The sequence below is a fragment of the Carya illinoinensis genome, chromosome 2, assembly GCF_018687715.1.
Source record: "Carya illinoinensis cultivar Pawnee chromosome 2, C.illinoinensisPawnee_v1, whole genome shotgun sequence".
Taxonomy (NCBI): domain Eukaryota; kingdom Viridiplantae; phylum Streptophyta; class Magnoliopsida; order Fagales; family Juglandaceae; genus Carya; species Carya illinoinensis.
The window spans coordinates 33,796,940-34,077,210 of NC_056753.1; the positions used below are offsets into that span (position 1 = coordinate 33,796,940).

Sequence of the window (280,271 nt, forward strand, 5' to 3'; positions counted from 1 at the left end):
CGGTAAAGGTGGGTTCAGGTGGTTTGAGAGTACCATCAATAAAACTGAGTTTGTTTTTGGCGTTAGGGGCACGGGTCATAGCTTTTTGCCATTTTGGAAAATTATCCCCTGTAAGTAGGCAAGAGACAAGAATGAGGCTTGGGGAGTCTGAGGGGTGAAGAAGATAGGGAGAGGAAGAGGGGTTTGAAGGAGAGGCCATTGGGGCGTAAGAAAAAGGACCAGCTTAGGCTGATACCATGTTAAGAAATGAATCTGTTTGTATTTCTCCGAATTTAGATTTTACAATGGAAGAATAATCAAATAAATAGATACAAAGTTTAGGCTATCTATGGAAACTAATCAAATATGGAAATAAATTACAAATACAATTTTATGACTAATTGACTAATTTCCTAAAATCAAGATAATGTTGATTTGGAAGTAATTGATGATTGTTCTGATTTTATGCAATGGTGATTCTATCAATATAAATATTTAAAATTTGCTTTCTTTTGATCCTTATATTCAGTCTGATCAGCTGACAGATCATAGTGGAAATGAGGATCTAAACTTTACAGACAATAAAGCTATGTATAAGACATGAAGGTAAGATGTCAAATAAAACTCTTCGATTATGGAAATGGATCACATACACATAGAAATAGACAAATGCTTTGTTCATCAACCATTTGAGACAACCAAAAAAGATGGGTCAGGAGAAGCAATGCCAAAATCTAGTGGATAATAGTAGATAAAGATAGGAAAGAACATTCAAAAAGCAGATGCATACCAACCTTGCAGATCAGAAAAGGTAGTGACACATCTCTTTTGATACTTTAAAGGCGAAGTGATTCTCTTGAACTGAGTGTGTTGGCATTCGGACCATAATCAGACTTCCAAGTTTTAAAGCGAAAATAAAAGAAATGTATGAATATCAGAATACTCAATTCAATTTACATTTCAAGCGTCAAGGCATTTCAAGCATTTGTTCATTATTATGTAATATGCAATTTAATTTTTTTATGAGTAAACATGTAGTCTAAATTGACAATAGTGCAGAACAAGCCTCTCTTAATTCCCAGGAAGAGGCATTACAGGTTATTGTTAAGTTTAACTCCTTTATACCAACAACATATAATCAGGTTTTCACAATCAAGCACGTGCACAGATTAAGTCCCCATTTCTCAACATCATTGAAGCAAACAAAGAAAAACACTTAACCTAACAATGGATGATCTTTTCTTCTGAAGGGCTCACAAGAACCCATTATTGCAAGGTTTAGTAAATACCCACCAAGTTTATCCAATCCACTAAAGATAGATGTTGATATTGCCATATATAACTATATATATGTATGTATGTATGTATGTATGTATGTATATTAATTTTGCAGATAGCCTTTTATGATCAAATGCTAGAAGCATAGATTATGCCATTAATAGCAAAATCTGACATTATGAGTAATGAAAATATTTATGGAAAAACTTTGAAACATCACTACCAGACTATTACAGAATATTGTTCTGTGATATTGAAGCACCACGTAGTTGGAAAGATTACAAAATCATGTCCAAGACATATTTCCGCTCATTTCATTGAGAACATTACCTGGTTATCCCATGAAGTAGCCACAACCGGTTAGGTTTGGGGAGTGAGATGAGCACTTTTTATTTTAGATGAAAGTTTAAAATATTATATTTTAATATTATTATTGTTTTGGGATATGAAAAAGTAAAATTAGAATTTAAAAAAGTTGAATTGTTTATTATATTTTGTATAGAAATTTGAAAAAATTATAATAATTAAATGAGAATTTTAAGTCTCATCACATATCCCAAACCTAATTGGCTTAAAACTGAATCACTGGGAGGTTGAGCAACTTAAAATTATATATATATATATATATATATATTATAATTAATAAGAGAAATTTTATTCCAAGTAAATAGGCATAGCCTAAGTACTATATAGGATGTATACAAATGAGAACACCTACTTACAAGCCAAAACAAAATACAACTAAAGCAAAACATTAAAATCAGACCATTCCTTGCAAGATTCTTCACTCAAAAGCTTAAAGTACTAAGGAAAGACTCCCTAAATTTCCCTATAGAATGTTGACAATTATCAAATCACCTCACATTCCTCTCTAACCATAAACGTCAAAGTAACCACAGAGGGATCATCTTCAACACTGCTCTTTGCCAATGTTGTTACTTCTCTCCTCGATACCTTGCCAGCATGCAAAGAAATCCACCACATGCATCACCCAAAAAATGCCAACCCTTCAAAGATCTCATTCCACAAGGATGTGGCCACCTAAAATTATATTTCAAAGTCATTTCAGCCCAATCATCCATTTTATTTTTTAAACAAAATACATAATTGCGAGAGAGAGAGAGAGAGAGAGAGAGAGAGAGAGAGAGAGAGAGAGAGAACTCAATTCACAATTGGCAGAACACAAAGATATTATAAAATTTTAGATTTCATAAATATCTAGGACTAGTCAGCTATACTTAGATATGTGCAACCACCACAAAGCAATCTGAGCATGAATTTCTGACTGATAAAATGCTATTTTCGTACAAATTAGACAATAACTCGATATGTCAAAATGTCACTATAATTAAAATCGATATGGAATGAGGTTCATTAATTCAGACACTAAAAAACAAGGAAAAGTCTTCTTGCAAGCATACTTTGCGCACCAATTTGCACATTAATATTAATTTGTCCAGTATATATTTAATAAAATGATGTGAATTGAAAGCGAAAATAATTTTCATGAAATATAAAATTTTCTTCTTCTCTCAAAAAATTTTTTTATAATTTTTTTACATAAAAAAATGATCAGTATGCGAATTAGTGCACAAAATCTGCTTGTACCTAGCAATGCTAAAAAAAACAATGATATCTATCTTTCCAATAACGAGAATAATAACTATCATTTCTCGAGGAATAAAAAACAAAAAAAAAAAACTTACTATCAAACTTTATCTACGAAAATTGTTTAAACACGAAGGGAAAAAGAAAAGGAGTGATTAGTATATTCTGTTACTAGTCATTTCAAGCTCAAGAATCGTTGAAATGCAGCAATTCAAGACAAAATTCAGATGAAATAGTCAAGGCCAAACAATTTGGCCGTACAAACTTGATCTTTTTAACATGTAATTGAATTCAAGAATCACATTGCCTACCTCAAAGGATTTATTGGGATTAGGGTTCATAACCGCAGGGGTTCCGGTTCTGAAAGTAGACGTTGGAACTGCAAAATCTTAACATCGAGAAATAGAAAACAAAAAATCAGAATTAGAGTTATCAAGCTTTCAAAAGCATTAAAATTATAATGGACAAGAGAGATGTGTAACAGCCCGCTAGAAATTCAATTGTGAAATTTCTATTAACTTTAAGAACCTCGTGAAGATCCCATAAATTTTCACGAATCCATTAATCGTATAGGTTTTGTTCTAACTACATAATTAGTGTTATTATTTACTATGGTATCAGAAGTGTGTTTTTGATTATTGGAGATAGTTAGAAGTATCAAAATGTATTATGGTTTGTGCCATTAGACTCGGAGGGTTATTTAAGGTCTTATGGCGCAATAACATTTTTTCATATTTTCGGACAAAACGTCTGTTCAAAACTGTAGATATTATTAGATAAAAATATCTTAAACTAATTTTATGGATATTATTGGATAAAAATATTTTAAGCTAATTTCGTGGATATTATTGGGTAAAAATATCTTGAATTGATTTTTATAGATATTGTTAGGTAAGAGAGTCCTACACTCCACTCTTACTCTCACTCTGGGTAAGAGAGTCCTATACTTAACTCTCACTTCGGGTAAGAGAGTCCTACACTTAACTCTCACTCCAGTCTCATCTCTTCCATATCTCATCCATAAGTATCTCCAGCCACCCCTCCCCATGAAATTATCTTAATTTATACTTTCCATTAAAAGAATATCAAACACTCTCTCTCGGACAGCTTTTAGGAGTTCTTTTGCACGCCCATTTCGAAGCTTTTGTAAGTATTTTATCATAAAGTCTCATTCATATAAGTTGTTCCTTTTTTAGTCTAGTTTATGTGGATATCTTATTTATCCCATTTGAAAATCATTTTGTTAGTCAAATATTATGTAAACTATAGAAAGGTCATTCTGGAAGATAAACTGGAGAATATGTTATAGTTTGGAGTTTTTGACCAAGCTAATGGATAGATATTGGTCAAAATTTTTATGGAGTATTGTTAACATGTATATATGACTATTGGTTGAGGATTTTTGCATGATTAAAGGTTTTGATGAAATATTTTCTTAGATTTAGAAACTTAGAAACTGGAAGAGGAAAAACAGTTTCTGTTTTGAGAAAGTTTAACTCTTTGGTGGTCTAAACCTATTCCAATGACTTTGATAATTTTATTGAAGGATCATAAGCATCTTATATACATGTTATATTATTATTTTGAAAATATTTGATATTAGTTTCAAAGATATGAAATTTTATACAAAGAGATATTCAGATAAGCCAAAGTGTGGATGTTCTTGGCTAAATTTATGTTTTGGTTAATTTTTAGCCATGTGATCTTGAATTAGAAGCTTATATATATTTTAGAATATCTTTTTAAACCATGTGATGGTTTGGTTTGAAGATCACATTTTTATAAGTCATAGATCAAAAGGTTAATAAAAACAAGTTAGAAACAAAAATCAATGAAAATAGCATATGGGAATTTCGGCCCTATGGAGTTTTAAATAGTTGTGATTAGTTTTAAATTTTTCTAAATTGATATTTGAGTTAAGGATAAAATTTATATGAGGGATGTAAATTTTGGTGACTTTTGGAGTTAGTATGCAAAATCCTTAAGTTATGAGTAAAACGGTCATTTTCCTACATGTAGAGAGTAAAATAGAAATTTTACTCTTTAAGTTAGTATTTTTCATATTTCAAGTTATTAGTGATTCAATGCTAACTTTTAGAATCACTAATTACAGTTTCTCGTGATCGTGCTTGAGGTTTTATAAAAAACGCGGAGATCAAAGTTTTAACTTACTAGTAGTTTACTGTGTATGTGTGCTAAGTAAAGAAACTACAGTGTATGTATGTGTGTTATCATATATGTCATGCCATGCGAAGTTATCACGTAATTGTCTATTATACAGAATTTATTCCGTCATCAATTTTTATTTGTTACATAATATATTATGTCATATATTACTATATCTTACAAGTACGTCATGCTAAGTATGCCATCTATTACATGTATGTCAAGTCATGTAATATTCACTGTTGCAAGTATGTCATGTTAAATATGTTGTCTATTATATGTTATGTCATGTTACGAAATGTTTTTATCTCAAGTTGGTCATGTATTTCAAGTTATGTTCAAGTCACGTTTTGTTACGTCAGGGCTTCAGTCCTTTCGTATTCCAGTCAGCTTTTATCTTGACTACATTCAGTTTTGTGGGGTCCACAACATCTGTGGCACACGAAATATGAGGTTACAGCAATTGTGACGCATACACTATATGAGACACAGCAATTGTGACGTGTAAAATACATGGGGCCACAACAACTGTGGAGTATGTATTTACACGTAGAATACATGGGGCTACAACAACTGTAGAGTATGTATTTAACTGCATTGTGATGTGTAGAATACATGGGGCCACAATAACTGTGGAGTATGTATTTAACTGCATTATGATGTGTATAATACATGAGGCCACAACAACTGTGGAATATGTATTTTTCATGTTAAGTCAAGTTTGTGTAGAATACATGGGGCCACAACAACTGTGGAGTATGTATTTACACGTAGAATACATAGGGCCACAACAACTGTGGAGTATGTATTTTTCATGTTAAGTCAAGTTTGTGTAGAATACATGGGGCCACAACAACTGTGGAGTATGTATTTTTCATGTTAAGTCAAGTTTCAGAACAAGTTCATGATAAGTTAAGTTTCAGATCAAGTTCATGTCAAGTCAAGTTCAGTTCATGTTTCAATTTAAGATATGTCAATTATGTTATGTTGTACGCCAAGTTATGCTTTAATTACTTATGGATTTGATTATGCATTTATGCTTTTACTGTCATCCATGCATCATTAGCTTGTGTGGAAGTTTTTTGTTAGCTTACCGAGATTTGTAATCAAATCTTATTTTGGTAGTCCCAAATACCATTCCCCCCAAATGATAGATCTTGTTACAGGACCTGAAGGAGAATCAGGAGCTGATCAACTAGACACAGTTGACTAAACGACGGTGCGACGTCAATGTTAATATAGTAGTTAACGTAAATTACTACTTGTACGATGAAGTTGCATCTCTAGTACTTTTTGGATCATAACCATTTTGGACTAGTGTTGTGATCTGTTCAATGGGTCTTTATGTATGAAGTATGTTTTAAGCATTTGGGATATTTTCAATTTGGTACATAGTATTGCTAAAGAAAAAAATTATTCTCTGCGAATATTGCATAATGTTAGATGCATGTTAGGAACATTGCATCTTATATGTCATGAACGGGGGCAGGTAACTTTGTGTTGTATGTCTCGACGCTTCAAATGTCCGTCTGATCCCAAACAGAATTTGAGGACGTCACAAGATGTCTCCTCAAGGAAACTAGCAGTAGGAACGACAGAGAAACAGAGAGATGAATATAATGTTGAATCAACCCAAGTGGCCTGTTGCACATGCATCGTTCAGTGCTTTGTTTTATTAGGCACCTACTCCATAATTTTTGCAGCAGATTGTTGCGCCGTAAGTAACCTGCTCTCCTATAAATAGGAGAGCTTAAATGTGCAGAAAATGCAGTGGGAGAAGAAACAAGAGAGAAAGAAGGTACGTGAGAGAGAGATAGAAATTTGTAAAGTTTTTGTAAATCTCGTACAAATTCTATAAAAGAGGCTCTAGTGGATGTAGGCAATTTGCTGAACTACTTAAATATCGTCTTGTGTGATTTTTGGATAGCCGGAGTGTGCAACAATTGGTATCAAAGCTCTAGTTCGAGCTGTCCGAAAATTCAAGTTGGTCAAAATCAATTTTTGACAACTCCAGGGTGTTCCTCGAGTTGAGACGAATCCATTGCCGCAAATGGAATAAAAAATGGAGGTCAGACGAAGCCGCACGCGCCGAAAGACAATAGGAGCTTGAACCCACGCGCCCATGCGCATCTGGAGGTTGAAGACGAGTGCCAATCACGCGCCACCACACGCACACACGCGCTGCCACGTGCCCGAAGGTTGAAGACGCGTGACTCTTACGTACCCCACACACCCCCACGCGCCCTATAGGTACTCTGAGTGTGTCCTTCACGTGCTAGATGCGCACCCACGCGCCAACAGCAATAGCGTGTACCACACGCGCTACAAACACCGTTGCCACGCGTGCATCTCACGCGCCAAACGATTAGGTCCGCCCGTTTTTTCCAAATTCTTATCAGGCTTGATCTAAGCCATTTGGAGTCCGATTTTAACGATCAAATAGTGTTTTTCAACTATTTGGATCATTCCGGACTCATCCGTATGGTTAGAATTTTGAAATTTTGTGTCTAAATTTTTTAAATTCAAATAGAAAGATCTGGAAGAGATAGGAGCTCTGAAAATGCCAGCAGCTCTGGATGTCGGTCTACAGTGTCAAATGCGAAGTTTGAAGTTGAGAAGTTCGATGGAACAAGTAACTTTGGCTTGTGGCAATGTGAAGTCATGGACGTTTTGATCCAACAAGAGTTGGATATTGCGTTGAACGATAAGCCAGATGATATGACTGATCATGATTGAGGAAACTTAATACCCAAGCTTGTAGTAGTACAATCCAGTTATGCCTTACCAAAAAACATGAGTATTTTGTCATGAGAGAGACAAATGCTAAGAAACTTTGGTAGAAATTGGAGGATAAGTTCATGAAGAAGAGCATTGAGAGCCGTTTACACTTAAAGAAAAAGCTCTTCAGATTCCAATTTCGTGAAGGTATTTCTATGTCTGAACATCTGAATAGTTACAACCAAATTCTTGCTGATTTGATAAACTTGGATATTGAAATTGAAGATGAAGATAAAGCTTTACTTTTGTTAAATTCCTTGCTTGATACATATAAGCATTTAATTACTACTCTATTGTATGAGAAGGAAAAGATTAGTTTTGAAGTTGTATCTAGCTCTTTAATTAGTAATGAGTACCACAAAAAGGATAAGCAGGTACAACAAGATACATCAAGTGAAGCTCTAACAGCAAGAGGGAGACCACAGTCAAGGTATCCCAGAAAGAAGAACGGTTTTCAATCGAAAATCCGAACCACATCACGTGATTCATCAGTCGAAAGAAAGCTCGCCAAAGACGAGTGTTCATTTTATCGCAACAACGGACACTGGAAGAAGGATTGTCCCAAGCTGAAGGGACAACAGCAGAATCAACCCACCACAGCCAATGTCGTAGACAGAGATGATGATTCAGATTTTGCATTGACAAATTTATCATCCATTTGTCATTCCGATGAATGGATTATGGATTCTGGATGTACCTATCATATGTGTCCCAATCGGGGCTGGTTTACTGACTTCACAAAGGTGGAGTAGTACTTATGGGCAATTACAGTACTTGTAAGACTCAGGGAATAGGTAGCATTCGGTTAAAACTACACGATGGCAGCGTCAAGACTCTGACAAAAGTTTGGTACGTTCTGGACTTGTGGAAGAATCTCATCTCATTGGGATCTCTGGTTCAAAGGGATTCAGAATCACCATTAAAGACAGAACTCTCAAAGTACTAATGGGAAAGATGCCAAGACTGGTAAACTGTCTTTCTGTGAGCACTGTGTATTGGGGAAGCAGAGGCGGATCAAGTTTGGAACCGTTGTACACAATACACAGGGAATACTTGACTATGTGCACTCTGATGTTTGGGGACTTACCCAAAATGCATCTTTGAGAGGTAAACATTGGTTTGTAACTTTTGTTGATGATTATTCTCGTCGTGTGTGGGTGTATACGATGAAGAATAAAGATGAAGTGCTGAAAAGCTTCCTTGATTGGAAGAAAATGGTTGAGACTCAGACCGGCAGGAAGATCAAGCGGCTCAAATCTGATAATGGAGGTGAGTACACTTCAGACCCCTTCATGGAAGTATGCCGGAGAGAGAGAATTGTCAAACACTTCACAGTACGAGGTACACCGTAGCAGAACGGTGTGCCAGAATGAATGAATCATACTTTACTAGAGAAAGTGCGATGTATGTTGCTGAATGCTAGATTCTATAAACAATTTTGGGCTGAAACTATGACATATGCTTGCCACCTCATCAACCGACTACCCACAGCTACCAATGATGGGAAGACACCCACTGAAATGTGGAGAGGTACACATGCTACTGATTATAACTCTTTACACGTTTTCGGATGTCCTGCTTACTATCATGCTAAAGAAAGTAAGTTTGATCTTAGAGCCAAGAAAGCAAAATTCTTGAAATTTAGTACTGGTGTAAAAGGGTATAGACTCTGGTGCATAGAGTCCAAAAAGGTGATCATTAGTAGAGATGTAACATTCAATGAGTTTGAGATGCTTAACTCACATAAGCAAAAGATTCCAGTGAAGGTAGCAGTGATGGCGAAACATCAGATGATTCGCAGAGTGTGAAGTTTATTACTTCAAAAAAGTTGGGAAAGCATGGACAAGATGAGGTTGATAATCCAGTCACAGTACCTCCATGTCAACTCGAATCAATAGCAAACAATAGACCAAGACGAGAGAAACGTGTACCGACACATTTTGCAGACTATGTGACATATGCATTACCACTTGAAGGAGGTGAGATCCCAACCACTTACAGAGAAGCTATACAGTCCAGTGAACAAGTTGAATAGACAAAAGCGATGAATGAAGAGATGTAGTCTCTTCACCAGAACCAGACTTGGGAGCTTGTGCCGCTTCCAAAAGGAAAGAAGACAATTGACTGTAAGTGGATATTTAATCAGAAAGATGATTAAGCTGCTAAAAATGGAGTGCGATACAAAGCTAGGTTGGCAGCCAAGAGCTACGCTCAGATAGAGGGAATTAACTACAGTGACGTATTCTCTCCTGTTGTGAAGCATTCATTCATTCGAATATTGCTAGCTTTGGTTGCACAATATGATCTTGAGTTAGCACAGTTTGATGTAAAGACAACTTTCTTACATGGTGATCTGGAAGAAGAGATTTATCTGTCTCAATCAGAAGATTTTAAAGAAGCAAGAAAAGAAAATTGGGTATGCAGTTTGAAGAAGTCTCTCTATGGCTTGAAGCAGTCACCTCGGCAATGGTGCAGTCACCTCGGCAATGGTGCAAGCATTTCGACCGCTTTATGATAGATCTGAAATACACTCGTTGCCAATACGATCATTGTGTATATTTCAGAAAACTTGCAAATGGATCTTTCATTTATTTGCTTTTATATGTAGATGATATGTTAATTGCATGTAAAAGTAAGGGGGAGATAAATCGTTTAAAAACTCAGTTAAGTAATGAGTTTGAAATGAAAGATTTGGGAGAAACACGAAGAATACTGTGGATGGAGATTAGCAGAGATAGGGTGAAAGGTACAATTCACCTTACTCAGATGCAATATCTAAAGAGAATACTGCAACGCTTCAACATCGACTCAAAGACGAAGCCGGTGAGTACTCCTATGGTCCCATATTTCAAGCTCAGTGCATTGCAGTCTCCTAAAACTGATGAAGAGTGGGACTACATGAGGAATGTCCCATATGCAAGTATTGTTGGAAGCTTAATGTATGTCATGGTGTGTACACGACCTGATATCTCCCAGGCCGTTAGCTTAGTTAGTCGCTATATGCATAATCCTGGAAAGATTCATTGGCATTCGGCTAAGTAGACTTTACGGTATATTTCAGGGACCGTAGATGTTGGTTTGAAGTTTGAGAAGAGTGAAGATAGTCTAGTAACTGGATATGTTGACTTAGACTATACAGGTGATCTTGACAAACGTCGATCGACAACTGGATATGTGTTCACTATGGCTGGAGGACCAGTTAGTTGGCGATCAATTTTGCAGTCGACAATTGCACTATCATCAACTGAGACTAAATACATGGTTGTAACAGAAGCCGTGAAAGAACCTATTTGGTTACAAGGATTGGTAACAGATTTGGGCTTTAAGCATCAAGAGGTTACCGTTTATTGTGACAGTTAGAGTGCAATTCATTTGGTTAAGAATCAAGTGTATCACTCTCGAACAAAATATATAAATATCTGATTTTACTTTGTACGTGAAATATTAAAAGAAGATGACATCAAATTTCAGAAGATTGGCACTGAAGATAATCCAGCAGATATGTTGACGAAAGTCGTCATAGGGATCAAGTTCTAACACTGTTTGGACTTGATCAGTATTGTACATTGTTAAGCACCCTTGGGTGCATTGGAGCGTATTCGATAGTAGAAGTCTCTCATGTCAAAGAAAGATGTGCATTTATTTGGAGAATGAATCAGTTTGTAAGCAGCCTGATATGGCACAATTGGGTGGATGGGGTGATTGTTGAATCAACCCAAGTGGCCTGCTGCACATGCACCGTTCGGTGCTTTGTTTTATTAGGCACCCACTCCATAATTTCTGCAGTAGATTACTACACCGTAAGTGGCCTGCTTTCCTATAAATAAGAGAACTTAAATGTGCAGAAAATGCAGTGGGAGAAGAAACAAGAGAGAAAGAGGGTACGTTAGATAGAGATAGAAATTTGTAGAGTTTTTGTAAATCTCGTACAAATTCTATAAAAGAGGCTCCAGTGGACGTAGGCAATTTGCTGAATCACTTCAATATCATCTTGTGTGATTTTTGGACAGTCGAAATGCGCAACATATAAGAGACTACCTCAAGAAACTACTTTATATGTTTGCGAGAGAGAGAGAGAGAGAGAGAGAGAGAGAGAGAGATTGTCAGCAACCGGAAGGACCGGTGGCCCTGTTCTTGCAAAGGCCTAACACCCCCCCCCTCGGGGGGTCACTTCCTCCTCATTCGGCAAGGTGCCACCCGTGCCCTTCTCTGCATCCTGTTTCTGGTAAGTCCCGAGTCTCTACGCCACTTTCAAGTTTTCATTGACTTTGTTCGCTAGCTTACAAAATGTAGGAACGAGAAAAGGAAATCACTTTGATGTCATTAGGGATTTCCACTGAACTTCATAGAAGAAGAAACATGTCATTTTAGTAAAACCTGTGAAGTGGACGTTGATGGTTGCAATAGAGCTTTTGCCCTTGGGTACAAGATATATTAATTGCTTGAATGAGTTGAATTATCTGGAAAGCGTATTCTTACTTCATGTAAAGGTTCGATCTTTGATGATTAGAAGGTGGACAGTTGCTTCCAATAATTTCTTTCTACATGCGAGTGAAACTATGAAGTGAGCGAGTTTCGCCTTCTGAAGGCAATGTTCTGTGTTATACAAACGATCTACTTGATTACAATATGATCTTGCATCAGCATGCAGTGTGTTGGAAGCAATCGTTGTTATCATTGTTATGATCTTCATGTTCTTATCAAGGGGCTTTTCTCACAGCCTGTGCCTGTGGAAATGTCATTAGACCTTATCTGATCCTTCAAATACCCCACATTGAACATTTCCTATATCTACATGCAAATCTCATGATGCAAATCTTATTCCTGCACCGTCAATCTTGGAGTTCAGAAGAATGACAATGCCAGCCAGTTTATTGCGTCAATACTACAAGCATGGTAAGTTGTCGATAATTTTTGTACCTAACTTTGAAACTCTCGCCTAGATGATGGTGGTGTACTAGAGAGATTCGTCAACTGCTTCCACTGCACAAGTCCTCCATATCAAGCTAGATGATAATTGTACAAAAAATAAGAATACTATAGAAAGCATTGTAGACAAAGTCTCTGATGTGATATAACCGTTTTTTATTCTCTGCCTCTTGTGTAAGTGAAAAACTCCACATTCAGTTACCTTGTGTAAATGCTAGGTAAGCGCGGGCTAACATAGCAAAAGAATACCAAATGCATCGTTTTTTTCCTCCCTCCCTCAGTTTCCATCTCCCTCTCGACATTTTCACTTACCAGTTTCCATTCCTCCCCTCCTTCAAAGTCGAAGATGACTCAAAGCAGTGTCTCCCTCCCTTCATCAGCCTCCCTTCATTTTCCCCACGAAATCGACGACCGGTATAGCTCTGCCTCCCCCTTTTCTTCCCCACACAACGACCTGCATGTCTCACCTCTCTTACCCAGAGGAAGAACAAATTCCACTCCAATTAAGAAGCCAAAAACAGATGTTCTACTCCAACAAACAAAAATCAAACAAACAGATGAAAAAAAAAAAACCCTACCTTTGAGAACATGTTCACGAAATGGAACAACAACAAAAATTGAACACTCAGATCTACATCCAGAAAATTAAAAATAAACAGAAATAAAAAATAAAAAAAAAATTTCCACACAGCCATGTCTTCGTTTAGGTGATACTCCTCATCTCCATTAACCCTTGCTGTTATTGTTGGTGTTCGCTACATTGAGAGGAGGGCACGATGAGGGTATCAGGCTGAGGAGGAGAGAGAGAGAGAGAGAGAGAGAGAGAGAGAGAGAGAGAGAGAGAGGAGACGGAGAAATCGGGACGGGTAGCGAAAGAGACTTGAGAAAAAGAAGAAGAAAGTGAGACGACAATGCAATGAGAGAGACGTAGGCTGGTTCAGTAATGAGAAGAGAGAGAAATGGAGAAACGAAAAGAGAGAAGGACAACGCGATGAAGAAGAAGAAGCAGGAAGACAAATCAGAGGTGATGTAATTGAGTTGACGTGGCATAATATATTAGACGACTCTCCCGCAATTGCATCTCCCGATTGTCCCTAGAAGAATAGTATATAAATATCTCATCATGTATAAATGAAATACAAGGAAAATTATTCCTCATTCTCTAACTCTGTTACTCCATATTGAACAGATTTTCTCATTCTTTTGTCAGTATCTTTGGTTCAATTATATCCTTCGTGACCAAGATTGCAATCAGTTTCCTTTAGCATGAGGTATTTTTCATTCATTTTAATTTTTATCACTCTCTAATTATTTTATAATATGCTATTAGATAATTTGAAATTATTTATTATATTTTATTTATAAACTAATTATTTGATGGTATATCATAAAATAATAAAAGAATAACAAAAAAATAGATGATAATAGATTTGTTGACATAAGGCAATTGAGAAGTACCTTTTCGATGTGCACGATGGCAAAAATGGTCTAAAAAAATAAATAAGGGTTCGATATCAAAGGAGGTTGCAATCACACGAGCTGCTTCCGTATTTTGGAAGTTTCGATTAACGGTATAATTAGAGTATGTTAAATCTTTTACGTTTTTGATGTGAACCCCAATCGACTCGCTTTGAGACCCAACAACAATATTGGAAAAACAAACCCAAGAACGCCAAACTCAAGTCTATGGATGGAGAATCTAGACCCGTTGAGAACTCGTTTCAAGAACCTAGATTATATTAAAATCTAGACCCGATGAAATCCCGTCTCAAGAACCCAAATTACAAGGAGGAACGCCACAAAGGTTGTGATTTACCTTTGATAAGTTCAAGAGTTCAATTAAGAGCAAGAGGAGAAAACTCACTCACAATGAAAATTCAATAAAAAATGTCTTGCCCCCTCAAATGAGGCTACAAGTGGTTTAAATAAACAATCCCCAAAACCCTAAAGTGAGCCGCGGGTACTGTAGCGTGAACAGTGCCCGGGCTACAGTACTTCTAAAACCCTGGTTCACTTTAATTTATAACTTTCCAAATATGCCCTTGGCCAAAATACAAGGCCTTCCCAAAAACTTAGTTCATTAGAAATAAGACATATGTGTGGGCCAACATCCTCAAGCCCACTTATTCTAAACTAATAAGATAAGCTCTTTTAATGAAATAAATAAGTTCGTAGTCTTCATTAACAGTCGGCCCATGTCGTGTCTTCCATAGCTTGGATCAAGTAGATCAAAACTGGTTCTGGCTCTTGCTAGCTTTATCCAAATTACAAGGAGGAACGCCACAAAGGTTGTGATTTACCTTTGATAAGTTCAAGAGTTCAATTAAGAACAAGAGGATAAAACTCACTCACAATGAAAATTCAATAAAAAATGTCTTGCCCCCTCAAATGAGGCTACAAGTGGTTTAAATAAACAATCTCCAAAACCTTAAAGTGAGCCGCGGGTACTGTAGCGTGAACAGTGCCTGGGCTACAGTACTTCTAAAACCCTAGTTCACTTTAATTTATAACTTTCCAAATATGCCATTGGCCAAAATACAAGACCTTCCCAAAAACTTAGTTCATTAGAAATAAGACATATGTGTGGGCCAACATCCTCAAACCCACTTATTCTAAACTAATAAGATAAGCTCTTTTAATGAAATAAATAAGTTCGTGGTCTTCATTAACAGTCGGCCCATGTCGTGTCTTCCATAGCTTGGATCAAGTGGATCAAAACTGGTTCTGGCTCTTGCTAGCTTTATCCCAATTAGATTGTACCAATCCTTGCATTGCTTCTTTGATCTTCATGGCTCTTAATCTTGTAATTGATCCTTAAGACTTGGTCCACCTTGGGGCCCATCAGTTTTCGTCTAGCGATTTCACATTGTGAGTGGTATAACTCAATAAATAAAATTGGATAATTTATATGAACAATAATTTTTTTAATAATAGATTTTACTTTTTACTTAAGGGGATGCGTGATACTTGTATGTCCTAAGATTCTATATAGTATTATTCTAAGTGATATAGCTCATGTCTCCTAATTTTGATTGAGATTAACTTTGATATCATTTATAACAATCTAAAAAAAAAATCTAAATGACATTTAGGCTTATATTCCCAAAGAGTGTAGGCTCGGTTTGAATTAAAAATGGGGCTCTCAATTCATTTGATCTCATTATTATAATTTTTATAAATTTTCACGCAAAAAGAAACAATTTAACTTTTTCAAATCCTAAATCAATAATAAAATTAAAAAATAATATTCTAACAATATTTTATTATACTTTTAACTTTCATGTCAACTTATCTTATTTCATCTCAACTTATCATCCAAACTCATTTTTAGTAGTAAATATATAAATAGTAGTAAAATAATTTGTGAATAGTAATAAAATGTTTAAGTTTAAATATTTTATGGGCTTTGAAAAATGAGAGAAATAAAATTGAATAAAGATATTATAAAATTAAAATTTTATTATAATATAATTTTTAAATTTTATTTTTGTTTTAAGATTTGAAAATATTAATTTATTTTTTATGTTTTATGTAAAAGTTTGAAAAAGTTGTAATGCTTAAGTAATGATTAGATGAAAAAATTAAAAATTAAAAATTAAAAAGTATTTATATTTGTAATGTTTGTATACTAAGATAATTTGGGATGAAATGCAAAGCTTTCAACATCCAAACCAAACTCACTGATACAATTGAAACTAAACTTACTAAAATCATTATAGAAAATAAAGTCTTTTATGTCTTTCGAATGATATGAAGTCTAGTTTATCATTATACTCACCTGCTGAAAAATGTATTTGATATATAGAAAGGAAAATGCTACTTTCTTATGTAATTTTGCTCTATGAATTTTGACCATTAGTGTATTTTGATTATTTTTTTAATATTTAAACAAGTTACTACTAATATATTTATATATACATTTTAAATTAAAAAATATATAATTATACTAGAAGCATGTTGTACATACTGGATAGGTCTATACAGAAAAATAGTAATGTTATATATAGTTGTAGAGTGCGCAAGTATCGCACAATAGTTTTAAAAAATAGTGAAATTCACTATTAATAAATTAGTTTTTTCATGCATATTCTATACTCATTCACTTTTTTTAAAAGAATTATATAATATTTGTGCATTTCACGATTATAAATATCTTTTCTCATATAAAAATAAATGAAAGATCTTTGTCCAAAGAGAAAGGTGCAAAGGGTTCTTAATAAAGAAGTTCACATGTGTAAGAATAAGAAAAATTATACTCATCATTCTCACATGAAATGTAAAAATTAATCGGACAATTGGACTGGACCAACCTGAATCGGTAGAATTAATCCGGGACTGGTTTCCTTAGTTCTAAAATAGGTCGGTATCGGTCCGGTTCTGATTCTATACTTTTTAAGACAAGACCAGTTCGCTATATTGTATATTTAAATTATTTTTTTAATATTATATATAATACTTTTTATATTATATATAATAATATAAATTATAATTATATATAAGATAATGTTATTATAATTTATAACATAAAATATTAATTTTAAACATAAAAATTTATTTGATCATATGCTTTAATCATAATATATATATACTAGTAATATTTTATGGCCTAATAAATTCTCAATGTATTCTTTTTAATAAGTACATTAGTAAATTAGTAATATTAATATACATTAGAATATAATATATATTAATTAAAATTTATATTTTGTGGCCTAATATTAATAGTCTAATAATATATTCCTATTAGTAATATATTTTAAGTCTATATATAAATTACTATATAAATCACTATGCTAAATAATTATATATGAAATAATGATATAGTAATACTAATATTATTACTATCACTATCAATAATATAGTTATAATAAATTAATATCACTATAACAAATACTAATATATAGTTATCTAATCACTATAACTAATGTTAATATATACTAAACTATTAAAACCGAAAAATCAAACTGGAAATGTTAAAATCGGATGTATCAGTTTAGGAGGGTAACCTATACGTAATCGGTTTTTGAAAATGTAAAACTAATACATACCGGTTCAATCCTAAATTTTATCCAAAATTAGATCAAACCATACCCTTTACACCTCTAATTCTCACACACTAAAAATAATTTTTTATTTTAGTTTTCTCCTCTTATCAAATGTATTTTATATAGATGATAAGTAAAATAATTCAATTTGTTTAGAAAAAATAATACAAAAAAATTAAAATAAGTGTAATATATAAAAATGATGAGAAGCATAATCCTAAATTTAAAGTGTGTTAAAGGAACACGAGCACTCTCAATTGTTCATTCATTCTATCATTCAAAATATAACACTAAAATCTATTTTTTATATTTTATATATTGACTTTTATAATATGGTATATATCAGTTTATCTATTTTTTTTCATATCATTTAAATAATATTTTTTATTTTTTTTAAACATTTCATTTCTATCAATAAATTTGAAATATCCATATATATTTTTTATATTTATAATATATTATTATATATAATGTAATATAATTCAGTCCTATAAATACAAAATAAAATTATATAAGTTAAATAAAAATAAAACATAAAATCAAATGTAAAAAAATTAGATAAATAATATTTCTGAGATTTTCTTAAAAAAAAAAATAAAATAGAAGTGTTTTAAATGATGAACAGTAAAAAAATTTGTATTGAAATGTGAAAAAAAGTATACAAAAATAAGAGAATAAATGAATTATAAATAATTTAAAAGATAAACAATATCCATTACATGTAACGAGCTACTGTAATAATTTGTATTTTATAAAATATTTTACCTAATCGATGGGAGTTCAGTTTTATGAACTTCTCTTCAAATATTTTATATTTGAGTTTTGTTATATATAAGTACAGTCGCATATTAATTTGTATATTAATATTGATTTATTCATACTTAAAATTTAAATTAATATTATTTTTAATAAAATTTATTTTTTAACCAATCACATCATATTAATATATAAATTAGTATACAATTATACTTATAACTATATTTTTGTTTTATATTTTTACATTTTATATTTTTCACATTATACATGACCAATTGAGACTACTATTGCATGCGTGGATGACAATTTGTATACGGAAATTACAGAAGAGTAATGTTCTATACAGTTATTTTTGTGTATTTTTTATGCACTCTATTAATATGATTGGTTGGATTAATTTTTTTTAATACACAATTAATTATATTATTAGAGTGTACAAAAAAATTTACAAAAATAACTGCATATAGAATTTTCGATTACGGAAATCTTGAACGTAAACGAACCATCCAATGGGCGGGCTGAGCAATCAATCAAACAAAATCCGACCGCCCTCGAACGCAGCCCACTGACACAATATCACGTCATTTCTATTTCTTTTTTATAAATATATACATTCAGAAAACCGAGTAAACCAAACAAGAACACCCCCCTCCCCCCTCTCTCTCTCTCTCTCGATTTGGCGTTCCGCATAGCAGAGCTTCCGAGCGACGATTAGCTTCTTGGCTCATCGAGGTTTGGTCTTGATTCTCCGATCCTGTCTCGCTGGAATTCCTGAAGATGCGACGTTCTGCATCCAGGAAAACGGGTCAACCAAATTCGACGTCGTCGGCCAATTCTTTGCCCACCGATATCTTCCGCTCCGGTATTCGATCCTCTCCCTCTACCTTATCTCTTTCCGATGGTTCAATTTGTTCCGTTGAATTCCGTTATTAATTCTTTTTCTCTGAATTTGAGGTTAATCTTCGGCGTTAATATGTGAATTGTGATTTGAAAATCAATTATGTTGTTCACGAGCTCGTGTTTTGAATTTAATTCTTTCATTTATCATGTGTGCATATGGTGCAATTGAATGGCTCATTCTTTTGAATTAAATAAAGAGAGACACGAGGATTAACGTGTTTTGGCATAAAATTATACATCACCTGTCGTCTGATGGCAAAATCTACTATATTAGATGATTTTACAATTTCTCATGGTCTCACTTTGTGCTCAATATGATAGAAAAAATAGAGTTGGAAAAAGATTCAAGAAAATGTCGTTCCTGTAAAAATCTGGAGAGAGAATCCTATTAGTGTGTAGAGAAGTTCTCTTTACGTTTATAGAGGTCCCATCATTGTTATTTATAAGTAAAAGTATATTGATATGAACAGGCATATCTCAAGTACACAAGATGGTATACAAAAGATAACCCTATTTTGGAAGAGGAAATGGAAACTAGAAATTCATAAAAATCGAGGCCACAAAAATCTACACTTGTGGCCCAAAGAAAAAGAGCGTTGACAAAAAACAATCTAAGTTCTTCTAACGAACGCTCATTATCTTCAAATGTCCGGTCATTTCGAGATTTGTCCAACTGGCCATGACCTGTGCCACTGTGGTAGGCAGTGTTATAGAGATAATTTAGACCTTTCTATATCTAGATGGTATAGCAGAGAAATAGGTTGGCTATAAATAGATTTAACGTGTAAATACTTAATGTGTACAGTAAAACTAGCAGCAATTTAGGCACTAAAATCACGCTGAACATTCGGCACCTTATTGTATCTCTCTTCTATATATATTTGAAGGAAACCAATGAAAAGGGTATTTAGACCAACCTTGACATAGTATCAGAGCTTTTACTCTGATTATCGTTTCTTTGTGGTCTTTATCCTTAAGAGTTTCTGAGTTGCGACGATAGGAATTGTTTTTCTTCTCTGTTCTCGCACGTTGGTGAGTTTCTAAGTTTGTGGTGAGTGTTTTCTAACACGTTTGTTGGGTTCCGACTCGTGGGCTTGTCACTTTGGTGGTTGTTGGGATTACTTGAGAGTTGCGAGTGCTGTTTGGTGTGGCAATCGGTACTTTCTGTGGAGGTTGACAGCGTTTATCGGTGGCTGTGAGGTGGTTGGCAGCTTCTGTGGGTGGCCAAGTGGTGGTCGGAAGTTTTTGTGGTGGTCAGCAGCTTCATTTGGTGGTTGCGAGGTTATTGGCTCTTTCTGTGGTGGTTGCGACGTCTTGGGCTTGCTTCGGGGTAGCTGGGTGCCACTTCTCCATGCGCCATTGTCTGAATATAGGGACTTATTTCTTGCGGGCTAGGCAGGTATTGTGTTCTTTGGGCTTATTCCTTGTGGGCTTATTATTTCTTGCATTAGTGGGCTTATTATTTCTCTTTGCCGTGAGGTGGTCGTGACTCTCTTGAGGAAAACATCAGCATATTTATTTCTTTGCTGTGTTGTTGAACTGGGCTTTCATTTTAAAGTTTTATTTCTGTTGGGCTCTTATTTGGATTTGGACCTGATTTGAGTTAAGTGCTTGGGCTAATTTTTTTACTTTTTGGGCTTATTTTTAGTGCCTTTCATCATGTCTATTGAAAATACTATTGTTCAATTTACTGGAAAAAATTTTCCTGCGTGGGAATTTCAATTTAAAATGCTGAGAGGGAAGGAATTATCAAATCATATTGATAGTTCTGGTCAAGTTCCCAATGATGAAAAGGAATTTGCACAATGGGAGGTTAAGGATGCTAAGGTGATCTCTTGGCTGTTGGGGACGTTGAGTCTCACCTTGTGACCAATCTTCGTAGTTTTACTACGGCTCAGGCTATGTGGGATTATCTTCACCTTATTTACCACCAAGATCATAGTGTTCGGAAGTTCCAATTAGAGTTGGAAATTAGTAATTATAGTCAAGGCAATTTACCTATCGCACAATTTTATTATGGTTTTAGTAACCTCTGGAACGAATATTTTGCCATTGTTTATGCTAAGGTTCCCACTATGGCACTCACAGCTCTTCAAGCAGTTCATGTTGAGAGTCAACGCGATCAGTTCTTAATGAAGCTTTGACCCGAATTTGAGCCCGTTCGAGCTAGTTTGTTGAACTGTAATCCGGTTCCTTCTTTGGATATTTGTTTGGGAGATTTGTTGCGTGAAGAACAACGGTTATCCACTCAGATGTGTATGATTTTTGAGAATATCTTTTCTGAGACTGTGAATGTAGCCTATGCAGCTCAAGTGAGAAGAAGGAACAAGTTGCAACGTTTCAGTTGCAAGGAATTTGGTCATATTGCTCGCAATTGTCCTAAGAAAGTTTGTAACTACTGCAAGAAAGATGACTATATCATCAAAGACTGTCGAGTACGGCCTCAGAATCGTCAATCCCAAGCTTTTCAGATTGTTGTTCAGTCCTCTTCTTCTTCTGTGCCGCCTACTGTAAGCTTTGATTCATCTGTTCTCACACTAGCAATGGTCCAACAAATGATTGTCTGCTTTTACGGCCTTAGGCTTGCAAGGTACGGGTACTAACCTATCTACTTGGATTGTTGATTCGGGCATTTCTAATCATATGACTGGTAATACAACGGGTCTCCATGGTGTTCGTAAGTATAGAGGCATGCAAAATATTCAAGTCGCTGATGGCAATATTCTTCCTATTACAGCTGTTGGTAATTTGGGCTCTTCATTTCGCGATGTTTTTGTCTCTCCTGGATTGTCTACCAATTTGATTTCTGTTGGACAATTGGTAGATAATAATTGTGATGTTCACTTTTCTCATGGTGGTTGTCTTGTGCAGGATTAGGTGTCAGAGATGTTTATTTCCCTTACAGTTTTCTATTCCCAATGTTGTTTCTCTTGCTTGTACGGCTACTGTCAATACTACTGAAGTCTGGCATAAGAAATTAGGTTATCCTAATTCTGTTGTCTTGACTCATCTTATAAAACATGATTTTTTGAGCAATAAAGATTCATTTTCTTCTTATTCTATATCTTTTGATTGTGCTATTTGTTGTCGCGATAAAAGTAAAACTTTACCTTTTCGTGCGCATGGTAGTTATGCATCTAACTGTTTTGAGATTGTACATACTGATGTTTAGGGTGTGAGTTCTGTTATTTCTCATGGTCAATATCGTTATTTTGTGATGTTTATCGATGATTATAGTCGATTCACCTGGATATATTTTCTTTGTTCTAAAGTTGATGTGTTTTTCATCTTTCAAAAATTTGTTGCGCTTGTCGAAACACAGTTCAGTACTTGTATAAAAACTTTACGCTCTGACTCAAGGGGGGAGTACATGTCTCATTCTTTTCAAAATTTTCTTCAGCAAAAGGGGATCATTTCCTAACGTTATTGTCCTTATATTCCTCAACAAAATGGAGTCGCTAAGTGTAAGAATCGTCATCTCTTAGATGTCGTCCGTACTTTGTTGATTGATTCTTTTGTACCTTCTAAATTCTGGGTATAAGCTTTATCTACCGCTGTCTATTTGATCAATCGTTTGTCTACTGCCATTTTAGATTATGATTCTCCATATTTTTGATTATTTGGCATATCTCCTAAGTATCAATCCTTTCATACTTTTGGGTGTGTTTGTTTTGTTCATTTGCTACCTATTGAGCGTAACAAGCTTGCTACACAGTCTATCACGTGTGCCTTTATGGGATATAGTTCTACTCAGAAAGGATTTGTTTGTATTGATGCTCATGGAAATAAATTCTGAATCTCACGGAATGTATTTTTTTCGAAAATCAATATTTCTTTCAATATGAGGTTATTTCTGATCCTCCTATTACTCTTCTTCCCGCTTTTGATGATGTGCCTTCTTTTATTAAACGATTTCAGCCAAGCGTAGTGTATCATCGACGTCTTTCCCCTACTTCAGCACCCCTTCTAGACACTGATCCGTCATCTAATTCTATGGTTCCTATACCTCGACACTCCACCCGAGTTACACATCCACCAGATATGTATGGTTTTCCTCACATCTCACTTACTGCCACTCTCGACACTATTTTTGTTCCTCACTCTTATACCCAGGCATCCACCCAAGCGTGTTGGCATAAGGCCATGCAAGAGGAAATCCAAACTCTTCAAGACAATCACACTTGGGATCTTATAATTTGTCCCTCTGATGTCAAACTTGTTGGTTGTAAATGGATGTACTCAGTCAAGTTTCAAGTTGATGGCTCACTGGACAGATATAAGGCCCGTCTCGTGATTCTTGGGAACCGACATGAGTATGGTATTGATTATGAAGAGACATTTGCACTTGTTGCCAAAATGACTACTGTGCGGACCATCTTGACACTTGCTGCATCGCAAGAGTGGTTTCTTCGGCAGATAGATGTGAAGAATGATTTTCTATATGGGGATTTGAATGAAGGAATCTATATGTCCTCACCTCCCAGCATGTTTACTACACCTTCATCGGAGGTTTGTCGGCTATGCTGATCCTTGTATGGACTGAAACAAGCTCAGCGTGCATGGTTTGACAAATTTCGCTCTAACCTACTTGCTTTTCATTTTACTCAGAGTCAGTTTGATTCCTCTCTTTTTCTTCGCAAGACTTCTGCAGGAATCGAATTGCTTTTCATATATGTCGATGACATTGTGATTACTGGCTCTGATACTGAGATAATTAAGCAATTACAACAGCATCTCAAGGCCTCTTTTCACATGAAATCTTGGTCCCCTGCAATACTTTCTTGGCCTTGAGGTGCAGCTTACTCCAACTAGTACGTTGTTACACCAACACAAATACACGCAAGACGTTATTTCATTGGGTGGTTTCCAATCGGGTAACTCTGTTTTTACTTCCTTGGAGGTAAATCTTAAGTTTCGTTAGGAAGAATGGGAGCTTTTATCAGATCCATCCTTGTATCGGCAGCTTGTTGGGAGTTTGAACTACTTGACAATTACTCTTCCTGACATTTTTTTTGCTGTGCAGCAAGTTGGTTTTTTTGCTGTGCAGCAAGTTGGTCAATTTATGCAGGCTCCTCGACATCTTCATTTAGCCGCTATCTGCCGCATTATCCGATATCTTAAGGGCACCTCCACACACGAGTTGTTCTTTCCTCAAGAATCTTCCTTACAGTTGGTGGGGTATAGTGATGCTGATTGGACCGGATGTATAGATACTCGTCACTTTGTTACTGGTTGGTGCATGTTTTTAGGCAATGCACTCATTTCTTAGAAGAGTAAGAAGCTAGACAGAGTTTCCAAGTCCTCTACTGAGTCTGAGTATCGTGCTATGTCTTCCGCATGCTCTAAGATCACATGGCTTCGTGGGTTATTGGGTGAACTTGGTTTTCCTCAGTTGCATCCTACTCCTCTTAATGCTGATAATATCAGTGCTATTTAGATCGCTGCTAATCCTGTCTTCCATGAGCATATGAAACATATTGAAATCGATTGCTATTCCATACGTGAATCCTTTAACAAACATGTGATTACTCTCCCTCACATTTCCATTGAACGTCAAACTGCAGACATATTCACTAAAGCCCTTTCTCGGATCCGGTATCGGTTCTTGGTTGACAAATTGATGCTTCTTGATTCATCAGCATCAATTTGAGGGGGGATGGTACAGAGATAATTTAGGCATTTCTATATTTAGATAGTATAGCAGGAAATAGTTTGGCTGTAAATAGACTTAATGTGTAAATACTTAACGTGTAAACCAGCAGCAATTTAGGCATTGAAATCACGATGAACATTCGGTGCCCTATTGTATCTCTCTTCTATATATATGAAGGAAACCAATGAAAAGGGTATTCAGGCCAACCTTGGCAAGCACAACCCAAGCTAACTCTAATCTGTTGTACACTTGATTCCATAACGTTCTAGCAACCTCACAATGCAACGGTAGATTATCCATAGTTTCACCATTTTTCCTACACATACAGCATCAATCTACTGTGATCACCTTATGTTTCCGTAGATTATCCATCGTCAAGATCTTATCCAATGCTATTGTCCATACAAAAAATGCCGCTTTGGGAGGCCATATCTCGCCAAATCCTTCTCCATGGGAATTGAGTATTCTGTGGTTGTGTGAGGTCCCATCATTTTATAGGGGTTTTCTTTCTTTTCTGGAGTTATCACTTTAGTAGCTGAATCTCACTGGTTTTGTATCACTTTCTCCTTTTTGTATGTTGGTCAACCAGTGACAATGGGCTTCTAATGGATTAGACCCTAGTTCATTTTATACCCTACTCTTCTTAACAAAGAAAAGTGTTTTTGAATTGATACAAAGAAAGCTCAAGTGAAAATGCCCATCTAATTTGCACAGTCCATGACCAGAGAATCTTCTTAACCGTTAAGAATTTATGTGAAGCTGCTGGATAACATGCTAAAAAGGATAAATTTAGAGGAAATTGGAAGACTTTAAAGTTCGTTTGTTAGGAATCATTTTTGCCTTCTAGCACAAGGCAAGATCCGAAAGAAGGATTTGACGTGGAAAGAACTAGAGGGTGACCAAACCTTGATATCCCAATAAAAGTTGGATTTTTTAACCTCATATATCATGCAAACGTTCTCTGGCTAGAGGTTAACCATTTTATCTAAAAGGAATCGGAGCTTATTAGGGAAAAAAGCAAATTTGAGCAAAGAGAAGAAAAAGAAACATTGCAGTTCTTTTCTTTTTTAGATATGGTTCCTTGTGGAAGCCAAAATAAAGGGAATTGTGAGTAAAGTAGGTTGACATTTCCTTTGTTCCAACTGAAATTACCTCTGTAAAATAGATGAGATTTGGAGAGTATATTAAGTGTAAGGAAGAAAACCTTAAAAAATTATCATTATTATTACTTTTGTACTTACCCCACTTTCTATATATGACCAAACAAAGTATTACTTTTGGAAATGATGCAGAACTTGTAGTTTAGTAACAGGCCATTCATTTTTCTTTTTCTGAGAATTTTGCAGATATTTCAGCAAGAAATAGTTGGGTAAATTATTGCATGGATTGGAAAAAGTGTGAACAGCTTTCTTGTAAATGGGAGGACAGTTAAATTTAGTGTGTATGCTCCATCTTAAGTCCCATTTAATGGATGAGGAGGATCCACAGAGCCCACTTATGGCTTAGTTGAGTTGTGCGATAGCTGTTATGAATACATTGAAATAAAAATTAATCATGCCGACTTATCAAAAAAAAAAATTTATCATGCCATCGCTTATGTATTTGTGGTCTGAACTATTTCATTAGTCAATTGTTGTTATAATAGTTGCCGGTTTTTATAACAGTATCAATCTCATCTTTTCAGCCTCAAGTAAAGCAACTTCAAAAGAGTTGGAACGAATCGATAACCTATTTCATTCATATGCAAATAGGTCTTCTGGTATGATTGAGTAAGTCTACTCTATCAAAGTTCAGATTCTTATCTGTGGCTTTAGTATTTAACTGTTTGCCTTTTAAACTGTGTAAAACTTAAAGTTGTATTTTACAATTTAAGTATTTTTTTGATCGGTTGTATTTTACAATTTAGGTATTACAGAGACTTGTAATCCAGTTTTGGTTGGCACTTACTTTTATATGTAATTATTTACTTAGCTTTATTTATTTAAATTTGAAGGCATGCTAGGCTGATTTGTACATTCTTTTGACTAGTCATGTACAACTTGTTAAACCTCTACATAGATTTCAACTTCACTTAGGCTGATGTTTGCATTCAAAGGCATGGCTATGCATATGTTTGCTATGTCAAAAGGTAATTTTGGTCATCATGAGAATGGTGTGAATAGAGGGAAGTTCTTCTTTGGAGCTCACTAGGAACTTGCTGAACTGCTTTTGCCTTCTTCATTGCTTTACTGGCTGCCTTTTGAGCTTTATAATTTGATTCTTTCTTTGATTCCATAGCTTTTTTCAGATTTTTGGTTGTAATCTTGAGGATGTATTATATTTATTCAATTACTTATTAAAAAAATTTATCCAATTACTTATTATTTATAATAGAAACTTGATCTATTTCATCTAACCTTTATGATGACTACCTTTGGTGTCAAAATCTGTCTTTTAACTTTTCTATATGGGAAGCTTTTTTTTCATGTTGGAAATGCAAGCACAATCCTAATATATGTACTTTTTTCTTTCAACAGCCCAGAGGGAATTGAAACTCTTTGTTCAGATATGGAAGTAGATCATACTGATGTGAGGATCTTGATGCTTGCCTGGTAAGCTTTTTATAGAGTTATTGTATATTTCTGTTCTTATATTTCATCCTCTAGACCATGTATTAAAATTGATGGCTACACGTTCCAGGAAAATGAAAGCGGAAAAACAGGGATATTTTATCCTGGTAAGGATATTTTATATACAGCATTTTCCTTTCTTTTCTTTTCTTCATCTTTTTTTATTACATTGTTACATGAACATAATAGAAAATTATTGTTTTCAATACTCTTTGAAAATTTTTATATACTTGTCAACATCACCATAGATCATCGAGAAACATCTAGTAATTTTTATAAAAAGCTCAAAGCATCACCAAGTGGACAAGCAATATATTTCAAGCATGCGCAAGTAAACTAATACTAACACTAACACAAACTAATACATCACCGTGAAGAAATGTAGTGCATTCTTCTTCTTACTCCTGTTCAATTCTTCGTGTTTGTCCTGCACTAGACACCATGTTGCCTATTTATTACGGTCATTCATATATTGAGATGATGCTAATTATCTTACAGGAAGAGTGGCGAAGAGGCCTTAAAGCACTGAGGGCTGACACTATAAATAAATTAAAAAAGGCACTCCCAGAGCTGGAGAAAGAGGTAAAATATCTGAACTAGTTTTTTTTCAGATACTAACTAAAAAAAGAAGTTTCCTTTCTGGAAACTTACCAGCAATTACATATGTTTATAACATGCATAAGATGCTATGTTGCTACTGATGATGTTAATTAAAAAAAGGTTGTAATTCTACTAATTTTTCCATTTTTCAAATATTCCCTGAGAAGGTTAAGAGGCCATCGACCTTTGTGGATTTCTATTCCTATGCATTTCGATATTGTTTAACAGGTACAATTTTTTACACCATTTCGTGCAATCTTGAAACATATATATATATTCATAATAGTTTCCTACTTCTACTTTCAACCACCTGTTATTTATTCTGCCAGAGGAGAAACAAAAGAGCATAGATATAGAGAGCATATGCGAATTATTGGATCTTGTTTTAGGCTCCCAATTTCACGCACAGGTCAACTTGTTTATTCAGTATTTAAAGGTGAGTGATGCCTAAGTTGAAGTATTTCCTCCTTTTGTTTTTTTTTTTTTTGGTCATTTTTTCACAGTTATAGTTGTTAGGTTATGTTATTTATTGACTGTCGTGATTGATAGATCTGCAGCCCTCTTGTATAGTTGTGAGGGAAGGTTTCACTTCAATGTAAGCTGCTAAATATGTGTAGTTCCAGCTTAACTCTAGTTTTTCCAGCTTAATGATAAACTGTTTGGCATTGTTATACCAATGAACTCTGCCATATTCCATGAAAATTAGAATTGATTTGCTGACTTGTTTCGCTTTTCTGCTGAGACTGCGGAGATCTATTACCTCTTGTAAGAAGTATGATGTGGTTACAAACTGATTGGTTTGATAGGCTTAGACGAGAAAGCAAAAATCCTCTTTATAAGTGATGCTAATATTTTGTAATGCTTGATCATACATAACCTTCTCCTCTTTCTCTCTCATATGCAAACAAAATAAATGAATAACTGGTTCTTGTATGTTTGTGTTCCAAACACAGACTCAGAATGATTACAAGGTCATAAACATGGACCAATGGATGGGCTTCTACCGCTTTTGCAATGAGGTACTATTAAAGTTTGGTTATAGAGCTTGTGTTTCTCCCTATTTGTTTCTTTTTGACCTATACTGTATTTGTACGCATGTGTACTCACATGGACAATTTATTACCTTGTTTCTGGAGAAGAAAGAAACAGAGCCCCGCGGGGGGCGGGGGGGAGGATAACCATACCAACTCAAAAAGTACCTCTGTGTTTAAAAAAAAAAAAAAACCGGCAGGGACTCATCCATGGAACCTAAACCCCCAGTGAGACTACCTCCCACTTAAATCGCAGTTTGATTCTAGAGAATCGAATCTGTGACATGGGGCTCATGCACACAAACTCACCCTTACCACTTGGGCTACCCACGGGTGGGTAAGTGCCTGTCTGTTTCATGAAGAAGTGAAAACTCACATATAATGAATCATCTCTTGTGCAAAGGTCACTGAGTTGTCTGGGGTGAAGTTTTTATTTGCAACTTACACTGAATGGATTCTAAATTAATCCACCACAACCTCGTGTTTGAGATATCTATAGCAGTTGGGTAGTCAAGCATTACCGTTATAAAATTTGTAAATAGAGCTACACGTTTCCAATTTCAAAGCATTTGTAAGACAGACTTTACATATTTTTTATGATCCAACTCAAGGCCAAGTCCATGGCATTCCCTTTTAAATGAATTGCATTGGTGGAAGATGTATAATTTCACCTGACGATCAGACCCTTCATTTTTTTTTTTTCGTTTGTTTTGGTCAGAGAACCTCTGATTTCTATAAGCACAGATTTCCTGCAAGTTTTCTCAGCATTAGGACTAAATTCTTCCAAAATGAATCATACCAAACCACGTGACGGTTTGGCGCTACAAACAAAATTGGCTAAAGATGAATAGTAATTTTTAAATGATAAAGACTGAAAAGTAAGTGGGTTATGGAGTGGAAAATGATTCGTTTTGTAGGTGAATAAAAATTTTTCTCCCTAGACGTCTTGAGCTGAGCACCTTCTTTTCAAATCCAATATAGAAGCGATTTTCTTTAGCTGGTGGATTTCAAAAGACGGGAGGGGTGTGTGTTGATTTATGGCTTATCATTTTAAAATCTGACCTGACATTGACACTTTTTTTTTTGCAGATTAGCTTTCCGGAACTTAGTAATTATGATCCTAACCTTGCTTGGCCCTTGATTCTGGACAATTTTGTTGAATGGTTGAAAGCAAAGCAGAGCTAATTAATATCCCTGCTGTAAACCAAAATTGTTGTTGAAGTAGGTAAGCCTGAAACCCCCTTCCCCAAAGTTTTTTTCATCACATTTTTAATACATCTCACTTTTTGTCGAGTTCACTGTTATGTTTGCAGGACCCTCGGACTACACACATCAAAGGCCTGAGGATTTCCCCTTTCTTCTTTTTTTTTTTTTTTTTTTTTCTCCATTTACTTTTAAACATAAAATTCATGGCCTAGCTCCTCACCTTTGGAAGCTACTTATTTGTGTTACAGATAAAGTCTTGATATATTTTTTGTTCACTGTTGTTGCGGTTCACACCGTCATTTTATACATGGATGCTCGTACTATTCTTATCTGCTGTAAGTTACTAATATGTTAAGCCTGCTTATAATATGCCTTTTATGTTGTTGCGATCAAATTATGAATGTGAATTATAGACTTGGCGAGGCATTCTTTGGAAGAGAAATACTTTAGCTGCAAAGTGATTACACAAAAGTAATCTCATAAAGTGATATCACTTATGTGATTTGACGTAGTTCAGATTGTAAAATTACTTTTGTGATAAAGTAGATTTAACATATCTTTATTTTGTGATTTAATTTTTACGTAATCCGTCTGTCTGTAGTACTTCTTTAGTTAGAATTCCATCTTAATGTTTTATCTTCAATATGAACAACCTAATAAACCAACTGGGTCTTCTCCTCTTAAAGAATGACGGTTCTTGATGTGGCTCGATACCTTCTATCAATTCCCATAATTGTGTTATGCAATTTTTAGTAAAACTTCTTTCATTGTGATGGCTCATTATCTCCCTCCCATCTGCCTTGGCTTGTGGCTCTTAATAATTTGCTTTGATTGAAAGATGGCTGTATATGGCTGCTTCTCCATGGACAGATGCAGTTGGTGATTTCTAGCCATTACTACCTTTATTCTGCGTGTCTTAATCGATTATGCTATTGCTAGGTGCCATGTTCCCCATGTCTTTGTCAATGACCCCAAAATATGAGTACTAAGGTGTGTTTGGATGCCGGAATAATTTTAAATGATTTGAGTTTATTTATAAAAGGTAATATTTTTGTGAATTTTATAAAGATGTATTTGAACGTAAATAAGTTAAAATGTGTTTTAGGGCTAGCTTGGATAGTGGAGTATTTTATTCTTTGAGAATATTTTACCATTATTCATTATTCATCATTACTTTTTACATGTTTTTTACTATTTTGTATTTCTGTTTATTACTATTTAATATTTTTTTATTTTTTTTATTACTATTCACAGAATATCTAACATTACCTCAATACTCAAACCCAACCTAAATCATGAAATTAGTTGAGATGGGTTTAAATTTTTTTATGAGAAGTTAAAAAAATAGTAAATCTCATTTATCGTTATTTTGAGATGTGAGTTGGGATCATTTAACCAATCAAATATAGCTTAAACCATTTAATTTTGAAGTTTTTTTTTCTCCCATGCATCCATGTTGGAGTAGATCAACTGGTTAATATTAAGTGCGATTGTGCATATTTTTTTTTTTATTTGGGGTGGAATCTTTTCGATCGCAAGGATTCTGAGTAAAATAATAAAAAAAAAAAAAAAACTCAAATTGAGAACTTCCATGTTAATTTAGCTTGATTGGTGCCAAGGAATGATCCGGTGATGCCGATTAAGGAGAGTTTCACAACACGGATTGTGCCCTAGAAAAGGGAGTGAGAACAAAAAATAATAATTTAGCAAAAAAAAAAGGGATAAGTGTGATTGAAGAGTGAAAAGACGTAGGACATGACTCCACTTGTTATGAAGCTCAGGAATTTTAATATTCCTCTGCACGTAGTCATTTACCACTTAGGTGAGGTGGATCATTGATCCTTTATATCGACTCCTTTTTCTTTATTTCCTAAGCTATAAAATATGTTAAAAGAGTGTATCGAAGTAAAGCCAAGCTGGAAGAAGCAATATTTGACTCGATTCACTGCCCAAATGCTCGAGTTTTAACTTTTAAGTAGGACCTATTATTAAAAGAAAAAAACTTTTAAGTAGGACCTACACCGTTGGTTTAGGGGTTACTTTATAAAATTATGAGTTTTGTTAAATATAAATAAATTCGTGTATCAATTTGTTACTAATTATTTTTTTTAATTTAAAAAAATATAAAAAAACTTTTGAGGAAAGAAAAAAATCTCATATCTCATAAAAATTATTTTTATCTTCAATTTATATCATTTCATTAAATATATATCTTTTATATCAATTTCGATACCCAAATTGATATATAAATTCTGATTGTAATAAAATTTTTCCTTTTATTATTATTATTATTATTATGTATCTATTTATCTTGTATTTGAATCAGGTGTGGGTGGCGGGTGGGTTACTGCAACCAGTCTGTTGACTCTGTTCACCCTCGCTTGGGTCGGCACAAGGCCGGTGTGCGGGTGGAGCCTCGCACGATTTCGGGAGCCAGCCATTGGGCCTGAAATTTACCGCGTATTTTGTTGTTAAAAGAGCCCTCCCCCCAACAACCTCATGGTCTCTCTCTCACCCTATCTCTTTCTTCTTTCAATCTCTTTTCCTCAAATCTTGATACATCATTTATAATCTTTTATTCAAATAAACTTTATAAATAAATGGAAAATACACACAATTTAAAGCTGTGCAACATTTTGAACTCGTTTAGAGCACTTATAATGAGTTAGTAATAGATAAAATATAGCTAAAATTTGACTAGCTAGCTCAAAACACAACTCATAACAAACTCAATTAATCTACAATAAATTTAGCTGGTCAAATATAACCAGAAATTGGCTAGCCAAGTATTTTTTCGTTATTTTTTTTTTTCCGGCCATCTCATTTTGCTATTATTTCCTTCTGCTTCTCTCATTTCGCACGGTTTGAGCCATTTCAATTGTTGCAGGTGAAAAAAATAAAAAATAAAAATTGTTGAGAGACCTGTTATTTATTTTTATTTTGGAAAAAACAAGTTTGTGACTTATTGGTAAATATTCAGGGAGTCATGTTTTTTAATTTGAAATTGAATGCCAATACTCGCATAAAACTAAAAAAATATGAGTTTATAGTTTCTAATTTGGGATTGTTTAAATTTATTGACTAGAATTATCTATAAGATCTGGGTGAATTTATTATCTATTTATATATATGAAAATTATAAATGAATATTTAAATGAAATAGCGATAGATTCATAGAGCTTGTTATTTAGTATTGTTGAAAAGTAATAAACTACTTTAAAAAAAGTGAATTTTTTAATAAATTTTGATTAAAATATAATTAGGACACTGCTAATGCTCTTGGTACTTTAAAATCAAATCATTAGTTTCGCCCGCTCTTCATAGAGTTCAAAGAACTACCTACAGACAGGAGAATCTGTCCAAAGGCAATGTCATGCAGTTTAGTAACAAAATGGGGTCAATAAAGATAAAGTTGCAGTAATTTCATAACTTTTCCTCCCAGAGAATAAAAGCGTACACTCGTACAGGCATTTGCTGCATGCCTTCGAGGTTCCTCAAGAACAGGTAGATTCTCTTCGAGGTTCCCTTTGAAAAGAATGAAGAAAAATATAGAAAAATATAAGTCCACGAGTTTTGCCTCCTTCCTTCCCTTTGAGATTTCCTTTTTTTTTTTTTTTTTACCCCCTCAATTCAAAAGCTAAGGCGAAGATGGAGGAAGAGCACGTCTGCGCCTGCTTCTGTTTCTGCTTCTTCCCCTGCGGATTGTAGAGCTGGAAGGAGACAATGAAGAAGAGGAAGAAGAGTTGGAAGAAATGACTCTGTTTGAGTCGCTTGTGACTTTCTTCTTCTTATCTTCTTCTTCTTCTTCTTCACATGGCTTGTCTTCGATTCTATGATGCCTTACTTTAGTTGAATTTAGAGTTGCTGGAATAACACATTTGCAAAGAAATCCTATAAAAAGAAGTATCCTCATTAATTTTGGAACCCAAAACAAAATAAACTCAAAGCAAGAGTGTTTAAAAGCAGCTTATTTATGAAGAAATATAAGTCTATCTCGAATGCTACTCTTCATTATAATTTATCATTCCAGTAGCTCTTTATGCATTTCAAGTCTCAACCACTTGAATCAAAAACCCGAAATTGAAGCAAAGGTGAACCTCTCCATTGCATCTACTGCAACAAAGTGAAAAACCCAAAACATTGACTGAAGTTAAAGAAACAAAAACAAAAACCCAAACAGGGTCTTACCAATTCTAGCAAGCCGATTGACCCAACTTGGGATTGGATTTCCAGTGAGCCTAACACAAGCATCATTGCAAAAATGGTTGCAGTTTTTGGAAATCAAATTATATGCATTCCCTCGATACTCACCTGCCAGCTCCTCCATGACTGCCCTCACCTCCGCCTGCTCCATACTCGTTTTTCCAATCAAAATTGTCTTCCTATATGTAAATCCTTCGCATTTTTTTGGTTCTCCTTCAAAAATTCCAGTTGATGGATACCCATGAGCTCCAAATGCATACTCAATACCATGGACTGAAATATACCCAATACAAAGCCTTAATAGAACGATATAATATACAAGCGGTTCATCCAGCAAAAACCCAGAAGAGAAAATTGAGGAAATATACAAAAGATTGAAAATAAAGAAGAAGATTCTCTGTTTATGTTTGATTGCTGATAGATTTATAGAAAGCAGAGCAAAAAAGAAATAACTTTATTTATCCCGGCGTTGAAGGTTAAGAAAGTTTTAGTACTCTCATCAGACATCTCATATGTTTATTCGTCCTGTTGAGAATACATTAGACCGTCTTTCCATGGCTATCACAACACAAAACATCCAAAACTCAATCCTGTAACACCTTTTTTCTTGCATTTTCTCATCATCCAAACAAGACACAATAAACTATCCTCTATACTCCAAGCTGTAAATCCAAACGGTAACAGCTAATAAACTAAAATGATCAAAACCAGAATAAAAAGACGAGATAAAGATCAGACAAGCAATCTGGGCTTGGGAAGCTAACCGAAGCGTAGATCTAACTAACAATGCACACCGCCAACTTCATCATCAAAGTTCAATCTATGAAAAACAACCTCAAAGAGGACCAAAACATCTGAAGCAGAAAAAGAAGAAAGAAAAACAGTACCGTCACTGACCTTGTACACCAGAATGGTACGCTCCAAGGCCAAACCAATAGGCATACCCATTGATGGGCGTCAGATCGTACACATTGAGGTAAACCGGCACCGTTCCCGCTTCGTTTTCCCTCGAAGCTTTTGTACACAACATGGTTTTCAGGATCTTACTGCATGAACATTCATGTTAAACGCGCCCCCTGTTTTTTTCTCAGTTATAAAAACCAATACAAAATCCTGAAAGGAGAAAAATATTATCTTTTTTTTCTTCTATTTAAGGGAATCAAAACTTTCTGCGAGCCGTTCCCCCGGCGGTGAATTTATTTTTGGGATATGGTTGATATATAAATCTGGGTTTGTAGATAAATGGCCCTGATGTTGAGGATTGTTTTAACACTCTGAGCTGGGTCGGAGCCTACTTAAAAAGGAGTTCGAGATTCTGTGATAAAGTAACGTTTAGAGCATCTCCAACAGGCTATACAAACAGAGACTATAAAATTCATTATCACGAGTCTTTTCAGATGACGGTTCATAATAATATTTTTCTTTGAAGAAAGTATGGAGAGTCTATAATATCAGTTGTCAATGTTTTCAAGGGTAAGATTTCAGCAATTAATTGAGAGGGTAGGATGTCATAATTAGGACTGATAATTTTTTGTATGCATTTCGTTAATATGATTTTGACTTTACACAAAATTCTAACTAGTAGTCTAAGCTCGTTTTGCAATTTGTTCACCCTTTAACATCCAACCGTTGAGATGAAAAGCAGACTGGATATGCTTGAGGAAGCAGGCCAGGCCAGGCCAAGCCGTAAAGGGAAATGTGGTTGAAAACTAGGAAACAAGGTGTCAAAAATGCAGTAAAAAACTAGAAAGATTGTAGTGAGAAAGAAGGATGTTACGACGACCGACACCAACAGTACATCAGAACCGAACAACGTTGATAAACAAGAGTTTGTGGGACTGAGACCAGGTTTGGGCTAAAGAGAGGATCAGCGATCAGTTCCTATTGCTTCCCTGCAATATCAGATTCGCAAGACCCAAAATTAAGGGAGGGGCTTCTCAAGATGCTTTAAAAGTTGGACATGAATGAAAGAGATCGGTTTTAGTCTCAAGGCAAAGCAGGTTGGCCTGAATCAGTGAGTTGAAACTTGTTGGCAGCTGAACCTCCTCTCCTTACTTGTTCGGGTGATTTCAAACAAATAACCCAAGATGTTTGCAAGCAATCGGTATTGAGGCTTGAGCCCATTGCATGGCATCCGACTAAATGTCATATGGGCTGCTGTAGTATGCTTTGGCAATTTAGCCACCAAAACGAAGCTGGTTGTTGACCTCAACTTTCACCTACTTATACAAAACTCTTAATTTATTGAAAACAAGAAAGAGTTCATATATATTTATGTGGAGTTATTCTATTTAATTAAATAAATAATTAACAAAAAATTATATATACCTTACAACACATTTCTATTTAATTTTTTTTAATACTTAAATATATGCTTTAAAAAAATAAAAATAACAAATTAGAATGTGATATAAGACTTTAGTGTAACGTAAATAAATAATACGTACGCGGGTGCGTAAAAATTTACGATTCTGCGCTTCTTCTATGTACCAAAACCCCCAATATGCTCTGCTTAAACCCTAATCCGTGAACCTTCGCTCTCCCACCCTTGCATTTCACTTCACTTTGCCACAACGACGATAAGAAGTCCTTCAATGGCACGTCTAATCCGACCCTTTTTTAGAAAAACCCTTTCTTCTTCTTCTTCTTCCGGGGCCCTTCTAATCTGCCGTCTTCAGCCACTACCACAAGAACCCCATCTCAAAACTATTGGAAATTCTCTGTTTCAAACCCAACATAGAACTTACATCACAGAAATGCGCAAATCGGCCTTCGAAGCAAACATTCTCAGACTCCTCCGCAACGAGATCCAATACGAGCTCGAACGCTCCCCTCCCACGCAGGTTTTTTTTTTTTTCCTGATTTTTGTGAATCTGTTAGTTTAGCAAGCTAATGGGTCCCCATAAAAATTACAAGAATTTTTTAGTTGAGGGAATATGTGAAAGAAGTAAATTTTTTTTCTTTTTTTTTTAAATTAAGTATTAAGTATTAAGTTTTGGTGTCTGAGACCTAGCGGGCTTGATTGGTTCTCTGGGATAAAATTTCGAATAGATTTTAACTGAATTTTTCTTCTATTCATGTTTAATAAATGAAAACCCTTCAATTTTTTCCGGAATTGTTGCGTCCTAGAATTTTAAAACCGCATAACCGCAACGGTCTCTTTTTTATTTAATGTTCTCCTAATTACTTTGCAGCAATCAAATAGAGCTTGAGAGTATATACTTGTTCTTTGGAAGCTTGTTATGAAGCCTGTGCTTTGGTTGGTTGATGAGATTTTACTTGAATTAGAACTTTTTGATTGACGGGACTGGCACTAAGCTAATCTCCTGCCTACATGAGCCTAGATACAATATTATTCCCATAGTTCTATGAATTATGTTTTCTGCTATGGTCATAATTTTATGTTATTTTTCACTCTCCTAGTTGTTTTTACAGTAATCTACACATCAAACTCCAATCTTACTTTCATCCTATGTACAAAATGTGGCACTTTTATCGCCCTTGGATCATTTTTTATTTTCTAAAAGAAAAATTCAAAAGGTTAATGATAATGTCTACTCATTATAGTGGGATAGATGTGGGATAGGAGTGTGGTATGTAGAATTTTCCTTTTACTAGCGAAACAGGTAGTTAAAGAATTTTTCATATCTACTGATAAAAAAAAAAAAAGGTAAAGAATTTTTCGTATTTATTTTCTTCTTGGTTTCTTGAGATTTTTTTCCTGAATAGTTTCACTCGATTAAACATAGTCACTGGTTTCTTGGCTTTAATACTTAATTATGTTCTCATGCGACAGCCCGTTGCAAAATTTGATTCATTCACAGTTGATTCCCGGCCTGGAGAGCAGTGGATTAGATTGAAAAGAAAAATGGGAGATGAAGACATTAAAGTGGAAGTCACCATGTTCGATGGAGCCATTCCTACTGCAAAATCAGGCGGTGGCACTGGGGAGGAAGTCCAACTTCACATTACCTTGATTGTCAATATCAGTAAATGCAAAGATGTTGATGTCTTGGAGATCACGTGCTCAGCTTGGCCAGATAGTATAGAGATTAACAGGCTTTTTATACGCCGCGGTGATAAGATGCCAGCTCAGCCTTATGTGGGACCTGAATTCAAGTATGTTGAGTTTTTTCTTGTTTGTTTTCTTTTGATATTAAGGAACTGAAGTCAGTGTGGTATTTTGAATTACAGGAGCCAGTAGAACAATGTGTCCTTTTAATTGAATGGAACATAGTGTGAATACTAGGGTTATAAATTTCAATTGTGTGCAGACCAGAACACTGCCATATAGCACCGAATCAGATATTATTTTACTTTGTTTTCACAGGACCCTAAGGTTGGGTTATAGAATTTTGGTCTGATTGTGTGGTTTTTTTGTGCTTGGTTGTTTACAGGGAATTGGATGATGAGTTGCAAGACTCACTTTACAAATTTTTGGAAGCAAGGGGTATAAATGATGAACTTGCTGTTTTCGTACATCAATACATGAAGAACAAAGATAAAACTGAGTTTATTAGATGGATGGAAACTGTGAAATCGTTCATTGAAAAGCAAGTGAAGTGATCTATGATTGGTTTTGCTATGCTGTCTGTGGATGAGATTGCTTCTTGGGTCATATGTGCATTTTTCCCATGGAAATTTCAATGTCGTATGTTGCTTATGGCAGCCGCCAATGAGGGACCTGCCACTGTGCTAGCATATGTGAGACGTCTGCTAAGCTTCATGCAGGAGTCATTTGAGTAACAATTTCGTCACCATGGAAGAAATTACTTGATTCTTTTGCCATGCCTATATGTTTATGACTAGAAAAAAAACTCTTTTAAGTGACGGTTAAGAGTTTTTAAGTGACGGTTAAGGATTAACTTGAGTTCCCTTATACTTGGGAGTATTGCCTTTCTAAATCTTGTTGGATTTGAAATACTGTGATTAATCTCTGTTTTGATTTCAAAATTAGACCCCTCAGCTAGACAGCTGCTCGCTGCAAACTGACAGCCAACCTTTGTAGTATGCTAGAATAACGTTTGTGTTTGTTTTGTAATGAAACTAGTAATCCTCTTTATTTTGAGCATGTTGGCTGGTCTGCATCAGGTTCCGCTGCCTCTCGTCCGACTATGGTTTTCAAGTCCCACAATTTCAATCGACCATGTGGCCTGTATGTATTAAAAATGCAGGTATAGTTTACAATATTATCGTACTGTATTAAAACATTTAGGTCATGTTTGGATAGTGAAGGTGTTTCATCTCATTATTACAGTTTTTTTAAAATTTTACTTAAAATATAATAAATAATTTAATTTTTTTAAATTTTAAAATAATAATAATATTAAAAAAATAATATTTTAATAATATTTTATTCAATCTTTTATCTCAACTTATCTCAATTCAGCAAGGGACATATAAGGTCTATCCAAAGGGTATGAATTTAGTCTGTTCCAGATTCAAACGCAAAAGTTAAATTAGGATTGCCGACAAAAAAAACAAAAGTATTTTTCTTTAATTATCATAAGATTGTAACTGAGAAGAGCACTAATTCCTGCTTTAATTTTTCCACCTAATTCCAGCAAAACGATAGCTCCACATCTTCCGAGTGTCTCTTTCCGACTGGTGTATTGAGCTGTTTCTTAATCCAAAGGCAAAAAGGAAGGCGCACGGTTTTTCAATGCTCAATAAGGTAAGGACTAAGGCAGTATAACACAAAAAATATTGACAGCCCAACTGGTTCACAACAAAGTGGCAAAAGCACCAGAACTTCATTTTCATTGACAAAGACTTGTATGGTTTTTTCTGTCATCCTTTGACAGCCCATCTTAGTGTTTGATTAGCATGATAATTAACTGTCATATAACCAGATTTCCGTTACTATTTTAACATATTAAATCTAGGAGATCTTGTTGCATTATGATTAGCATGATATTACATATGCTGTACAAATCAATAGTAAGTGGGTTCCATCTAGGGATCTTCTTGGTAAGAAAAAGACAATAAAGATTTACTCTTAAAATTTTAAGGCATTAATGTAATATACTACTAATTTGATGTGATAGCATAGCTGAGAGCCATCAATTATGTGCTTTATTTTAACTTATGGTCTATTGATTCAACTGCAACTGGGTCCAACAAGTTGTCACTCCAAAGAAATCACAACCGTTCGATAAGTAACAATAACATATGATCATCATGAGCCTCCAAACATGTGCATATTTTCTTGGACCATGCCCCCACGTACGTAGTAATTATAAGATGGATAAACCTTGAATGAAATGATGAAGGAGTCCCATGCCCCAACCCCAAGTTCAAATTTGAATCCCATGTAATTATTATAATTAATTAATCATCCAAGTTAAGAGTTTTTGAAATGGCATGGGTTAAAGGATATTCATTCATTCATTCATGGATTGAGTAGTCCTATAGTTCAACGGATAGATAGAAGTACTTTTACTGTATCATTGTGAAATAAAATGTTCAACGGCAAAAAGAACCAAGAAATAATGCCAAAAATACTTTTAAAAAACAGATATTTTCAAACTTGTTTGATGTCTCCATCTTACTTAAAAATCTCAGTTGATATCTTGATCAAGATATTGCGTCCAAAATTACAGCATGTTACTTATCCGCTTTTACCCGTGGAGTGTCAGATTTCATATGAAATTACGGAAAAGAGAGAATGGATTGGAACTTCAAAGAACATTGTTCATCACAAATTAAACAACTTCATTGTTTCAAGTTCGAATTAAGTCCAGTCAAACCCAAATAGAGGGTAATTCCAAGTCATGAAATTGCAACGCCGGCGGAAGTAGCTACCAAATCTCTTATTTTGCATTTACAGAGTAAACATAAATGGAAAAACGACTTCTAAAATCGATGAAGAAAAAGGGAAAAACTGGAAGGAAAAAAAAAAAAAAAACAAACAAGACAGAGATACAGAGAACTGGTTAGAGTTTAAGGGACAAGTCGAGCTTCTGCAACTCATCTTGTTTAGTCCTCCAATGGCTGTTAAGTGAAGAAAGACCAACACTATCCCACCAAAACCCTCCAATTCCCTCGGTCGCCGGAGAGAACTTCCGACTGCTATCGAGTCTTGCAGCCCCACCTATCTCAGACGACGACGGCGCCAGTACTGCTACTCCCGTGTGAAAATTCTCCGCTGCAAGCCGCCCAATGGCTGGCTGTTGATGATCAAAATGCTGTCTTGACCACCCCTTTTGGCCATAGAGATCATAAGGGGATCTAACAGTTGATGATTGATAGAATGGCTTATGAATCATGGAGTGCACCTGGATACCAAGAGGCCTATTGAAAGAGCCATGCAAAGGTAAAGACGCCATGATAGGGTATCGGTTTCCAAAAGCTGCACCTATTTTCTGACTTCTTTTTGCTAGTGTCCGCTCTCGTTTATGAGCATTTTGGTGCCCTCCCAGTGCCTGCGAGCTATAGAATTTTCTTTGGCAATAGTTGCATGAGAAAACCCGGGGCTCGTTTTCATGATAATTACCCCGATGATGATCAGGAGCGGCCGGAGAGTTTCTCGATGAGTTTCCATCGATGGAATCGACAAGATCATTGAGTTCTGGCTTCGACGACCCACGATTGAAATCCTTGCTGCTGAAGAGGCTTAGATCCAATACAAGATCAGGATTCGAGTCTAGTGTCAGGTTGTCTTGATCGTCTTGTTCTTGCTGGATTCCCTCCTGTGGGATTTCGGGTGAGTCATGTTTTGGGCATGATTGAGCCTCTGAAACAGAGATGATGGTTGAAGTTTTAGAGGAACGTGATTCTGTTGTACTCGGGAGGTCCATATGGAGAAAATGGTACTGCGTGAAAATTTGCCTCTTGGGGGATCGAAATTTTGAGTTTGCAAGCAACAAAAGATGAAATATTTATTGGTGTAGAGGTGTACGTACGGAAGACGTTTCACTGCTTTACAGTTGCAAGGTCTTAATAATAACCTAGGAATAGCTATTGCTTTGAAGAAATAAATAGCTATTATTTTTGGAAATGACACGAGTCTTTGATGTGAGCTGACACCATTCAGTTTGGAGTCTTAAGACCCATGAAATGTACCACTACTTTTCCTTCCATGCATTCATTCAGGTTTTATTTCTAATTATTCTGTTGTCTTCCCGAATCCCGGCCACTCGTCTCCTTGCACTTGTTGTCTTTTGGGGTCTACCCTCTTTTGGATAAGCAAAGACTGAAAATCCTAGGTGCCATAAATCTGCCTTTTTTCTGGATTCCAGAAATTATGTAGGCCTTGTGTAAGAATGGACGTGTCTTAGAAAAAGGTCATGTGGTTTTGTAAAGTTCCAACAGGGTTGAGAGGATTTGCTATATCTTCACAGAAACGATTCTGTCATTGTCCTCAACAATGGCTTATCGATCACATATAGAGAACACACATGTAGAAATATATATATATAATTTTAATTTTTATAATCATCTCATTATTTTATAATATGACATTAAATAATAAATTTATAAATAAAATATAATAAATAATTTTTAATCATCTAATGTCATATTATAAAATAATAAGAAGATGGTAATAAAAATAATGAGAAGATTATAATAAAAATGATGATAAATAAATTTTTATATATATGACGTCTTAATTGTCCATGATATTATTGCAGTTGTAATTTGCAATGCTTGAAAGAGTGTCTGCCTGCACATTTTAGTGAGCAAAAATAGCATTACAGCTAGCAATATCGGTTCGTGATTACCTCCACATTATTATTGTAAGTCCGTGTGGGGAACTTTGTACGTGTAAACTAGAAGAATGATGATCGATTACCATGACGATAGCAACATTAATATTATGAATTTATGATGGCTAAGAGAGACTGATGATGATGATGATTGAAGTACTGTAAGAATATATATCATCTGGCCGGTGGGGATTATTTGAAGTGGGGTTGGTTTGTGTCCATGCAGCTTCTTAACTGTCAGAGGGATGTAAAATAAGTATTTACGAAAAAATTTATAGACGTAATTTATCTCATCAAATTGGTTTAATAAGAGAAATTTATTCATTATTTATAAATATGTTCAAGATTTTATCTACAAATAATGTGGAATTATTCTTCAATACCCTTTCTCACGTGCAAACTAATATTTTTTCTGATTTTTGTTATGGGATAAGTAGTGTGAGTTTTTATTTGTACTATGAAAGACTCTGATACCATGAAGAAATTCATGGACCTAATTCATTTGATCAAACTGATTCAATAAGAGAGTTGTTCATTGCTTATAAATATGTCCAGGACCTTATCTACAAATAAGGTAGAATTATTCTTCAACATCTTTCATCCTTTATATATTGGAAATTTTTTGCACCAATTATATATATATATATATATATATGTTAATGATTTGATCATGAAAAAATATTCCTTTACTTTATACCGTACCTTTCTTTTAACCCCAATATGGATTTTGAATTTGAATAAAATATTTTACTGTACTTAGGAAAAAAATGAACTTTGTTTGATCGATCGGTCTCATGACTTGATTAATGCACGCCCCAATCTCAAAATTTACACCAAGTTTATCGTTTACCTTTTTCGATCGTGCCCGAGTACTAAACAAAGGTCATTATTTCGATATCAAAGAAGCTTGTGATCAGGATTGTTTTCATCTGAAGGCAGCCAATGCCATTTTCCCCCTCTCTGATCTCTGTGTGTGCGCGCGGGGCCACTAGATCAGGGATTGGAAACATTATTCAGTAAGTGTCATATCTAGTTAATTGATTCAAGTCTCATATCAAAGTTTTCCATTCCAAATGTTAGGTAAGGCTCCACTGTATAATAGAAATGATAGTTATAATTGTGAGTGTATAAGTACATTACAATTATTTTAAAAAAAGTGAATAAATATTAAATACACATAAAAATCTTATGTGTGGATTATTCTTTTTTTTCGAAATAATTACATAACGCTTGCATATTTCACGACTGTATGTAGCATTAGTCACTATATTATGCAATCAATATCTACTCATGATCTAATTCACAATATGTTATACTATTAAGAATAGAATACATATAATTAAATCTATATCTTCTCATCATCTTAAGTTTTTGGGATAAATGATATTATGTAGTAAAAGAGCAAAGGTCTTGAGTTATAACCCTTTTGAGAGTCCGAGACAACCCTATTAAATCTTGACAATTGCATAATCTTAGGAATCTGTTATAGTATATATATAGTCAAATATCCAATCATCAATATATATGACAGAAGCCGGAAAAAACAAAAGTTTCAATATATACTTTATGTGAGCATTCCTCCACACCCTTAATTTTAAACCTATCAGGTTGGCTTAAGAAGTAATTCTTTGACATTTGATGGATAAGTGAGAACCATATTTGTCGATCCCACAAGCCTTGTTTTTTCGTATTTTTGTAGTGTTATTTTTCTTCACGAGAAAGGAAAATGAGCAGGAAAAAGTATATTAGTTATGTCGGCATCGTTTAGAAATTCTTAGGGTGGAAGGGATGTAGAAAATATATTGCATTAAAGCCAGAAGAAGAAGAAGAAGGCAACATTCGGAAGCACGTTTTTTTTTCTTCTGATTGGAATGTGCGAGCTCCCCAAAGTTGACGCGCTGCATTACTTTTAAGATGAGAATAATCTTAAAATCATTTTATAAAAAAAATGTAATTTGGCTCGTGGAGACATAGATCATTGAGATTTTCAATTCTTTACCCAAATTCCGTAGTTAGATCAAAACTTTGTGGGTGATATGAGTTGGCATAGAGCAGAGTATTGAATCTATTGATACCCTCTCTCACTCTCTCTCTCTCTCTCGGCTGTGAGCTAATAGCCTGATACCATCATGGCAAACACATTCACACATCCCCGTGTGTCAAGTAGTACTAGATGAACAAATTGATGTTTTCGCATCCACGTGTGTCAAGTAGTACTAGATGAACAAATTGATGTAAGAAGCCTCGGAATTACTTTTTTTTTTTTTTAATACATTTGGGGTGAGGAGTTTCGAATCCAAAACCTCCATTTTGAAGGCTTGAGAATTATACCAATCCAGCTACAAGCCTTTGGCATGCCTCGGAATTACTCTTATCTAGTGCTATCCTGCTAGAAGACTATATATGAACGACCTAAAATCAAGTTCCCAGTGTAAGCCTTTCTTCCTTATTCTTCTTTGCATGAACCAGACAAACACAAAAAGAGATACTGGTGGATGAAGAAGATCTAGAAGGCAAGTCGTCATAGGCTTGCTCTGTCCAATCGGTCTGTACCCAAATCAAGTGATTTTTTTTTTTCTTTTTGGTCTGTTTGTCTCGAAAGTCGTATAGAATTTGCATCACTGCCTCACTCACATAAGAAATATATGGATTGCCACTCAAAAAAACGACAAATTATAGTCTTGACTCTTTTGTCTTCCTAGCTAGGTTTGGCTGCTTTCCATTTTCTCTCACATGCAATTGGAATTTGAGACCATCATTTCAGTAGAGTAGTAATTATGATATGAAAATCTCCAGCTGGATTCTTTGACCTAATTGCCATCCCGATCTTTGAACAATCGATGCTGCTTGATCTCTGACATGTACAATGTCTGAATGTTCAAATCCACCAAGGTCTCTCCAAGTTTCGTCTAGCAAAGTACCGCTATCGCTACTAGTAGTAGTGGGGAGATATTTGCCTTCCCATCGGGTAAGAAACCTTGCAAAGAAAGAACCTTCATTGTAGTTTTTTCATTTTATGAGAGAGATTCCAGTGATAATCATATCTCTCATAAAAACGGCCTTGGAAAACTAATATCAGTATTTAGTTCTGATCATTCTAGTATAAGGTATAATTGTGCAATCTTGCCCTCCACCCTTAATTACGGAGAGAGGAAATTTCATTGATCAATCCTCAACAAAGAAACAAAGAACCAAGCTTCTTGGAGAGAGGAACGAAAGGTACAAATTATGACAACATTATGATAGCCAGTGGTAATCCTGCTCAACATCTCTAATCTAGAAAGTATTGAACTTTACTGGACATTTGCATTCTGTTACAGATACGAATCAAGATATATAATGCACTACCCTTAAAAAAAATGTCACCTCAACAACATAAGACAGCTCCCCTCATCTGGACATAGAGGATCAAAGAATACAATAGTTTCACCACAAACGTGAAACACTTTAATGCTCATTCCTCATTTGCTCAACCAGTAGATAAAAATGAGAAACGTGCATACAGATGCAACAAGCGAAAGTATAATGGTTTCCATTGACTTTTTTCTCTTTATTGCGGAAAGAATACTGTTCACCTGCACCATCATGTCATAGTAGTGTATCAATATAACAACTGAGTACAAACAGTCAAAACCTTTTTTTTTTGCTTGAGCATGGTGTGTGCCATGTTATTGACCAGAGGTTGATGAAGAATTCAAATATCCAATAAAAAAATATTATCTAACATGTTGCAAATTGCCCATAAGATGATCTCATCCTGTTACGTTGCAGATTGTGAAAATAAGCTCCTTAAATTTGCCCGCACATGATAAAATGCTTCTTATTGACTCGTGTCATTTCCATGGTGGTGGGCCTTACTTTTGTGCAATGTACTCAATCTCGTCAATCTTAATTCATTCTTCATAGTTTATGTGCTATGTAAATAACAAAAGTAAATTCCATTTCTTGAGGCACCTCAATGAGTTCTATCATGGCAGCCCTCCCAAACAAAACACATGCACACCAAAAAAAAAGGGCTAACCCACCTATATGAGTTCCAAGAAGTATCTACAACCGCATCAGCAAAAGTCTACATACCGTTGGGAGATGGCTGCTAACATTGCTGAGCTTTGAGTTGATGCCACCAAAACTCGAATGTTGGAGGACAAGTGCGCCCAGTGTTGCTTGAGCTTGAGAAATCACAGTATCCATCTATATCATGGCAAGGGCAGGGAATTCAGTAAAAAGGCAGAAGATGTAAACTACAGTTCTTCATATTTGTTTCTTCCCCTTAATTAAAACTAATCACCAAAATAAAATCATTTTACAAATTTTTTTGTGATCTTTCCATGATAGAACTATATCATGGCAACCATTCCAAAATGTTATAAGACCCAAGTACGTGTGGATTCTCTTTTTATAGCATGGATACAATTTTGTGGGATTCCTACTTTACCGAGTGTACTACTGACTTATGATGTGTTTGCTATTCTAAACATGCATAAGTATCACATTTGGTATTATTTTAATTTTTACAAAAAAAATATTATGTCACAAACAGGAAAAAAAACAGACACTAAAAAAGTAATGATGTGACCATTCCATCTCATCTTTGACAAGACAAGAACAGTACATATATTCCTAGGTTAATTAAAACTCAAAACTTACTAAAACAAATTTTTTTGTAAGTCAAAATTTATTAATATCAATAGGCGTAACCAAGTACACTAGGTGTATACAAGAGAGAACATCTAGCCCATATAGAATACCCCTAATCACCGGTAACAAATACTAAACTTAATAAAAACAATACTAAACATCGGATGTGAGATGGATACATACATGTAACAATTCTAAAAACAGAGAAACAAATAGTGTTACTGAAGCAATCAGACTGACAATTCCATTTCATCTAAAATAAGAAAAATTTAGAAGATATATCGTTACGATCAACAGCCACAAGGCACGTTGACCCTAAATAGAACTTAATGTAGAAATCAACCCATCCTAAACCTGCCACATTGGAAGAATTCGGATTTATATTTGAATTAGGATTTGGATTTCATATTAACCATGATTTCAAATCCAAGACTAGGGCTTGGATTGCCAGATCAGTTCCACATTCCCTTAAAAGCATAGGCAAAAAAAATGGGAGCAATTTGTTTCATTATAAAATCATTTAATTATAAATCCCAAGGCTCATCCACCATGCATAAGGTGCAGTGCTGAAGTCTAAAATGGATTCAAAAGAATGCAATCATTAACTCTAAATTCTTATCTCATCATTACAACTTTATCAAATCTTCATACAAAATATAATAACCAATTTAACTTTTTCCCTACTTTTTCAAATCTCAAAATAATAATAATATTAAAATATAATATTTTAATATTTAATCTTAAAACTCAAAATTCTTATCTAAGAATTCTCAGTGACCAAGCAGAACCAAAGGTACCAACATATATATATATACCTATAATCTATATATATTCAGGCACAAATTGAAGCATGGAAAGAAAGAGAGTGAAGGTTTGCATGAAATAGTTGGTATTTCTAAAACAATCAATATATCACGTAACGTGTTTGCTCCTGTGTTAGTTCCTCATTCTCAAAGCAACTCCTAAATTATACAACTGATTCAATCTAAGTCTCCAACTTCATCTAGAACTTAAAAAATGCATCTAATAGAATACACACACACAAAGAATAAGAAGGGGTACCACTGTACTCAACAGTACCTGTCCTGTACTTCGGCTAATAGATGCATGCTCTTTTAGGAGGGCTTGCTCAGCAGAACCAACACTGTCTTCCAAGTCCAATCTTGAGCAATCAAACTCTCTAAAATCCTCAAGGAGTGAAGCATGTTCTTGCTTAGCTCTGAGGCTTGAGCGGAGACGATAAAACTCCTGCACTTCAATAATGTCTACAAGAAGTTGGTGTCTGATAGGTTCAATCTAAGTGAATTACGCACTATAACTCACAGAAAAAAGAAAGAAAGTAGAAGTGATGGAGAATATTTACAGAAGAAGATGAAGCAGAAGAATAGAGGAACTAGACCAGCGGCTTCACTGGCTCCTACATAGCATGAGGCCAAACTCAAAAACAACATTTTTTCTTAAGAGGAATGGGAATTGTGAAGCAGGGAAAGGAAAGATACATGTATTACAACACTGTAAAGCAGGTCTTAGGAGGGAGGGAGGGGGAGAGAAAGAGAGAGAGAGAGAGAGAGAGAGAGAGAGGCAAGAACAAATATTTGTTATTCGCATTTCTTCAACCCAAGTCAACGTCTTAAATTTTCAAAAGAATTGAAAGGTTCAAGAGCTCATGAGACATAAGTGACAATGTATACCTCTTCTGAATTAATTTAAAACATCTTCGAGACCTCTTACACAGAGGCAGAAGGACCATGCTATGAAGTTTGACTCTAATTATTTCTGAAAAATGAAGTAAACATTGATTGAGAAGCCACACTACCTGAGTAAGATCTTGCAGAATCTCTTGATGCCTAGTCAAGGTGTGAGAAACCATTTCTGATCCCCCTGATGATACCCAAGCTTGCATCTGCGAAATTACCTGCTGGAGCTGTTTTAACAGTCGGTCTATCCCAGAGTCAAAATCATTCTCTGAAGTGTCAGTTTTTGCCATGCCCTTTGTAGAAACCACCTTACGATATGAATTCATTTGTTCTTCCAACTGAGCTTCAAGCTTCCGAGCCTGCAATCACAGAGGGATGAAATCCTCACTGGAAAAATTACATTTACCACCAAGCAAGAATTTAAGAAAAATAAAACGCACACAGTACAGCCCATGATGAATGCCCTGTTCAGTACATACAAAAATATTAATCGGCATATACGTTCTTAGAATTATGCGGTCCTATCATCTGAGATCTAATATGCTAAATTGTTTGTTCAAGCTTAAAATGAGACAGGAACTAAATCAGCAAAGAGAAATTGGGTTGAAGAGGTTGGTAGACAATGTAATTATAGCAAGAAAATTTTCATTTATTTGTCGATCTACCTTATTTTCCAATATTTGAGATGTTGCGGCCCATACATATAGACACGTTTATATGGCGAATGATTGCAACAATTAGGATCAGAGATTAAATTTGGACGACGAAAAGGCCATCTTTACCTAAAGCTTTTTATATATATGATAAGTTGATGATAAAATGTCCTTGCCATCAGTGGAGAAAAAAATAATCCCAGGTTTTAACAAATGACCAGGAAAATGGAAAAGTTCCCAAAGGAGAGAGATGCAACAATTTATTTTATTATAGGTATGGCGATGATTGAAGTAAAAATTAAGGAATCAGAAGCTGATCTCAGACATTCAATTTTCCACTCAGTAGAAACTCCAATTCCGGCTGCCGACAACCCGAAGGACAAAGTGACAAACAAAACAAAACAATCGAAGTTTAAACATCTGTACTCGCAGAGTTCCGAACTTCCTTATTATATATTTCCCAGCAATCAAGTAGAATTAAAGAAAATGATTAAAGGAGGAGATCAAATCGGACCTGTTTGCGAAGGGCGTCCCATGAGCTCGGCACATCCATCGTTCCTCCTAATCCTCCTCCTCTCTGGTATATTCTCCAAAGTTCCACTCCTCCCTCTTCTTCCTGTTTCTTGAATTTTTCTAAGATATTTGGATTTTTAAGGTTGTTTGGCGACGAAGACAGATTGCCTGCTTCTCTCATCGGCAATCAGCGATTTAACCAACCGAGTGATTACATGCATATGCGTTCTCCTCACTCCTTTGGTGCTAACGAAAAGGGTAAATGCTGCTCGGTCCCCTCACCCTTACCGCTAACTGCTTGATGATGTGGCATTGACACGTGGCGATCACGTGATTAAATAAAAAAATTCCAAAACCAGCTCGTTCCCATCTTCTTCATTCCGTCCAAGCAACTCGTCCCCTTCTGAAACTAACTCGTCCATTCCATCCAATCTTCAGCCAGCAACTCGACCAAGCAAATCGATCGGAAATCTAAAACCGAAAAAGCAATTGGAAGCCCCCCCTCCCTTTTCGACACCCTAGAGCCCCAAATCTGTGGTTCGTCCTTCCCACTCCGTCCGAGAGTGTGAAAATCTAAACCCAAGCAACAATCCCTCCGGTAACACTCCGTCCAAACCGAAGCAACCATCGCGTTAACAGTCCGTCCAAACACAAGCAGCTATCCCTCCCTAGAATCCGAGCATTTGGCGAGCAGGTTAGCTCTTTGTGAATGTATACCTGCTTCTATTGCTTCTTGATATGCATACTTGGCAAATGGGCATTGAAATAATGTTAGATTCATCGTGGAATTGCTAAAATTTTGCGTAAATTCTGGTTAACGTTCGAGTTTTTTGTATTCATTTTGGACTTTAGTATTCGTTTGAAAGTTGGAAAATTTAAGAATATTCACTACTGGTTGTGATTTTTGTAGATTAATGCCCTTCGGATTGCACTGAAAGCCTGATATGTCCCCGTAATGTACAAGTACATAATTCGTGGGACATACCAATCGGAAAGACGCAAGGAACGTACTGCGGAGGATGTAATCCTAGGCCCTTTTTTTCCCTCTCACATCGATCATCCAGCGGTGGTAATTTTTCGTTGGCCGAAAAATATTATTAATTATAGAATAATAACACTGCATTAAATAATTAATAAATAAATAAATAAAATACAAAATTTTATAAAAAATACTTTTTGCAATCGGCGTGCAGTCGTGGAGAAAAAAATGAATTAATACGGGACTTACATGAAAAAAAATTATTTTTATAACTTTTTTTTATTCATGTAGGTCCCCTTGAATATAAAATAATTTTTTTATAATTTTTTTTTATTCATTCCGTACAGTCGACTGCACGTCGACTGTATTTACCGACTGTATCTAGCAAAGCCCAAATTTTATTATCAAGCCAGAGCACATTTAATAAAATATTTATATATCATAATTTGATTTGTATTATAAATTTTATTAATAATATTATAAATCAAACAATATCATTTAAATTATATTAATGATTTATTTTATACATCGACTTGATAATAAAATAACTCAAATAAAACAATTTGCTCGATAGGATCGACCACTTGCTGTGCCAATCAATGGCAATAGGTGCTTGGCTGTGAGAGGAGATACTCTCAATGTTTTGAATGCTGTACCGGTTAAGACACTGGAACGAAATATTTCAATACCGGTACTATTTCGTATACTGTTTCGGTATATTCGATATATAAATAAATTATATATATAAATTATATTCTAAAATAATAGTTTATGTATGAATAATTTATATATAAATACATATATATATATAAACATTATAAATAATTTGGTATAAATTGAGGGTTAAAAAATAATCTTGTAGTTTAAAAAAATGAAAAAAAAAATGAAGGCCGAAATATCGATCGATACGATCGATATTCAGACTAGTATAAAACAGGTACAATACATTTATCAGACAAGTGACCGGTACAAAATATTTTGTACGGTATGGTACGGTATTTAAAACCATGGATACTCCTCTTACCATTTTGTTTCGTGTTCTTTCTAGTTTCAAAAATGATTTATTTCCCTGCGGCCCATTCCAAAAAGCTAGATCGTATTAATCCGAATGATCATATGATGCAGACATTACTCATTAGCCTTGAGTTTGCTAAATCTTCCTCTACTTTAAGTTGAGATGTGATGCCCCGTCCGAAGATCCACCAAGGGACCAACCTAATCAATCCTAAAATCTCAAAGAAAAATACCCAATTAAAAAAATTCACAGAGAAATTTGATTTTGAGGGAACTCGCATGGACTAATGTTATATCTAAACCTTTTAAAATTTAAGAACTATGGTAAGCTATCAATATAATAGAATAAAGATAAGATGAGAGTATATAACATGAGAAATTATTAAATATTCTTAGATTACAAATGATGATGTGAGAGTAAGCTATTTGCAAGCATCAATTTTAATTTAAATAATTTTTTTATAAAATAAACTACAAGCTTTAGAATTTGAAGTGTAGTTTGAATCGACAGTGAAATGATATTTGATCAATGATGATTTTAAATAAAATTTAAAAATTTAAAAATTTAATAAAATATTATTAAAATATTATTTTTTAATATCATTATTATATTAAAATTTAATAAAATTAAATTATTTATTATATTTTATATAAAAATTTAAAAAAATTATAATAATGACAATTATTTCTGTATCCAAACGGAGCTCAATCTTTTATCTATTTTTCCCCCACCTTTGCAAGTAAGTAACCAATCAGCGGCTGAAGCTGGAACAGCTCTTTGGGCAAAAGGATGGGGTCCAGTCCAAGTCCAACAACAGTAAAGCCCTCTTCACTTCGACCATGAAAATTACACCGCGTTTCAGACGTTGAACGCTTACATTTGGCTCCCCTCAGGTATTGTAATCGGCACTTGCCTTTAGGTAGAACACAACACGCGATCATCTCGCTTCCTCGAAAGAACCAGAAGAAGAAAGAGATTCTAAAGAGAGTCCAATGTAAGTCACTGCCCTTTCTTTATAAAATTTATATGTAGATTTTTCTTTTTGATTTTTCTTCTAATGAAGGAAATCTGTGGTATCTGAGGAATGCTGGTGAATTCGCACGTTCAATGCGGCTTAAATTTATGGTTTGAGGAATTGGATATATGAGTTTTAACGATTTTTGCTAGGGTTTCTGGTCCTGATGGGCTTGCTTAAGAACCTGAGACTAAAATATACGGACCTTTTGCGTTAATTTTTTTCCCCCACGTATTTATGGCAGAAGGGTTTTTTTTGTTTGCAAACGAATATGGGTACTATTACTAATAGCCGTGTAAAAGGATTTGGGCGGATATTTAAGAAGTTTGGACAAAATCCATTCACTAAAATTTCTGAAAACTGTCTCTTCTGGGAATAAAATTTTGATATCAGTCTTTGTAGTAATGCAATGCAGACTAAACCCGTTCCTACCAGGGGTTCGAAGGAAAGAAAACGTTATCCAGTTGAGTAATTTTAGATTTAAACAAAAACTGTTTCCGGAAAGCTAAGAGAACATTATTATTTTGGAACATAAAATTCAATCAGGGAGATCCAGCAACTTGACAAGTAACTGAGAAGCTACGAGCTTTGTCCATATTGACTAGGTTGTTTGGACTGAAATTTTGCCCCAAAACTTGGTTAGTGATGAAAAAAATTAGAGGGCCCAGTCTTAGAGATAAGAAGTTCAACTCATCAATTTGCTTAAATATGTTTCGACATTTTATTTATCTTTCATCCTACTCAATATTCAAATATCTCAACTTAATAGTTATATTAACACATTCTGGTGCTACCTCAATTGCCATATTGATGTTCTCATATGGGTTTCCTGTTTGATATAAGAGAACTTCTCATGTTTCCTTCTCTCTTCTTCTCCTTCTTTCAGAGTTTTTATTATTATTATTTTTAACATTACAGCGCAGTTTCAAAGAGATTGTCTCCTGTATGTATTATAAGATCTTCACAAAAATATTAACGCAGTTATGGTTGAGACCTACACAAGTAGCTTACGATTCTTCATCTACTTTGAAGAGATATTGTGATACCCCGTATGATAAGGATAAGGGTAGGTGGTGTATGGGATCCGACATTGTTTGAGAATGAAAAGTTCTTGCTCTTTATAAGGTTCCAATGGGACTCCAAATGTATCATTAACTAGTCCTTTTAGAATATAGATCATATGGTTTGGGCCTTCCACTAGAGTGTTACAAATGGTATCAAAGCTATCACAACCAGAAATGTGGGATTTGAGCAGTGCTACCTACAATGGACGGGCCCGACGAGGACATCGGGAATTTAAGGGGGGTAGATTGTGATATCCCGTATGATAATGATAAGGGTATGTATTTATCAAAAAAAAAAAAGATAAGGATAACGGTATGTGATGTATAGGATCTCATATTGTTTGGAAAAGAGAATTTCTTGCTCTTTATAAGGTTCTAATGAGGCTCCAGTTGTATTATTAATTAGTCATTTTGGATTATAAATCATGTGGTTTGGGCCTTCCATTGGGGCGTTACTGATATCCCTATGTACTTGAGCTTTGCCTACTTTTATGAATCAAAATTCTTGATTACCTAAAAAAAAAAAAAAATCTATTTCGAAGAGATAATCTGTATTTTTCTTTCTCGTGTGTGGAAGGCCTCCACCAACTTCAAGGGTTATTGAACAACCATATTTCGCTCATTTTGGTTCTAGTCCAATTGTTAAAAAAACAAAGAAGAATAAGCAAAATCTCTTTAGTTTTGAACTGGTTTGTATTTAATTTTATTTCTCACTTTAAGCCATATTTTTGAGTGGCTGAACTGATGCCATATACTCGAATCCAAAAAGCGTGGATATATTATGTTAGAAATTTAAATGATTGTTTCATTTCATATTGAAGTTTAGCAATATTATCCAATTTTCTTTGCAACGTTTGTAACATTTATATCTCAGTGTGCCCACGCCTTTATGCGTCTGAATGAGAACATAACCGTGCATCCCTCTTCTAAACTTGCTGGGTAATCATCGCTTTTATTTTTACTTAAATCTTTCAGGTAAAACTGCTGCTACTGTTCATTAGAGTGTTTTCTTAGAAGCTTCTAGTCTGAGCATCTGGGGATTTTTAACATCACTTCAAACATATTCAGTCTTCTAACATTTTTTTTTTCAATGATTGTGTAAATTTCAGATGGAATACAGCTCTGAAGAGTCAGATATTAGTGAATCTGAGATCAATGACTACATAGAGAAACCATATGAGCAGCTGAAGGTGGGAAAGTACAAAGTCAAGGGTCTGAATGGCACCCTTAGATGCCCCTTCTGTGCTGGGAAGAAGAAACAAGACTACAAGTACAAGGATTTGCTTCAACATGCTTCAGGAGTGGGTAAAGGTTCTGCTAACAGAAGTGGAAAACAAAAGGTAAACCACCTTGCCTTGGCAAAGTACTTGGAGACTGACCTGGCCAGTGAAGTGGATCAAGTCCAACAACCAGTTTTACCACAAACTGTCACACAACCTTCAAAGCAAGATGATCTGTATGTGTGGCCTTGGATGGGCATTGTTGTTAACATAATATGCAGCCCAATGGATAGAAAGACTTTTCATGGTTCTGAATACTGGTTGAAAAGGTTCAGTAAATTTAAACCGTTAGAAGTTCATATTTTCTCAGATGAAAATGAATTGAATGCAAGGGCTGTAGTGACATTTAATAATGATTGGAACGGTTTCATGAATGCAACTGAATTTGAGAAATCATTTGAGACCGAGCATTGCAGCAAGAAGGATTGGAATGCACAGAAAGCACATCTTGGCTCTAATACATATGGGTGGTGTGCACGTGCTGATGATTTTGATGCAGAAGGGCCAATTGGGGCTTTCCTTCGGAAAAAAGGGCAGTTAAGAACAGTATCTGACATTGACCAGGAAGCAGCTCGAATGAGAAACAATGTTGTGGCAAATCTTGCCAATGAAATTGATATTACAATTGAAAATCTCAATGAACTGCAGTACAAATACAATGAAAAGACAATGTCCTTAAGTAGGATCCTTGTGGAGAAAGACAAGCTACACTCTGCGTTTCTTGAAGGTTTGCTCCTACACTTGCTTTGTTTGTTGATACATGCTCGTTTGCTGCATCTGTTACTGTCTGGTCACAATTTCCTTGTTGTTTTGGATGATGTTTAGTGAACCAATATGATATAAACATATGTGGTGCCTTTGTTCCAAATAGTCTTGATGATGTTCAATGTACGTATTTCTTACTGCTGGATTTGGACTAACTGATCATAAGAGCTATGATTATCTGCAACATAAAAGGAAAGAAGTTGTTTGAGGTTACACTTTGAAATAAGTTAGTAGTATTCAGCCCAAGGAATGAGTCGATCACAAAATCCTGCCCCTCATGTTAGATATTGTTAATGCTACCAAAATTTTGCATGACAAACTAATCTTGTTTAACTGTGTGATTTATCAGAAACAAGGAAGATGCAGCGGCTTGCACGAGATAATGTTCGAAGGATATTTGAGGAACAAGAAAAACTGAATTACGAATTGGAGGCTAAGAAAAAGAAAGTTGATTCCTGGAGCAAAGAGTTGAACAAACGTGAAGCACTAACCGAGCTTGAGAGACAAAAGCTGGATGAGGATAAGAAAAAGGTGATATGTGGATGTGGCATTTCCAAAGTGTCATTTTTTTTTTTTTTTTTTGTTAGCAAGAAGTTTTAACATTTGATTTTACTTGCTTCCCAGCTGGATAATAACTCATCTTAGTTTTAGATGTACTTGCTTTAGATGAACTTGCTTATGATTTGAGCAATGTTCCTTGGGGTGCTTGTTGCGTGCTGGAAGTGGGGACCAATTTAGCATTTTTTCCCTATTTATGCATGTTTTATCTTCATGTCCAATGTGATGGTAACTGTTGATAGAAATATGTATAGCATTATGTATGTATATATATCTCTATATATTACTGCCCCAATTATCTTTTAGTTCAATCGAATCAAAACTACAAGTGCTGGCTTATTTGGAATAAATAAATAGATTTTGGAGAAGCTGTTTGAAGTGCTGCATGCAAAATCATTTTCTTTGATGATGTACATGATGCTTCATGCTGAATACTGATATTGTTTTTTGGTTGTTCTAGCATGATGTAAGAAACAATTCTCTTCAATTGGCTTCCATGGAGCAAAAAAAGGCTGATGAGAATGTCTTAAGGCTGGTTGAAGAGCAAAAGGTCTGGCTTAGTTAGGTTTTAACTAGTCTGTCGCATGCACTCTTTAAGAGTAGCTCTTTTTCGTACTCTTTCTATATAATTTATTAATCAGAATCGTAAATTTTCAGAGGGAGAAAGAAGAGGCCCTTAATAAGATACTTCAGTTGGAAAAGCAGCTGGATGATAAACAGAAGTTGGAAATGGAAATTGAAGAGATAAAAGGGAAACTGCAGGTGATGAAGCATCTTGGAGATGAAGATGATGCAGCAATTCAGAAGAAGATGGAGGAAATGAATGATGAATTGAAAGAAAAATTTGAAGAAATGAATGATATGGAATACACGAATCAAGTTCTTATTACAAAAGAGCGAGAGAGCAATGATGAGCTGCAAGAAGCTCGCAAACAATTAATTGCGGTATGATTTTTATTTTTATTTTTATTTTTTGCTGCATATGTTTGGTTATATGCATGGGTCTGGGTGTTTGGGGACCTTATACATGTAAGAGAAGTCACTAGTTGAAGATTGTACTGGAAAGCAATTGGGTCATTTTTTCAAGTCTCGCATAGGAATCAAGAACCACTGATCAAAATGCCCCAATTGAGAAATCTCTAAAAGCAGTAGTGGATGCTGTCAATGGACAAAGACATTGCTTTATCTCTTAATAGAATTCTCTAAAGTCGTGTTGCTTTTCTGGCAAGGAAACAAAAACTTATATTGCCTTAATAGATTGCATGCTTTTGTTTGGTCACTTTATAAAACAAGATACTCACATCGAATTGATAGCAGTTATGCAAGTTATATCTTTTATGTTTTCGTCAAATGACAATAAAATTTTAAGGAAAGGGTGCGACTACGTCCAATTGTATAGCCCGAAAGGCCGTCATGGCATCTAATGGAAAAAAAGTTAAAATTCATAACCTCCTAGAGATGAATATGCCTGCAATCATGCCAGATGCTAAAATGAATTTTTTTTTTAAAATAAAACTTGCATTAATAAGTAATGGAAGATGGTGTCCTTTTCTTTTTGTCTTTAGGGCTTGATGGATATGCTGAGTGGTCGCACTAATATTGGAATAAAGAGAATGGGCGAAATTGATCAGAAGCCATTTCATAATGCATGTAAGCAGCGATTTTCCCTTGAGGAAGCAAATATTCAGGCCTCGACACTATGCTCCCTATGGCAGGAGAATCTGAAGGATCCAAATTGGCATCCATTTAAAGTTGTTGTCATGAATGGGAGTGCCCAGGTATATTCTTTTATATTGCTAAGCCTCTCATACTCATAAAAAAATATATTTAAAGCCTCTCATTCTTGTATTTCATGTACACAGATGTGTTATGAGCTTGTGGGAATTCACGGTATCATTTATGATATATAGTTGCATATGTTGTTATTGTAAGAGTGAATCAAAATTATCTTATAAATGTATGAATCCTCCTTATTAATACTACCGTTTACTTATCAAAAAATAAATAAATGTATGAATTCTGTTTACATTTTTTAGGCCTGCTTAACTACTAAAGAAGTCATTCGTGTTGGTTTATCTGAATAACCCCATCCCAAATTGCCTGGGTCGTGAAAGATTAATCACTTGTTTCAATTTTCGTAATGCAGGAATTGTTAAATGAAGAAGATGAGAAGCTTCGAGATCTTAAACAGGAATGGGGGGATGATATATACATGGCTGTAATTACCGCACTCAAAGAGATCAATGAGTATAATCCAAGTGGCAGATATGTCATATCTGAGCTCTGGAACTTCAAAGAAGAAAGGAAAGCCACATTGAAGGAGGTCATCAGTTACATCATGAAGAATATAAAGACGCTGAAGCGCAAGAGACAGTGAGGCAGTGGTTAGTAATTTTTTCATATATATTAATGAACTGTTTGTCAAGTGCTGTTGAAATACTAAGCTCCAACTGACATACTGTGATTGTGTTGCCAAATAAGCTTGAAAGATAATGGCTTAAGTATCTGTCAAGAAACATGGTTAACTTTGATTACACAGACGAGATGATAGTGCGGTTTTTTTTATTTAGTTTAATCTAAACATGAGGGTACACTTATAGATAGGATCGAATGGCAGGAAAAAGAACATCTTTTTTTTATAAGTCAAATGACAGGAAAAAATACAAACAACCCCAATCAGTTCAATATTTGCCATTTAGTGTTATTATGATTTGGTTTAGCTTATTAACATATATGTTTTCTCGTAGTAGGGCATTCATTGTACTGAACATGGCTTTTGCCTATTCTTTTCATTAATATACTTTGATTTTACTTATCAAAAAAAAAAAAAAAACATATATGTTTTCTTTTATGGCCAATCATCTTGAATCGTACATATATGAAGTTCTTAAACAATTTAAGGTATGAATAAGGGGTAACGACTTCTATTTCATTTCAAGTTTTGTCAGCATTAGTAAAATTAATGAAAAATATTTTTGTCATGTCATTAGATGATATAATAAAATCATTTAAACGATTGTACAGTAACTGTTACTTCCAGATTCAATTTGCTAATTGTATTTAAATTTATTTATTTATTTTTAAATGTAATTTGGCTATTAATTTATTGATGTACGTATTGCATCAACCCTTTTAGTTCACTTTGATGGTCTACTTTGAATATTAACACATCGTGTTGAAGTTTCATGAGCTGCTGTTTCTTGATTTTAATGCTAATCAATGCAGGAAAATTTGGGAGGTGGAATTCCAAGGGGGGGGGAGCGTAAGTAAGGTCACGGCCTCTGTCATAAATCAGCTAGATGCATAGCTCAATTTGTAGTTGAACTTGGATTCCATTTTCTGCTATGAATTCTGAACTTATATCGGATGAAATTTCTTCAGTGAATGGAGTTTCATAACCAACATTATGATAGAAATTTACTATTTCCACCCGAAGAGATTCTTCTGCATTGGCCATGCCTCAGCTAATGTGGATGATTATAGAGCTTTCCGGATTGGCCTTGATCTGGATTGGGTCAAACCCGTCCCTAGTTTTGATGAAACTTTCCTAGGCTTAGGAAATTATTTACTCAATTACAAAATTGTAGACAGGTTTTTGCTTTGTGGAGGAGGGCAAGACGGAGGCTCCTAAAAGGAAGGTTCTTAAGAAATTATTAAAGCTCTGGCAGGTTTGAAGCTTAAACTCTACTCGCACAATTAAAACTCAAGAGGTAACGATTAAATACTTTCACATGAAACAGCAAGTGCATGAAAATCCGTAGAAAAGCTCGACACTCATTAGTAAGGTCACAAGATAAATGTGAGCGAACCAGTTGAATTTTCAACAGATCAACCTCACTGAACAAAGCCTAGAATCAACCATTGTTACTAAAGAAGAAATTCCAAATGAGTAAAAACAAGCTGCAAAAACAGAAACAAATACATCGATGGAAATGTACCACAAAGTTAAAAAAGAAGGGAACTGGAGACTGGAAAGAGTGGGAGACAGACAGAGAGTTGATGGGTCCTCTTTAGAGAGAGAGAGAGAGAGAGAGAGAGAGAGAGAGAGAAGCACAACTTTAACACCAATGCAACAAAGCCATTAATAACCTCTTTCAATCGTACAGCAATATGCAAATCAACACATAATCAATGAAAGAACCAAAGAGCAGTGGACTAAACAGAGGATGAAACCCCCATTATCTCTTCAGGATTCGTACTTAAACCAAAAGCAATTGATTTAACTTCTGTAGAATGTTTTTGCTTTCAATTGGAGTAAACAGGGATGTCCTTCGTAGTGAAGGGAAATTATCAGAGCTTTACGCTACTATGATGCAGAACGTTGAGGTGACAATCATGAATGCATTTACGGCAACAAACCGCTCAAACTGGCAGTCCTGCTTAAAAAGCTGAAGGCAAGATGAAACATTCTTTGATGAGTGATGAAATTAAAAAAATCAATAGTCTAGAAAAAACATGAACAGACGGATATCTGCAATATAATTTCCATCATAAAGCATACATACGTGCGTGATAGCCACAACCATTTAAAGAATTCTCATTTCAAAACCTCCTGATGCTTTTTGTTTTCCCTTTTAGCTCTCAAATTGAGTGGATATTCTCTGTTCATACTCGACAGCAACACCTAATTATTGTAAACAGTGGCATATTAGCCTCTCTTGTTCTTTTCTTTCTCTTTTTTGTAATTCCTTAGTTGTCCAATGTGCAAGCAAACTATCCATGGTTCGATGTATGCAATACGTAGTCTCTCCACTTCCAACAACTGCAGAAGCTTGTTCAATTCACCCACCATCAAAGCTATTGAAGAACCTCATCAGATGGTTCATTGTTTGATATCACAAAAGATCAAAACGTAATGTCATAAGCAGAAGTTTGTGAAATAATAAAAAAGAAAAACAAAAAATATAATTATGCATATGATGCTATATAATAATTAAAGAACACCATGTCCCGACAATCATGTTGCACTTACTGAATCATGCCATGTTGGGCACACAGAATACCAGAATGGTTAACAAGAGTGTATAACCGAAAATAAACTCTTGAAACAAATCAAGACAGAACTAGCAAGTCTTACATTACAGAGAGATGTGTGCCTGCATCTACAATGTTCAAATAGCACCACAAGAATGCCTGCATCTACAATGTTCCAAAGCTCAAAACCATTAATTAGATGTTAAAGTAATAGCTCATATGTGCAAGCACTTAATCTGGCTCGTGATATGCATTACTTATGATTTCAATGTACAAAGCAAATAAAAGGAAAAAAGATGCATGATGCCAAGAGTTTCTCTTGTACTGAGAAAGATGGTCTGTTACCCTAATGGTGAGTAAATAATATGTGAACGGTAAATCTTGCATAGAATATTCAATTGTGCTATAACCAGAAACATACAGAATGAGGTCTCTTGCTCTTTTGGCTGCATCTTCTTCCATTGGTGAACAACCATTAAAAATGTTTGTATGTTGTTAACCCTTTAGCCTTCGGGAGAGAGTTGGGGAGAAAAAAGATTTTAAGCAACTCATAACTAGCAGTTGTAAGAGATTGTTCCAAGAATATAGGAATGAGGCATGATCAAACTTTATCACACAGATCCAAGGCAAGGGAAGTAGCTAAAACAATAATTATGTATCAGCTTACCTTAAGTTACAGAATTAAAATAACTGCTTCAGCTTGACGTTTTAGGAATACCTCAAAAATTTAAAACTAGGATCACATAACCATCAAACGATCCGAGAAAAAACTTACTTCTGAACCCAGGATCATCCATTTTTTTTTTCAAATTTAATCATAACAATCATGCATAATATTATCACATGCCCAATGAAAAACAATAAGTTCTTCAATAAATTCATCAAGACAGAAATGAATGGAAAGTCTTACATGCTCAGAAAACAGTGCCGAAAGGAAAACAAAGAGAACATCACAAGCCCCGAAAAATGAACACAACAGTCAAAGTATGACGCCCCAAGCAGCTTTATAACTTGTAGAAAATGTTTCACCGCCTAATCCTAAATCAATAGACTCCATTTTCATCAATAAACATCAAAACCACGTAGCATCATTCCCTTTGTTAAGTTCAAACCACAAACGGTACTCTTTCTTCTGAAGAGAAATCTTGGAAACCGTGTAAACGCACCAAGTGATTTAGCCAGATAAACTCCAGACCCACCTAACCCTCGGACATCAGTAAACCAAAACACGGTAATTGCTAGTAGTGTAAGGCAATAAGAAAAGTTGTAAAGAAGCACACAAGAAGTATCCAATATAAAATATCCCTAAAATTAAGAAACTTTGTTGCCAAAACTGCACAATAGAGATGTGTATATATGAGACAAGCATACAGCTAAAACCACATGATTCTAATCTCTTCATCTCTTGTTTATTTATTTTTGTTTCTCTTTTCAAAGAGTATTCTGCCCATTCTCGACACCTAAACCGTACAATACACCAGCATACTTCTCCAGGGAACCGCTAAAGAAATTTTCCTTCAACTTCCTGAAGGCACACGACGTGAGCAAACTATCCGAACCCGCCTGGTGACAAACCCCGACTCGCTCCACCTCCAACAGCTCCGCCAACTTATTCAACCCACCGTGCAAACTATTGCAAAACTTCATCAAGTGCTTGATATCATACACCGTCGGAAAATACATGTTAATCAAATTAAAGAACTCCGCCTGCGTATCCGGCAGATTCCGACACGTCAGAAGCTTGAGCAAGTACCCGAAGTCATACCCGCTGTGAAAAGTCACCCAGTGGACGCTGTCGTTCAAGACGACGCCGGAGGACATTAGCAACTCGCCGAAGCGCACTGCATCGACGCCCCTCTCGTTGTTCAACATGAAATTGATGCCGCTCTGGCGAAGGAGCTCGATGGAATCGTTGGCGAAGACGTCCGAGTTGGGATCGAACTCCCGGAAATTAAACTGCCAGATGAAGTGCTGGCCGGTCCCGCAGGTGGGTAGGTTGCCGCGCTCGTCGGAGAAGGTGAGCCCCAGCTGGATCAGCTTGAGCACGTCCACGTTGTCCTTTAGGGTCTGATAGTGGTACTCGCAGTTGGACCCGAAGTTCCCGACGGGACGTAGAACGATCCCGGGGAACTCCGTGTCCATCGCCACATACGGGAATTCATCCACGATCCCTCGGATCAGGGCGAACTCCGCTTCGAGATTCTCGGCCCATACTTCGCGGATCTCTATTGTCTCGCTTTTCGGTAGCAGTTGCATTCCGCTTCAAAAGAAACCCTAAAATTCGATCGGAACCGCCGATTTCCCGATTGCACCAAATATTCATACAATTAATAGCTATACCCGGAAAGAAGCTACGCGCTTCTTGTCTCTGAGGGATCACGATCGAAGAGGTTTCAAAGCGAACAAAGTCGATGAAATTAAGGCTTAAGCCAACGAGCAAGAAAGACTCAAAGAAATGGGTGAGGATGTAGGACGTGACCCTCGAATCAGGGAAACTCGAGGGATTGAGAAGCAGATTCGAGAGAGAAGGCGAAAAGGTTTTTACTTTCTATTCTCTAAGTTTTGTTGAGATAAATTATGGCTTCCCCCTTTCTGTCTCTATGATTGGCTTGCAGTTTTGCAACGAATGGATGTATGAGGGCGGCGGAGCGATCGTGACAATTACTTCAAAGGTCAGAAATGGTGGGTGGTTTTTTTTTGGTCTTTAATTGTAGTTGATTGTAATTTTATTTATTTATGTACGGATAATAAATAAACATGATAATTTTTCTAATGCATGAATTGAAAATGGTGAAGGTAATCTCACTTAGAGAATAGCAATTTTTATAGATTTGTAATATCTTGAATTTGTAGAAACATAGTGAATTTAATAAAAAATAATAATAATGTTGTTAAGGTGCCGGCCTAAGCGTATTTCTAGGTAAAATTTATTTTTTTATTAATATTTTTTAACATTTTTATAAAAATAGAAGAAAAAAAAAACACTAATACATTAATAGTTACTTACTTATAAGTAAGTAAAATAAAAAAAAAATTAAAAAAATGTATAAGTGGTTAAAATTAGATGACAAAATGAATAATTTTAACCAAAATAGAGAGACATAAGAGCATTATTCTTCCTAAAAAGTGTGATAAATTAGTCTTTTAAATATAGATTATTTTTTTATATAAAAGAGGTAGGAGATTTCGAAACAAGATTTTTTATTTGAAGAATTGTCGTATCACATCAAACTATTAAACTCTTAAACTTTTAAATATAGATCTATATATGATTTAGAACTTTTATATATGAAATTTTATTTATGATAAAAAAAGAATAACATGCACTTCAAATTTATAATATAAATTATTGTTGGTAGGATTTATCCTATATATGACCTCTTTATTAGAATTTAGTTTAGTTTAGCTCATAGAGTGTGGACAAGTTTTTCTAAATTAAAACCAAACATAACATAATGAGAATTAAAAGGGGTTTTTTTTTTTTTTTTAATGTTTTTTATGTCTGGGAATCTCTTTAAGGTAGGGTCATTCGGATCCACTTATGCAGAGTAAATTATAATTTCGTGCACTGTACTCTCAAAAATTTTCTGACATAAACTGGTTAAATTATTGACTTTTCACCAGAAAATACGGTCCAAAATAATTATTTGCATCCATGAGATTAAAAGAATATTATTCCATCGACAACTCAAATTAAACATTATAACTAGGATTGTTCATCTTGGTTCTGGTTCCAGTTTTTTGCCCGAGTTTGGTCAAAACTGGATTGCAAAACCCGGACCAGTGTGGTACAGGTACGGGTATTAAAACCGTTGTAATCTGGTACCCGCATGTTTTAAACATGAAAACCGCATATCATCTCTCTCTCTCTCATACCGAAACCTAGCTTGTGTCACTCTTACTCTACCGATCAAAGATCTGTTCTTCATGGTCGTTGTCTTCTACTTTTTGTTCTGTTTGGCTAGATGTGCTATTTTATTTTTGGGTTCTATTTGGTTTGTTGTGTATTTTTCTTTCTTCTCTATTTGTATTGTTTTCCCTTTGTTAATTGTGGATTTGTTTTGATGAGAATGTTAAGAGTATTTTTATAAGATAGATGTTTCTATATGTTATCAGTAGTTAGTAGTCAAAGATGGGTTTATTTTTACTAGATCTACTATGTTTCGAACATGGGAATCTTTTTTTTTTTTTGAAGTTTTTGAGGCTTCAAATTTTTGTTTATCTATTTCTTACATTAAGGTGTTATTATGAAAAAAAAAAAAAAAAACCAGAATTCGGGTTTTGGAAAACTCAGATTCATCTGAGTTCCGGCCCATATCAAAACCGAGCTAACCCGGTGCAGGTTCTTACCTGAATTTGAAATCCAGATTCCGATCCGGATACACTCAGATTTTCAAGTTAGAATTCAGATGAACAGCCCTAATCATAACAAGACAAAGTACTTAGTTCAATGCTACAAAGCGAAAACCAAGCATGGTCTCACTCTTAAACGTCAAATAAAATAAATCTATTGAAAGAGTAGAAGTGTTAATTCAATTTCCCGTGAATTTCATCCATCTCCCATTATTCATGATATTGAAATTATTCATTCAGCAACATTACATGCGCGTATTCTTTGAACGAGTGGGGTGAAGAGCAGTGGCCTTGGAAGAATGAACATGACATCCTGCATTCCAAGCCACAATCAATGATATTTTTTTAAGGAAAGAAAGTTTCTAACTACAAGGAGATTTTATCAAAACAAACTGACATGACTTTAAGTAATATATTAGATCGTAAAATTATTTTTATTATAAATAAATTAAATATAACGTATTTTATAAAATTATACTAGTTTATAAATTTGTTTTCATAAAATCTTTTTGTGACTGCTACATTTCTCCTTTTGAAATAAATGAATCCTCATGCACATGTTTGTTTCTTAGTTACATATAAGCATATCTTATGGTCCCTATGTATATACATATTGATTAAGAACGAGACCCTTTTTCGTGGTGTTAGAAGCGAAACCATGCAGCCCACAAGCATGATTCCTATTCCAAATATCGATCGCAGGCTTACTAATTACAACAGACACAAATAAATGACCAAACCCTAACTTTTCGAACATGCATGCAAAAAACAACCAAATTCTTCCGAACATGCTTTTATACAACCACAAAGAAGATCGTCCAAGTGGTTTGCTTGGTTGTATTCCTCGAATTCTTCTAAACAAAGGTTAGTTTAATGTGACAAAGTTTTACGAGTAGCATAGAAGAATGCAACTAGCACACATATATACATATATTATCTATATACATGAGAAATGATAATTACAGTCGTAATTGTATAAATGTCATATAATTATTTTGAAAAAAATAAAAAAATATGAGACTCAAATGAAAATAAATAAATAAATTTTAATAATATATTCTACTCTTTTTTAAAATGACTATACGATAATTGTGCATTCCACAACTATAACATTACTATAAGAAGTGTTTTTCAGATCGAATCATCCCAAGGCACTAATCCTTTCCTTCTCTTGGTTGGGTAACCTGAACAAACACTTGGGATTGGGCTTTTTAATGGAGATATCCCCTAATATATAGAAAAATGCGGATAGCCCAATATATGGGCCATAGTCTAACCCGACCCGACACAACACCACTATTATATCCTAAAACCAGAGGCAATTTCGTAAATTGAGGCTCAAAAAGTAGGGTTTTAGGGTTTGCTTTATAAAGTCCCGTTGTTTTGGCCCTGTCATTCTTGCCTGCTCACTTAGCCAACAGACACATTCGGCTGCGTCAATCTTCAAGGTCGTATCCTCTTTCTTTCTCTACACTTGTGCATAATTTTTTAACTGACTTGTACTGTTTTTGGTGTATTTTCGTTCATTTTTTATGGATTTTCTTTTTCATGAGAGCCATCAAATAGTAAGCTGTTATTATTTGGGATCTGAATTCTTTCAATTTTTCCCTAAATGTATACATTTTATGTTATTCAGGAGCGCGAAAGAAAGAAATCGAGGCATTAAGAATGTCGGGGTAAGTGATCCTTTTCTGTTCAGAGTAGCTACTGAGATGACTTTGTTCTCTTGCCTATATTTTGGAGTGGTTGGGCTTATGTGTTCGTATTATAAGAAAGCAAAGTTTCCTTGAAGTGATTTTTTCTTTTTAATAATTTGATGAGCAATGATATTCTGAGCTGGTGCTATCTTGGAATTCGGTTGCACTAGAAACTTTCGAGAGCAAGTAATATATCTCTCTTTTTCCTTTTTTTAAAGAAAAGGATGTTGAATAATAAGTAATTTTGGGGGTGGCTCGATCTTGGGTTATTGGTAGACTAGAAATTGCACAAGGCTAGCAGACTACTTGTGTCGGGGAGATTTGCATTTGACAACTGTTTGATGAGAATGCTGGGTGCACTTGGATTTTCAGAGTGAATTGAGTGTCATTGGTAGAAGTATGGATTTGTTACAGATGCTTGCAGATTTAATTTGTTCATACCCAGAGAAGCACATGAAATAACTCGCTGTTATCTGTGACTATCTGTTGTCTAGCATGGAATGAAGCCATTTTTAAGATGGGTATTCGCTAAATGCTTTTTCCATGAAAATGACTGACCAAAGTGATTGATCTAGCAACACTAGCAGTTTGTTTTAACAATTTTTTCTTTAAAACATTGTTCTCTTGGGTGGGGGCCATTGTTTGTAACATACTAAATGTTCATGATTTTCTTCTTTCAGTTGTAAACTCTTGTTAGGTATTTCTCAAGTATACTCCCTGTGTACTTGGGATTTGCCTATTATTATGAATAAAACTACTTGATTACTGATAAAAATAAAAATAAAAATAAAAAACAATAAGAGGTGGAAGATGTAAATTTTGTCTGTCGGAGGAACTTGTCATTGTTCAGTAGGATAAAATGTACATGAGCTCACTCAGTAGTTGGGTAGTAGGTGATTCACATTTGTCGATTACATACTGATTTCAATCTGGATCTTGAGCAGTGAAGAGGCTCCTGTTGCGGTTGAGACACCTGCCCCTGTTCTTGGGGAGACTATGGATATCATGACAGCCTTGCAACTCGTGCTGAGAAAATCGCTTGCTCATGGTGGGCTTGCTCGTGGCCTTCATGAAGGTGCAAAAGTGATTGAGAAGCATGCTGCCCAGCTTTGTGTACTGGCAGAGGACTGTGACCAGCCTGATTATGTTAAACTGGTTAAAGCTCTTTGTGCTGACCACAATGTAAACTTGATGACAGTTCCTAGTGCAAAGTCACTAGGCGAGTGGGCTGGTGTAAGTATCATCCTTTTGGAAAAATTTCCTATTTTGTTTACTTTCTTTAAATGCTTTTATTCTCCTTCATTTATAAAGTGAGATGACAGTTGCCTTTTTTCTTTATTCAAGATTTTTTAAGTTAAAACTTATAATTAATAAAATTGGATGAACTGGTATCTCTCTTATGTAAGTACTAGTTAGTAGCCAGTGAAGTTATAGATGTAAATGCATTTGGTTTCTAGTTTCCATTGTTTAACCTAACAACTAATAGAGTAGTACTCTCTCAGTTTTCTATGTAACATGGTTCTATCTATATCATTATACTCATAGCTTTGCATTATGGTTTTGATTTTTGAATTAATATATTTTCGCCTAATTGATTATTAATTCTGATTCATTCATTGACCATCAAACTCTATTACAGGTTCTCTCTAACATCTGGTTGTGCTTTCTCTGTGCAGTTGTGCAAGATTGATTCAGAGGGCAAAGCCAGAAAGGTTGTTGGTTGCTCCTGTGTTGTTGTGAAGGTAGAATATAAAATTCAAAAAATGGCACACAAGATGGCGCATACAATTTTACTAGCTATCAAATGAATTCTTAAATTTTTCTCGCACTGTTTTTGTAGGATTTTGGCGAGGATCATGAAGCTCTTCATATTATTAGGGAGCATGTCAAGTCTCACTGAATAGCTAGCAATGGTTCTATGTTTCGTGGGATGTGATGTGATGTTTTGTCCCTATAGACTTTTCCTTTTTGTTTATTTGGTGGAATTTCACTAGGAGTTTTCTCGAGTGTTGCTATATCAAAGTTACTTTGTTCTAGTTGCTTGCTCTTTAACAGTCTTTAATAGCTGCTATTGCTTTCCCCCTCTCGTTTTGTTTTCTTTTTCATGATAAGAAATCTATTCGAATATGATATGACAAGGTGTGAGCCATTATTTACACAAGCAAAGGAGGAAGATTGCGATCGATAATCAATACAAAGTTTTCCGGGCAGACAATAGCATATGTTACCATTTCATTCCTTTTTATTTTGGGAAAATCTCGGGTAGATGTTGACATTAGTTAAATATTTAAAGAGTTCTACTTGCCATATGGACATAACCCTTCATATTGGAAAAATATATATATATATATTTGAAATTTTAAACTTCTTGCACAAATTAATGGAGGGCATATCTTTTTGTTCAAACTTCAAATCCAAGATTAAGGAGAATGGGAATAAAAAGAGAAAATTATTGGGTACTCCTTTAATGAGAATAGGAAATGAAAGATTATTAGATATTTCTAGAATAACTATGATGTGGTAGTCGTATTTTATTTTAACATGTAATGTAATTAAAATTATTTATGTAAGCATTAATTTTAATTGACATAGTATTTTATGTTTAAATGTGAATATAATGTATCCGTACTATGTAAGTACTTAAATAATTATTCATTAAAATAAAAGGAAAAAAAGTAGATATATTCTTTGTTGTGAATAAAAAATGATTAATGTTGATAATAACGATATATTAATGGAGAGAATTTGTAGGATATCTAATTATTAAAAGAAAGAAAAACAAAAGATTTATAAGTAAATTCGGATGAAAACCCTCTATATTTCATGTGAATATAAAAGTATACTATATTTTGTGAAGTTAATGGGTTCTTTCTCTGACTCTCCGCTCCATTCTCTTTTACTCAACATATCGCATTTTTTTACATTTCCTTTTTCGTTTTTGCTTGACCTTTCCCAATGCTCTTGAACCTATTTTATACAAAATATTCTTTTAACCACGAAGGTTATACCGATCTTATTTTTTATTTAACTTGAATATTAATCTCTATCAAGCAATTTGTTAATATATATCTATAAATTTCTTCAACGAAACCCTAATTGGATGTGGCTAGATTGCATCACCGATGACCTTTTATTTGGGAAAGCCTCTCGTAAGTATTGTTCGTGAGAAGATGAAATAAGGTAGTCTTTATATGCTATCATCCTTTGCAAGATTTATATATATATATGAAGATATAGATACGTTGAATACTCGTTTTTCTTCTCCCCCCACTCCCCCCAACCCCAGAATATCTTAGGCATAGATATGTTACTTAGTTTGGTATGTATGACACACCTATAACTTACAATCAATTTTGATTATCACTACTTGTTATAATACTATGATTCTCGAAATGTAAGAAGTTAGGGTTCAACTCAATTTCCAATCACTAAGAATACCATTCATGGAGTGAAAGTATCTATAGTGTTTGGATCTTCTATAATTTATCTCAAATAAACTTATTTAAGGTTATGCATCTAAATATCTACACCAGTTTGCATATATTTACATGAAGAATGTTTCAGATTTTTTCATTAAGAATTTTTAAATAAGGCTTGCCGTTTTTTTTTCATTAATGTCGAGTAAACAAGCAGGTATATTGAGAAATCTAGATGAAATAATATATTTATTTAATCCTATCAATTTTGTTTTTGACTATAATGAGTTTTGCTATTTATCAACTATCGCATATACATATCACTTACTATGAAATCTATTACTGTTATAAAAAAAAAAACAATCAAACTACATTTTTATGTTAGTTGGTGTGACAGACTCACATAGGTGGTGTGTTTGATGGGTTGATAAACAAGTTTACAAATATACTTTTTCTATTATACTTGATGACTTATTAGGTTTAGTCTCGAGTTCTATATGCAATTATCTATCCATTTGATGTAATAAGCATTGGGTTATATATTTATTTCACTTATAGAATTTCATTTAATGGATATCGTATTAGATTAAAAAATTTATTCTTTTTGAACAAAATAAAGGAAATTCAGAAAAATAATCTATTTAGAAAATACAAATCTAGTATAAAGAGAATAAGCATTATGGGTAACAATTGCTTGAACAATAATATAGCATGTAAGTCGTGCTCTTAAACTTGGATTGCACATTGCCAAAGCAACCATTCATACCATATTAATCTTTACAGCATTCAAAATTTATAACGGCAACATTGTGATTTTTCAAGGAAATGACCTCATATTTATCTGTCGGGCAGTTTTGAACTTCCCATATTCTAGAATTTTGAATAAAAAAGTGATAAAAATATAAAATAGGTATAATAATTGTAGAATAAATATTAAAAAAATAAATATTGTGGAATTCGAAAAAATTCCAAAGAATCTGTATTTTGACGATCAGTCTCTCAAAACAGATATAAAGCGCCAATGGGAAGATTCTCAAAAAGAAGCAAAATATGTGAGAAAAAGGGGAAACCCAGTACCGGAATTGAGACCCAAAATTCAGTCATAATTGATAAACTGGGCGGAATCCGAAACTGCCCATTTGTAAGTCTGTGTTTGCATGCTCAACACTAACCTTAAAACCCTTAATCTCAGCTGTGCGGAGTTATTAGCACTCAATCCATTTCCTCTGGTCTTTAAATTCTCCTAGGGCTTTAAATGGTCTCAATTTGAGTGAAATTCTGCATGAGCTTTCTGGGGTTGTGAGCTGAAAATGACTTCCTCTGAGGGAGAACTTGAGGAGCTGCTTAAGGAGACTGGGAATAAGCTCCTTAACCCTCCTTCCTCCATTGATGAACTCCTCAATCTTCTGGATGTAATGAGCCTTTGTTCCCTCATAAAAATTTGCCTTTGGGGTTGTTTTCGTTGAGTGAGTTTGTTGAAACATCGGTCTGTTGTGAGTTTATAAGGGTTGATAAGCAAATTTTTAATCAATTTGCTGGTGTTGGTATATGGGTTCTCCCTTCCCGAGTGTTTGTTTAACGTTTAATCTTTCAACTGGGCATATGCAAACATATATCATGATTCTAGTAAACTAAGGGGTTTTGTTTACTGCAATGTTGAATCAACGATGACTCTATATGGTTTTGTCATGGCTTTTTTGACCAATGAGATGCTTTTCATGGTTAGGAGCCTGATGGTGTTGGTACACGGGTTTTCTTTTCTCAGTTGCTTATGTTTCAAATGCGTATATCCAAAACCAAAATTTCTTGGAACATGAATTCGCTGAAATAAGTGTATTGTGTAGTGGATGATTTATTGTTGTGGTTCCAATGGGTTTATGATTGCTACCGTGGTTTTTTCCCTTCCATTTGGTTGTGGGTATTGTTCAAGTAGGTTGGTGTTTCTCTGTCAAATCAATGTTGAGATTTTCATCAATCGACGATGCCCTAGGGTGATTTTGTATTGGATCTTTTATTTATGAAAATTTTCCGCCATATGCTTTAGTTCTTCATATTTATTTGAATGAATTTCTTTACTTACCGAAAAAAATCTTGACTTTCTTCAGTCTGATGAGTGCCAATTTGAGCTTCTAATCCATTTGAGCAAAATTGATTTAATCTGTCCTGTAACGTTCATCCTTTGTTTGTCTTGACTTCTACTTTCCTCTGGTTCTGATTTTCTTTCAGTATATAATTATTAATTTTCCCTCAGTTGCTTTGATGGTCGACATGAATCCAACTCTCATCCTTTTTTTTTTTTTCTTCCCTTCTTCTTCTTCTTCTTCTTCTTCTTCTCATTCCATATTTTAATCGAGGCTAAACCTTAGTTAAATTGAATTGTTTCCTTCAACTTTCAGAAAGTTGAGAGTTTGTTAGCAAATGTGGAACAAGCGCCGTCAGAATCAATGAAAGATGCACTTTTACCCTCTATGAAGGCACTGATCGCTAATGAACTTTTGACACATTCTGAAATGGACGTGAAGGTTTCGGTTGCATCTTGCCTTACTGAGATTACAAGGATAACAGCTCCGGATGCCCCTTACAATGATGATCAAATGAAGGTACTCATGACAGTTAAAACATTATTGGGATTAAAACCAAAATTTCATACTAAAAAAATGGATCCATTTTTTTCTGGGATCTTAAAATAAACTGCTTCTCCAATTCATTGATGCACAGGAAATCTTTCATCTAACTGTAGCAGCATTTGAACAATTGCCTCATGTTTCTAGTCGCTGTTATACAAAGGCGGTTTCAATTCTTGAAACCGTTGCAAAGGTCAGGTCATGCTTGGTGATGCTGGACCTTGAGTGTGATTCATTGGTAGTTGAAATGTTTCAAAATTTCTTAAAAGGTCTCAGGTAAAAGCAGTATCACTGGTATTTGTTATTCTACTAACCCTTTACTCTTTGCTAGTATTGTTTTTTTGATGAGTTACTGTTGCTAATACTTAGCTGTTGAGAGCAATATGACAAGAGTTTAGCACACAAATAATGGTTGATGTGTTCATTTCATTGCGTAGCAGTTTTCTTTTCACACATTTATTTACCGTTACAAGAACAATCATACTGTTTAATGGAAATGTAGTTCGTGTGACAAGGTTAAAGTTTTGCATGCATACCTGAAATGTTTGCAGCACTAAAATACTTCACTGCTGTTCCTTTCAACACAGCAAGGCTTTCAGCAACAGGTTTATTTATCTCTGTAATTTACTTTTCTGGTAAAAAAATGGGTTCTGGGTGAAAAGTCTATGCTTAGGAATCCTGATACCTCCAGCTAGCGACTGATGCTGCTCTGCTGAGAACATGGCTTGCATTGATTTGAGTGTAATTATTTCATCGATAAAATTCTTACAACTAAGGCCATAAATATGGAGGATTTAGACAGGAGTATCAGCATTATCAAGGAAGAGGAGTTCGTAAATTAGAAAAGAATTTGAAGGAAGTCTATCAGGATGTTGTTCGGAACAATTTAAGGGCTATTTGAATTTTCCAGTAGAAGCAATGCAGAATATTTTCTGAGTGTTCTCTAAATAAATGAGATGTGTACTTTTAATGTCTAACCCTCCTGCGTATTTCTATGTCTAATCTTCCTATTTGCTCTTGGTCAACTCAAGGTCCAACCAACCAGACACTGTATTTTCAGCCATGGAAACGATTATGACCTTGGTTATAGATGAAAGTGAAGAAATTTCATCAGATCTTCTCGTTCCTCTTCTAGCTACTGTAAAAAAGGAAAATGAGGTAATTTTATTGACTTTACATATGCTGCATCTCAATTTCCTTATGAAATTGGTATCTTATCTATCTTTAATCACTGTTTCAGACTGCTTCGCCCATTGAGTGGGAACTGGGGGAGAGAATTATTACTAATTGTGCTGTTAAGCTTAAACATTGTCTCAAGGAAGCAGTTCAATCTATGGACATTGCTTTGGATGAATATTCTCAAACAGTTGCATCTATATGCCAAAGTGGTTCTGTTCCCCTTGAACATGAACATGTCAATGGCTATGGGGAGCATTCGGTGAGTATCAAATTCTCATTTATGGAATGATCTCAAGTTAGCCAGTATACTAGTTGCTGATATCATACTTTTTCACGCCTCTTTCCCAAGTAGTCCTTTTTTTTCTTTTCTCTAAAACTAGGCTGGGTACTTCTTTTTCCTCAGAATGTTTCTCGGGGTGAATTACAACCTCCTTGTTGCTCTCCTACCTACCATTTGATTTTCAAAGGAGGGACAGCGATTACAGGGAGGTAGTTAGGATTGAAGTGTATGGGGGGAACCAGGCTGGACTGAAACTTTCTGAGAGGTCACCATTAAATAAAATTATATAAAAAGACCCTGAAATATCCTTTTTATTTCAAAATTTTGAAGGCAAACTAACAAAAAAGCTCTTACATTTTCTCTACCTTTCATTTTTTTTTGCCACCCCCCCGGGGGGGGAAGAACCCCTAGGTTGGTCACGGAGTGAATGCATAGTAACAGTCGTTTTTAAGGTTTGACTTACCTACTGTTTCAAGGGTCACATTTTCTGCTGTTTGATTTTGTGCTTTTTGACTTGCATACATGATTCTGTAACAAGCTCTGATTAATTGCATTTATGTGCTTCAGGCTGATGATAAGTTAGAAGAAAGCACAGATTCCGATCTGCCACCAAGGACAGATCCAAATGAGCCACCCCAGGTATCTCATTACCCCTGCCATCTCCAAGTCACTTGTCCATTGAATTTCGTTTGTATTTACTGCTATTTATTTTTATTATGGAAGCTTTACAAAATTTTAATTTTTATCAATCAGGTGACCAAGGGTCTTGCTCCAGATACCGTTTGTGGCACCAAAGTTGGCCAACCTGTGGATGGTACTTTGAAATCAGCAATGAGTAATGGCACTAGGAATGATGAAACTTTAAAAAATGAAAAAATTTCAAAATCGTTACAGAGTCGTGTTCTTGCTAAACATTCCAAAAGCATTGGTGCAAGAAGCAATGCTGAGCCTGGCAGCTTGGGCTCTACAAAAGCAGCCAAGTCAGAAATTGAGCGAGGCTCTGTTCCAAAGAAAAGGGGTAGGAAACCTAATTCCTTAATGAATCCTGAGGAAGGGTATGTTCATACTTGGATTTCTCCTGGAAGAAAAACTACGATCACGCATCGCAGAAAATCTCATGATGGGGGAATTGATGATACAGCTTCTGAAAACCCAGATTCCTCAATGGCCAATTTATCTCTTGAGAATGTGACTGAACCATCAGCTTTCGAAGCTCAAACTAACAAGATCGTAGTTCCTGCTGCTCCATCCCCAGAGGATGGCCTTCCTGATTCAAGCCATCGTAAAAGGGGCCGGCCAAAGAAAAAAGGGAACACAGAGAATCAAGATGCCGATCCTGATTCCCTTTCTAGGTCAAAGGGAAGGTTTTTGAAAGCTCATGATGGGGAAAAAGCTCTGCAATCTGCAGATCTGAGTATGAAAAAGGAATCTGAAGTTTTGAGTAACTGTGACGCAAAAGCACAGGGACGCTCAAGAAAGATTAGAATTGCTACAACGCCCAAAGAAGAGACAACGGTAGCTCCTGGATATGTAGTGTCAGAAAAGGAAGCTGCTGTCCCTCGTGTTCCTGAGGAAAAACCACTGAGTCCATCAACTATGAATGTAGATGGAATGAATGATAAGTCCTTAATCCAATTGGTTATCAAGAAAAGGAAGAAGGGTGATATGCCTTCAAAAAGGGATATTTCTGAAACATCCGGCAGTAAGGTACTGCAACTAATCCTTTCAAATTCTTCCACTCAAGATGTATGTTAAGCTCCACTACTCTCACTCTCTCTCTAGCTTTTTAATGATGGTTTTTTTTTCCCCTTTGGTCACCACTTTATAGATGATTTCAAAGTCTGCAACTAAGTCAACCGATAGAGCTGACAGTTACTTGAAAGAAACCTCTAAATCTAAACTCAAGAGGATGCGTACCACTGGAAAGAAAGAGGTACAAGTATTTAATCAGCTTTGTAGTGTTGCTTGTGTCTGGTAGTGAACCATGGTGTATTCCAGTTATGGATCACTTTGTTTTAATATAATTAATCAATAGATTGCTCTCCTAATTTTTGGGGTTGTGAAGGCCTAAGTGGTGAAGGCCTTGGTCTTGGGGTCTCATTCCCTTCAAGGTCCAAGGTTCAACACCTCATGGGTGCAAACAATCCTTTGGGGCCACACCCCCTGGTGAAAAGCCAGCGATTTAACCAGTTCCGTGTAGGGAAACTTCCGAGGGTGCGGTGCACGGGACCGAGGTTTATTCTGCAGGGGTGGGTCCAAAGGGCCCTGCCTTGGAGACGTTCCCCGACATCAAAAAAAAAAAAAAAAAAATTTTGGGGTTGTCCGGACCATTTGTTTTTTGAGAGTAATTGAAAATGTTAACTCGTGGTCTTGGTTTATGGTCAGTTTTTCTACTTGCATTGAGGAGATATTAGTTCATCTGGGTACTCTTTATTTGACCAAATTAATCGTTCTTACTGAATATGGTTTTACATCCTCTTTGTCATGTCTCTGTAAACAACATGCTTAGCTATTAAAGAAAAACTAGATTCTCAATATCATATCTTAATGGTCACATCCAGGTACTGATTATCAGACTCAGACATAGTACAGTCGAATTTATTTAGCTGGGAGATGCATAGCAGAAACTCTCATTCAAGTTTTACCTGTTTGATATAATGGCGCTATTGGAAAGATTCTGCAAAGTATTATTTGTATGTTGAAGATCTGGATTTCTAGTAGGATGCCTAGGAAGCGAGGCAACACATTAGCTTAATATTCTCCTCATCCCATTCTCCTGTTTAATTTAGTTATATGTTATGTTTAACAACTTTTTGCCTCTTTAATTTATCGACGCTTAATTTTTCTAATGCAGTCTTCTGAAAAGCGTGACCTTGATGAGCAATTAGTCGGTAGCAGAATAAAAGTTTGGTGGCCATTGGACAAGATGTGAGTACTTAAGGACTGTATACATTCCTCTTTGTAATATTCTTGTAAATATTTGAACTCTTTTTTCCCCTCTTTCAATTTGTCTTTCCAAGTTAATTGTGTTTTCTCCATTCCAATTATCATCAATCCTTTTAGACCTTGATAAACATTAAGGCTCCGTAAATTTTTGTTAATATGTTATATTAAATACGCGCTTTGCATTTTGGTGAAAAAGAAGCCCCCCAGTGAAGTTTCTGACTCTGAATTGAAAGGCCTTCTTTTCTTTTGTTATATGATAGTTCTTATTTTGCAGGTTTTATGAAGGCATTGTAAATTCTTATGACCCTCTTAAAAAGAAGCACCAGGTGAAATGGCTCTCACTAATCCCAACATGCTATTTTCTTTTCTCTTTTCATAACCTCTTCCATGTACTTGGGCTTGGATCTTTGCATATTCTGTCATGCCTACGAGTGTGTCTTCCACAAAATCACAGTCCATTTTTTTGTTTTCTCAGCCAGCCTTTGACCATGTTCTTTCTGATACTCCTCTTACCCTTGATGTAACATCAAATTGAACTAAACCACACCATCTAAGCTGTTTTCTCTGAGTTTCATTTCTTGTTTTTTATTTTTTATTTTATTTTTTATATATATTGGCACCGGGTGTTTGGAATAAAGTCCCAACTAATCCCAGGGGTGTATAGGCCCTCGGCAAGAAATTTCCTGCAAGTGCACCTTGGAAAATTCAAGGGAAATTCCTCTAGTTCGATGGCTTCTAAAAATTGTTTGAATCCAAGGATTCAAATCTTAGACCTGGAGGGAGTAGACCACCAAGACCAAGGCTCTTACCACTTGAGCCAAACCCTAGGGCTATCATTTCTTGTTTTTGATGTTTATCATTCGTAATTTTTTTTGGTTATGAACAGGTGTTATATGCTGATGGTGACGAAGAAGTTTTAAATCTCAAAAAGGAGTGCTGGGAACCGGTTGGAGATAATGTTTTGCCTGTTGTACGTGTTTTGCCTTTGGATTGTTTTCCCAAGTTGTCTTATTTTAGAAAAAAATTAAACAAAAAATAACTCTTGTATACTGTTACTATGCTGCTATTATTAACAGGGTCAAGAGACTAATGCTCAAGAACCATGTGCTTCATCTGATCTGTGAGTTGTGTATATCTTGTTTTTTTTTTTAATCCTTCCAGAATAATGCTTTATTTTGCGTATTGATATATGGCAATGGTCTTTCTTTTGAATTGTAATTATACTGTTAGTTAAGTAAATTAATTACTTTTGGCCTTTATCAATAATTACGTGAAGCAAGTGAATAATTCTATGTTTAGTTTGCTCCAGAAGTTTCCTTTTTATATTCTGGATGGCCCTCGGATAAAAACTCTACTGCTGTTCGCTAATATGGGAATTTTTTTTTTTTTTTTGGCATATTTAGCAGTAGCTACTTTCTTAAAGAATGCAAATGCTAATTGGATCCTTTGAACTCAACTTCTTTGGATTGTCATGTTCCTTTTTTCTTCCATTTTTGCTAGTTTGACAGGTCTCGTGTTTATGTTTGCTCCTGTATGACGCATAATCAGTTTCAAAGGTGTTTGTGCAACTTGTGGGATTTGCTAAATTCTAGGTCTTATGGTGATATGGGATCGGGTTTATGCTCACATAGTTGTTCAATGCTGATACCCCGATAGGGAAAAACTTAGGTGCATAGCTGGGTATTGGAGTGTCACAAATTTAAATTTAGTTGAATTGAATTTACTTGCATTTTTTTTAAACTTTACATGGGAAAAGCTTTGCATTCTTTAATGCCATGAAAAAAAAGGGACAAGTTGGAATGCAATGACGAACATAACTTGCATGGCATCTTTAGATTCCCTATTAATTAAAGATTCCCTATTAATAATTTTCCTTGATCCAAATTGTTTGATATGGTGATTGCCTGATTTATGTTATTTCCTCATACTTGTTTGATCTTATATGCACATACACACACACATTTATATATATATATATATATATATGTATATTTGTGCCGTGCATTTTGCCAGACTGCAAAAGAGGAGGGGGAAAGCAAAGTCAAAGTCAGCCAAACGAGAAATAGTTGATTCTTCTTTGAAAAGGTTGGTTCACAATCTTTCATATATCTGTGAATGTTTCCTCTGTTTTATGTGTCCCATGGACTGAAAAGTCTGGAGGCTTTTCAGGAGTGGAGGTTCAGGTGGCATATCTGAAGTCGTCGAACAAACAGAATCTGATGGTAATTCTGCAGATAATCTTGAGCCTGACAAGCCTATTGTTGTTTCCGAGTCTGTGAATGACCCTTCTATGGCAGAAGATGGGTTGAAAGATGATGGCCATATAAAGTCTACTGGAAAATCGAGGATTGACAGGCTAAAGACTGGTACCAGCTTGATGCAGAACATGCCTAAGGCTACGACCTTACCCAAGGGATTCCTTTAACTTACAGATATATGTTAGAAAGGGTGCAAAGAAATGGAGGTAGTTCAGTTCAATTTACCTGAGTTAGACAAGGTTGTGTATAGAGTGAGTGGTGACAGAAGCTCTTAAGGCTTATAATTTTAGCTTTAGGACAGGGTAGTATCAGTTATAGTCTCTTTCTTTTGTTTCTCATGTAACGGCAGAAGCAAGCATAGGGTGTTTTTCTGCCTTCAGAGACTGGTTGATGCATTTGAACTCTTACCAACTTGTTTCATGTTATTGTTCTCTGGGTTCTGCTCATCTCCAGTTTGAAACTCTCCAATTGGTCCAATGTAGGGGTTTTTCAAACCTGTCATGTCGACTTTTATCAATAAAATGCAGAATGTTTCCTTTCAAAGAAATGAATTTCAGTTTAACAGGGTTGTGTTTCAAAATTTTCCTTTCCTGCTTGCAATTTTGCACGATATATCACCCAAAATTAAAACCAGAGTTCATAAAATGCCCTCAAATCTCAGTACAATGCTATATATCACACACACACACACACACACAGACACACACACAGACACACACATATCATCAGATGTACAGCAGATTAGAATGAGAAATTCCATATTCATTTCCCCAATTTTCTTTTCACTCTCTCTCTCTCTCTGTTCACAGCTCACCTAACCCAAAACTAGTTGCCTAACTTTTGAAGTGTATTACTTCTTCCTTCATCACCACTATCATACCTACTAAAAACAAGAATACTTATGTTTCAATTTCAAACGTTAGGCAGTGGGGACCTTGGTTGATGCAACTCGAAACAGAGATTGTGTTAGTTTTGGAGGTTCTGAGAAGTGTGCAATTATAATATGATATTCCTTCCCGCGAGCGTAGGTTTAAAAAAAAAAAAAAAAAACGATAAATCAGACCGGACTGGACCAAACTGGTGGAATCAATCCAGTTCGATACCGATTTTATTTTTCTTAAAACCGATCAAAATCTATCCGGTTTTAATTTTTTTTCCTAAAACCGGACCGGATTGGTTTATATATATATTTTAATTTTTTTTATATTGTATATAATATATAACTACATATAAAATCGTTTTGTATTTTATGATAAATTACGGATTAATATAAGATTAAATTTTAAAATCTTATATCATTTTATTTATTGTATTAATAGTTATACTAATGTTATATTATTATATATTATAATATACCATAATATATCATTATATTATATAATAAAATTATAATATATATTATAATATACTATATTATATAATATATAATATTATACATTAAAACCAATAAAATCATATCAAAAATCGGTAAAATTGGAATATCGGTTTAGGAAGATAATCGATGCGTGATCGATTCTGAAAAATGTAAAATCGGTACATATCAATTTGGTCCTAAATTTTATCTAAAACCAGATCGAATTGGATCAGTTATACCATTAATCATATAAGTTTATCAGCCCTATTGGCTAAAGGAGGGATATTAGAGTTTTAAAAATTGTACGACTTGCTAAGAACATGTAACTAAGATGATATAAGATCCAATTTTTATAGGAGAAGTCCTAGTTTCGACCCCCCTCCCCAATTCCCCTGTCTAAAAAAAAAATAAAAAGTTGTACGACTTTAATAAAGCATTGGTCACTTTTCTCGGTCAATGCCATCGGACATGCGTGCATCTTCCTTTTCAATATTATTAAATATTTAATAAATTTAAAATTTCTCTATCTCTTGCCTAACTTACCACTAATACTACCTACTATCATAGCTAGGCGGTTATTAATCTTTTATTCGCAATTTTCAAAAGTCGGGGATCTGTTTAGGCCCACCGCCCACGGAGCGGGTCCTAGACTCCTAGTATCCGATATCCCACCTGCGGGTGCGGGTTGGAATAGTCTTCGACCCGTCTGGGTTTTCACTTGTTCCCTCGATTTATATAAACAGTCAAAGTCAAACTATTTATTTATTTATTTATTTTTCTTTCTACTAAGATAATTAGTTAGATGAATTATTTTAATACACAATTAATTATATTATATAGTTTGTATAAAGTTAACTACATATAAAATTTTTATTCTTCCGAAACTGATTTTTTTTTTAATATCTTTTTTGAGAATTAATGATCAGCCATTTCATATTCCTTTTGAAAAAGCATTCGTTTAGTTTAACAAACAAACTTTCCAAGTTGTGTCAAAAAAAGCAGAAAGCACGTGCGGCAATATTAACCATCATATGTTTGGAAGATTTTTCTTAAAATGTCCGAAATTTGCTATTTAAGCTTTTAGGAAAAATTTGGATACTCGGTTGAGCAAATATGCGATAAATTTAAAAGTTAAATAAAATATTATTTTTATTTTAAAATTTAAACAAATTGAATCATAATTTGTATAAAAATTTAAAAAAATTAAAATAATTAGATGATATTGATTTTTTTTTAATCCAAACCTCCACTTGGATTATAAAGTTCTTTGAAAATAATAAGATTCAATAGATTTTATATATAAAATATGATATTTATAGTCATTTGATGCAAATATTTATAGTTTGAGTAGCCCTTGGAGCCGATCGAGTGATAAAAACAATTTTACACCAGCCAATCAAAAGCTACCATATAGGTGTTTTTATAATTTTCTTTTTGCACCCTTGCACAAGTGATGAACACAATTTCTTTAAATCCCTCCCCACCCACGTGACCATCCCAGTCTTCCTTCATCTATCCATCTCTCTCTCTCCAATATGATCTGGTTCTAAATTTGTGGGGTTTTTGATGAAAATTTGTGACTTCAAATTTCTCAAACATGAACTTTTCTCTTCACCTGCAAAAATAAAGCATAAGATCAAACTAAGGCTTAGGGATTTGCTAACATTTTCAAATCCTTATCGGTGCAGATATAAACTATATGAGAGAAGTGATGGATCACTCTCATCAATCCCTTATTTCTCTCAATAGATATCCAGATAACGTAAAACCTTCCGATACTTTCCAAGAACCATCTTAAAGTCTTGTTTCTGTACATAGGAATTATTAGTATATTAAAAATGCAGGAGATATATGTAACCCAAAAGAAAGAAGAGAAAAATGAAGTCGTGGAACAGAGCTAACAATAACTGGTTTACCAAATTTCTTTTCCACTCTGAGGATTTATATTTCAACTAAAGGTAAGCTGGATTCGAACCGGAGAAGAGAAAAAGAAATTCGGGAAAGAAGCCAAGTATTGATTTGTGGGGAGAAGAAGGGATAGGGGAGGAAGAGAAAAGAGAGGGCTTTACTGGATGCAATCCCATTCTAATTTCTATAAGTCGCACACGTGTTTATACATCATTGGTTGGTGTAAAAAGAAACATTACACCTGACCGGCCGTAAGGTTGTCCCTTATAGTTTTTGTTTTTATGTTTTTTCTGTCGACTGTTTACGCCGAGGTAGGTGGGGTGATCTTTGCTTATAAAAAGCATAAACCACACACTAGTTTAACCAGAATATGTAGCTTATGCCTCTCGTTTCTTCCATTCCAACAACACGTTTCTTAATTTCCTTGATCCCTCCCTTTTTCTTACCAAATTCAAACAGTGAGAACCAAAAGTTGGACGACACATGATGATGATCTATACATCCGAAAAAGACCAAGTTATGCCAGTACTTGAACATGGTTCCTCCTCAGTTTCCGGACAAACTGTTTGCGTCACCGGCGCAGGGGGCTTCATTGCCTCATGGATCGTGAAGCTTCTCCTGGATAGAGGCTACACTGTTAAAGGGACTGTGAGAAATCCAGGTAATTATTAGACGTCGGAGTACCTCATACAGTTCATTCCGAGATGCAGGTTTTTATTTTTTATTCTTATATGAAATGGCATCTTCCCATGGGACGTTGATACGTAGTTTTCTTTCATTAAATTGCATGGAAGTAATTAATTCCTTTAATATATATTTACTAATGCATGAATATTTCATGTCATGTACTGTGTATGCACTGCGCGCATGGGTTGATATATATAGAGGACCCAAAGAATGCTCATTTGAAAGAGTTTGATGGAGCAAAGGAGAGGTTAACTTTATGGAAAGCTGATCTTCTTGATTATGAGGGCCTCAAGGTTGCCATCAATGGGTGTGCTGGAGTTTTTCACACAGCGTCACCCGTGACCGATGATCCAGTTAGTACATGAGTTTCTCATCTTTTATTTTGTTGCTATCTATTCATATTCATGTATGTTAGTGATGTTAGATCATTAATATTATAATGAATATATACTTTTGACTTTTGATTTGCAATATATATATAAAAGTAATACTATACATCACACACTCACTCGATTTCATTTCACTATGTAAGATGAAGAATCTTTATCGGCATTAAATGATAAAGAATCGGCCATAAAAAGATTTTTTAATAATAATAATTGTGTCACATCTTACATAGTAAAATAAAAATAAAATGGTATTATGGTATATAAAATTTTCCTACATATATATGATAAAAAGATAGAAATCCAAAATCCTTAAATCATCATGTGACGCTACTTTAAAACTTTTTTTGCGGTTGTGGCACGATTCGACGGAAATGATTGTATATATTGTGGTGGATTAGTCATGGCTGATTCACTCGTATACGCTACAAAATAGCATGATAAGCTTTAACCAAACATGAAATATTATTAATGGCCGGGCTGCATGTACGAGATCGCTTAAGTTAAATTCCAAAACTTACTTGTGTTTCATGTTGTAATCATAGGCATATTGTAGATTTTTTTTTTTTACCAAATTATTTTATGGTTTAGAATCTTAGATTAGAGGAAAGATAGACACATAAAGTATTGAGTTACACACTATTTATTAAACATTTAATGTACGTTGAGAATTTCTGGAACACTAGCTATATAGATATTGTGAAATTCTAATCTATTTTATGTGTCTGTATCTCTTTAGGTTTTAGAGTTCGTTATTGGATTATTCTAGGAATTAAATTAAGATCCAAATCTTAATTTTTTTTTTAAATCATCTTAGTATGATTGATCCTTAGATGTTTATTACATTTATTTTTAATATAGAATGCTAAAACTTATTAGTGGAGAACGAAAAATATTGTATTAATTCTCCAAGAATTTTTTTTTCAGCTTTCAATAATTTATTATAACCAATTAATTTCTTTTAATTATTGTTTGTGTCGTTTTTTTATTGCTAGATATAGCAGCAAGGTTTCGCACGTTTTAAATTATCTCAATTTAATTAATAAAATTATTAATGGTTAATGCGGTTGTGATTAAAACTAAACTTGATATGAAAGGAACAAATGGTGGAGCCGGCAGTGAATGGGACGAAGAACGTCATCATGGCAGCGGCAGAGGCCGGAGTGCGACGGGTGGTATTCACATCATCAATCGGTGCGGTGTACATGGACCCTAATAGGAATCCAGATGTTGTGGTTGATGAATCTTGTTGGAGTGACCTCGACTTTTGCAAGAACACCAAGGTTAATTGTTACATGATTAATTTACGGATAAATCAACGGACATCTATATATATATATATATATATAATATTATATTTACTTTTTTCTTCAGATGATGGCCGGACATGTACTACGAGAATGAATCTGACGTACGTAGTACGTACTAAAATACTAGAAATTTCAAAGGCATCAATATATGTACGTAAAGTGGTTAACCAAACAGCTAACATGGCCGGCCAGTCATATTTTCATAGCTAGCTAGGTTCAAGTAAATTCAAGATATGGAGATCGAGCAACTATCTTGATAATATTGAAATTAGAATTGAAATTCGTAAACTTACAAAATTTAGTCTTATTTCTATGATAATTAATAATTAAAGAATTACTTGATCATGGGAAGAAGTTTGGATTTGAATTAATGCAGAATTGGTATTGCTATGGGAAGGTAGTGGCTGAGCAGGCAGCATGGGAGGTATCGAAGGAGAAAGGGGTGGATATGGTGGTGGTAAGTCCGTCGTTGGTGATGGGACCATTGTTGCAGCCAACAGTGAATGCAAGCATTATTCATATCCTCAAATACCTGACTGGATGTGTTAAAACATATGCAAACTCCGTTCAAGCTTATGTCCATGTCAAGGATGTTGCCCTCGCTCACATTGTCGTTTTCGAGACTCCCTTTGCGTCTGGACGATACCTTTGTGCTGAGAGCATGCTTCACCGTGGAGATGTTGTCGAAATTCTTCTCAACTTCTTTCCAGAGTATCCAATTCCGACCAAGTTAAGTTTTTTTTTTTCCTTTTTTAAATTATATATAATAATTTGTTATTATTATATGTGGTAGACCATACATATATATATATATATATATATGTGTGTGTGTGTGTGTGTGTAAAGTATTTTTTAAGGACGGTACGTTTGAAAGAAACACAAATGATCACAATTCACCACACACCAATATGCATGCATACGCGATGAAATTTCTCACCAAATCACTAATAATTCCCGGAATATGACTAGCTGGATCCAATTCAACGTGTTGCTAAGTAGTCATGACATAAGGAATTAGGCCAATACTAGGGTCTATCTAATAATTCAGAAAGAGTTTTGGATGTGGAGAATTAAGCAACTTGCTTTTAGCATGGAAGGTAGTAGTTATATTATGAGTAATATTATATACAGTCGTAGAGTGTGTAAATATTGTATAGTTGCTTTGAAAAAAAGTTAGATATATTATTAAAAAATTAATTTTTTTTATATAAATATCATATTTATTCACTTTTTTTAAAATAATAAAAAAAATAATTATACAACACTTATATATTTATGACCATTTCTATTATATTATATGGAGGTACGTGGAGATACCTTACCTAATCCGATGTAACTGTCGGACTTGGACTACCACCGCTAGATTGATTGAACGCATGCATGCAGCACTCTTGGAAAATTATGTTGAAAAAGAAATTAGAAGAAAAATTGAATCTAAAAATTAATGCTAGCTAGATTCATCACCACCAAATCTCGTGCCAATATTGCGTAAGCTAGCCAAGCTGTCGATTTGCTTTAATTAATTGTTTTTCGAAATTATAGGATGATCAATACATGTCGTTTTATCCTCAAACTTTGGTGATCATATGATATTTTTTTGAGAAATACTCTAGTTATAAAGTAATTATATAAAATCAATCTCACAAATTGACGTTGTTCGATATAGTTCGTCAGATTGTAAAATTATTTTTTTATAAAATATATTTAACAGGTTAGATAAAACCATGTGATCAGTTTATAAGATTATTTTTATATTATATAATTCTTTCATAGATATAGTAGTACTATTCTTTTTTATTGTACCAGAGTATATATAACATGATCATCATCTATATTTTAAAAATATAGTTTTTGGGTGGCTCATGAAGGGGTGGTTGCCAAATTAATTATTGTAATTAACGACGTTAATGTATCTTTCTTGGAAGTAATGTTGTTTCTTTGTTTTGCAAGTTAGTTAAATAACGATGATGATCTGAAACGTGATATGTACGTATATATAATAGGTGTTCGGATGAGAAGAACCCGAGAGCAAAACCCTACAAATTCTCCAATCAAAAGCTGAAGGACTTGGGTTTAGAGTTCACCCCGGTGAAGCAATCCCTATACGACACCGTCAAGAGCTTGCAGCAGAAGGCCATCCTTCCTGTCCTTAAACAGCAACAAGTCTCTCTCTCTCAAATTAAAAGCCAGCAGTAGTCTTTAAAATAAATAATTCTACTCTAAAATCTCTACACCACACACCATCTCAAATAATTTTAAATTTGACAAATCAAATTAATTATACCATGTGACGTATGGTATATAATATGTAGTGTAGAGAACTTATTAGTACTGTAATTTCCAGTCAGACATACATTCATACATACATACATATATATATATATATATATGTATAAAAGTAGTGCAAGCATGCATACACGCATACATATTATTAATGGATCAGACTGCTTAATTTCATGATATATATTGATCCGATGATCGATGCTGTTGACGATTTGTGTAAAATGAAATTCGCATGATGATGTCAGATGTACTATTAATTCTTCCTCTTCCTCAGGAAAAAGCTTCGTAGTTGGTATGGTTACGAGAAAATAAAACCGACAAAGACGACGACATGTTCAAACAAATTATTAAATATAAACTAAAATCTTTTTGAAGAATAAAATAAAACAACGACATTAATGACAAATTAAAGTACGTGTTGGCAATCGATTAATTTGGATTTTGGATGAATCGTGTTTAGAAGAAGATCCAACACTTTTCAATTTGTAATGAGCAGGAGATGATCCAACACCTAACCTATACAGTTACGTACTCCTAACCTTACATTGCACGTTCACTTACTCTCGATTCTCGAAAGCGATAATCAAACTTCACTTCCTCATCGCCACCTTTCGTTGTAACTTTTTATAATAAAGCAAGATGATACACAATCTTTTTTATAATTTTGTTAGTAATTATATTTTAATTGAGTGATGTTTTTATAAGAAAATTAGTATTTTAATCATAAAAAGATTACATAAAGGTAAACTCACAAACTGATATGAATTGATGTGATACATCTAATTATAAAGTTATTTTTATTATAAAATAGATCTAACGAATTTTATGAAATCATATTAATTTATAAGTTTATTTTATATAATTTTTTTTATATCTATAATAGTTCTCAAATGCCTTCAAATAAAATTATTCTTGGTTGATTATAGAGATGCTACGTAACCAGTACTCAATCATGGGCTACGAGAGAAGAGAATGGGCTAGGATTCTGATTTTAGTACTCAACCACTGAGTTCATCAACCATGAATGTAGATGGAATGAATGATAAGTCCTTAATCCAATCGGTTATCAAGAAAACGAAGAGGGGTGATGTGCCTTCAAAAAGGGATATTTCTGAAACATCCGGCAGTAAGGTAGTGCAACTAATCCTTTCAAATTCTTCCACTCAAGATGTATGTTAAGCTCCACTACTCTCTCTCTCTCTAGCTTTTTAATGATGGTTTTTGTTTTTTCCCCTTTGGTCACCACTTTATAGATGATTTCAAAGTCTGCAACTAAGTCAACCGATAGAGCTGACAGTTACTTGGAAGAAACCTCTAAATCTAAACTCAAGAGGATGCGTACCACCGGAAAGAAAGAGTACAAGTATTTAATCAGCTTTGTAGTGTCGCTTGTGTCTTGCAGTGAACCATGGCGTATTCCAGTTATGGATCACTTTGTTTTAATATAATTAATCAATAGATTGCTCTCTCTTAATTTTTGGGGTTGTCCGGACCATTTGTTTTTTGAGAGTAATTGAAAATGTTAACTCGTGGTCTTGGTTTATGGTCAGTTTTTCTACTTGCATTGTGCAGATATTAGTTCATCTGGGTACTCTTTATTTGACCAGATTAATCGTTCTTACTGAATATGCTTTTACTTCCTCTTCGTCATGTCTCCCTCTTCGTCATGTCTCTGTAAACAACATGCTTTGCTATTAAAGAAAAACTAGATTCTCAATATCATATCTAAATGTTCACATCCAAGTCCTGATTATCAGACTCAGACATGGTACAGTCGAATTTATTTAGCTGGGAGATGCATAGCAAAAACTCTCATTCAAGTTTTACCTATTTGATATAATGGCGCTATTGGAAAGATTCTGCAAAGTATTATTTGTATGTTGAAGATCTGGATTTCTAGTAGGATGCCTAGGAAGCGAGGCAACACATTAACTTAATATTCTCCTCATCCCATTCTCCTGTTTATTTTAGTTATATGTTATGTTTTACAACTTTTTGCCTCTTTAATTGATCGGTGCTTAATTTTTCTAATACAGTCTTCTGAAAAGTCTGACCTTGATGAGCAATTAGTCGGTAGCAGAATAAAAGTTTGGTGGCCATTGGACAAGATGTGAGTACTTAAGGACTGTATACATTCCTCTTTGTAATATTCTTGCTAAATCTTTGAACTCTTTTTTCCCCTCTTTCAATTTGTCTTTCCAAGTTAATTGTGTCTTCTCCATTCCAATTACCATCAATCCTTTTAGACCTTGATAAACATTAAGACTCCGTAAATTTTGTTCCTATGTTATATTAAATATGCGCTTTGCATTTTGGTTCAAAAGAAGCCCCCAGTGAAGTTTCTGACACTGAATTGAAAGGCCTTCTTTTCTTTTGTTATATGATAGTTCTTATTTTGCAGGTTTTATGAAGGCATTGTAAATTCTTATGACCCTGTTAAAAAGAAGCACCAGGTGAAATGGCTCTCACTAATCCCAACATGCTATTTTCTTTTCTCTTTTCATAACCTCTTCCATGTACTTGGGCTTGGATCTTTGCATATTCTGTCATACCTACGAGTGTGTCTTCCACAAAATCACGGTCCATTTGTGTTTTCTCGGCCAGCCTTTGACCATGTTCTTTCTGATGCTCCTCTTACCCTTGATGTAACATCAAGTTGAACTAAACCACACCATCTAAGCTGTTTTCTCTGAGTTTCATTTCTTTTATTTTTTATTTTTTATTTTATATATATTGGCACCGGGTGTTTGGAATAAAGTCCCGACTAATCCCAGGGGTGCACAGGCCCTCGGCAAGAAATTTCCTGCAAGTGCACCTTGGAAATTCAAGGGAAATTCCATTAGTTCGATGGCTTCTATAAATTGTTTGAATCCAATGATTCAAATGTTAGACCTGGAGGGAGTAGACCACCAAGACCAAGGCTCTTACCACTTGAGCCAAACCCTAGGGCTATCATTTCTTGTTTCTGATGTTTATCGTTCCTAGTTTTTTATTTTTTATTGTTATGAACAGGTGTTATATGCTGACGGTGATGAAGAAGTTTTAAATCTCAAAAAGGAGTGCTGGGAACCGGTTGGAGATAATGTTTTGCCTGTTGTGCGTGTTTTGCCTTTGGATTGTTTTCCATAGTTGTCTTATTTTAGAAAAAAATAAAACAAAAAAGAACTCTTGTATACTGTTATTATGCTGCTATTATTAACAGGGTCAAGAGAGTAATGCTCAAGAACCATGTGCTTCATCTGATCTGTGAGTTGTATATCTTGTTTTTTTAATCCTTCCAGATTAATGCTTTAGTTTGCGTATTGATATATGGCAATGGTCTTTCTTTTGAATTGTAATTATACTGTTAGTTCGGTAAATTAATTACTTTTGGCCTTTATCAATAATTACGTGAAGCAAGTGAATAATTCTATGTTTAGTTTGCTCCAGAAGTTTCCTTTTTATATTCTGGATGGCCCTCGGATAAAAACTCTACTGCTGTTCGCTAATATGGGATTTTTTTTTTTTTTTGGCATATTTAGCAGTAGCTACTTTCTTAAAGAATAAAAATGCTAATTGGATCCTTTGAACTCAACTTCTTTGGATTGTCATGTTCCTTTTTTCTTCCATTTTTGCTAGTTTGACAGGTCTCGTGTTTATGTTTGCTCCTGTATGACGCATAATCAGTTTCAAAGGTGTTTGTGCAACTTGTGGGATTTGCTAAATTCTAGGTCTTATGGTGATATGGGATCGGGTTTATGCTCACATAGTTGTTCAATGCCGATACCTGATAGGGAAAAACTTAGGTGCATAGCTGGGTATGAGTGTCACAAATTTAAATTTACTTGAATTGAATTTACTTGTATTTTTTTTTAGAACTTTACATGGCAAAAGCTTTGCATTCCTTAATGCCATGGAAGAAAAAGGGACAAGTTGGAATGCAATGATGAACATAATTTGCATGGCATCTTTAGATTCCCTATTAATAATTTTCCTTGATCCAAATTGTTTGATATGGTGATTGCCTGATGTATGTTGTTTCCTTATACTTGGTTTGATCTTATATGCACATACATACATATATACATATATATGTATATTTGTGCCGTGCATTTTGCCAGACTGCAAAGGAGAAGGGGGAAAACAAAGTCAAAGTCAGCCAAACGAGAAATAGTTGATTCTTCTTTGAAAAGGTTGGTTCACAATCTTTCATATATCTGTGAATGTTTCCTCTGTTTTATGTGTCCCATGGACTGAAAAGTCTGGAGGCTTTCCAGGAGTGGAGGTTCAGGTGGCATATCTGAAGTCGTCAAACGAACAGAATCTGGCGGTAATTCTGCAGATAATCTTGAGCCTGACAAGCCTATTGTTGTTTCCGAGTCTGTGAATGACCCTTCTGTGGCAGAAGATGGGTTGAAAGATGATGGCCATATAAAGTCTACCGGAAAATCGAGGATTGAGAGGCTAAAGACTGGTACCAGCTTGATGCAGAACATGCCTAAGGCTACGACCTTGCGCAAGGGATTCCTTTAACTTACAGATATATGTTAGAAAGGGTGCAAAGAAATGGAGGTAGTTCAGTTCTATTTACCTGAGTTAGACAAGGTTGTGTATAGAGTGAGTGGTGACAGAAGCTCTTAAGGCTTATAATTTTGGCTTTAGGACAGGGTAGTATCAGTTATAGTCTCTTTCTTTTGTTTCTCATGTAACGGCAGAAGCAAGCATAGGGTGTTTTTCTGCCTTCAGAGACTGGTTGATGCATTTGAACTCTTACCAACTTGTTTCATGTTATTATTGTTCTCTGGGTTCTGCTCATCTCCAGTTTGAAACTCTCCAATTGGTCCAATGTAGGGGTTTTTCAAACCTGTGATGTCGACTTTTATCAATAAAATGCAGAACGTTTCCTTTCAAAGAAATGAATTTCACTTTAACAGGGCTGTGTTTCAAAATTTTCCTTTCCTGCTTGCAATTTTGCACGATATATCACCCAAAATTAAAACCAGAGTTCATAAAATGCCCTCAAATCTCGGTACAATGCTATATATCACCTATATATATATCATTATATGTACAGAAAATTAGAATGAGAAGTTCCATATTCATTTCCCCAATTTTCTTTTCACTCTCTCTTCACCTAACCCAAAACTAGTTGCCTAACTTTTGAAGTGTATTACGTCTTCCATCATCACCACTATCATACCTACTAAAAACAAGAACACTTATGTTTCAATTTCAAACGTTAGGTAGTGGGGACCTTGGTTGATGCAACTCGAAACTGAGATTGTGTTAGTTTTGGAGGTTCTGAGAAGTGTGCAATTATGATATGGTATGATATTTCTTTCCACGAGGGCAGGTTTCATATCCTTAATTGTCGCTTCTTTTCTGAACGAGAAAGCAAATCCTTATGAAAAAGTCTAGTTGCATACATACTTATGCACTAATATGTACATTAATTTATTGTGATTAGTCAAAAAATAAATTTTATTAAAAACAGTGCTAATTTAAATTTTAAATATGAAAGAATCAGTATTGATATGCAGATTAATACGCGACTTTACTTGTACGTAACAAAACTCAATTCTTATAAGCATAGAAGAATAGTCTTATCATCTTTAGTACTTATGTTAGGCTAATAAATTCTCAAACAATGAATAATAGATTAGTTTTGCTATATACAAGCACAATTGTGTATTAATCTGTATACCAATACTGATTCATTCATACTTAAAATTTAAATTAACACTATTTTCAATAAAATTTACTTTTTGATCAATTACATCATATTAATATACAGATTAATACATAATTATACTTACAATTATATTTTTCCATAATAAATCACGAGTTGATCAGCCCTATTGCCTAAAAGGAGGGATATTAGTGGTTGTTTCAAAAATTGTACGACTTTAATAAAGCATCACTCACTTTTCTCGGTCAATGCTATCGGACATTCGTGCATCTTCCTTTTCAATATTATTAAATATTTAATATTAATATTTAATAAACAAAGCGGTTTTAACTTCTGGAAAGCAGTTCTTCATCTTCCTTTTCATCTTTTAAATTTCTCTATCTCCGCCCCTAACTTACCTATCATACTACCTAATACTACCTACTATCATAGCTAGGCGGTTATTAGCGTTTGATTCCAAATCTTCATAAGTCAGGGATTTTCTTGGGCCCACTGAGCGGGTCCTAGACTCCTCGCATCAGCTATCCCGTCTGAGGCGGCGGGTGCGGGCTGGACTTCGACTCGCCTGCGTTTTCACTTGTTCCCTCGATCTAAAATATATATATATATATATAATTTTTTAAAATTCTCGTATAAAAGAAAATAAATTATTTAATTATTCTTAATTTTAATATAAAAATAATATATTCTAATACTATTTTATTCAATTTTAATTTTAACTCATATCTTATCTCATCTAATTTTTCATTTCATTATAAGGGTTAATAAAACAGATCCAATATAGAACATTATCACCGAATTAACCATTTTTAAAATTTATTGTACTTTTTGATTATTAGGTATAAAAGACAGCTGCAATGAATTATCTATAAACAAAATTTATAGCTTTTAGCTACAATATTATTAAAGAAAAACTCAAATTTGGTCTACACTTTATATATAGCAAATCTTATTTTATTATTTTTTTTATAACACTCCCTCTTCTCTTTATCTACATCCATAAACTTTTACAAGTTTATTTAAATTAAATAAAAAAATGTGATAAAATAAAATAAACTAATAATTAATAATTAAAATATGATAAAGTGAAATAAATTAATAATTAAAAAAATTAAATATTTTTTAAATTATTAATTATTCATAACTATATAATAAATAAATGGATATCCAATGTGAAAATTTGATGTGAATAGCCAAAGTTGAATTTATCTTATATTATTTTATTACTATATAATAAAAAACTAGTTATTCTAATGTGGAGACTTATATAAATAGAATAGTCAAAATCTAAATTCATCTTACATTCATAAAAAATATCCTTTAACTTTGGATAATCCATTGAGAATGCTCTAAACTTGGCTTCTTTCTGTTTTTAGGATAAAACTTGTAACAGGTCGGGTGAAAATTTCATTTTAATAGCAGTTAATAAAAATTCACCACGTAAGACGTGTAGCAAACCAAAATTGGCACTCACATACAATAGATTACTTCATTTTATTTTAATAATTTATTTAATCTCTTTTCCCTTGTCTCTCTCCTCTATCTCTCATGAAAAAAGTGAGTAAATATAAGACCTATATAAAAATAAATAAATAAGTTTTTTAATTGTGAATCCCACTATTTTTTAAAATGATTGTGCATCGTTTGTATAATCTACGACTGTATATAGCATTACTCTTTCCTATAATATATTTAAAAAGAAAAAGGATGAGTTATTTTGTTTAATTTTGTAAAAATTGTTTTATCTTTGTTTATTATGGCCGGAACCCGATATAAGATGTAGTTTGATGAAGATTTATTTTTAAAATTACTTCAATATAAACATATATATATATATATATATATTTTTGAATCGATTGAGAGTGGGTAAAAAAAAAAAACATATCAAAATCATGTCTCAGCTTGTTATTGCCTACCCCCCCGAAAAATGCCGCACTGATCATATATATATATATATATCGCATCATCTCATCATTAATTCTCATGGGCAAGAAAAACATTCTGATCTTTTTCCTAAGCATTTGGAACTTTGGAGTCTTGGAGGATGTAGATATATTTATTGTTTTTTTTTTATATATGTTTTTTATGTCGATTGTTTACCACGTGGTAGGTGGGGATCTTTGCTTATAAAAAGCATAAACCACACGCTAGTTTCACCAGAATATGTAGCTTATGCCTCTCGTTTCTTCCATTCCAACAACACGTTTCTTAATTTCCTTGATCTCTTTCTTTTTCTTACCAAATCCAAACAGTGCGAACCAAATTAAGTCGGGCGACACATGATGATGATCTATACATCTGAAAAAGACCAAGTTATGCCAGTACTTGAACATGGTTCCTCCTCAGTTTCCGGACAAACTGTTTGCGTCACCGGCGCAGGCGGCTTCATTGCCTCATGGATCGTGAAGCTTCTCCTAGATAGAGGCTACACTGTTAAAGGGACTGTGAGAAATCCAGGTAATTATTAGACGTCGGAGTACGTACGTACAGTTCATTCTGAGATGCAGGTTTTTATTTTTACATGAAATGGCATCTTCCTGGGACGTTGATACGTAGTTTTCTTTCATTAAATTGCATGGAAGTAATTAATTCCTTTAATATATATTTACTAATGCATGAATATTTCATGTCATGTCTGTGTATGCACTGCGCGCATGGGTTAATATATATAGGGGACCCAAAGAATGCTCATTTGAAAGAGCTTGATGGAGCAAAGGAGAGGTTAACTTTATGGAAAGCTGATCTTCTTGATTATGAGGGCCTTAAGGCAGCCATTAATGGGTGTGCTGGAGTTTTTCACACCGCGTCACCCGTGACCGATGATCCCGTTAGTACATGAGTTTCTCATCTTTTATTTTGCTGCTATCTATTCATATTCACGTATGTTAGTGATGTTAAATCATTAATATTATAATGAATATATAATTTTAAGTTTTGATTTGCAATAGATATATATATATATATATAAGTAATATACATGATCACACACTAGCTCGATCTCATCTCATTTTTATCTCACTATATAAGATTATGTGGCACCTTTATCTGTATTAGATGATAAAGAGTCATCTGTAAAAAGATATTTTAATAGTGATAAATGTGTCATATCTTAAACACTTATTACATTTATTTTTAATATAGAATGCTAAAACTTATTAGTGGAGAACGAAAAATGTTGTATTAATTCTCCAAGAATTCTTTTCTCAGCTTTCAATAATTTATTATAACCAATTAATTTCTTTTAATTATTGTTTGTGTCGTTTTGTTATTGCTAGATATAGCAGCAAGGTTTCGCACGTTTTAAATGATCTCAATTTAATTAATAAAATTATTAATGGTTAATGTGGTTGTGATTAAAACTAAACTTGATATGAAAGGAACAAATGGTGGAGCCGGCAGTGAGTGGGACGAAGAACGTCATCATGGCAGCGGCAGAGGCCAGAGTGCGACGGGTGGTATTCACATCATCAATCGGTGCGGTGTACATGGACCCTAATAGGAATCCAGATGTTGTGGTTGATGAATCTTGTTGGAGTGACCTCGACTTTTGCAAGAACACCAAGGTTAATTGTTACATGATTAATTTACGTATAAATCAACGGCATCATTAATATATGTACGGAAGTGGCCGGTTAACCAAACAGCTAGCAAGGCCGGCCAGTCATATTTTCCTAGCTAGCTAGGTTCAAGTAAATTCAAGATATGGAGATCGATCGAGCGACTATCTGACAGCATTGAAATTAATAAACTTACAAAATTTAGTCTTATTTCTATGATCATTAATAATTAATGAATAATTTGATCATGGGAAGAAGTTTGGATTTGAATTAATGCAGAATTGGTATTGCTATGGGAAGGTAGCGGCTGAGCAGGCAGCATGGGAGGCGTCGAAGGAGAAAGGGGTGGATATGGTGGTGGTGAATCCGTCGTTGGTGATGGGACCATTGTTGCAGCCAACAGTGAATGCAAGCATTATTCATATCCTTAAATACCTGACTGGATCCGTGAAAACATATGCAAATTCTATTCAAGCTTATGTCCATGTTAGGGATGTTGCCCTCGCTCACATTCTCATTTTCGAGACTCTCTCTGCGTCTGGACGATACCTTTGTGCTGAGAGCATGCTTCATCGTGGAGATGTCGTCGAAATTCTTCTCAACTTCTTTCCAGAATATCCAATTCCAATCAAGTTAAGTTTTTTTTTTTAAATTACATATAATAATTTGTTATTATTATATGTGGTAGACCATACACACACACACACATATATATATATATATAAAGTATTTTTTAAGGAGAGTATGTTTGAAAGAAACACGGATGATCACAGTTCACCATATACCAATATGCATGCATTCACGATGAAATTTCTCACCAAATCACTAATAATTCCCAGAACATGACTACGTGGATCCAATTCAACGTGTTGCTGAGTAGCCATGACATAAGAAATTAGGCCAGTAAAAGAGTGCTAGTGTTTATCTAATAATTTAGCAAAGAGTTTTTGGACGTGGAGAATTAACCAGCTTATTTTTAACATGGCAGGCAGTTATATATGAGTAATGTTATATATACCATTGGAGCGTGCAATTATTTTAAAAAAAAAATTGAATCTATTATTAAAAAAATTAATTTTTTTTTTATTTTTATGTAAATTTTTTATTTATTTACTTTTTAAAAAATAATTATACAACATTCACATAATTATAACTGCAAGTTTCATTTCTTATATAGGCAGTAAGTGGAGATACCTTACCTAACCCGAAGTAACTGTCGGACTTGGACTACCACTGCTAGATTGATTGAACGCATGCATGGAGCACTCTTGGAAAATTATGTTAAAATGAAATTAGAAGAAAAATTGAATCTAAAAATTAATGCTAGCTAGATTCATCACCACCAAATCTCGTGCCAATATTGCGTAAGCTAGCCAAGCTGTCGATTTGCTTTTAATTGTTTGTCGAAATTATAGGATGATCAATACATGTCGTTTTATCCTCAAACTTTGGTGATCATATGATATTTTTTTGAAAAATATTCTAGTTACAAAGTAATTATATAAAAGTAATTTCACAAATTGACGTGATTCGATATACTTCATCAGATTGTAAAGTTATTTTTACTATAAAATATATCTAACAGATTAGATGAAATCATGTGATCAATTTCTAAGATTATTTTTATATTATATAATTCTTTCATAGATGTAGCAGTACTATTTTTTTTTTTTTATTGCACCAGAGTATATATAACATGATCATCATCTATATTTTAAAAATATAGTTTTTGGGTGGCTCATGAAGGGGTAGTTGCCAAATTAATTATTGTAATTAACGACGTTAATGTATCTTTCTTGGAAGTAATATTGTTTCTTTGTTTTGCAAGTTAGTTAAATGACAATGATGATCTGAAACGTGATATGTACGTATATATAATAGGTGTTCGGATGAAAAGAACCCGAGAGCTAAACCCTACAAATTCTCCAACCAAAAGCTGAAGGACTTGGGTTTAGAGTTCACCCCGGTGAAGCAGTCCCTATACGACACCGTCAAGAGCTTGCAGCAGAAGGCCATCCTTCCTGTCCTTAAACAGCAACAAGCCTCCCTCTCAAATTAAAAGCCAGCAATAGTCTTTAAAATAAATAATTCTATTCTAAAATCTCTGCACGGTACCACACAACATCTAAATAATTTTAAATTTGACAAATCAAATTATACCATGTAGCCGATGGTATATAATATATAGTGTAGAGAACTTATTGCTGTAATAATACTGTAATTTCCAGTCAGACATACATTCATACATACATACATACATACATATATTTATATATATATATATATATATATATATATATATATATATATATATATATATAAAAGTAGTGCAAGCATGCATACACGCATACATATTATTAATGGATCAGACTGCTTAATTTCATGATATATATTGATTCGATGATCGATGCTGTTGACGATTTGTGTAAAATGAAATTATGAAAGTTCGCATGATGATGTCAGATGTACTATTAATTCTTCCTCTACCTCAGGAAAAAGCTTCGTAGTTGGTATGGGTACGAGAAAATAAAACCGACAAAGACGACGACATGTTCAAACAAATTATTAAATATAAACTAAAATCTTTTTGAAGAATAAAATAAAACAACGACATTAATGACAAATTAAAGTACGTGTTCGCAATTGATTAATTTGTATTTTGGATGAATCATGTTTAGGAGAAGATCCAACACTTTTCAATTTGTTATGAACAGGAGATGATCTTGTTGCGTATCAAAACTATTTAAAAATCGCACAAGATAATATTTAAATGATTTAATAATTTCACTATATCTATTGAAGCCAAAATTAAATATATTTATATGAGATTATAAATACTCAAAAGTTTTTCACGTTCATTCTCTATTATTGCATACACTCATTTTATATATCAGAGCTTTTATTTTATAGAAAAAATTTTACTACATATCTACTGCCTCGTTTGTTTTCGTGACTAAAAACTAAAACTTTGAAAACTTTTCAAAATTTTCATACTATCAAAAGTTTTGCAAAAACAAACACACATTTTGATCTACTAGTTTTTATCTCAAAAGATCTCGAGTTTCTTATCAGATTTTCATCTCAAAATATCTCAAATTTTCATCTAAAAAAATTACATCATTGGCAAATAAATAAATAAAGGAAGTAGAAAAAAAAAACAAAATGGTTAAAAATAAAGGAAGCAGAAAAAAATCACTATTGATAAATAAATAAACAATTAAACAACAACAAAAAAAACAATTGGTTAAAAAAAAGGAAGTAGCAAAAAAAAAAAATCATCATTGGTAATATAAATAAACAAAATAAGCAGAAAAGAAAAACAAAAAAAAAATTGATCAAATGGTTAATAAAAAAGGAAGCAGTAAAAAAAATGCATCTTTGGTAAATAAATAAAAAAAATGAAGCAACCAAAAAAAAAAGACCAAATAGTTTCTCTAAGTTAAAAAAAAAAAAGAATCAACGAAAAAAATACACTATTGGTAAATAAATAAACAAAGGAAGCAACAAAAAAAAAAAGAAGTAGAAAAAAAATAAAAAAATTGCAGCATTGGTAAATAAATAAAATATTATAAAAAGTATTACAAGTACTTGTGGATCTCATATAATAAAGTCAAACTAATCTCATCTCATCTCTAAAAACAAATACATATTTTATCTAATCTCATTTCATCTCAACATATTTCAAAAAATTTTATCTCATCTTATCTCTAAAAATAAACACATATTTTATCTAATCTCATCTTATCTCATCTCATATCAACATATCTCAAAAAATTTTATCTTATCTCATCTCATTTTATCCCATTTCTAAAAACAAACAAGGCTTAATTACAGCAGCTATGTCTAATTTGTAACATATAAATTAGTTACGAGGCCTATTAATATCAATCAATATTAATGATAAATAGTGAGTTACAGCAGCTATGTCTAATTTGTAACATATAAAACGGTACAGAACATGAGATTTTAAACGGTGCAGTGTCTTAGTGCATAGCAGCCCTTTTAATTGTTTTCACACTTAGTGGTCAACAGATCCAACACCTAACCTTTATAGTTTCGTACTTAACCTGACATTTCACGTTCCACTTACTCTCGAAAGCGATATATCAAACTTCACTTCCCCATCGCCGCCTTTCGTTGCAACTTTTTATAATAAAGCAAGATGATACACAATCTTTTTTTTATAATTTTGTTAGTAATTATATTTTAATTGAGTGATGTTTTTATAAGAAAATTAGTATTTTAGTTATAAAAATAAACTTATAAATTAATATAAAGTTATTTTATTATAAAATAAATCTAATAGATTTTATAAAATTACATTAATTTATAAATTTATTTTATATAATTTTTACGTGTCTATAATAATTTTCAAATGCGTTCAAATAAAATTATTCTTGATTGATTATAGAGATGCTACATAACTAGTACTCAACCATGGGCTACGAGAGAATAAAATGGGCTAGGATTCCTGCCGAAGTTTCCTCAAAGACTATTTATGGGCCTCGGAAGAATGGCCTGTGGCCTCATTATTTCTTGATCATCTTGTTCATCCACTTCTTCGATCTACATGTCAATTGTTTTGACTTTTGAGCTACAAGCACAACATAGAATCGTGTCAAAATATTATAATTGTAAGGGTTAAAAGACAAAATCAATTTTTGAGTTTTACACACGTATTAATTAAAAGCTTTAAGGCTTTTCAACTTTTACAATTGAATCAATATTGGGTTTGAAATTTTTTGCAATTAGGTCCTTATGTTAATTAACTCTGTTAGATCCATTAACAATGTACGTAAATATTGCAACGTGATTTTAATGTCGCATGCCAATTAAATTTGATAAGGACGCAAAAGCCATGTTTGTGATCTTGTAAAAAATGTAAAAATAATTCTAATATATAAAGACAAAATTAGCCCACCTTCATATTGACGTGCTTTCGAAAGAAAAGTTTTTCAATTTCAGTATTTTAGGCTATAGTATCGCTATATATAGTTATAGATTGTGTAAAATGCTTTACACCCTTTCTAAAAAATAGTAGAATCTATTAGTAAAAATTTAATTTTTTTTTTTTAAGTGAGACTTATATTTACTATATTTTTTTAAAAAAATATACGATATTTACATATTTTATAATTACACATATCATTTCTCTTTAAACAGTTAGGTTGGAAATCTTTTTGCAATTAACTTCCAGCTCTATACAACCCTTATTAAATCCATTGACAATGTAGTTGCCACATGTAAGTTAATCATGAAAGTGCATAATTTGATTAAAAATTAAATTTTAAAATTTCAATCATGATACCGATCTGTCGAGCGGTGGAAAAAATATTTCCAAAAGAGTGTAGCGTGAGTCTCACGCTCGGTCTATACCGTGCGTAAACTTCACGCGCCTTCGCGCCAATAAGCCTCTGCTGGCGTCACACGCGGCCATATTGAGATCAATGGCCTCGATCCACCCAGGCTCGATCACTGTCTCTCTTCCTAGTGTGGCGCGTGATCTACACAAGTCACTACAAAAAACAGTGATGGTTCTTTTTCGGTATATCGGTGCACTTTCCGATTGTTATGTTTTCGCTTTCTCTAATCGATGATCAAGATAAAGTAGGCGTGAAAGTTTTCAACAACTACAACACACACTTTCATGCTACGACTAAAAGTCGCCGTTTATTAGATTATTCAAAACTGTTTCAAGCGGCATTTTCTTTACTGAGAAATGGATAAGAGCCAATTTTGGCCTCATGTCCCTTTTTATTTTCATTAGTGTTGCATCTTGTTTGTTTTTAGATATTTGTTGGGGACTCCTACTCCACTAAATTTTGTATCATATAACCTTTAATTTTTTTTTATTAAAACTACTTACTTAGAAAAAAAAAAAAACTTAAAAAGAATTAGACTTATAAAATAAAATAATTCTAGATTTATTTCGCAGGCCCAACTCGTCTTATTCTATAAGAATAATTGCTTCTCACTTTTTTTTTCCTCACTTATTTACATTTAATATTCTTTCGTAAATATCCTTAGTGAAGTCTGCCAATGGCTCTAATTAACCGGGAGATATTTGGAAAAATTTTCATCTCATTTCATTCAATCTTATTTTATAATATTTTTTTTCTAAACATTATTTAAATATAAACGCTTTCAAATTAATCATTACAATTTTTTCAAAATTTTAAATAAAAAATAATTCAGCATTTTCAAATTATACAATAAAAAAATCTTTTAATTTTATAATATTTTTATTTAAAATTTTCTCTTCCTTTTTACAAAACACAATAAATACTTAAATTATTACTATTTACAAACCCTCTTACTACTATTCACAAAATTTTTATCTTGAAGCATTTAGGACTTGCTTGAAAAAAGTTTCAATCCCAAAATTTTTATCTCATCTCATATTATTTATTTTCTAAATATCATTCAAATACAAATATTTTCAAACTAATCATTATAACTTTTCCAAACTTTCAAATAAAAAATAAAAAATAATTCAACTTTTTCAAATCACTAAACAAAAATAATATTAAAAAAATAAATTCTAATAATATTCTAATTTTATAATTTTTTTATTTAACTTTTTCTTTCTATTTTTTAAAATTTTATAAAATATTAATTTAAATTATCTTATTATTATTTACAAATTATTTTATTATTATTTATAAAATTCTCAAATCATACCATTGAATTCTAGATGGCCACAGGAAAAATCTTATATTTCCACAAAAAAGTTAAATTCTTTTTCAAGTGACCCAACACACACAGGATGTTGACTGAGAGTCTGAGTACTTACAAGTCAAGCGAATTAATAAGCCAAATTGAAAGAACCTCGTGAACGTAGTACGTACGTGTCTTCCTTTGGAGGGTATAAAATTCTTATTTTTGGATCAAAAGACTTCCAACTTCCATCACACGAAAGGAAAGGGACCCTCAAGCTTCAGCCATATTTGAAAGTCTTTATCTGGTTTTAACCAATTATAACCTCTCATCATAAGATACCAAAACAAGGATGTCGCTGAAGCATAGCAAACAAACAACAATATAATGAGTTCTCAAACACGTGTGGAGAATTAGGAAGACCAGAACAGCATCTTATAATAAACAAAACAAGGCGTCTGATTCGAAATTCTTGTCCTGGAAATTAATTGTACATGGACAGGGGAAACCCGTTCATGAATCATGCATGCAGTGAACATACATAGACCCCAGCTGCTAGGCAGCTTTCTTTTGATCAGATTCATCGGACTGACCGACACCAAATTCCAATTGTATTAATATATAATTAAATAGTCGGTCGTACGTGCATGGTCCGTGCTTGACTCGTCTTCCTTTTCTACAATCTAGGATTGATTGGGTGTTTCATGACCATATATAACTATCTTTCATCACAGACAAATGTAATTGACTTTATTGCAACATGATAGAGATTATATATTATATTATATAATCCAGATAATTAAATTGAATTTTTAAATATATATATATATATGTTAGCATTTTAGATAAAAGCAAGACTTTTTATTAAAATTATTAGAGGGAGGAGGTAAATATAATTTCCCGTAACATAAAAGATTAAAGAATATGTAATTTTAGAAACAAAATAAAATAAAAAGGCAAAACGAGAAAACGCGGTCAAGTCAAAGCCCGAGCGTGCACGTGGACCGGACACGCTCTTATCCAGACATGAATATAATACGTTCGCCGTGCTTTCCACGTTGTCAAATTAAGTGCGCGTCCCGTTTACTCCGGCATTCCGTCAACTCCCACTACAACAGTCTACAGCTCTGCATTTACCATTCCTCGAACCAATTATTATCACTTTCTCGATGAATCCAATAATACAATAATTAATTTATTAATAAATAAAAAATTTTATACGTCAAATTATTATTATTTTTATTTTATTAAATAAAATGTAATATATTTATTATTATTAAATAATTATTTATTATTTATTTTTTTATCATTTAATAATAATAAATATATCACATCTTATTAAATATAATAAAAATAAAATAAAAGTATAATATATAATATAATAGCATTACTCATTAATATTTAGACAGCTAAACACGTCCAAGAGTCATTATTAAGCGCACAATTCAAACGTTTTGAAATTTATACCCGTTTAGAACACTCACATCCTAAAAGAAAATAATTAACAAAGAAGACAAAAACGTCACTAGCAAGTGAAGAAATAATGAATGACTTATTAAATTGGAAAAAAAATCTAAGAAGACCTAGCTAATTCGAGTGCATAATATTTCTAATCATATAAATCTAGAAGAAAATATTATGATCTTAACCGTTAAATATTTAATTAAATTAATATTCAACGGTCTTAAAATTTTTAAATAAATGATTAAGTTGTTAATAATTAATATTGAAATAAAAATTACGTCAAGAATTTAAATCACAGAAAGACCGACATATAGAGGGAAGCACCAGATGGTCCTGATTCCCGACAAGTTGATTGCCCAAAGTACTGTTGTTCTATATACAGTGGTGGTGCATATGATCTCATGCATGGCATCATGGGTCTGTCTGTATTTGCATGTGCCTAAAACGGAATTAGGTGGAGTGGCGGATGAGTCTTGAAATGAAAATGTAGGACAAGTGGGCATTGTGTTTACCTTGAATTTCATGCATCACGTACGTACCGGTACTACCGATCAATTGGTCAGCGGTGGTTTCCAGCCACGTGTTTGCACACTTGCTACTTCATTTGAATTCAACCAATGTTTGACTCTTATCTCGTAAACTGCGGTGACTTTAATTCCTACTGAAATATCACAGATAAAATATAATTAATAAAATTTATGTTTCCATCTTTATATTACCAAATTTATTTAACTTAATATATATTAAAAAAAAACAATTACGTTGCTAAACAGATAATTCAGAATACTTGAAAACAATAGGATCCGTTTGATAATATAATTATTTTTAAATATTTTTTAGATTTTTTTTAAACATTACTCAAATATAAAATAATTTCAATTTTAAATATTCAATTTTTTTATATAATATAATCATCACCTAATTATTATAATTTTTTCAAATTCTCAAATAAAATACAAAAAAAAACCTTTTCAAATTTAAAAACAAAAATTATATTAAAAATTATATTTAAACAAATATTTTTTAACTTTATAATATTTATATTTAATTTTTTCTTTTTTATTTTTTAAAATTTAATAAAATATCTTCACTGAAATTATTTTATTATTATTTATAGATATATTAAAATATTTTAATAATACAAACGTGACCTTAGTCACTCTAATATTATAAGTAGCCAAATCTAGGTAGGTGATATATCATGATCTATATGATATGAATTCAATGTGAAGCATCCAATTAGATGAGGCCGACAGAAGACGACAAACAAGTCACCAGTGCATTGTCTGTGACTTTGCTTTGCTATTGTTTCGAAAGTACATAATCAATTTTCTTTTTATTTTGCCGCGTGATTGTCACACTCCCACACACAGAGGTTCGCCCAAAATGAATAGGGCCCACGAATTGAAGGCAGGTACTTAAAAGTCAATGTAGTTCAGCTGTCGCAGGAGCTGCCCTGCCCTAACCTCTTTTCCATTGAAATTTGGACAAATGTTCTCACACATGTGCTGAGAAATAAGACCACCGAACAGGGGTTTGATTTCCACGGTTGTTGTACGAAACCGTGACTACTTTCCCTGCGTAGGGCTTCATTTAATTAATTAATTGGACATGGGACATTGACATTATTAAAATCCAACCCGTTCATGAATACTAACATGCGTACACTAATTTTTTGGTTCCAATTCAATGGACTCAAATGTACTTAAGACATTTGAGTTTTATATAAGTTTGGTCAGCCTTTGCTTTTGCTTAATTTCGAGATTTCATGTCTCTTTTAATCAAAGGATTAGGTATTTGAAAATGTTAGGGTATGCGATCTCAATGTTGTGTCACACTGAGTGCATTATATTTATTATTATTTTTATCTATAATTGTTCTTATGTGATATTAAATAAAATTAAAAATATGTCCATAGTATAGGGTCGTTGAGTAGAATAATTTTTAAATAATTAATAGATAATTAAAAATAATAATAAATAAATATTTTAATAATAATTTTTATATGATTAGTTAGGGAAAGCTGGAATAGATAGTCATGGTGGTATCGGGTCAATATAGAACTTCTCTTTTATGTCTTCCAACTTGAATAGCAAAATAGAGCAATACCGGACACAAGTACCCATTGTTTATTACTTTCGGTTCAATGGTGTGCTTGACTTTGAATTTTTGTACAAAAAGAGTTTCAACGCAACTGGCTTAGATATTCCACCTATCACATTCTTTCCCTATCTAAATTAATTAACGCGCACCAACCCAAAGCATATCCCATTATGAAATTGAGCTAGAAAATATAGCTTATAATTTAGGATATATAATTTATAATTTAAATAATAAATTTTATATTTTAAAAAATTGTTTATTGTTTGATAAATATGTATAGAAAATATTTTTAAAATTAGTTATATTAATTTTTTAAAAATTTATGATTATTTACATGAATTTTTCGATAAAAATTTTAATTTAATATTTAAAAAAAAAAGAATAGACTTTCAACTTTTTAGGCGATTTAAATACTTTTTATAAATTCATCAAACATATTTTTATTTAAAAAATAGATTTTAAAATTTTTAAACTTTCAAACTCAATCTCAAACAAGCTTTCCTACCTTTTCATTGACATGTTTTAAAGATGAGATATAAAAATAAATTTATAAATTGATATAAGTTTTGTATTATAAATTATATTATTTTATAATAACAATAATTTTATAATTTAACGTATGATGTCTAATCATATCAATTTATAAATTTATTTTTATGAGATTTCTTTATTATTAAATTAAACATTTATCTGAAATATAAGATATAAAATTAGAGAAGAATATATATATCTACATGAATTCTATAATATTTATTATTATTTATATATTAAATATTCAATAAATAGTAAATGCTGCATAATATATTTTATATATTTATTTTTATTTCACTATAAATATTAAAATTTGGACATTAATTTTAAATACCTTGTAAAAAAGTACGTTTGGTATATTGAAGTAGAATTTCATGCCAGTTGATCTACAGCTGCCACATTCAAATATCTTTTCTTATTTTTGTGTATCTGTCCAACTATTTTCACTCTATTTCCACCACGCTTCCTTGCAAGTTGATCTTTTTGTCCTCTTCTATTTGTGTGTATATATATGTTCCTTCGTGTGGTTCACTCGTCAAATTTATCAAGCGAAAGTTCTAACTTTTCGTAGAGGGATTACGGCATCTTTCTTTGAGATCAAACGGAGACGGCTTCTGTTTGAAACTTGGAATTGGGTTTTGCTACAAGATTATAAGCCAAAGTACTATCTAGTTCGGATTTGACGTACAGCTATGGATTATTCTTCATGGAGACTCGGTACTTGCTTGGATCTTAACACTAATCCTACCGGCGGCCAAGTTCTTGATGATGCTTCGGTACGTGGAAATTCATTCATTCATTCTGGCATACCCAGAAGCTCTTAGTGATATTCTCTTCAATTGACGAACTTAAGAAGTTCTTTCTGTGTTTGGTTTCAGAACAAGGAGGTGGAAAGCAACTTTCTAGGCTTTGGAAGGAAGCTTTCAATAAAACAAGAGGTTTGTTTTTTTTTGGGCTATTAATTATCTGTTTATCGTTCCCTTTCTGCTATTGTGGGTACTTTTCAGCTATAGTGCTAAAAGTTAAACATTGTGTGGGCATGTTCAGAGATCCGGTGCTTTGGAGGAGGAAATGAAACGTGTGAGTGCAGAAAATAAGAAGCTAACCGAAATGTTAACGGTGTTGTGCGAGAACTACAATGCTTTGCGCAGCCAGTTGACGGATTATATGAGCAAGAATCTGCAGGAAAAGGAGCATACCCTAACAAGGAAAAGAAAGTCCGAAAGCAGCAACAATACTAATAATAATGTCACTGGAATTTATGGCAATTCTGAAAGCAGCTCAAACGATGAGGAATCCTGCAAGAAACCTAGAGAGGAAATTATAAAGGCAAAGATCTCAAGGGTTTATGTCAAGACAGAGGCATCTGATACAAGCCTTGTAAGTCCTTGATAAACTCCTATATATATATATATATATAGTCGTCTAACTTCTTTTATTTTTGGATGCGTTGGGCATAAAATTTATACCCTTTTCCTTTGCATTTATATGTAGACTGTGAAGGACGGGTATCAGTGGAGGAAATATGGACAGAAGGTCACCAGAGAAAATCCCTGTCCGAGAGCTTACTTCAAATGTTCTTTTGCTCCAAGCTGCCCTGTAAAAAAGAAGGTGAGAGAGTGAGATTCATGATCAATCTGAATTTGAATCTGCGAATATTGTTGTTAGCATGCTTGAAAGGCTCTCTGAATTTTTGAGTTCGAAATATTGCGTTGTGCAATATTGTTTTTAACAAGCTGATTCATTTTCTGCGAGACATCGAAAGATATCTAATTACGCCATCCATTCTGTTTTAGTAAAGAATATATGGAGGCAAGCTAAGGTGTTTACTCTCATATTTTGCTCTTTAGGTACAAAGAAATGCGGAAGACCAATCTATTTTGGTTGCTACCTATGAAGGTGAGCACAACCATCCCAACTCTTCTCAACTCGAGGCAACATCAGGATCTACTCGCTGTATGACCCTCGGTTCACACCCCGGTGCCTCAGCCTCTCTCCGGCCGTCTGGACCTAGCGTCACTCTTGACTTGGCAAAACCCAAAACCAGTAATGATGCCAAACAATCAAAACCCAGAACTGATTCTCCGGAAGTCGGACAATTCTTGGTGGAACAGATGGCGTCTTCCTTGACCAAGGATCCCAATTTCACAGCAGCACTTGCCCAGGCCATTTCAGGAAGATTTTTACATAAAAATCCAACAGAAAAGTGGTGAATGTCGGCAAGAAAATGAATATCGAGTGCTTATGTAAATATAAAGTTTGGAAAAGAACAGTAGGCAATCCTAGCTCAATTGAGCCACAGGAAATCTTCTTATAAATTTGTAGTTCCATTATTGAGCAGTAAAATCTTTAGAGCAAATGAAACGCTCCTGTTCACAGTCCTGCAGTCTTTTTATGCTTTCCTTTCTTCATGGCTCAAGCCTTTGAGTGTGAGGAATGCGTCCGCAATTGTACCTCAGTTGACCAGGAAACAGGTTATGTGTGAATTAGTTGAGAACAATCATGTTTGACTCAACGGTACCTTGTTCTGCCCAAGAGCAGAGCGGGAAAAAAGAGGAAATATCTATTGTGAAAATTGAAAATAACTGTAGCTTGGCACGCAAACGCTACCCTTTTCAATGGTTTAGAATCGCATAGATGATAAACAAGTTGTGAGACAGAAGCACGGTCGACTAATGTTAACAATTGGCACTGAGGAATGCTTTGCCGTGTAACTGTATTTCACCCATAAATCGAACACAAAGCTGTAATATCTGCTGAATATCAATTCTGTAAATAACCATGTCATTTGAGCATTTCCAGTCATAGCTGCTTCTAGGTGTTTATTTACATCCACACACACGCACATATATGTATAGAAAACACTTTTGTAGAACCATTCCATGTCATGGAGGTACAAACACCAAGAGATGAAACATATTTACAGCTCTCAACCAAGAGCTTTAATTATTATTATGTTGAAGTGAAACTCAAAATAAATCATAGCTCGTGCTCATCCCGACTTGTGCAACTTCTCTGACCTTAAGACTTGAGGGCACCGTCTTTTTCACCTGCTTCTGGCATGATCATACACTCCTTGAATCTGAAGCAACTAATGAGATGGTCATTTGTTAGTCCAGCCACCTGCATGAATGTATAGATAACTGTGGGCCCCACACTGCGGAACCCTCTCTTCACAAGGTCTTTGCTTATCATCTCTGCTTTGGGTGTCTTGACTGGAACTTGGCGAGGGTACCGAAACTGACTAACTATAGACTTATGATTCACAAAATTCCATATGTACTTGCTGAAGGACCCAAACTCTATGATTACCTGGAAAAATAACAAAAAAGAATAATAATGTTTTAAATTTACACACAAATGGTGAATTTATGTTGCCTCTCTCTCTCTCTGTGTCTCTCTCTGTGCACGTGCGCGCGCTTATCAGGGTAACCATAAGGTTTGGTATTAATGGGAGTAAAAATGATGTGTGCGCGTGCATACAGACAGAAATGTGAATTCACTGTCCTCAAATGGGAGAAGAAAGCTTTTCAACAGCAGTAGGAAAGATCTTCCTTACCAAACAAAGGATCAATAATCCCCAAAACCTCATAAAGAGATCATTTTCTATAAAGAATTTTGAATAGCAAGATAAAATGAATAGAAAAAGTTGGCCAACCTTGCTAATTTGATGTGCATTTTCAATGATGGCTCGCAGCTTCACTTCTGATAGTAGAGAGCTGGCACAGCTGCCTGGTGAGACAAACTTTTTCTCATTTAATTTTGAAACAGCAATTGGATCAAAGTCCAAAAAGACCTCTCTGTATAGATGCAAGTAATGCAAATCAGCTGAAGTTGAAAAAGCCACAAGATGCTAAAAGCTATACGAAGAATAACATGCTTTTAGAATTTCAAACGCTAGTATGGCAGGCAGTTGAATAATCTGTTGACTATTAATTGACAACATGAGATTTTGTGGAATATTCCGCTGTTATAAACTTTCTACACAAGGTATTTCATCACTTGAAGAGTAGTATAATCAATACCTAAACATATTCCTTTTGTTAAGAATTTCAGGCCATGTACGTTCAGCCAAAGCACCTGATAGGCTGAGCAATTCAAACAGTCTCCTGCAAGTGTCAAGCATACTTAGGACTGGAGAAAGCAGTCAGATGCAGTTCAAGAACGGGATAAAAAACAAGAAGATAATGGGAACATTATTGCAATTATACATACTTGTCATCGTGGACTGGGAATCCCCATTCCTCATCATGAAAAGCAGCATACCATGGATCTTTTTAACAAAATGAACAAATTGTCACTTAGAAATTGGTATTTTAGATAGTGAACATCAAAACAAGAAATTAGAAGTGAACACAAATGGTAGTCAAGACCATACCACTAGAACAAGATAAACAAAAAGTGTGTATCAAGACTGGAATTGTTTATATAGAGCCCTCAACTGTCATATGGATATTGCGCAGTAGTGCTCAACATATTCTCACATTCCAAGATTCCATGTTTGGATCATTCCGTAAATAGACAATGAATACTGCTGGTAAAATGAAGCAATTGTAGTGATCCCAAGTCACTTGTGTGCAGAGTTTCCGTACCAGGCACCTTAAATTGAAGGATGCTGGAACTGGAGTACGATGACTGAAAATTCACAATTCTAGACAGCTAAACTATATTTATTCTATCATATCTTCTTCTTCTCTTTCTTGTTTATCTTTTATCTTTTATTTTATTTTATTTTTTTTATCTTTTTCCTTTATATTCCTTCCTTTATTATTGTAATAATATATATTTGGTTGAACTGAGAAAATTATACGAATTATAACCTGAATGCTCATGCAAAGACCAACCTACTGATAGACAACAATCATGTTTTGCTCATAATCTGGTTTCATGCACAGTGCACAAAATAGATAATCTCGAGTAAGGTTTGGAGCAAATGATCATCGACCACGTTGGTTAGGAAATGCTTTGGTTCATTAATCACTGATTAATTCTCCCATGATCATGTAGGAGTGAGGATTTAAGAAATCTAGCCACCATTATATGATATTGACAACCAAAAAGTATGAATCCACCATTTCCACCAGAACAAGACAGAATATTGAGGAAACCTCACAGGGCAAGTTGATTAAAAGCAAATCCGGTAGAATGCACAAATTTCATCTCTCTCCAAGTAGCCCAAGACAAGGAGATGTAGTATGTTCATGTCAAATCAAGCCAAACAAAATTTCCTCTTAGAGAATTAACGTGATCACTTATATCAATCATGTAAAGAAAGCCTCTTGAAGTTTGTGCTATATACTAGCCTAAAGGTCAATGTTCATCTTAGGGACAGCAAGCACGCATCTAAACTTAAGGAGTGTAATTCTCCATCCTTTGATAGCGACCACCTTCGTCAATCGTCTTTAGAAGTACTAAATAAAATTTTCATTTGAAAATATTAAATTCTGAACTTAAAGGAAGAGTGGGAGACTTTCCTTGATAAGGGACATCAAACATAATCCTGTCTGCCAGCTAGTGTAGAGGCATAAGCCTTCCCTCTAAAATTATTCCTTCATGTTTTATGCAGCTCCACAAAAGAAAAGAAAAGAAAAAAAGCATCACGATATTCTAAACCCTGAGAACTCCAGCTAACCCTTCATTGTTTCGGTGGCCTTCATAATTAAAACCTTATTACAGAACAGCTTATTCAAGGAATTGGATTAGTCGAAAAATTTCCAATTTTTACGTGTTATTGACGAAATTGTAGCAAAAGATGGTCGAAACAACAGAAGGGACATGCCACATGAAATTAAAAGAACAAAAAACTATACATACCGGTTGTGGGTGTAACCCAAGCACACCGTTTTCTGCTCTCCAAGGAACCGATTGAGTCAGCCATCAAACTATCAGCCCCACCAACAACGCTCTCAACCTTTTCCCGCTTCAACCCATATTGCTTCTTCCTCACTCCTACCCTCCCGCTCAACGACGACGTATCAGTAGTAGAGGACGAAGCATCCGACGAGCACGACGCGGTCATGGAGTCCTGCCGCCTCAGTAAGGACGGCGCCGTTTCGCGTTGCGGAAAATTAGGTACGGCGATGGGTTGCGATGATGGTGTGGATTTCTTGTGCTTGAGATCTTGTGGAGTTTTCTCAGATTTTTTCGTGGGTTTCGAGACAGCTTTTCGTGGCTCGGTAGGCCGGGTCTTGTTGCCGGCTGGAGCGAGGACCGGCCGGCACTCTAAGTGGGCGATATTCATCGGCCGGACTCGCGGTGGGCCTGACATTACTTCGATTACTAATTTATAAATTGCGAAATTGTCCTTCGATTTCGTCAAGTTCACAGTTCTGGGGGTTGATCAGCAGGCTGAAAAGTGAGGTACAAGCAAGGCAGAGATTTGGAGCTGCATTGCTGAAGGCAGACCTTTTCTGTAGCCGGAAGTGTGTGTTAGGGTATGTTTAGTTTGACTCCTGATGCGGGAACGATTGTGGATGAAGGAAAGGGCGAGAAAGAGTGGGCAAGTGTGGGAAAAGTTCGGGCAATGAGAAGGAAAAACGTTAGTGAAGATTTTTTTACGAAGAAAGAAACGAATCTGAGAGACAGTAAGAGAGAGTGAGAGTGAGAGTGAGAAAAGGTAATCAGGCTGCCAACCACACCTTGCCACGTCATATAATTTAGACGTCCCGTTATCATTATCATAATTATCAGTAGTATTATTATTAAAAACTTTTGAAGTTTTGACTACCCAATAGCCCATCAGAAATTGTTTAATTCCCTTGTGCTTTCGTTCCCCTTTTTACTGATATTAGTTGGAACAGATCATGGCAATCTGTGTTTTATAAAAATAATGCAAGAACAGATCTGATAGTTAAATATAAAATAAATTTTAATCTATTATATTAATTTATAGATTTATTTTTAACTTTTTTTCATCTTTATCACTTCTCTCTCCAACTAGAATAAAGGTTAGGAGTGTAAATACTTCAATTTTAAAACCGAATAGGTATACGCCGATTTTAAATTTTAAAATACCGATACCATATCAGTTAAAGCCTTCATCTCGTACTTTTAATTTTACCGATTTCATTACGGTTAGTGTAGCTTCTTTGAGACAAAAGTCTTTGCCTTAATTTTGTGATCAAGCCAAGCCAAGCCGTGCTGCAAAACTTCTTTGACCTGTGAGATCGTAGCATGAGCTGATTCTTCTTCTGCTCTTCAAAAACTATTGAAAGAAAACAAGCAAAAAAAAAAAAAAAAAAATACAAAAAACAAAGAAGTGAATACAGAGACCCTCTTATCCAACCACCATCCACACACTTAAAATCCTTAAACTGCTTCCAACGATAAAACTTAGAAACTCAGAAACCAAAGAGAAGAACCACTCACTCTGTGATCACTGATCTTATCTCATGGCCACAGCTTCTCTACTGCCCAAACCCTTGTCTCCCTTTCTCTCTAACCCAACTTTATTTCCCTCAACCCACTACTTCACCAGACTCTCCTTCTTTCACCCAGTTGACCACCCTCATTGCACCAAGAGACCGAACCTTCAAGCCCAAGCAAAGAAGAAGAATTCATGGCTCGACCCTTTCGACGATGGAGAGGACCCTGAGATGGAATACGGCTCCCTGTTCACAGATGGCAAGCAAGAAGAGGATCCTCGGCCACCGGATAACCCCAACAGCCCCTCTGGGTTCTTGAAGTTCCCGGCCGGATTCAACGTGGAAATCGCGCCGTTAGCGTTGAAAATCAGAGGCGACGTGAGGCGTTGCTGCTGCGTCGTGTCGGGCGGTGTGTATGAGAACTTGCTGTTCTTCCCAGCCATTCAATTGATAAAGGATAGGTACCCAGGTGTTCAGGTGGACGTGGTGGCTTCGGCGAGAGGGAAGCAAACATACGAGTTGAACAAGAATGTGAGGTGGGCTACTGTTTATGATCCTGACGATGATTTCCCGGAGCCCGCGGAGTATACTGACATGGTTGGACTTCTTAAGGTTGGAGTTCTCAAGAAGAAAAAAAAAAAACATAGAAAATCAAAATTAAAAATGATGAAACACTTTTTGTTCTCGCAGAAGTAGACTGAATTAAGTCATCATATGGCACTTTTATTAGAAACTAATTCTGCATTGACAAAGGGATAATTCAGTTGAGTTAAATCAATCGTTCTTGCAGAATAGGTACTATGACATGGTCTTATCAACTAAACTGGCAGGGCTGGGACATGCTGCATTCTTGTTTATGACAACAGCTCGAGACAGAGTCAGCTACGTTTACCCAAATGTAAATGCTGCTGGGGCAGGATTACTTCTATCCGAAACATTTACGCCAGACAGTATAAATCTATCCGACGGTGGATATAACATGTGAGTCATGATTTTTCGTGTTATGGTTTTGATAATTCCATTTGGTCTTTTAATCTTAGGGTCTCTTTAATATGTGGGTTTGTTGGATTAGGTATCATCAGATGCTTGATTGGTTGGGGAAACCATTCCGCAGTGTGCCAAGGCAACCTGTGCTTCCTCTCAGAGTTGCAATTTCGAGGAAGTTGAAGGAGGTTGCAGAGGCCAAATATAGGAGTGCAGGTGCAGAGAAAGGAAGATATATTGTAATTCATGGGATAAAATCGGATTCAAAGGCCTCAATGCAGTCTAGGGGCGATCCCGATAGCTTGCTACCCATCGAAGTATGGGCTGAAATAGCAGACTCTATAAGGTACTGAGTTTTTATTATGGGAAAAAGAAAAGCAAGGAAAATAAAAGAAAGAGGTGGAGGCTCGTGTGCTAAAATCTGCTAATGTTTAGGATGAGAAATTATGTTACTCTCTGACTTAAAATGCTTGGTTAGGCCGTCTTTATACGCATAACCAATCATAAAACTCTCCTATTTCAGCCACAAAATGGACAACACACTGTCGTGTGGAAGGATTGACATGAGATTGTATTTGTAAACAGGGGACTTAGGCCAGTTTTTGTCATTCCTCATGAGAAAGAAAGGGAGAATGTGGAGGAGCTTTTTGGAGATGATGCAAGTATTGTGTTCATTACAACTCCTGGCCAGGTAACTTTATCTCCCTGTCTTATTCTTGTGTGCAAAATTATTTTACCAAACAAGAAAAACTGACAGAAAATTTGTGGTGAGATACTATGAAGTGAAGATAAAAAGTTACAAATTAAACCATCTGCATCTGCCTTGGCCCCTACACTAAGCCCTGATGGCGGTTCAAGTCCCTCTAGCCTAGACTTAGGGTTAGCCAAGGGCATTCGCCAGGAAAACGTGAGTGAAAAAAGTCCACATTCACAAAACACCTTCTCTCTCCTGGTGATAATGCAAGATGATTAAAAGATGGGGGAGTATTTTCAAATTCTAATATGGACACTTTATTCTGTGGATTCTTCTGCTTCAGCTGGCAGCCCTTATCAACGACTCAGCTGGGGTAATTGCCACAAACACAGCAGCTATCCAACTTGCAAATGCACGAGAAAAACCCAGGTAATTGCATCTGATAGAAAACTTGTTTGTTTGTCAATTGAGTTGCAAATGAACCCCTCTACAGAAAGTTAAGTTCACAGAGAAGTGAAATTGGCATAAGCTTGGTGTATCTATGGTGCATGTTTGTTGCAGCATCGCATTGTTTTGCTCTGAAGAAAAAGGGAAACTATTTGTTCCCAATGCAGAAGGGAAGAGATGTGCCGTTGTTTCGTCCAAGACAGGAAAGTTGATAGATATCGACGTTGGAGCTGTAAAAAGAGCACTTCAAATTTTTGATCTCTCCCTAGCTCTGGTCTAGAAGAAGAAGAGGGTCACTTCCTTACATTGTATACAAGAATGTCAATCCTTCTGTACATGTTCTAGCCAAGCATAACGTCTCTCTGAATCAACGCTGCTGCATATAATTTCAAAATTCAAGTCGATTCTATTACTTTACCAAACCGGTTTCCTTAGCAGAATGTGTACAGTATAAAATTTGCCATGATATCATCATAGAAAACAAATGACATGCTGCAACAAGATCGAAATTCAAAATGATTCCAATGCAGGAAGATAGGAAAAGAAAAAAACTCAGCAGTTTATTTTGACCGTTGAGAATTTCCATTTGCAGTAACCAGAAAGGGATCCCTCAATTTTTGTTCTTGTAGTTGGTACCAAATCATGAACCACGTTCTGCATTCAGAAGAGTTTTATTCGGATCTTTTGCATAAGCACACCCTCTTCTCTGCACGAGGGATCTTGGACCAGCTATCTAAGAAAGGCAAGAAGGATCAAGACATGATACAAATTACAAGAGCTCAGCTGAAGCCCCTGAAGTCGGTTTTTTATTATGTTATTATAAATAAAAGTTAAGCTGAATTTAGGTTCCCATGCATTGTTGTCTTCTCCAGATTAGGCATGAAAGATATGCATTTCTAAAACTTGAAAAGGGAAAATCCGATTAGAGCCAGTGGAATTGTGACAGTAAGACACATTGCGATTGGGAGTATGACAGCATGGGCTCTGTTGAGTTTGGCTTGATTTCCTGCTGAAAATGTGTTTTTTGGGACTTGCTACAGTTCCGCTACAGTTCCGCTCGACCTCCGCTCGAGCGAACTCATCCAGAGAGTTCCGCTCGACCTCCGCTCGACAGTCCGCTTGAGCAAAATCTTCCAGAGAGTTTCGCTCGACCTCCGCTCGACAGTCCGCTCGAGCGAAATCTTCCAGAGAGTTTTGCTCGACCTCCGCTCGACAGTCCGCTCGAGCGAGAATGCAACCCTAACGTGCGCTCGACACTTCGCTCGACGTCCGCTCCAGCGAATGTTCTGACTAGCGCCTTGTCCTATAAATACATCATTTTCTCTTCATTTTAGGGTGTGTTCAGCAGCCAAGTTAGAGAGAGTTTTGAGAATCCTTTTGTATACAATCCTAAGAGTCCATTGAGTGTATTGGGGCTTTAGGATTGAGGATTTTGTGATCAATACTCTTGTACTCCATCCTTGTTCATAGTGAAATCTTTGAAACCGACCCCGACAGTGGACGTAGGCTCACATTGAGCTGAACCACTTAAATCTTGGTGTTCTTTGTATGATTGTTGTTTATTTTGTTGCTTCCGCTATTATTTACTTCAACTTAGCCTTAGTTTGTTCGGTCCATTCCCAACAAACTGGTATCAGAGCGTTAAGCTCTTTGAAATCTTGAGGAATGGCTATGGCAAAGTTTGAAGTGGAGAAATTCGACAGTCAAAACAGCTTTAGCTTATGGCGCATTAAGATGAAGGCTTTGTTACGACAACAAGGCTTGTCGAAAGTTTTGGAAGGGAAGGTATCCGAAGATTCTCCTGCATCGTCAAGAGAAGAAGATGAGAAGGCACATAGTGTCATTTTGTTGTCACTATCAGATGGAGTTTTGAGGGAGGTTGCCGATGAGGAGACGGCTTTCGGTCTTTGGTCCAAGCTTGAGAGCTTGTATATGAAAAAGTCGCTCACCAACCGTTTGTATTTGAAGCAACGGTTATACATGCTCAAAATGAAGGAAGGTACTCCTATCTCTGAACACTTAGATGAATTTAATAAGATTATCATGGATTTGAGGAATATTGATATTAAGCTTGATGATGAGGATCAAGCATTAATTGTGTTGTGTTCGTTGCCGGTATCATTTGAAAATTTTGTAAACTCGATGTTGTATGGTAGAGACACCATCTCTTTGGTAGATGTAAAATCTGCTTTGAACTCTAAGGAGTTGAGAACAAAATTGGGTGTACAAGGCACGGATAGTCAAGCCAGTGGTTTGTTTGTTAAGGGTTCATCTAGTAGGGGTAGATCACATGAGAGAAGTGCAGAGAAGAACAGGAGTAAATCCAGGGGCAGTTCACAGTCAAAATTTAACAAGAAAAATGTTAAATGTCATTACTGCCATAAATTTGGTCATTACAAAAATGAGTGTTCTAAATTGAAAAATAGAGAGGAAGGCACTAGTTCCTCTAATGCTGTTAGCGTTGCTGATGAAAAGTCTAACGGCGTAGATATTGTTCTAGCAATTAGTGGCTCAAATAGTCGCTATGGTGACAAGTGGGTCATGGACCCAGCTTGTACCTTTCATATGTGTCCCAAGAGGGACTGGTTCACTACCTATGAGTCAGTCAACGGTGGCTCCGTTTTGATGGGAAATGATATGGCGTGTAAAATTGTTGGGATTGGTTCAGTTAGGATTAAGATGTTTGATGGGATTGTCAGGACATTGTCTAATGTTCGACACATCCCAGATTTGAAGAAAAATCTTATTTCCTTGGGCACTCTTGATTCTTTAGGTTTCCGGTACACCGGTGAAGGTGGAGCTATTAAAGTCAGTAAGGGCTCCATGATTGTAATGAGAGGAGATATGACAGATGGTCTTTATTTCCTTCAGGGTAGTACATTGACAGGTACAGCTGCAGTGTCTGTTTCAGATAATCCAGACTCAGACAACACCCGTCTATGGCACATGCATTTGGGTCACATGAGTGAAAAGGGGATGTCTATCCTGAGTAAGCAGGATTTGTTGTGCAATCAGAAGATAGGAAAACTTGAATTCTGTGAACATTGTGTGTTTGGAAAACAGTGCAGGGTTCAGTTTACTACAGGAGTTCACAGAACTAAAAGTACTGTGGACTATATTCATTCTGATCTTTGGGGTCCATCTTCAGTTCCATCGAAAGGTGGAGCCCAGTATTTGCTTACCTTTATTGATGATTACTCACGGAAAGTTTGGACTTATTTTCTGAAACGTAAGAGCGATGTATTTGCTAACTTTAAACAATGGAAGGTTTTGATTGAAAATCATACAGGCAAGAAGGTTAAGCGACTCCGAACCGACAATGGTATGGAATTTTGCGGAAGCGACTTTGATGAATTCTGCAAAAATGAAGGCATAGTGAGGCACCGCATAGTGAGACATACTCCACAACAAAATGGAGTAGCTGAGCGGATGAATAGGACTCTCTTGGAGAGAGCCCGTAGTATGCTTTCAAACGCCGGCTTGTCTAAAGATTTTTGGGCTGAAGCAGTCAACACAGCTTGCTATTTGGTTAACCGCTCTCCAGCCACAGCTATTGGTTTAAAAACTCCAAATGAGGTATGGTCAGGTACTCCCTCTGATTATTCAAATTTGAAAGTTTTTGGCTGTCCTGCATATTTCCATGTTAATGATAGAAAACTTGAGCCAAGGGCAAAGAAGGGCATATTCATTGGATATGCTAGTGGGGTGAAAGGATTCAGGTTATGGTGTACTGATCCCAAATCACCTAAGTTTGTAATTAGTAGGGATGTAGTATTTGATGAACAATCCATGCTTAATCCGAGGAAGGAGTTTACTGTGTCTACAGGTGAAGAGCAGAGTAATGGCAAGAAGGTGGAGTCACAGGTTGAGGCTTCAAAGGGGATGCCAGACGACACCCAAGATCATGTCACTTCAGATGAGCATGATCCTGATTTTGATGATGGCGCACAGTGTGAGCAAGATTACAGTATTGCTACTGGTAGACAAAGGAGGCAGATCAGGCCACCTCAAAGATATGCTCATGCAGATATGGTGATGTATGCACTTACTACAGCAGAGGACATAGATGGTCAAGAGCCTTCCAGTTATTCAGAAGCTATCAAAAGTAAGGAGTGTGCACAATGGTGCGCAGCAATGACTGAGGAGATTGAGTCTCTTCACAAGAACCAAACTTGGGATTTGGTTAAGTTGCCTAAGAAGACGAAGACTGTTGGTTGCAAATGGGTTTTCAAAAGGAAAGAGGGAATCCAAGATGTTGCAGATGCAAGGTACAAGGCACGCTTGGTTGCAAAAGGCTATAGTCAAAGAGAAGGCATCGACTTCAACGAAGTTTTCTCTCCAGTTGTGAAACACAGTTCGATCAGGATGTTGCTTGCCATAGTGGCAGCAGATGACTTAGAGCTTCAGCAACTTGATGTTAAAACAACGTTCCTGCATGGTGACTTGGAGGAGACCATTTACATGCATCAGCCGGAGGGGTTCATTGTTCAAGGCAAAGAAGATCATGTGTGCAGATTGAAGAAGTCATTGTATGGTTTAAAACAGTCTCCAAGGCAATGGTATAAACGCTTTGACTCTTTTATGATAGATCATGGTTATGTGAGGAGTAGCCATGATTGTTGCGTTTATTATAGGCAGTTATCTAATGGGTCTTTCATCTATTTGCTACTTTATGTTAATGATATGCTTATTGCTGCTAAAAGCATATCTGACATTAGTTTGCTGAAAACTCAACTTAGAAATGAGTTTGAAATGAAAGACTTAGGTGCTGCAAAGAAGATTTTGGGGATGGAGATCCACAGAGATAGGAAAGCTGGAAAGTTGTATTTGTCCCAAGGAAAGTACATTGAGAAAGTTCTTTGGAGGTTTGGAATGTCTGATTCCAAACCAGTAAGTACACCACTTGCTACACATTTTAAACTTTCAGCATCCCTATCTCCTCAGACAGATGAGGAGGAACGCTTCATGGCTAGTGTTCCTTATTCCAGTGCAGTTGGCAGTATTATGTATGCAATGGTTTGTACTCGTCCAGATATTTCATAGGCAGTGAGTGTTGTAAGCAGGTACATGGCTAACCTGGGTAGAGCTCATTGGCAGGCTGTGAAATGGATACTCAGGTATCTGAAAGGTACTTCGAACCTTGGTTTAATATTTGATAGAGAAACTGACTACAATTCAAGGGTGGTTGGTTATGTTGATTCTGATTATGCTGGGGACTTGGATAAGAGAAGATCATTGACAGGGTATGTTTTCACTTTGTGTGGCTCTGCTATTAGTTGGAAAGCAACACTACAATCTACTGTTGCTTTATCAACTACAGAAACAGAGTATATGGCAGCAGCTGAGGCTGTTAAGGAGGCCATTTGGTTGAAAGGTTTGATCAGTGATTTGGGATTACAGCAGGATGCAATTTCAGTATTTTGTGACAGTCAAAGTGCAATACATTTGACCAAAAATCAAATGTATCATGAGAGGACAAAGCATATTGATGTCAGGTATCATTTCCTTCGAGAAGTTGTTACAGAGGGCGTGTTAGAAATTGAGAAGATTGCTACTACTGAAAATCCAGCAGATATGATGACAAAGCCAGTTCCAGTATACAAGTTCAAACTTTGCTTAGACTTGATTGGTGTTCGGGGTATGTGAATCCCTTAGGGGATTTGGTGGAGGGGTTTCGGTTTCTTGGTTAATGGTTTTTTGTTTAGGCTTGACGGAATTCAAGCCAAGGTGGAGATTTGTTGAGTTTGGCTTGATTTCTTGCTGAAAATGTGTTTTTTGGGGCTTGCTACAGTTCCGCTACAGTTCTGCTCGACCTCCGCTCGAGCGAACTCATCCAGAGAGTTCCGCTCGACCTCCGCTCGACAGTCCACTCGAGCGAAATCTTCCAGAGAGTTTCGCTCGACCTCCGCTCGACAGTCCGCTCGAGCGAGAATGCAACCCTAACGTGCGCTCGACACTTCGCTCGACGTCCGCTCGAGCGAATGTTCTGACTAGCGTCTTGTCCTATAAATACATCATTTTCTCTTCATTTTAGGGTGTGTTCAGCAGCCAAGTTAGAGAGAGTTTTGAGAATCCTTTTGTATACAATCCTAAGAGTCCATTGAGTGTATTGGGGCTTTAGGATTGAGGATTTTGTGATCAATACTCTTGTACTCCATCCTTGTTCATAGTGAAATCTTTAAAACCGACCCCGACAGTGGACGTAGGCTCACATTGAGCTGAACCACTTAAATCTTGGTGTTCTTTGTGTGATTGTTGTTTATTTTGTTGCTTCCGCTATTATTTACTTCAACTTAGCCTTAGTTTGTTCGGTCCATTCCCAACAGGCTCTGTGGCAAACACCACTAATTATGGACCAGATTCTAAGGAGTGGCTCAAGTTGATGTATTGTGAGCCATAGTTGAGCAAAACTTTGTGGCCTCAACATCTTTTGGTCCAGAACATAGAAAGAGGCTGGACGTTTGACTTATGCACAACTGCTGCTGAAAGTACCACCGGCCAACTGTATTTTAATTTTGGGATTTGGTTGCATATGCAGTATTTGCGGCCAAACTAATTAAAAAGAAGATTAAGGGCACATTGAAAGAAATAGAATAAACAACCTAAGATTGTGAAGTACACATCTTTTGTCGGATGTCTGGACATAAAGGAATATGTGTTATTCTGTTTCTTAGTAATCTAAGAAAGGATAATGTATTTAACTGCATGCATGATGCTAATGCTATATACATGTCACATTAAGAGATATATTTTTGCCTTGTAATTATATATTGAAACTAATCACTTAGAAAATGCATTGATCGTATAATGTAATTAAAGTGGGGTTCTCTTAAGGCAACTTGAATAAGTTCCTATTCGGAGAAACTTTCCCCTTTACTTTGTTCAATTACTCCCACCACATCAGACTTCGTGAATTTGTCGTTTGAAGGCATAATATATGTAAGAATCATTTCCTGTGTACCTTGTTATCTCTTCTTGTTCACTTCAAATTTGGAATATGGACGTCAAGGAGAATATAGTCAATATAATCTTTGATAAGAACCGAATATTTACATCTTATCTAAGCAACGACAAAAGCCAAGTTGCAGGGACAAAAAGTCAGTGAAACGAGTGGCAGTACAACTTAGAAGAAGTCGTCACCTATATATATATATATATAAATTCTTATTAAGCAGTAAGAATGAGAAAAGATAATACTAGGCAGGTTCTATGTCGAGCTTTGTATCATTATGAAAGATCTAAGGGGAAAATGTGGAAGAAATCCTAAAAGGGACAGGATGATCGAATCATATTTTTCCATGATCTGCTTTCTCGTCAAAAAAGTGTTGTAGATCAACCAGAATATGCTTTACCGTAATATATTTTGTTCTAATAGTAAGAATAATTAAATGTTCCCAAGTTTTCTTCTATGCGCAAGACCCTGCCCATGCATGCACCTACTGATTTTAAGCAAAAAGCTAGATGTGAGCCATATTTGAGAAGATTGGGTCTGCCCAACCTAAAGATAACTCAATCGTGGCTAGCAAAAGATAATTTGGAGTCCTCAGATTTTAGAACACAACTGATCTTTATAAATAAGTGTGTGTGTGTGTGTGTGTGTGTATAAGCCAAGGGGGATAATACATGTATCATCCCACCAGGTTGAATGAGCATTACAAATGCACATCATATATAGGATGCATGCCAATACAGATAAACTTGACCCAAGTGAAGACAAAGTACAGCAATTGTCATCCTCAATATCTCTCACTTTTTTCCTGAGTATATACAAATGCACATCGTTCACAAAAATAGTTCCTTTAGGTCTTAAATCAAGTATCTATAGCATATTTAGCAACATCATGTACATAGCTCAAGGAATTAACAGAACCCGGCCAATTACTCAGTAAATATCAGATAAAATTTCCCAATTTTCCTTTCCTAAATTAGGTAGTCAAGCACTCTTGCATCATCATTATAAGAAATCAGAAGGCAGATTAAAGTCATTCCAATGATGAAAACAAGCACGCACACAACCTTAGAAATATAATAAAGGGAAGATGCCAGGACCTTACCATGCATCTCACGCACACACTAGCCAGCAGTACTTTAATTAGCTAGATGAGCATGCACATCAATCCTTTTCTAAGCATGAACAAACAGACGAAGTTAGAGGACAGAACACTTGCATGCCGACATGATAGTAATCATCATCTTCACAAGATCATCCACACATGTTCACCAAAACACGTGGTGCCCCACGTCATCTACACCAATAATTGGTGATAATCAAGAGAAAGTAATATTATATAATATATATGGTAATGCCCTTGTCTGAGACTTAAGGATTTCGGCTACATAATTTGGGTATTTCTTAAGCACATGACATGGCATCAGCATGATTGTTTGTGTCGAACAAAATACTATCCTACCATAAGGACAGTACTGGGATCCCCCTGGCTGGGGGGAAAATGAAAAAAATTCCAGTTCCATTAAATAGCATTTTAGTTCACTTAATTTTGAATTCTTTTTAAATAAAGACCTGAAAAGCTCAGGAATTAAACCAATTTTTTGTACGACTGCCCTCTTTTTATACATGTCAAAAGCAATTAAACTTGTGACAACTCACGTAATGGCGGCCTGGTGATTAAAGATAATTTTCGGTTCTAAAAGGAAACAAAGGAAAAGACAGTTGTGTTCATCACTGCCAACTACAAGATAGATATAGAACAGAAGCTCTTGTCCTTAGCATTTGTCACTACAAGAATGCAGAGAGTGAGTGCTGTTGATTTTTGTCCTTTGTTATATTTTTTGACACTTGCGGACCATATACTACTAATAAAATCAAGCAATAATCGAAAGAATATCTGCTTCGGGCCAGTGATGGAGTATATTCAGCTTTCATCGACTATTCAAATGCATGCATGGAGATCGAGAATTTGACATACTATGCTCACCAGTGTGAATGCTTGCTATGTTTCTTTTTATTGGAGTCCACAGAAACTGGTGGAATGGCCACGTAGGCATACCATCAGTCATATATATATATATATATATATGTATGTATGTATGAGGATATAGAGGTTACAGCTAGCTAGGTAGCAAGCAACCTCTGAGACTCGAGAGCACAAACAGATTAATATTCCACTAGTCTATCTATCTACTACAATTAATTCCTCGACCCATCCTTCGTATTTTTTGGGATATATGTCGGTGAAGATAGCGAAGGAGTACTTTCCAAAGCTCGCAGACGAAGGAGTGGCGGTGAGAGAGTATGATGAAGAGAGAGATAAGGTGGCAGTGGAGGAGTTGGAAAGGCAGTGTGAGGTGGAGCAGCAGGTCAAGCCTTTGCTTGTCACTGACCTAATGGGCGACCCTTTATGCCGCACCCGAAGTTTGCCACTGCACATCATGCTGGTATTTTTTATTTCATCATTGCAACCCAACACTCTATTTACATTTTTCAATACAAAGAAAGTCAGAACATAATCTTGAAAATTCACTCTGATGTTAAGCGTTATGGAAGAAAGTTATCATTTTCCTTTTTTGGTTTCCAACACACGAGAAAGGGAAGTTAAGATCAATAGTTGAATAGAGTATCTAAATTTTGAAGTTGGATTTGGGCTATGCTACTTCAGGCATATATAATTCTTGGTTCTCTGTTTTCTGATTAGAACAGGTTGCAGAGTATGGAGAGGGAGAGAATATTGTGGGCGTGATAAGAGGGTGTGTAAAATCAGTGACAAGAGGGAACTCAGTTCACGTAAAGCTAGCTTATATTCTGGGGCTACGGGTCTCGCCCAACCACAGGTTCTCTCTGATCTGCTTGCTTTCTTGATTCTAATACCATTGATTACCACCCTCAATAAAAAGAAGAAGAAAAAGAAAGAACGAAACAGATTAGATTCGATAATAAAGAGAAGGTAATATTAAATCCTCGATCTTAGCATGGAAACGAAAGAAAGCAGAGTAAACGCAACTTCGTAATTGGTTTACTGTTGGGTAAGGCGATCTTAGAATAATGTGTTGTTGTTTGAAGTTGTTCTAAATTGGTTCACCTACACAGTCCAGTGGACGTTCCACAAAGAAAGAGAGACAGAGATGGTCCACCAGTGTCTTTTTTGTCTCTCTGCTTTTTGTTTTCTTTTTTTTGCCAATTCTTATCATATTCTTTGATGTTAATATCATTGTTATCCTTGTCATAATCTTTAATTTGACAAAAACATGAAAAGGATAAGCCTTTATCCAGCGTAGGGTACAACTACAAACGATTTTCAAAACCCACGACTTTTAGTGTGTGTGTGTCGTATATAATTGGCCTATCTTAACTCAAACATAGTGTTAGATATGTCGTTAAGCAAAGCCTTCTTTGGATGTGACTGAGATCACGACTTTAATGTAGTCTGCAATGTTATTTTACATATATTATCTTCTAAAACGTTCCACCTTGCCTTTATTCCGAATAAAGCCACTTCAGAATGTAGTAACTAGTACCGCAAACCTGTTATTTTATTTTATTTTGGTTTTTCAATTTTTGGGTCAACAGCTTTAGGTTCTTTCTTGATTGGTTGTCGAAGAATAATGACAGCCCATTTCAAATCAAATTCCACATTAGAAGGAACCTATTGATGATGACAAATAAGAACATTTTTTATCAGCTCTCTTAATTTCTCCAGTACGATATTAATATTCTTATGATTCCTTTCAAACTCGTTTGCAGGAGGCTTGGAATTGGCACAAAACTGGTTCGAGAATTAGAAGAATGGTGCAAGCAAAATGGTGCAGAGTATGCATACATGGCCACCGACTGCACCAACAAGGCCTCTATCAATCTTTTCACCAAGAAATGTGAATACCTGAAATTCCGCACGCCCACCGTGTTGGTGCAGCCCGTCCATGCTCATCACAAGCCAATTGGCTCAGGCATTGGAATTATTAAACTCATCCCACAACTTGCTGAGTCAATTTATCGTAGGATCTTTGCGAATTCAGAGTTCTTCCCTAGAGATATAGACAACATTTTACGCAACAAGCTGAATCTGGGCACTTTCATGGCCCTCCCCAAGAGATCCCTCTCCAAGTGGGATCCAAAAACAGGCATTCTTCCACCGAGTTTCGCAATCCTAAGTGTGTGGAACACTAAGGAAGTGTTCAAGCTGCAAGTGAAGGGCGTGTCGGCCTTAACGTACTTGTGCTGCATGGGGACCAGGTTGTTGGATGCATGTCTGCCATGGCTAAGATTACCATCGTTTCCTGACGTTTTCAGACAATTTGGAGTGTACTTCTTGTACGGTCTACACATGGGAGGGAAATATGCATCACGTCTCATGAAGTCCCTGTGTGCATTTGCACATAACATGGCTAGAGATGATGCTGGATGTGGGGCCGTGGTGGCCGAGGTGGGCCAGGGGGACCCCGTTCGAGAGGCAATCCCTCATTGGAAGAGATTTTCATGGGCCGAAGATTTATGGTGCATCAAGAAGCTTGTAGATGCCAAGCATGATGATAGTCACGAAAAATGTGAGCCATCTGATTGGATCAAATCTCAATCTTCTTCATCGGTGATTTTTGTCGATCCACGTGATTTTTGAAACCTACTTTTTCTATGTATCTATGTTAAAGAGCATATAAACAAAACAGAAATGCTTTACGAGTGGCTTTGCAAAAACTAAGAAACAAAATAAAAATAAAAATGAAGTGCTAACTAATTAATATTATTATTTACTTAAAGTGAAAATATAAAAAAAAGCAGATTTAAAATTTATATTCTCCGATTAATTATTATTAATATTATTATTCACTCGACCAAAAAAAATCCAGAAAGCAGTTGTTACGCCAAGTTGTTGAATTTGGATGATGGTGGAGGAACACTTATTAAGAGCTGGAATCTACAATCTATGACTTGTCAGAAAGGGAATGCTTTGAACAAGCAACTGTGGATTCTATAAAATATTTTCTATTCGCGTGTGAACTTGAGTCAAAAGCCCCACTCACCATGCGCCTAAGACAAAACCTCTTGTCCATGAGAAAACTTCCTCCAGTTTTCCTTAATTTTTCACTCTTTGTTAGGACTTTGTCTGCAGAGTGCAGGGGATCTTTAGCTTTTAGTCAAAAATTCAGAAGCACCTCGGGACCCTCCCCTCACCCCCAACAACTTTCTGATCCTCGTTTCCCGATCGCTAAACTCATTATCTAAATCCAAACTATGATTATATCAAAGCAAACCTAACATTCTCTAATGTGAATCCCGGCTGTGAAGCAGTTAACCCACATTGGATACTGAAATACGCATGAAGATCCATGCCCATTTGCTTTCCTCCTCCAACTCCTGTGATCTTACCAACAGGCATTAAAGTCAAGGAAATACAAACCAACCCACAATGCCTTCAAGACCCCTAGCTCCGACTCCTAGCCCTCCGGGGTCAAGTTTCTTCACCCAAACTGGGGTTTTGTTCTTGATTCTCACCATCTCTGGCCCCGTAGTTATATTGCTATCAATCATCTACTTTCTTTTTCATGCCTGGCACTTCCTAATTGTGCGCAGAACTAAAACCATTCCCTTCGACTCCAGCGCTCCTCTCAAGCTGCAAAGATTCTCGTACAGAGAGCTAAAGCAAGCCACCAATGGCTTTGACACTGCCAATATAATTGGTAAAGGCGGGTCGGGTATCGTGTTTAGAGGAACACTAGGAGATGGAAAGCTCATTGCTATCAAGCGTTTGGACGTTCTTTCTTCGCAAACGGAGAGAGAGTTTCAGAATGAGTTGCAGATTCTTGGTGGCCTACGGTCATCATTCTTGGTCACGCTTTTGGGGTACTGCGCTGAAAAGAACAGGAGAGTGTTGGTGTATGAGTATATACCTAACAACAGCCTGCAAGAAGCGCTTTTTGGAGATGGGTCTTTAAGTTTGAGTTGGGAAAGGAGGTTTGACATAATCATTGACGTTGCTAAAGCTATCGAATTCTTGCATCTCGGATGTGATCCACCGGTGATTCATGGGGATATTAAGCCCAGCAATATTTTGCTCGATTCGGAGTACCGAGCAAGGATTTCCGATTTTGGGTTGTCAAGGGTTAAGTTGGAGGGTGAGTCGGGGGTGGATTTGTTTAGCCAGGACTTGGGGAAGAGTCAGGAGCTGTGGAAGAGTCAAGAGCTTTCGGGGAATTTGGCTGCAGAGACTCCAGCAATCGGTACTCCGGTGGAGAGTGCTCCTGAGGTAGATATTGCTCTTGCTTTACAAGCCTCTACATCATCGAAAAATGGTAGGATATCTTATAATGTTAGAGCTTTGAACATTAATTCCTCCACTTATAATGCTAACATGGAAAGTGAGAAAAATGGCAAGACTAGCAGTGTAAAGGGGAAGGAGCTTTCGGCGGTCATAGACAATGGTGGGGATGATTGGAGCAACAGATTTATGCCTTATGATGATGAGTTTTCTAGCATTGATCACAGTAAGGAGCTGAGTTTTAATGCTTCTTCGGCTGTTGTTGAGGATGTGGATACAAAACAGTGGGGAAAAAATTGGTGGTGGAATCAGGATAGGAGTGGTGAATCGTGCAGTAAGGATTATGTTATGGAATGGATAGGGAGTCAGATTTGCCCATCGACAAATCCTGATTGGGTTGAAGAAAAGAAGAGTCCTGAGCGAAATAACTTGGATAATTCAACTCCACTAGATAAATTAGAAGATCTAAATGAACCCCAATCAGAAGAAGTGGGATGTGAAAATCTCGATAAAGGGTTTGAGAAGAAAGGGTCAAGGGGCAAGACAAATCGTAGGAAGGAACAAAGAAAGATGCAAGAGTGGTGGAGAGAAGAGCATCTAGCTGAGATTATCAGGAAGGGTAGTAAGCTTAAAAAGTTTGAAACCAAGTGGAGGATCACTGGCTTCAAAATGCCACATTATGGTCTTGGAAGAGGGTTTCGGTTTCGAAGAGGAAAGAACTTTGGGGAACAGAGTCAGAATCAGGGTGATATATTAAGTGGGGAGTTCAGTTTTAGAAGAGGATGCAAGAAAAAGAGCACCCAGTCTATTGGTAGTGATAATATGTGGAGTGGAGATCTTTTCAGTCGTGAGCTCAGCAGTACCACGAGTATGAGAGGAACTTTGTGCTATGTGGCACCAGAATATGGTGGATGTGAGTACTTAATAGAGAAGGGTGATATCTACAGTCTAGGGGTTCTGATTCTTGTAATTGTATCTGGTCGAAGGCCATTGCATGTTCTTGCCTCCCCTATGAAGATTGAGAAAGCAAACTTAATAAGCTGGTGTCGGCAATTAGCTCAATCTGGAAACGTCTTAGAACTTGTGGATGAGAGGCTAAAAGATGATTACAACAAGGACCAGGCAACCCTGTGTATTAACCTGGCACTCGCTTGCTTACAGAAATACCCGGAGTTGCGGCCGGATATTGGGGAAATTGTCAAGATATTGAAAGGGGAGATGGATCTACCACCGCTTCCACCTGAGTTCTCACCCTCTCCGGCTTCCAGGTTATCCAGGAGGTCAAGGAGAAATAAGAAAGCCAATGCAGACTAGCCTTTGGATCACATTGAAGGTGTGCGTGCTCTGAGAATTATGTTTTTTGTATGCACATTAGATTAGTGATTAACGAATGCAAATATTGAGGGCGCAAGTTTATGTTTAGACTGCATGTTTTGCAACATACGCCTCTCATTTACTTCATATACGGTTTACTTTTCCAACTAAATATTTGTAGGTAGTGTTATCACCCTTGCTAATATACATTCGGTAGGAAGCTTAGTTTCAGCCGCAGATTTTCACGATTGCTAGGTATTTACCAAAATTTCTTACAATTGAACCTAAGCTTAATCAAAAGAATCGCTCTAAAATAGAGGCAGTTGTTATCCACCATAAATTCATCTAGAGTACAAAGGTAAAACAATGATAATGATTGTTTCCTATGTACTTTCCTGATTGCAGTTTCTTCGTGGAGTTATAGCGGCATCAGTCTTCTGTACTTGAAGAACCACACAAATAAGCTGAATATGACAACCCCAGTAACGCCTGTGATTATAAGAACCCACTTAAATGCACCAGTGTCATCGAATAAGGGTATTGGAAAATTCATGCCAAAGATCCCTGCCACCACCCCAAAGATCGCAACAACAAATGTAGCAGTTGTGAGTAGCAGCTCGAATTGGATCAGCTGGTTCCGAACATTATCCTGCAGGCATCAATTACCCTTCAGTTTCCAATTTTAAATGCTAGTTTTAATCCAAACAAAATTCAAAGACCAATACCCAGAAATATTTCCTGTTCCAATCTGGCCTGCCCCGAATATTCAGTTTTGTTCTAGGTTGTTTTGAGATAGAGATAGGATAGCCAGACAAAAAATATATCTCCCCCCCCCCCCCACAAAAATTAAAAAAAAAATTAAAAATTAAAAATTAAAAAAAAAGAAAAACCAGTATCCTAATAAAAACATGGTTTCCGATATGCACCATTGCAGACTAGTGTGTGCGATTCAATTGAAAAAAAAAAAAAACTTGTGTCGTTCTGTCTATTAAGATAAGCTCCTCCGATTTAGAACACACCTCTATATCAGGAAAGGGAACAAAAATGGATTAAAGAGAAAAACGTACCAGCTGAATGTTGATAAAATCTTCTGTGTCGTCAATATATTCCTTCAACTGAAACAACGTTAAGAAAGTGATTGGAAGTCACTTCATCTTACTCAAAGGAAAATGAGAAGTGAAAAGATTGAGCATAATGTATGTTGTATGTACCGATGTCAACTTGTTGAGGGTGCTATCAATGACAACAAAATATGCTTCCAACAACATTTCAAGCTCTTCTATGCTTTCTGTGGCACTTTCAGAACTCCTCATGCTCTCATGCCGACTCCTTGCAATGCTCAAACTTTTCTCAAGCCTCCGGACTTCAGGGGGTGAAGAAACAGGAGAAACAGGAGCAGAAACAGATGCACCATCAGTTGATCTGTATCCCATCAAAGACTGATCACCATAGAGGGATGTTTCCATTCTCCTTTTCTTCTCAGTGAGATACATTTCAGCCATATCTCCATCATCATCCATGAGCTGCTCTATTTCATCCCTAACCTAATAGATGCAACTCAAAAACGAGAGCAAAGATATAGAAAATGTCAACAGGCAGTACAGTCAAGATATGCTTACCAACCTGATTAAGATTTGACAAATCCAAGTTCACATACGGTACTTCTTTTTATCAGATAACAAACCTACTATCGATAAGTTATTTTAAAGATGCTCAAAAAAGGCAAGTTATTTAGAGATAAATGGCCTTCTTAATAATAGAAACTAAAATTTCATATATATTACAAAATTCATACTTGATTTTACGAGTTTTTTGTTCTTTTTTTTTGTTTTTTGGATTTGAATTTAATTTCATCGTTTTATTAACAGGTTCTTAGGATATAATCAAAATTTTGGTAGGATCCTGCCAGATCTGTAGCTAATCCATTGACAGTCCTTTATGTCAGTACCTTCTGCACTCTCCGAGTCAATGCAACAAGCCTGCTTTTCAATCTACGCGCACGTTCCAAATTGAGCGTACTGATCTTTGACGTAAGTTCATCTAGTAACGGATATGCTTCAATTTCTAATTCTGCTGCCTTTGGACAATAGAAAATATTAAATGGGTTAAGAGTCCTTCACATAACTGTTAATGCACATGTTCCAAACCAGTAAGTAAATGATGAAACAAAGTAATGTGACCTTCAAATTATTCCCCCCACCCCACCACAAAAACACAGACAGAAGATAAAGCATTATCACATTAAAAAACCAATCAGAGCTTTAAGCTCCTTCATAAATTTGAAGATAGATTTTGGAAACAATGTTTCCGTCAAGACTTACCAAACTAAACAGGAGCTGAACAATTCTGCCCAAAGTACATTCGAACACAAGTATCCCCATCAAAATCTTAATGGAGACCCTTCCAAAATTCACAAACAAGGTATCATAAAGAATCCAGCGTGTAATAATCTTAAAACTGCAGTTATATGTTAAGGATCACAAAGAGAAATTATTTATAGGTAATCAAGATATCTTAATAGGCATAGCCCATGTCCACACGAAGAGTACAAAAGAAGGATCACAAAGAGAAATCACTAACCGTATGGACTCTTCGGTCCCTTCTAACCAAAGGAAATATTCATGGTAGGATTTGAACCCATATTTCTTTTTCTTTTTCTCCCCAACTGACCAAGACACCTGTGGGTATCAGGTTACCTCCGGTGCAACTACTTTCTCTTCTAGTAGTCATTAACTAGTATCAGAAATATTTTTTATTAAGGGTTAAGTAATTAGTATGACAAATATTTCTAAAAATAAGTAGGAGAAAAGCATGGTTCAAAGTCCATCTGAAGGACCAAACTCTAATTTTGCTTCGGGAATGTCAACTCTCAACTTAAGGCTTCTAAATTATATCCTGTAAGAACTCCATATCCCATGCTTATATCTCCAATGTCACGTGCAGAAACTAGAAACTATATATGACTTCATGAATATTTTCAAAAACTAAGTCTTTTACTAACAGTAGATTGACCAAAAATGTAAACCCCCCTACAATTCTAATAAATGGGTGATGCTCCTGGCTTGTTGGGGAGCGATTCAAGGCAATCGTCAAATAGCGGTTGTTTGGAAGATGGTACCAATTTGTCTTATGTGGTGTATTTGGAATGAGAGGAATGGGCGCTGTTTTGACAATAGAAAATGCTCAGTGGGGGGGATTAGAGACTTCTTTTATCATACTTTGTTGCTTTGGGCTTCAATTATTGTAATGGATTGGGCTAGTCTAAATGACTTTTGTGCTGTTTTCGGCTTTAGTTTGTAATTAGGTGTTTTTCTCTTATATACTTCCTGTATACATGGGCTATTCCTACTTATAAAAAATAATAATTCTAATAAATGCAACAATGAAAGACGAAAGAGCAATGACAGACAATGAGGCCTAGTTTGGTTACCAAGATGAGATGAGACTCAATATAATCATTACAAGTTCCCCAAACTCCTACACAAAATATAATAAATAATTCAACTTTTTCAACTTTTAAAACAAAAATTATATTAAAAAATTATATTTAACTTTCAACTTTTATTTTATTTCATCTCATCTATGTAACCAAACGAGACTTGAGTGTGTTGTGGAATCTAGAGCTGCTTCTGTACGCACCTGAGAATCAAGAAATGTACAAGCAGCCTCCAGAGCAACTTCAAGAGCCCTAAACTCAAACGGTAAATAGTCTGGTGATGATGGGCTTCCAAACACATCATCCAAATTTCTACTTCCCCCCCTCCGGTTCAAGCCTGTGGTGTCTGACTGCCATACCTCACCCACAGCATTTGTTGTCAATCGCCGTTGTAGCTCCACCACATAATGTAGTACAGAACTGTCTAGGGAATTTAATAGTAGAACCTCATCGGCTGTGATAATACATCGAATCTGCTCCAAGTTCACAACAATAGCCTTCTCTCTACCTAGGATCGTCGAGGGGTAAACAAATAGAGGATCCAGTAGGCGTAGATCACGGGCAGGAAGATCACAACGCCGCATCATAGTGAATTTGTCAACCTCAATGACTTGGGAATTACCAGATGTATCAACACGAATCCAAGATCGAAGGCCTTGGCCCCGTTTCTTCAGCCCCAAAACATCCATACCCTGGAAAGGTTGCCGCCCAGAGCCTGAAGATCGATAAGCTGTATCTCTAAGGTTTATGGCTGAATGAGGTTTTGGAGGGAGCAATCGTTCTTTAAGATCCGCCATTGACAATATGAGCTTAAACTGCTGCAACTCATAAAACGGCTGACAATTACATTTACATGTTGCAACAACGTGATTAAAAATCATACCAACACAGCACCTGCTTACCTTGACTAAACTTTACCCAAGATATCAAATGATGCACTCATTCATTAAAGGTCTGTGTGAATGTTTTCTGATAGTTAAGTACATCTTAAGCTTTTAGCACATTCATATTAAATATCTTGGTGATAAATAAGTAAATATAATAACAAAATGACCAAAGCAAAAACATTTGCTTTTGTTTGATTAAGAGTTCCATGGCTTTCGAAAATTGAGACCCTTTTAGGTAGACATCGCACAGCATTCAACTTCTCCAACTAAAAATGCCGCATTCTTTTGGAGATAAATAACATAAAACATCATATTTATTTATTCTTCCACTCAATCCATCCGCAAGCAAAAGGAGGAAGGATGACTATCTTTCTGCAGGCCCTAATTTCTCATGATTCGAAGAACAAACTTCAAGCAGCATTTATGTTTCACCCACGCGCGCATGAAAAAACAAATACTTGTTCTGTAAATTAATCAGGTTATTGCAAAGAATAAAAAACAAGAAGAATCGTAGTCAACCTATGGGCGAAAACAAAAGTAACTACCAGCAGGGTAGAAATTAGGGCGTTGTGCCTCAGATGGATGGCCTGGAATCCTGGATGGATTACCAAGTCGATAGCACCGATTGGTTATGCAAAAATCTGCAGCTAAAAATACGAAGAGAACAAAAATCAAACAAAAAAAAAGTTAAATATTAGAAAAAGAGAAAAGGAAAGCTCTAGATTTACCAGAGACAGAACTCTCTGCTAGGAAGGTTGGGAAGGCCAGGGAGCCAAACAATCTGGTGCTCCAGAATTTTTCTCCAATTAAATGTGATCGTCGTGTCGTCTTCGTAAGTGTACAACAACAAGAAGAGGTTTCCTCTGCCTCTTCGTAATTGGGCGTAAATTCATGAAACCTCAGGGGGATTTATGCAATTTGAACCTTTTCTTTCCCTCAACTTCAATTTTCTCGATCACGGATCAATTAAAATACTTCTATAGATGCCGTACTCATACGGAAAAGAAAGAAATATTATTTCGTTATAAATAAAAATTAATTTTGAGAAAAAATATTTTTAAAAAATTGCTGTGTTTTTATTTTTAAACTTTTTTTTGTTTGAAAACATATTAATAATGGTTTTATAAATCTATTTATTTAATTATTTTTCAATTTTTAATTTTTCTAAAAACATTACTTTTTGTTCTTCATGTTTTGCCTTTTAATTTTAAATAAGAGAAGTAATATTTTCACTTAAAGAACCCACCACGACAAAACCTACCGATTGTGTATTTTTTTAACTTAATAATTAAAAAATATTTTTTAATAATTTTATGATTTTTTAAAATATTTAAAAGTTTTAAAAAGTTATTTAAAACAGTATTAATTTAAATTTTAAATATGAAAAGTTTAATATTTATATATAAATTAATACGCGACTTTATTTATACGTAACAAAATTTTATTTGAAAAACAAAAAACATTCTCTATGAAAACATTTCATGCTTCCTCAATGGGTGAAGCAGCATTTTTGAAATAGAGAAGTGATACTCTTACAACTGAATTACCATCCATCTAGAATTCTTAATAATATAATATTTTTTTAATATTTAAATCCATCCAATCAAAATAAAAATTAAACTAAAATTTCAAAATATATATTATTTTAATATATAGTTGTAAACAAATTGTAAAGTAGTAATTAGTCTATCGTTTTTCTTTGAAATAAAATACGTATGATTTTATCAAAAAAAAAAATTCATATCAATACGCGTATTTTTCCTTATTTGTATTTTTTTTGTAAATTTATTTTTTTAATTGTTAGAATTTACAAATTCTCTTTCTTTTTTATTTGATAAAATTAAACTACAGTTACCATATTTGCATATCACTATTTAATTTACATGCTTATAAGTTATAAGATTTAACACAAATCCATCACATTTACTTCATGATAAAAATAATTATGCAATTTAATTGATCATATTAAACTATATCAATAAATATATTTTTTATATAAAATTCATCTATAGACCAAATATTTTTCTATTTATTTATTCTTTTTCTTCGTTAAATATGCATACAAATTATTTTATTTATAAATTATCGTAAAGATTACTTTCTCATCTTATTTTCTGACGAAAAAGTAATCTACTAATAAATCAGATCTGGCATTATTATTGACATCATAAAACTTTTTGTAAAAGAAATTCTACTTTAAAATTAAAAATTTTATTTAATCTTATAAGTCAATTAAAATTAAAACGCTGTTGAATTTGGTAAGGCATAGCCATACCAAGAATACAAAGATGGAGCAATCCCTTAAGCCAAGTTGTAAATTCGAAACCCACAAAGGAAGAATGCCAAAATAAGAGTAATATTTAGGAACTTTTGTGCACTTTTTCATTAGAAAATGCTGGGCCAATAGCTCAGCCTCAGCTATTTACAACGGTGAAATATACAGACAATGAAACCACGATTGGACTCGGTCCAACTCTTTAGTGATTTTTAATTTACAGCCTTCAAATATAGGGATTAATATGAGGAGAAATGATTTATGCAGTCGGGAAACGCAGTCGGCGTGCAGTCGGCTGTAAAAAAAAATTAATACAGGACCTACATGAAAAAAAAAAATTATTTTTATAGCTTTTTATAATTCATGCAGGTCCCCTTGAATATAAAATAATTTTTTTATAATTTTTTTTTATTCATTCCGTACAGCCGACTGCACGCCGACTGCGTTTCCCGACTGCGTGTAGCAAAGCCCTAATATGAGACGTGTAGTCACGAATTCCTGCTCCTTCCCATCCCATCCACTCCTCCCACAAGTCCCAATCAGGATCGTTCATTCCTCTCATCGACTCGTCCGCATCTTCATCGTACGACTCGTACATCTCCGGTGCCATTGATTCCTCTCTCAAATTACTCATCACGGTCTGTTTAAAATTATCACACAAGAATATCAATCAAGAGTTAACCAAATATCACAATCTGCTCGTCATGATCATACCTAAATCCATCACATAATTACATATTATATATATATATATATATCGATATAGTCTAAAGTGTGCCAAACTCACATAACCCTTAAAAAAAATTATATAGAGTCCATCTATAAAATAATAATTTTTTAGAGTAAATTAGAGATTTATTCAATTTTTTTAAATAAAATGTGTAAAATTTTTAAAGCTGCAAGTATAATTATAATTTATATATATAAATAGTTGAAATATTTTGAGAGAAATATATATAATTAAAACAATACTATATACAATTAACTATTAAAAAATTAAATTATTTTCCTTTTTTTTTTTTTAAATAGTCACGTGACAGTTACAGCAACCCATCCGTGATTACCTAAAACCAAAATATAAAACGTAAAAAGGAAGAGAAAACGAGGACAAAAGGTGACGTGTAGTACGAACCAGTCCCATCAATATTATTGGTTGATATGCAAACAAATTATTATTATTACTATTATTATTTTTAAAGTTTATAATTTGCTTTTAGAGGATTCACCAACCATGGAATCATTACAAAGTTTGAATATACATTCATTCTGAGTCTATTAATCATACAATAATTGAATCGATGAATAGGTTTTTCAATCAAGCACTGATATTTTACTCTCTTCTTCTTATGCAAGGCATAAAAGAATGATTTTTAATTTTTTATTATTAATTTTTAATCAACGCTTGTAATCAGTTTGTGGTATTAATTAAAAAAAAAATCAATTAGTTTTGAATCGGAACTCAACGCTGACTTATAATATTAGGTTTACGCGTAATAATGTACCTAACATGATATTATGTCATAATTTAATAAGAAAATACTAAACAAAATGGTGCAAATTCAGGCCCAAAACCGCAGAAATCCACAGAAAGAGGAAGAGAGAGAGAAGGGATAGGCTGTACTTACATCGTAAGCTTCATTGATAAGATGAAAGTGCACTCCACAGTTGTTTCCTCTGCATACGTCCGGATGATACTGGAAGAACCCAATATCAAACAATATTAGTTTTGAAATTAAAACCTTCGTTTTTTTTTTTTTCAAGAATATTGAGCCAGGAGAAAAAAAAATCGACCAAGAAAAAAATCTGCAATAAATTTCAAAATAAATGTTCTTTTTTTTTTTAATTAGAACAAAGGAAAATCAGTTTTCCAATCACCAGATCTTAAAATGGAATTCCTAAATTCAAACCGAATCAACAGAACCCGGAACAAGATCAATCGTATCAAACACAAACAAGTTCCCAGAAATCTAAAGAATTTAAAACCAAATTACCTGTAAAGCAAGCTGTCTGAAAGCCTTCTTGACCTCAGATTCAGAGGCGCCGTGTTGGATCCTCAGAGTCTTGTAGGGATCCATAACAGAAGAAGAAGCAGAACAAACCATAACCCTATTCACCACATTCTTCTTCCTCTGCCCATTCCTGAGCTGAAACCAAGCAGAAGAAGAAGACCCATTACCACCAATAAGTCCAGTAGCAGCAGCGGAAGCCATTAGTCTAATGTAAACTCCAGAGAATCCGACAACCCAATACGCAATCGGCAATACCACCCACCCCCGCTCAAGCACCCGGGCTTTAAATATGGCAAAAAAAAGGTTGCTCTAAATATTAATTAAGAAAATTACAAAAGGAAGGTTCTTGCTCGGAAGCGATCCAATGGACACGGCAAACTGATACGGATATAGAGAGGCCTAGGAAGACTTTGAACTTGAAACGGCATAAGCTTCTTGGGAACTGGATGAATGAATGAACCTTGAAGAGATAAAAGGGAGCGTAGAATAGGACTGAAAGGAGCCACTTTTCTATGATTTATATAGAGGGAAAATGCATAGGGTAGGGATGGGCGGTCCTTATCCACTGGGTCAGGTTTTGTGGTGACGTGTTGCGTCGTATTTTGTGGAGCGGAGTGGCTAAGGAGAGACACAGGATCCTATGCTTATCGGTTCTGTTCCTTTTCTTAATCGGTCCTAGTCAGCAATCTAGACTTTTGTTTTGGGGTTTATGCTTTATTCCGGGTATATCCTATTTTCATTTATAACTTTTTATTTTAATTTATTTTTTTCACCCTTTTGGCTTATTAAGGTTAGAGTAATGAAATCTACATCAGTAGAATATGCGAGCCTCGCATTATTTTTTGAAAAAAATAAATATAAAATTTATATAAAAAATTAATTTTTTAATAATAAATATTACATTTTTATAAATAAATTACGTGATACTTATACATTTTACAATTATATATCACATAAAACTAACCTATTTGTTTTGCCCCAAATTTGCATTCTGACTTCGTATTATACATGTGCTTATCTTCTCATTTATATAAATGTAATGGCATTTTCATGTTGATATTTCTTCCCCTTTGACCAAGTTTTTGGACGTTCAAACCCTTTGAACTCTTTTATGTTACCCACAAAAAATATCTTATGCTCATGTTGTCTTCTATAAATTTACAATTTCATTACCATTTGGGAAAAAAATTCCCTAATTTGTTATGTTGTAATTCTTTTTATCATTTATTCGACCACTCTACACAACTAAAATAAATGTCTTTAACATTATATAAAAGGGGAATTTTTTAACAAAAGAGAACTACTATAATTAAAAAAGATATTTCATAAGAGTAAATTCACGAACTGATATCATTTCATGTAAAATATTATATTTATTTTATAATTAAAATAAGTTTATAATCTAACGTATTATATTAAATTATGTCAATTATAAATTTATGTTTACTAAATTTATCTGTGGTTAGTATATATATTTTTAAATTAAATATGACAATGATAAATTAAAAATTATTCTTAGTACGAAAGCATTGCTGAGCCACTTGTGTTCACTCTTTTAAGGTAAAAAACTGACTTTATTGAACAATTCACATGACTTCGAGCAGTCTACGATTGAGGATAATAATACAATATTACAGATTTTAAATTACAATGAATGTTGGTGTTCGACCAATTCTTTTTCTTTATGGTCACGTTTTCCAGGTGACTATATGCGCTGATCTTTGTGGATGGAGGCATAAAAGATAGGAATTCCGGGCATGAGGGTATTAGAAGATGAAATATTTGGGAAAGAAACTAAATACAAGGAAAACGGAGGGGGAAAAGTCTAAAAAACAGTTGGCAATGGCATACTGACACGCGGTAATATTTATGCTGTCTGAGACAAAATTTAAAAGGTGGCAAAGCGCATTTTCCTCGTGATTCCAAAATTATTAAATTAATGAAAGTGTTTTTTTCTTTTAATAAAAAATGTTTTAAAATATTTAAGGAAGAGGAAAAAAATAAACCAGATTGGATAGTAGCGTCCGGTTTCTCGGATGCGTTTTAACTGAATGGATAAGGAGAATCTGCATGAGTCCACACGTGGCACCACGCATGCCGGCCAGCAGGCAGCAGCCTAACTTTGAACTTTTCGTTCTCCTTTTACGCAACGGACTTTCCGACCAATCACCAATTTTCTTTTTAATATTTATCTGTTAAGGTTGATAAATAAATCATATTCTTTTTTGTTTTTGCAAAAATAAAAATAAAAAATCATATTCATTCTTTAGCAGTATTTCCTTCTTTCATGGTTGGAAAACATGAAAATTTCTAAAATTAAAAAAAAAAATTAAAATTTCATTCTTAAATATTATTTAAATATAAAAAATAATTTTTTTAAATTTTTAATATTTTATCTAATCATTACTTAATTATTATTTAAATACATACTAGTAATGCTAAATACAGTCTAGAGTGCATAGGACTCGCTTAATCATTTTGAGAAAGAGTAAGACTATTATTAAAAAGTTAATTTTTTCACGCGAGTCTCGTATTTGTTTATTTTTTTTTTAAAAATATTTTACTGTGCTTATGCATTCCATGATTATAAATATCATTTCTCAATACAAACTTAAGAACAAAATTATATTCGAACAACCTTTTAAGTTTAATTTTATCTATTTATTTTCACAAACCCAAGTACAATATTTATTTTAAAAAATACTTATATTCAACTTTTTTTGTATCTCATTTTTCAAAACCTATTATCAAATAAATTCTCGCAACTTTAAAATATTTCCAAACATTTTAAATAGAATTTTACTTTAAGATGCGTCACATTAATCATTTGTGAATAGCTGCCTTTTTAATGTGAAAGCTTTATTTTATTATTAGATAATATTAGAATAAATTGAGATGAGAATGTCATAGATAATATTTTAAAAATATATATAATTATCTAATAGTTAAAAGGGTTAATAACACAATATAGTAAAAGTATAATAAGAGTCGGGGTGAGCATCGGCTGGTCCGAACCGGCAAAATCAATTGGACCGGCAATTCGGTCCGGTCCGATCCGGTCCGGTCCCATTTTTAAGAGACCGAAAAGATTCGGTCCGGTCCCGGTCTGGGAGTTTTTCACCCCGGACCGGACCGAATAGAAATAAAAATAAATAAATATTATTTATATAATAGTATTAGCATATTACTAATATATATAATAGTATACTATATGTATATATATTAAATATATTACAATATAATTACATAAATATTAAAAAAAATGTCATTAAATATTAGCATATTATATAAATATATAGTTATCACTATTACTATTATTACATATAGTTATTAGTTATAGTATAGTTATTATTACATATATTTATTAGTTATAGTATTATTACTAATAGACTAATAGTATTAGCATATTACTAATATATATATATAATACTATATGTATATATATTAAATATATTACAATATAATTACATAAATATTAAAAAAAATATCATTAGATAAAAAAAAAAAAAGTCAACCTTGGACCGAATGGACCGACCGGACCGGTCCTGATGGAGTTCGGTCCGGTCCAGGGTTGGAAAACCCTGGACCGAATAGGTCCGGTCCGGTCCACAAAACCTCCCCGGACCGGACCGAACTCACCCTTATAAGACTATAATATAGAATATAATTCCTGAGATATTTCTTAAAAATCGGAATCAAAATAATTTATCATGTTTTCCTCTTATTTCAATAATACTTTTTTTTTTTTTTCTAAAAACCCTTATGATCAAGTTGAAATAGATATATATCATTCAAAAGATGCAGGTTGATGATCTACAACTTTTCCTGGGGCCTCTGATTGAATAAGCTAAAAGGACAGAAGATTAGCTCAAAAGTCATGTTATCCAAATCAAATTAAGTAGCTTATATAATATGCTAGTATAACAAAGTCGACCCACAAAGGTCCATAGTACCAATAAACAGCCCCAAGCCCAAAAGACTGCCGCACGTGAAACAAAATAGGATAAGTACTGGCCCAAAGAAAGAAGCAGATCAGGATTATGGTGGGTTGGGTTGGGTTGTGAATTAAGCACGAGACTCTATCACATGTACCATCAAATTTCTATGCAGATATTTGTAGAAAAGAAATTCTACTTACACTCTCGGGCAGGAACTGTATACTATTGTAATTTTAAAAAGGGGAAAAATATCCTATTTTAATGATATGTAGTCTTATGAAAAATTTTAAATATAAACTCATACACCACATTTTTTTTTCTTTTTATTAAATATTTGGTATATGGAATTTAATTAGTTTAAAAAAATAAAAGAATAAAAAAAAATGTGGTGTATGGACTTATATATTGCAAAGCTTGCAGTTTCATTAATAAATGCGGTAAAAGAAAAAAAAAAATTATTTTTAAAAAAATATTATTGTAATTTTAATTTTTTTTTCAAACGTAATAAAAGAATAAGTCTGTAGACAATCGAGGTTTATCGCCGCGGTAGTGGTGTCCTGCATTAGAAAAACCACGTCGTTTTCTAATTTTAATTCCCAAATAAAGAAGACGCGGTAGGTTCGAAAACAATTAAAAAACCTTCATTCCCCCAACGATAATTGATTTTTCTCCATCCCCATCGTCTTCCTCACCAAGCCAGCCTCCAAATCTCTTGTGAAATCTCGCATCTCCCCACGAAGCTAGCCTCTATCCCCATAACCCTCTTCACCGTCCCCATTGTCTTCCCCACGAAGCCACAACCCAGTCAACCAACATCTTCTCCTCAAACCCATGAACCTCAAGGTTTCCAACCCACGAACCGGAGCACGAAGCCTCAACCAACCCAGCCAACCTACGTCTTCTCCTTGAACCCACGAACCTCAAGGTAAGTTCTTGTTCTCTTTGGAGTTCTTTTCTTCTACCTTCGTATGTCACAATGTAAGAAATGTTCCCAAACCACTTTGTTTCCAATTGACTGGATATATAATCAATGTTAAAATTGCAAGAAACCTAGCACATGCAGTTTCGAGTGGACTTTTTACATGGAAAAAGAAAAAGAAAAAAAAATTCAAAACACCCACTTTTTTGAAACACAGAGCACTGCAGACACCAAATGTAATTTTCTTTTCTTCTCGTCGGTTTGTTTGGCTCTGGTTTGATATGCGCACCAACTATTTGTTAAAATATCCGAACCATTTCCCTTCTCTTTTTAACTCTTTATCTGTCTTTGAATCTGGCACATAGTAATGCTAGGTCATAACACCCACTTACAGAAACACAAAACAATGTAGACGCCAAATGCAATTTTCTTTTATTCATGTGGTTTGTTTGGTTCTACTTTGGATATGCACACGTTGATAAAAGACCCCTTGGTTCATAATTGGGTAAAAAAATTTACCAGTTATTAGACAAATTGTTCTCTTAAATGTAGATAATACACGTGTTACCTCTTGGATATTTGTAATTGATGATACAAATAACAAAGCCTCGCATACGAGTAGAACTGATGCAAAAGTCACTCATTTTTCCAAGAAAAGAAATACTTATTTCATTTGGCCTCATTCCTTAATAGCTTCTATAAATGAGAAAAATGGTTTTAGCCCATATCAAACCACTAGACATTTGATGATAAGTTCCGTTTAACCTTCTTTCTATCCTATAATTGTCTTCTCTTTTAGTGCATTTCAATATCTCTTGCATTTTAATCCCCCACGTCTCGATAGATGCCCTGGATCAAAGAGGAGATTTGAGAAAAGTCCAAAATAGGAAATATGCACACTACGCATTGCTTGAATATCGACCATTACACTTTTTAATTATTTTTGGTAGTATCTTGACTTGTACTTGTCTAGATTGGTATGTGCGCAATGAACTTCAGAGCGGTATTCACTAGAAATCAGTTGGCATGTTCATGAGATGCGAGATAAGAGAGCTGAATACCATAGGCTTCTTTCATTTCTGCCAAAACCTCAGCAGTTGTTGCTCTTTGAGATGCATCTCTCTCTACTGACCTCATAGCAATTAAGGTTGCCTTTCTCATGCTCTCCAAGTCAAAAGTTCCCATTAGACTCTCATCAACATGCTATTACTAAGTAAAACTTAAAAGAAGAATAATAATTTTAGCTTACGCATAACACCAGATTGAATGAGTTTGGAGTTCCCGGTTCTTTTGGAAAACTTACTCTAGATCTAAATATCTTGTCTTAGGTTGTTTTATGTTGTCTGTATTATTTTTCCTGTTTTATGTTGTACCCACTATTGAAAAAAAGAATATATTTTTTTGCTTTTTATCTTTTCAAGTGGATGTAGTTGCAATGTCCTTCATATATAAGTTACTCCACCTTAATACACACAAACACCGAGTACATGTTAGCATCCACCAGAGACCTCCAATCATCCTGCAGGCTCAAATGCCTCCAAGGCGATACCATCATCTCTGAAAAAATTAAGAAAAAAAAAGTATACCATTGACAAGTTTTCATTAAATTCCACAATATTTTTTAGCCTCTAAATTTACAATTTCACAGGTTAGCTAACGTTATTCTCCCCTCAATCTCATTGCCAGCCTCATTTTTGCATAAACCTTCAACTTTTCACCGGATCCATCTGCTATTATTGTTTCCGAATCTAACTGTATCTAGTGTGCACCTTGATTCTCACAATTCTCCTCGAGTACAGATTGATTGTTACCTCTAACTGGTGAAACGGTCATCAAATTATCATGTACATTTTGCCTAGCTTCAGCCTGGTTGTCACTTTCAGCTGTATTCATATTCAAAGAACTAACATAATTTTTAACATCGGCCATTTGCTTTTCGAAATGTGTTTTCAAGTTTGCTGAAAGGGCTTCATCCTCTTTAACTTGCTCTTTCTATGTATGTTGTGAGGCATGAGCTCCATCTTGGACTTCTTCTTTGAGTGCATAACCTGACTTTGAAACTTTGATCTCCTCTGCAGTCATAACCTCTTGCTTTAGTAGGACTTCAGAGGGCAAGGTAGAGCTAACAACATTATCCTGTTCAGATGATGACCAATTCGATGGTATGGCAAAAGAAGATGAAGCATGCTGAACTGTTAGCAAGATAACTCAATGCGGGCCCCAGCAGCAACTGCTGTTACTCTCAATGCAGAATTTGAACCAAGAGTAGGCTTTGTTTTAGGTTTAATGGAGGATTGAGCTTTTGGTATAGAACCCAATGCCCAATGGTAGAGGATTTTGTAGCGTTGGAGCATTCATAAGGCTGGTCTTGGACTTGTAAAATGCTGCTGGAAAGAGCAGTAGGAAGAAGCACAGAGTTGTTGGTTGTATTCATACCAGCAATTGCAAATTCAAGAACAGATCATTCAAGTTTTAAACAAGCACATAAAATTAATTGTGTTAGAAAAGGCAAGCAATAAATCATGTACTAGCATTTGTATTGGACATGCCACTAAGTAATTATTCTAACATATTTTGGTGTTTTGAGAACTATGATTGCCTGAATACTCGTTTATATTTTTATTTTATAAATCTGATATAGCATGTTTTCCAGTGTTATTGGTTCTTCCAAATCTGAGACTTATAATCCAAGAAAATATAATTCTAGATCCTACAGCACAGGCAGAATGTCACTTTTTTCCGTTAATGTGAGTTACCATTTATCAGTACCATCCGATACACAATCAAAATTCGGAACATTACTGACCTATATGAAAACCGCTCTCAACCAACTCTTAATTCACAAGTATAAGCATTCAACTCGGACCACCTTTTCACTTGTCAACCAAACCATAATGTAATTATCTGATAGTTTCAATATGATAACATATGAATCATAAAGGAAAGTCCATTCTGACATATCAAAAGTCGAATTATCTCCTTTCACAGATGTCCTTCATATCATCACAAACCTCCAACTATGCTTCTTTAAGAAAAATGACATTTACATTCAACCTACAAAAAATAAATTAAATCCACCAAAATAATAAAAAAAAAAAAATTATCTGGATTACATTAAAACCACAAAAATAAATTAAATCCACACAAAAAAAAAATAAAAAAATAAAAAAATCCTGGATTACATTCAAGCCACAAAAATATATTAAATCCACAAAAAAAATCCTTGGATTACATTCAAACTACAAACTACATTAAATCCACAAAAACAATTCTTGGATTACATTCAAACCACAAAAATACATTAAATTCATTAAAAAAAAAATCCCTGAATTACATTCAAGCTACAAAAATACATTAAATCCACATAAAAATCCCTAGATTATGTTCAAGCTACAAAAATACATTAAATCTGCAAAAAAAAAAAAAAAATCTCTGCATATCTATTAGAATCTGCCCATTTGGGTTTGCAACGGCAATGTGCAGATCTGTAGTTACTCAATTCATGGCATTTTTGCTTATATCTTTATTTGTCTGAAGTAAAAGTCAAAGAAGAAATCTTACAACCTTGGTTTGTTGCAGGCACAAGTATCCGACTAAAGATTTAAAAAAGGAAGAATGAGAAACTCTAGGCAGTAGAAATATGCCCATCTTTTTCTCATGTAGGATGAATATATAAACTGTGTGAATATGAATAATGTTTTTTCATGGGTCCTCCATGCATAATCAAGATGCTCATATGCTTTTCATGCGTATAATAATACTATATGTCGTGACAAAGATTACATTAATGTTAGCTCCATTACTGTTGCTTAGATCTTCTCTTCACTATGTCAATATGTCGTTTTGATTATAATACTAAGTTTTTCCAAACAATTGATAATGATTCTTATTTTTTTCAACTATGTTATTCGGAATGATGTTATATAGGAAGTGGGAAATATGACAAGCTAACCATTTTTGCAAGCTCTGCCTTAGACTAAGAAGAATTATCCTCTTGCCAGTGAATCATACCCTTTTATTACTACCCAAAAGAAAAAGGAATGATGCTCTTTTTTCAAATGCATTTTTCAAACAAAAATGGGTACTTTTTGCTTCTGTATTAGCGGAAGAATATCACAAAAAAGTTGCAAGCCTGCTAGAACGCATCGATTGGCTTAAGGAGTCCACTCTTCTCCACCATAAACTCGAATGAAAATTTCAGTCCAATATACCTTGATAGCATATGTAGTTAATCTCGCTATGATCTCACCTAGGACGACGACCGTGACCAATCTGGTAGGACCCCATGAAGAGAAGGGCCAACTTAGCCCACCCATGACCTCATGCATGCAATGGTTCAATTTGATCCATGCCAACTATGTTATTGCTTATTTTTTATTTTAATTTAATTATTTATTTTCCAAGAGACCTATTGGGGGTTTTCAAGTTGTAATCTTTATAAATAAGACCCTTTATATTTACATCTTTTGGACAAATTCCCTAGAGGATGATTATTTTGTTTAGGAGATCAACAATCGGTGCTAGGTATTTGGATTTTTTGGATGAAATTCCTGAGTCCCAAAAAGAGGATCACACCTTGCAATTCGTGAATTCAAGTTTTTATTCTTGTTTTTATCAAGTTATCAATTCATGAGATTTATTTCAACTATTGTGTAATCCTTGAATCATTAGCTGATTTGTTACTTTTTTTTTCATTCAAGTTCTTAAAAGTATTTTACTTTGTTCTTGAGTGTTCATCATTTTGTTCTTGGTGTTCATCATTTCATTGCTCATTTGATTCTTCCATACTCTCATTTTCGACCACTAAAGTGTTTGCCACTTTCCATAAATCATTTCCTCCACAAAACCCTAGCTGCCCACCTCAAGTCCCTATAAGGTAATTCCTTCCTTCTAGGAGTCTTGACTCCCTCCCATTTCAAATCCCTTAAGTTAAGGAATTGACAATCATATTCAATTCCTTAAATCACTCTTCTTAAAATCTCTCTAGTCAAATATTGACTTGCCGTCCTAGTCCAAATTCGAATCCCCCCATTCTCTTAAATATTCATTCCATCTTGCAAACCTTCCATAAAATCCTAGCCAAATTATCACTTACTATACACGACATTACCATCTTTATCGTTCTTCTATCCCAATTTACCCTAGCCGAAACCCTCGAATTCTTCATAAGGAAACTCTTTCCTTTTAAGAGTTTTGACTTCCTCCAATTCAAACCTCTTAATTTAAGGAATTGATAGTCCTCTTTAATTCCTTAAAATCCCTCATCCCTTAATTTAAGGAATTGATACTCCCATTCAATTCCTTAAATCTCTAATCCTTTAAATCTTTTAAGTCAACATTGACTTTCCAAATTATCCACACTAATTCCTCAAAGATTCCTATCACTTAGGAATTTTTCCAAAACCCTAGCCTCCATCCATTTTGCACCAACCCTAATTCCCTTGGGCAATTTCGGCAACTCTAGTTGTCTCATAGCCGAAATCCCTAGTCTCACTACCTCTCATCAACCCTAACCCAATCAACTTGGCTCCACACTCAAGGAACAAGCCCTAGTCGTCTATAGTGAATTGCAAGCCCTAAACACTTAACCTACCCAATTCTACCATCATCTCCATCGTTCCATTTCCCAAACACCTATCATTTGTTGAAGGCCAAGCAAGTTGGCAAGATCACTTGGTCACCAATATCACTAAGGCGAGCTCATGGACTTAATATTTAAGGACAAGACCGGGGTCCCTAACACAATCACTCTCCCACCCACGACGATGACTCAGAGATTTGGAGTCTGAACTGTCCCACGACCGCTACCACAACAACCGATTTTGCTCTCGCACGAACACTGAAGCTGCAAACTAGATGAGGAGAAGACGAGCTCGGGTGTGACTCAGACAAAAATGGAAACCCATTTCATTTCCCGCTTTCTATTTTTTTTTTAATAAATTGGCTGACGTGGCATACTGGAGTCGCAGCGGGACATGGTTGTCCCTAGAATTATTGATGATAAAAAGATTGATATTATGTTAACTTGTGATTTTAATTTTGTGGGATCTTTTTTGTGATTTAAGCGTTTATCATATAACTACATTTTAAGGAACTGGTCCAAATTGAGGTTAAATTATTAAGGTTCAAATAATTGAGGAAGTAATTTGATTTTATATGATTAACAACGTCCAATTGATTGTGTATATGCTATTTGGTTGTTTGCATTTGATTACCAAGCTGAGTCCACCCATGATCTGATCCATGGCGAGACCTTATAACGTCAACTCTTTCTAAATTCTAAGAGGAAAAATTAGAAGAAATCGACTGATCATAAGGTATCGGAGTCATGATGTCGGTCCTAGAATTATCAAATGTCGTGTTCTTTCTTCTTGCAGGTTGGATCAAGTCGGGTGGCCTCTGACTGACAGAAAATCATCTCAACACCAAACCTATTTGATCCTTTGAAAATTGAAAGACTACTTTTTCTTTCACATGGGATAATGACCAGGCAGGAGCAGATAATTGCCATTACCCAAAGGCGCCCAAATTAATACATTCAGCGACCAGGAAGACGTGATCGGCCACGCCATGGCCTATAAAACAGGCGGCACGTACGTAGGTAGCAGTACTACTCTATATAATATGTTGTTGCCGGTCATTAACTGACCTCAGGGTTAGATTCATTTTATTTCATGATGACCACCTCTTCTATAGGCCAAACTGAATTAATTAGCCGCATGAGTGGTTTCTCCGCACAACAAATTTCCCTTTTATCACACACGCTCACGCACACACTCACACGTATATCTATATATGTCATATAGTAATAAAGGCCGCACGCATTTATTTCTGAAATGTCATATAATCGTTTGGGTTGGGGAAGGTTGGGGGGGGGGGGGGGGGGGGGGGGGGGGGGGGGTGAATCGAGATGCCTATTAATTTGTATGGCCAATAAACAAATAAATAACATTCCCACCACAAGAAGTACATACGATCCATCCTTATCTCTGATCAGCAGCACTGGACGTTGATACACGACCCAGCTACCGCCGCTATGATGGGCCAACGTACAGAGGAGTTATATTAATCTCACCCACATGCAACAAGTGGCAAGCACTGCCTTCCACTAAAAGTCCACCTAAAAAAGGAAAAAAAAAAAAAAAGAAAAAAAAAAGGGAAAGATGAGGAAGAAGAAAGAAGTGGGAGAATCGTGTGGGGTGGCTTTTTCAGCTCCACCGAAGGTGAGAGAGAGTATAGGATGATGGGGTTGGTGGGGAGATCAGGAAGAGAGTAAATAATAGGAGACCTGAGTATTGGTTTAAGTCACCATCTCACCAACTCTCTCTCCCTCTCAATATTGAAAGTACACTCTTCTATTTCTTTGTGGGTTGGGGGGGGGCCAGGCTTTTATTTATCTATCTTTTCTTTGAGAAATTAAGGGTTGAGTGAATTCTTACATGCTGACGTGGCGGTTGGCTTGTTCTGGTCAACTTAGTTGGCGACGCGTAGTAGGTGAGTGATAAAACCGGTACTTCATCCCTCCTGGGCGTTTCTTCTTAAAGCTCTCATTCACAATTCCAAATCAGAACCTCAACACCAAACAAAACAAAAAGCCTTCCTTTCCGCCAGCCATCGATCGCTAACGTGTTCGTCTTCTTTCACCGGTAATTACTTCTTCCATGCATATTGATCCATGTTTTGTTTCGTTGATTCTTTTCTTCTTGCAAATGACAGAGTACTCTGTCACTTCTTCTTTCTTGTGATCTCGATCTTCTTTTCCGACTTTATGATGAACATTGAACACGAGACCCTCTACTTATGATATATATATTATATGTATATAGGAGAAGTTGGGTTTGAGAAATACTTTTGTTTCTTCCTAGCTCGTTGTCGGAGCAGTACTGTCAGCAAGGATCGATATCAATGCGGAATAAATCATTAATGGCTTGAGAATAAAATCACCATGCCTTCATGTGCGCTTGCCTGCATATCGTGCGTATCATAGTTAGTCCTAGGATACAGAGGAGAATTTTCATTCTTCGGCACGACGGAGGAGCCTGGCGCCTCTGATTTCCGGCCCAGCACACGTTAGTTGTAAGGTCAACGAAACTGTTGAATTGAAAGATAAATTATCTTTTGAGAAAACCAAAAGTAGCAGCCAAATTTGAGTTTGACGGAGGAGAGTTTGGATCATCAAACTTCATTTTATTATTATAATTTTTTTAAATTTTTATTTAAAATATAATAAATAATTCAATATTTTTAAATTACAATTCAATTTTTTAAAATTTTAAAATATTAATAAATTAAAAAAATATTAACTTAAACTTTTATAATCAACTATCTCAATTTCTTCTCTCGGTCTAATCAACCCCTAATTCGAAAGGTTGAAAGCACAAATTTTAGCTGTAACAGTATTCTGACCGACCAACCCACCTAACATCTTTTGTTTTATTTTCCAAAGCATTGTAGGTGATTCGTGGGTACGTATGTAAGTAGGACCTAGACTCCTCGTACTGGGTCAGACAAGGACCGGCGCAGCTTAGCAAGTAGCAACAGGCCAAAACAAAAACGAAAACAAATGATCATCAACGTGAAGGAGTCGACGATGGTGCGGCCAGGCGGGGAGACCCCCCGCCGCGCGCTATGGAACTCGAACGTAGACCTGGTGGTACCGCGCTTTCACACCCCGAGTGTCTACTTCTACAGGCCAACCACGGGCGCGTCCAACTTCTTCGACGCTTGGGTGCTGAAGGAGGCACTCAGCAAGGCCCTCGTCCCCTTCTATCCTATGGCCGGCCGCCTCAAGCGGGACACCGATGGTAGGATCGAGATCGATTGTAACGCCGAGGGTGTGCTCTTCGTCGAGGCTGACACCACCTCCGTCGTCGACGATTTCGGCGATTTTGCTCCCACGTTGGAGCTGCGGCAACTCATTCCGGCTGTGGATTATTCCAAAGGGATCGAGTCCTATCCCCTTTTGGTCTTGCAGGTACGTTTGTTTTCTTTTTTGTTTATATTTATTATTATTATTATCAAAAATTTTAAGTATAGTCATTTTTGTGCACTCCAGTGATATGATTGGTTGGATATTAAAAAAAAAATTAATCCAGCCAATCATATCAGTAAAGTGCACAAAGAGTACGTAAAAGTGACTGTATATAGTATTACTCTATTATTATTATAGTTATTTCTTTTGTAGGGTACAAATATTTTAACTCTGCTTGTTTATTTATTTATTTATAATTTTATAATAAAAATTTTTATTCATTATAATTAATTTAAGAAGAATAGAATAAAATAAAAAAGAATAAAAAATAAAAATAAATATGATAGGTAAGAATGATAAGTGGGAAATTTTTTTATGTAAAACACATGTGACTGTTAAATATCTAATTATGTTATGAATAATGTTACGTATAGTTGTGGAGTGTGTAAATGTCGTGTAATCGATTTAAAAAAATAAGATCCACGATTAAAAAGATGATTTTTTTTTTATGTGAATTTCATATTAATTTATTTTTTTAAAAAAGATTACGAAATATTTGTAGAATCATAATTATAAATATTATTTTTCTTATCTTCTTATACATGTATAATAAAATATTTGAGACAAAATCACATGGTTTCTCAAATGCTCAAAACTCACGAATTATTCTTTATAACAATCTCACCTAATTGTAAAAAGAACCAAACGTTTATTTAAAAAAAAAAGGAACCAAACAGAAGTTCATAACTAAAATTTTGAGTCAAAGCACAATATCTACAGCTAGCTGACCAACTCTAACCTGTGGTCTTAAGTTGAAGATCTCAACGGTTGGTTGTTCATTTTCAACTCTTTGACCAAATCGTTGTCCTTTTTTTTAAACGAAAATGGTAGTGTATCGTCTCAATATTATCGTTCTATAATAATTTAATTTTTTTTATTTAATAATTAAAAAAATAATTTTTAATATATTGATATATTTTTTAAAATTTTAAAATAATTAAATATATTAAAAAATAGCATATAAATAAAAACTGTGGTAGGCGGCACGCCAACAGTCAATGCTATGCCGCAGCCTAACACTGCTGTTTTTTAAAAATGCATGATTTCTCTGTCTTTCCTCGTGCGTCAATAGAAAGCATTGTGCATTAGGCTTTGGTTTGAATCGGCAAGTCTTTTAAACCATGTCTATCTTATTTCAACGTCTAAAATATTATTTAAATATAAATATTCTTTATTTTTTAATTTTTAATTTTTTAACTTTTCTGTCTAATCAATATTTAAACATTATAATTTTTTTAAATTTTTAAGCAAAACATAAAAAAAAAAAAATTTATTTCTTCAAATCTCAAAATAAAAATAATATTAAAAAATTTTATTTTAACCATTTTTTAACTCTTTATTTTTCTATTCAACTTTTTTCTTTCATTTTTCAAAATCTCATAAAAATCTTAACTCAAACAATTTCACTATTAAGCACAAATTATCTTACTACTATTTAGATATTTTTCATCTCATTTTATCTTATTTGTAACTGAACATTATCTAATTCATTCAACATTTCGACTGCTCAACAACAGTTTTGATTGGTGGCTAAAATTGCTCTTAAAATAACTTAAAGTTTAGGGGTGCAATGTGTATTTAACTTTTTCTTTGGGGGATACTATGCAATATATCACTTCAAAAATTGATTCCCCTTTCTTGTTTCATTGTTTGTTTTGGGAAGAAACAATAATAAAAGAAAAATACTATTTATTATTATTATTATCTCAATGTTCCATGATGGAACGACGAGAAAATGACAAATAAAGAGATTGTGAATAGCATTAATCTTGTAAATAAACCTTCAAGCGTTTGACTAAAATATAATTTTTGTCTTAAAATTTTAAAAAATTGAATTGTTTTTGTATTTTATATAGAAGTTTGAAAAAATTATAGTTATTAATAATGATTAGATGGAAAAGTATGAGATAAAAATTGAAAAGTATTTGTGTTTAAATAATATCTAAATATTAATATAAGATAAGATGAGATTAATTGACTATCTAAATGTATCCTTAAATACACCAAACTTTGTTGTCATCTAAGGAGCACATTTACCTGGGCCATATGAAAGTCGAGCTGAATTTCAAGTAATGTACGATAAGCAAAGTTACATTGTCTTCAATCTACTTGCATCATTGATTGGCTTGAGTTAAGTGGGTGGTTTTTGAACAACATTTCACTTGATTTCCGTGTGTGCAGGTGACGTATTTTAAATGTGGTGGGGTGTCACTCGGGGTCGGCATGCAACACCACGCAGCAGATGGGTTTTCTGGTCTCCACTTTGTGAACGCATGGTCGGATATGGCTCGGGGTCTCGACCTCACCCTTCCACCGTTCATTGATCGGACCCTACTCCTTGCCCGGGACCCACCTCAACCTACATTCCCGCACATTGAATACCAGCCTCCTCCTCCGATGAAAACCCCTCCTGTAAACTCCACAAAATCTGGTCCCGACACTACCTTGGTCTCCATCTTCAAAATAACCAGGGACCAGCTCAACACCCTCAAAGCCAAGTCCAAAGAAGATGGCAACTCAGTCAGCTACAGCTCATACGAGATGCTGTCGGGTCACGTGTGGAGATGCACGTGCATGGCACGTGGACTCCCTGAGGATCAGGAGACCAAACTGTACATTGCGACTGATGGTCGGTCCAGATTGCAACCTCCATTGCCGCCTGGTTACTTTGGCAATGTGATCTTCACCGCAACCCCAATGGCTGTAGCGGGTGATCTGCAGTCGAAACCGACATGGTATGCTGCTAGCAGGATTCACGATGCATTGGCTAGGATGGACAATGAATATTTGAGATCTGCACTCGACTATCTGGAGCTGCAGCCTGACCTCTCGGCTCTTGTTCGTGGTGCTCATACTTTTAGATGTCCAAACCTTGGCATAACTAGCTGGATCAGGCTGCCTATCCACGACGCTGATTTTGGGTGGGGTAGACCCATTTTCATGGGACCTGGTGGGATTCCATACGAGGGGTTGTCATTTATAATACCAAGCTCGAGTAGTACTGACAATAGCTTATCCGTAGCCATTGCTCTGCAATATGAACATATGAAAGTGTTTGAAAAGTTGTTCTATGAGATTTGAGGGAATGAAAAAGCATGACGAACCCTTCCAGGCTGAATTGTGGCGTCTCATCTTCGAGTATGCCCCAAATTTTCCTAAGGTGGTTCTGGTTTTTTTATTGTTTCCATAGTGCTTTTTTATTCGTTATAATTTGTGTCACAGACTTATTTAAGCTGAAATCTGACATGTTGATTAATTAAACTTTAGTACTGGACTTTGAGAAAATGTATTCTGAGTTAATATTAAATTTATAAGAAGCATAATGTTTATATTAATAGATCATTTAGATCGCATAAGTTATTTACTTGGCATTGCTTTCGTTCATAGTTTATATCAGTTAAGTTATGAATAATGTTACATATAATTATAGAGTACGCAAGTGCTGTACAGTCGTTTTAAAAAAGAGTAGTCCATCATTAAAAAAATATTTTTTTTCATGTACGTCTAGTATTTATTCATTTTTTTAAAAAAATGATTGTGCAATGCTTGCGAGACGTTTGCGTACTCACGACTGTAAGAATCATTTCTCGAAATAGTTTGTAGACGGTGGATTATGGACTTTCCTTCATTGTGGGGCTGGGAATGGACTTCCTTGCTTCAATGTTTCTTGGATGTATAACCTTTCAACGCAAGATTTAGGAGATAATGGTGACGACAATTTACGATGCTAGAGATGATATAACAACAGTTACATAGTATTATCACCAAATTCCGTACCAATTATATATGCTACATACCATACTTTACAAACAGTCTTTAACAATATTACAGGTTTACAATAAGATTTTTGAAAATCACGGCCACTACACACCGAGTACAAGGATCGATGCTAACATGGAAACCCAAAATCTACACCAAACACAACCAGCTAGGAAAAATGGGCCAATGATGTATATATATAGGACGATATATAATAACAAAACAGTCTTGTTTTTTTTCCTGGCCTTAGAGCAATCCGAAGGGAGAAAAAAGGATCAAATTACCGAAGCTTAGATAAGCTATAAGGGTGGATGAGATGAAATATGGGGATGCTGCTAACAATGTCGACGCCGCATTCTTTTCACCGGGGCTTGGTCGATGAGGGATATTTGTACCGCCACCCTTCCCTCTATGGGACTTCCTCGACTGATATATAATTTCTTGCTTTCCATTATTATTACCTAATTTCCTTTCACCCAGTAGTACTGATCCATACAACCCTACTGTTCCATTAACAGCAATATTAAGTCTTTCTGCGGAAAATCAGACGCATGAATTAATGTGTTAACACGCGGCTACACACACAGCACAAAGGATTAATTCGCACTTCTATTGAAAAACAAAACAGCACAATTATCTTACCATCAACTTCTTGTTCTTGCATCGGGCCTTTGTGTTCTACAGCTGAAAACTTTCCAAGAACGGAGCTTGACAGGACTTGGGTGCATGAGATCAACAATATCAAACATGTAAAGATTGCTAATTTCATTTTTCCTGGGCACATCATGCACGTTATATATATGGATTGAAGATTTTTATTTTTATTTTTTTTTGGGGGGGGGGAGTTGTTGGGTTTCTAGGATAGGGATCAACGTCTGATCTAATGGGTAAGAGGGCGAGATGGTATTTATTGCACTGTATCTAGAAAAAAGGTAAAAGAAATCGTAAAAGTGGTTGCGTTAATTGGGAGCAAACTCTTTAAATTAAAATTCCGAATTAATAGACAATATCCGTGTGCTAGTTTCTCTCAGTGTTGCCATGGTAATAAGGCTCTGTTTTGACATTTTCTGGGATCAGGTTGATTCAAAAGTTATGGTGCAGAGATTTTTACGGGTAGAGCATTAATCAAGACCTTCACCAGTCATTAAATAATTATCATCGTATTGGTCAGATTTGAGATAGGTTCTTTGCCCTGTTTTTTGGTGCAAAAGGAGTATACTTTTTCAGCCCCAAAGCTTGAAGAAAATGCTGTAATGACAGATGACAGAACTAAGCCATCTAGCGTCCGAGTGCGAGGAATAAAGGCTTAATGCTCGTAGTGCTTGCCGAAAAAGGCGCAACTCACAAAAGAATTAGATTCCCCATCATGATGATCATGATGATGATCATAAAGTGTCACGACATGATGATCTTTTGATTCATCACCACCTCAATTGCATGGTGGACACAGATATATCAAATGTTTGTATAGTGTGTGCGTGGATTACGTGGTGCTCACATTTTATTGCATCTCTTAATTTTATTTAGGTCAATACACACAAATCTTACGAGTAAAAATTTATATTTGCTTAATATTATACGTTATAGGTATTTGGTAGAAAGAATTTTACAATATGATGTATTCTATTAAAATATATAATTTATATAAGAAAAAATATAGTTACAAGTACAATTATATACTAATATGTACACCAGTATAATGTGATTGGATAAAAAATAAATTTTATTAAAAATAGTATAAATTTAAATTTTAAATATAAATAAATCAGTATTGATACGCAGATTAATACATAACTTTACTTGTACGTAGCAAAACTAAATTTACAATAAAAAAATATTTAAGAATAAATATAAAAACTAATTGATATGTTAGATTATAAAATTATTTTTATTATATAATAAATTTAATATATCATATAAAATAATATAAATTTATAAATTTATTTTTTTAATCGAATTTTATATAGAATTTCATTCCTATAAATATTCCTCTACGTAATTTATGGCAATCAATTCACAAATCGTCTTTTTCATATTCAAGAAAAATCGCGAATCTACGTCGGAACTCCACAACGGTGATATGGATCCTTAATCCTTGGTCCATATCCAAAGAGTACCGTGAGAAGAAATATTTAATGGTTTTAGATTCTGCCTAAAACCTCCAGAAATCTCTTGGGGGTGCCATTCTCTTCTCCGAGCTTCTCTTACCTTTCTACTCCCCTCTGATTCTTCTTCCCCTCCCTCTCGCACCCGTGTATATATATCAACCCACCACCATGCATCGTCAAATCCATCAAAATAATAATAAAGCAACACGAGAAAGAAAGCTCCCAAGTACAAGCACAGGAAGACCATTAATTCCTATACAGTATTCACGTCAAAGTTATCTGCATTGATTTCTAACCTGTTTTCTTCAACCAGTACCAACACATATTCTTGCTGAATTCTTCACAATGGTATCCAAGACTGAAGGCAAGGCCATTGGCATTGATCTCGGCACTACTTACAGTTGTGTTGGCGTGTGGCAAAATGACCGCGTAGAGATAATAGCCAATGACCAGGGCAACAGAACCACTCCCTCCTACGTGGCTTTCACTGATACCGAGCGGTTGATTGGCGATGCAGCCAAGAACCAGGTCGCAATGAACCCTCAGAATACGGTTTTCGACGCCAAGCGGCTCATTGGTAGGCGATTCTCCGACCCGACGGTCCAGAGCGACATGAGACATTGGCCTTTCAAGGTCGTCGCAGGACCCGGAGACAAGCCGATGATAGTGGTGCAGTACAAAGGCGAAAACAAGCAATTCGCACCCGAAGAGATTTCTTCGATGGTGTTGGTCAAGATGAAGGAGATTGCCGAGGCTTACCTGGGTCATATTGTGAAGAACGCGGTGATCACGGTGCCGGCTTACTTCAACGATTCGCAGAGGCAGGCCACCAAGGACGCTGGCGCTATCGCGGGACTCAATGTGATGAGGATTATCAATGAGCCAACTGCAGCTGCCATTGCTTATGGACTTGACAAGAAGGGGTCGAGATCCGGAGAGAAGAACGTGCTTATTTTCGATCTCGGGGGTGGGACTTTCGATGTTTCACTACTGTCAATCGAGGAAGGGATATTTGAAGTTAAGGCCACTGCTGGTGATACCCATCTTGGTGGTGAGGATTTTGATAACAGACTTGTGAATCACTTTGTGGCAGAGTTCAATAGGAAGCACAAGAAAGACATTAGTGGCAGTGCAAGAGCTTTGAGGCGGCTGAGGACTGCGTGTGAAAGGGCGAAGAGGACTCTTTCTTCGACCTCTCAGACAACTATTGAGATCGATTCCCTCTTTGAAGGTATTGATTTCTATGCTACTATTACGAGGGCGAGATTTGAGGAATTGAACATGGATTTGTTCAGAAAGTGCATGGAACCAGTGGAGAAGTGTCTCCGAGACGCCAAGATTGACAAGAGTCAGGTTCATGAGGTTGTTCTCGTTGGCGGGTCGACGAGGATTCCCAAAGTCCAGCAACTTTTGCAGGATTTCTTTAACGGCAAGGAACTTTGCAAAAGCATAAACCCCGATGAGGCCGTCGCTTATGGGGCTGCCGTTCAAGCCGCAATTCTGAGCGGTGAGGGCAATGAGAAGGTCCAAGACTTGCTCTTGCTCGATGTCACCCCTCTTAGCCTTGGTATTGAGACCGCCGGAGGTGTAATGACAGTCTTGATTCCAAGGAACACAACGATTCCTACTAAAAAGGAGCAAATTTTCTCGACCTATTCAGATAATCAGCCAGGAGTGCTAATTCAGGTGTTTGAAGGTGAGAGGGCTAAAACCAAGGACAACAACCTTCTCGGAAAATTCGAGCTTACGGGCATTCCGCCGGCTCCAAGAGGCGTTCCTCAGATCAACGTGTGCTTCGACATTGACGCGAATGGTATATTAAACGTTTCTGCCGAGGACAAGACTGCAGGAGTAAAGAACAAGATTACCATTACCAACGACAAAGGAAGGCTGAGCAAGGAAGAGATTGAGAGGTTGGTGCAAGAGGCAGAGAAGTACAAGGCGGAGGATGAGGAGGTGAAGAAGAAGGTGGAGGCAAAGAATTCACTGGAAAATTACGCGTACAACATGAAGAATACGGTAAAGGACGAGAAATTGGCTGGGAAATTAGATCCAGCCGACAAGCAGAAGATGGAGAAGGCCATTAACGAGACGACCGATTGGCTGGACAGGAACCAATTGGCTGAAGTCGAGGAGTTTGAGGAGAAGTTGAAAGAGTTGGAGGCCTTATGCAACCCCATCATTACGAGGATGTATCAGGCCGCTGGTGGGGGTGAGATGCCCAGAGGTGGACATGACAAGGCTTCACCTGCTGGTTCCGGAGTTGGGCCTACAATCGAAGAGGTTGACTGAGGCTTCAAATTCAAAAGTTTGTCTTACACTCTATTTTGGCTTATGCCTGACTGCTTTTCTCAATAAATCAGTGTTTAGTGAGGTTTGAGGAAAATACAATTATGGAAACGAAAAAAGAAAGGAAAGGAGAACACTTGCATATGCAATGTAAAGTTTTAGTAATTTTTTTTTTTTTTTTTTTAGGGGTGTAAATATTAAAATACTGCAGTTTTTCTATCTTCATTAATAACTGCTTCAATTTCTATTCTTTGTTTGAATATATTGCTATGAATGCCTTCGGTGCTTATTTCTTCGCAAGTCCTTTGAAACGAGGTTAAAGGAATAAACGGTATACTAATTCATCATATTTCTGTTCGAAATTCCTCATGGGCAACATCCTAAAAATGAGAAATTTGAATAGAAACATCTAGCAAACAGGTGGGGAGCGTGTTAACTTCACGGTGATGCACGGTTCCTTTGTCTTTTAACAAAATTTTCCTCGGCAAGCCTTATTCCCGTATTCCTCTTTCCTATCTTCATCTACAGCCACCGAAGAACCCAGCTGGTGCGGCCACCTCGGCCCAAGACCTCTCTTCTGTCATTTCTTAATCCCGCAGCCACCGGATATGTGAGTTTAAGCGACCTGTCCTCTCGTCGTTCGAAGTACCCGCCAAGAGCACCGTCCTTCTAGGGCAACCAAATCGGTGAAGGTAAAATCCTCCTCGGTTCTATGCTTCGATCTGACTTTTTGTAAATGTAATGTCAAGTTGGTTTCAATTTGTTTGATGGAATTACCGTGAGAAAGATATCTTTTTCCTTGATCTGATCTGTTTGATGTTACCCATTACGGACTATGTTCTCTAAATTCAATGTTATAATTACAATTTTTCTTGGGAAAAAACTTTATCTCATAATGCTATAAGCCTATAAACATTTTGAAATTTTTAGTTGTATGCTTACAGGCTTTGTTTGCTTTCACATGGGCTTTAAACCTACCTCGTTTCATTATTCCCCAGCCTTTCCACTTCTCGATTCTCTTTTCATACCGTCTTGAGGAGAATCTGATTGCAAAGATGCATGCTTTTCCCCCCTTTTATTAATACGAGCATGTCTGGTTGACACAATAGATTTGCAGTCTTTTGCTTTTGAGGAGTTGTCAGGGACCAAGAATCATGGGATGGGAGTGATTGATGCTAACCATCAATAATTAAATAAATGTTATTTTCTTTCTATCAATGTTATTTCTTTTCAATAAATTTGTGCTAGAATTATGTTATTGTAATTTTCCTTTTTGTAAGAATGGGTTATTGCTTATTCCATCAAAAGCTGTTCGGCTATTTAATAGCTTGAGGCCAAGAATATATTATCAGTATTATCTTCAACTTTGTGTTGATTTGGAGTTGTGGTTTTTCTTGAATTAAACCAACTAAGGAGGCTTAGGATCCCTCGAAGTGTTCTACAAAATTTCATCATAGGCAGAAAACGCAAGGACAATTCTTGTTCTCTATCCATTCATAAACCCACTAAGAGGTCGCAAACTCTGGCACGTAACATGAGAGAGTTCTAAGCCTCTGCCACCCGCAACATGGGGGTGGGATGCCACTCATGACAACCTCAATCCAGTCATTTACAGTGCATTCCTCGCTATTGCGACCCACTTGCCTACAATAGGATTCTGGAATTATGACTCAATAATTCATATTCCCAGTCTAATTTTATTTTCTTGTGAACAATTGGTTTGTCTTTGGACGATTTGTAGATTTAGTTTTCCAATGCACTCATTATTTGGAGTAGCATTTCTATCCTGCGACAGTTATGATCTGTATGCAAAAATCATATTGTTAAGGACGTGTTTCACCGCCACCTACCACACGGATCACCTACAACAAATGAAAGGGCGGCACTGGTTGCCTTATAGAATCTCCGATGCCAAAGTTAGAATAATAATATGAAAGTAAGAGTATATAGTAAATTAAGTTAAGGATTTGTTACTTCCTGTAGGCTATTTATAGAAGTTATTTCCTTGGAGTGATTAGAGTCTAATTAGCCTTGTGAAGTCTTTTCCTTGTAGGAGTCTAAATCATGTGAAGCACTTTCCTTTTAGGAGTAGGAGTCTATCTCCTGTTAAGAATCTGAGTCTGTTTCCTTTTAGGAGAGTGGGTCGATCTGTCTTATCTCTTAGCTAAAGTTGTGGGGACTCAAATAGCCCTTCCACATATAACATATCGTTATCTGAGATATACACATCTTGGCCATGTTGTTCGTGACATCGTGAGTCAATACTTTACGTCCTCTATAAATAAAATAAAATAAAATAAAAATTTAACCACCCTATACAATTCTGCTTTTTTATTCAGTTTACTACTCTTGACCAAAAGTTTTGATTTTTCAATGTCATCTTCATATCTGCAATGATTTTGTCTGGCTTCCTGACCATTGCTGAAAGCTGGTGGGTATTCCATATCTATAGCATCCATGATCAAATTTGATATCGTCGAATATATCCTTCGCAAACTCAAATCTAGGAATTAACATTCTCTTGATGTAGACATTTCACCCATTTTAGTTCTTTTCAATTGTTCATCGTTAATGTTTTGTCTGATTTCTTTAGCAAGTGGGCGTCAAGACAAAGTTATAGCCATCTTGATTTAAAGAAATCTTCTTGCTGAAGATGATGCACAAGAATCTTCTTGAACATGGGTAAATGAGGTCAGCATAGGATGATTTCCCATTTTTTGTTTTAGAGGAAAGTTGTCTCCAGGAATCATAATAATAGAGATGTGGATTTTCTGACCACTCAGTAGACTCTGAATACTGAATAGCACCCGTTTCATTAGTGGCCTTTTTATATTCGACAATATGAAAGATGAAGCGGTGCGAATGAGCAAAACTTTAATGGTGAAAAGAACATGATCGTGATGACCTGAGAATTAGGAAAGGAGAGATCAAAATATAGTTACACAGATCTGTAAGGAAAATGAGATTTGTGTTCCAGTTCCAATCACAATATCCCAAACCCCACAAAACCTTACAGTTTTTTTTTTCAATTTATTTATTTATTATTATTATTATTATTTAATTTTTTAATGTGCTTGAGAGGTATTGCATATGAATTAATGGGGGAAGATAATGCAAATCAGGGTAAACTTGGAGATGATGCTACCCTTGAGAGTTGGAATTATTTGATGAACATGCAATAGGATGAAAGTACCACTGTCAAGCGAAAATCAACAGTGAGCTGGAATTGAAATTGCGTAGGACGCTAAACCTGGAGAACTTTTATGGAAAATCTTGCTACAGAACGAGGTAATTTCACATCCTCAGTGCACTAAACTTCTTTAGAGCATTTGGTTGACAGGTAGTTTGGCAACATGAATGGGCTTCTAGAAGTACAAGTGCGATTATTTTTCATCTCAAGTGTTGGTAATTGCATCCATAATGATATCACAAAAAGTGGGTACCATTATCATTGTTTGTTCAAATATCTGTGCTATCATTTTGATAATCTTAAAAGAGATACTTCTGTCATGTCTACTGGTAAGGAGACTTTTCTGTGACACTATGAAGTGAATTTCAGTTTGCTTCATATGTTACTATCACTACTCCTTTTTGTCATTATTTATTTATTCATCTAATGTATTTCTACCTTAATTTTTGTCTTTGCCATAGTGCCTCATTTATACTTTTGTGATAAATATAATAAAAGGTATGCCTGTACATATTTCATTTACTAACAATAGGAAGAACTTGTTATTTTGCAATTGTTATAATCCATAAGTAGCATTTTCCAGGGTAACTGTCATAATATTCGAGTGGATAAACTGCAATAACATTGCCAATTGCAACTACAAAGGGTTTCTCTTCCTTATTCTCCACATTTTGCCTAACGGATACTCTGGAACTACATAATCATCAATAGCAAAACTTGTTTCAAAGTGCACTAACTAAAATAGTCAGAGGTCATTGTAATGGATCACACGACTGCCTATTCCTTATTGTTCTTGTTATCCACTTTCAAGCTTTGGGGGTAATATGCTGTCATTAAATATGAAAAGAAACATATATCTGTTTGCCATTAAAAAGGGACGACAACTTGTTTTTCCAACAAAAGCACTCTCACTTGGCTCCCACGTTGAACAATTAAACAAAATTACAATTTACATCCTCATTAAGATTTTACCATTAATATGAATTAGATAGCATTTTGATGCACGTACAACAATAGGATTAACTGTTAGTCATCGCTTAGAGTGGAAGATGAAATTCCAAGAGAAGAGGTGAAGGTTACTGTAGTATCCCCACCAAGGTATCTCTTGAGCCGATCTAAGTCATCAGCTGCATCAAGCATTGTAGGCCTAGTAGATGGGGAATCTTGGGTGCAAAGGATACCTAGTTCAATTAACTCTCCAATTGCAACTTCCCACATTTTCTTCACTTCAGGGGCTTGATCTCTTGATGCTCTCACCAAAGAAGTGTCTATCACTCCTTCCATCCTTTCATGGAAGTGACTCTTCACCCATTTGTGCAGACTTAGCCCGCCAACAAACATGTCATCTGTTGGTCTTCTTCTAGTCACCATCTCAAGCACAATAATGCCAAAGCTGTAGACATCGCCTTTTGTGGTTGTAGTAGATCCAAACCCATACTCTGCAATTGGAGGTTTTAAAATATGACAAAAGTTTGTGCTTTCAAAATCTTAACAAATGTACAAATGTGTAGAAGGTAAAAAGTGCACAACAAATTTTAGTGTAGATGAACAGGACATGTGGAGTTCAGTTATAATTATGTGAGTTTATGGTGATTAAGGGGATAAGAATTCATATTATATGCCCAATGCAGGTGGCTTAAACATGTTAGATTGGATATAGTTGTTGTGAATGCATGACATAGTTGAATCAAGTTTATAAACTTCTGCAGTTCTCAAAATGTCTCCAGAAATGTGTAAGCAATCCCTTTTTCTGTTAACAATGAATTTATATGGGCCCCAATATAAGTATCAATTCACATTAATCTCAATTGAGTTCAAAGAAATTCGTCGTCTTTCATTTATTTATTTTCTAGATGCAGAAGGTAAGGGAGAAATCTGTACCTGGTGCAATGTATCCAACAGATCCATGTAGCATATTTACAGTAGAGTTTCCCGTTTCAACAGCTCCACTATTTTCCCCTCCTGCTGTCATAACCAACTTCGCAATCCCAAAATCAGATACTAGAGCTGTCATTTCATCGTTGAGAAGAATATTACTTGGTTTTAGATCACAGTGTATGACTCTGACTGGAGAGTGATGATGCAAATAGGCCATCCCTTCAGCTATATCACTGCAAATGTTCAATCTCTGGGGAAGACTCAAATCTGAAGAACTTGAAACCAAACCTGTGTCCAATTGCGGATAAAGATGGCTATCCAAGCTCCCATTGGCCATGTATGGAAGAACAAGAGCCTTAAAATCAGGTAGACTGCATGCTGTTATAATCCTTATCAGGTTCCTGTGACGGATCCTCTTTAAGACTTGACACTCTCGGCTAAAGCTCTTTGTTGAGTTTCCAGATTGCACATGTAACACCTTAACTGCAATTGTTGTTCCATCTGGAAGAACTCCCCTATAGACACGTCCATAGCTACCTGACCCGACTAGTCTCTGACCATCGAAGCCTGCAGTTGCATCCGATAGTTCTTTATAGGTAATTCTTGGGAAATTGTGGATTGGTTCTACTGGAGTTGGTTGCCTGACTGTTTCAGTTGTCCGAGTGTGAATAATCGCTCTAATGCGCCGAATCCCAATCACACAACATATTGTGGATAAAAATACTGATATGAATATCACTAGGATGAATATAATCAAGAACACAATTGAATGAAACAATTTATTTCTACTGCAAATTGGGATGTCAATAAGTTTGCCAGAAATATTTCTGCAGAGTCGGGGATTCTCCAAGAATGACAGAGTTGTTACTGTGTCGAAGATTCCACCAGTGGGAATCATTCCTTCGAAGTTGTTATAGGAGAGATTTAGAAAGGCGAGCGATTGAATATTATTGATGCTTTTTGGAATTGTCCCAGATAAGTGGTTTTGTGAAACGTCAAAAGACTCGAGGTATCTTAGTTTCCCTAAGGATTCTGGAAGACTCCCTTCAAGAGAGTTGTTTGAGAAATTGATCTTCATCAATGCAATGCAGCTCGATATCTGAGGGAAGATACTGCCTGTAAATTTATTGGACGAGAGATCCATCTCTTGCACATTTTGCAACATGCTAAGCTCGATTGGCAAAGGCCCTTCAAGGTGATTATGCGAAAGATTTATAAAAATTCTGATCTCACGCATACTTGCAACCACTGGAGGGATGTTGCCTGTCAATCTGTTATGTGATAAATCAAGCTTGTAAATATTTGTGCAGTTTCCCAAAGTTGAAGGTATTGCTCCTGAGAGAAGGTTGTTGTTCAGAAACAAAGAAGTTAATCGAACCAAATTTCCTAAACTAGCAGGGATTTCACCAGAGAACCTATTGTGTGATAGGTCTAGCAGACCCAGGTGAGCAAGCTTACTTAGTTTTGAAGGAATTGCACCGGTGAAGACATTATGTGATACCAAAAGTTGTTCCAATCTTGACAATCGACCCATCTCTTCTGCTTCGATTCCACTTAGAAGATTGAATGCCAAGTTCAGGTTTACAAGCTTTGAAAGATTTGCCAACTCCAGAGGAATTGATCCAAAGATTTTGTTTTCTTGTAGTGACAGAGCTGTTAGATTGACACCAAGTTGGCCAATGGAACTCGGCAACTTCCCCCCGAGGCCAATACCAAAGAGTTCAACCTCCTTTAGATGAGTGCAGTTTCCAAGGGCATTGAAGAATGGAACAAGATTGGTGTTGTCATCGTGACTTTCCATATTATTATATGATAAATGTAGATATTCAAGTTCTGGTAGGTTCCTCACAATCTCTGAAGGCAGTACACCAGAGAGACAATTATTCTCCACATCTAGTTCAGATAACTCAAGATTGGCTAAAGAGAGAGGAAGTTGTCCAGTAAAATTGTTATTGTACAAATAGAGGTTCCATAGACGTGAACAGTTTCCAATATCTTCCGGAATTGTGCCTGTGAGGAAGTTTTCGGACAAATCTATGTTTTGCAATGAAGAGCAATTGGAGAAGAGGACTGGTGAAAGTTTACCGCTTATATTGTTTTGGAAAATTTGTAGTAACTCAAGTTCGGACAGAAGGGCAAAGGAGGATGGTATTGAACCATGCAGATTGTTCCTTTCAAGCATGAGACTGCGGAGATGTCTAAGGGAGGAAAGTTCAGGTGGAATGTTGCCTGAGAAGTGATTGCCGACAATTGTTAAGATACGAAGGCCGGTGAGATTGGAAATGAAGGGTGAAAGCTTCCCTACAAGTTCAGTATCTTCCAGTACAAGTTGTGATACACGGTGATGGTGTTTGTCACATCTCACACCTGTGAAGTTGCACACCTCAACAGCCTCATCCCAGTTTGCAAGGGTGGAATTTGGATCGAGTGTTATGGTCTTTTTGAATGCCAACAGAGCAGCCTTATCTAAAATCAAAGAGTGATGAGGGGGATTGTGATGGCCTAAGATTCTATTACCAGAAGACGAAGTCAAATGTTGTAGTAACAGGAGAAACAAGGACTTTATGAAGAATTTTGAGATGGACATGTTGGAAGTGCCTGATAGTATTACCTTTTAAGGAAGTCTCCTCTATTTTTTTCCTTCCTGCACACTGCTTCATATCATAATCTGCTTATGGAAGTAGCAGAAGAGTTGGCAACTGGATGCAGGGAGAGAGCAGAGGTGGTTTGGGGAGTAAGAGGGAAGTCCTCACAAGGTTTTAATAAAGCCTTTGGAAAGACAAGTTCAATAGAGGCAATGATTTGTAAGAGGACTAGAAGAATACTCCTATCTTTTTCATCATGGTTGCTACCATGATGCGTAGACTTCTACTCAACTAAAGTGGAATACCCACTGAGATGACACTAAAAGAACTAGAGCAAAAGATTGGTGGATACAATTTTATTGTCGCCGGCACTATATTGCACACATACCAACACTGATGCAGTTGACATTTGTGTGTTCACACTCATAGAGATTGAGAAATGCAATTGTCATTTTCATGCTCTATCTAGAGCAATTCTGCAACTTGTGTGATGTGTCTAAGGCCATTCATGAATGTGGTTAGTTTTCTAGTACAGGAATTCTACTTGGAGGACAGAATGAAAGATGCAGTTGACATTCATGGTAAAATTTTAATTACTCTTTTGGGATATTAGCTAGATAGAAAACAGCACTATCCGTGTACATCAGTTGGATTCTTTTAGATGGCAGAAAATTTTCCCAGAATACTAAAGACGACAAATTGATTGCTTTGATGCCCATCTCTATCTGCCCAATTTTGCATTTTAGGGGGAGTATTGCATTCCTAATGAGTTCTGCTTATAGATCCAGTTATTTAGACTGAGGATTTTCTCAACGTGAAACATAATTCAATGATATTTTCATAATACTCGGCAATCAAACCGACCTCATTTATCCAAAACCAATTAAATCAGTTGCTTTTCCCTTGTAAATAAGTTTCTAAGCCCAGTAGGCCCCCAAGATGAAAATGAACTTTTCCCAGAAAATGTTGGTAGAGCTCCTGAAAAATTTTCCCGAGAAACTTCTCCCAGCTCAGGTAAAATTGTGAGCTTGGAAAGTCGATTCATATTAAAAACAATTATAGCTAACATACTCCCACATTCGTCTCCCTGTACTATTAGAACCAAATGGGATGATAACAGCATGCTTTTTCCATTAATGGGAAGTCTTTCTGTTGAAGTTTAGTCTGTATCTCTAGAAAACCATATATGATGTTATGAGCAAGGCTCATAGGATGATAAGTAATAAATGAGGGATTCAGGTCTCTGTTGGTTGATATATTGTCTGGGGGGATTGGTAGCAGAAGGATGTCGCTCGATGTTTGCTGTTATTTTTGTATGCCGTGTTATTGTGCGCTGGTGCTTGGTGCCATCCAGATCTATAGGGCTTCTCTTGCTATGTTATTATTGAATAAGTTCCTCAGGGTGGTCATTTCATAACATCAACCATCTTAAGAATATTATTATTTTTTTGTTTAATTTTTTACACAGACCACCTTGTTCTTGACTAATTACTGTCTTCTAGTGGTGGACACTCATGCAATATTTGAAGAAATATGGAGCTTTGAAGGCTAGCGTTCGAAGTTTCTATGCCATCAAGCTAACGTGCCCTGGAATTCAACCATCAATGTCCATAAGTGATCTAGTGAGCCACAGTGGAAACTGTATTGCATAGCAGATGGCATCTGACAATCCCATGTTTCTTTAGCAAGAAACAAGGGAGAGAAAAGAAAGAAAGAAAGAAAGAAAGGAACAACGTAGAAGAGACATTTTGAAGGAGATTGCCTAGTACCTGTTTATTGACTCACAATTAACATCGGCTTCTGATGAGCAGTCACTCATGTTAAGGGTCAATACTCTTTCCCGCCTTCTGCAGAAAGATCCTTGAAAGCTGAAACTGCACTCAACTTGAAGGCTGAACGTGATGAATATGTTGGTGGAAATGGTGATTGCTGCAACAGCACATGAAAATAAGCCTGCAGAGAAATCTCCAACGCTTAAGGGGTGAGTCCAGTGGGCTGCAAACAGGCACCAGCCAAGCCGAGGAAGGACCGTTTGCAGAGCTGCTGCTTTATGTCAGGATTTTTCTACAACGGCGACATTCGCATAGGATGGAACTCTCAAAATTTTCATCCTTCTTTATAAGATCGCAACAATCGAGCATCACTATCTACCTTGATTAGATAGTGATTATCAGAATCTTCTGGCAAGCTAAACGAAAACATTGGGAGGGATGCTATCCTTGGAAGATTGGTCCACTGAGAATTTTGAGTTTTAAGATTAAATGTTAAAATATTATATTTTAATATTATTATTATTTTAAGATTTGAAAAAATTGAATTGTTTATTATATTTTATATGAAAATTTGAGAAAATTGTAATGATGAGATGAAAATTTTATGTTTAAAATGAAAAATTTCAATAACCAAACAGTACCTTTAAAATGATGTTGTTTGGTCTTGCGTGTGTCAGTGAGTGTTCCTCCATGAGCTGGCATACTCGATACAGTTATTTTCATTTTGCTAAACATTGTTAGATTAACAAAGGAAGCACACGAATATGCAAAAATATATAAGATTGAAACTTGTTACAAATAAATGGAATATATCCCATGTACAAACAGTGCCAACAACCTATGCTATATTAAATATACGATGTTTTTGTATGATTGCAATTAAACTATTTCCGAGCACGCTACAAAAAAACCAAATAAAAAACAAAAAACAAGCAAACCAAGCAATCGACCACTATGGCTCCTCTGCGCCTTCATCCCCCATTGACTCGTCCTGCAACATGTTCATCAACATGGATATCTGCTCTTGCAGCATTGCATTCTCTCTCTCGACCTCTGCACGTTTGCTTCGTTCTTGCAGGAGTTGGAGCTGCAGGTGTTCTAGGCACTGAGAATCCTCTTCCAATTGCTGATTCAGGCCATCAATCTCCCGGTCCTGCAAGTATGACAAAATATGGTTCATTTTGTTCTGCAAAAGCCATAACACCCACATCTCTCTCTCTCTCTCTCTCTCTCTCTCTCTCTCTCTCTCTCTCTCTCTCTGTAATCTGTATTTGTCGATTTTCATGCAGCCTGTAATCATAAAAGGAGAGGGTTTTGGGAAGGAGAGGGTTTTGGGAATAGCACCTTCCTGTTCATTTCCTGGATAGCAATCTTCCTCATGCTCTCGACAACATCCACGTTGACTAGTTTTCTCTTCTTCCCCATCAGCCAACCTTGGGGATAGCTTGCAGAGTCAAAGTCGGGTGGCGGGAGTAACGACTCAGCTGATGGCCGTCGGCCATTTATATTGGTTATAGGCTCTAAAGGTTCAAACAGAGCCTTTCGACGCTCAGAGATATCAGCTGTTGCAGTAGGGTCCTGCGTCTTCTCTTCAGTCATAAGCTCTCCTCCCTGCTTGTTGGGTGTTTCATTAGCATTGTCTTCCGTTACCTTGTCTAAACTCCTCCCGCTAGCTGTTGGAAACAAGTTACTATTCTAGTTCCAACAAACTCAGACACGCTGTATATTTATTCGCTAACGAAGTATCAAACATAATAGGGTAGGCAATGTCCTTATGCCATTTCTACCATGCAGCGTTGTTCATATACAGGAAAATCGCCAATGCATGGGTGGAGATTGCATCCAACGAAAATGGTTTGCTAATGCCAACATATAACATATAACCAAAGTATGCATAAGTGCATATATATGGGAAATACTTTATTTATATATATATATATATAAATATGGTGCTTGAAACTGAAAAATCCACTCTCGTTCAAGGCAAAACTTGATCCTCTTTTTTACTCAACAAATTGATATTTTTCAGTAGCCCAAATAACTTAAGAAGCACAGGAAAGGTGTGAAACATTCGGGCATGGTAGCAACAAAGTCAGGTACAGAGTCCTTCGATTGAAGACTCTAAAAGTAATATAAAACTACATCCTTGGGAATCCTACGTTCTGCTCCATAGAATTGGGGTTTAGACTCAATAGGCACTTCAGCACCATATAAAAGTAAATATGTTTGTGATCATGTGGATCCCAAAGTGTTCAGCACAATGTCTATATCAAGGACGAGTATATATTACCATAAGTAACGTAATATTACATAAGGAGGCTGGCTTCAATATAAAAACAATGAGAAATACTAATTATCATTCCCACACTACACACTAACATGTGATTTATCATTTTTGTCCTATCTAAAAACATATATTTACACATCAATATATCTATTTAAATAAAATGATAAATCACATGTTATTGTATGGTGTAAGTGATGATAAATATAATTTTTCTTTTCATAACTAGGCATCTCCATTTAGATGGATTCAATTTCGCATGAACGACGTTGTCGTAACATTCCACAACTCACCAAGAAATGATGTTTTTATGACTGGAATGAAGCCGGACTCATTACATGAGACATCAGCCTAGCATACATCAAAACATAAGAAAAGGGGTAAAGGATTCGCCCGCCAGGGGGGTGGGGGGTGGTGAAGGCATTGTCAATGAGATTAAGAAAACAGTCATACTCACCATTACTTATATTTAGATCATATAAATGATATTTGTAATTTTAAAATGTATAAATTTCACGCACTTTCTTTAAAAAAAAAAAGTAAATTTGGTCATTGGCCATTGGCCACAAGTCCACAACCTCTATTGCCACTATAAGTTAATGTGGCTTGCAAATGTCTCCACTACATCTATTACTAAATATAGGCCGAAAATTGTGCGGTTCAAAACAAGAAGAAAAATAGCATCATATCCTCTAAGGCAAACTTTAAAGAGAAATAATACACAATACTCTTCACAATACATGATATAAAATGAGAATATTTTTTATAAAGTGGTGTTATTTTTATATGATATTTTACAATAATACCCCTCATTTCAAGAGGGCAAAATGCACAACCCAATATAATATTAAGAAGAAAACTTCTGCAACACATGTTCCATTAATAGAAATAAATATAGTTACGGAAGGACGCAAAAATGGGAGGCTAGAGTTGGTGGAATTGGATAGCCAACCTGATCACACCTTGGGACTCGCGGCAAAGCCACACGATGTTGTCACTTGTCAATATTCTAATTCAAGTTAAGAGATTTGGACATTAAAGGTTAAGATATGGTGATATTTGGTTTGCAATAAAAATATCATAAAATAAATATGTTGACAATAAAAATAATATAAAGTAATGTTGTTCAAATAGGGAAATTGGACAAACACCGAAACAAATGGCCCACACCTTTCAAAATAAGCAAACTTCAGATAGAAGAATATATTATATGAGCGGCGACCCCAATAAATTTGAAACAGAAGGCGAGGGTGACGACCCATTAAAAAAATGAAAAATATTTGTATTAAGCAAGACCTTGCTTTCTTGTTTTTTAACAAATATACAAATTTAAGGCATAAAAAGTCATTTTTTAATAATAAATTTTATTGTTTTAAATAAGAACGTGTAAAACTTGAATACGTGTAAAGAGGGCTTGTTCATCCTTTGCATTTCCTACCCTTGACAAGCAATTTCCCAAAAAATATATATATATATACACACGATATTACATAAATATAAATACTTTATTGAAATTTAATAAATTTATTTTATAATAAAAATAATTTAAATTTAATTTTTTATATTCTCTTCAAGTTGAAGTATTTTTTTTTTAAAAAATACTCTAACGATTATAGCATGTTTACCACGTGGAAAGTCAGCAACTCGTTCTGTTTTAACTTTTTACTTTTACGCCTCACGAGCTTCAACCACCCCTTTCCCTACACAGATGGTTGTGGACCTGAGGTCGATGAATTCTTTGATGATAATAATTCAATATAATTAAAAGATTAATAATTAAAAAGAAGTTTAAATAGATAGGATTTTTTCCCAAAAAATATTCTAGCTCAGATCAATAATCTCTCGTTAACTGTTTGATGAATTTGACTATTCTTTTCTGGGAGGGAGGAGGGCGGGGGAGTTAAAGCAAATCAGAGAGAACACGCCATGGGAGAATCTCCACAAAGATTCTCAGCGTTAGAACTCTTAAGAAACTGGACCAAAAACAGCCGTACGTAAAGATCTTGCTATAACAAGCAACAATCACGCTGAGAATTGAATTATACACTATAACACAAGAAGTTCAAGCAGGATAAGGGTCGGTGAGGTGAGGTCGGTCTTCAGAATCATACAAATGTCAAAAAAACAGCGACACAGAGAGAGAAAGAGAGAGACGATGGATACTACCTGATCTCTTTCGAGATTTCCAAAAAATCCGAGGGGAAGAGACCGGAGAGAACCCTACCAAAGCCCCATCCACCGTCTTCCTTTCCCTAATCTGGTTTTGGTTTTCCATTAAAGAAGAATAAGAGGAGGAAGAGAGAACAGAAGCGTCAACTCCAAGTCAAATTTTCAAGGAACAGAGACCAAGCTTTCTTAGAGACACAGAGGGATGGTGTTGTTTGTGGGATATGTTTGTTTGTGGGTGTTTCAGCTATATTCTTGTAAGGACAGAGAGATGATAAAATTGTTCGGTCACAATATTTACGCAGACGGGGGATTCTATTGGATTCTTTGGACGGTTTAGATGGGTTGCATTCCGGTGAAGCATTCAATGACTACAGTTGTCTCCTTTATTTTTCCACGTGGATTCCCCTCGTTCATTGTTTTGCATTTTATATTTATATTTATATATGATGGTCAAATCCACGTGGAATGGGCTGAGAACGAATTTAAGCACACCCTAACGACCAAAAAAAACCTAGTCTTAGGTTGCTGCATCCCATCCTAATAGGACGACAGCTTGTGGTTTTTTCTGTTCTAGTTAAAAGCAGAAAAGTTTTGAGTGCAGTTGAAACGGATTCGAAACGCAAGTAATCAAAGTCAAAACCCGGTCAAAGGCCATGCCTTCTGAACCGAAGTTATTAAGGTGTAAAAAGAAAGGATGTCCAGAAATGCATCTAGTTTGTTTGTTTGTTTTTCAAGGTAGCAATAATCAAAGGAAGACTTGCTCGTTAGTCTCGTTTGATATGCTGAAATCTGGCACGTGCGAGGATAAGGCTAGATGAGGCCACCGTGGCAACCAGGTACCCAGCCATGGCTCCATAACTCACACAAATAGGCCATTCCTACATCACGACATATAAATATTTCAAACCTCAATAAAAGCATAATAACAACACCACAAATAAATGGAGCAACTCCAACTAAACCATTCGACAAGTTGAGAGTAAACATCTAAGAAACCTTAAAATATACTAATCGGCAAGGATAATCCAAACAATAAACCACATAAACAGTGTCACAACATTTTAATGCTCCATATTGCAGACCAAGATTTCAAAGTTAATTAATACAATAAATTGAAGAAGCAAGTTCAATCAGAACTGATCACTTTTTACTCATCAAAAATAGAACTGATCACTTTCATATCTGCTGTGAGTCGGACACAATGATCTAAAGAGTGCTGATCGCCAACACTAATCAACTATCAACCTGTAAATGCTTGACGTGCAAAACTAGGAATAAAAAAGGATGGATGTAGTACCTGCCATGGTCTTTCCCAATCAAGCGGCATTGGCCAAGCCCCAAGCCAAGCTCCAATGACAGCTCCATGTGCCGGTAGGCAAATTATAAAACCTAAAGATTCAATTGGCCTACAAGAGAATATTTTAGATATTGCATCAGCACATAAATAACTGAAATTGACCCAATGGATAACTAACAGAATAGTAGTTTCCATCGAAAAATATCCATCCCAGTTGGTGATAAAGCAAAAACATAAGCTGTTGGCCAACTTAAACAGCTAAAAAACTAGTGATTGGAAACTAACTTTGTGTTTACAAATATGCGTTGCCAATCCTTCCACGATGAACCAAATGCCGTAACTGCAGGCACAATCTGCCAAAAGCCAAAATGTATTGAATATGTAAGAGGCAAAGCATGATTAAAATGAAATATTTAAGCCCTACGAGAACTGGAAGACCAGGAGCGGAAAAAAGCAAAAGAGCAATTCGTAGCATGTAAATAGTCTTATATTACTAAAATCGTTTATTGTTTACATTGAAGAAAAGGATAATAATCAGATACATCAAATAGTAGAACAAAGATATTTAGTTTTAACAAAAGGTCAAGAAATTCCAATCCAAATACTCTGAAATGTTACAACATTGAAACTGTAAAGCAGGGAAGCATATTTCATACTCACAGTGAATAATGACATCATCAGAGACCAGCTAATGGTCTTTAAAAAGTATCTGCGTCCAACAAGAGTCACAAAATCAACACTTTCTTGCAATACAAACAAGTATTGGATAATAAACAATTAAGAATGATCAACCATAGCTTATCAAATTCGAGATAGGGTTTGATAGAGGGGGCATTTAGATATATTCAAATCTTCATAATTCTGAAAACGTGACTCAGTTGAGGTTGCATGGTCACAACATAGCTTTGAAGTTTGGAATATCCCATCTGAATATCCAAAGCCACTGGTTTTCATTGCATTTTCATTAAAAGTCTAGAAGAAGAGAAAAAAACTCCAAAAACAGAAGGGTGAAATTACCGGATAGTGATGATGATGAAAAAGAAAGTCTTGTTTCAGAAAGGAACAGAAAAGGGTGTGAAATCATTTCCATCCAATCTCAAATGTGACTTCAATTTTCAAATTTTCTATTTTATAAGTAAATTCTATTTTCAGAGTTTTACTGATAAAAAAACAAAGTCTATTCAACCCTTAATCACATACTGAGTGCCAACAGGTGTGCCCAATGCAATAGCTCCCAAAGCATTAACCAGAGCCCCTGCAAAGCAGAAACAACTCTCATCGCATTAACTAGAGCCCCTACAAAGCAGAAATACAAGATATACCATTTCCTTCTCTCTTTTTTCCCTTGCAATGTCATCACGAATGGTGCCACATCTAGGCAAGTTTAACATGAGTTTAAAATTTAAATGTCGGATAAGCATGCACCGAAGAGGATAAAATATTAAAGATAATGCACAACCTCTTAAACTGAATGAAGGCCATGAAATGACTCAAGAGCATGACAAAGTAAGGATAACGACATAAGCTATAGGCTGGGATACATTACCTGGATATCAAGGCTACTTGCAAACTTTGATTTCGATAGCCTAGGCTTTATATGAAGTAATGGATATTTACTTAGTACTTTAATCACACATGACAAGCAAACCTATGGATCGCTTATACTATGCAATTTACGAGTCAGTATTAATGAAGAGAAACGAAGAAAAAATTACATATCTATCAAAACTTATATTTCAAGACTAAGACATAGCAAGGAAAAAAAAAAGACTAACCGACAGGAAGTCCTAGGAGCCCCCGTCCCGCGGCTTTCAAGTACTGAAAAAGAAAATTCATAAGTGAAATATTTAAAAAACAAAAAAAAGCACCACAATATAAATACAAGATATCATAAAGCCAAAAAAATGTTGGTCGCTGAGAAAATAAAGAGGAAAAAATCGTTTCAAGATATGAATGAATTCACTGAACTGAACCTAGCACATCCATTTGGTCCAACTGATCAGGTTTTTCAATTCCTGGAAATCAAAATTATATAAATAACATAACACAAAAAAATAAAAAATAAAATAATAGTTCCCCCACTTTCTCGGCAAACAAACAGATGAGACAAAAAACGAAAAGGGAGAACAAGCAAATGTGGGTTTTACCGTGCATTTATCACGATTCTTCCGGTAACGACTGTAGAGAAGAATCACAATTGGGCACTCAATAACCTGAAATTAATTAAATTAAAAAAAAATAGACAAAATAAAAAAATTGGAAAAAAAAAAAAAACATAATCAGATAGAGGTTTTACAGAGACGAGAAGGAGAGTGGGAGAGGGGTGAGAGACGAGGTTGATGGAGAAGAAAGTGTGGGCCAGCAGAAGGGCTAGACCCAGGCCCAGTCCAGAGATCAGGTGTACGAAAAGTGCCTCAAGAACTGAGATGGAAGTGGAGGAGACACCGACTTCATCCTTTAGTTCTGGTTCTGCTGAGGATTTCACAAACGACGACGTTGCATTCGCCTTCATGTTTTTTCTGTACGAGCACCGTCAAGATAAATACTTGGAAAGATATAGAGGCGAATTAGGCAGGCAAGTGCAAAGTTAGCTAAAAGATATCCATTCTCAATTGAGACCAAGAAACAATTGTAAATATAGCTGCAACGTTCCACCTCTCAGAATTGAACCTGGAAAATTTAAAGCCTTGAGCTTATTATTATCACTGGCACCTATGACCTTTGCGATCTATTCTGCGTAGGGTAGCTAACTTCGAAGCGTTCTGTTGAGCGAGAGTCATTGATTTGAATCAAATCCACACGGGACGGGCTCTTTCGGAGACGTAAACAAAGTGGGTTTGGCTCGTCCTCCAGGAGTGAGGGGTTTGTACAGAGGTGGGATGAATAGGCGCCAGGTTCTGAATCAGTGAATCCCACCGTTTGACGAAAGAGAAATGATACAGTGTAATGCGTACGCGGCGAAAAAAATGAAATTATATTTTGCGTAAGTTTGATGTAATTATTTTTAAAAAAATATTAAATTTATAGAAAAATTAATTTTTTAATAATAAATTTTATATTTTTTTTAAATGTTTGCACAATCTTTATATATTTTATAATTATACTTAATATTATTTATAAAAAAAATTAATTTTTAAATAATAAATTGATTTTATTTTAAAACTATTCCGCGTCATATAAATTTTACATCTTACATAATTAGCCGAAAACATTTAAAAAAATAAAAATTTTTATATAACTTTTTTATATATTTTAATAATATAATTAATTATGTATTAAAAAAATTAATTCAATTAATTATATTAATAAAATATATAAAAAAAATACGTAAAAATGATTTTACCGTAACATTAACAAAATGAACGATTCCGACCTTGTGTTTTCAAAAACTATTTTTTCTTACCTCTTCTCATTAGAATACGGAATATGAATTACTGGGCCTCAGTATCCCAATGATATATAAATAAAGACATTATTCATAGCATCACTTGAAGCCCAAGCTATTGGGCAAGCCTGGAAACCGAGCCCTTAGCTCTACGTTAAAGGGCCTTCAATTCATTTCTACAGTCCCTTCATGAGTTGGGCTCATGAACCATCTAGGATGACTTGTCAAAAATCCGCATCTTTTTAAGTGAAATTAATACCATCAATTTAGTATATAACATGACATATTATCTATTCTAAAATTAGTATAAGATATATTTAAATGATAACATTTCATTTTTAAAATTCTACGTAGAATTATAAATATAATTCTTCATGTGCAATAAATATATATTATTTATTTAAAGTGAAAAGGAGAGGATCGTATTTTCATAAAGTTGTATATATATATCATGATCTATATATAGTACTTTATAATTAATCATATCAATGATCAGTCGTGTGAATAGTTAGAGAGAGAATGTGAAAATACTAGTAATGCTTGTTGCTTCGATGATGTCTCAATAACTTTATATTATATATATTTAGACATGACATGAGTCGTCGTCGTCGTCGTCTAAATGTGATGTTTTCTTGCAGCTTCAGGTAAACGACATGACATGCACTGATGCTATCTAGTCCCGTGACAAGCTCCGATCGGTACGTACATTGATAACGTGATGGTTGTTTTGCCGGCACAGATATGTACAGAACACTCGTGTATACACACGAGATTACAAAAATTAAAGAACCCTAATATCAATTATTTTATTCTTCCCTCAAATAAGCATGTCATGTACAATATATGAAGGAAACCTAAAATATGATATGCAAGTAATCTACATTTCACGTGCGGCAACTCCCATCATAGGAGACTTTAATATGGGACACGTACAAAAATGCATGCTTCTCTCTGGTACAATATTGACAGTTATTCCTGAAAGCTCACTAAACCAATGAAATTTGTTCTCATAACAAGTTGTCATTCTTACCCTAAAAACACAGCAACCCACTAATTCCCTCTCTCTCACACAATACGTGCACGTGAATCCCCAATTATTTTCTCATGCACCAGTGGGTCCTAAAGCCAGCCCTTCCCCTTTTGTTCTCCAGCCAAACTCCAACACTCAAGAATCAGTCCACCCACTACTTCTTCCCCCATTTCTTCTTTCTCTAGCTGCCCCTCTTATTTTGTTCTTGCTCCTTTCTTTTTTCTCTGCAAACATATTTGCTATCTTTCTGCACTACTCTCCGTGCGTGATGATGGTACTGGATTCAAAGCCTCTTTTTCCATTGATGTTTTCTCTTATTCTTCTTTACCTCAGCATTTCAAATGGCCGGGTTCATTGTTATGGAGAGAAGAAGGCCTTCAGCCTGCAAAGACTTCAATGGAATCAGCCAAGTGGCCATGCACTAAGTTGCCTCTCCGGGAAATCAAGTGAGTTTTAGGTTTTTGCAAATCAGAGAATTAGAAGTAAAAGTACTCATCAACTGCATGATTATAGTCTAGTGCCAGCCAATGGCCATATCTTTCAGAACTTTATTCGGTCTATTTATCTCCATTTTGGGATCAGCTGTACGTTATCATCGATTGCTTTCTCTTTACTTGACTGCTTTAATGCTTTAGGAATGATGCTTAAATACACTGGTCGGCATTTGCATGTCTTCGATCGGAAAGAAATTATTGACTCGCTATAACTGTCCTTGGACATGTTTTACGGAAGCTTTTTTTAGCAAGTAAAGCAAACTGTCCTTTAAAGTTTCACTGTCAGTGCCTGAACGAAACAGCACTTCGATCCTTTACATTCTCAAGTTTAATTAAATTCAACGGTAGAGATGAATGTTCAAATTTTCCTAGATCACTTTTCTTTTTCTTCCCCGTGCTTTTGAGTAACTTTATATAAAGTTTTAATTAAGATTCGCAAGTTTACTGAATTTTCTTTTTTAAAAAATAAGATTTATTGTTAAAAAATAATTTTTATGTAAATTCTTGATTTATATATCCAATTTTTTTAAATAGATTACATGAAACTTAAGCATCATAAAATTATAATATATATATATATATATATATATATATTTTATCTCTTCCTTCTTTATCTGCATAAACCTAAAGTCAAATTTAGAATCACGGGTCCTTTTTTTTTTTTTTCCTATCTCGTATAGCTACGTCGCAAACGAATACCACCATTAGAAATTATTATTTTTTGTTCTACTTCAGTTTTTCACTTAATATTTCAATTGCTTTCTGAAATTACAAGAAGGCTCATATTTCAAATTACATGACTAGAAGCTTGTCATTGCTTTTGTTTGGGGTGAACTCATGTCATTACCCCACCTGATCTCTCTTTTCAAGGTATAGATTGGTGTTGATTAATCGGGTGAATGGATCGATCGAGCACCATGCACCATATAATGTGATGTGGTGGGTCACTGACAGGCACTGAACCGACTTTGTGACTCGATATATATTCATCATATATTGGAACTGATCATCTTTTTGTTCTTATATATGGCTTTCATTATTGGAAGCTGACAGAAAGCGATTTTAGAGAGTATTTGACCGACTTACTTTATGAGCTCATGCATATTTCTCAAAGGGTGGACTTTGAAGAATGGGCGAAGTAATTTTTACGTATTTTTTATATGATATGATTCACCGTACGTATAATTTTATTTTAACATAAAATATTTATTTTAGTTAATCAAAGCCTACATAACCCATTATTATTTCGTAATAAAAGTTGCAATTATTATATATATCTTGTGTTTTTCTCTCTTCCGAGAAATAGGGAGGGAGAATGGTGCAACCATATTGGAAATGAAACACCGAGACTACTGCTCAGGAAAGATCGTCGACTGGAGTAAGAAGCTGCAGAAACGCCTAATATTGGACAATTTTCACGTCCAGTTACTGCAGTCCCGGAAAGGAAACATGGCGTTCGGCGCCGAAGTTGCGATGAAAGCTCGAATGCCATTAACTTCTGGTATAAACCTTCACACTTTAAACTACATCGTAACGATCGAATTGGGAGGCCGAAACATGACAGTGATTGTAGACACTGGAAGCGATTTGACGTGGGTTCAATGCCAGCCATGCAAATCATGTTATAATCAGAAAGAATCTCTCTTCAACCCTTCTGCATCCCATTCGTACCAATCAGTTTTGTGCAATACATCAGCTTGTCGTTCTCTTCACTACGGGTCTTGGAATTCCCCCTTATGTGGGACCAAGCAACCGATCTGCAACTATGTCGTTAACTATGGAGATGGGTCCTACACCAGGGGCGAGCTAGCGCGGGAGCACCTTAGCCTTGGAAAAACGCCGGTGAAAGATTTTTTGTTCGGCTGTGGTAGAGATAACAAAGGTCTTTTTGGGGGAGCTTCAGGCATCATGGGTCTGGGAAGGAGTACTCTTTCAGTGATCTCTCAAAGTTCTGCCTTATTTGGGGGAGTTTTCTCCTACTGTCTCCCTTCCACTGAAGCCGGGGCTTCTGGTTCTTTGGTTATGGGTGGAGATTCTTCATTGTTCAAGAATTTCACTCCCTTCTCTTACACCAAAATGGTTCCGAATCCGCAGCTGTCCAACTTTTATTTTCTCAACCTTACTGGCATAAGTGTTGGTGGGGTGGCTGTACAAGCTCCAAGTTTTGCTAAGGGTGGAGTTTTGATCGATTCTGGGACTATTATTACAAGGCTTGCTCCGTCAGTTTACAAGGCTGTGAAAGCAGAGTTTCTGAAACAATTTTCTGGGTTTCCTCCGGCACCTGGATTTTCTATTTTGGATACTTGCTTTAACCTCGGTGGATATGAGGAAGTGGATATTCCTACACTAGAATTGCACTTTGAGGGTAATGCTAAGCTGAATGTGGATGTCACTGGCATGTTTTATCTCGTAAAAACTGATGCGTCTCAGGTTTGTTTGGCTCTTGCAAGTCTCTCCAATGAAGATGAGATCGGTATTGTTGGGAATTATCAGCAGAAGAACCAAAGGATTATATACGATACTAAACAGTCTAAGCTGGGATTTGCAGGAGAAACATGCCGTTTCAGATGAACAGAAAATATGATAAAGGTGACTTGATGTCAAAACATTTCTTCTAATCAGAGAAGAGCTATCTTAGCATCATATATAACATATATAAGTAGTTATGCTATTCGATGGAGAAAGGTGTGAACATCTAAATTCGTGGTTTTCAGACTCTTGCGTGTAATAATGTTACGTCCAAGTGTGGAGAACTAGAAGAGTTTGAAGGGTATATTCACTACTGTAAAATTTCTTTCAATATAAGCTTTTGTTGAAGGTGTGTGAAAAGTAGAATATAGCAACCTATGCACAGCTACTCTTCGGGCCTAGAGTTTCTCGAAACATCACAAAATTTTAATCTTTCCCTGAATTTGAACAACAGAGGTTACAGAGTTTCAGCAGAAAACTCTTCCTGCAGGTATTTCAAAGTATCTTGAACAGGATCATTTTTGTTTTTCTTCTGAATAAACTGAAACAAGCTTTTTTGTCTTCAAAAAGTTCAAGAGGTTACATCGATGTGGTGCTACACTATATTGGAGGATCAACGATTTTGTAGAACAAGATGTTCTATAAGAATTTCGAAAACTCACAGAATATAAACATAAACGTCCTCGCCCATTGGAGTACTTTCCAATGATGGTACCTCCCAAAAAAATTGACTTCAAAAGACAGTCAAGCCCAACCCCTGGGGCCCGAGGCACCCTTCAAGGTCTGGAGCAGTGCGGAATCCTGATCGAATTACATCTATGTCATCCAAGTCAGACAGTATGATGAAAATAAATCAGTCCATACGATTAAAATATCAGAGAATGGCCCCCTCTTCAACAACTTTTTCTAGAGAAATGAGTCAGTATTTTCAAGGAACTGTCAGCAGGAATCTCCGATCACATTGCTTGGCAAACCTTTTGCAGGTTGTGGGTAATAAGCAGTATTTCCAATGCAGTTAGCATAATTTCCTATAAAATGCTTGGTTTCTTTCAAGCTGCATTTTATTACATCCCTAATTCTGGTCTAGTGCTATTGATAAGGGAGACCATTTCAGCGGTCTCAGGTTCAAAGACACTGGCACCTTTTTTGGTCCTCATCATCTCAGTTGAAAGAATAGACAAGTTGGGATCACTTTTGGGTATTAAAAATAGGAACCCAACTGGAACTATTCGCAACAAGCTCCGAATCAATATAGCCACCCAAAGGTTGTCAAACTGTGTCCGTGTAACCTTCAAAATGTGGAGTAAAAGGCCCCCTGCTGAAGACGATGAAAGCAACCCGACATGATCAATTGACATAAGCAAAGCAAAGAAAGTGCCTTCTATACCAGCAGGACAAAGCTTGGAACTAAGTACAAGTAGAGGCATCCATTTAATACGCCCAATCATAAGGGAAATGGCTGCATCAATTACCGCAAAGAAGTAATCTGGTACGCCAATTTTCAAATTTATGCGTAAAACCAACACCAAATCTAATAATCCAGATGCACCATATAGCAGTTGAATCCAGAAAAGTATGCCACGAAAAGGTTTGTTTCTCAAAAGGTTTTGGTAGATAAGAACCCCAAAGAGTGAGCCGACTGCACCAATAGCGGATATGGATCCAACAACCTCCTGCATGAAGCATATGAATAATTAGTTTCCATTTGTTAGATTATCATAAATCAATAAACAACTAGTGTTTAACATTACAAAAAAAAAAATCTACAAATTTGAAGTTTTTTTTTTCCCCCAGAAAATGTCGATTTAGAAACTATATACTGAAAAGCCAGCAGTACAACAAGAAGTGCAGATACATATAGCAATAAAAATAACTGAGATAGAACATACTGCTCTGAATGGAACACAAGTAAGACCTATGCGCTAATATTCTCCATAATAGATACAGAAGATGCAAATCGAAACTGCATGCAATGTCATGATCATATATGGAATAAAATTTATGTGGCAGGAAGATGGATAGTTTTGAACTTTTTAGACAATTTATCTAAATGCTTAAAGAATAGCTGAAGAATCATGGAACCTGTGAGAAAGATGGGCCTCCTTTCGATTCTGTATACCAATAAAACATTCCTTCATGGATATTCAGGGCCAAGGCAAGTGATAAGTACATGTATAAACATGGCCTCCACACCTCCCGAAATTTCAATGTTGTCCACATAGTCTTACCGGCATCCACTAACTTCTCGCTTACCTAAATTAAAAGGTTGATGTGAGCTTAAGAGAAAGCATGACAGGGGATACCTAAAAAAGTAAGGTAACCTTACCCTCCTGATCCCAGAGTTATGAACACGCGATTCCCTCAGCAGCATTCCAACCAGAACAACCAGTCCAGATGGAATGCTCAATAACCCAAAAACACCCTGTCAAGAAGAGAAGCCAATTTTACCCAAGAAAGTATTCTGAAATACAATAGAAAATGTTTTTTATCAAATCTCTAAAGAAAACTACTCGTAGGGTACTGGTTAATCAAATTGACCATATAGAATTTACGTCCTAAAAGAATTCTTATTATACATGCTACTTTCTAAGATGCATATGTGAAAATACTTGTATTGTGCCGTATATTATTAAGCATTTGGACTGTAAATTTTTAAGCCTGGAAATTATCTAGATATCTCCTTTGTCAAATATCTTATTAATAAGGATAGAATAGCAAATTTTTAAGCCTGGAAATTATCTAGATATCTCCTTTGTCAAATATCTTATTAATAAGGATAGAATAACAAAAGCTTATTGCATTGCTTAGCTGAAAAGAAGAAGAAGAAATAATCCAACTCCAAGTGTGGACAAGGATCTGAGACAGTCGCATGTTAAAAGGTGCCAAAAAAAAGAAATGGTCAAAGTAATTAAGCAAAAGAAGTCGGGCAGAAGCTTACCTTAGGTCCAACCAGGTGAACAAAAAAGCCACTGAGTGAAAATCCTATCAGTGCTCCAATGGAAGAGCTTAGTCCACACAAGCTTTGCATATCACCAGCCAGGGAGGGATGACTTATACTATTCTGTGTCACGCAAGCATCAATGGTAACATCTGCTATAGCTATTCCAGCACTGCCTGCTATTAGAGAGAACATCGCAAATGCAAGATGCAATTTCTTGTGTAGTGATAGCACTAGCATGGAGCTGATGCCAATAAAACCTGAAATTAATTGTGGGAGAAACAATCCAGTAAACAGAAGCATCCAGCCTAGCACAACCATGGAGAATAAAGAACCAGACTTAATAAAGGGAAAAACTCCTAAGTAATCAAATGCATCCAAACCCTCCCTCCCTCCCTCCATCTATATGGTTTTTCTTTTTTGGCTTTAGTCAGATCTAAACCTCAGCTTTAGCTCCCCCCCTTCCCCACTTTCTTTCGACATGAACTCAAGGGTAATGCATACCGCTTAGCCTTTTACATATTCAAGTCATATCACGCATAGAAATTGCCAGTAATCATAATACTAATGAAAATTCAACTTTTTGTAGAAAAAACAACGAAAAAGGCAGGCATTACACTCAGAATCGTTTCTTCAAAGCTAATGTGACTTAAGATGGCAAGCAAATAAATAAAAATATCCAAGTGGAATGAAGGTGAAAGCACACAATATGATTACTTGATGTGGAAACTAAGAGCAAAATGCTATGGACATTATCAAGGATCATACTTTCTGAATCTCTCTATTTCCTTCAAACTTGATGCAGCAAATTTGTTTTCACGAGTCACTCGAATACTTTCTTTTATTTGATATTTAGCTGGGTGGCTTCAAAATACTTGCACTAGAAACCATTCCACTGGAACACAGGATTGATTCTTACACCTAATTTTGTATTCCAAAATATGCACATCCATTTTGACATCCCTGGATTTATGCAGAAGAATTTGACTGTTGTCAGTGGACAAAAGGCTATGAATTTTCTGGCAAATCATAAAGAATTCCAGTAGCTACATCTAGAAAAATAAATACATTTTATCCTATTATCATATACAGCAGATTTGGCAGCGAACACAATGGTTTTCGCCTCTTCAATAAAAAATGTTTTCCAAGTAAATTAGCTTCATCACACTATATCTTTATTCCTCATATTGCATCTCCTCTTTCCCATTGTATAGGACAAACTTCATACCAAATTCCCCAAAGAAGGAAAATAGATAAAAGCAAACAAGGTCTCATTTCTAACAATTGGAGCTACCACATTCCTGACCCTGATTGGGCCTCAATGTAAATCAGCATGGATAGAAAAGAAAAAGAATGAAAGAAAGAGAAAAATCCAAACTACACCAACAAGTAGTTTATTGGAAGCTACCGGCAGCTATGTAAGGAATTATAGGATAATGTTTCTTTTAAAGCCTTCTAAGTTCTCATCAATGGAGACACGTTAGATGGCATAACAGAGGATGAACCAAAGAAGCCAACAGAAAGCTAACAAAAGATACACTGATATTCATATATTGTCCTATTAGGAAACACAGATATTTCAACAATTTGAAAAATGAAGATATAGAGTATTAAAAATGTGCTCAGCGGAAAAAGAAACCAGTATCATTTGAGGGTATTGAAATGTGCTTCTTCTTTCTTCTTGTTTAATGCACGAGTAATGAAGACCTAGATATTAATTACCAAAACGCAGACAAATATGTAGGATTAGTTCATTCTCAGCATTCTTAAACAGATAAAGGAAACTAGATAAGTTTATTCCTTCCTCCTATAAAATACAAAGCAACAAGAATGAGACATTAAAAAAAAAAAAAAAAAGTTTTCCCTATGACATTTGTAACATGGCTAAGTAAAATACTAAAAACGAAAAAAAAAATAAATAAACTATCAAAACGCATGGAGGATAAGTAAAAAATGAAAAGCACGATGGAATCACATCTTGATTATGTAGTTCGAAAATTTTGCAATTTTGGTATTCTATTAATAACTATCCGGTACACCTTATAAACAATGCAACATGAGTGACATGAAACTTACAATATAATACAACAAAACACTAATAACGGCCGTTTAAATACTTAAAAAAACAAAAACAAAAAGAAGAATTAGCCATTACCAGACCTGCCATATAAGCTACATAGTATCAAGAAGACCAAAACTAAGCACAACACTGTATGTGAAGAAAACCATACATGGGCAAGGAACATATACCTGCGGAAACAAAATACGGCCGTCTCCGGTACCCTAGAATTGGAACGGTATCAGTTAAGAGACCCCAGAGAGGCTTAATAACCCAAGGAATTTGAATCATCCCAAAATACACCTGAGCTTCGGATGGTTGCATTTTCTGCTCATCCTTCATGTAATACTGCGTACTAACTCTACTCAGTCCCACACCCAGACCCTGACTGATTCCATACACAATGACCACGCCCAACACAAAGCTCCAATGCAACTCTTCACAAAGCATTTTTAACCAATCTATAGGACTGGTTAGCAATCCCCAGAACCCCATTTTTTTGGGGTTTTTCTCCTGTCTCTGGGCAACAGCGTGAACATTTTCCTTTGGGTCTTCCATTAGCAAAATTTCCCGAGAAAAATTTCTCGAGCAAAATTTGGAAACACGAAAGTGAATAGTTATCTTAGCGTTTTATGATCTGGAATGGGTCAAATTCCAAAGTTAGGTGCCTGTCTTAGCTTGCGTCAGCATATTTTATTATTTCTTCGTTTCTTTTCTGTGCGAGAGAGAGCATATTTCTTTTATTGGTATGGTTACACAATCTCTGAACACTCTAATATTTTATTTTTTTTAATTTTTTTATATTTTTTTAATATATTTTTTTTTGAATTTATTTTTTTGAATTTAATTTAATTATTTTATTTATTATTTATATATTAAATATTTGATAAAAGATAAAATAATAAAAATTAAAAAAAAATAGAATATTGAGATATTGGAAGATTGTGAAGATTTTTTTTCTTTCATCCAACCAAAACTTCTCTGTCCGATCCAGTTTTTAGTATTTTACTATCTCTATTGCTTGATAGTCATTCATCGTAGAATTAAATAATCCGTAAAGTAATGTTTCATTGTTTCGCATGTTTTCGGATTATATAAAAATAATATTTTTTATTTAGATAATTTAAATATTATTAATATCGAATAATGTGACGATATGCAAATCAGATGCGTTCAACATTTTATCTATAGCAAAATCTTCACACCAATAAATTTATAAATTCGAAGATTTTGTCCAAATTTATATTTTTAAGAAAATAATATTTATAAATTTTTTAACCATAATTCTTTTATGAGTGAGAGTAAAATTAAAAAGAATTTTATTATATATAAATAAAGTTACATATTAATACTACGTATTAATATTGATTTATTTATATTTAAAATTTAAATTAATATTATTTTTATAAAATTTATTTTTTAACTAATTATATTAAATTAACATATATATTAATGCGGAATTATATTTATAAATAGATTTTTTTCAATTAAAAAATCTCTGTTGCATTAATCTTAGATAAACTAAACCCAAGCCAGTATTATTTTTATTTAATGGATCTGCTTAGTGTCTGCCAATAATGGGCTTCACACCATAACCCACCTGCAACTTTTATATATACAAGCCCATACCTCTGAAAATTCATGTCCATTCAGTTTTACTTTGTAACTTCAAAAAAAATTTTCCCCATGCAGGCCTAATATGTGCTTAATTTTTCAACCCATCTTAAGTTCTAACATTAGGCTATATTTTCATGTTTGAGATTAGTTGAATTGAGTTATGAATATAGTAAATTGAGTTATAAATAATAATATTTTATTAATTTTATTGAGATGAATTTAATTTTTTTATGAAAAATTGAAAAAATAGTAAGTCACGTCAATGATTAGTTTGAGATGAGTTGAGTTGAGTTAATCTTTCAAACACATCCTTAATATAAAAAGCTATATTAGGATGGTTCACATGTCGTGTCTATTTTCTCTGAATTTTAGAAAGTTTTATGGTAAAAGAATTGTAAGAAATCCTAATTTCAATATGTGGATTTGGGACAATCATTTAAAAGACCTGAAGCATATATATTATGCCAATAACACAAACAATGAAACAAAACATGAAAATTACAACCTTAAAAAACAATCATGTACAATCAATGGCGAACCATCAAAAATTACGTACGCTATAGTACTGCATGCTTTTACCTTTCAGTTTGGCTGTTTTTGGTTCTCTCCTTACCAGAAACTACAATTTGGTTTCTCTTGATAAATGAAAAAGAGTAAAAAACCACCAAACGGCAAAACACCATAGTACTCATGGGTATGTAAAAGCTGGATGACTAGCTCGGTTTGAATTAAGACTCAACGATGCCGGTTTTACAACTGTGTAAATTCGGCATTCTTTGAGACTACGAGGTCTGTACGTAAAAACAATTAGAGTCCGATCGAGCAGGAAATCAAAGGAAAATGGCACATGATATAAAGTATTTGCAAGATAAAAATCAAATTGAGGCACTGAATTAATAATCATGTCTTATTGAAAGATATATAATCTGATAAATTAATGTCTAGCTCCGTCTGTATTTACATGTAAATATAGCCGGCCCAACACTTTCTACCCACTTTCCAAGTAAAGAAGATAAGAATTTAAAAAATATAAATAAAAATAAAAACGAAGAATCTTAACTGTTAATGACCTTCTCTTTACTTTATCCTTCTTTTCCACGCACCCATATATTCACATGACCCTCGTCTTTAAGGACCAAGATGTTCGCAATCGAAAATTGGTGAAGCAATTGAGTTCAAGTCTCCAAAAATAATGTCATCGCTCTCAGCATAGTTTCCAAAGTCTTGACAATCAAAGTATGTTTGAATATCATCCGGAAAGCTTCGACGCGGTGGGTCTGACTCTTGCGACGTTGGAGGACTACTGTCCACCACCGATGTCATCTCCAACATTTCCTGGAACTTGGATGATTGCAATAGTAGCCCTAGTGCTGAAGATGCAGAGCCACCAACACCAGGCCTTAGTGGAGCTAGCTGGGTCATGTCAGTTGCAGTACTCGAGCTCGCTTGGTTGGAGACTACGCTTAAGCCAGGCTCTAAATTAGTGTTTGGTTCAGAGTCACTTGGGTTGGTGGGGCTATTTTGGTTACCAGAACGTAGCCCCTTGATGTAATGACTGAGATCAAAGTTAGTAACAGCGTTAAGTCCACGGTACTGTATAGCTGCCTTGTCATATGCGGCGGCTGCTTCTTCTTGAGTAGCTGCATTGCAGATTCGTGTACAAGAATAAATAAATAAATAATAGTAAAATGTAAAAAGTATAGAGAAGGGTGATGATGTTTTGGAGATAAATTAATAAATATAGCATATTATATATATATATATATTAATTTAGAAAATTTAATAATTTACATGCAAAATTTGGTGGAAAGTTGGAGAAAAATATCTAATATTCCATACAACGTACACGTACATTGAATAACTCTTAAATAGCTTGGGTACATAAGCAGTTGAGGTTTGGTGATCTATATCTCAACCAACTCCATTTGATCATTACATATATAGATTCAGTAACATTTTATTTTATCCCACTATATATTTACCTAAACCCATATTAGTTTATTTATGAACTTATCTAATTTTGGGGACATATGTTACGTACTTTCCTTCTCTCTCTCTCTTTTTTTAATATTTATTTAGTTGTTCTGTCTCTGAAACATTATATAAATGTATTCATTTGTTGTTAATGTTTGTCCGACATTCATTTTTAGTGACGTCGCACAAGGTTGTGTTGACACGTGGTAAACAAATAATTACTTAATGATTATCTAAGTGCACTCATGCAGAAGGATCTATATGCACCATGCACTAAGGTTTGGGAACGACCGGGCCAATTGAGAATAACGTAGCGATCGAATGAATTAATGAGATCATCATCATGTATTTGCCTGCAGGCTGATCGGTCTTTTGGTGACCAGTTAAAGTCTATGCAATATTGATTAATATATATATATATATATATTTTAATCTTTCTTTCCATTTTATGGTGAGAAAAATTCATGAAAAATGGAAAAAGCTGATCAGCAGAAAATTAAAGACGTGCGGAAGAGGATCGAAATCATGGTTTCTCTGTCATTACGTACCATAAGTTCCAAGATAGACATATTTGTTGCCGAATACTCTGCCAATTCGAGCTTCCCACCTTCCATTGTGATGGTGTCTGCAAATGATTTAATTTGGAAATAACATTGAGTTAGTTGTTACCATAACACAGATCAGTTCACTATAAGAAAATTGTTCAGTTATGATCAGTTATTTATTTTAAAAAATGACTATTTTCTAAGAAAATAAATCTGTTTTAGTCGTAAATAATCTTTACCGTCACGAATATAACAAGCGCGAATGATCAAAAAGGGAAAATTAATTTGATAATCTTAAATTAATTACCTTGCCACGCCTCTATACTTTGAGACCCCACGGGAAAACCCACTACTTTTTCTGTACATCGGATCGATAACAATGTGGAAAAAAAAAAAAATCAATTGATCATCAACACAATTTTCAACTAATTTATAATAATTAACGAGTACATATAATATTCATGATTTGAGATATGCAGAAATTTGAGAATTATTACGTACCTCCTCAAAATACTAATGTACTCTTCTTTTGATTGCCCCTCCATTTCTTTGAGTTCTTCTTGATAGGTTGATGGCTACAATTAATTAATTATTGTCATACATATATATATATATATATATATATATATATATAGAAAAGCCAGAGAAATTAATGAAAGCAATGATAATTACGGGAACAGAGATTTGAGAAGTGGCAAGCGAGTACCGGGAAATTGAGGATAGTTTCAGGTCCCCAGTACTTCAATGCTGCCAGGTCATAAGCGCGTGCAGCGGCTACTTCATCATCATATGCCCCTTCAAAAATAGAAATCCAACATCTCAATTATTTACATTTTAAAAACAGAACTGTACGTAATTGATTCTCTCCAGCTTTTCGTTTCCTTCTTAAGTTTTTTTTTTTTTTGGAGCATGAAATTTCCTTCTAAAGTTATTTGAGGATGAAAGGATTAATAAAGAAATATTTAAAACGAAAATGCATGTATAAAAATATGCCAAACAAATTCACTCTTATCATTTCTCTGAAAAAAGTACCAAACCTACCTAAGTATACTGCATTTAAGTCGGAAACCAAGCCACCGCCACCATCAAACCAGGAACATAGAATTACAAGAGAAATAGATTGTTAAGAGTACTGCGTAATGCAAATATATGAATAACGGGGATTTTGTTTTGTTTTTCCGAAAAAGAAAAAAATAGAGAAGAAGAAGATCAGGATCGAAGATGAACCTTGTCTTCCTTTCTTGTTCTGCGACTCGTTCCAGCAATTCTTATCCCACAAATGAGCTTCATAACGACCAGTCCACCGATGCCTAAATCATTCAGGCGACGTCGATAAAAACCAGAAGGAAAAGCGTAACAAAAAAACCTATATATATGTCCGTGTGTGTGTGTGTGTCATTTGTAGACATGATAAATTCGAAGAGAGAAAACACTCTTTCACAAACTCGATCGTGGATCGATGCATCCAACCTCGTGACGCCTCTGTAGATGGAGCTGCGCTGTGGAGGAGAGTCTCGTGCGACACTTTTGCGCTTCCGCTTCACCTTCGTTGCGGGGCTGTTATTAGAGTTAGTCGACGTAGCGTTCGCAGTGTCCTTGACTGAGCTTTTCGCCATAGAATTTAACCTACTTCACAAGATAGAACGTCGCAATGGTACAGAGAGAGAGAGAGAGATGTGTAGGTCAATACCCAAATATAAGAAGGGTTTGGGAGTAGTTGCTAGCCGGCCGAGGAGAAGGGTTTTTATGGCCGTCTCGCTCTCTCTTATAAGCGACTAGCTACTTGTGTAGAGTCTCTTCCTCTGTCCTTATCGCGTTACATGTCCTCAGTGCTAGCTTGTGCAAGAAATATTGAAATAGACATTATAAGATGGATCTCTCTCTCTCTCTCTCTCTCTCTCTCTCTCTCTCTCTCTCTCTCTCTCTCTCTCTCTCTCTCTCCAAAAAAAAAATGCTATGCATAATAGGGTTTTAGTTATTATTTTCCTTAATTATTCCCTATCTCTTTAAAACCTAACATGCACCATTTTGTTCTCTCTCTCTCTCTCTCTCTTCTGGGTGTGTCATTGTCTTGATATTTTTACTTTTATAATGTCATGTGGAATTTAGGAGTTTGGCTAGCTAGCATGAAAGCTTCCCTCTCCAATTAATTAATTAATTAATTTGCTGTATTTTAAATTTTCTCTACAATATTTCGTGAGGAAGTAATTTAGATATTATTTAATTTATTAATATTTATAGAGTTTACTAGTCCAGCTTCCACTAATGTAAAATCATTCATCCCTCTATATATGGCCTAGCTAGTTTAGTTTTGAGGAAATAAATTTTATATGAGTACTAATTTTAAACGTAAATTTTCTCAAACAAACGATAAAAAATTATATATATCTATGATCTATATATAAATAAATAATGAAACTTTTGAATGAAGATCGATGATCAGCTGGTCAATTGATCTTTTCATGCTTCTAAGTAGGAACTTCCCTCGATCAGCTTTTAATTTGGCGAACAGTTGCATGCCGCTTAAATTAAATTGCAAGTTTGAAAACACGCATGCTGTTGGTTGGATGAGATTTGACTAATATTATTTCTATTTCAATATAATTAATAATAAAAATTGCAATGCAATGTTAAAAATGAAAAGTACTGATCTCCGTACATAAATAAAAAATATAAAAATAAATTTATAAATTGATATAATTTTATATGATCTATTAAATTTATTTTATAATAAAAATAATTTTATAATTTGATATATATATTACATCATATTAATTTATATATTTTATTTTATATAATCTTAAAATATTTCTCATAGTACGTACTACGTACTACTAGTATTGGTGGCAGCTTTTCTATGGATCGATTACATGTGGATGGATGTAGATTCCATCATAAATTGGAGTAGTGCATGGTTGTTGGTTATGGGTCAAAAATAGTTCGAGGTAGGTTCGGTTCTAAGGATATATATATATATATATATATATTGAAGATCAACGCCCAACGGAATATCAAATTTAATTTAATTAGATTGACTTTGTAAAAATTAAATGAAGGCCATTAATGATCAAGAAAATCTATTTATAAGATTGATTTTGTCTACATCTATTACATCGTATCATATTAATTCTGTAAAAAATATATTAGTATTTTAATTTTTTTTAAAATCTCATTATAAATAGTGTGTTAATGCATCGACTTTTAAGTAACAAAATATATATTTACATGTTAACCTTATTTTATGATGTAATATATAGTTGATTACATCATGAGTACGAAGGTGGCGAAGTTTGGGAGATGTTAGTGGTATAAAGCAAGTAGCGAGCGGCCGTAAAACCATGCATTAGGTGGAGCCCTAGACTCGATCGGTGCTTAACTCCACCTAATTAATTACTCACACTTTCATCTTCATTAGGTATGGCTTACTCAATACGATCAAAACTAGTAATATTTATTTTTCATAATTGTAAATGTCGCACATTTCTTCAAAAAAAATTTAAAAAAAGTTGGTAAATTTGCATTCACAAGAAAAAAAAAAACTACATTTTAACGATGGATCTCTCTCTACTAAAAAATAAAATATACGAGATCTATTTATTTATGACTATATTTAATATTACTTAAAAGCTATCGTACATATGGAGTGGTGTTGGCTAACTTGGATGGACGAAAGGCAGTGGATTTGGGAGGAGAGTTATTAAAATAGTGAGAAAAGTAGGTGGGGGAGGAGCTCCCCAACTTCTAACGCCTAATTGGGAGTCGGTGTCGTCCCATAACATGAGTGGTCCTTTCTAGTTGACTAAATCAAATTACATTTTAAAACGTTTTAATCTTTCTAGAAAAAGGGTTGTTTCGATCCCAACAAGTTAACGACTCCCCTACAAAAAGGGGGAGCAATCAACTTCATATAGCCGAGTTACAAATAAGACGTTGCCGTGTGATACGGAAATAGAGTAATATTAATATAGTCATTTTTACGTATTTATTATGCATTTTATTTATGTGATTTGTTATATAAATTTTTTTAATGCATAATCAATCACGTTAATAGAATATATAAAAAAATACATAAAAATAATTATATATAAAATTTTTAAAAGTTATATATATACTTCAAGATTATCTAATAGTAAAATATATAAAAAATATATAAAAATGACTCTACGTATAATTTAATTTTTTAATTTAGAAACCCATGATCAAAACTCAAATACATGCCTTGAGACTGGGCCAAAACATGGACTGTGAGCCCTTTGAACTCTTTAGCAGGCAAGCCTGTCCTCTGAAATCGGGTGTCTCTGTGATAGGACTATTGGGCCGGACCCAAGTCCACCAAATTTTGAAACGCCCTCTCAGACTACTACGCTGTTATTGAACGAGGCATCATGCCATCATGCAATCCTTCGGATATTAAAACATGTTCAAGGCATTATAAGTGAACAGGGGGAAACAGGCAAATTAGTGTAAGATTCAAGTTTCGATTTGCTTGTTCGTCGTTAGCTTTTCAAATAGGTTCTTCTTTCCCCAAGCTCATGTTTCATATTCAGGAGTTGGTTTGCAAGTTGACGTTCTGTTGCAGTACTTTTATGTTCAAGATGGAATATGAATACGTTGAATATGTAGGCACCATAGAGTTACCAACTTGCACCAACTTACTAACAAAAGGGTGCTCATTTTCATTTATGTAGAGAATATAAGAATATATAGCTCGAATTTCTTCAAATTCACTATCCAATGGTATCAAAACGCCCCCCATTCATCCGGCTTGTCCATCTACATAAAATGATGAAGTTCTTGGGTCGGAATGAGAAGCAGAGCTAACAATAAAATGTTGGAATGTAAGTTCGCGCTCAGAGGTTGAACAGCAAAAAGATAGCAGCATATAAAAATCATTACACCATGCAACAAAGCTTAGAATCCATAGAAGCCAAACATACGCAAAATGCTTGGAAACCCGTCAAAGGATATCTACATAACAAAGGCACAAGATCTCGTGTTACATCTCTTTCATAACGTGCTAATATAATGATCAACTTTCCTTTAAATCAATAGAATTGCAGAAATGGTTCTTGCATAATACCTGTAATCCATCACGTACTTTGACTTCCCCACTCTTCCAAGCTGCAGGATTGATTGTTTTCCATTCTCCTAAGTGAACCATAAATAAGTTAGTATCCCAATTACATATTTCGGCTTCGCTCATTCGGCACCTCCCAAGCCAATCTTCTCTCCACACTTTTAAATTAAGCATCTTGATCACATTGTTTCACATGTTTGTCCCATTGAAACCATAAATCAAGGAAGTTAATGATACCTCTAAAGTCAGCTGGAAATTCTTTACAGAGCTCTGGATTCTAAGTCCAGCTCTTCCCCTGTCTCTATAGTCTAACTCATTTTGCTTTGAAATCTGAAGAAGCAAAAGAAACCAATCAACACAGCAATAATTAATATACTTCCTGAAACATAACAGAGGAATACACTTTCTATATTCTTACTTTATTGTAATGCGGAACTCTTGAGAATAGCTGATGAACTTTGTCCACTTTTCCCTCCCAATCCTTTGGCAGTCCATGAATGTGTTGTACCTACCAGAAACAAAATTCTTGGATTATGATACACGCATTACTAGACTTAAAAGATGAAATACTGGCACACGTTTTCATGCTATATATAATAGGGTAAGTACCTAAGAATCTTAGAAACCGTTTAGCTCACCTGAGTTGTGTTCTTAAGCTGCATGGATTGATGCTTGGGTATGTATACCATCATACTTCTGTAACTACCGGTACAAGTGGCTATTGTAGTCATGAATCTGCCAGGCAAAGCAATCCTATGTAATCGAGAAGAAGACAGACACACACACATACACACACACACACACACAGAACTTGGCTTACCTGACAACAGCTAGAAGTGATTTAGATTGATTTGTTAGGGCATTAAGGCGTTTCCCCTGCAATTAAAATCATTGCTGATCAAATTGATGATAGAATCTTTCCACAAATCAATCAAAAAACTGAGTCCACAATTATATATGAAATATAATTCATTACACTACATAAAGCTCCAAGAAATGACCTGATCCCAAATATGGTATTTAGAACCCATGAGGTTAGATGTGACGGCCCCAATAAAACTATCATCCATACTAGACAATATTCCTTTTGTATTCTGAGCTATGGTGAACACGGACTTCCCGTTATTCCTCTTGTGGTGGGCAACAGCTAGTTTCCGATTCTGTCGTCCCTGACCTTCCTGGTTTTATAATTCCAGATAAAAGAATCAAGAGTTAAACCTTGCTCCTAGAAGGGAGTTTACCATGCTCCACAAGAGAAACCATGAACAACCCAGATACAGGCAATCAACCAGGGGGCCACGCTGAGAGAGATTATAGAGTATAGCGGGTGTACTTGAGAGTTGCATGGAAAAGATGCAGCAAAAGCATATATACCACAAATTACACATTGTATCGGGACGCAGAAAAATAGTGAAGATGGCTTGCAGAAGTTAATAGATGTCAGTAACCTAAACCGGAAACTCATCGTCCTTGTCCGCTGTTACAACCAAGGTATACTACTTTCATCAGAATTGGAAAATTCTCGCAGACTTTTATGAGTGAGACAGAAAGTAAAAGAAGTACAAAAAACAACATTGAGTTACAAATATGATTCCTTGCCCTTTCCCTACAGAAACAACCGTCAGCAATATCCCCATGGGTTTCGACTTCTCGTGCACAGGTGCTCAAAGATACCACCATGTCAGGGTTGCTATGCATACAAAGAATACGTACCAATCAAACTAGCAAAAACCGGGGAAATAAAAACCGAAAACTTTAAAGACTCCGGAACCAGATGCTAATGAGATAAAATCCAGAATTTCATACAATTAGAATTAATATACAACCAAAGAGAAAGGTGGAAACATTTTTATAAGTCACGGGAATCTCACATTCGTATAAAGAGCGTATAGAGTACCCCCATGTAGTCCCTCCGGCGATTCTTCTTTCACAATTACACAAGTACACCTTCCTATATCCGGAGGTAATGGCCTACACAACAAAGACCTGAACAAGCGTGCCCAAAACTGAGATTAAAAAGACTTCAAAGCAGGATTTTTGCGTCAAAAGCCCAAAACGGTCAACAGAAAACCAACCTATTAGGCAGTGTAGACCAAGAAGAAGCCGGGGCAGCCTCAGAATCGGAGTAGTCCCAAATATTCAAAGAACTGGAGGTTTCCGATTCGGCAGGGTCCCAAATTTTCGACCCAAAAGCCTTCTCAGGCTCATTCATTTGCATGCAAAACTGAAGCGAGGATGGCTTCAATACCCTGCCGTTTGTGGAGAGAGACTTCATGCCGGTGAACCGCTTGGGCGTACCAAACCCATTTGGGGGCACCACATTTTCTTTGTCAGTACCAAAAAAGACAGGCTTCTCGTCTTGTTTCCTGTTGGGCACATCGTTCTCTTTGTTGTCGGTAAATATACGTGGGGTTGAGCAGAAGCCCCCACCGCCTTCACTGCTGCTGCGGCTGTGCCTGAGGTCATTGAGAGGGTTGACATAGAGGGAACTGTACGAGGATTGCCGTGGCATTGAAGATCTCTTGCACCCAGTCATCAGATATTGAGGGAGGTAAAATTCGTTAATCCTCGGATGGGTTGGATTTGAATGCTGGATATTGTATCTGGTTTTGGGAAAGACTCCTATAAATGGGATTTTGGTAGACTTCTTGAAATGAGTCACATCTAGCACGGAGATTGATTTTGAAATGTGTTGCTTTGGGAAAGATTTGGCTTACACTTTTTGTGTGGACTAGATTTTGTCTGTGAAGAGTTCAGTGGCTCTGATTTTGCCACGTCGGTATATTGAGTGGGTCCCCAGTTGCTGCGAGGGTGGGTTGAATTAGGTACACTGAGTGGACCCCAATGACTTAGGTGGGGGTGAGATGTGATGCAACTGATAGTGATGGGGATCGAAAGGATGTTTTTGAATTTGAATGGCCATTGGGAAATGTGAGCGTTTTGTTTTTGGATGGTGGGAACAATGTCTTGAGTGTGTGTATGTGTGTTTGTTTGCTTGCTGGCTCGTTTGGTGGGACTAACGGTAACTATTCAAACTCTTTGACCTTTATTTCTTTACCTGTGTTGGAGACCGAATCGAGGGGGTAGTTTACTAGTTTTACTAGAAAAGCGGTTTACCGAGGCTTAAAAAAAAAAGAAAAAGGTTTCCCATCATATTATGTTCGATCCTACGTCCTTTTTTTTTTTTTCTTTTTTTTTTCAAATGAGTGGGAAGGTTTTATTTGCACGAGACAGACAAAAAACAATCCATGTAATCAAGTTTTCGTAGTTAAATTCTTTTTTACAATTTTAAAAAATATAAACATTACTGTATTTAATGGTGAAATCCAAACTTTCACATATAATACTTATGAATTTTGCCATTCATAAACGTGCTAACACATCACTAATAATGAGAATTATTATAACTTAAAAAAAATTAAAACATCAATCATATTTTAGTATAATTCATGTAGAAATCTTCTACGTCAAGGACATGTTGGATGTGTAAAAAATAAAATTTATAAATAGATTTTTTCAATATTTAATGTAAGTTCGAATATAAATCGTTTGGATTTAAAAGTCGTTTTATCTTATCTCATCTCATCTTTTTAACTTTCTTAAATTTTCATATCAAATATAATAAACAATTTAATTTTTTCAAATCTCAATTTAATTTTGTTAAATTTCTAAACAATAATAGTACTATTTTATTTAACTTTTTATCTTCCATTTAAAACCATCTCGTCTAATTTCTAAATCCAAACCATATCTAAATTATAAAAAGTAAATATATGCAAATGCTACAATTACAAGATAAAAATATTAATCACTTGAAGAAACAAATTTGCAAACTCCAATTTTTGTGCAATTAACTATTTTAAAAAATAATTAGTATTTTAATTTTTCTTAATTAATCTCATAATAAGTGGTGTATTAATCAATGTTTTGAATTTCGTATCGTATCGATCGGTATGATCGGTATTTCTCATATTAGAATAGTGACCGGTACAGAAAATGCATCTATTTAGTATCAGGTCAAATATCGGCCGTACCGGTGCGTTTCAGTTAATACCGACCTGTTTTCAGTTTACCCACTGAAATTAGTAAATTTTTGTAATTAATGCAAAATTTTATAATTTTCACTCTAATTCTCACATTTGAAAACTATTTTCTTGACTTAGACGTATCATTGAGTTTTATAAATATATATTTTAACTTTTTAAAACTTACATTGATATTATTTTGAAATATAATTTATACATATATAATTAATTTATTATATATAGACTATCCCAAAATGGTATTCCAAACATTAGTGTTAATGCACTAATTTTGTGTGTAGCAACACAACTCGAAGCTTGGAGGAGGTGGCCTCCACTGCAATGTGAGGGGAACACAACAAGCCCTCCTGGAGTGGTTATGCAGGGATGAACTTTTTATTTTTATTTTTTTAAGCAAGAAGTTAACGTATCAACTTATTATTGAAATGTGCATAAGCCTGATTCGTTGAAGATAAATTCAAAAGTAATAGTACCTTAAAAAAAAAAGACTTAAAACAACTACCCAGCTCCCGAGTACACACTGTTAAGAGCCTTACTACAACACAAGGCTAAATCATGCACAGTTGTATCATATCTTCCATTGAGAACGGACAACCTGCAGCTAGAATTATAGAGAAATGTGAGGGAAGGAAGGACTATAATGGTCGAGATTTTAAGTTTTAAAGCATTGAAAATTTGGCACAAGAGGAACATTTATCAAAAGTAGCGGTAAAAAAAAATCAGACTTGAGGATTACCGTTGATGGGGCAATTTTTTCATCCCAATATTTTGTTGGCAATGGGAAAGATGGGAGCTATATCCACAGGAACCTGAGATACAAAGAAAAAATGAAAGAATAGAAGGATAAAAATGACAAATTACATATTAGTGTATGATGTGGGGATGATAAGTAGCATTTCTCATAGTAAGAAAACCCTGATACATTTCGACTAATGAAAATCCTGGCAGTGAGAAAGTAACAGATTGTTGTGGCTCGTACCTGAATGTCCTCTAATTTCTGCAAAGCAATCTTTAATGGTTGTGTGATTTTACTATAGTTCTGAAGAAGCACATTTGCAGCTTCTTTGTCACCTTTTGCCTGTATGGTGAGTATCTCCCTACTCAGGCTTTCAACCGCATCCTCAACCTTTTGAAAGTAGAACAAACTTTTATGGCCCAGAAGAAAAGGGAAGAAGAACCATGGAAGAGGAATTATGGAATATACTTATACCTTAGCAAAATCAACAGAGAACGTCTCATTGGGATGCAAAATGAAGGCTCCTTTGTCATATAGCCAGTTAAACTGCAATGCTTGTCCTTTCCTGAAGATATATATATTGCAAATGCATAAGATGCTTGGTGATAACAGTTAAAACAGCGGATGATCATAGGATGAATAGCTAGCTTACCCATGAGCTTCCTGTAAGCCAAAACGTACTGAACGGAAGCATCCAGCAAGGAAGGAAACGTACATGGACTTTAACAAACTCTTGGGAAGCCAATCCTAGTCTCACCACAGAGATATAAAAGTAAGAACATCAATCTTAAGCCTCCACAACCAAAATAGAGCTTTGGAACTTAAATCCACAAAAGACCCATCTTTTTCTTTGTAAGCAACTCACCCACCCTGTGGTGCCATTTAGATGAAAGGCTATTGACGAAAATATCAAAATTATTTTAAATTTCCTTCTGATTAATTAGAAGCCAATTATGACTATAGCCTATAGAACAGCTGCAGCCTTTTATTTTAAACTTACTTCTTTTTTAAATTTACCTATAAAAATAAATAAATTTACTTCTGATTCAGTCCCAGGTATGTTGTATAATGATAAGGGAAGTAATGATACAAAGTAAGTGCATTGTCCAAAGCATGTGAAAAGCATCCTATTAATGAGACTCATAAAAAAAATAATTGTGAATTGCATAACTAATTAATGACCTGGTGAATTAGGAATCGTAGTGCCCAAAGGCCAACTATATCAGCTTTTGCTTCTTCCAAAGCTGAGTGGAGTTCTTGAAGTTCCTGTATCAAAGGATAATATAGAAAGCATGAAGAATCAGATATAATGCTATATTTAATAAAATTAAAAAAATTAAAAAAAGAAAAGAAAAGAAAAGAAATGACATTACATCCAAACTCAAAAATTCAAACTTTTGTAAGCTTTTAAAAACTCATAATAGGTGAATTGGCCCAACAAGTACATAAACAGGTTCCAAGTCCTAAACACAACCAATATGAGTTACGTAGCGCATCCTCTCACATCTATGCCCAAACACCACCAAAATTAAGGTAAACAGGCCCAATGACCAACAAAATCCAAAATAAAGGCAATACCTGGAGTTCAAGAACAAACAAACCAAACATGATATAAAGTTAGAGCATCCAACCTAAAAGCTTAAGCTAGTCCGTCAAGAGGCCCAACAAGTACACACACCCATATCAAGTTGCAAACAAAGAGGAACTCCTCAACACTTCTGCCACACATGACCAAATTATTTTCCCCTTCACCCAAGAAACATAGAGATGCAGCTAATACATCTTCTTTCTTTCATAGGTGATAAATATAATTGAAAAGTGCAGTAAGGGTTGCAATCATAGTACATGTGATTTATACACAATAAACGGCCTAAAGCAGCAAATATATTTTGTGCTGACATATATATCATGTTGACCAGGTGTTACAGTGTAGCAATGTAAAAAGTTCTATTTAGCTTACATTAGTTGCACTTTTTGGTCTATATAGTTTTTTTTTTATTGGCACCGGGTGTCCAGGAACAGTGTCCCAACTAATCCTGGGGGACTTTTTGGTCTATATAGTCAAATGGTCATATTTCTTTTATTGGTAAGGATCAATTTTATTGATGAGAAAAGTGCGCATAGCCCAATACACGGGTATATAGCTATTAAATGAACAAAAACTTAGCTTCATGTAAAAGTTCTACTTCAATATAGAAGTAGATGAGTTACTATGGGAACAAGTTCTAATACTAAATTTAATTGGGTATGAATTTAAAAAGAAAAAAAGAAAAAAAACAAAGAAGAAGTGAAACTGCAGAAAAGAAAGAAACATATTAAGAAATAAAAATTAAATTGTTTAACTGACCAATCTGACTGTGGACTTTTCACCGTTTGGAAGTGTTATGGTATGGGGCCCAATACCATGGCAACACTCATGGCAAATTGTGTGAGTGAAGAAGGATTCAAAATCTACAAGTCCTTGTTGTTCCTTTGTAATGCAAACATCAGCTATAGGTTGAAGAATATGCTTAAACCTGGGGAGTAAAGGCACGTCAGATTCAAAAAAATTTATCAACATGAAATGCCTAGTTTTCAGGAAAGCAAGCGATGATGGAAATCAATTAATCAAAATAAGTGAAAATAGTGGGCTGTAAAAAAGCATAACAATCATTGAAATTCCAAGGAAGGATATGTACTTAGCCTCCGAAACATTCTTAAGCATGACCATTGATGTTCCTCGATCTTTTACTATACGCTCATCATTTGGCAAATTGAAAGCAATGGTTTGAGGGCCCTTTACATCCTGAGGCAAAATTTAATCTCATCAGCATTCATTTTTTTTTTTTTTTAAATAATACTACACTTAGATCAGAACAATTAAGTGTGGACAAAAAGAACAAAAAATTAACACAAAAAAAAAAAAACTTTGGTTGGAAAACAAATCTATTAAAGTTGTCAAAACTGTTAACATGGAGCAAATTATAGCTCTCCAAGTAGTAAGTTAATTACGTAATTGGTTTTAACCATAGCTAAGTTTTCAACACACAAATAAGACTTGTACGACGAGTGCAAGCACATCTAACTAATATATTAATTCCAAGTCCTGTCTCTCAATCTCATGGTGCACTATCACCAACTACAAGAATTTTAAAAGTTAAACTGTTTAGTGCCAAAATAAGCCAGTTAGTCCTCAAGTGTACAAAAAGACACAAAAACCAAACCACCTAGAGAGATGTCTAAGCAAATTAAGCTCAAACCATAAGTTCATATAGCTGGGCCCCAGACAAATGCAGATCATCTTAGAACTATATGATCTGCTTTTTATATGAACTTATGGTTTGAGCTATATGAACCAGGCAAAACCATCATTTTAGTCTCAGTAAGTGATCCAAGGTCAGCACTCACTAAGGAATGAGCAAAATGGACTAAAAAAGGAAAACAGCCTATGGACTCTCATTAACAAGATAAAGAACCTGGAAAAGCCAAGACAAAGTACAAGTCATCCTAGCGTCCATGGCTGGATAGCATCCATACAAGCTACAAATCTTGATATAAACTAATTACCGAAATTCAAATTTGTAGGTATTGGGTCAGGCACAGACATGCCTACACAAATTTTAAAGGCATCCTATGACTACGGGGTGAAAATTGGGGAAAAATTAAGGCTGGGATGGCAGATTATATCAGCATATTTATGTCCAACAGATACACTGAACTATATGGTAAAACCACATAGATATAAGCATATATGCTATACTAATATTTCTAACATCTGCATCTTTATCTTCGTTGGTTTGCTTTTTGTCTCTGACAAAGGACAGATTAGGACACCTCCCTACATGAGCTTTGTGGTTAGAGTTTGGGATAACAGGGGTAATAATTTTAGGGTTTATAAACTACTTGTGGTTTGAAGTGGCAGGATTTAATTGAAAAGAATTCCTGCACAAGTGTAGACTAAAATATGTTATGTTAAACTACTGTGCAACCCTGAGTTGACCTTAACCAGAAGTTCAGAACTTTGAGACCCCTACACATTCCAGGCACTACTAAAATTACAGTAATTTCAAATTAATGCATACTCTGGGCCTATTTTCATTATGTGACACTACTAAAGATGGATACAAACCATAATTTTAGGACAGAGCTTGTAATTAAGTGGGTTGTCAGGATACCGCAATTACTGGATCATCATTTACGATCTTTGTTATTATTTGTTGATAAATGAGCTTTCTAAGCTTCCCATAACGCACTGCAGATATCTTACAACTAGTTATATTTGAATTACCATGCTTGATTCATGGCATACAGAAGTATAAATTGGGTATAGAATAGAACCATCATGGAAGATACCTTTCAGTTTTCACACATTTTACAAACTCACCCCTGCGTTATAAAGAAGGTGAATGACACGAATAGGAGCAGCAGTCACATCTTCAGATTTGTACACATTGTCCATTGGCAGATTTTTTTCAAGAATCTGCATAATAGAATCCTTTTTAGTAATTGAAAGTAAAATTAGAGAAGAAAAATCAAAGCTATTACACCTCTGGTAGGCCACTGACCCATCAGCCAAATGGTACATATCCTTATCTGAAAGGAGAAGTTCGGTTCAACCCTTAGTTGGTGGGGATTATGAGGCTAGAGTTCTTCAACCAATTGCTAAGATGAAATATAGTGAATGGGAAGAGAAGAGGATAAGAATACCTTCAAATTATCACCAAAGAGTTTAAGCTGAGCAGTTGCTTTGTCATCCCGAACTCCAATAAATGCTTCAAATGTAGCCTGCAATTAAATCCAATGTAACTATTAAGTTATATGTGCTATTTGAGTACAGTGAACAAGAATATGAGTGATCAATGATAAATTCTGGCTTCAGAAAAAAGATAAACAAGGTTTAATGCTTTCTACAAAGCTCAGCTTTGTTCTAAGACTCCTGCCATGTGTCTTTCAGAAAATGTAACATGATCCTCATTTCAGGAATCATTTCATCAACAGAATACCAATAATATCTATTTCAAGCATTACTAGTTTTAAGCAATGCTGGGCATACAACTCAACGGCTAGGTACATATGGCATGGCAATGGTAATTCCAATCTTCATCCAAAAGAAGCCAGAGAAAACCCCCAACAAGATAACAATAGTGATCGCCCTTAAAGGATTGTACTACTCAATTTCAAAACACTTCAATATGATTACACGTTACTGTGGCTAATTTTGATTTTGGGCTCCGATGGATCCATTACTCATAAATATCAAGCAAAGGCAGAAAAATAAAGTCATCTCTTGTACCCTATCCTTCGAGCTTTGGTTAACTTTAAAGCGATTTTCATTGTATAGGCTAGACACAATGAAGATTATTTTTTATATAGGAGCAGATTTTGTTGAATCGAAAAGGGAGTTACTCCAGTACACAAGTAGTTAACTAGCTAAAGGGTGGTAATCAATCCACACAGCCCATGAGACTAGAATACATAAACTCACTGTACATCCATAGACATAGTGCTTAAAGGCCATGAGGCACATGCAGAATAGTGTTACGACTGAAAAGAAACTCAATCTTACGCTACAAGTAAAGGTGATGAAAATGGGAGCAACATGAACAGGCTATCCATAAAAATAGTACCTTGTACCCAAAAAGTGTATCTTCATATGTCTCATAGGGACCAATAGTAACATCCAGCTTGGAATCCTACAACGAAGGGACCAAATTAACTTCAACAGTGAAACCAAAAGACTATTACAAATATTTGTTTAAAATTTTGAAACCATAAAAAGAGCAAAAAACTGGTTGATATTTGATGTAGGGGTGCTACCCGCACCATACGGTGCGGGGTAGCCCCCCCCGCCCCCCGCCCCCGCATGGGGCGGATGGGGAAAATCCACTCCGTCCCCCGCCTCCGGTGTGCGGGGGCGGGGTACCCCGTCCCGCATGACGGGGTACGGGGTGGGGGGCCAGTCCGTCCGGCCCCCCGCACCCCCCTTCTGGGCCTTGGGCCCAGAGGCAATTTCTGGGCCGAAAATGGCCCAGACGCAATTTCTAGGCCATTTTGGGCCCAGAAGCAATTTCTGGGCCATTTTGGGCCCAGAAATCTCAGCAATGGGCCATTTTGGGCCCATAAAATTATAAGTAAAAAAGAAAAAAAAAATTTTCCGAAATTTAAAAGAAAAAAAAAATGTTATGTCTGAGAGTTTAATACGTAATAAACTAATAATAATAACTAAGCTATTACAAAATTGAAAGGCTAAACAATTACAAAATTACAAACATAAAAGTGTCCAAAGGACATTGTATCAACATTACAAATTATTGAATACAAAATTTTTACAAATCATTAAAAATTGATCATTCTAAAGAGGCTTGTCAGCTGTGGCTTGTCTTTGAGTCAAGAGGTGTGACAGTTGGGGCGGCCCGGGCTTGAACACATTTTTATGTTGCAGAGGTGCTAGACGTCTCATGTGTTACTACAAAAATTAATATTAAAATTAATAACGATGAAATGGAAATGAATATAAAAAAATTAAAATAATAAAATAAAAAATAATTACCAGGTGGTCCGAATCCAGACTGATCACCACCCTCATCGGTCTCCTTAAAATCTAAAATATCCGGAACATGAATATCCTTTCCTATCGTCCAACTCTGTGTGCATATCAATGCCTCTACAGTTGTAGGAGACAATGAACTACGGAAAAGATCCAATATACGACCTCCGGTACTAAAGGCTGACTCTGAGGCAACGGTGCTAATAGGGATGGCCAAAATACAGCGGGCAATCTCAGAAATGATGGGATATTTCTTTGAGGCATTCTTCCACCATCCTAATATATCCCAATGATCATCATCATCTTGGACCATATCCGCTGACAAATAGTTGTCTAACTCAGAAACGACCTCCGTAGATTGTTGGACTAGTGTGGGATTCTGTGCGAGGGTCTTAGTCCACGGCATTCTGCGCTTCTTTGTAGGAGGCCCGGTCACGATGTCTGTAGAAGGAGTTGGGGTCGGTGTATGTGTCTTCGATGTAGTACCACCCTTAATTGCCATAAACTCGTCATACAATTTTTTCAGGGTATCTCGGGCCAATTCACCAATAATGTCAGTCCATACCTGATCGTGAACAAGTCCCAACCCATATAACAAGCCTGAAACTTTCAGACGGAGATCAAGAATAACAGCCACATATAAGAAAATATTCATTCTAGTCAAATCTCCCCAATACTTGTCATATTTTAGCATCATGGAATTTGCCATCCCCCTCATCCTTTCATTGGAACCCCTACGCATATCTTCTAATTCTTCTTTTACCCTACATATTTGTTGACAAAACCCATGGGATGTAGGGTACAAAGAACCAGATATATTCAACGTGACATCATAAAATAATCCAAGAAAATCAACGAAAGTAGAAACTGCCACCCAGTCATCATCATTAGGCTTTCGTGATCCCCCGTGCTCATCAAAGTATTTGACATATTGGATGTCTTCATCACCCAATAATTGAAAGGCTGCCTTATATTCCTGGGCCGCCTCCAACATCAAGAAGGTTGAGTTCCATCTGGTAGGAACATCAGTACAAAGACCCTTTTTCGATGTTATGCCCGCAGCCTTTGCAGCAACTTTGAATTTCTCCAATCTTGAAGGAGAAGACCTCACCCATTTCACAGCCATTCTAACTCGGGCAACCGAGTCATCAACATCTTTCAACCCCTCAGTCACAATTAAATTCAAAATATGTGCAGCACATCTAACATGCAAGTATTCACCACCCAAGAATGTCTTATTTGCATCTTTAAGATAATTCTTTAGATATCCCAATGCGACATCATTAGATGACGCATTATCAACTGACACAGACAAAACCTTTTCCAACCCCCACTCCTTTATTGCGGCCTCCAATGTCTTCCCAATCGTCTCACCCTTATGATCAGTTATTTGACAAAATTTAATAATCTTTTTGTGCAGAACCCAATCAGCATCAACAAAATGCACAGTCAACGACATGTAATTCATATTTTGGATAGAAGTCCAAGTATCGGTAGTGAGGCAAACTACCAAACCCGCGAGTTGGCCCCTCAAAACATCTTTATCACGAAGGTACATCTTCTTAATATCCTTTGCCACGGTGTGACGAGAAGGAAGTACAAATCTGGGTTCCAACTCTTGGACAAATTCTTGGAACCCTTTACCCTCCACAAACTGAAAAGGCAGCTCGTCCATGATAATCATACGAGCTAACTTCCTTCTACACTCATCGGGGTTATACTTCGTATACCCCTTCAATGTTGGCCCCCCGGCCCCACTACTCCCATCAGCCATTTTAATATCTAGTCTAGATTGACCCTTCTCTACTAAGGATTTTAATATTGGACTCTTCTTGCATTGTTCCTCTAGATGGACCTTCAGCTGGGATGTACCATGTTTCTTATAGTGACATCCATACATTTTCCCACAGTGATTACATTTAGCTTGTGGGTTGTTGGGGTCCCCACCCTCTAGTTTGGTAAAGTGTTGCCAAACTATAGATACAGGTTTCTTGCCCTGTGTGGGCTTCGGAGCAGGGCAAGGTGTACTCGTTATAGGGGTAGGAGTAGGGTTAGTTTCTGGGGTAGGGGTGTTGGCTGGGGAAGGCGAGCTATCACTGAAATCCGAAGACATTCCTGATTTTCCAACAAAAAAAAAAAAAATATTTCAAAGTACAATCCAACACAATCAGCAAAAACTACATTCATAACTATTATTGATGTATTAAGTACTTTTTATATATAATGATGATAATATGAATGGCTACACTATAATAAGTTTTTACACCTCATATAAGCAATTCCAAATAATTTGATTAGGAAGAGTCGAAGAGAGATGCTTCATATTTTTAATAGGCATTATTTTAATAGGCCATGTTAATAGGCATTATTTTAATAGGCCACTTTAAAATAGGCATTATTTTAATAGGCCACTTTAAAATACATTTTTTAATAGGCATTATATTATTTAGGGTATCTCATTTTTACTTTTCATATATTTAATTTTATAAAATTCATTTCTTAATAGTTACTGACATTAATATTAGTATATTGGTATATCTTTTAATTTTTTAAAATCTTGAAAGATGTTTAAAAAATTTGAAAATGAGATATATGTTAAAAAAAATAGTTTATTTACCACATGACAAAAGAAATAATAATTTATGACAGAAAAATATATATTTTTTCGAAATTTACTATCTTACTAAAAAAACTATCTTATTAAATTTTCACTTTAATAAGAAAATTTATTTTAAATATTATAATATTTTCATCTCTTAATTTTTGTCCAATCATTTATCTCCATTCCAACGTCTAAAAAATATAAAAATAAAAGCAACATTCATAACAAGTAACAACTCAAATTAGGTATAGGAGACAGAGACAAGCATCCAAAACGTGATGATTTAGGGGTTTCAACCCCTAAATCAAATTAGGGTTTCGGATTTGAACCCCAATCCGAAACCCTAAATTGATTTAGGTTTCAACCCCTAAATCAAATTAGGGTTTCGGATTTGAACCCCAATCCGAAACCCTAAATTGATAGGGGTTTCAACCCCTAATTCAAAATTAGGGTTTCGGATTGGGGTTCCAATCCGAAACCCTAATTTTGATTTAGGGGTTAATTTTGATTTAGGGGTTTCAACCCCTAAATCAAATTAGGGTTTCGGATTTGGGATAGAATTTTTAAAATTAGAGACATTTAATTAGGGTTTCGGATTTGGGATACATTTAATTAGAGACAAGTAACAACTTTAAAATACATTTAAAACTTTTCAAATCTGATAAAAATGCAACTCTGATAGAATTTTTGTCCAATAATTTTGATTTAGGGGTTGAAACCCCTAAATCAAATTAGGGTTTCGGATTGGAACCCCAATCCAAAACCCTAAATTGATTTAGGTTTCAACCCCTAAATCAAATTAGGGTTTCGGATTGGGGTTCCAATCCGAAACCCTAAATTGATAGGGGTTTCAACCCCTAAATCAAAATTAGGGTTTCGGATTGGAACCCCAATCCGAAACCCTAACCCCTAAATTGATTTAGGGGTTTCAATCATGAAACCCCTAAATCAATTTAGGGGTCCGAATGACAATGCAATTAACAAAAAAAAAAAAAATAACAGAGCATTCAATCGGGAATCCAAACAATCACACAATCCGAAGACATCCACAGCACACAATCCAAACAATCCCATCCTCCATCTCCGATTCAACCCCATCCTACCTCCAATCTCCGATCAAAACTAAAAATAAAATAAAAAATAATAAGCAAACGGAGAAAATCAAAAGGGGATGAGAAATGTTACCGTGCGGCGTGCGGCTTGCGTCCGGCCTCGTGCGTCGTGCGAGAGAGAGGGATGATGGAATACGTGCGGCGGCCGGACTGGTTGCCGGTGGGAGGAGGGAACACCGAATGGAACGCCGAAGGGGGTGAAGCCGTGAAGGGACTCGGGAGGGGAGGGGAGGGGAATCAGGGGATCGGGGGGGGGGGGGTTGGGTTATGGGTTAGGGTATTTAGAGAAACGGCGCCGTTTTGTGGTGGACAAAACGGCGCCGTTTTGTCCACCACAAAACGGCGCCGTTTCTCTTATATAACTTATATATATATAATATATATAATATATTATATATTTATATTATATATATAGATGCGGGGCGGGGGAAACACGGACCGGGGGGGGTCCGTTTCCGTCCCCCGCCTCCGCTGGGGGTTGGGATACGGGCCGGGGCCCCCCGCCCCGGCCCTAACGGTGCGGGGCGCCCCGCCCGCCCTATGCGGGGGTGGGGCGAACGGGGCGGGGCAGCGGGTTCTGGGGCCCCGCTGCCCACCCCTAATTTGATGAAAAGCTACAATGAATCTTCCACAATTGTGTCTTTTGTGTTTCCTGTGTTATCATATTCTTCTTTCCTATATCAGGATATAAATTTAACAATTTTAATATAGCAATGCATGTAAAAGTTCAATCAATGCCTTGACTAGACTCTTATAACTTGGTAGTTGGTAATAAAAAACGAATCACTTTAAACTTTCACTTCAAGCTAGCCTATATGCTTATTTATTTATAGTTTGATGTCCTGGAAATGCAATGGCTTCAAAATATGTAAGACCATAAAGCTTGATGAAACAAGTGATGGAAATCAACAAAGATTGTGAACTAGAAGTGCAAACCCCTAAAAAAAAGTGGGAAAAAGTAGTTCATAATCAGAGTTCAGCATACTGCAAACTTCATTCTCTTTACAAGGGGGACTAATATTTCTATCAGCCAACTTGATGGATTCATGTGAACTTTTATCCTGGGGCTTCAATACTGTTCTTAAATATGTATAGAAGGACAATGTCTTCAATGGGATTTGACCAGCATAAATATCATACAAGGAACTTTTTGACTTTGATGAAGACTACAATACACGGCCATTGAATTTCAGCCAAAAATGGCAATTTTAATTATGTTTCTTCCTAAAAAAATTCTGAAGAAAGAAACAATTCCCTAGACAGTGTCTGATCCTAACGACGGCCATCATTAGTAAGATAATGCTAAGGTGAGTTTTTTAAATCCATTAATCAGGCATCTCATTTCATTGGAAACAGGACAGTAAGCGAAGGCATGCCATAAATCTGGCTATATGTGTCAGCACCACAATAATTCTTTGTTTGTCTAGGACAAGGTTCATTCTCAAATCATATATTGATCCTCCCTCCCCTTCCCCCCTCCTTCAATTTGTCAGCATATGATGCACGTAATCAGTATTGTTGGCCTACTTTCTTATAGCTCAAACTTTTAGGATTAGTGGTTTCTAACATGCAATGAAGTCAAGTTTACATGAGAGGCACATAATTTTTCAGGTTCTGGAAACTCCTGTTCATTTTTAGTCTGTCCGTTTCTGTTCAAATTTCTAGATTCACCTGAAGTTTTGGACCTGCATTTTAGAATGGTGGTATTATATGATAAATTTGACACACATTGTTATAAGAACATGTGTATGTGAAGGAAGAGAGAAGGGGGGGAGGTTAATCAGGAAAGTTCATGAAATCTTTTATTTTCTTTCTAGGTAAAGACACGAATAAGAAGATCATAATGTTAATTCTTCAAGCTACTACGTCGAAATCAGGTTTTACATACTAGGAAACTGGCACAAAGTTATTTAGAAAGAATCAACAAATAGATGTCACTCTCCTTATGCGTACAACCTTGCTTTGGGCATGCATTATTATGAACTGAATTACAAAGGAGAACTATATGCCAAATACTAACCAACTCCATCCAGGCTATATCTGACTCATAATAATCATTTGAACACAAAGCATTGGCTTTGCTATGCAGCAGTCTCTTCAAACTACACAAGGCAAGAAAAACTCAGCACGTATTTGTGAGTAGAATAAAGATCAGCATATGATTTAACCACGAACTAACAGAAATCTGAAAACAAAATTACCTAGATGAGCTAGTAATATCCCCGGCTTTTTGCAGTAATTCGGAGGCTTTTTTGAGGTAGGGATTATACTCTTGCGGGAAAGGAACAATGTACAGATCATGGGTGGAACCAACCAAATGTTGTGTTATGTTAGCAGTATCACGAGACAAAGAAGATTCCAGACCAAATTCACTATGCCTTTTGATAATATTGAAAAATCCAGTTGCATCCTTTTGTTGATCTGCTGTTAGACTGCTCTTCCATAATTCAAATTCCTGTATAAGAGAAACTAATCGTATTTATGTATGTAAAACAATTACTTTTTTATGCATATGACGAACTTTCCAGAAAATACCATTTTGTCCATGTCCGGAGGATAGAAGTTTGCACCAGGTGGTTTCACCATGGGGAATGCAGCTCTATATTCAAGGCCCTTCCACTGACTAACTCGCCTCGTGGCCTCAGGAAGCAACGTAATGGCTGAATCGGCAGTTGTTAAAAATGCCTCATTCTCATCGAGGCAAGACCTGTTGATAAGGAACAATATTAGAGATTTTTCTCCTTAAAAAAGTACCTATAAAAAATTGGTCAAATTCTTCATCGAGAGATTTTTACACATTTCACAACAGAAAGAATCAGTGGACTGTGATATGTGTGAACATGATAAGTGTCAACGTTGTGTAGCTCCTCATTCCCATCACTTTTGACCCCTTAGCTGCAGGGCCCTTTTTGCTTCTGTATCAGATCGCATTGCTTATCATTTATGTATGTGGATACATTTGTACGTTTGTAAAGTCTCGAGTCATGATTAAATGCACATAACACTTAGCTAGGGGTAAAACTTTGAAGAGCCTACTTTTTAAGAATTAAGATCAACAAGGGTCCAGAAAATTGAAAAAAGTAGAAGACGGAGCTGGGTCTTTGTACTTTTCGCAAGTCTGGTTCAGAAGAAGAAGGATATATATATATATATGCATATATGGAGAGAGAGAGAGAGAAAGAGAGTAGAAGATTAAAAATTTATTTTGGTGGTGTCAAATATTAGGATTGACAAAAACCTCTTGAGGTCATCTTTTTAGCAGAAAACAGAGGAGATCTAGGAGCCTGGTCCATTTTGGCAATGAAGATACGAACCAAATAATTTTTATTTTTGGCAGGCAAGGAAACTGCTTCCTTCTGGTCGAAGGCCTAAAAAAGGCTTTAGTCAGGCAGGTCACAAGAAGTAAGCCCGGTCCTGCAGTTTTCTAAGGCTTGGTCTGGCTTTGAAGAGAAGATTGCAATAATGAGTCAGGGAAATAGGAACTAGGATATGAGTAAAATAAAGCTCAAGGGATCCAATCTCCCCTAACAAGGGATCTCTCAAAGTCAGGGAATGATTAATCTTTTTATGTCTTTCTGAAGAAAAACAAACTTAATCGATAAATTTACCAATAACTTTCATATCTTTAATACACATTCTGTAACAAACATTTTGAACATGACTTTGTGTGTGTTTCAATAGCTGTGTGTCTGTGTGTATGTGCACGTGCACACATTTTGTTCTAACACCAGAGACAAAGCTACAGTGTGTCAGTTTGAGAAAGACTCACCATGGACTCTTATTAATCACATAATACATCCATTTTAACTTGTCTAACTCTGATGCAGCAGCATGCTCTTTTAACCAATCTCTTAAAGCAGGATTATTACACCAGACCTGAATAAAAAATCAAGGAGAATAAAATAAATTTTAGTACGAGGCGTGAATTTGGTAACTTCACAGTACTAAACAATTTTTTTAATATATATAACAGTACAAAACAATTGAGCAAATATCGTCGATTAAAGCAACCTGAATTAAGTCCAAATGGATGGTCCAAAACAAAACAGCTATTTGATTGTTTAAAGAAAACACGAGTACGCAATATAAAGATCCTTCTGCAACTTTTGAGAAGTAGAAACTATCCGTTTCATTTGCAGTGAATTTTTTTTTTTTTTTTTTTACCTGTAAACAAAATTTTATTGAGCATAAAATAGACAAAAGCTGAGTATACAGGACATATAGAAGAGCATTGCCTATGCATGCTAGTTTAGCGATACAAGGAAGTCATGAAAATACATGCCATTAAAAGCAATTACAATTGCCCAATGCAGTGAGTATTAAACCCAACAAACATAATTGATAAGAGAAGTATTCGGTGAACCATAGCTACAGTGGTTGATGTGCTGACCTTATGTTTGGACTATGAAACAACAACTATAGTCACCTTCTTTTTTTCAATGGAGGGATATATTAAAATAATAAGCTTTTAATTATGTTTTATTGTTTTGTAATTTACCTGCACTACGCTAAAACCTTCTTCTTTTTGGTTATTACATTAAAAAAATGGCTTAAAACACTATCTAAATCAAGAAAATGAACTCTCTTTATAAATCCCATCATATGCAGAGTTGATACCAGTTGTCAGGCGTGCCAGACAACAGGAAAATCATGTTCATGAATATCTTTTTCACGAGTGGTCATGAATACGAAGTATCTAAATGCACTTAGATATATTAGAAGCATAAATAAATTTGTGAGTGTGTCGTCTATACAACCTGCAGGTAAAATATTGTGTCCATAACTTTGGCGGCATTGACAAGTAAAACCAAAGCTTCCTTGTCTGCATCCGTAAGCTCAGTCAACTGCATCAAGTTAAATAGACGAAAATATGTAAAAATATTAGAGAATTCATTTCCAATTCATAAGATGAATAAGGCAGAAAACAACTGCAAAATGAAAAAAGACCAACAGCTTGGTAAATTCAATTTTGAAATAAGATCAAATTAACAGTACACTAAATCAGCAAAAAAAATATGAAAAATGTTATTTTCCCTCTTAATTTGTAATCTCTACTATAACTTCTAATTACTTCCATTTAGTGTTCAACACATACTAAGGAAATAAAGAGAAGTGATAAGTCTATAGAAAAAAGTAATAAATTGACTAGGCACAATGAACATAGACAGAATTCTCTTCTCCAAAGTATGTAGGATGCATAAGCAATAAAATAACGCGATGGCAGACAAAATAACATGAAGATCCATTTAAGTGTGACTATGTGCTCAAAATAGCAAATGCCAACTAATATGGAGCATGGTCTGATTAAATAATAATACCCTAAACAAATACCATCCAATAATAGAAGGCAGAAAATAGATGTAAATAAATGCCAAAAGGTTGAGAACCTCTGCATCAAGTGAAACAGGAGCATAACGACGGAGTTGCTTCTGTAGAGCCAAACTGCGTGCCTCAGTGCTTTCTTTGTACCTTCAACAAAATATTTATTTTGAAAGTTTCAACACCGTGGAGATCAGATGGGAAAGTTCGCCCATGCTTAACTCTCTTTTACAGGGTACAAAATCCAAAGCTACCCAGTGAAAATTTCTACATACCAATGATGAATAAATACCTTGGCAGTGAAGAAACATGTCACAAGTTTCAAGAAGCAAGTAACCATAACCATCAAATTCAACATTGAAAGTACTTTTTATTACGTTCAAAAAAGTAGTTGAATGTTTTGTTTTCTAGATAACTCATTGACTTCTTAAGCATATCCTCGGGAAGAAACTAGATGCAACCTTGGACATTAATGGTAATTGATTCCCTAATCAATTAATTTCTTACACACCAGGTAAAAAAAAACCCATAGCAATATATTCATATGAGGCAGCCATGATTAGGGACTAGATCTCTGTTGAACATACCTCCGGTCAATTATATGAAAAAGCTTGCCATATTGTCCATTTACATCATAAGGGACATATTCTGGATCTTCTTTAGCAAGTATGCATCTATATTCCTCATAAGAAATGTATTTAACAGCAGAGACTTCTGTTTCCTATTAGTAAAGAACAAGCACAACACGATCAGATTCTCAAGCCGTCTAATAGCAGATTATGCCATGAGTTGAAAGAAAGCTGTATTTGCTGGCCAAAACTGCAACAGTGGAAAATTCATAAAACATCTTCAGCTTAAAAGCAGAGGCCTAGAAATTAAATTTAAAACGGACAATAGCATCACCCAATATATGTAACGAAAATTACTTTGATCTATAAAACAAAAAAGCTTAATTTAAGAGGAATGAATTGTTCAAGTTGAAATATAGTGTCTTATCCCCTTTCTTGAACTCCATTCTATTCCACTAAATTTAAACAAACATGATTGGGTTTGTGAAGCAACAAAGTTGACTATGAGATTCCAAGGAAAATGTAAGGAACAAATCCAAACTGGCAAATTGAAAATCACTTTAATCCCGTGGCGCACGCGGCCCATGAGTTGAGGATTTTCCTTTTCTCATAGCATGCTAGGTAATTTGCCTAAGGGGTAGTTAATGTCGCAAGTTTGTCCCAAGCAAGTTCTAATTGCCCGTAAGAATGCAAGACTAAACCAATGCTTCTAAGCACAATCCACCTCCTTCCTTAAAAATGGCAGTACGCTCCTCACTGATACCAAAAAGGAAAAAGAACAGGGCAGGTTGTCTTCAATGATTCTCACTGAAGACAATGGATCCACAGAGAGAGAGATGGCTTCAAAGCATCTATGTAAGGAACAAAGAAAAATATATATATCAAAAATTTTTTTGTATAGGTATATATCAATTTAATGGAAGTTCATCTGACAATAATCAATAACTTTCTCACCTGAAGAGTAAAGGCCTCCAGAGGGATTGGATCCAAAGTTGTAACCAGGTAGACATCACTAAATTCATTATTTATGAAGTTTCCATCATTTATGACACTGCATTTTCAAAAACGTTAACCTAACATTATTTAATTCAAAGCAAAAGAACGAATTACCGAGTTAAATTACAAAATGTAACACACACAGGAAACTTTTTTTTTTTTTTTTTTTAATAAGTACACACAGGAAACATATATCTCTATGTTCCTTCATGCATACCTGTACAAAGCAAAATTATTCTTTTAATTAAAAACTTCATATAAGGCCCATGCACACACATACCCGTATACAAATAGAGGCATATACATAAGTATGTACATATAGCTTTCTCCTTCTATCAGCTGAAACCATCATTGTATCCATCAATAGAATAAGAACAGACATTCTCATACACTTCCCAATTGTTATAATCAAATTGATCTTTTTTTCCCTCATTTAGAGGTAGAAACTGTACACAGCTGTCTATAAAGCCAGTACACATCAGTGACATATCCATGTTCAAGTCTATTCGATATTCTAAACACGTTTAAGATTATACGGCAAGTTTTCTTTCAACCGGCACAACACCAGCATTAGAGAAGACTGGAGAAAGAAATGAGTAACCACAGAGGAACCACCCAGGAAAAAAGAATTAAAAAAAAAAAAAAGACCGATAACGGAGGTTCCCATCAGCAGAGAAGGTGAAGCTCAAGATATATGCTATAACATAATAAAGCAAACTTGAGACTACTGTTGGCAGCAGAAGTAGATGTAACAGGCCACATGAATGAGCAATTACAGATTTAGCACTAGAGAGTTTTCTGCAAGACATACTTATAAGGTATAAATATCTCACACCAACAAGAAGCTTTTCATCTTTTGATTCCTAAAATCTTTGCATATTTATTAAACTTTCAATATATCATCACTGAAAATAAACCCCTTTAACAGTCTGTTTTAATCAAAATATAGGACTTGTTAAGCCATGAAAGCCTGAACAGAACCGTTCAGATATTATTAAAAACAAGTGTTTCTATCTCGAAATGAAAAGCCTAACTAGCAATAAGCATCATGTATAAAAAATTAATAATAATAATCTGAAACACAAAGGAGCTCAAATGATGGCACTGTAGGAAGGGATTTTGATCTACTAACCACTCCTCAAGAAAAATGAATATCATTTCAAATGCATCCTTAGGAAGGATTACACCAAGCTCTTCTTGAAGCTCCCTCCTAAAAGCATAAACTACTTGTTTTAGCAATAACCATTATACATCAGCCAGTAAATTTAATTCATCAAACATTAAAGTACTTGAACAAGAAAACCAGAAAAAAAAAATACTGTACCAAACAGAGTGGCATTATTTGAAAAATAAAAACAAGGGATCTAAGTGAAAGAAGGAATATATAATACTTTTTCTAAAATTAAATGTATTCTATTCGGGTACATTAGCTACAAATCTTGGAGTAGGTGGGGAGGAAGAAAGGAAGTGTAAATTTTCACCCTTCTATGTCACTTGAACATAATGCAAACTTCACTGGTCAAACTAGGCAAAGTGAGGATATGGTACCTTGTTTTTAACAAACATGTATGCTAGCTCATATTAAAAGATGTTTTTAACAGTTTCACCCTTAAAGAGAACAAGTGTTTCTATATCTCCATTGCCACAACAGCCGGATGCAGAAAATGCCTGATTAAGAAAGGAATGCTCTAGAGGTTTATAATTCTTATTTTAATTAGATAACTATTTTTATAAGGAAATCATGGGCTGTGGAGGACACGTTTTTCTCACCATTGCTGATATGGCAAAGAATATAAAGTAAATGGGATCTTCACCAAATGAATAATATCTTTGCACAAAATAGCATCACTGAAAAAGCTCATCTAGAGAAATAAGTATTGTTACCGAGCTGTCACAAGCGATGAATCACCAGCAGATATGTGGCCAGCACTGGAGATATCCCACAACCCAGGCCAGGAATCTTTGCAGTCAGCACGACGCTGGAGAAGAAGTTCCTGAGTATTTTCGGCAAAAATCCACACATGAACAGCTCGATGATAATCTCCATCTCGATGAATATCACTCCTATGAAAAGAAAATAGTTAAAAAAAAAAAAACAAGAGTCAAAATTTCATAGGTTTCTAACATTTATAGGTAAACAAAAAGTCAAAAGGACACAAGGAAGTAATATTTCCCATATTGTGTAAATTTTAGAAACTCAAAAAGGCTTTTGAAATTTCTTATATTTTTTTGGATAAGTAATATGATATTTCATTGATAAAAGGATAGGCTTAGCCCAAGTACACTAGAGGTATACAAAAGCATACACCTTTTTAAGAACTAGTAACAGTTACAAGAAAATCATGGCTTTTGAAATTTCTTATATTACACTGATAGGATAAATATTGACTAACTTATAACAAGGCCTTCTCACCTTAATACATGTCACTCAAACTAGTCTAGCAAAAATTACTAGCAGAAATTATGTAACTTTCTTGGAAGATGATAAAACATTACGAAACACAAAATAAACTTGACAGACTTTAACTTGAGAAGTATCAGTACATGCATGAGTTCAAGTTTGCGAAAACATATATAGGCTTTGCATATCAGTGAAGAGCATACAAGAGCAATAGACCAGAATAGAACGTACTCCAACTAATGTGGAATTGAACAAATAAAATCCGTATTGAGTCAATCAACTCGCACATTTACTAACACAATACAATCTCGCATATTCCTGCGATGCTAATAACTCAAATAATAAGATTGCTCTCTGCCATAATGAAGAAGTTATTTAATATGTTCAAACCAGCGCGACCATATCCCAAAAGCTTGTTTGTTCTCATCCAAGAAACTCTTCATAAAAAAATAAAGCAGATGAAAATTGCATGATTCGCGTTGTTGTGTAAGTTGAAGTGAAATTTACAACGTATAACACAAGGAAAACCGATGTCAGATACAGAGAGAGAGAGATGCCTGGGTTTGGAAATGCCAGTTTTGAGACCGCACTTGGTGAGGACGTCGAGGTGCTCTTCCTGAATATGATGAGCTTCCTGAGCCATCTGCTTGTGAACGTTAACTTCCTTGTAGATCACGGAAACCCTGTTTTACAGGCGAATTCAGATTCCCAATCGGCACTCCCAGTCAATTCAATCTTGATCCTTGAAAGTTCCAATCAGCACTCCCACGCAACTCGTCAAGTCAATCTTGACTTGAACCTTAAAACTTTTCGCAATTTCAATTTTACCCCCTGGAATTTTGATTGTATCCATATAGGCCTTACACTTTTTAAAATTTAATTTCAGTTTTGCCGTATTTGAGGGTTGAGAGTATCTAAATACTTCTCAATATATTTTATTATTATTTATTATTTTATTATTAATTTTTATATATCTTTTAATACTATTTAATATTTTATTATTACTTTTTACTTATTTTTTTATTATTATTTATAATATATCTCAACACTTCTAAACATATAAACTTAACTTAAAAACAACCTTACACAAGTTGTTATTGATACATTATTAATTTATATAGATGGAATAAAGGAAACAATATTTGCAAGTTTTAGTAAATATTGTGTATTTTAAAAAAAAAAATTAAATACATAAGTAAATACCACGTATGTTCATTGAAAAAAATAAATAAATAAGAAACTTATATTAATAATTTTTTTTATAATTAACCCTTTTTTAAATTTAATGTACATCGATTGCATAATTTATGAATATATCTAACATTACTTAGTTAAATATGAGATTCACATTAAAAAATTAATTTGTTAATAGTAAACCCCACCATTTTTTAATGAAAATACGTAAAATTTGTACATTTTAAATATATATACAATATTATTTAATAATTATAACCAAGATCTTCTATAAATGAAGGATAGTGTTGAACTCAAGGTTTTAAGTTTCATGTGATTATAAATCTACACATAGATTTTGATAATAACAAATGAATTCAAAGAATAAAGGAGTTTCAAACTCAAGTTGTCCACATAATGGAGTCAAGCACATCAAAGAACCAAGCATTAGCAAGAAGGAAATAAGTTCACATTAAAGTCATAGAGTAATGTTGTAAATCTCTTAAAACTCGAAATTAGGATTAATGTTCAAAATTAATATTTTATCATAAAGCATTAAAATATATTTTCCACATGTGCATAAATATTTTTGAAAATTAACTTTAAAAATATTAAAGATGATTGATTGTCATATTTTACATGTGCATACCTTGATTAAAGGGTTGAACTTTAAAATATTAAAGATAATTGATTGTCATCTTTCACATGTGCATGTTTTATTTGAATATTTTTAAAAATGATTGATGTTTTTTTAGACTTATACAAAAGGTAGATGATTTTGTTTGAAAAAATTTTTGGAAAGGAAAGTGTGCTCCTTTTGTCATATGCAAAAAGTAAAAGATTAGGTTTGAATTTTTTGAAAATGAAAGTGTGCTCCTTTTGTCATATGCCAAAAATAAAATATTAGGTTTGATTTTTTTGAAAAAGTGAATGATGTTGTCTTTTGACAATTGAAAAAGAAAAACCTTTTATTTGAATTTTTTGAAAAAGTGAATGATGTTGTTTTTGACATTTAAATTTTTTTTAATTTGAATATGAAGTCTCATATGCCTATAAATAGATTATTTGAGAGCTTCACATTTATAACAACAAGAGCATACAACATTCATTCAAAGTTTTCATTCTCTCTTCTCTAAGCATTGAGCCTTAATCCTTGTTCATTTTGAGAGATATAGTTTGAACTGTATTGTTCTTATTTCACTCATTGAGGAGTGTTTTCTGATAACCTACCCACTATCAGCTCTTGTATCAGAAAAATGGTGTGTATAACCCTTGTACGTGTAGAAAGTATTCTACACGAGGAATAGTTGAATAACCTCGTGTAAGCTGATTGCAAGTGTAGAGGGTGTTCTACACGGATCCTTTATAGCGGTGTTGTTCAAATGTGTAATAGGTTTCTATCTCCACCTGAAAGAGGTTGAATAGTGAATTTGGGAATCCTCAAGGGGTAGCTTGAGGCGAGGACGTAGACAGTGGGGCCGAACCTCGTTAACATACTAAGTTTGTTTCTCTCTTACTCTTACTCTTTATATTTATTATTATTTCATATTTTGTTTATATTTTATATTATATATTTGATTTATAATTGTTATTTTTTTAATACAACTCAATTCACCCCCCATCTTGTGTTAGTCATCTGGGCAACAATTGGTATCAGAGCTAAGAGCTCTATTATAAGATTAACTATCTTTTGAGTTAAGATCTTATGGCTAACATTTCAGTTTCATTTGGTGAAGGTCAATCTAGCAGTCAGCCTCCACTCTTTTGTGGAGATAATTACTCATTCTGGAAAGTTAGAATAAGAATATTCCTTCAGACTTAAGGTCGAGAAATCTGTAAATGTATTGTAAATGGACCTTATATTCCAACAAAAGTGGTTGATGGAGTAAAGGTCAAAAAAGAAGAAGAAGAATTTGATCGTGAAGACGATAGACTTTATACTTTGAATTTAACTGTTATAAATTTATTATTTAATGCTCTCAATGGAAATGAATTTAATAGAATAATGACTTGTGCTACGGTAAAAGAAATTTGAGATAATTTGGAAATTACTTATGAAGGAACTTCGCAAGTCAAGGAATCAAAAATTTATATTTTTACTCATGAATATGAAATGTTTAAGATAAATGATGATGAATCTATTTCTAGTATGCACACTCGTTTTACTAACATCATAAACAGCTTGACAGCTCTTGGCAAAGTTTATTCCAAGGTGGAGATAGTAAGAAAAATTCTCAACTCTCTACCAAAACGCTGGGAATCAAAAGTGACAGTGATTCTTGAAGCTAGAGACCTCAAGAAGCTCGAAGTGAATGAACTCATCGGATCACTTATCACCCATGAGTACACATTGAAAAGAGGAGAAAAAGAAGGAAAGCCAAAGAAGAGCTTGTCACTTAAAGTTGTTCCTCATAAAAGTGAAAGTGATGAAGATGAGGAAAATGAAGACAAAGATGAAGAAGTTGCGATGATAACAAGAAGAATTCAGAGGTTCTTAAAGAAAAATAAAATTCCTCCTAGGAAATCATTCAAAAAGTTTTCCAAGAAAGATTCAGGTAAAAATGACACTTTAATTTGTTATAAATGTAATAAGTCTGGTCATATCAAGCCAGATTGTCCTCTGCTAAAGAAAGATCGAAACAAGGACAAGAAAGCAATGAAATATACATGGGATGATGATTTAAGTAGCTCAGATAGTGAAGCAAGCAATAGAGAATCAGCAAATCTTTGTCTTATGGCTAAAGATGACATTGAGGTAACAAATCATGATAATATTGAAGATCTTTCATATGAAGAATTGCAAAATGTTTTAGAAGAGGTTTATGAGAAATTTGAAAAATTGGGTATCAAATATACTGCTTTGAAAAAGATTTTTTTTTTTTAACAAATGAAATTGATATTTTAAGAAAAGAAAATATCATTTTGAAATATGAAAATCTTGAATTGAATAAGAAGAAAATCGATAGAGAAAATATTGTTGAAAACTTTACGAATGGAAAAAGAAATTTTGAAAAACTTCTTGGTAGTCAAAGATGTGTTTTTGACAAGGCAGGCTTGGGACATATGCCAAAACAAAAATACAAATCTTATAAAAATTTCTTTGATAATCCTTCTATATCAAAATCCAATAATCAAAATTCTTTTCATAAAAATAATTTTGTCAAAAAAAGATATTATTATAATCATTCAAGTTCTTCATATATGTCACATGCTATTTGCAATTTCTATAATAGAAATAGTCATAATTATCATACTTGTCCTATTAGAAGAAATCATACAATGGCTGTTAGGGCCATATGGGTACCTAAAAATCTTGTTTCTTCTAATACTAATAAATAAAGGACCCAAAGAACTTGGGTACCAAGAAAAATCATTTTAACTGTTTTTATAGGTATGCATGAAATTATCCACAAGCAAAAACAAGTAGTTTTTAGATAGTGGATGTTCAAGACACATGACGGGAGACAAGACTAAGTTCTTTGATCTTAAATCTAAAGAAGAAGGACATGTGACATTTGGAGACAACTCGAAAGGGAAGATCGTGGGAATAGGTAAAATTGGTAATGAATCTTCTCTCATAATTGAAAATGTTCTACTTGTTGAAGGTCTAAAACATAATCTTTTGAGTATAAGTCAATTATATAATAAAAGATTTACAGTTACTTTCAAAATGGATAAGTGCATTATTTTGAATGATCATGATTGTAATATTTGTTTTATTGCTTTTAAAAACAATAATGTTTATACAATCGATTTTGAAGAAATTACCTCATAAGGTGTTATTTGTTTTTCAGGTCAAAATGAAACTAGTTGGTTATGATATAGAAGATTAGGTCATGCCAACATGGAACTTTTTTTCAAACTTTCAAAAAATGATCTTGTGAGAGGTTTACCAAAAACAAATTTTTTTAAAGACAAAATTTGTGATGCATGTCAATTTGGTAAACAAACAAAAACTTCTTTTAAAACTAAGAAACATATTTCCACTACTAGACCATTGCAACTAATACACATAGATCTTTTTGGACCAAATAGAGTTGCAAGTCTAGAAGGAAAATATTATGCATTTGTTATTGTTGATGATTTCTCTAGATATACTTGGGTCATCTTTTTTGCTCATAAAGATGAGGCACATAATACCTTTACCAAGTTATGCAAAAGAATTCAAAATGAAAAGGGTTATACTATTCCAAGTATCCGAAGTGATAGGGGAAAAGAGTTTGTTAATAAAAATATTGAAACATTTTGTGATAAAAACGATTTTGTGCATAATTTTTCTGCGCCTCAAACTCCTCAACAAAATGGGGTAGTAGAAAGGAAAAATAGATCTCTTCAAGAGATGGCAAGAACAATACTCAATGAGAACAACTTGTCTAGGTATTTTTGGGCTGAAGCGGTAAGTACTGCATGTTATGTTATAAATAGAGTTATGCTAAGGTCGAAATTAGATAAAACCCCCTATGAGCTTTGGAATGAGAAAAAGCCAAACATTTGTTACTTTCATGTATTTGGATGTAAATATTTTATTTTGAATGACAGGGATAATTTAGGCAAGTTTGATGCAAAATCTGATGAAGGTATCTTTATCGGGTATTCTACTAATAGTAAAACTTATAGAGTATTCAATAAAAAGACTTTGACTGTACAAGAATCTATGCATATAGTATTTGATGAATCTAATTATCCACTCGCCAAGAAATCTATTGATGAAGAAACAGGAGGTATAAATAACACAGAAAATCTTAATCTCAACAAAAAGAAAACAATAGAGGAAGTTCAACACGGAGCCATCAGGAAAGATCATCAAAATTTAATACAAGATGCAACCAAACAGTGAAAATTTGTGAAAGATCATCCAGTGGAACAAATTTTGGGAAAACCTTCACGAGGTGTAAGTACTCGATAATCTCTTAGAAATATTTGCAATCATACTGCTTTTCTATCTCAAATTAAACCCAAAAATATTGATGACGCATTTCTTGATGAATCTTGGATTCTAGCTATGCAAGAAGAATTGAATCAATTTGAAAGAAATGATGTTTGGACACTTGTTCCTAGACCCAAAAATCATACTATTATTGGAACAAAATAGGTTTTTAGAAACAAGAAAGATGAGTCCAGAGTCATTACTAGAAATAAGGCTCGACTTGTAGCTCAAGGTTTTAATCAAAAAGAATGAATCGATTATGATGAGACATATGCACCAATCGTAAGATTAGAAGTTATTCGAATACTACTTGCATATGCTTGTTATAAAGATTTCAAACTTTTTCAAATGGATGTTAAAAGTGCTTTCTTAAATGGTTTTATAAATGAAGAGGTATATGTTGAGCAACCTCCAGGTTTTGAAAATCATATTTCCCCAAATCATGTTTTCAAACTCACAAAAGCACTATATGGACTTAAACAAGCTTCTAGAGCTTGGTACGAGAGACTTAGTGGTTTCTTGATTGAAAAAGGTTTTTCAAGAGGAAAAATCGACACAACTCTTTTCATTAAATATGAAAATGATGATATTCTTTTGATTCAAATTTATTTTGATGATATAATATTGGGTGCTACTAATGAAAATATATGTCAAGTTTTTGCTAAAACTATGCAGGAAGAATTTGAGATGAGTATGATGGGAGAACTTACATTCTTTCTCGGATTGCAAATTAAGCAAGCAAAAAGTGGGACATTCATCAATCAATCAAAATATATTAAGGAATTACTGAAGAAGTTTGGGATGGAAAATGTTAAGGAAATTAGAACACCAATGAGCCCATCAACTAAACTTGATAAAGATGAATCCGGTAAGCCAGTTGACTCGAAAATATATCGATGTATGATTGGTAGCTTATTATATTTAACAGCCAGTAGACCAGATATTATGTTTAGTGTGTGCTTATGTGCACGCTTTCAATCATCTCCAAAAGAATCACATTTAATTGCAGTTAAGCGCATTCTTAGATATTTTAATGGTACAATTAACCTAAAGTTATGGTACCCTAAGCACACATCTTTCGATCTAATCAGCTACACAGATGCAGATTATGCTGGCTGTAAAATAGATCGAAAAAACATTAGTGGAGCATGCCATTTCTTAGGTCATGTACTAGTTTCCTGGTTTAGTAAAAAAACAAAATTCTGTTGCACTATCTACTGCTGAGGCAGAATATGTTGCTGCGGGTAGTTATTATGCTCAAGTTCTCTACATGAAGCAACAACTTGAAGATTTTAAACTCATGTATAATCATATTCCAATCAAATGTGATAATACAAGTGCTATAAATCTTTCAAAGAACCCAATACAGCATTCTAGAATTAAGCATATTGAAATAAGGTATCATTTTCTTCGAGATCATGTGCAGAAAGGCGATATAATATTAGAGTTCACAAACACACACGATCAGTTAGCAGATATTTTCACAAAACCTTTACCAGAAGATAGATTATGTATGATCAGAAGAGAAATAGGTATGATGCATGTTATAAATATCTCTTAAAAGATAGACCAGAGTCAATAAAAATAGAGATAGATTTTTTAAATACTTTTACATAAACTTGAGATTCTTAGCCTCATGTTTGAGATGCTCATTCTTTTCATACAATATCATGTCATTCTTATCTATAGGAACCGGCAAGCGGAATGGAGAATCTAATAAAGATTTTCAACTGTTTATTCTTCTGTCGAATGATTCATTCCCTTGTGTGAGACTCTTGAACAATTCGTTGAAGTACAACAATTTGTTCTTTGAGCTTTTCAACTTCGTGATTTTTGGCTTGTAGCCGCTGAGAAAAAGCAACAATAGAGGAAGAGTAGCGAGTCCCAAAACTCACCAAGTCATATTTTCAGGGGGAGCTTAAGTATTAATACAGGTTTCAAGTTCTATCAAGTATTTGTCATCATAAAAAATGGGGAGATTGTTGAACCCAAGGTTTTAAGTTTCATGTGATTATAAATCTACACATGGATTTTGATGATAACAAATGAATTCAAAGAATAAAAGAGTTTCGAGCTCAAGTTGTCCACACAATGGAGTCAAGCACATCAAAGAACCAAGTATGGGCAAGAAGGAAACAAGTTCACATTAAAGTGATAGAGTAATGTTGTAAATCTCTTAAAATTCGAAATTAGGATTAATGTTCAAAATTAATATTTTATCATAAAGCATTAAAATATATTTTCTACATGTGCATGAATATTTTTAAAAATTAACTTTGAAAATATTAAAGATGATTGATTGTCATCTTTTACATGTGCATGCCTTGATTAAAGGGTTGAACTTTAAAAATATTAAAGATGATTGATTGTCATCTTTCACATGTGCATATTTTATTTGAATATTTTCAAAAGTAATTGATGTTTTTTTAGACTTACACAATAGGTAGATGATTTTGTTTGAAAAATTTTTTAAAAAGGAAAGTGTGCTCCTTTTGTCATATGCAAAAAGTAGAAGATTAGGTTTGAATTTTTTGAAAAGGAAAGTGTGTTCCTTTTGTCATATGCCAAAAATAAAATATTAGGTTTGATTTTTTTGAAAAAGTGAATGATGTTGTCTTTGACAATTGAAAAAGAATAACTTTTTATTTGAATTTTTTGAAAAAGTGAATGATGTTGTTTTTGACATGTGAATTTTTTTTAATTTGAATATGAAGTCTCATATGCCTATAAATAGATTATTTGAGAGCTTTACATTTATAACACTAAGAGCATACAACATTCATTCAAAGCTTTCATTCTCTCTTATCTAAGCATTGAGCCTTAATCCTTGTTCATTTTGAGAGATATAGTTTGCGCTGTATTGTTCTTATTTCACTCATTGAGGAGTGTTTTCTGATAACCTACCCACTATCAGCTCTTGTATCAGAAAAATGGTGTGTATAACTCTTGTGCGTGTAGAAAGTATTCTACACGGAGAATAGTTGAATCACCAAGTGTAAGGTGATTGCAAGTGTAGAGGGTGTTCTACACGGATCCTTTGTAGCAGTGTTGTTCAAATGTGTAATAGGTTTCTATCTCCACCTGAAGGAGGTTGAATAATGAATTTAGGAATTCTCAAGGGGTAGCTTGAGGCGAGGACGTAGACAATGGGACCGAACCTCGTTAACATACTGAGTTTGCTTCTCTCTTACTCTTACTCTTTATATTTATTGTTATTTCAATTCATATTTTGTTTATATTTTATATTATATATTTGATTTATAATTGTTATTTTTTTAATACAATTCAATTCACCCCCCTCTTGTATTAGTCATTTGGGCAACAGATAGAATTGGAATATATATGCACTTTGTCACATTTATAATTTTTAGCACTATTCATATAAGATTGTTAACGTTCTAAATTTATATAAATATTTAATATTATTTCTATTTCTTTCTGCATCTGGCTATTAATTTTACTAGAGGATGTCAATTTAAAAAATCTATCTCCCATACAGAGTAAGAAATTAAACCCACAATACCATTTTGTAAATCCTCGTAACTCATTTTTATTAAAAAAAAAAGAAAAAAGAAAAATATAAGATGATATTTATATATGCCAAGACAATTTTGCCTCAATTTGTTTTTATCTTTATTCCAAAACGTCTCCCTTAAAGTCTAGGAAAGTAAAATTAAAGAATAATATATCACTTTTAAATATTTATTATGTAATTTATTAATATGATTGATTAATAAAGTTATTTTATATTTAAAAAAATGATGCAATCAATTAATCTCATTAATAGAATGCACCGTTACCCAATCTCTCTAGTGTATATATATATTTTTACATCATTTTTCTAATACTTTAAAATATCTTTTAAAAAAGAAAAAAATTTAATATATTATTAAACAATAATTTCTTAATTATTAAGTAAAAAAAAAACTTTAAAAAAAAAAAAAAAGGTAGCGGGATGGGCAACGGAATCCCTAGCAGGATCTTAGCAGTTTTCTACATACATACATCGGGATGTCTTAAATAATCTTTTAAGAATTTTTTTAAAATTTTATTAATATAAATATATATATATGTCCAACATTAACATTTAATATTGTACCAGACAATTTAATTAGCCGAGAATATCTATACACGAGTCTTGTGACTCATCATTTGTAATGCGACCAACTTATATAATTGTCGCCTGTGATGGCAACTTGGTAAACAAAGGCGGTGGCAATTGCCAATTGGACGTACGGTTGGTTGGCTGTATTAAGCTTTAAGCCACCTTAATTATCCCAACGGACGAGGAATTTGCAAGTATCAACATGTTCTGGATAAGGCAAAGCCAATGAACTTAATTTAAAAAAAAAAAAAAAAAAAAAGGTCCTTTTCGGGTAGTTTTGAGGAAGAAAAAGAGGGTGATTCACGTAACGCCATCGTGTCCCATTTTCTACAGCTCCCCAACTCCCTCCCCCCCCCATAAAAAACCGCCAAACTTGACTCTCACACCTCCCATGCCCCCTGCTCAACACAACTGCCTTTCTTTATTATCAACTACAAACACCAACTTCCTTCTCTGATCTCTCGTATTCCTTTTCTGCTTAATTAATTTGATCATCATCATCACTCTCTTTTCGTTCCTGGTCATCATGGCTTCCAAGCTGCAATCAAAGACACGGCCTCATCATGTACTCCTCACGGCATCAATATCTCATGCAGCGGATGCAGCCTCCTGGTACTGTGCCTTTGTTCTGGTAGCGCTTATACTGCTAAGCACTTTTAGGGACACCACTCACGTGTACGAGGCTGTGAAGGGCACCCAGCTCTTGGAACGACCCTGCGACGAAATTTACGTGGTCGGAGAGGGCGAAACGCTTCACACCATCAGTGATAAGTGCGGTGACCCCTTTATAGTTGAGCAGAACCCTCATATTCATGACCCAGATGATGTCTTCCCCGGACTTGTTATTAGAATTACTCCTTCAAAGCCTAGGAAGTTTTTAAGGTAGTTAATTTGGTTGTAATTAGTACGTATTTACTATGTGTGAATCGTGATTCTGCAGTCTTTTTCTCAAGCTTGAGGATAGAAAGAAAGTTCCTCCTCCTCCACCACTTGTCTCTCTCTTCTTATAGGTCAAACAGAAACTAGAAACTCTGATCGATCATCACAGGTTTCATGTGCAAACATGCAGATGGATAGAATTATATGAGGAGTTATTATGGGATATTTATAAGCAGCTTGTTCTACCTTTTGTGTTTCTATTTCCATGTATATCAGCATCATGTATATGTGTGAATTCGAATTCCAGTGAGTTCTAAGGGAAGGAAATTTGTGTTGGCAGTCATCATTTTTGTTTTTTTTTTTGTTTTCTCAAAATAGTTTACAACATCAAAGTACCGTACCGCACCGCTCGATCGATAGATGGTGCTCCCGAACCTTAAGAAGGCTGTCCTTCGTAAATTAAACTAGATGATCATAATTAATATGATCATTGACAGAGCTAGCTACCATCAGACATCCTGATCATGATCTAGATGATCAAAGAGAAGTATGTACTTTGCTTTAATTAGTGATCTGGGATGTTCTTAATTTGCCTATTTTTACTTACTTTTTTGTCCGAGAGTTCTACATTTGATTAAAAGGCCAGGGATCGAAATGCTATATATGATCATCATCACATGGTTTCTTTTTTTAAGAAAGAGCTTGATATTTCGTAATTTTATTATAAATTACCATCACTAATGACAAATGAATAGAACCATTAATTCATGATGAACGAATAGACGGCCCGTTGGTACAATTGATGATGATCATAGCTTCTAATTAATTATTATAAGTACATGAGATATTTTGATGATTTGGTTGTACGTCCATAGATCTAATCCTTCTTGAAATTATAATAATCAAAAGGAAAATGATCTAAGCATAATTGAGATGATCCGGCAATTCTAATGCATGTGTGATCTCTTGCATGCTTTAAGGTAATTAATTATGAGCTTACTAAAAAAATGATTGTTCTTGTCCATGTTTTCTCAATTTCTCAATTTCGCAGGAAATAAGTAGTAATAATTTTCTAATTTTCTTGTAGTGTGCATGCATGATCAATATTGGTGAACAATCCAAGTGTCTCGTAAAGTTATCGCATTAATGTTTTCTAGCAACATTAATTATCTAAGATCTTTATGTCAATATTCGACATATCTCTTATCACTAATATATATATATAATTGATCAATCTTTAGGAACCCTGCATGCCAATCGCATTACCTAATTAATTTCTATATGTCGACCAAATTTAAGATTCAACAACTCGATTTGACACTGTGATATGTTGGTAGCTAGATAGAGAGCCATGCATGTAATTTGTATGAAATTTAAGATTCATCACAATTGATCGTGATGAATAAAAGCAAGAATTTCGTTTGGATCCTTGAATGAGTTTACCTCATCTTATTTGAGTTCTATTTTAGGTTTAATATCCTAATATCTAAACATATAAACTCGTATTAGACACACAATCCTCAGCCAAGCTTACACTATTTCATGATGGAACATGTCACTAACAAACTTCATTCTTAATTTCCTCTCTCTCTCTCTCTTTCTTGTATTTAGTGATAACAGAAACATCTATCTCTCCTTCTCTTTCTTTCCCGAACGTTTTGTAATTATTAAAATATTATTACTTTCTCCATGTCTTGGTTAAAATTAAAATAATTTTTTTTAGAAATTTCAAGTAAGAAAAAATTTGCATACAAAAAATAGTGATTAGAAATTATTTTTTATATGTATTAAGAGAATTTATGTTTGATATTTGTTATTTAATACTGAAAGATTTAATAAATTAATTATTCAATCATTAATGGAATCTATATATATTTTTAATTTTTTATAAATATATTTAAATTTATTTTAAATAAATCTTATAAAATTCATTTTATTATCTTAATTCATTATTATTAATAAAAAATTTAACTCATCTCAAACTCAATTCAACGTCCAAACCCAGGCCTAAAACCATGGATATCGGATAATTTCCAAGTAGCTAGTGGATGAAAACTAATCTCTTTAAATTTTTTTTTCCACCGAGTCGTACCATTGGGAGAACAAACCCGACACGAGTAGTAATGCACTAGCTTGTGAGTGAGTTCATCTGTGCATGATCACGCCACTTTAAATACAACGTAATGATTAACTTCCGACTACTTAAGCAAGCAAGCGCTTAATTTGTAATTTGACTTATCTATATGATCCTCCACCGGCACTAACACGGCCCAGCTAGCTACGTACCAGCTCTAATTAGTGCTGGGTACCGAAAATATTAAAACATCCCGACCCTACCACACAAAATGATGGATATTTGAAAGGCTTTTTACCATATAATTAATATTCATCTGATATAATTTAATTTAAAAAATTAATTAATTAAATTATATTACATAAATTAATAATGTGGTGTGAAAAAACCTTCATATAGAACTATTATCTCATTTTTATAATAAAATGTTGTCTATTATCTTCCGAGCAGTTTCTGTCTGACCATGAGTATGACATCTTGTAATTGCATTCAAATTCGTGGCTCAACAAGAAAGTAAACCGAGCTCTTAAGTCTTAAGCAACCAAAAGTACCACACCGCCATTATTGTTGCTTCTGCTTTGAAATTAATTGCACCGTCAACGAAGTCATAACTACTACTATTTTTCACGTTATATTTTCGTGTTTTTTTTATTTATCCTTTTCAGTTGGTAAGGTGTCAATGTTATTTATGTTTTAAGAAATACTATATATACTATATTTTTATCTCTTTTTTATCTTATTATATAAAATATGACATGTTTATTATTATTAAATATTAAAGAATTATTTAATAAATGATCATCTAATAATAATAAATATATTACATCTTATATAATGAGATTATAAAAAATATAATGATATAGTCTATAGAATTTTCTTTACGTTTTTCTAACTTTTAACCCAGCTGAATTTGTCGTGATCATCAGAAGGATTTCATGTGATGTGAGAACGACTTGCGTTTTTGCTCCTCATGGGGGGTGTGCACGCTTATGATTGCAAACCCCAAAGATGGTGATTGCAGATATGTGATGTACTGAATTATATTCACATTGTCGTTTTCCAAATGATTATCTTTGCTGTACATAATATCAAATATTTTATTAAATAATGGATATAATATCAATAATTAAATTTATTGTATATTTCTGATTTTGATTCTTCATTCTATTCTATTTAAAAATATTGTTTGAGTACTGACGACATTACAGTCGACAGTTGCTTTGTCTACCACAAAGGCAGAGTATATGACAACAGTAGAGGTAATGAAAGAAGTAATTTGGTTGAGAAGTTTGGTCAGTGACTCGGGGTTGCAAGAGGATGTAACTACAGTCTTTTGTGATAGCCAGCACGCAATACATTTGATCAAAAATCGAATGTATCATGAGAGGACCAAAGACATTGATGTCATATATCATTTTCTTCGGGAGATTATGACACAAGGTGACATCACAGTGAAGAAAATTGCCATGGCGGAAAATCCAGTACACATGTTGACTAAACCAACTATGGTTCTCAAGTTCCAACGCTCGTAGAAAGAAGTAGATTCAGTCCGAAAATTTCAAATTATTGTTCATTTTCCTTCGACTAATACAAAATTTCAAAATATTAAATAATCTCATGCAATTAAGCACTAGATTAAACTTATCTAACTAAGAGTTTAATAGCTTAACGACATATGATCCGATTTTTCAAATGAAAAACTTGAGTTCGAAACCTCCACCTCCTTATATCAAAAAATAAATAAAGCCTCCATAGAAATATGGAAGAAAAAAAATAAACTCTCTCTTATATTATAAGAAAATCATGTAAAACTGAAATTATTTGTAAAAAATTGGAGGTAATAAAATGACATAATTATATTTAAAAATGAGTTATAAAATAATTATAAAAAAAATTACAAGCGTAGAAACCAACTCATCTTACTTGCAGATAAGTGATTAGATTCGTTAATATGGGCCTCTAAAACAAATTAACGTGAATGGGCCTCAAAAACCAACTCATCTTACGTACGTAAATGGCTACAGATTTACCATAGAAGGAACCGCCGTCCGGAACTTACTGGATCAAGATTCGCAGAAAAAGAAGCGTTGCAGAATTGTTTGGCAAACGTGTGTTTGTTTGTTAATTAAATAAAAAAGACAAATACGGTTAGCATCCAACGTTGAGATGGCCGAGTTGGTCTAAGGCGCCAGATTAAGGTTCTGGTCCGAAAGGGCGTGGGTTCAAATCCCACTCTCAACAAAAGTCTTTAAATTTTGTCTTTTTTCCTTTGTTTGGTGTTCTTCCTAGAGAGTTAAAACTCCGCAAGCGTGTTTGGTATAGCTTTTCAATTTCTAAGTTGTTCTTCTCTGTAAAGATTGCAAAAGAAATTGTCTATTCATTTCATTCCATAAAATATAATCTATTTTATACGTATTTTTGTGTTTGAATAATACTATTCATCATTTCGTGACGTGATATTAGATGATTAGAGACTATTTATTATATTTAATTTATAAATTTATTATTAAATAATAAATTATAAAATAATTAGAAAATGAAAATAATAATAATAATAAATAATTTTTTTCTTTGTGAGTGCTTTGCCTCTCAATGTACACACAAAATTTCACTCTCGATTTGGTTAACAATATTGTAGCATTTGATTAACTGGTAAGTCAGGCTTAGGGTGGATGTACAAAAGCATTACTTATGGTTTTTCTTTCTGTCCAAGCCCAAAAGGCTCCTCTTAATGGGTTCCTGCTGAGTATTGATGTGATATTTTGATGGCGGCGTAGGGTAGGGCCTTGTATCTGGTCAAATTGTGCCTATCAAGTTTTTCATAGCTTTATTATTTTTTTCAAAAAAAAAAAATGTTTAAAACATAAAAAAATTTGAAAATAATATATATATATATATATATATATATAAAATGATATTTATAATCATATTATATAAATGTTACATATTTATTTTAAAATAAATAAATAAATATAAAATTTACATAAAAAAAATTAATATTGATGTGATATTTTGATAGTTTTTACTTATGGTTTTTCTTTCTGTCCAAGCCCAAAAGGCTCCTCTTAATGGGTTCCTGCTGGGTATTGATGTGATATTTTGATGGCGGCGTAGGGTAGGGGCCTTGTATCTGGTCAAATTGTGCCTATCAAGTTTTTCATAGCTTTATTATTATTATTATTTTTTAAAATTCGTTTAAAATAAAACAAAATTTTAAAAAATATATATATATATGATAAATAATATTTATAATCATATTATATAAATGTTACATATTTATTTTGAAATAAATAAATAAATATAAAATTTACAAAAAAAATTAATATTTTAAAAATATATTATAATTTTTTTAAAAAAATATACGACGAGTATATATTTCATAACTATACGTAACATTAATATATATATATATATATATATATCATTTCAAAATTCCAATTAAAGAGTGGTCCATTGGCTCGCCAAAAAGACGAAAGTGGCGTTTATTTTTTTGTTCTAATAAAAGTCCGTGCATTAAGATTTGGGCGGTGGAGTAAATAAAGGGTAAAATAGTTTGTGTGTGTATATATTATTCCATTATTAAAATAAAATAAAATAAAAATCCAATTTGCTTATAAAGGTGTAAAACATGCGTTGGGGCCCACTGTACCAAATACCTACTTGGGAGGGCCCATACAATGAGAGTCGCCATCAAGAAAGCAAGATGGACCACATTTTTATGCAAGTGGGTCTCAGCCATATGCACAAATATATAGTGGCCTACTACTACTGCCACTGGGTGGTGGGGGCCCGCGCCCAAAATCACCCCCCTCCCTCATAGATGGAGGGAGGCCGTGTGTGTGAGCCCGCGGACCAGCATTAATGGTGGGTTCCATCTACTCTACTACCTCTTCTTTGGTCCACCAAGTGCAATGGGGAAGAGTGTGTAATCCTTGGGTCGGGTCCCACCCGACAAGGCTGGACGGTCAGATTTACAGCCCGGATTGGTCCCCACGGGCCATTGTTCCCGCACACAAAAGTTACCGCAGCCTTTTACGGCTCAAAATTTTTTAAAAAAGTTTTGTTACATATAAATAAAATTAAGTACTAATCTATATATTAATATTAATTTTTTTATATTTAAAATTTAAATTAATATTATTTTTAATAAAATTTACTTTTTAACCAATCATATTAAATTAATATATAAATTAATACATAATTATACTTGTAACTAAATTTTTTTTAAAGGGAGGAGAACTCAGAAGTGAGTAGATATTTCCTCCATTGCAAGCAAAATCGCCACCTGTATGTGTCCGCACGTATAACAGTTAACACGGTGGATATTTTTTCTATCTAGTGCAAATAATATCAACATAAATCCTCTATATATTGATGGGGGGAATAAGAGTACCCCATAAGTCTCGAATTTTAAATAATGCAGATCTTGGGTCTTTAGTTTTAAATAAGGATTTGAACTAACTTAGGTCTACCAGCTGGTTTGATTACACAAAATTAAATAATCTCATCACAATTTTTTTAAATTCTCACATAAAATATAATAAATAATTTAATTTTTATAAATTTTAAAATAAAAATTATATTTTAATAATATTTTATTCAACTTTTATTTTATTTTATTTCATCAATATAACCAAATAAGAGATGCAGCCACTTCACCCCCCTTTAAAAAAAACTTTAATTTCCTACCCCTATCAACTGTCTTATTAATTCACTCATTAAAAAAAATAAAAAATACAAGATGGCTAAATTTACGAGCAAATTGCATGTTTGTTGTAGGCTTGCAGAACCTACATCTTGTGCATTATGTAGGCTAATGGGGGCAACACCTAAGTAGAACATCAAGGTGCCACTTGAAATGGGTAATCATATCAATAATGCAAATTGCCAATTGATTATATATGTATATATATATATATATATATATATTTCATTTTCCTTGTATTATGCTGCAATAATTTTCATTGTCTCTCGAATGTGTAGCCGTAGTAGCTATGGGACTAGCTGGTTTCATGGTGATTGTCCTCATAGGCTCCATATTCCACAAGCAACCTGGTCAATCTACTCTCACGTTCGGTTTGATGGTAGAAAATTTTGATTTTTAAAAAAAAATAATATTATTATTATTTTGAAAAAATTATAGTAATAAAATAAAAATTTTAAATTTGAGATAATAATTTTCAACTACCAAACCGAACCTAATTATCATCTACAAAAAAATGAAGGTGGTCGTGGGAAGGATTTTAAGGAAAATTGCTCATTCAATTACAGCAATAAGATTCCATATTTTGTTAGTAAAATTGTACACTTATTTTTATGTGATATATTGTTCTGTAAAATTATTATTTTTATTATAAAATAAATTTAAATAAATAATATATATAACGTATAATGAATTTTGTATTCATTATTATGTAAAATTTAAAGAAAAGTTATCTAAAACTAGCATCTAACGGATGCTTCATTTTATTTCTATTTTACATTTGTGTATAGTATTGTTGCTAGATGTAGAAGTAACTGTATACAAATATAAACATATTTTTATTTGTTTTTTATCTCTTATTAAACTTTTTCTCTAAAATTAATTTTTCTTATTGTACTTTTTCTCTCATAAAATATTAAAAAATATAATATTAAAATGATTTGAAGAAAAAATAGATAAATTAATATATGATATATTGTAAAAATTAATATATAAAATAGAAAAAATGAGATTTAATTATGTATTTTAAAAAATAAGATAGAAAAATATATTGGGATCCTCTAAGTAACGCTTTTTTAATTATAAAATATTTGTCCTCAAAGGCAACAGCTTTTTGGTGATTAGACAGCACAGTAACTAATTTTCCGATCATTCTTATGTCTCTCATATGGTTTTGAATTTCTTTTGCAAGGCATTCAATTTAAATAATGAAAAACATTATTATTATTTTTCTTGAATTGTTGCGGTAGAATATAACTTACACGCGACAATTTAAAAACACATCATTCACAAAATATAATTATAAAAAAAAAGTGTAATTGTACTTGGAATATATGTCACTAGCCTAATTCTATTTATGCGCGCGTGTATATATATATATGTATATTAATATTAGTTATAAAAAAAAAATCTGAAATTCAAAACTCAAATTATAATCTTTGATGTTAATGAACTTCCTCGTCATATTCTGGTGGTGGACGGTGCTATAGGCACCGTTGGTGGCTCCCGCTGGGAGTCATTATTAAGCAAAAAAATATATTGTTTTTTTATTTTTTAAATTATTTTTTAATACTTTTAAATATTTTTAAAAAATATAAAAAATTTATAATAATATTAAAAAAATTTAATCATTAAATAAAAAACAAAAGCCCAATAGTGGCCCCTAACGAGAGCCACCAACGGTGGGCAAAGCATTTCCCTATCCTGATATGGAATTGAATGACTAAAAAATAGAATATTATTACATATAATGATGGAGTGTGAAATTATTATGTAGCAATTTTGAAAAATTGTAGAGTTTACATATAAAAATTTATTATTATTATTTTTATAAATATCTCATATTTATTTATTTTTTTAAATAATTATATGACGCTTGCATATTTATGATTGTAATTATCATTTATCTAAAAAACACTTATTATCTTTCACTTTTACTATTTTATTTTAAGTGAAGTACACTTTTATAAAATTACGGTACTATTATATATAATTTTCACATAAAAAGAAAGAGTCATAAACAATTTATAAAAAGATTTTCCTATCTCACGTTTGAACTCCTCAATACAATATGATTTAGAGCAAAGAAGAGTTATGAATTTACTTTTTCGATTAGCGAAGTATATACATATGAGAGCATCCCTATTCGATTCTGCATCTCTCAATTTTTCCTATAATTTGAAAAAAATTATAGGGTTTTTGATAAAACCCTCACTCCATCCGGTTCTTTATAATGCGGTAAGTCTTTACGGGGTGTACAGGAAATCCCCATCTTTGGAGACCTACTGTACATTCCCAAATCTGTTTTTGTTTCTCTGTCCCATGTGCTTTGCTCTCGACGGTTGGTGCCCTTGTCCATCGCCTCTCCTAGGGGTGTACAAGTAACCGACAAACCGGTCGTGACCGACATAGATCGGCCGCCGGAGTCAGGAACCGGTTGGCGTGCGGCAAAAAATAAATAAAACCGACATTCGTCGGTTCGGTTGCAGTTTGAGGCCGACTCAAACGTTTGATTCTCTTATTATTCAAATACATGTAAACGACGTCGTTTGTATTAAAGCAAACTGCGCTGTTTTATCTATGATAAACGAAAAAAAAAAACATAAGTAGAACGACGCCGTTGGATTTAAAACCAAATGGCGTCGTTTTGATCTCCTTCTTCCTTCTTCTTCTTCTTCCCCGATTCACCTAGGTTTCACAGCTTCTCTCTCTCTCTCTCTCTCTCTCTCTCTCTCTCTCTCTCTCTCTCTCTCTCTCTCTCTCTCTCTCTCTCTCTCTCTCTCTCTCTCTCTCTCTCTCTCTCTCTCTCTCTCTCTCTCTCTCTCTCTCTCTCTCTCTCTCTCTCTCTCTCTCTCTGTAACTCTGTCTCTCTCTACTCTCTCCGAGCACCAGCGCCGCTAGAGGAACCGAGAACCGACCGTGAACCGCCATAGAACCGCCGGAGTAGATACGGACGGTTTTCCTCCTCCCCATCGACCGGTTACGGTCGGTTGCTCCGGCGAATCTCACCTCATCGGTCGGCGTCGGTTTTAGCCAAAAATCGCGCCGATAAGGTCGGTTTTCACCCCTATCCTCTCCCACTGAACGGTAACTCTTCCTCTCTATGTCTAAAACCTCTTCCCTTTGAGTATTTGGTATGTGCAAATCTAATTATACCTTCAGCATGTGGGATCTGTTTTTGCATTTTGGATATTATTTTTTTCTAGTGCTTGGCTGCTGGGAAATCTGAGATAATGTTCATTTTGGAGCCGTTGTTTGGTTGTTGTGAAAATGAGATCCGTATTTCTTTAATTTTTTCACCGATGTGTAATTGCTGTGAATCTATTTTTAGATGCTTTTCGTGTGTCTATTTCCTAAATTTTCCTGCTTGGTTGCTACGAAAATGTTGGAGATTTTGCTGTTCTAATTTTTCTATTGGCTTCTGTTTGGTTGCTACGAAAATGTGATTGGTTTTCTGTTCTGATTTTCCTATCGGCGTCCGTTTGGTTGCTGTGAAAATTTTGTAGGGAGTTTTTTCCCTTTTTTCCTTCATATACTGTTTGGGAACCCCGAAAAGTGATATGATTTTCTGTCATTTTTTTCCTTCCTCTGTTCGGTTGATGGGAAAATCTCCATTGAGATTTCTGTGCTAATTTTTTTTCCTCTAATGTTTGGTTGCTACGATTTTCCTGTGATGATTTTCCTTCATATGTTCGGTTGTTGCAGAAATTTCTATGCTAATTTTCCATAAATTAATGTTTGGTTGCTGCAATTTTCCTGTGATGATTTTTCCTTCATATGTTTTGTTGCATCGAACATCTCCATGAGTATGATTGTGCTTATTTTCCTTAATATGATGTTTGGTTGCTGTCAAAATCACTAGAGAAATTTTTCTGTGATGATTTTCCTTCATATACTATTTGGTTGGTGTGAAAATCCATTACAGAAATGTTGTGCTGATTTTCCTAAACGAATGAATCAAATCAACACATTATGATGATGGATGTGAGTGTCATGCCAGAAATGCAGCGTCTATATTTCTAGCAACTCCAGAGCGAAATCATGATGAGATGCAGTAATGTCCGAGATTTGGATTGATCGTAATGTAATTTTTTTTTTTGTACTTTTGATGATAGTTTCCTGTTATATTTTTGTGCAAGTAAATTAGATGCTACAATTTCAGAAATAATTATAAATTACCTCAAATTTTTAATTCACTATTACATCAAAGAAATACGAGGCTACTGTTACCATAAAAAAAATGATTGGAAATTTTATATTCAATACGTGACTAGGTTTAAGACCATTAAAAAAACAAATAAACAATACTAAATAATAAAATATGGCCATCACGTTAGAAAATACACTAATTAAAAGATACAAATTACTATTTTTATAATACGAATTTCGGTTAAAAAAATATTGTATTTGATAGTCAAAACCGTAAAAAACTTTAATAGAAATTGATATTTGAAAAAAAAAAGATAATAAGACAAAAGAGTTAGTAATTAAGATTATAAATAAAAAAGAGAAAAAAAATAATTAAAAAGAATAGAGAAATATTATTTAATAGAATAGAGATAGAAATGAGAAATGGGATGTGAGAGATTTTTAAAAAATAAATAAAATTTAAAAAAAATTTGAAAAAAATGTAATTTTAAATTAAATTATAAAAATAAAAATAAAAAATGAGATATAAATGCTCTAAATGACGTCATGCAAAAGACGAAGCAAATTAGCTACAATCACAATAACTTAAATAAGATGAAAATAAAAAATAAAATTAGGCTCATTGGCGTCATCACGACCTTTGACCCAAGCCGAACAGACGAACATGTGAAGAGGGAGCCACCACGTGTCGTCGTTGGTGGGTCCAACCACCTGCGTGATCTGCAATTGCCCAAGATTGCAGACACCAGGGCAAGGCCATCTCTCTCTCTCTCTATTTATTCCATTTCCCCTTAATATATACGCAGACGGGGGGTTCTCTAATATTGATTCCAACGTGTGTAGCGAGTAGCGAGGAGGATAAGGATTCGTCCCTCGACTCTCTACCCCCTCCCTGTCTCTCTCTCGCTCTGTAGTCTAGCCGTGTTCTCCTTCGTTTCCGACGTACGTAGATAAACAGACATAGGACGATATTCTTTGTACTTTACCGAGAAAGTTCCCGAACCTTTTCGCAGAAAACATTTTACTTTCTTGGAATTTAAAGTGTTTTTCTTTCTGAATTCTGCTTGTTCTTTTCTGAGTTTTGGTGGTAGGTGATAGTTCTCTCCGAACTCCAAATATGGCTGCCGTTGGGGAACAAGAGCTTCAAAAGGATAAAGCTACAAGAGCCGTTGGTTTTGAAGTCAACGGTGGGCGAGAAGCGGAACTAAGTAACCACTACGGGAAAGAGGGACCCATCAGCAACACCACATCCACATCGCCGAAAGAAGAGCCGGGAACGGAGGAGACGCCAATTGCGATGCAGGTGATGCCGGTGTCCGTGCACGTTCCGGCAGGTGTAACGATGCAGACGGACAGCAAAGCGGTTATGGATCAACCGACTGTACCGAAGCGACCCTCGACGAAGGACCGTCACACGAAAGTGGAGGGTCGCGGACGGAGGATCCGGATGCCCGCCGCGTGCGCGGCTCGGATCTTTCAGTTGACGCGGGAACTGGGCCACAAATCAGACGGAGAGACCATCCGGTGGCTCTTAGAACACGCCGAACCGGCCATTATCGCCGCCACGGGTACCGGAACCATCCCCGCCATCGCTCTCTCCGTCAATGGGACCCTCAAAATCCCCACCACAGCCGCACCCAACAGCGACCCAACGGTTGAGAAGAAACGCAAACGACCCTCTAACAGCGACTACATAGATATAAACGACCCCGTTTCGGTCTCGTCAGGTCTCGCCCCAATATCCACCGCCCAACAACAAAAAGTGCAACCGGTCGTCCCCATGTGGGCTATACCCTCCAACGCCATCGTTCCGGCCACATTCATCATGGTGCCGCCTATGGCCTCCATTGCGGGACCTTCGAACCAGCCTCACATATTTACATTCCCAGCCACGGCGACGCCTCTGATAAACATTTCAGCGAGGCCCATATCGTCATTCGTCTCCTCCGTGGCCAATACTCCCGCGACAATTCAAATCCAAGCCAACTCAGCAGCTTCATGTTCAAGCTCGGCCACTACCATTACGAGCAACACAGCCGGTACGAGTACAACAATTACTTCGACCACTCAGATGCTGAGAGACTTTTCGCTGGAGATTTACGAAAAACGGGAGCTTCCGTTTCTATCTCGACCTTCCAAGGACTGAAATTTACTGCTGCGTCGGAGCTCTTTCCAGCGTTCGAGGAGTCGCACGTGGGCGCGTGAGGGAATCGCAAGCTTGAGTTTGGTGAGGGCACGTGTGAAGTGGGGACCAAGTGTCTAGTGGGGTCAAACCAAGAAGAGGTGCTGTTCCGTGGACTGTGCAAGGAGAGTGTGAGCCGGGGCCACCTGACATCATTCATGTGAATGTGAGGGATGAGCTCGGGCCCCAAGGTGCGGAGGTGGGGTGGGCCCTACGGGACCGTCTATTCTTGCTTCTACCCAATGCGTTCTTTGCGGTCGCTGTGGTCCCTATTTGTGTTCATGTGTTTACGGGTTTGGTGGTCTGATCGTGACAGGTGGTGTGATGTTTTTGGTTTTGATTCGACCACGTGTCGATTGCTCAGCTTCAAACTGTGGGCCGCAGTTTATTTTTCTCCGCAACACGTCCGCCTCTTTTGTAGTTAGGGGTCCATGTGACGTGGCTTTGATGGGGCCATCTGATGCACCATGGTTCGGAAATTGGAAATGACAATGTGATGACGTATTTTCGTTGCACTTTTAATTCGTTACGTAAAGTTTTCGTATCAATTCGTTGCGGAAATTGTATCATTTCTTTTTTCTCTCATTCGAAGTTACATCACCATTTTGCCTCTGTGGTCTGTATTGACAAATGAAATGATACATAAAATTTATGTCTTATTTTATTATTATAATTTTTTTTAATTTTCTATATAAAATATAATAAATAATTTAATTTTTTAAATTTTAATTTAATTTTTTTAAATTTTAAAATAATAATTATATTAAAAAATAATATTTTAAACATTTATCTAAAATAAAGAATTTTCATTTCACTGTCCAAAGTTGTCCTTAAAGCCAATATGATCCGAATGAGAGCTGTTAAAAGAGCTATAAATGTGTTATATTTTTTAATTTTTATAATGCGTGGGGCAGAGGTTTTAAATAAACTTATTTTTATATAAAATATTAAAATTATTTAAAAACTTAAAGATGGTGTTACACCACACCAGAAAAACTCCATCGAGAAGGTTACTTGCCTCCCTTTTTTTTATTATTTTTGTCTATATATTTTTTATACTCTCAATATTTTTTTTAAAAAAATTCATATTATTAAAAAATACTTCTTTAATCATTAAATAAAAAGAAAAATTAATGGAAAAATGTCTTGGAACCACCTCTCGGTGGCCCAAGCATTTTCTAAAATTAAAAAATGAACATAAGAAAGATAAATAAATATAAGAACATGAAGAGTACATGTAAAAATAGAAATCCAAAATATATAAAAAAGAATAGAACAAAAAAAGTTTTGGAGATAAACTAAGAGGGTAAATTGCATGGTAGTCATAAATTTGGGATAAAAGGACAATCAGAACATACGGAAAAGAGAGAGAGGGAGAGCAACTGTTGTTGGACAAAAGGTTTGGCTTTAAGGACAATGTTAGGGATCTCGTTATTATTATTTTTTTTAAAATTTTTTATAAAAAAATTAAAAAAATTATATTTAATTATATTGTAAATTTTATTTATTTTTTTAAAATATTTAAAAGTGTTAAAAAAATGATATGAAAAAAGTAAAAAAAAACACTTTAAATATTTTTTTAAATTAATTTTTTTACACTTTTAAATATTTTGAAAAAATGAATAAAATTTACAATATAATTAAATAATATTTTCTGTAAAAAAAATTTAAAAAAAATTCAAAAAAAAAAAAAAAAAGAAGCGAGACAAATGAACGGATCCCCCAGATCCTCCTATATATGTATACCTACAGACGACAACAAGGTGGTCTGAACACGTACAAAAACCTCACGTGTTTGTGTTTGTTTTTTTGGGTTGATTGATATCAGTCAGTATCTGTCCGATGTGATTACAATAAAAAAATCCAATAACTGTTAGAGGATATAAGTCAAACTACTAGTGGTATTGCAAGTTACATGTTGTTAATTAGCCTTCTACATTTTAATATATTTTTTTACCTTTTTATTTTCTTTTACATTTTACTAGCCAGCAGTAGGACAGTTAGATGAATTCTATTACTTGGTTATGATTCATATCTGTACATTACTACAACCATTGCTTTGCTGCAATGGTGAATATACGAAAAAGGTAATACGCCAGAAAAAAAGTTTTCTTCTCCATCGACCTTGCTCTCTATTTTTCGTATTGTTTTTACTTTCCTTACATGGTATCTAAGAGTCATTGAGGGTTCGTATTCATGAAGAACCTTGACTCGTCTTCCACACCAACTCCCTCCAAATCTCACTCAAATCTCAGCGACCCAACCAACCCCTTCCGCCTCAATCATGGTGACAGCCCTGCCATCACCCTTGTTTTCGAACTACTCACCACATAAAACCATGAAACTTGATCTCGTGCCATGCACAGGGCTCTCTGTGTGAAAAACAAACTTAGGTTCATTACTGGCTCTCTTCTGAAACCAATTGACCCATCATACCCTTTACTTGAACCATGGAAGCGTTGCAATGATATGATTGTCTCATGGATTCAGAATTCAGTCTGCCCTTCTATTAAATCCAGCGTTGTGTTTGTGGATGACGCCCAGGAAATGTGTCTGGACCTTCAAGATCGATTTTTCCAGCAAAATGGCCCTGGGATCTTTCAACTACAAAAAGCTCTCGTAGGTCTCCTTCAAGATCACGATTCAGTGAGTGTGTATTATGGAAAATTAAAAACTCTATGGGATGAGCTTTCTACTTATGACCCTTTACCTATTTGTAATTGTGGCACAATGAAAGTCTTCTTGGACCGATACCAACGTAATTGTGTTATTCAATTTTTGATGGGGCTACACGAGTCTTACTCCTCTGTTCGTGACCAGATCATGTTATTGGACCCCTTACCACCTCTTACTAAAGTCTTTTCCCTTATACAACAACAAGAACACCATCATCTTATGACCACCACCATTCCCTCTTCTGAACCCATGGCCTTAGCAACCAGAAAACCTTATCCCACCTCAAAACCCACATCTAAATCTAACCCTCAATTGAGAAGAGAAAGACCATTTTGTACCCATTGCAAGATCAATGGCCATTCTATGGACAACTGTGTTAGGCTTGGTAATGTTGAGATTCCTGTTTGTACACATTGCAATTTGTCTGGGCATACCTTTGAACGATGTTACAAGCTGCATAGATATCCTCCAGGCCACAAGTTCCACTCCAAACCTCATACCTCTGGTGTCTTTGCTAATCAAACAACTTTTTCTATTGATTCTGACCTAAATGGTGCTATTGACAAAAGGGTGGGCTTAACCAAGCTGCAGTAGCAGCAACTCATAGCTTTGCTTCAACCAAAAGATGCTTCTATTGCTTCTACTGTTCTTAACTCGAGCATCAAGCCTTCATCCTCTCTGCTTCCACCTTCCTCATCTAAGATGTCTGGTAGTTCTTTTTGATTATCTTCACACACTTCATTTTCCCATTGGATCCTAGACACAGGTGCCACAGATCATATGATCTGTAGTACCTCACTTTTCACGCATATCACCTCACTTGTTTCATATTTAGTCACTCTTCCAAATGGCAGTTCAACCTCTGTTACTAATATTGGTAATGTCAAATTAACTGATACAATCACTTTGAGGGATGTGTTATGCGTACCCTCTTTTTCGTTCAATCTGATTTTAGCAACCAAATTGGTTGCCTCTGATAATTGTTGCTTACTATTTTTTTTCCAACTATTATTTTATTCAAGACTTATACTCTTGGACAACGATTGGGAATGGTAAGCTAAGGAATGGCCTCTACCACCTACTCTGCACAGCAGTCCCTCCTTCAGCTTTAGCCAATTTCCTTTCACAGCATTCTCAAAAAGATATTCAAGTTTTTAACATTACTAAACCTGTTACACATACTATCCATGGTTCTGACCTTTGGCATTATCGACTTGGTCACTTATCTTTGTCTCGTTTGCAATTAATCTCTGATCCTATTGTAAATAACTATATTTAAAATAGGAAAATGATAGGATTATTACTATTTTATTACCTATTTACTACTCATTTTGTATTCAATTTTTTTTTAATTTTTTATTTTACTTAATGGTTAAGGAAGTGCCTATTAGTAAAATTATATATTTTTAAATCTTTTCTTAATGGCTAAGGATATTAAAAAAATACTTAAAAGAAAATAATAAAAAAATAAGAAATTCCTAATATCTTATAAGTAGTAAATGGGTAGTGATAGGGTAGTAAGCCTATCACTACCCTTTTAAATATTAATGACAAACCTTGCACTATTTGCCCTTTGGCTAAATTTCATCGCCTTCCATTCTTAGACAATTCTCGTGCTTCTTCTCGGATATTCGAGTTGATACATTGTGATCTTTGGAGCCCTAGTTCTACTATTGCTCATGATGGTTTTAAATTTTTCTTAACAATAGTGGACGATTTTTCAAGAACCACTTGGCTATATTTACTTGGGACTAAAGCTGAAACCAGAACATGTATTGGAACTTTCTACAACTTAGTTGAAACTCAGTTTTGTGTCAAAATTCAAGTTCTAAGAAGTGATAATGGTGTTGAATTTCAAATAAAGGATTTTTTTATAATAAAAATGACATCATTCATCACAAAAATTGTGTTGAAACCCCTCAACAAAATGACATTATTGAGAAGAAACACCAACATTTATTAAACGTCGCATGTGCCTTTAGATTTCTGGCTGCTTTACCTTTAGAATTCTGGAATGAGTATATTTTAACAGCCACTTACATCATTAACAGACTTCCAACCCCACTTTTGGCAACTAAAACCCCACATGAGCTTCTTTTTACTACTAAACCGGCTTATGCTCATATGAGAGTCTTTGGCTTATTGTGTTTTGCAGCCACCATTTCTAGCGGTAGGAAGAAATTTGACCCCCGAGGTTGCCAATGTATCTTCCTTGGTTATCCTTTTGGAACCAAGGGCTATAAACTTTTAGATCTTCAAAATCACTCCATTTTCACATCACGAGATGTTGTCTTCCATGAGCATATTTTTTCATTCCAACAACCTTCTTCCATCCCTTCTCAACCCCCTCCACCTGCTCCAATTTTCCATCCCAACTTCCTTGCTCCTTGTATTTTTCCCACAAATCTTCATCCCCCAACCTTTCAATCCATTGTTGGTCCTTCACTTGATAGCTCTACTAGTTCTATTTCCCCACACGATACCACTTCCTCATCCCTTTCTCTGAACCTTTCCACTGACACCACCCATACCCAGCCTTCAATTGCCCCCCTTCGAAGGTCAACTAGACTTAGGACAACACTAAAATACTTATAAGATTTTCATTGCCAACAGGTATTGCTTAGCTCGTCTCACCAATCGGGTTCCAAGGTTCTTGTTGCTCCTCATGGTAAGCTTTTTCCTTTATCTAATTGCATCTCCTATCAAAAGTTTACCCCATCTTTTCAAGCTTTCACTTCCTCCATTTCAATCCATTCTAAATCTACATCTTATAAGCAAGCTTTAAAAGATCCTAGTTGGTGCCAAGCTATGGAAGCTGAAACTGCAACTTTGGAACAAAACCATACCTGGACAGTCACTGATCTTCTTGTTGGAAAAGAAGCAATAGATTGTAAGTATGTTTACAAAATAAAATTCAAATATGATGGTACTGTGGAGAAATTAAAAGCTCGTTTAGTAGCTAAGGGCTATACTTAACTTGAAGGTATTGACCATACCGAAACTTTTTCACCAGTAGCCAAACTTGTCACCGTGAGGTGTTTGCTTACTGTTTCAACAATCAAAGAATGGTTTTTACACCAATTTGATGTAAACAATACTTTCCTCAATGGTGACTTAACCGAGGAAATTTATATAAAAAAACCACTTGGGTATGACAAAGGAATACCCAACCAAGTTTGTAAGCTACACAAAAGTCTTTATGGGCTTAAACAAGCCTCTAGGCAGTGGTATTCCAAATTCTCTTCCTTACTCATTGACTTTGGTTTTATTCAATCCAAAACTGACTATAGTTTGTTTACTAAACATGATGAGACTTCTTATACTGCTTTATTGGTTTATGTGGATGACATTGTAGTTGCTAGTACTTGTCAAAACTCCATTGATTCACTCTGATCTTTTTTGAATCACAAGTTCAAAATTAAAGATCTTGGTTGTTTAAGATATTTTTTGGGCTTGAAAATTGCTCGATCTTCTCAAGGCATCCATATATGTCAAAGGAAGTATGTTTTGGATATTTTTGCTGATTCAGGCATGCTTGGTTACAAGGCTCTTAAGCTTCCCATGGATCAGAATTTTAAACTCCGGAGGGATGAAGGCACTCCTCTCACTGATCCCAGCTTGTTCCGAAGGTTAATTGGGAGATTGCTGTATTTGACGGTTACACGACCAGATCTTTATTTTGCTGTTCAACTCTTAAGTCAATTCATGGATAGCCCGCGATCTTCTCATTTGGCAACAACTTACAAAGTTCTTAGATACATCAAAGCAGCCCCTGGTTGAGACATTCTACTCTCCTCTTCTTCTCAATTACAGCTTAAGGCATATTGTGATTCGGATTGGGCATCTTGTGTCGACACTCGTCACTCAATAAAGGGTTATTGTATCCTTTTAGGCGATTCTCCAGTTTCTTGGAAATCCAAGAAACAAACAGTTGTCTCTCGATCTTCAGCTGAATTTGAATACAGATCTATGGCTGCCATATGTTCCGAATTAACTTGGCTTCGTTATCTCCTCACTGATCTTGGCATCTATCATCCTCAAGCTGCTTCTCTTTTGTGACAATCAAGCGGCACTTCACATTACTGCCAACCCAGTGTTTCTTGAGAGAACAAAACATATTGAACTTGACTGTCATTTAGTTAGAGATCAAATTCAAGCAGGCTCTGTCACTACAACTCATGTGTCCTCCCAAACTCAGCTAGCCGACATCTTCACAAAGGCCTTATGTGATGACCCGCTTTTACGTGTATTTTCACTGAAGGGTTGTTTTTATTTTAATTAATATATCAGTTATTTTATTTTAATTTATTTGTGTTTTAAAAATTGGGTTTTAATTTAATTTATTTTATTTGAGGTTGTGTTTTATTTCTTTTTGTTGTTTTGTGGTTTTAATCTTTTTGGTGGTTTGTTTCGTTTTCCCGGAGTGAGGACTGGACCTCATCTCTTTTCACATCTTTTTCCTTTTTTCTCTTTTTCCTTTTTCTTTTTCCTTTCTTTTCTTTTTCCTTTCTTTTTCTTTTTTCTTCTTTTTTTTTTTTTTCTTTTCTTCTCCCGCGTTCGGACCCCCCCGTGCTCTCTCTCTCTCCTCCCTCTCCCTCACGCCGGCGTCACCTTCCCCAGCCCCTACCGCTGCCGTCCGGCCACCGTTCGGCCTCCCACCGGTCCCATTCTCTTCCTCTCCCTCCGGTGCACCACCCCTCCAAAACCCACCCCCAACCGGCCGGCCGTTTGGCCGGAAAAGCTCCAAGAAAGGCGCACGGATTTTGCTCCGATCCGCCGCCGTCGCTCCACCTCTGGCCACCATTTCTTCCCCACTTCATCACCGACTCATTGCCGTCCTAACCCACCCATTTCCGGCCTCCAACGACCACCGGAACAGCTCCTACGAGCTTAGTTTCCGTTTTGGGTAATCCGGCCATTCCGCCGCCACCCACGGCCGTTCATCACTTCCAATAGCTTCACAACCATCCCTAGACCATTCCTTATCAATCTCGTGTCCTAGTCTGTCCCCGTTCAAAAGTGGGTTTTTCAAACCCACGGCCACAGTGAATTTTCACTGTGACGTTGCTGTTTTTCCGCCGCTTGCAACGCCGCTTGTTTTCTAAAATTGCCGTATAGCGCTGTAAGTATTTTTCCAAACCCTATTTTCAGATTTTAATATATATTGCTCATTCAATTATTTATTGTTGTTGGTTGTTGATTCCGGACTGAGTCCGAGGAGTTTCGGGGGTCGGATGGATGGAGGACGGAGTTGCCTGTTATTTGTTTTATGTTGTTTGATTATTTTATTATGCATTGTTATGGCATTACATGGTGCATGCACGGGTGTTTGTGGATTTATGTGAAAAGCCGGTGTTTTGGCGTAAGTGTGTTGCGGGTGCGTGTGTATCACGAGCCCAAGCCGGGATGGGTTATTATCTCGTTGGAGCTCCTCTGGTCACTCGGGAGCGGAATAAACTGAGTGATGTCCCCTGAGTTGTCGAGAGAGATGACGGGAGCGGGGCTAGGGGATGCTTGGCTACGAACGCGCCGGGCGTGGAACCGGGCATCGCCCTACTCACCGACTCCGTGGCCCTTCGCTGGCGAGGGCTAGAGGATGCTTGGCTACGCACGCGCGGGAGGCGCGGAACTGGGCATCGCTCGTTAGGTGTCACATGCGTGGTGGTACTCTACGGTGTGACACTGGAGCCAGGGTGTGCAGATGACCCCTAGGGGAGGTCATGGTGCATACGGTTAAAATTGGATAATGGTTTTTAAGGCCAAATGAGACTTTTGGCGTGGGCCAGATGGACTTCTAGCGAGATATTGGGCCGGATGGACTTCTGGCGAGATATTGGGCCAAATGGACTTTTGGCGGCCAAATGTGACTTTTGGCGTGTTTTTCGGAAGGGATGTGTTTTTGGGCCAAATGGGTTTTTGGCGTGTGTGGAAAACTTGTGTTTTATGGGCTTTGTGCATTGGGCATGGTTCATGCATCTTGTTTGAGTTTTATGTGTTTTTATCTGGTAGTGTTTGGGTTTTACTTACCTGCGGTACCATTCGTGGTTCCGTAGCTTTTGGTGCAGAGTTAGAGGACGAGGAGGAGGAGGCTGAGCCCGAGGATGCGGCTCCGCCGGGTTGCTGATGCTATCTTTTATATTTGTTTAAAACTGCATTTGGGTTTTTGTAATATTTTATTATGTATGTTTTAAACAGCTTGTATTACGTTAAGAAAAATTCTGGTACTTAGTTATGACTTTCGTTATCCGCTGCGTGTTTCTCTGTACACATCTGTTGCCTTGCACACACTTGGCACCCGTCGATGGGATGGTGACCCGGGTTGTCACCATCCGGACGCCTCAATTTCCCCGTGTTCGGGCGTGGGGATTTGGGGGCGTCACACCTTACCTTCTCATCTGTTATACTCATATTTGCTCAAGATGGAAATAGTAAATTTCTATTCTCCATCTTTTTTTTTTGGGGGGGGGGGGGGGGTGTTAGAGGACATGAGTCAAACTACTAGTCGTATTGCAAAGGCAGCTACATGTCGTTAATTATCCTTTTGCATTTTAATGTATTTTTTTGCCCTTTTATTTTCTTTTACATTTTACCAGCTAGCAGTAGGACAACCAGATGAATTCTGTTAGTTGGTTATGATTCATATCTGTACATATACCATTCCTTTGCTGCAATGGTGAATATATGAAAAAGGTAATACACCAGAGGAAAAGTTTCCTTCTCCATCGACCTTGCTCTCTGTTTTTCTTATTGTTTTTACTTTCCTTACAATAACTGTACAAACCAGTCATGAAAACTGTACTAAACAGCAAATGGTGGAATAGAATTTAATGTATACATCATGGATTTCAGACAGACATAGGAGAAAAATACATATCAAAAGTGTACTCGCTTGTACTGTATATTTGGTAGTAGGAGGAGGCAGTATTCTGCTCAGATCGTCAGATTCTCCTGAATGCCAAGAAATGAGCCGACTATATTTCCTCCTACATCTGGGAAAGATTCAGAGCCGGGAAGGGGCCTCACCTTGCCCTTTCGATCAACTTCAACTGGGTACTTCAATAGGTGGCTCCTCATCTCTGTCACCTCATCTGAGGCAAATTGTTTCCAGTTCGTCTCGCCCAGTGTTCTAACTCTTCTCACACATTCGAGAGACTCTGGTTGTCTGAAGCAGTCCTCGGTGCCTCCAGTATGCTCTGCCCATAATGACATCCTGTATCCATAAATCTATACAGTACATATTCACACACGAAACAGCAGGTCAGTTTCTGTGAATATGGTCGAGGTATCTGATATGCAGAAAACAGTGATATAACGGTAGCCTTTAGCATAGCGTAAACCAGTTATCTTTGTTTATATCCCTCGAGAGTTGCATATAGCAGTGGTGCTGGAGTACCTACAAAGATGCTCGTACGTAGCGTTTTCACTATTTTTGTGCCAATACCACCTTTCCTGGCAACGACACTATTGTTCTGTATTCAGTCTAGTCTTGAAAATCTTTACTCTCTCTTATTTTTATTTTTTTTTCTAAATGATGATGAGGAATCTGAGAGATTATGCAAATGCAATGTGTCTTTTACCTGAATAATCTAAGACCTGTGTAACATGCCAACATCACTTGGATTGGATAAATCAATAAAGTTTACAAATATGGTGTGGCCTCTAGAAATTGTTTTTATCCAAGAATTCAAATCTTAGACCCGGGAGAGTATACCCCTAAGACCAAGGCCCTTAACACTGAGCCAACCCCAAGGACTTGATCTAGGAAATCTACGAATACCTTTACCAAAAAAAAAAGAGTCCATTCCACGGAACTGCCTAATTAGAAATCCTTAAAAACAAGTGAATGTGTACTTCAGGGAATATGTATCACTTGAAAGTTCAATATCACAACTGAACTTTTCAATGTGTACTGATGAAGGTTGTCTTAACAAGGAAACTTCTGAGAAATTTCTTATGGTTTAATATGCTATCGCAATATGCACTTCCTTAGAAAATCAGATCACACCGTTCAGAATGAAGCTTGCTTGACTGGCATTTTGGATGTAGAACTTCTGGCTTCCCTCTAGATCTTATGACCATGTGAACATGGGACTTGAAGCAGTACACCAAAATGCCAAACTTTCATTTAACTGGCTAATATCTAAATAATGGACAAAAACTCACTCCTATTCCCAATAAATTAAGAAAATTCGAGTCATTACTGTTTTGTTTTCAGAGAATTTTCAATTCCATTCAACTGCAAATTACATGCAAAAGCAAAACATAACGTATTGGGATTGGATACCACATTAAAATAATGTTTCAGAGAATTTCCAATTCCATTCCAAAGCCAATCCTTTTAATGCTTGAATAGATCCTTGAGTAAAAATTAAATTAAAATTACCTGTCCATGCGGATTAGAAAGTTTTCTTGCCCAGGTATGATGAGGTTGATATGCTCCCATTGCGATCTCAGTGTCCCTTGTGCCCTCCATGGAGCGTTGGTTGATGTTTGCAGAACCCAATATTACATATTCATCATCAACTATCATGCCCTTTGAATGAACATATATCATAAATCGTCGGTTTTTTTGACCCAGTGCCTGGGAACACAAAGATAGAACACATATAGTTACAAACTTACACTTACTTCGCAAAGAGAAAATCCAAGGAACCAGCAGAACTATATAACGAGTCTTTAAAGTTCAAAAGAGTATCTAGAGTTTGAACCTGATCCAGTCAAAAATTTAAGCAAGATAACAAACACAAACACACACAACATCCCGCAGAATCTGGCTTAAGAATTAATCACTTCCAGAAGAAAAGAGTCAAGACACCTGAGGAGTGTTAGCTGCAGTATGACTCCCAGATGAAGTGGTGTCATATCTGTCTATGGCCTCACGATTTCCAAGACAGAAGAAGTTCAGATAATCTTGCGGTGAATATGCTCCCTCAAGCCCAACTTCCACCAAAGCATTGTAGATGGTTTCATACATCATTTGCATTGTTTTATGCTACAATGATTAATAATAACTCCAGATCAATAAAACGCACTTGCCAGCCATAGAAAAATGCTATAGATTTTAGTATATATAGGGCCACGTTGCTGTCCAGATCATTGAGTATTAAAGATGATGAGTCCATTGGAGTAAAGATGAGCAGAAATTACTTCAACTTTTGCCACAAAATAATGAAGTTTTTTATATTGAAATTCTACATATTTCAAAACTGAGTCATAGAATCTAGGAATAACAAATTTGATGCTCAAGAGTGGAACTTACACATTCTAGAACCTTTTGTTGTGTATAAGTTTGAAGCACTCAAGCCACATTTTGTGCCAAAAAAAATGAAAAGAAAAATATGGTAACAAATCTAAGAACGACTCACGGGGAGAAAAACTACAGTTTGAAGGCCTATTAGGTATTTTTATTATAAAAAATGAACCTCTAGCATGGAATTTACCGAAACCAATGAAAAGGCTTCTTTTCACCATGAACTTCTTTTCACATTTACAAAGAGGAAAAAAAAAGCGAACCTTTGTGTTGAAAGAAATCGATAATTTATTTTCACCATAAAAGTCACTCAAAGTCGATTTTGTTGAATTTCTGCATATGGAGGATCTTCTTGGAAAGGATTTAACTTCAAGGCACTTCTTTGATAAAAGATGGGATAATGAAATAGAGAAGGAAAAAAAAGGCTAAAAGGGTTATCTCGAGGCACCTATGACATGCAGAACTTTAAAGCAAACAGCATGGTAAAGCCTTTGTCGGCTGAACATACTTTCAGTACCAAATTTACTAATTGGACCCTACCTGCCAAAATAGAATTCTTTGAGTAGCAGCACCAGTTGGAACACCTTCTGGCCACATTGGTATAACAATATATGCAGCAAATCTCTCATTTGCTCTAATTTTATTGGCAATCTTAAGGGCAATTTCCATCGGGATTAAATTATTAGCACCTACAGAGAAAGTGTCACCAAATTTTGCATTCAGCAGACATAACAAGATAATGTAACAATAAGACACCTGTTTATTACCACACTGTGTTTCCTGAGAAGTTGATAAAAAAAAAAAAAAAAAAATGCAGTTGCTTGAAGTTGTGGAGCAGCTTCAGAGTATTTTGTCGAAAACAGTACATACAATGCCCAATCAAATACTAAAAATCTAAAATACTATATCGCTCAAAACCCAATGCATGACTTGCATTTGTAACTAGGTGTTCTCTTTCATATACTCCCCGTGTACTTGGGCAATGCTTGTTTACTTGTTTCAATAAAATTCTATTTTACTTACAAAAAAAAGAATATTGAAGCCCATCCCTAGCATTTTGTTTTGTTATATGTCAAGACTTCAATGACTTCATAAAGTACAAATTTGCTTTGAGTGTTCTTATAAGGTGTATCTATTAAGTGAACCTTGACACAACAATGGAGATAGTAGGTTACTTTCTCTTAAAATCTATCATATGCGCATCCAACTTTTTAGATGCAACTGTGAACCCAATTTTCAGTGGGAATAAATCGGGATAGAAAAAATGCATAAAACTTCAACTTTATGTGTGAAATAAAAAATAAATGATCCTATAAATATCATGGCTATTGGCATGATGTATTGTTAAATTTGAAGTTTACTCACCTAAGTCTTTATTTGAAATCCAATTGTATGATGATCCAATGAAATACTGGTTCTCTATATAAATGAAATGCTGCGCAGCACGAATGGCCTTAACATATGCCGTATGTATGCTCATGTCAATCAGAACATTCTTCCCGCACATCAGGTTCTGTTACAATAAAGTAATTAATTAATTTCAGGCACAAAAATGGAGCGGGCTTGTAAACTGAAATCATCTTAAAGATAAAATTATTCACTAAGTTTTTCAGCTCACCAAGCTTGTGGCCTCTTTTGGATCCTTTGGGAAACCTTTAACAGAATTTGAATCAATAGAACGAAAAATCTGGATTTGGAAAACCCCAGAGAATGAATAAGATAATTCCATCAATAAGCTATTACTGAAACAAATTGCAAAATCAATATTTATGTTCCTCCAGAGCCAATGCCCTAGAGCAATTTCGACTATTAATTAAGACCATCTGACCTGAACATGCCAAGTTTCTGGATCATTCTCACTGGTGCAAGGAGCATCAGAGACTCCAACAATGTCTGGAATTCTGTCCAGCTGAAGCAAGGCATCGTCGTATGACGACATTTTGAGTTTCTTAATCCCATGGGGTTTTGAAGCCTTAAGCCAGCGGTCCTCGAAGTTGATCAGAACATCATATGCCGCCGGACCATCAATTTTAGAGTGCAAGTCATGCCATGGCTCTCGTGGACAACCAGCAATGTTACCCTGTTGTGGTATTAAAAGAATGATGCTGATTACTTTCAAAGGCATGTACATATTATCATGGTAATTACTTGACCATTTATCTGAAATGCACTTAATGTGCTCATACACATGGTTTGATTTTCAAGTCATTCCTTTTAGGAGTTTTTGCTTCTTTTCTTTTTCTTTTTTTTTTTTGTTTTGGGGGGGGGGGGGGGGGGGGGACTAGGTAATCAACCTCAAAATGTCTCCTCAAGAACTAACAAATATTGGACAGCGTTATCGCATCATACAGTTCGAAACACACTACATCTGAACTTCTTGCACATATGCACCATGTTAAAGTCAAGACATATATAATCCTCACATCAAAGAGTAGTCCAACTTACCTTTATGGATAGTATCACAGAGAGAGAGAGAGAGGGGGGGGGGGGGGAGAGGGATATTTGTGCCAACCAAGCAATATGAATTTTGCTTAACTATGTAATGTAGCTGCTATTAGCTATGGCTTATTTTTCAATACCTTATTTCTTTAGGGTCTACAGCGCTACAGATTTCAATTGGCTCAGTTTCAATAATTTTCTTGTACTGATCTCTAGTTTTTAATTAGGTGCATTCTCTTGTATACGTCCTGTGTGCTTGGGTTATGCCTATTTTGTATATTAATAAAATTTGCTTTTACTTTTAAAAAATGTAGCTGCTATTAGTTGTTCAAACGCAAGGAAGAATAAGGCTAAGAGATTACCGCATAAGTAGGGTTGTGATAGTCATCCTTATGCACTGTTTGGAGTGTCCGAAATATAGGATGCTGTGGAGTATCATATCGGCCATCACATAAATCAAGTCCTCCAACAAAAGCTATTATTTTCCTCTTATTATTGCCGGCATCAGCATCCACAATTACAGTTTTTTGATGATGTGTATAGATTGTTTCAACTTCCTGATACAAGAAGAAAGAAAAATAAATAAAATTCATAGCGACTGATTATTTAACCCAGTTTCAGTTATAAGTAAGGACATTTCTATAACCAACCTCTTTTCTTGGGCTCTCACATATAAGCTATCTGATGTAATGTTTTAAAAATCGATCATGTCATCCATTACTAATTATTAATAGCTTAAACAGTAAATCAATGGCAATGCAATTGCATTACTCCCTTTGTGATTATTTGACTCGCAGAGATGGTTTCAGCTTTAAGCAATCAACCATGCTAAATTCTTATTTAGTTTCTCAACTCACTAAGTCAAACACCTCATAGTGATATTCATTTTTTTGGGCACCAGTCCTGGGTTAGGGTCATGTAGATACATGGTGGATGCCAAATTTACCAACCATATTAATCACAAATAATGTAGGAGGACACAATTTTTTCTTTTCCTCCTTTTGGATAGAATGTAGGATGTGGCACTAATAGTATAACTGAAATTCTCAGGTCCCAACAATATAGGAGTTCTAAACAATTATATAAAAGAACTTCAAAAATGATGCAGAAAATTGTAAAGCATTGTGTCAAGCATGAAAGAGTGCCTAAAAAAGGTAAAAAAGACTTTTAAATCTTACCCTTTGTTTCATCCAGCTATGTCGCTTTCCAGCAATGCGGGGACAAAGTAGCACTTGCACTGAAGAATTCTTGAAGAAACGGCGAGTTTCCTCATCATGGGTTTGCATGATTCCATCCTGCATATAAACAGGCGTACTGAAAATCTATCTTATAAAGTTTTCTTATTATAATTGAAAAGGGCAAGCAATATCTAGAATAGTTCAAGCACATTTTGAGGTGTAATCAAAACATAGAAATCATTGAGTATGACAATAAGCTTATCAAGATTCACCTAAGAACTCAAAACAAAGGAAATAAAAGTATTACGTGAATACAAGCATCAAAATACAACAAAACATGCTATGCTGCCATGTAGGATACTTATTTGTAAGACTCAAAATCCAAACTCCAGGAAAGGCCAACAAATAGATTGCATTTTAATGATTGCTCTATGCTAAAATCTGATACAAATAACTAAGTTACATAGTTTAATAAGTGAAATCTGGAAACTAGGGTGAAATGTCACAAAATGTTTCTGAAGGTAAGTTACTCACTGTTCTGTAACCCAAAATGCTCCTTGATGTAGGGTCATCCCAAATAAGCAGCAGTACTCTTACTCCTTCCCGGGACTTGGCCCTCAAAAGATCCCCTAGTGTGAAATCTGCTTGACCAGCATCCCGTACAAGTCTAACTTTGTGCCACAGGGACCACCCAGTAATGTAAATCAAACGACGAGCTTGACGTATTGAATCAAAAATGTCATGCCAACATTTCCCATGCACATAATACATCCCTCGATCAAGCATCACATCTGGAAGAGATCCATCTGGAACATGGGCATCTTGATAAAGAGTGACCATTCCTCCTTTCCTGAGAGGAAAGTATGTTCCAGGAATCCCATCGTAATCGGGGCCTGCCCCCACTCCATGATGGTAACTGCTCAGTTTCTCAATTGGAGTGTACTGAATTGAAAGACTCAAGGTAGCTCCGGGCTTACAAGGCTTCCCACTACCATTCAGGATTGGGTAGGTTCCTTTAACCTTTATCCCTGAATGTATCTGTTCCACTGGAATTGTCACAACTCCCATAAGCTGCGACCCCACTACATCGCTGTCTTTAACCGCAAAATGCACCTCAGCTGCGTGATGCGCCACCGGCACATAGAAATGTTGCTTCCAATCAGGATCCTCACTATTGCTAATCACATAAGTCGTCCCAATTACAGCATTTGATACCGAAATTGAAACATAAGGATCACTAGTTATCTTATTATTCATGTGGCCCTCAATTTTGTTGCTCATGTTCACTGGTAATTTTGCAAACATATCCCCCAAAGTCTTATGGAACAAGTCCATATTCGGAAGGTTTTGTGCATGATAAATCCAAATATCTAAATTCCCATGTAAAAGCAACACCTTCAATGATCCTTTATTCTGCCGGGGCAAAATCTGCAAGGACTGACTGTGCTGCGACGCATTGAATGAGCCCGAGTGACCATAAGCAGAATTTCCAGATGAATCAATCTGACTTGAATAAGACACCTCAGAAATACTTTGAAAAGAGTGGTTAGGATATGCGTATAAGTCCCCTGGCCTATCGTACCTTGCGCTAGGAGGGGCACTCGTCAATGGTGGCACCGAAGGAGCACGGGGTGATGCAGGGGCAGTAGGATTATCAGACAAACGCTCATTAAGGAAAAGATCATCCAAAGGTGGGTAAGCAGGAGTGTGAGAAGAGCTGGAATAATTTGCACTATTAAGATTCGCGGATGACCCAGTTTCTATAGAACTTGAGCTATCCTGTCGGTGATGATTGGAAAAACTAATGGCCCGGGGAGGGACTTGGGGTGGGCTTTCGATAGACGGGTATAAGCCGGGTTGTTGGTAATGGTAATGTGAGGAGCCATATTGTGAACCACTAAGGTGTTGAAGGGTTGGTTGTGGAGCACTGTGAGGAATCGGAGCAACTGGATATGGGTATGGATAGGGAGGAGGATGGTGGTGATAGTCTAAAGGACCTGAATACGACGTTGAAGGCGATGGTGGTGGGGGTGGGTATGCATAAGGGTAAGAATGTGCGGAATCATACGGGTAGGGATAAGAAGGGACATGATATGGATCTGCATTTGGTGGTTGGTATGGAGGAGGAGGGTATGCATGGGGATTGTGGTTTGGATACGAAGATGATGAACCAGAATTATCCATTAACAAACATTAAATTTTGATTCTTATGATGATAATTGAATGAAGTTTAATGTATGCGTAGGACTTGAATTAAAAGATATATTGACAGCATGCAAAGCTGTTTAGCAAGTAAACTGTAAACCAACAAAAAAGACAGATATAGACCGGAATCAACCTTTGGGGATTATAGATACATGGAAAATTTTGTATATTTGAGGTAAATAGCAAAGATACAGAGAGGATAAAATGGAATTTGATTCTCAAAATATAGAAAGGCTCGAGGCTCGGTGACAATGATCAACAAAAAAAATTGCGGAAAGGAGAGTTTTGATTAGATAAATGTCAAAGGGGGAATAGATGATACCTTTTGAGGTATGATTATCGGACGATATGGAAAGAAATTTCCTTTGGAACCTTCAAAGAAGTTAAGAGCGAGAAAATAGAGTTTCAAAGTCAGATAGAGAGAAACAGAACCGGTAAGCTGCAAATCTTCTTCGTATTAACAAACGCGTGCAAGGTCCTCGAAGACAACCGGTTACCGGTATTTTCAGGTTTCATCTATCGGTCTTCTCTCTGCAAAACGTCCAGCTACAACTACCATTTCAGCCGGTTGTTATTATTTTTTCTCCCACGTCGATTTTTTTTAATTAAATATATAAAATAATAATTATATTTACATGACCGTGACGCTTCACATATTTAAATGACCAAATTTAATTTGTAAAATGAATTGCTTATTGCTTACAAACTAAATTTTTACAAGTTATTTTTTAAAAATCATAAATTAAAAAACCATATAAAAAATCCAATTTTTAATAATAAATTCTACTTTATTTTAAATATAATGCACATAATTTAAATACTTAAAACTATATATACAGCATTACTCGTAAAAATATATTATATAATCCGCTTAGTTAAATCACCCAAGACATACAATTTGATTGGCCGTTATGTTCTACGCGGGTAATACACGTTATTCTCAATGAATATATAATTCTGATCATACTACATGTATGATATATATATATATATATATATTTATGAAAAAAAGTCAAAAGCCTTCGAGAAGTTTGAGAAATATTGTATACATGATGACGATCGTATGCTAGAAGTAACAACAAATTTTCTTTCGCAATTTCTAGTAATTAGTAATTAATGTGTAGTATCATGACAACTTGACGAGAGGAAAATCAAAATGTAATATATAGTTTAACTTCCAATGTTTAAAGGTTTGTTAAGACGAATATAAATATTAAAATCAATTTATCCCTATTAGTCTAAGTTTTGAGGATAGATGCGTAGTCTTTATCTTACTTGGCATCATATTAGATGTGTTAGATACTTAGATTACTCTACTAACTATTTTTATTTTATTTTTAATAAAAAAAAAAAAAAAACTCATTCTATTCATATTCAACTTTTATAAGTTACATCATACATTTTGTCTATAAGTACTTGATTAACAATTTCCTCAGGACCCTCCTCAACTCAATACATGTCCTCTTCACAATTTAATGCCATCTTAACTAATTGATGAGCAACCTCATTTATTTCTCTTTAAATAAAGCTCACTTTCCACCTAAAATATGCTCTTAGCTTCTACTGCAAAGCCTTCACCAGATGACCAACACTTGAATCATACCTTTCCCCCTTCCTTACTGCATCAATAACTTCCTTCGCATCTCCTTCAAACTAGACATCTCCAACCCCAGGTCTTCACATAGTACTATGGCTTCCCATAAAGCAAAACATTATGCAACAAAAGCACAGCCACTTAACACCTTAACAACACATTTTGTAGCAAAAACTTCATCCTCACCATCTCTTATTACCACCCCAATCTCCAATCTCTGAGAGGACACACTAATAGCAGCATCAAAATTAGCTTTTAGTTTTAAATCTCTTGGTTTCCTTCACCCATTGCCTTCCCTCATTGTTGGCTTGATAACAATTTTATCAAACTCACCCCTTAACCTCTCTTGAGTCAGCTTAAAATCTTCATATCCTGTTAATAAAATCTGTACAACATTAGCAGGAGTCAAGAATTTTTTCTCAAACACATATTTATTTCTTCTATACCAGATGTTTCTCGTGATCATAGTCATTTTTTCTATATTCTCAATAGGGAGTTTACTATACATTTCCTCCCAAAGCTGCAAAAAATTTGTTACTCTCACCCTCAATTTCTGTATAAGACTGCCTATCTCACCCCCAAACATTAGAAGCCGCAGGGCACCATCAAATAGCATGCATCTTTGATTCCTCATTTTCCAAGCAAATAGGACACTTTACATCCTCTACCACCCTCATTTGGCTTAGATTTATCATAGTAGGCAAAATATTGTTGGCTGTTCTCCACAAAAAAAAAAAAAAAAAAAAGTTTAATAGCACCTGGGACTCCCAACTTCCAAATCTGTTTCTATATCCTTTCTTCTCTGCCAAACTCTGAACTCTCCCCAACCCTTTGCCTTCTATCTTGTTGCTCCATATGATAAGCACTTCTTACCGAGAACTTTCCTTTTGAGTATCCCCAAATTAATTTGTCCTTTGCTTCCACTGGGCTAAGGGGTAAAGACAGTATCAAATCAGCTTCATCATTCTCAAAAATTTGCCTCACTAAATCCACCTTCCATCTTCTACTAGATTTATCAATCAACTCACAAACTCGATCCTCAGCTTGTAAAATTTTTACTTACGATTATACACAACCAGTTACAGATTTTGGCAACCATTTATGATCCCAAATTCTGATATTCTCTCCATTCTCAACCCTCATCCTCATTCCTATTCTAATAACCCCTAAAGCAAACCACACACTCATCCAAATAAATGAAGGAGATTACCCAAAGTGGCTTCAAGTAAAGAGACATTCTTAAAATATTTATCTTTAAAAATTCTGGCAACAAGAGAAGTAGGATCCATCAACATTCTCCATCCTTGCTTAGCTAGCATGACCAAATTAAAATCTTCAAGTTGCCTAAAACCCAATCCACCTTCCATTTTATTCTGTCCCAATCTGCTCCACTTCCACCAATGCATCTCATCATCCTTTTTATACTGAGACCACCAGAACTTGGAGAAAAGTTGTTCAATCTCATCACACAATCTCTGAGGTAGCTTAAATACACTCATAGTGTATGTAGAAATGGCTTGTAACACAGCCTTAATCAGAATTTCCTTTTCAGCTTTTGACAAAAACCCATTTTTCCAGTTCTGAATCCTCTTCCATACCCTCTCTTTAAGTCCCCTCAAAGTATTATACTTTGATCTACCTATAATGGTAGGCAAACCAAGATATTTCTCATGTCTATCACAAATATAGGACCCAGCCTCTTTATATATTTCACTCTTTACATTCTCTTTTGTGTTTGTGCTAAAGAAAATGGAAGTCTTATGCTTATTAAGCTTATGCCCCGAGGCCTTCTCATAGCAATCAAGAATGTCATACATGCTTCTCCACTCATTCAAGATAGCCCTGCCAAAGATCACACACTCATATGCAAAAAGTAGGTGATTAACTTTTAACCCCCCCTCACAACAGCTACTCCCCTTATTACACCTTCCCTTCCATCTCTAAAAAACATTTGACTTAGTCCTTCTACACAAATAAAGAACAGATAGGGGGATAGAGGATTATCCTGTCTCAATCCTCTTGAAGGAAAGAATTTCTGCCCTAGCCTCTCATTCACTACCACTGAGTAACTTACTGATTGTACACACATCATTACCAACTTAGTAATCTTCTCCCCAAACCCCAGTCCAATCAACATAGCTTGCAAGAAAGGTCATTCCACACGATCACATGCCTTTGACATATCAATTTTTACAGCCATATTACCTATCTTTCCTTTTTGCTTGGATTGCATTGAGTGAAGTAACTCAAACGCAACCATAATATTATCAGTAATGAGTCTGTCAGCAATAAAAGCGTTTTGATTATGTGAAATAAAAGTATGCATCACCTTTTTCACAGGATTAGCAAGGACCTTTAATATTAGTTTATGCAAAACATTGCATAAACTAATTGGTTTAAACTCCATCACAGTCTTAGGCACCTTTACCTTTGGTATCAAAGCTATATAAGTATGATTTAAATCTGCCACCATCGATCCCCCATTAAAGAACTCTAAAACAGCCTCACTTATATTACTGTCAATGACACCCCAATGCTTCTGAAAAAAACCAGGTCCAAAACCATCAGGCCAGGGGATTTCCAAGGTGACCTCTGTTTCAGAGCCACATTCACCTCTTCCCTATTAAAAGTCCCTTCTAACCCACAACTCATTTCCTTAGTAATCTTTGGCTCAATTTCACCAATACACCTTTCAATATTAGTTTTAGAATGGTTGCTGGTTAAGTAGACTTCAGCAAAATATTCTCCAAAAGCAGCCTCAATTTATGCCTACTTACTCACTAAGCACCATTGAGAATTAGTAATCTTAGAGATAGTATTATTTTTCTTTTGTTGGTTTACACAGGCATGAAAAAAATTTGTATTTCGATCCCCTTGCTGCAACCAATGAGCCTTAGCTCTTTACTTCCACTAAATATTATCCTGCTCCAGCAATTCATCCAACTTCCTGCCTACACATCTCATTTTAGATGTATTTTCAGGCCCCTCCACCTCTTTTAGAATTTTAAGTTTGCTAGATAAGAGCTTAATATCAACCCCTGTCTTTGCAAACTTCTTTGAGGACCATAAACCGAGAGCTTGTCTACATGAATTAAGCCTTCTTTAAACACTGGATAGTCTTCCTTTCCCCTCACCTCCATACCTCTTCCATGCCCTTTCCACTATCATCCCACACTCCTCCTCCTTATCTCAAGACATTTCATAGCAAAATATTCTCTTATCTTTCTCATAGGTAAATCTGTCTCTTGAGTAGGTAAGTAGAATAGGTAGACGGTCAGAACACCAAGCTACCACTGTTTCCACTCCTACTTTATTAAAAGATCTCCTCCAAGCTTGGTTTGCAACAGCTTGATCTAATCTTTCTTTAACAAAAGAACTGTCATTATGACCATTGCTCCATATATACTTAATGCCCCTCCACCCAAGATCACACAATCCTCCATTAGATAAAGTCTCTCGAAAATCCTCCATTTGCCCCTCCCTCCTCTCATTTCCTCCCAATTTCTCCCCTTGGGACGCTATCTCATTGAAGTCTCCTAAAACACACCATCCCCCCTCAGGAGAAGGTTTTAGCATCTGCAGTAACTTTCAAGAACCCTTTCTCTTAGCAACCCCTGGATGTCCATAAAAACCAGTCATGAGCCACTTAGAGCTCTCCCCTTTATTCTTAACCCATAGGTTAATATGCCATTGTGAGTAATTCCATAGTTCCACCTCCTTTACATCCTTCCACATCATCACCAACCCACTACAAAATCCTCTCGGTTCCGCCACCATACAACCTTCAAAGTCCAATTTCTTTTGCACAACTTCTACTTTCTCAAATCTCAACTTTGTCTCCATAATGAAGATAAAGTCTGGCAACTTCTCCTTTGCAAGCCTACAAGGGAACTGAACTGTCCGGGGGTTGCTAAGCCCTCGACAGTTCCAACTTAAAGCCCTCATTGATCCAAGGCAGCCCTGCCAATAATAACAAAACTTCTGAATCAGTGTCTTCCCTCCTCACTTTCTTAGTATTTACCTCTTCACCTTCATCCTCCTTCTCTTCCCTCCTAATCAACCTCTTATTCCTCCCTGAAATCATCCCCTGACTTTTTGATTTAACCATCTCTTTAGCTTTCCTCTTCCAACTCTTTCTAACCTCATTTATTTTTTTCTAACCCAGGCTCCTCATTGCATATCCCCCCTTGCAGCACTTAGATTGCTGCCCCTTCACCTCATTAACCTCATCTTCTAACCCAACCTCTCCATCCCCACTTTTCATATTATTAATTTGCTCTTCTATCACATCCTGCCCATTTACCAACATTAACTCCCTTCCATTTTCCCCCTCATTTCTTTCTTCCTCACTGTCCTTTATTTTCACCACAATTGACTCCTCTTCTCTAGACTCAGTACAATTTTCCTTACCCCCAGCCTCATAAGAAGCACTTTCCTCTCCTCTACTAATACATTCCTCGTTTATTTTTCTCTCCCATGATTGTTTCTCCCCACCTCCCTTATAGCCCTTTTCCTAAATCCCCCATCAGTTCTAAGCCATGAGCCAAATTGCTCTTGAGAAGACCTTCCATTCCCTAAACCCTCGCCTCCCATCACACACCCATTCTCCCCATGAGTCAACCAACCACATTGAAAACACATTCTTAGTATTTTCTCATACTTCACACTAGCCCACACATTATGTTCATTCACCTTTATCCACCTCCCACGAACCACTACATTTTTCAATGGAATTTCCACTCTAACTCGCAGGAAATCCCCCCATCCTATACCATTCGCAGGAATATTCACCTTCATTAATCTTCCTAATGATTCACCAATTAAAAGCCCCTTCTCTTTTGTCATACAAAACATAAGCAGATTGTGGATCTGGATCCAGAACAATTCATGATCAAAGCTCCATTCATTCGGTTGAGCAAAAACATCAAACACCTTAAGTACAAACAAATGGTTATCAAATAACCATGGTTTGCCATCCAATACTCTCAACTTATCAGCCATAGTGTGAAAAATAATCACAAACTTATTGTCACTAACCTCTCGGAATTCAGCTGGTTTACTAATACGCCATATCTTATTCATCGTGCTTGACAGAACCTCCTTGCTAATCGATCTCTCCAGACAGATATTTCCGACTAGACTATGCTCCCCCTGTTCCCAAGCTTCCACTTTAACCTCCTCACCAACCTCGACAACCAATAGCCTTAGCTTCTTCCACTGTTCTTCCAAACTTTTCAGTCCAGCCACCACCAGCAGACTCATCCAAGGTTGCCTCGCACTCACTTTCCTATCAGTTAGTTATAACTGCTTCCACCATCTCTATTTTCAGAGAGAAAAATAGAGAGGAGACTCCAATTTTTTATATTTCTTTTATTATTTCTTTAACTATTTAATTGTTTAATTAAATATTCAATATATCCAACTTACTTATTCAAGTAGCCAGAGTCTGATACAGTATGTCCATTGTTAAAATGCCTCGTCATTGGTCACAGTATATTTTGAGAATTCATGAACTAGCGACATTATCTTTGTTTTGAACTTATTATTTAAATGAGTAATCTTTTATATAGTCGTGAAATATAAAATTATTATGCAGATGTTTTAAAAATGAGTGAATTTCGTATTTATTTATTTTTTTAAAAATAGTTACGCGAAATTTATACACTTACAATTATAAATATTATTATTTTTTTAAATGTATAAGCATTAATTGATCTAAAAAGATACTAATTTGGACGTTCATCCTCCAAATTAACCATACGCCAGAAATCATGACATGCATGTTAACCAAGATGAAGACGAGCCATTCGAAAAGTAAGTACTATATATCATACATACCTGCCATCTCTTTATCTGAATCGTACGGTTGCATTAATAAAATTAAATTTTCAAAATCTAATTCAGCAAATAAAACACTTATAATTTCTACTTTATACGTGCATCTTTCATCTTTTCATTTAGTCATCAATCGGACTATAAATGACAATAGGGCTCCTTACAACGTGACGGGAGCTTTTCCAAACAAGTGAACCCGGGACCATTTGCCCACTCGGCATTGGCTTTGCCTTCACCACAACCGTGAAGCTCCGCTTCTGCAAGACGCGAGAGAAGTAGAGAGTCGTGGGCCTAACAGTGATTTCAACTCCTGTGGGAGCTTTAATGGTGGCGTTATAGATGGACAGAGCAGGACCGACGTTGGTCACTCTTCGCCGGAAAACGCCTGTTATCGGCTCTCGGTTGTTTTTCAGGCTAAGCTGCATGGTGGGATAGTTGAGATCATCATAGCCAAGTCCGGGAAGCAACGTGGAGCAGTTGACATGTTTGGAACCAACTAGGACTGCTAAAGAGGATGCATTATACCCCTCGTGGCATAAGAATTGGATGTAAGGCATTTCATCCATGTCAAAAACTAAGCCGGGGCTCACTGCCCGAGTTGGGTTCACTTGACCGGAACCAAAGGCAAATTCTTGATCTTTGTTGTAATCAACTCTCCGGCTCATGGGTTTTGCTTGAAAGTGTCAGACATGAAGAAGGTAAGCATTGATTAAGAAACAGAATTCTATAATGGATGGACCAAATCCAATCTTCCTATAGAAGTTGATCCTTTCTCTTTAATTACCTGTGGTCAAGATGGCGGATTTGATTGCAGCTGGACTCCAGTTTGGGTGGAATGACTTTACATACGCTGCTACCCCGGCAACGTGAGGACATGCCATGGAAGTACCAGACATTAAGGTAAATTTAGAATATTGGGTGTCTCCTTTCAAGCCGGTGAGCGATTTCATGGGGGTGTATGCTGCCAAAATGTCAATACCGGGTGCTGAAATATCAGGCTGTATAGAAAACAGGTCCACTTTTTTGAGTGCTAGTTTTTGTATGTTACGTCATGAGTCAAGCAGAAAGGAAAAGGTTTTATACTATATATATATTCTGGTTGAAATTTATATATATAGTAAAGTCATGTATACCTTGAGGAGGCGGTTTGATCCCGGACTTGGACCCCGAGATGAAAATGAAGCTACAAATGGAGCAGGCTCTTTTTTTCTTTCACGGGTCTTGTAAATCACTGCTGCTGGTGATCTAAAATAATATTGAACAAGAAATATTAATTCATGATTTCCTTCCTAATATCTGTCAGATAATATAGATCCTGAATCTATATCATCAGAGATTAATATATATCCACCTGTTTTTCATAAAATAATTGTGAGAAGTCGGGCTTTGGACTTGGTCAGTGATTAGGGGATAACAGTAAAGAGTGTGACCATACTTCTCTAATATTTTTTGTTTTCCTTGCAGAAATGTTGTGTGTGGCATCGGCAACATGTAGTAAATTAAACGTTCTCTAAAAATACAGCGAAGAGGTATTAATACCTTGTGGAATGTATGTAATCATCGATGATCGCGCCTACAGTGCCATTAACCACAGTTGCCGGTGCCATGAAAATTAGGGCAGCATCAGGTAATCGATCACTTTCAACTATAGTGCCAGCCCCACCAATTTCTCTGACAACAGAATCACTACCCCACGCTAATGATTTGCAGTGAACAATCCTTCCCTTCACCTTGACAGGGTCCAATGAGTCTTGGATACAGAACCTAGCCATCACAATATGAAATTAATGGCGCTAGCTACATCATTTTTTGCGAAAATTTCCACGTAGTACTGCTCCAGCTCCGTGCATAAAGAAAACGTATAATACCTTGCATTCTCCACAGTTGTAGAGTTAAGTGCCGCATCAGCCCCACTAATAAGAGGGTATAATTCCTGCTTTGGATTGAATGTGCTCACGCCAATCCCCTGCATGCACCCCACAACATTCATGCACATTTCACATACTTGCTAGTTAATTTACCCATATACAGACGTTACAGACCTAGCTGGCTAGCTATTATATATATCCACCTTTAGGATATATACTTGCATATCATGATGTATATATATTTAGCGTTTAATGCATGTAAATTCAATTGAGGTGGCATGGAGAGACCTTCTCGTTTCATGTATCAGATTAGTCTTAATTTTTTGCCTTCAAAATCAAAAAAGAAAAGCTCCCTACTGTGTTTGACATCACAGTTCGGAAATGAGATACGAACCATCCAATCTCTGCCCTTCACTTCTGCGGATCGGACAAAGAATATTAAACTCTATACAGGATTTCAAGAGTGCCAATATATATATATATATATATTAACCTCATGTAATTTTATGCATATATATATTCTGCATGCATGCAAAAACCTATGGCGTACGTACCGAGATGTTCCTTCCATTTCCGAAATGAACTTTGCTTCTAAACTCCCTATCAATGCCGCTAGCTGCCACGGTTAGAATCCAAGGAGCGTGATTCCCCACACTAGTCAGACTTGGTCCATTATTTCCAGCGGAGGCCACGGTGATAATTCCCTTCTGCATTGCATGAAATGCACCGATTGGTACAGAGTCGATGGTGTAATCTTGATTCCCTGCGCCGCCGATGGAAATCGATATAATGTCCACACCATCATGTATAGCAGCATCATATGCAGCAAGTATATCTGCACCGGCGCAACCAGTGGACGCCCAACACACCTTGTACATGGCCACCCTCGCCGACGGCACCGCACCACGTGCGGTTCCTCTGGCAAGCCCGAAGAGGCTTGCATTTGGGACTAGGTTGCCGGCTAATGTTGACGATGTGTGCGTCCCGTGTCCATCCACGTCAACCGGAGATAATATGTCGGAGGCATCGGGAATGCCATCGAGCTTGAAGTACCTGGCGCCTATGATCTTGCTTCAAGTTCCCACAAGGGGTGGCAAGGAGAGAACGTACAAAGGTAAGCCAATGCATTCGAAGATCTTTAAAAAAAATTAACAAATTAATCTCTGAACGTAGTCTAAAAATCTTGTCATTACTTTGTTCTCGATAAACATGGAAATCGAGATTATCTTTTGGGGGTAATAATAATTTTATTTGAAATTTTTTATGTAATGTAGGCTATAATTTAATTTATAGAAGATAACTTATAAGATCATAAATGTTTTGGGGAATCATTTTTGAAGTTGTACAGACATAAATTTGATAATTCTGTTTCGTTATTTCTATCTTTGAGTGCTATATATATATACACGTGTGTGTGTGTGTGTCTAATATGTTTACTACGGATCCGGCCGGATTTATTGGGCAGTAATCGGAAATTAGAGAATCAAACTTTCCTAAATTGAGAGATAAATCAATCTTTAAATAATGCCACCGCACAATCGATAAATTGGGGTGTATTAATATTCCAAATTAAGGAATTTATCAAACATGTTTATGCATTAATTAATTATGCTTAAAAATTCTATTAATTTTTAAATTCGTGCGGATAATTAACTATATATATATATAGTACTACTTAACCATTAAAATTTCTTGAAAATTAGAATTGGTAAATTAAGAAGCTAGCTAGCTAGCTTTAGTTAGGAATCATTTGATCTGAAAGAAAATATATAGATCATATGGAGAAGATTTTACTTGTTGCATCCTGAGAAATTAGCAAATGGGCCACAAGTTCCTTTCCACTTAGCGGGTGGAGGACCAAACCCGTCATCCTTAAAGCTTTCAGAATCTGGAGAAATCCCTGCAGTCACAAATATACGATGAAATTAACTAGTTATATTTTGAGAATGAGCAAAAAATAAAATAAAGGAAATAAAAATAAAAAGAGATGAAGATCATTAATTAAAACCTGTATCAAATAGACCCACAATCACATCGCTCTCCGTTCTCAATTTTCTTCTTGCGGTTACAGGTAAGCCAACAAAGTCCCAGGATTTCGTGGTGTGTAGCTTATAATACTGATTCGGTATCACGGACAGCACCTCGTCCATTCCTATATATAATTTCACATGAGCAACGTCGTATAATATACGTACGCACAACTCAGGATCTATATATACATATATATATATATATATATATATCCCATATCTAATTTCTGAACATATTGAAATTAGATTTACAGTTTCATCAGACGTTGCGTACGTACCCGATAACTTCTTAGCTTCATCTTCAGATAACTTTGCTGCAAATGCATTCAGGCTCTTCGTATAGCTGTAGACGATGGACTCCTTCGCATCATCATAGCTGTTCGATCGTATAAATTTCATCATGTCGATCGGAAAAAATTATAAAAGCTTATCAGAATATGTGTTTATTACGATGAAAATGGGAAACCTGCGCGCAGAATATATATATATATATCGGAAGAAAGAACCTTATACGTAAGTACGTACGTACCTTTCTTTCACAGATGAGAGGAGATGAATATGTGCTTGATCTAGAGAGTTTGAATTAACTAGTGGATGATCTCCCAAAAACGCTATGTACAATTTCTGCATAATTAATTTCCGATTAAGATTATAATTGCATGCATGGAATTAAGTAAACAAGCCAAACAACGTTATAAATTGCAGAAAAGCAAAATTATGCAGAATACAAAGTACCTTTTCCTCGTCCCCAGTTGCCCAAACGACAAGACTTGTCGAGACCAAGAGAAGAGAGAGAACGAGCTTCCAAGGAAGAGAAAGATCAGAATGGACGCATTTCTTTGATCTCGAGAACATCTTTGGCGTATACGTAGTAGCTAGCTTTGTTTATGCAGGGCGCTACAAACAGTATTACACCCCAGTTTTTTAGTTTAAACCGATCGCAGGAAACAAAAACAACGAAAAAATTAACTAAGCAGCTCCATGGGTATAAAGAGAAATCTTGAAGTACTCGATCGATCGACGTCCTTCGGATCCGATTGCATGCTCAGGGTTTTGGTTGGGAAACCTTACAAGGAAGACAACATATATATATATATATATAATTTCTGGATTTCCAATGACTTTCATTGTCTATATATATAAAGCCTATACACGCGCGCTTGTACTCGTTACAGAGAAAATACATGGGATTGAGGGGTTAATTTAATATTGTCTATAATAAGGCAATTAAACAAATTAGTAGTAAAATATCAATATTAGAAGTGACACCATTGTCATATGTTTTATTTGAATATATATAGCTATACATGAGCTAATTATAATTACGTGGCATGGATCGAAGAAAACAGAAATATATATATATATATATATTTCTGAAATTAATTAGGATCATTACGTTGGACATGATGATGATCTATTTTCTATTTTCTATTTTCAGGTGGCCGGTGACCCATAAACTGATCTATATTTATATATTGTGCAGTTGGCCACATCCTATTTATAACTAAAAAAAAAGAGTTTTCAGTTAATTTTCAACTTCTTTGATTTGAGTTGACCATGAAATTACGACCAATTAATTTGTGAGCAAAAGTAGCTATTTATAAGATCATGATGATGATCCAGTAGTACTGGCATTAACAGTATGTCTGGACGTTAAGGTGCTTGAATAATAAGTTGAGATAAAAATTTAAAATTAAATAAAATATTATTTTTTAATATTTTTATTATTTTAAAATTTTAAAAAAATTAAGTTATTTATTATATTTTATATAAAAAATTTTAAAAAATTATAATGATAAAATGAGATTATAAAACATTTTCGCTATTTAAACATAGCCTAATTTTCTTAACGTAAGCAAAATCTCGTTGTTCGTAAAATTTGGAGGAATGGTGACTTAACGTAAAATTATAAGAGAGTCAACAGATCCAAACTTTTGGTACAACGTACGTTAATTAAATAATATCATAATTAGGTGTCGAATTAATCTAAAAATTAATTAGTGATAATCTTTTTC

General features: G+C 35.3%; 34 protein-coding genes, 1 long non-coding RNA gene and 1 other non-coding gene across 75 annotated transcripts; 18 read left to right on the forward strand and 18 right to left on the reverse strand.

Annotated features, from left to right (window-relative positions):
• The first annotated feature begins 19,141 nt into the window (after positions 1 to 19,141).
• Positions 19,142 to 30,867, forward strand: LOC122301169 (DCN1-like protein 4). Of its 6 annotated transcripts, none has more exons than XM_043112324.1 (12): positions 20,567 to 20,838; positions 21,528 to 22,029; positions 22,311 to 22,420; positions 26,777 to 26,861; positions 27,609 to 27,683; positions 27,772 to 27,808; positions 28,200 to 28,283; positions 28,469 to 28,529; positions 28,631 to 28,737; positions 29,255 to 29,320; positions 30,422 to 30,557; positions 30,646 to 30,867. In XM_043112324.1, exons 2-11 carry the CDS (start codon positions 21,692 to 21,694, stop codon positions 30,515 to 30,517), a joined length of 1,059 nt encoding a protein of 352 aa, XP_042968258.1. In that variant the 5' UTR covers positions 20,567 to 20,838; positions 21,528 to 21,691; the 3' UTR covers positions 30,518 to 30,557; positions 30,646 to 30,867. The 6 variants fall into 6 exon arrangements, with proteins under 6 accessions (XP_042968263.1, XP_042968262.1, XP_042968258.1 ...); XM_043112325.1 differs by having other exon boundaries at positions 30,422 to 30,553; XM_043112326.1 differs by lacking the exon at positions 20,567 to 20,838 and having other exon boundaries at positions 21,710 to 21,910; positions 22,021 to 22,029.
• A 3,050-nt stretch (positions 30,868 to 33,917) lies between these two features.
• On the reverse strand, positions 33,918 to 36,786 carry LOC122301171 (deSI-like protein At4g17486). 3 transcript variants are annotated; one of them, XM_043112332.1, is made up of 3 exons: positions 35,639 to 36,786; positions 34,850 to 35,014; positions 33,918 to 34,429 (listed from the first exon to the last, which is right to left on the reverse strand). In XM_043112332.1, exons 1-3 carry the CDS (start codon positions 35,769 to 35,771, stop codon positions 34,176 to 34,178), a joined length of 552 nt encoding a protein of 183 aa, XP_042968266.1. In that variant the 5' UTR covers positions 35,772 to 36,786; the 3' UTR covers positions 33,918 to 34,175. The 3 variants fall into 3 exon arrangements, with proteins under 3 accessions (XP_042968266.1, XP_042968265.1, XP_042968264.1); XM_043112331.1 differs by having other exon boundaries at positions 34,727 to 35,014; positions 35,629 to 36,559; XM_043112330.1 differs by having other exon boundaries at positions 34,727 to 35,014; positions 35,639 to 36,178.
• A 382-nt stretch (positions 36,787 to 37,168) lies between these two features.
• On the forward strand, positions 37,169 to 40,851 carry LOC122301172 (uncharacterized protein At2g39795, mitochondrial-like). Of its 2 annotated transcripts, XM_043112334.1 has the most exons (5): positions 37,169 to 37,584; positions 38,538 to 38,860; positions 39,139 to 39,191; positions 39,833 to 39,915; positions 40,306 to 40,851. In XM_043112334.1, the coding sequence occupies exons 1-5, from the start codon at positions 37,336 to 37,338 to the stop codon at positions 40,417 to 40,419; spliced, it is 822 nt and encodes a 273-aa protein (XP_042968268.1). In that variant the 5' UTR covers positions 37,169 to 37,335; the 3' UTR covers positions 40,420 to 40,851. The 2 variants fall into 2 exon arrangements, with proteins under 2 accessions (XP_042968268.1, XP_042968269.1); XM_043112335.1 differs by lacking the exons at positions 39,833 to 39,915; positions 40,306 to 40,851 and having other exon boundaries at positions 37,171 to 37,584; positions 39,139 to 39,831.
• A 727-nt stretch (positions 40,852 to 41,578) lies between these two features.
• On the reverse strand, positions 41,579 to 42,673 carry LOC122295490 (zinc finger protein 1-like). Its single transcript, XM_043104529.1, has one exon. The coding sequence runs from the start codon at positions 42,538 to 42,540 to the stop codon at positions 41,677 to 41,679; it is 864 nt and encodes a 287-aa protein (XP_042960463.1). The 5' UTR covers positions 42,541 to 42,673; the 3' UTR covers positions 41,579 to 41,676.
• A 3,889-nt stretch (positions 42,674 to 46,562) lies between these two features.
• LOC122301175 (Golgi SNAP receptor complex member 1-1-like) lies at positions 46,563 to 51,651 on the reverse strand. Its single transcript, XM_043112338.1, has 5 exons — positions 50,952 to 51,651; positions 49,904 to 50,143; positions 49,168 to 49,335; positions 47,527 to 47,640; positions 46,563 to 47,024 (listed from the first exon to the last, which is right to left on the reverse strand). Exons 1-5 carry the CDS (start codon positions 51,129 to 51,131, stop codon positions 46,911 to 46,913), a joined length of 816 nt encoding a protein of 271 aa, XP_042968272.1. The 5' UTR covers positions 51,132 to 51,651; the 3' UTR covers positions 46,563 to 46,910.
• Positions 51,652 to 53,684: 2,033 nt separating this feature from the next.
• LOC122301173 (factor of DNA methylation 1) lies at positions 53,685 to 61,042 on the forward strand. The gene is made up of 8 exons (XM_043112336.1): positions 53,685 to 53,938; positions 56,133 to 57,030; positions 57,418 to 57,599; positions 58,087 to 58,176; positions 58,284 to 58,571; positions 59,192 to 59,404; positions 59,773 to 60,010; positions 60,852 to 61,042. Exons 2-7 carry the CDS (start codon positions 56,133 to 56,135, stop codon positions 60,001 to 60,003), a joined length of 1,902 nt encoding a protein of 633 aa, XP_042968270.1. The 5' UTR covers positions 53,685 to 53,938; the 3' UTR covers positions 60,004 to 60,010; positions 60,852 to 61,042.
• A 2,844-nt stretch (positions 61,043 to 63,886) lies between these two features.
• LOC122301174 (probable CCR4-associated factor 1 homolog 7) lies at positions 63,887 to 65,286 on the reverse strand. Its single transcript, XM_043112337.1, has one exon. The coding sequence runs from the start codon at positions 64,854 to 64,856 to the stop codon at positions 64,032 to 64,034; it is 825 nt and encodes a 274-aa protein (XP_042968271.1). The 5' UTR covers positions 64,857 to 65,286; the 3' UTR covers positions 63,887 to 64,031.
• Positions 65,287 to 68,280: 2,994 nt separating this feature from the next.
• LOC122301176 (40S ribosomal protein S12-like) lies at positions 68,281 to 70,686 on the forward strand. Its single transcript, XM_043112339.1, has 5 exons — positions 68,281 to 68,401; positions 68,590 to 68,629; positions 69,595 to 69,883; positions 70,327 to 70,392; positions 70,491 to 70,686. The coding sequence occupies exons 2-5, from the start codon at positions 68,622 to 68,624 to the stop codon at positions 70,548 to 70,550; spliced, it is 423 nt and encodes a 140-aa protein (XP_042968273.1). The 5' UTR covers positions 68,281 to 68,401; positions 68,590 to 68,621; the 3' UTR covers positions 70,551 to 70,686.
• A 2,381-nt stretch (positions 70,687 to 73,067) lies between these two features.
• On the forward strand, positions 73,068 to 81,896 carry LOC122301177. 3 transcript variants are annotated; one of them, XM_043112340.1, is made up of 14 exons: positions 73,070 to 73,207; positions 74,463 to 74,666; positions 74,785 to 74,966; positions 75,722 to 75,848; positions 75,931 to 76,128; positions 76,717 to 76,788; positions 76,903 to 77,856; positions 77,978 to 78,082; positions 79,004 to 79,077; positions 79,370 to 79,421; positions 79,982 to 80,065; positions 80,172 to 80,215; positions 81,109 to 81,180; positions 81,265 to 81,896. In XM_043112340.1, the coding sequence occupies exons 1-14, from the start codon at positions 73,088 to 73,090 to the stop codon at positions 81,518 to 81,520; spliced, it is 2,544 nt and encodes an 847-aa protein (XP_042968274.1). In that variant the 5' UTR covers positions 73,070 to 73,087; the 3' UTR covers positions 81,521 to 81,896. The 3 variants fall into 3 exon arrangements, with proteins under 3 accessions (XP_042968276.1, XP_042968274.1, XP_042968275.1); XM_043112341.1 differs by lacking the exon at positions 73,070 to 73,207 and adding an exon at positions 73,214 to 73,478; XM_043112342.1 differs by lacking the exon at positions 77,978 to 78,082 and having other exon boundaries at positions 73,068 to 73,207.
• Positions 81,897 to 85,004: 3,108 nt separating this feature from the next.
• LOC122301179 (cinnamoyl-CoA reductase 1-like) lies at positions 85,005 to 89,441 on the forward strand. Its single transcript, XM_043112343.1, has 5 exons — positions 85,005 to 85,276; positions 85,501 to 85,655; positions 86,786 to 86,971; positions 87,375 to 87,727; positions 89,002 to 89,441. The coding sequence occupies exons 1-5, from the start codon at positions 85,099 to 85,101 to the stop codon at positions 89,192 to 89,194; spliced, it is 1,065 nt and encodes a 354-aa protein (XP_042968277.1). The 5' UTR covers positions 85,005 to 85,098; the 3' UTR covers positions 89,195 to 89,441.
• Positions 89,442 to 91,202: 1,761 nt separating this feature from the next.
• Positions 91,203 to 94,046, forward strand: LOC122301180. The gene is made up of 6 exons (XM_043112344.1): positions 91,203 to 91,391; positions 91,683 to 91,734; positions 92,294 to 92,377; positions 92,484 to 92,527; positions 93,382 to 93,453; positions 93,538 to 94,046. Coding segments are annotated over exons 1-6 (510 nt in total). The 5' UTR covers positions 91,203 to 91,389; the 3' UTR covers positions 93,794 to 94,046.
• A 3,074-nt stretch (positions 94,047 to 97,120) lies between these two features.
• Positions 97,121 to 100,773, forward strand: LOC122301181 (cinnamoyl-CoA reductase 1-like). Its single transcript, XM_043112345.1, has 5 exons — positions 97,121 to 97,406; positions 97,622 to 97,776; positions 98,327 to 98,512; positions 98,786 to 99,138; positions 100,388 to 100,773. Exons 1-5 carry the CDS (start codon positions 97,229 to 97,231, stop codon positions 100,563 to 100,565), a joined length of 1,050 nt encoding a protein of 349 aa, XP_042968279.1. The 5' UTR covers positions 97,121 to 97,228; the 3' UTR covers positions 100,566 to 100,773.
• A 9,015-nt stretch (positions 100,774 to 109,788) lies between these two features.
• Positions 109,789 to 111,639, forward strand: LOC122301183 (probable WRKY transcription factor 40). Its single transcript, XM_043112347.1, has 5 exons — positions 109,789 to 110,037; positions 110,140 to 110,199; positions 110,309 to 110,641; positions 110,756 to 110,872; positions 111,112 to 111,639. Exons 1-5 carry the CDS (start codon positions 109,954 to 109,956, stop codon positions 111,472 to 111,474), a joined length of 957 nt encoding a protein of 318 aa, XP_042968281.1. The 5' UTR covers positions 109,789 to 109,953; the 3' UTR covers positions 111,475 to 111,639.
• A 363-nt stretch (positions 111,640 to 112,002) lies between these two features.
• LOC122301182 (DNA-3-methyladenine glycosylase 1-like) lies at positions 112,003 to 115,834 on the reverse strand. The gene is made up of 5 exons (XM_043112346.1): positions 115,076 to 115,834; positions 113,477 to 113,534; positions 113,287 to 113,370; positions 112,920 to 113,061; positions 112,003 to 112,573 (listed from the first exon to the last, which is right to left on the reverse strand). Exons 1-5 carry the CDS (start codon positions 115,527 to 115,529, stop codon positions 112,283 to 112,285), a joined length of 1,029 nt encoding a protein of 342 aa, XP_042968280.1. The 5' UTR covers positions 115,530 to 115,834; the 3' UTR covers positions 112,003 to 112,282.
• A 720-nt stretch (positions 115,835 to 116,554) lies between these two features.
• LOC122301184 (photosynthetic NDH subunit of subcomplex B 1, chloroplastic) lies at positions 116,555 to 119,172 on the forward strand. The gene is made up of 6 exons (XM_043112348.1): positions 116,555 to 117,237; positions 117,416 to 117,606; positions 117,698 to 117,955; positions 118,195 to 118,300; positions 118,647 to 118,732; positions 118,865 to 119,172. Exons 1-6 carry the CDS (start codon positions 116,653 to 116,655, stop codon positions 119,028 to 119,030), a joined length of 1,392 nt encoding a protein of 463 aa, XP_042968282.1. The 5' UTR covers positions 116,555 to 116,652; the 3' UTR covers positions 119,031 to 119,172.
• Positions 119,173 to 127,744: 8,572 nt separating this feature from the next.
• Positions 127,745 to 130,379, forward strand: LOC122301187 (probable N-acetyltransferase HLS1). 2 transcript variants are annotated; one of them, XM_043112361.1, is made up of 3 exons: positions 127,745 to 128,146; positions 128,409 to 128,539; positions 129,450 to 130,379. In XM_043112361.1, exons 1-3 carry the CDS (start codon positions 127,937 to 127,939, stop codon positions 130,318 to 130,320), a joined length of 1,212 nt encoding a protein of 403 aa, XP_042968295.1. In that variant the 5' UTR covers positions 127,745 to 127,936; the 3' UTR covers positions 130,321 to 130,379. The 2 variants fall into 2 exon arrangements, with proteins under 2 accessions (XP_042968295.1, XP_042968296.1); XM_043112362.1 differs by having other exon boundaries at positions 128,004 to 128,146; positions 128,404 to 128,539.
• Positions 130,380 to 130,568: 189 nt separating this feature from the next.
• LOC122301185 (putative receptor-like protein kinase At1g80870) lies at positions 130,569 to 136,073 on the forward strand. 2 transcript variants are annotated; one of them, XM_043112350.1, is made up of 2 exons: positions 130,569 to 133,291; positions 135,141 to 136,073. In XM_043112350.1, the coding sequence occupies exon 1, from the start codon at positions 131,110 to 131,112 to the stop codon at positions 133,270 to 133,272; it is 2,163 nt and encodes a 720-aa protein (XP_042968284.1). In that variant the 5' UTR covers positions 130,569 to 131,109; the 3' UTR covers positions 133,273 to 133,291; positions 135,141 to 136,073. The 2 variants fall into 2 exon arrangements, with proteins under 2 accessions (XP_042968284.1, XP_042968283.1); XM_043112349.1 differs by lacking the exon at positions 135,141 to 136,073 and adding an exon at positions 133,678 to 134,021 and having other exon boundaries at positions 130,576 to 133,291.
• On the reverse strand, positions 133,499 to 138,539 carry LOC122301186 (magnesium transporter MRS2-1). 10 transcript variants are annotated; one of them, XM_043112360.1, is made up of 7 exons: positions 138,324 to 138,539; positions 138,141 to 138,236; positions 136,912 to 137,523; positions 135,221 to 135,349; positions 134,484 to 134,816; positions 134,340 to 134,387; positions 133,499 to 133,921 (listed from the first exon to the last, which is right to left on the reverse strand). In XM_043112360.1, exons 3-7 carry the CDS (start codon positions 137,503 to 137,505, stop codon positions 133,691 to 133,693), a joined length of 1,335 nt encoding a protein of 444 aa, XP_042968294.1. In that variant the 5' UTR covers positions 137,506 to 137,523; positions 138,141 to 138,236; positions 138,324 to 138,539; the 3' UTR covers positions 133,499 to 133,690. The 10 variants fall into 10 exon arrangements, with proteins under 10 accessions (XP_042968294.1, XP_042968293.1, XP_042968292.1 ...); XM_043112359.1 differs by having other exon boundaries at positions 136,912 to 137,526; XM_043112358.1 differs by having other exon boundaries at positions 138,115 to 138,236.
• Positions 138,540 to 139,954: 1,415 nt separating this feature from the next.
• Positions 139,955 to 142,378, reverse strand: LOC122301188 (chaperone protein dnaJ 8, chloroplastic-like). Its single transcript, XM_043112363.1, has 4 exons — positions 141,862 to 142,378; positions 141,496 to 141,564; positions 140,351 to 140,510; positions 139,955 to 140,119 (listed from the first exon to the last, which is right to left on the reverse strand). Exons 1-4 carry the CDS (start codon positions 142,078 to 142,080, stop codon positions 140,097 to 140,099), a joined length of 471 nt encoding a protein of 156 aa, XP_042968297.1. The 5' UTR covers positions 142,081 to 142,378; the 3' UTR covers positions 139,955 to 140,096.
• A 4,001-nt stretch (positions 142,379 to 146,379) lies between these two features.
• Positions 146,380 to 149,394, forward strand: LOC122301189. Its single transcript, XR_006240146.1, has 2 exons — positions 146,380 to 146,742; positions 148,815 to 149,394. It is a non-coding gene; the product is annotated as an uncharacterized LOC122301189 (long non-coding RNA).
• Positions 149,395 to 154,199: 4,805 nt separating this feature from the next.
• Positions 154,200 to 159,102, forward strand: LOC122301196 (shikimate O-hydroxycinnamoyltransferase-like). 2 transcript variants are annotated; one of them, XM_043112379.1, is made up of 4 exons: positions 154,200 to 154,382; positions 154,563 to 154,812; positions 155,183 to 155,710; positions 157,949 to 159,102. In XM_043112379.1, exons 3-4 carry the CDS (start codon positions 155,300 to 155,302, stop codon positions 158,846 to 158,848), a joined length of 1,311 nt encoding a protein of 436 aa, XP_042968313.1. In that variant the 5' UTR covers positions 154,200 to 154,382; positions 154,563 to 154,812; positions 155,183 to 155,299; the 3' UTR covers positions 158,849 to 159,102. The 2 variants fall into 2 exon arrangements, with proteins under 2 accessions (XP_042968313.1, XP_042968312.1); XM_043112378.1 differs by lacking the exon at positions 154,563 to 154,812 and having other exon boundaries at positions 154,202 to 154,382.
• A 404-nt stretch (positions 159,103 to 159,506) lies between these two features.
• LOC122301203 lies at positions 159,507 to 160,412 on the reverse strand. Its single transcript, XM_043112389.1, has 2 exons — positions 160,169 to 160,412; positions 159,507 to 160,059 (listed from the first exon to the last, which is right to left on the reverse strand). The coding sequence occupies exons 1-2, from the start codon at positions 160,311 to 160,313 to the stop codon at positions 159,773 to 159,775; spliced, it is 432 nt and encodes a 143-aa protein (XP_042968323.1). The 5' UTR covers positions 160,314 to 160,412; the 3' UTR covers positions 159,507 to 159,772.
• A 1,136-nt stretch (positions 160,413 to 161,548) lies between these two features.
• LOC122301192 (heat shock 70 kDa protein-like) lies at positions 161,549 to 173,903 on the forward strand. Of its 11 annotated transcripts, XM_043112369.1 has the most exons (5): positions 161,549 to 163,942; positions 164,452 to 164,615; positions 166,517 to 166,614; positions 167,046 to 167,211; positions 173,079 to 173,903. In XM_043112369.1, the coding sequence occupies exon 1, from the start codon at positions 161,980 to 161,982 to the stop codon at positions 163,924 to 163,926; it is 1,947 nt and encodes a 648-aa protein (XP_042968303.1). In that variant the 5' UTR covers positions 161,549 to 161,979; the 3' UTR covers positions 163,927 to 163,942; positions 164,452 to 164,615; positions 166,517 to 166,614; positions 167,046 to 167,211; positions 173,079 to 173,903. The 11 variants fall into 11 exon arrangements, 8 of the variants coding, with proteins under 8 accessions (XP_042968303.1, XP_042968304.1, XP_042968302.1 ...); XM_043112370.1 differs by lacking the exon at positions 166,517 to 166,614 and having other exon boundaries at positions 173,045 to 173,903; XM_043112368.1 differs by lacking the exon at positions 166,517 to 166,614.
• LOC122301190 (putative leucine-rich repeat receptor-like serine/threonine-protein kinase At2g24130) lies at positions 168,068 to 172,798 on the reverse strand. The gene is made up of 2 exons (XM_043112364.1): positions 168,995 to 172,798; positions 168,068 to 168,552 (listed from the first exon to the last, which is right to left on the reverse strand). The coding sequence occupies exons 1-2, from the start codon at positions 171,576 to 171,578 to the stop codon at positions 168,140 to 168,142; spliced, it is 2,997 nt and encodes a 998-aa protein (XP_042968298.1). The 5' UTR covers positions 171,579 to 172,798; the 3' UTR covers positions 168,068 to 168,139.
• Positions 173,904 to 174,111: 208 nt separating the features above from the next.
• Positions 174,112 to 178,270, reverse strand: LOC122301202 (protein HEADING DATE REPRESSOR 1-like). Its single transcript, XM_043112388.1, has 3 exons — positions 177,799 to 178,270; positions 174,693 to 175,021; positions 174,112 to 174,501 (listed from the first exon to the last, which is right to left on the reverse strand). Exons 1-3 carry the CDS (start codon positions 177,905 to 177,907, stop codon positions 174,301 to 174,303), a joined length of 639 nt encoding a protein of 212 aa, XP_042968322.1. The 5' UTR covers positions 177,908 to 178,270; the 3' UTR covers positions 174,112 to 174,300.
• A 155-nt stretch (positions 178,271 to 178,425) lies between these two features.
• On the reverse strand, positions 178,426 to 182,062 carry LOC122301200 (uncharacterized protein C1450.15-like). Of its 5 annotated transcripts, none has more exons than XM_043112386.1 (9): positions 181,769 to 182,062; positions 181,512 to 181,617; positions 181,246 to 181,311; positions 180,874 to 180,916; positions 180,299 to 180,353; positions 179,759 to 179,807; positions 179,384 to 179,451; positions 179,099 to 179,207; positions 178,426 to 178,679 (listed from the first exon to the last, which is right to left on the reverse strand). In XM_043112386.1, the coding sequence occupies exons 2-9, from the start codon at positions 181,608 to 181,610 to the stop codon at positions 178,566 to 178,568; spliced, it is 603 nt and encodes a 200-aa protein (XP_042968320.1). In that variant the 5' UTR covers positions 181,611 to 181,617; positions 181,769 to 182,062; the 3' UTR covers positions 178,426 to 178,565. The 5 variants fall into 5 exon arrangements, with proteins under 5 accessions (XP_042968320.1, XP_042968319.1, XP_042968318.1 ...); XM_043112385.1 differs by having other exon boundaries at positions 181,754 to 182,062; XM_043112384.1 differs by having other exon boundaries at positions 181,395 to 181,617; positions 181,769 to 182,061.
• Positions 182,063 to 183,576: 1,514 nt separating this feature from the next.
• LOC122301195 (aspartyl protease family protein At5g10770-like) lies at positions 183,577 to 186,836 on the forward strand. Its single transcript, XM_043112377.1, has 2 exons — positions 183,577 to 183,959; positions 185,314 to 186,836. The coding sequence occupies exons 1-2, from the start codon at positions 183,782 to 183,784 to the stop codon at positions 186,576 to 186,578; spliced, it is 1,443 nt and encodes a 480-aa protein (XP_042968311.1). The 5' UTR covers positions 183,577 to 183,781; the 3' UTR covers positions 186,579 to 186,836.
• A 308-nt stretch (positions 186,837 to 187,144) lies between these two features.
• Positions 187,145 to 192,157, reverse strand: LOC122301194 (probable folate-biopterin transporter 3). The gene is made up of 5 exons (XM_043112376.1): positions 191,665 to 192,157; positions 189,415 to 189,674; positions 188,803 to 188,898; positions 188,559 to 188,729; positions 187,145 to 188,149 (listed from the first exon to the last, which is right to left on the reverse strand). The coding sequence occupies exons 1-5, from the start codon at positions 192,029 to 192,031 to the stop codon at positions 187,541 to 187,543; spliced, it is 1,503 nt and encodes a 500-aa protein (XP_042968310.1). The 5' UTR covers positions 192,032 to 192,157; the 3' UTR covers positions 187,145 to 187,540.
• A 1,826-nt stretch (positions 192,158 to 193,983) lies between these two features.
• Positions 193,984 to 197,444, reverse strand: LOC122301198 (AP2-like ethylene-responsive transcription factor At1g16060). Its single transcript, XM_043112381.1, has 8 exons — positions 197,080 to 197,444; positions 196,837 to 196,919; positions 196,651 to 196,659; positions 196,316 to 196,404; positions 196,111 to 196,184; positions 195,917 to 195,967; positions 195,613 to 195,689; positions 193,984 to 194,730 (listed from the first exon to the last, which is right to left on the reverse strand). Exons 1-8 carry the CDS (start codon positions 197,223 to 197,225, stop codon positions 194,219 to 194,221), a joined length of 1,041 nt encoding a protein of 346 aa, XP_042968315.1. The 5' UTR covers positions 197,226 to 197,444; the 3' UTR covers positions 193,984 to 194,218.
• A 2,799-nt stretch (positions 197,445 to 200,243) lies between these two features.
• On the reverse strand, positions 200,244 to 203,383 carry LOC122301197 (tubby-like protein 8). The gene is made up of 9 exons (XM_043112380.1): positions 202,762 to 203,383; positions 202,558 to 202,672; positions 201,688 to 201,864; positions 201,507 to 201,562; positions 201,325 to 201,421; positions 201,105 to 201,194; positions 200,924 to 201,016; positions 200,690 to 200,757; positions 200,244 to 200,577 (listed from the first exon to the last, which is right to left on the reverse strand). Exons 1-9 carry the CDS (start codon positions 203,220 to 203,222, stop codon positions 200,502 to 200,504), a joined length of 1,233 nt encoding a protein of 410 aa, XP_042968314.1. The 5' UTR covers positions 203,223 to 203,383; the 3' UTR covers positions 200,244 to 200,501.
• A 1,705-nt stretch (positions 203,384 to 205,088) lies between these two features.
• Positions 205,089 to 225,781, reverse strand: LOC122301191 (nudix hydrolase 3). 3 transcript variants are annotated; one of them, XM_043112366.1, is made up of 22 exons: positions 225,548 to 225,780; positions 224,474 to 224,653; positions 223,722 to 223,799; positions 222,548 to 222,644; positions 221,612 to 221,745; positions 221,093 to 221,174; positions 220,463 to 220,549; positions 219,475 to 219,581; positions 218,241 to 218,412; positions 217,907 to 218,160; positions 217,726 to 217,807; positions 211,072 to 211,137; positions 210,152 to 210,229; positions 209,829 to 209,924; positions 208,144 to 208,250; positions 207,813 to 207,981; positions 206,648 to 206,731; positions 206,118 to 206,212; positions 205,940 to 206,030; positions 205,709 to 205,855; positions 205,466 to 205,538; positions 205,089 to 205,324 (listed from the first exon to the last, which is right to left on the reverse strand). In XM_043112366.1, the coding sequence occupies exons 1-21, from the start codon at positions 225,631 to 225,633 to the stop codon at positions 205,485 to 205,487; spliced, it is 2,346 nt and encodes a 781-aa protein (XP_042968300.1). In that variant the 5' UTR covers positions 225,634 to 225,780; the 3' UTR covers positions 205,089 to 205,324; positions 205,466 to 205,484. The 3 variants fall into 3 exon arrangements, with proteins under 3 accessions (XP_042968300.1, XP_042968299.1, XP_042968301.1); XM_043112365.1 differs by having other exon boundaries at positions 205,089 to 205,330; XM_043112367.1 differs by lacking the exon at positions 223,722 to 223,799 and having other exon boundaries at positions 205,089 to 205,330; positions 225,548 to 225,781.
• A 14,527-nt stretch (positions 225,782 to 240,308) lies between these two features.
• On the forward strand, positions 240,309 to 240,389 carry TRNAL-AAG. The gene has a single exon. It is a non-coding gene; the product is annotated as a tRNA-Leu (tRNA).
• Positions 240,390 to 247,783: 7,394 nt separating this feature from the next.
• LOC122301199 (transcription factor TCP9-like) lies at positions 247,784 to 249,840 on the forward strand. The gene is made up of 2 exons (XM_043112382.1): positions 247,784 to 247,941; positions 248,091 to 249,840. The coding sequence occupies exon 2, from the start codon at positions 248,117 to 248,119 to the stop codon at positions 249,143 to 249,145; it is 1,029 nt and encodes a 342-aa protein (XP_042968316.1). The 5' UTR covers positions 247,784 to 247,941; positions 248,091 to 248,116; the 3' UTR covers positions 249,146 to 249,840.
• An 8,697-nt stretch (positions 249,841 to 258,537) lies between these two features.
• Positions 258,538 to 267,365, reverse strand: LOC122301204 (phospholipase D beta 1-like). 2 transcript variants are annotated; one of them, XM_043112390.1, is made up of 10 exons: positions 265,259 to 267,365; positions 264,725 to 264,841; positions 263,909 to 264,103; positions 262,936 to 263,187; positions 262,726 to 262,794; positions 262,473 to 262,620; positions 261,648 to 261,796; positions 260,673 to 260,849; positions 260,241 to 260,438; positions 258,538 to 259,081 (listed from the first exon to the last, which is right to left on the reverse strand). In XM_043112390.1, the coding sequence occupies exons 1-10, from the start codon at positions 266,906 to 266,908 to the stop codon at positions 258,788 to 258,790; spliced, it is 3,249 nt and encodes a 1,082-aa protein (XP_042968324.1). In that variant the 5' UTR covers positions 266,909 to 267,365; the 3' UTR covers positions 258,538 to 258,787. The 2 variants fall into 2 exon arrangements, with proteins under 2 accessions (XP_042968324.1, XP_042968325.1); XM_043112391.1 differs by lacking the exon at positions 260,673 to 260,849.
• Positions 267,366 to 268,489: 1,124 nt separating this feature from the next.
• Positions 268,490 to 270,340, reverse strand: LOC122301912. Its single transcript, XM_043113266.1, has 4 exons — positions 269,734 to 270,340; positions 269,397 to 269,581; positions 268,672 to 268,740; positions 268,490 to 268,582 (listed from the first exon to the last, which is right to left on the reverse strand). The coding sequence occupies exons 1-4, from the start codon at positions 270,338 to 270,340 to the stop codon at positions 268,490 to 268,492; spliced, it is 954 nt and encodes a 317-aa protein (XP_042969200.1).
• Positions 270,341 to 274,329: 3,989 nt separating this feature from the next.
• On the reverse strand, positions 274,330 to 279,336 carry LOC122301205 (subtilisin-like protease SBT4.14). Its single transcript, XM_043112392.1, has 11 exons — positions 278,992 to 279,336; positions 278,786 to 278,880; positions 278,535 to 278,632; positions 278,235 to 278,378; positions 278,021 to 278,126; positions 276,781 to 277,297; positions 276,227 to 276,324; positions 275,898 to 276,122; positions 275,492 to 275,603; positions 275,143 to 275,356; positions 274,330 to 275,031 (listed from the first exon to the last, which is right to left on the reverse strand). The coding sequence occupies exons 1-11, from the start codon at positions 279,109 to 279,111 to the stop codon at positions 274,481 to 274,483; spliced, it is 2,280 nt and encodes a 759-aa protein (XP_042968326.1). The 5' UTR covers positions 279,112 to 279,336; the 3' UTR covers positions 274,330 to 274,480.
• Positions 279,337 to 280,271: the final 935 nt, after the last annotated feature.

Excerpts from the sequence above, each read along its gene's own strand:
- LOC122301169 (XM_043112324.1), top strand. The coding sequence starts at position 21,692 with ATGTGTATGATTTTTGAGAATATCTTTTCTGAGACTGTGAATGTAGCC. Across the intron at positions 22,030-22,310 it reads TACGGCCTTAGGCTTGCAAG|GATTAGGTGTCAGAGATGTT; the intron begins GTACGGGTACTA and ends TGTCTTGTGCAG. Across the intron at positions 28,284-28,468 it reads TCCCAGAGCTGGAGAAAGAG|GTTAAGAGGCCATCGACCTT; the intron begins GTAAAATATCTG and ends TTCCCTGAGAAG.
- LOC122301171 (XM_043112330.1), bottom strand. The coding sequence starts at position 35,771 with ATGTTGTGTACAAAAGCTTCGAGGGAAAACGAAGCGGGAACGGTGCCG. Across the intron at positions 35,015-35,638 it reads GTACCATTCTGGTGTACAAG|TCCATGGTATTGAGTATGCA; the intron begins GTCAGTGACGGT and ends GGTATATTTCAG. Across the intron at positions 34,430-34,726 it reads CAATCGGCTTGCTAGAATTG|GATTTCTTTGCAAATGTGTT; the intron begins GTAAGACCCTGT and ends TTCTTTTTATAG.
- LOC122301172 (XM_043112334.1), top strand. The coding sequence starts at position 37,336 with ATGGCACGTCTAATCCGACCCTTTTTTAGAAAAACCCTTTCTTCTTCT. Across the intron at positions 39,192-39,832 it reads CAAATTTTTGGAAGCAAGGG|GTTCCGCTGCCTCTCGTCCG; the intron begins GTATAAATGATG and ends GGTCTGCATCAG. Across the intron at positions 39,916-40,305 it reads TGTATGTATTAAAAATGCAG|CAAAACGATAGCTCCACATC; the intron begins GTATAGTTTACA and ends ACCTAATTCCAG.
- LOC122295490 (XM_043104529.1), bottom strand. The coding sequence starts at position 42,540 with ATGGACCTCCCGAGTACAACAGAATCACGTTCCTCTAAAACTTCAACC.
- LOC122301175 (XM_043112338.1), bottom strand. The coding sequence starts at position 51,131 with ATGAGAGAAGCAGGCAATCTGTCTTCGTCGCCAAACAACCTTAAAAAT. Across the intron at positions 50,144-50,951 it reads GGGACGCCCTTCGCAAACAG|GCTCGGAAGCTTGAAGCTCA; the intron begins GTCCGATTTGAT and ends CTGTGATTGCAG. Across the intron at positions 47,641-49,167 it reads TTAGCCGAAGTACAGGACAG|ATGGATACTGTGATTTCTCA; the intron begins GTACTGTTGAGT and ends GCCATGATATAG.
- LOC122301173 (XM_043112336.1), top strand. The coding sequence starts at position 56,133 with ATGGAATACAGCTCTGAAGAGTCAGATATTAGTGAATCTGAGATCAAT. Across the intron at positions 58,572-59,191 it reads CTCGCAAACAATTAATTGCG|GGCTTGATGGATATGCTGAG; the intron begins GTATGATTTTTA and ends TTTTGTCTTTAG. Across the intron at positions 59,405-59,772 it reads TCATGAATGGGAGTGCCCAG|GAATTGTTAAATGAAGAAGA; the intron begins GTATATTCTTTT and ends TTCGTAATGCAG.
- LOC122301174 (XM_043112337.1), bottom strand. The coding sequence starts at position 64,856 with ATGCAACTGCTACCGAAAAGCGAGACAATAGAGATCCGCGAAGTATGG.
- LOC122301176 (XM_043112339.1), top strand. Across the intron at positions 69,884-70,326 it reads CACTAGGCGAGTGGGCTGGT|TTGTGCAAGATTGATTCAGA; the intron begins GTAAGTATCATC and ends TTCTCTGTGCAG. Across the intron at positions 70,393-70,490 it reads GCTCCTGTGTTGTTGTGAAG|GATTTTGGCGAGGATCATGA; the intron begins GTAGAATATAAA and ends CTGTTTTTGTAG.
- LOC122301177 (XM_043112340.1), top strand. The coding sequence starts at position 73,088 with ATGGGAAGATTCTCAAAAAGAAGCAAAATATGTGAGAAAAAGGGGAAA. Across the intron at positions 74,667-74,784 it reads ACAATGATGATCAAATGAAG|GAAATCTTTCATCTAACTGT; the intron begins GTACTCATGACA and ends ATTGATGCACAG. Across the intron at positions 79,422-79,981 it reads CTCTTAAAAAGAAGCACCAG|GTGTTATATGCTGATGGTGA; the intron begins GTGAAATGGCTC and ends GGTTATGAACAG.
- LOC122301179 (XM_043112343.1), top strand. The coding sequence starts at position 85,099 with ATGATGATGATCTATACATCCGAAAAAGACCAAGTTATGCCAGTACTT. Across the intron at positions 86,972-87,374 it reads ACTTTTGCAAGAACACCAAG|AATTGGTATTGCTATGGGAA; the intron begins GTTAATTGTTAC and ends GAATTAATGCAG. Across the intron at positions 87,728-89,001 it reads GAGTATCCAATTCCGACCAA|GTGTTCGGATGAGAAGAACC; the intron begins GTTAAGTTTTTT and ends TATATATAATAG.
- LOC122301180 (XM_043112344.1), top strand. Across the intron at positions 91,735-92,293 it reads CTGTTAAAAAGAAGCACCAG|GTGTTATATGCTGACGGTGA; the intron begins GTGAAATGGCTC and ends TGTTATGAACAG. Across the intron at positions 92,378-92,483 it reads GAGATAATGTTTTGCCTGTT|GGTCAAGAGAGTAATGCTCA; the intron begins GTGCGTGTTTTG and ends TATTATTAACAG.
- LOC122301181 (XM_043112345.1), top strand. The coding sequence starts at position 97,229 with ATGATGATGATCTATACATCTGAAAAAGACCAAGTTATGCCAGTACTT. Across the intron at positions 97,777-98,326 it reads CACCCGTGACCGATGATCCC|GAACAAATGGTGGAGCCGGC; the intron begins GTTAGTACATGA and ends TTGATATGAAAG. Across the intron at positions 98,513-98,785 it reads ACTTTTGCAAGAACACCAAG|AATTGGTATTGCTATGGGAA; the intron begins GTTAATTGTTAC and ends GAATTAATGCAG.
- LOC122301183 (XM_043112347.1), top strand. The coding sequence starts at position 109,954 with ATGGATTATTCTTCATGGAGACTCGGTACTTGCTTGGATCTTAACACT. Across the intron at positions 110,200-110,308 it reads AGCTTTCAATAAAACAAGAG|AGATCCGGTGCTTTGGAGGA; the intron begins GTTTGTTTTTTT and ends GGGCATGTTCAG. Across the intron at positions 110,642-110,755 it reads AGGCATCTGATACAAGCCTT|ACTGTGAAGGACGGGTATCA; the intron begins GTAAGTCCTTGA and ends ATTTATATGTAG.
- LOC122301182 (XM_043112346.1), bottom strand. The coding sequence starts at position 115,529 with ATGTCAGGCCCACCGCGAGTCCGGCCGATGAATATCGCCCACTTAGAG. Across the intron at positions 113,535-115,075 it reads TTGGGTTACACCCACAACCG|ATCCATGGTATGCTGCTTTT; the intron begins GTATGTATAGTT and ends TTTGTTAAAAAG. Across the intron at positions 113,371-113,476 it reads TTCCCAGTCCACGATGACAA|GAGACTGTTTGAATTGCTCA; the intron begins GTATGTATAATT and ends TGACACTTGCAG.
- LOC122301184 (XM_043112348.1), top strand. The coding sequence starts at position 116,653 with ATGGCCACAGCTTCTCTACTGCCCAAACCCTTGTCTCCCTTTCTCTCT. Across the intron at positions 117,607-117,697 it reads TCCGACGGTGGATATAACAT|GTATCATCAGATGCTTGATT; the intron begins GTGAGTCATGAT and ends TTGTTGGATTAG. Across the intron at positions 117,956-118,194 it reads GAAATAGCAGACTCTATAAG|GGGACTTAGGCCAGTTTTTG; the intron begins GTACTGAGTTTT and ends ATTTGTAAACAG.
- LOC122301187 (XM_043112361.1), top strand. The coding sequence starts at position 127,937 with ATGTCGGTGAAGATAGCGAAGGAGTACTTTCCAAAGCTCGCAGACGAA. Across the intron at positions 128,147-128,408 it reads TGCCACTGCACATCATGCTG|GTTGCAGAGTATGGAGAGGG; the intron begins GTATTTTTTATT and ends TGATTAGAACAG. Across the intron at positions 128,540-129,449 it reads CGGGTCTCGCCCAACCACAG|GAGGCTTGGAATTGGCACAA; the intron begins GTTCTCTCTGAT and ends ACTCGTTTGCAG.
- LOC122301185 (XM_043112350.1), top strand. The coding sequence starts at position 131,110 with ATGCCTTCAAGACCCCTAGCTCCGACTCCTAGCCCTCCGGGGTCAAGT.
- LOC122301186 (XM_043112352.1), bottom strand. The coding sequence starts at position 137,589 with ATGATTTTTAATCACGTTGTTGCAACATGTAAATGTAATTGTCAGCCG. Across the intron at positions 135,350-136,911 it reads GTACATTTCTTGATTCTCAG|GCAGCAGAATTAGAAATTGA; the intron begins GTGCGTACAGAA and ends TATTGTCCAAAG. Across the intron at positions 134,388-134,483 it reads CCCTCAACAAGTTGACATCG|TTGAAGGAATATATTGACGA; the intron begins GTACATACAACA and ends ACGTTGTTTCAG.
- LOC122301188 (XM_043112363.1), bottom strand. The coding sequence starts at position 142,080 with ATGGCTTCCGCTGCTGCTACTGGACTTATTGGTGGTAATGGGTCTTCT. Across the intron at positions 141,565-141,861 it reads TCAGACAGCTTGCTTTACAG|TATCATCCGGACGTATGCAG; the intron begins GTAATTTGGTTT and ends GGGTTCTTCCAG. Across the intron at positions 140,120-140,350 it reads AGGAATTCGTGACTACACGT|CTCATATTAATCCCTATATT; the intron begins CTCATATTAGGG and ends AAATCATTTCTC.
- LOC122301196 (XM_043112379.1), top strand. The coding sequence starts at position 155,300 with ATGATCATCAACGTGAAGGAGTCGACGATGGTGCGGCCAGGCGGGGAG. Across the intron at positions 155,711-157,948 it reads ATCCCCTTTTGGTCTTGCAG|GTGACGTATTTTAAATGTGG; the intron begins GTACGTTTGTTT and ends CCGTGTGTGCAG.
- LOC122301203 (XM_043112389.1), bottom strand. The coding sequence starts at position 160,313 with ATGATGTGCCCAGGAAAAATGAAATTAGCAATCTTTACATGTTTGATA. Across the intron at positions 160,060-160,168 it reads GCAAGAACAAGAAGTTGATG|AAAGACTTAATATTGCTGTT; the intron begins GTAAGATAATTG and ends GATTTTCCGCAG.
- LOC122301192 (XM_043112369.1), top strand. The coding sequence starts at position 161,980 with ATGGTATCCAAGACTGAAGGCAAGGCCATTGGCATTGATCTCGGCACT.
- LOC122301190 (XM_043112364.1), bottom strand. The coding sequence starts at position 171,578 with ATGTCCATCTCAAAATTCTTCATAAAGTCCTTGTTTCTCCTGTTACTA. Across the intron at positions 168,553-168,994 it reads TGTTGGATACATTGCACCAG|AGTATGGGTTTGGATCTACT; the intron begins GTACAGATTTCT and ends CTCCAATTGCAG.
- LOC122301202 (XM_043112388.1), bottom strand. The coding sequence starts at position 177,907 with ATGGAAAACCAAAACCAGATTAGGGAAAGGAAGACGGTGGATGGGGCT. Across the intron at positions 175,022-177,798 it reads GAAATCTCGAAAGAGATCAG|CTAGCGGGAGGAGTTTAGAC; the intron begins GTAGTATCCATC and ends TGTTTCCAACAG. Across the intron at positions 174,502-174,692 it reads TCCAGGAAATGAACAGGAAG|GACCGGGAGATTGATGGCCT; the intron begins GTGCTATTCCCA and ends TCATACTTGCAG.
- LOC122301200 (XM_043112384.1), bottom strand. The coding sequence starts at position 181,610 with ATGAAGGCGAATGCAACGTCGTCGTTTGTGAAATCCTCAGCAGAACCA. Across the intron at positions 180,917-181,245 it reads AGAATCGTGATAAATGCACG|TACTTGAAAGCCGCGGGACG; the intron begins GTAAAACCCACA and ends TTTCTTTTTCAG. Across the intron at positions 180,354-180,873 it reads GCTCCTAGGACTTCCTGTCG|GGGCTCTGGTTAATGCTTTG; the intron begins GTTAGTCTTTTT and ends TCTGCTTTGCAG.
- LOC122301195 (XM_043112377.1), top strand. The coding sequence starts at position 183,782 with ATGATGGTACTGGATTCAAAGCCTCTTTTTCCATTGATGTTTTCTCTT. Across the intron at positions 183,960-185,313 it reads TTGCCTCTCCGGGAAATCAA|GGAGGGAGAATGGTGCAACC; the intron begins GTGAGTTTTAGG and ends TCCGAGAAATAG.
- LOC122301194 (XM_043112376.1), bottom strand. The coding sequence starts at position 192,031 with ATGGAAGACCCAAAGGAAAATGTTCACGCTGTTGCCCAGAGACAGGAG. Across the intron at positions 189,675-191,664 it reads GCCGTATTTTGTTTCCGCAG|GTTTTATTGGCATCAGCTCC; the intron begins GTATATGTTCCT and ends AATTAATTTCAG. Across the intron at positions 188,899-189,414 it reads TTCACCTGGTTGGACCTAAG|GGTGTTTTTGGGTTATTGAG; the intron begins GTAAGCTTCTGC and ends TCTTCTTGACAG.
- LOC122301198 (XM_043112381.1), bottom strand. The coding sequence starts at position 197,225 with ATGGCGAAAAGCTCAGTCAAGGACACTGCGAACGCTACGTCGACTAAC. Across the intron at positions 196,185-196,315 it reads AAACTATCCTCAATTTCCCG|CCATCAACCTATCAAGAAGA; the intron begins GTACTCGCTTGC and ends AATTAATTGTAG. Across the intron at positions 195,968-196,110 it reads TACATTAGTATTTTGAGGAG|AAAAAGTAGTGGGTTTTCCC; the intron begins GTACGTAATAAT and ends TCCGATGTACAG.
- LOC122301197 (XM_043112380.1), bottom strand. The coding sequence starts at position 203,222 with ATGACTGGGTGCAAGAGATCTTCAATGCCACGGCAATCCTCGTACAGT. Across the intron at positions 202,673-202,761 it reads TGGTCTACACTGCCTAATAG|GTCTTTGTTGTGTAGGCCAT; the intron begins GTTGGTTTTCTG and ends ACGCTTGTTCAG. Across the intron at positions 201,422-201,506 it reads TCACTTCTAGCTGTTGTCAG|ATTCATGACTACAATAGCCA; the intron begins GTAAGCCAAGTT and ends TTTGCCTGGCAG.
- LOC122301191 (XM_043112366.1), bottom strand. The coding sequence starts at position 225,633 with ATGGCTCAGGAAGCTCATCATATTCAGGAAGAGCACCTCGACGTCCTC. Across the intron at positions 206,213-206,647 it reads TACGATTCCTAATTCACCAG|GATTGGCTTCCCAAGAGTTT; the intron begins GTCATTAATTAG and ends TGGTGAGACTAG. Across the intron at positions 205,539-205,708 it reads AGAAATTAGAGGACATTCAG|GTTCCTGTGGATATAGCTCC; the intron begins GTACGAGCCACA and ends TTTGTATCTCAG.
- LOC122301199 (XM_043112382.1), top strand. The coding sequence starts at position 248,117 with ATGGCTGCCGTTGGGGAACAAGAGCTTCAAAAGGATAAAGCTACAAGA.
- LOC122301204 (XM_043112390.1), bottom strand. The coding sequence starts at position 266,908 with ATGGATAATTCTGGTTCATCATCTTCGTATCCAAACCACAATCCCCAT. Across the intron at positions 264,842-265,258 it reads GCATTTTGGGTTACAGAACA|GATGGAATCATGCAAACCCA; the intron begins GTGAGTAACTTA and ends GTTTATATGCAG. Across the intron at positions 260,439-260,672 it reads CTGCAGCTAACACTCCTCAG|GCACTGGGTCAAAAAAACCG; the intron begins GTGTCTTGACTC and ends TTGTGTTCCCAG.
- LOC122301912 (XM_043113266.1), bottom strand. The coding sequence starts at position 270,340 with ATGTATGACATTCTTGATTGCTATGAGAAGGCCTCGGGGCATAAGCTT. Across the intron at positions 269,582-269,733 it reads TTTACTTGAAGCCACTTTGG|TAAAAATTTTACAAGCTGAG; the intron begins GTAATCTCCTTC and ends TATAATCGTAAG. Across the intron at positions 268,741-269,396 it reads ACTCAAAAGGAAAGTTCTCG|AGATTGGAGATTGGGGTGGT; the intron begins GTAAGAAGTGCT and ends GTGTCCTCTCAG.
- LOC122301205 (XM_043112392.1), bottom strand. The coding sequence starts at position 279,111 with ATGTTCTCGAGATCAAAGAAATGCGTCCATTCTGATCTTTCTCTTCCT. Across the intron at positions 276,325-276,780 it reads GAAATGGAAGGAACATCTCG|GGGATTGGCGTGAGCACATT; the intron begins GTACGTACGCCA and ends GGGTGCATGCAG. Across the intron at positions 275,604-275,897 it reads GATTACATACATTCCACAAG|ATCACCAGCAGCAGTGATTT; the intron begins GTATTAATACCT and ends ATATTATTTTAG.